Below are 255,744 nucleotides of genomic sequence, written 5' to 3'. Positions count from 1 at the left end.
TCATAAGCCCTGCTATGAAGACTGCATGAAAGAGTCAAGTGCAAGTGGCTTTCCTTGGTACTCTTTTTATCTGCCACCATTCCAGTGGGAAACGTGCTCTTCCTGCTAGTTTTGCTCCAGGTTCATGATGTTTGAAGACAGCACTTCTTTCCTCTGCTACCCTCCGTCTAACATTGGTGTGCTGCCCTCAGGCTTATCCTAAGTGAGCATGGCTTATTCCCTTCCCTTTTCCAATCTCATTTAAAACTCTCTCATTGAGCCCTGCCAACTCCTAATCAAAGATCCTTTACTCCATTTGAAACAGTGGTACTCCATCTGCTGCCACGAGGCCTGGTGTCCTCTAAATGACCTGTTGTCCAACCCACCCCGTTCTGCTGGTAACATCAGGCTTGGAGCCCAGTAGGATTTTCCTGTGTCTACCCTCATCATTCTCTGCAATTGGCAGGATAGCAGAAAACACTGCATGTGTCTCAGATCCCTCAACAAGTCATCCAGAGGCCCTGAGATCTCTCTTGCTTGTCCTCAGACATCATTAGGTACTGATACAGGGCACATACAAAGATGTAGGTTCCAACAGCTAAAAATTAACACAGATGACCTTCTTGCTGAGCAGCTCCTGAGGGAAAGAAATATTCATGACTTGTGTGTGCAGGGCCCCCAAGGCACAGAAAGCTGTTGGAAAGCCTTCTAGAGCACCTTTGGTAAAATTGCTCAGGAAGCACCTATTAAACCCCAAGTGTTCATAACCTCAAGCATACAGGCAATGACAGCTCTCCTCTGGGATGATCCCAAGGCTCATAACCAGTATCCAGCTGAGAAGCTCGATGAACATGGCCAATGCCATTCTCTGGAATCAAGCACAGATCAGAGAAATCACTTCACACTCAGAGAAAGGAAACGAGAGAAAAAGCTGATTGTCCATGCTTCCATGGATAACAGGCTGTGAAAGGCCGCACCAGCATCAACCCTGCATGTTTCTCTGGGCCAGGGACCAGCAGTTCATCCAAAGGGAGCAGAGCTGCTGGGCTAGAGCTGAATCTTGTTTTTCCGGGTGGGTGCCTCCTGAGCTTGCCCCTCTGGGATGTCCCAGTGCCACAGTGACTCTAGTGCTGAGTTTCTGGCCCTGCACTACCACTCTCCACCTCTCTGATCATGAGGACCCTCTCTCCACACAACCCCTGAAGCAGCTGCAGCCACTCCACACCTCTCCGGGCTGTGTCTGCCCCACTGCCCACGCCATGCTGTTTTCCTGGCTCACCCAGTCCTCACCCTGGCCCCACTACTGTCAGCCCAGGGTGGGGGATGGCCCCTGCCCGCCTACCTGCTCCCTGCCCTTGCACTAGAGTAAACTGGGCATCCTGGGCTTGCAGGGCCATCAGAAAGAGGAGGAGGCAGTGGGTGAGGACCACGACCTCCAGTGCTCGCAACATTAAGGCAAGAACTCGATGCTTTTGATGAAAAAAAAAAATATTCATTTAAAAAATCATCATCTTCTGGTGTAAAGTATCCCTGTTAGTAAAGGGACACCAGGATGGTGTGGACTGGAGTGAGTCCAGGGAAACCCTGAAGTTCTCCCGTGAAGAAGCCCTCTCAGCCAGAGAGCAGCTGGGACAAGCAGGCAGAGGTGCGAGGTCTGTGCCCATGTTCCTGTACAGCTGGGCGAGCTCTGCCGCAAAGATCTCTGGTGGCAGCTGTTGTTGAACTTTGTGTTTGCTTGGTCTCTCTTACCCCTACCTGCTCCTTATCTGACTCTGCTTTGCCTTTATCTCTAGACTGAGCTTTGCTTTCCCAGAAACAGTCTTTATGGGCTTGTCCTTGTGCTGCTCGGTCTTCCTGGGTCCTTCTGTACAAAGAGATTTCAGAGGAGTCTACTCATGGATATGAATTAAGAGCCCAGTTAAAGGACTGTACCACAGAGGTTTCAGCACAGTGCTCCCAGGAGCTGCCTTGGCACTCCAGCACTGTGCAAACAACTCCATTACCAATGGTAGCAATAAATAACTGGAGAAAAAACTCTTCTTCTCAGCTGTGACATGACTATGCAGCCAATGAGTATTCCAAGCAGGGCACAGGCGAGACTGCTGCAGTTTGTAGGATATAGTTCTTGCCCGGCTCCCAGTGACCAGCAGTCTCAGCCTTTCCTCCAGCAGCGGTCCCTTGCTGGAGCAGAGAATTACACACTTTTCTGTGCTTGGCACTATGGGTAATCTCAGATTCAGGGTTCTTCAGATGCACAAGGGATTTTGTTTTCAGAGACTAGTGCCTCTGGCTCTGTGTCTTAGGACCAGGGGACAAGAAGGATCCTTTAAGGTTCTCCTGGAGAAGAGCCTCTGTGCCAGTGAGCAGCTGCACCAGCGCTGCCCAGTCTGTTCCTTCAGGCTGCAGGCCAGGGCTGTATGCTGGGGACCTGCAGTTCATGGAGTCTCATTCATGGAGAGCACTGGAGGGATACAGCACAAATGCTCTTCTTTTTCCAAGTCAAGTGCCAAGCACTCACAACCCTGTAGGTGAAGAGGTATTCAGCCTAAGGCCTGTAGCCTGTCCTAGAGCCCATGCAGTCTTTTGGCGCACTGGACTTCAGTGAGGCACAGGAGCCCTCTGCCTGAGAGGAGTGATATGTCCCTACTGTGCCACATTTGCAAGGCCGCTTGTCCAAATCTAGGAGATGCTGGTCCAAGAGGTGATCATGAACTGGGAAGTTGCAAAATCCCTTTCAGTAGAAGAGACCATCAGAGTGTGGATTTCTGGAGCCCTTGCAGTACTTCAGAAGTGTATGAACCCATCAGTGGAGGTGGTTTAAAATGAGCACGTCATAGATCTCAACTAACTGCAATACTTACAGTGATAATTATACTGCAAGGTGTGACGTGTACCTCAACAACATCTCAGTTCATCCACACTCAATGTGCCCTTCTCCTTGCTTCTTCCCTCTATGGGAGTTGTGTGTCAAGGTCATTTTCCCCCATCCTAGAAAACGGTTTCTGCCATATCACTTACAGTCACTTCAACTAGTCATGAAACACGGAATCATAGAATTGTCAAATTTCTAAAAGATCTCTAAGTTCAAAAAGTCCAGCCCTGAGCCTAGCACTACCACCTTTTTCACCACAAAACCACATCCTCAAGTGCCATATCTACAGACTTTTTGAATGCTTCCAGGGACAGTGATGCCACCATTTCCCTAGGCAGCCTGTTCCAATGCTTGATAACCCTCATTGTGAAGAAATTTTTTTTAATAACCAGTCTAAAACTCACCTGATGCAAGAGACCATTTTCTTTTGTCTTGTCACTTGTTACCTGGAAGAAGAGGCCAATTCCCACTTCCCTACAATATCTTTCCAGGTAGCTGTAGAGATCAATAAGGTCTGCCCTCAGCCTGCTTTCCTCCAGGTTAACAACCCCAGCTCCCTCAGCTGCTCCTTATCAAACTTTTGCTCCAGACCCTTCACCAGCTCCTTTGCCCTTCTCTGAACACACTCCAGCATCTCCATGTCTGTCTTGTAGTGAGGGGCCCAAGATTGAACACAGGATTCAAAGTGTGGCCCCACTAGTTCATGCTGATGACACAGTGATATTTTGTTTGTTGCTCAACAGTGCTCATCCTAAGTCAAAAGGACTTTTCAGTCTCCCGTGCTCTGCCAGAGAGCAGGTGCACAAGAGGCTGGGGGGAGCATGGCCAAGAGACCTGATCTGAGCTGGCCAAAAGAATATTCCGTACCGAAGACCAACATGCCCAGTATAGAAACTTGAGGAGTTACCTGGAAGAAGGCTGATTGGGGTTCGGGGACAGGGTTTGGCATTAGTTAGCAAGTGGTTAAGAGTTGTATTGTGTGTCAGTTGTTTCTCTTGGATTCCATTTCTCTTGGATTCCGTTTCTCTCCTTCTCTTTATAATTACAATTATTACTATTAGCATACTTAGTATCATTCAGGTTGGTTTTTTTTTTTTCCCAAATATTAAGATGTTTTAATCTCAATCCACGAGATTTATTTTTTACTTTGTGTTCTCTCCACCAGAGAGGTTGCAGTGGGGAGGAGTAAGTGATCCTCTGTGTGGCACTTAGTTGCCAACTGGGCTTAAAACACAACAGTTCTTTTTGTCACCCAATGTGGAGCACAAAAGGTCAAGATTACAGCAGTTCTGAGCCGACTGTGATAACCCAAATTTGTTTTAAGCATTTTGTTTACTAATTTAGTAGTTGCTTGTCATCATGTTGCTACATTTACTCTCAGAGTTCCTATGTGTGTGCTTGGATGTACTTTATAAAATGCAGTTCTTGCAGTATGTGTTGCTGTGGTGATGTTTATCCTCGAGGGAGTCTGGGCTAAGACTACCACTGTATTGTTCTTTCCAGTAGTGTCTGATGATACGATAAATCGCCAGTCATGAACCTAATCTGGTATGCGTACTCTGCATTGGCATCTCGTCTGTACTTCAGGCGCGATCTAGTGGGAACTATCAGTAATAACACCTCTTACTGTTGCTCCATGGGGAGTTCCTGCACTCAGAGGGGGTGTGTACTCCTTGAGTACTGCATTCAGTTTTGGGCCCCTCATTTCAAAAAGGACATTGAGGTGCTGGAGCATGTCCGAAGATGGGCAACAGAACTCGTCTTACGAGGAACAGTCTTGAGAAGAGGAGGCTCAGGGAGGACCCCACAGCTCTCTACAACTACGCAGAGGGAAGTTGTAGTGAGGTTGGGCCATCTCTTCTGCCATGCCTGCACTGAGAGAGGGCCAGAGGAAGTGGCTTTAAACTGAGACGAGAGATTCAGATTAGATATTAGAAAAGATATTTTCACTGTTAGGGTGGTCAGGTATTGGAATAGGTTGCCTAGCGAGGTGGTGGAGTCACCTCCCTGGAGGTGTTTAAGAGGTATCTGGATCTGGTGCTGGGTGATAAGAGTTCAGTGGTTTAGGCATTACAGTGGTGTTACTGGGTGGACAGTTAGACTGGATGGTCTTGTAGGTCTTTTCCAATCTTGATGATTCTGTGATATTCTATGATTAATACTAAAGGACTTGTGAAATTTTCCATCGGGTAGGAAAGTTGGATTTGGCTTTTGTTACTCCCACTCTTATCCAAGGAATCTGTTCTTTCTGGATGTTTGTTTTATATTCTTTCATTGGAGGGTGATTCAGTCTGTATCATAACTCTGTTGTCTTTGCACCTTCTCCTTCAGCATTAAAATATAAAAATTATCCTACCTAGACTTCACTTTCCATTATCAGTGACAGCACAATTTAGCTAGCTAATACCTTTGGAAAATTTCAGGCTCATTTTAACATTCATATAAAATGGGTTATCTCTATGAAATAGTTTTTCTGGTGCTTTTTAAATCACAAATAACTGAAAAATATTGAGACTACATTGCACTGGTATAAATAAATTTCTTCAAAGCCTGTTAAAGATTACTGTAATTAATGGTGGTGAAGGGTTGTACTTACTACTTGTCAGTGTTTTTGGAAAATATATTTACAACGCAGAAGTGAATTATTTGATATCTTTATATATTTTTTGTCTTTCACACATAGAAACAGAGGGGGCTTTTGCTCACAGATTTGCCATTGGACCCAACTTCTAATGAATGGAAATTTTGCAAATGTAAGACAGCTTCATTTACAATGTCTGTTCAATAATTTAATTTTTCATGTCAAAATTATTTCAGTTCTGTAAATATTATGAAGTGTGTATGAAGGCATAATATTATGAAGGCATACCTGGGAGGCATACACTAATGTTACCATTCAGTGTACACAGCACACGCCCAGAAACAACTCAGAATTATAACTCAGAAAAAAAAAAAGGCAGAGGAAACCTGGAGGGAAATATTTGAATATAATGAAAAATACTAGTGAAATTCCTTGAACAAATATATGCTGTTTTTAAAGACTGGATAAACAATAAAATGATTAGGAAAAAAAAAAACAAAAGCCCCCAAAAAACCCCCCACAAACAACCAAACCTGGCAGAAGTACATGTAAAAGAGAAAGAGAAAGTATTACAAGATTGAATATTTTATACTAAATATATTTAGAATATAAATGAAAGGTAGATGAGATTTTAAATTATTTGTATATGGATTATAAGAACACATCCATAGAAGACCTCCACATTTCTGAGTTTAAACCAGCCTGAGAGATTAGAATGAGATTCTTGCAGTCTTTTGGCATGTTAGCTGTTTTCTGCTGTTATAGGCAGGAAAACAAACTAGATATGTGGATCAGTTCCTAAATACCAAGTTCAAAATGAAAAAAATCTTCCTTCATTTGAGATAATGGGAAATTGTCTAGAAGTTTAGTGTAGACTGATCTGAGGCAGACAGTTTTGTCTAAATCAACCCTTCCAAGTTCTATGTATTTAAGGTAAGACCAGTATAAAAATAGTTAATTTAGAGTTAGATCAGGGATTTCTTCAGTGTTCTATAAACACTGATTTAACCACAGTATAGACATACTCAGGTACCTGAAACCAGATTAATAACCAGATTGATAAAGTATAAGTAGTTTCAAGGGCAGTTTCCCTTAAACCATTTCTAATAAAACAGTTGAAGCAGCAAATCCTCCAATCAAAGAGACGAGAACAAACTTGGATGGTTTATGCTTTGAGTTAATGCCATTGAAACAAAGATTAATACTGTGATTATTGCTGTTAATTTTTTCTTGCCCTTTCTTCTTATTACTCACATTTGTGTCTTTCAGGTTGGAATCTGGAATTGCCCCATCTTTCTGCTCCTTTTAAAGATGAAAGAATCTTTTTTTTAATGAAATGCATTGAAACAGTGTTAAAATAATTTAAATTGGTGTTGTATGGGGTTTTTTTGTTTGTTTCACCTTACAGGAACCCTTTATTTATATTGGTGTTGAGTCCGGTCAGGTCATTCTCTAGAAAAGGAAACAAGGAGAAAGCATTTGTTATGCAGTATCTGCCTTCAGACTCCCTCTTCTCAGTGAACATTGCAAGTACTAATTTGAGGATCAATCAGCATGCCTTTTGCTCTTCTCTGACTCATTCTCTTCAGAATGCTTTGAAAAACAAATTGTAAATTGATGAAGAAGCCTGTGCAGCCTTGGACTGCGATTAGATGCACTTAATGGAACAGAAAAAGTACCCTGCTGTCATGTTACAAGGCTAGGTACTTAGTTTTTGTTTTACACTTGTTTGATGCAAAGGATTTTAGTTGCAGGTCAGATGTTATAATTCAGAGGAGATGACACGTTATCTATTTTTTCATTTCAAAAGCATTGCAGTTTGCTCTTTGTATATTACGAATACAGCAGGGTTTGGATTGCTTTTCAGTAACTGGTGTGCTTTTGCTCCTTCATGTAGTCCTTTTAAAACATTCCAGGTTGGCTAATTTATTTGCAGTAGTAGTAGGCTTCCTGACCCTACACCAAGGAACACTACAGTGTTTTTGTTCCACACAGGCGAGAAAAATGGCAGAGCAGTCAGTACTGGACAGAAGCAACAACCTGTTCACCCAGCCTGATGAGCAGAACATCAGGTGTGACTTGAGGCTAAGATTTTTGGATAACCTCTTTTGGAAAATAAAATTTAATGCTCTTTTTCTTGCTGTCTTCTCCTAATCTCTCACCTACTATGGCTTCAGGGCTTCACCTCTTCAAAAGACCTCAGTTCTGCAAGATGCTGAGCAATCCACTGTTCTTGCCTAATCTGACAGAAAGCTTGAGGCTCAGTGCCATGTCTTTGATAGGACTCTGTGTAGGCTAAAACTTTAGTTGTGTTTGCAAATGACAAGTTAGCTTGCAGTTCTTTCACTACTGTGGAAAGGAACCCAAGCCTTCATTCATGCCTGGTATTGTGATGCTATCCAGCTTGCTGCTTAATTAGGCTGTAGAATTTTTGTTTTATTTATTGTTTTCAAATATGTACAGTGAGCTGCACTGATTTTCAGATTTTCTTCAGCCACAAAAAGCGTTTGCCTAAACCAGCCGCAATAACACACAGCTCCCTGGAGAGAGATGAGATCCAGCTTATACTTCAGCTCAGAGAAATCTTTTCGTTCCTGTTACCTCAATGCAGTTTTGCAGACCTTCACAGAAAATACTCTATTCTGATATGGCATGTTTATTTCATAAAATAGGAAGTCACAGTGGTTTTATACACATTTGTCTGTACTTGGTCTTATGGAAGAGCCTGCCAGAGGTTTCATTTGGTTACATTTTCTTTTTTATAAGGATTATTTGCCAAGAAACATACAATGTGAAGGGCTAGTGGATAAGATTACTAAAATAATCTTGCTCTCCAGCTACTCATATTTTCAAGATAATAAACAGATGTCATAGTTATTAAATTCTTGAGGAGAGCCCTTGGAGCTGCCCTGTTGTTGCTTTTCATATCCTTTTATGCAGTGCTATTACTCTTCAGCAAAGACACATTAATGACATCTACAGTAGTGACTTCACAAAATGTTTCTTTGAATTTCCTTAACTGTCTTAACTTTAAAACTTCTCTAAGCTTCAAACTTAAAGGAAGAGTTTGTCTAGACAGGTGCTTCTGGATTATCTGCATGATTCAACAAGAATATTAATATTAATATGATATTTAAACATCTGTTTAAAATACATGAATAATTATTCTCCTTAGGCATAATTTCATATAATAATGTCAACCTTGGAGTTATGAATTTCTGGGTGCTTGGAGAACACTTCTTCTCCCTTGTTAGTGCATGCTGTGTAACTGCAGCACAGGGAGTAACACAGAGAGGTTTGTTGCAGGAGGTGAGTACAACTGACTCCCTCCCCTCAGACGGCTGTAGGTCACTGTTACATGCTCAGACAGAGGTGCTCATTTGCTATAGATGTGGTATGATTGCTTTTGGTGCAAGATGACCCTGGTAGCTCCAATTTCCAAATTCAACCAGGAGCCCACCTGGGAGCAGCCGGGCCTGATGATTTCTTCTCCAGCAGAAGGGAGATGAGCTCTGCTGTGGAGCTGTCACTCTCTGCTGTGCAAGGCAGCAAACTCATCCCAAATGGTGAGTATTATTTTGATGAGGCTTTGTTTATACCCTCATGAGCAGATGCTAAGGAACACCAGGCTGGGCCCTGAGTCTCCTGAAGCTTTTACATTCTGGTTTTTTTTCTGTGTGTGTCTCCATTAAAGGTATTAATAGCATTTTCATGCTCATACATATTTTACCTATGTAAATTGGGAATGAAAGCAACCCTGTTATGGTCAGTAATGTCTCTGTATCCTATCTGAGGACCCCACGCCTTGCTCTGAGACTGTGTACATGCTATGCTTTTCACATTAAAGCATGCTGAGAGGTTTTTCCAAACCACAGCAGATATTTCTGAACTTTAACAGGTAGTATTTCTCATATGCCTCTTGAGTAAAGACAGACTCCTAGTTTCTTAACAGTACTTCTTATAGGCCTTTGAGATAAATAAAAATTACCAATATAATTCTAGAATTGGCTACATTTTTATTTCCTAGCAGTTTGTGACTTAGGACAACTCAACACAGATCTCTAGGAAATTATGTTCTCTGCAGAAGTTGGGAGTCCATTTTTTTAGTAATTTCTAGCTTTGTAAGACAAAATCTAGGGCTGATTCAGGATAAAACACTGTCTTTAAGGTTTTATGTATCAAGGAGGAGGAGGAGGAGGAGAAGTATTTCTGTTGTTTATTCAATCCATTGGCAGCTGTCTAGAGGTGTCTAGGAGCCTTTATGACCCATCTCCAAGATCAAATATAGCTATAATATATAATAGATTCAGCACAATTTTAAAATTTTTTTGAGTGTTTTTTCTGGTGTTGCTGTGCTGTTCTTGCCTCACTAGGTGGCAAACTTCACAAACTGTAGCTGGCTGGATTTTTTTTGCAGACCTTTAACCTCAAATAAAATAGCATGTGCTGGGAAAGCTTTGCTTGGACCTCATCCAAATAATATTTACTTCCTTTCATGTGCAAAAAAGGAGTTATTAGTGCTATAATTCAATCATTTTCTTTTCTGGGCTGATCTGTGAAAAGCCCATAGCTGCTGCAATGGAGTATTTACTTTCTATGTGTAGTGGTCTTTGAGATTATTGAGTAAGCAACTGGAAAAATGCCCCCTTTTTTCATATTTAAAAAAGAAACACCTCACATCAACTGTATTCATGAAACTCAAGCCTGGTTTATTGATACATAGATCAATAATTAGTCAAAATAAGAAAGAAGCATTGCCATTTCTTTCTGAATAATAAATATCTTCCGGTGTTACCATTTGTTCAGTATCATTATAAAGTGCAAGGAAAGCATATGACGTTCTTCATACTACAAAAACAAGGGTCATCTTCAAGAAACTTAAGAGGTCCCTCCAGCGTATAACTAAAATGACTTCAGAAACTGTGCAATCTGATTGAAGTAGTGATGGCAGAATAAGTAGCTGGGTGGAACAGAGAGCAGGATCTGCCTTGCAACCTCATGGATGAGTGACGTTTTTACTAAGCATCAGTGGGCTTTTCAGAGGAACTTATGTCTCAGGAGCATTTTGAAGAAAACAAAATGGATGTCTGATGCACAAGGGCACTAAGAAAAGGGTTTAGAGCATAAGCAGCTGTGGCAGGTCGGCCTGACTTTTATCAGAAACTCCAGAAGTACTTGTTATCACAAGTATAAGACATTGTGCATTTAATGTGTGTATTTTTTGTTGTTTGTTCTGTGATGTTTCTCACAGTAGGAAATGAGAGTGAAGAAAGATGGAGAAAGAATCAAGAAGCAACAGAGAGATTTTAATACAGGATTTGATAACAACCAGAGAGGTTCAGTCTCTGGGATGACAGTTTGGTTGAAACTGTTGGTGTAGCTGTTAGGCTTACTTTAAAGACACTGAATTTAGACAAAGAACAAAGCCTCTCTATGCCACAGCAAGTAAGTCCTCTGTGGGAATTTTTTGGGGTCTGTGATGAAGAGATTGCTGCCTCATTAGCAAGAATGAAGTGTGTTCAGGGGGAAGACTGAAACCAGTCAGATGGGTGAAGCCCTGTGGTCTGAACTGAAATTCGCACTTCTGAGTAGTCATGATGACAAACTGTGCATCCAGTGGCAGGTCACTTAATTATTCTGTGCCTGTGTTTATTTGCACTGTCAACTGTGAGATCCTGAAACAATAACAAGGGTTGTTTTAAAATCTTTTTGAACTGGAGGACCTAAACCTTCAGGGTTCATTTAAAATGAGGAAAGCATATTGGCTTTCTGTGGGAGAACTTTGTTAATCCTCTTCTTTTCAGACCTCACCTCCCCCCCTCCCTCATGTATTTCTTCACCCTTTAACCTGCATCCTCAGTAGATCTCTTAATATGATCTCCTGGTGTGATCATTTTCACATTATAATACCCTGTTTTCTATCTCCTCATTGCTACTCTCTCTATATACTCTTCATATTCCCCATACAGTCTGTTGATCCTGTCTGAATTTGTGTTCATCTTAATCATGTTGTCTCCCAAGGTTTAAGGTGAGATTTCCTCTCCACAGTCTGGCCCTGTTGTTGCCTTCTCTTTTTCCCCACGTACTCTCTGCATGCACCCAACTCATTTTTTCATCTGTGCCAGTGGTTTGTGATGTGGCAGCCATATTTCCTGGGAGAAAACTGGCCCCAAACAAAGCAAAGCAAAACAGTAGGAGTATGTAGCCTTCCTGGGCAGGCATAGGGATCCTTATACAAGCCCCACTGGGGCTAAAATGGGAGACTAAGACATTGTATGTGAGAGTACAAGTGCACTGGGAGGAAAACGTTCCTCTCCTAGTTGATAAGAGGGGCTCAAAGCACAGAAATGGGGAAAGGTTTTGAAATGGTGAGCTTCAAGGTCTGCTGTCCTTATAAGAAGAATGAGAAAGTTTGAACTTTATTAACTCACCACCTGGGGAAAAAAATGGAGAGCAAAGATGGTACCTGGATATTGTGTTTGACAAGCACCCGGGACACCAAGATGTTGGCGTCAGAAGGGAGATGGTGTCTTTTCAGGGCAATCCCTTGCAGCCAGCTCTGGAAGAAGAAAGAAGGAGGGCCATCTGGCTCCGACTTGGCTCATGCAGTCAGTTTGTGAGGCAAGATGAAGCGGATACTTAAAGGCATGAAGAGAAGGGACATCAAAGCCAAAGAACTGCAAAAATGTTGGGAATTTATTTCAGAGAAAGGTGGAAGAAGATTGAGGTGCATGTGTGGAGCTGAATGGAGAGAAAGAAGCTGGTAAGGAGGCACATGCATTGAGGCCCCTACACTGGGCTGTGCACGTGCTGACTGTGGGCAGTGTTTGGAGTGCGGGGAGGGCACAGTGCCAAGGCTCAGCCCCCCCTCCTCAGGGCATGGTACCATATCTGGGGGAGGCATCAGCGCACCCAGACTGCACGAGTGGTGGAGTCCCACATCACCTGCCATGAGGGAATATCGGGCCATAAGGGTTGAGGTCTGCCTTCTCTCATGCTGACCGTGATCTGCTCTGCTGGCCAACACAACCAGTGCTTCAGAAGGTGCTGACTCAGCTGGGCCTCCCTTCCCCTGTGGCACAGGCTTTGGGCTGCCTTTTAGAGCCGACATCAACAGTGGTGGTTCCTCCGCCCTCACAGCCTGTGCCGGTTGATGGAACAAATTGAAGCAATCTGCAGTGCCCTCACAGGCCAGGATCTTCCTTTGGATCCTATCCTGATGAAGCCAGTATGTTTACCAAAGGCAAGAAAGTTTAAGAAAGACAGATGAGTGTTTACTGATGTCCCGTGCAATCTGAGAGGCTCCCTGCTGGAGAAAGGGAATGCTTAGCCTGGGCACCACAGGAGGCTGTAGACAGAAATTGCAAGTAGCAGCACAGTGAAGACTTTTTCTGCCTTTTTGGGGTCATGCAACTTGCAGTGTGTAGTGTCACGCACAGTTGAAAAATACCCTAATCAACACCAGTCTGTGTGATCCTTCTGGCTTTTGGCAGACTCACATTTTTTCAGAACAAGTAGTTGGGCTAAAGTACATGTGTTTGACATATGTGGCTCAGCTCGTGTGCAGAAAATGCAAAGACCACCAAAACCAACTCTGCTCTGCGCCTTTTCTGAAGCCGCTCACTGAATTTTCATTTGTGATTTTCATTGCCTGTAACTCTTTACTGTCCTGCTGTGACCAGCTTTACGGCTGGTGTTCTTGAAAATGCTGGAAATAAAACCTGTTAAAGGCAATGGCTGTCCTTTTCAGTGGAATTATGAAGAACCGATTTATTTAGAAATTCATGTTTTGGCACAGAAAGTGTTTGTAAACCTTTTAACACTTCTTCCCTCACTTTGCTATCCACTTAGCCTCATGCTTGCATCTTCATGCTGTTTTATCAGTATAGCTTTGTATAATAAAAAGGACCTATAGTAAATACAATATGAAATCAGGCTTTGTCTTTTCTTTTAGCTTGTATGCATTGATAAGGCCCCTTCTCAGTCATCTCTTCTCAAAGCTGAACAGACCCAACTCTCTTAGCCTTTCCCTGTAGGAGAGATTCTTCAGTCCCCTAATCATCTTGGTCACTCTCCACTGGACCCTCTCCACGAGCTCCATGTGTCTCTTGCCCTGAGGATCCCAGAGCTGGACAAAGCACTCCAGATGTGTCCCCAGAGCAGGATCACCTCCCTTGACCTGCTGACAATGCCTTTCCTAATGCACCCCAGGATACCATTGACTTTCTTGGCCACCAGGGCACACTGCTGGTTCATGGATAGCTTGTTGTCCACCAGGATCCCCAGGTCCTTCTCCACAGAGCTGCTTCCCAGCAGGTCAGCCCCCACCTGTGCTGGTGCCTGGGGTTATTCTCCCCAGGTGCAGGACCCTGCACTTGCCTTTGTTGAATTTCAGATAGTTCTTCTCTGCCCATCTCTCCAACCTGTCGAAGTCCTTCTGAGGTCTGCACAGCACTCTGGGGTATCTGCCACTCCTCCAGCTTTGTGTTACCAGTGAACTTGCTCAGGAGGCATCTGTCCCATTAATTCAAGTCACTGATGAACAAGTTAAATAATACTGGGCCCAGTATTGAAACTTCTGGTACAGCACTAGTGACAGGCCTCCAACTGGCAACTCTGTGCCATTGATTATGACTCTCTGGGATATGCTGTTCAACCAGTTGTCAATCCACCTCACTGTCCACTCATCCAGGCCACACTTCCTGACTTTGCATATGAGGATATTGTGAGAGACAGTGTCAAAGGCTTTGCTGAAGTCAGGGTAGACAATATCCCTCATCCATCCAGGTAATGGTTTCACCATAGAAGGCAATCAGGTTGGTCAAGCATCATTTCTCTTTGGTGAATCCATGCTAGCTGCTTCTGATCACTTTCTTGTCATCCATGTGGATAGAAGTGTCCTCAAGAATGAGTTACTCCATCACTTTTCTGGGAATTGAGGTGGAATTGACTGGGTCCTTCTTCTTACTCTTTTTGAAGGCTGGGGTTGCATTTGCTTTCTTCCAGTCCTCAGGAACCTCTCCTGATTGACACAGCATTTTAAAGATGATTGTTAACCGTCTGCCAGCTCTCTCAGCACATGTGGATTCATCCCATTGGGGCCCATGGGCTTGTGGATGTCAGCTTTGCCTAGGCGTTCTCTAACCCTATTCTCCTTCACCAAGGGAAAGTCTTCCTTCTACTGTTCCTTTAACCTGGTCTCCTGCATCAGAGATTCCTGAGGGCTGGTCTGGTCGGTGAAGACAGATGAAAAGAAGGCATTCAATAACTCTGTCTTCTCTGAGTCATGTTACCAGCCCCCCCTGGGTTCCTGAAATTATTTGTGATCATACAACCAGAAATTCCTCCACACAAATCATCTGTCCTTGGGGTAACAGTGAACGGCTGTTTTTACCCCTTCTGATCACATCTCTGATTCTCAGTGTCAGGTGGAAGGAACACACTCACTCTGCTTTACTGAGAAACCTCATCTAAAGTGTTGAATTGCACTGCAGAAAAACTGCCCTCTGTTCACATCTAATTGCTCCCTTTGACAGCTTACTTTGGAGCTGTTCTCTGCTCTCTTTGGTCTGCTGGCATCTGTTTCTGACCCTAAACCCAAACTAGGATGTACAAATCATAACTCTGCCTTGTTCCCCATGAAGCTGGTAGCTATGTAAAAGGGTTGGCGGCTCAAAGGCAGGAAGAGCAGCCATTGGTTCTCTCTTTTCCAATGCCATGCTCCTTGGCATACTTGTGGTTTGTTGGCCAGTGAAGTAAGTTAATATGCCATTGTATTGTGGGCACTACTTCCTCTGTCAGATTAGGATTTGCTTCAAGAAATGTTAACATCTACCGTCTTCAGTCTTGCTAGACTAGGGAGGGTTTCTGACTTCATCACCTTTTGTTCTTTGCATTCTTTTTTTTTTAACTGCACAGCATATCAAAGGTACTGACTGATCCTCAAACATCATTCAGGACTACTTCATCACCATCATAATCATGCTAGCTTTGTCTTTGTCTGTGCTGGCATCTGCAAATATTGCCTTCTTATCTGCTCTCTTATTCCTAACCATGTTGCTGTACTTTTATCTCTCATCTTCACCAGTTTTTTCTTTTCACTGCATCAAATTTAACCATGTCCTTCACTATTAAGGCTTTCCAGCAGTGCTTTTAGCTTTATCTCAATGCTGTCAGCTCTGGAGCAGAGCATACAGGCTTGCTTGAGTAGCTCCTTTTTATGTTTTTCACTCAATTGTGTCTGCATTAATAATGCCAATGTTATGCAAAAACCTTTCACTTTAACCTCCCTTTAGGGATAGTCAGGGGACAGAGCAGCTTTCAGGTTGGTGCCCCAGTGAGTGTGTTCATTTCACATGCTTTAACCCTCAGTTTCACATCATTGTGGTTTTGTATCGTTATCCTCAATGTGCACCACTCACTCTCAGACGTAGATTCTCACACCTCTTTCATCTACGAAATCTCTCTAACACCTTCTTGTCTCCACATCTTTCAAGGAAATATGTAAGGATCTGCAAAACTGAACCCAAATGCAGCTGTATTGAAACACACTTTCATTCACCTCTTTCACAGGACTGACTCTGCTACCATTTCTAAGTGCTAAAAACTTGGAAACTTTCTCAGTGGTCCCACTGAGTTATCACACTGAGGTGTGATAACACAGCATTCAAAGTTTTGGAGGCTACCTTTACCTTTTTACTTCCTGAATAAATATTTTGGGTTAAAAGGGAAGACAACAGGGACAAGAATGTGCCATCATGAAAGGACATATGCAATGAACTACAATTTTATTTTTTTAAAAATGAGCTCCTTAAGATTTGCTGTTTCTCACTAACTTGTGGAAGCTATTTGCAAGGCAATTCACTGTCATCTGTAAGCTGAAAGTGCACGTTGTCAATTGTAATTAATATTTTCCATTTAGTTTGGAATGAAAACACCCAACTAGTGACCAAGGTAACCACTGAGCTTTACGAGAAACTGTGCTCATAGCAAGATCCTAGTTTGCAGGCTTGCTTCCTTCTTTGAAGATGGCAAAGCACTGCACTGAAAAAATTAGACTTCCCATTTCACCAACTGGACAAACTGAGGTACAAGAAAGAAGATAAGCTGGACTGAGCAGCCAGCCTGATGTGATTCCTTTCTAATAACACCTACGCTACACAGTAGAGTACAGGGCAGTCACAGGGAAAAGAATGAGGGTTCAGGAGCCCAGATTGGGCACAGCCAACTCATCAAAGCTAAGCTGTCCTCAAGGAACAGCACAGCTTTCCAGCTTCAGTCAGAGCTCAACCACTGCTGTAATCTCTCACAGCTGCAATGAGGGGAATGGAGTACCCACCATAAACTAGAGAGCCAACCTGTATATTTAGCTAGAGTCCTTAGCAAAGCTTTTCTGCCACCTGTGGTGAGTCTTGTTTCAGCACAATGTAAGCACAACTTCACTTAACAATATGACAAAATCTGCCCTTTATAAGTTAAATCTTGCAGAAAAAGTTTCAGAATCTTATTCTGTGTGTTATTCTGTATGTTCCACAGCTTTCATGGACCAAAAGCTGCTTTACAAGGACATGTTCTTTAACAGTTAATTCTGGACATGTTTTTTAAATGAAGCATCTAACAGAAGATCACACAGTGAGCAGAGCAATACAATTTAAAGGGCAAACTCTTAGTGATCGAGGCTACCTAAAAGCCAGCAAGAACTCAGAAATAAAAGCGGTATGGAAAAGGGTCTTGATAGACCCTTAATTTTCAGGGATCTCAGCTCAGGCCTAATTCCCCATCTGCTTGCAGATGTAAAGTTAGAAACTATATGAGATCATCTTGCTGTTGTGCTGTGATCTTTTTGCACCAGCAAGCCAAGTTTGGCACCAAGTATGCCTCAGCGTTGAGCACAGGCCTTGGCAGCCGCAGAATCAGAAACCCAGTGCGCAATGGTCAGTTGCAATGACCTGCTCTGGTGTGGCCCCATCTGTTGTATCATCTTGACTGTGATGCAAATACTGAGTCTTTTCATGTATGTCTCAATGGTATCTCAGGTATGTGAATCTCCTCTTCCACTATATGAGTTATTGTCTGAGAGAAGCAATTGAAGTTAATACTCCCATATGCCTGTGGTTGCCTTTCACCATCTGTGCTGTTCATTTGTATAAGTAAAAGTAATATTCTTAATTTAGATGACTTTCAGAAGCTCTCATATGTTTTATTTATTTGATATATTATGTTTGGTGTTGGTTGGTTGGTTTTTTTGTTTTTAATGGATAATCCTCATCCTTCGTCTTATCTATTAGCTGTGCAAATTCAGAGTAGCAATCAACTGATTGCCAGTTTTCCTTGTGAAAATTAAGTATGCCTCCTGTCCTTTGCTGTGGCATTGCTGCGATTTCACAATCCTGTTTCGTCTCTCACTTGGATATCTAATCTTGCTACATTGTTGGAATTTAAAGCATGAAAGCACAATTGCAAGCAACTTATTGCTAGTCTGGTTGTAATTTCTCTTGTGATTTGTATTTGTTATTCATGGTTCAATTGGCTTCTCTTCATCCGTTAGTAATAGAGATGCATTGTTCAGGTAATGAAACTATTCACAAGGCTCCTGGCTGATCATTTATAAGCTAGAAGGCTGGCAAGCAACATTTTCAGCTGCCAGTGAGATTTTGTTATCAAATTTTCTCCTCCAAAGACCAGAAAAAGTCACTTCGCAGCAAATGTGTAACGGAATCAAGAATCATACATAGATTTAGGAGGAATGTCACAAAATAGCTTTATATTCCCATGAATACCAGCAATTTCTCCATTTGGAAGGAAGAGGTCTTCTAGCAACTGCTTTTAATTTCTCTGGAATGGCTTTGTTCAACACACATTCTGGAAAAATGTCAGTTTTCCACTGCTGAGTTGCATTCTTTGGTGTTCACCTTTGTGTGACTTCTCTGCATCAGTTCCTATGTCCTTTCCTAGGATTATTTAGGCCATTTGAAACAATTATTTTACAATTATTGACTATTCAAAATATTTGCAGTTATTTGTGGAAATACCTCAGAAATAGAGGTAATGTCCCATTTTTAACAAGAGCTATATTAAGGATAAAGTATATTATGGGTCACTATTAAAAGGCAGACTTGCACAGATGCTTTTTTGGAACAAAATGCAAAACTTGTGTTAGTGCATTATGGTACTCATTTGATTGACCTTGTTGCACTTTCAATTTGGGGAAAGTATTGCAAGAAACAACTTCAGTTTCACAAATTAACACTTAATATATTAAGTTTTGTTGGAGCTTTTAACCTGTGCATCTTGGTGAAATAAAAAGTTTCAGTATTATTCATCTTTCTGACTTTGACTAGCATATTTTAGTTTAAATTTGCCATGAAGAAGAAACATGCTCTCAATTGCCACAGTTAAAATGTAGTATAATGACTTTGTAAGGTTTGACTGCTTCTGGTTTTCTGACCTCCTGCCACTGTGCTGCCTTAATGCTTCCTAGGTTCTGGTATGAAAGACAAAATTTACAGCCTACAAGCCCTGTATTTAGCCAGGGTTTGTCCTGTTCACCCATCAGTCTTTGGTTTCTTCTTGTCAGAATTCCATTTTTTATTAAGCAGTCAAACTCAGTCATCCAGGAACACTGGCGACGTAATTTTGCAGCTCTTACTCCCTCAGCTGCCGCTGTCTGGAGGTCTTGCTGATTAGCTAATAAAGTACTTTCTGGTCTGCAGGGTGGAGGAGGAGGAAGCCTTGGTGGTATTGTTCTTTCATTACAGCATGAACATGTTATTCTCTCACACATTTTCCCAATTCCAGTGTTAGGTGGGAATCACTGCCCTCTCTGTGGGAGTTCTTGCTTTGTTCCCTGAATGCCCCTAGCAAGTATTGCAACTGCAGTGTAATCTTGTTTGAATTTGTTCATCAGTTGATGAAAACCATGCTGTATAGTGCAGCTTAGCCTTCCAACATTATGGATCAAATTGGGTTTTGTATTTGAGTGAAGGAGAGAGAGAGATCAGCTAGCAATATTTACTGAATGGAAAGCCCAAAAGAGGAGCCTGTTGTCTTTAGCTGAAAACTTTGTCAGGTTTTTGCCACTGAGTGGTACTGAAGTTTTGCTAGGATGGTAAGCTCCATCCACTACATCTTAAGCCATCTTTGGCTACAAGTTACTTGGGCCAAGTGCACTGTTTTAGCAATGCTTCTTGCTTTCAGAAATGCTGACTGTCTGTTTCTTTGAGGAAAAAACATCAAGGAGGGCTATTTTCAGTATGTTCAAACATTGGTTATGGAGCTGTATTGCAGTGGTGTGTTTTCTTAGGGCTGAGTTTGAACTAAAACTCTCTTACTGGCTGTGCTACTTCTCTCCAACATCAGATAGGAGGTGGAGACCAATTGCTACCTGGGTGTGTTTACAGGCTTTCCATGAACAACTGACAACTGCAAATTCCGTCTTATATCTAGCAGCTCCCGAAGGCAATGTAGCCATATACTTTTTCTAAAAAGACAACCATTTATGCTTGGGGGTCCTTTTTTTCCCAGATTTGATGGGTTGGGGAGGTATGGAAACCCACTAAAGGATAGGGTTTCTTTTTTTTTTCTTTCTCTCAGTTGCATGACTCTTGAAAGAATTTCTCCCCAGATGGGAGCATATGGCCCACTACAATAACATTTTGTTTCCATTAGCTGTAATTTGCAGTTTCCAGATCTAGTAAGAATTTTTGGAGTTGTTTTAGCTCTTGCCAGGTAAGATATTGCCTTTGCCTCCCTTTGCCCTTCACAAAATGAAGCTGCTTGAGGTTTAATGTTCCCTTCTCTGAGATGTTTTTTAAAGAACTTTTTTAACTGTGAAAGCCATATGTTCCTTGTCACACAGAAGACCATTAGCCAACCCAAACCTTTTGCCAAGTGCCCTGGAACCCGTGAGGTACTGTGTCTCTGGACATACTTTCCTTTTCCATCTTTTCGGTATCTCCCTGCCTTTTTCAGGGATCTAGCTGCAATTTACAGCTGGTTTAACTAAGAGAATGTAACACAGCTTAAATTTCATCTTCAGCTTCTCTAGGAATAAATCACATCCTAGGCTCCCTTATCAGCACAATGCCATGAGTGCCATCACTGACACAGAACAAATTGTTTTACTGCTGCACCCGACAAGGCAGAGATGTGAACATGATATGCCCTTGTACAGTCCATACTTGAAATATCTCCTGTATGTATGTACATTCATCTCAAAGAGGATGAAAACACAACACTTTAAGACAATTTACAACTACTAGGTTTGGTTCCCTCTGTGATGTAGTTAATTTTTTTTTTTAATTATAAATTTGTGTAAAAGAGTGATCAAACGCATGAGTTCACAGGATTTATTTTAATGGTCTTCAGAATCATTAAATGTAAAATGTAGTAGGGTGCTTACTCAGGGTTTTTTGTTATTAATAAGAAGCCTGTGTCAATTTTTTTTTAACAGTGATGAATTTTAGTATTAGAATGGATGGTATTTGTTATTTTCCATTTTGGAAGAAAATAATTTTGGGTCAGAATGCAGTGGACTCTAAAACTGTCTGGCAACATTTCAACTATTTTGTTTCAAGGAGAGTTGGATTCCTCTACAAGTATAAACTTTGTCAAAAAATATATGTAGTACTACATAAAACTCTTGAACACAGGATTCACTTTTATTTTAACATTGAGACCCCACCTGAGCAAAGCAGCTTAGCAGTTTTAATGGAAGAATATGGCCTGTGTACTTGCCCCTATTTGATGATCTCTTCAGGGCAGGAACTCATCGGCTACTTAAAAACACAGCTCTGGTATTGGTGTACCCTTTTTTTACAAATTTTGAAGTGTCTTCAATACATTTCCCAGTTATGACTAAGAAGTTTCTGTTGCATATCTTTTCTTTCTTTTTAAAGCTTTAGTGGACTAAAAATGTGATTCATGGAGGCAAGAAGTAAATCTTTCCATGTGTATAGATTTCTCTGTTGGCACGGAGAGCAGCTGTCCCCTCTGGAACTGATATGGAACTCCCAAGGAGGGAAGAACAGACATTACTTTCCTGTTCAACTGCCTTTCTGAGGCTGTGCCCTATAAGTCAAAGACTTCTGGAGACCTCAGGAACTTTGTGGTTTTCCGGGAACTTTGCATTTCCTCAAGACCAGACTCAGATCCAAACTCCTTGACTTGGACCTGTCCTTTCCAGTAGCCTCTGCTATTTCTATGGAAGCAAAGTCCTAAGACTTAAAAAATAATTCTTATGTCTACATGGTAAAAATGCTAATGTTTCAGAAAATAAGCAGCCATGATTTAATAGAAAACCCACTAGCCATTTTACCAGACTCCTGTTTAACTGCAGGAGAGCTTTAAGAAGAGAGGCAGTTGTCCATGTAGGCTGATGGAGTGTAAGGATCCTCTTGCTGAGATTGTCAGAGCACCGGTATGATCACACCATATATTGAATGGCATTTGTATTGGCAGCTTCCAGCAAGTTTAAGGTTTTGTCCCTATGTTGCCTGTGGATTACTTTTAATAGATAATTATTTACACAGATCTGTGTTCTACATTAATATACGCGTGTCCCTACTTGTATTCTGTAAGTCTGCCAAATATTTAATTGTAATTATTTTTTTTCACTGTTGGCTTGTCCTTTCTTTCAGTATTTCGTTAATATAGGATTAAAGTTCAAACTAATGCTGTCTGCTTAGCGTCTAGATGAGAGCACAGAATGTGGTTTCTTTTAACAGCTGTTGGGCCTTACTTTAACTTCCTTTTTTTCCTATGCACAAAGCTCAGAATAAATATTGTTAAGTCTTACAGAATGGGGATTTTTTTTTCCTCAGCACTTAAATGTTTGTCCAGGGCAAAACTTTTATTAATAAGGTGCAATGCACTGAAAATGATTAGTGGAGCCTTTACTTGTTACGTTTCTGGCTATCTCGGGGGCTTTAGTATCTATCAGAAGAAACACAGAATTTGAACTTCATTTTACTTTCTTAAGCCTCAGTATGCTGAGGTCCCAACACTGTTTCTTTGTCACTCTTACCAAATGCGTGCCTTTGCTTCTACCTCTGGAGAAAATGGTGAATAAGCAGCGTGGTAAAAAGATGGAGCAAAGTCATACATGTCCAGTCACACTGAGAAAACTGCTAATTTTCACTAAAACAAATAAAGTATATTAAGACATGGTCTAAGGGAGATGTGCCTGATGTTTCATGGTTATCTGTCTTTCATGGAATCATCTGGGACACTAAAATTATACTTAACTGGCTGCCTTTGGTAAGAGGAGATCTCAGTGCAATTTGATTGAGTCTAGCTTTCTCTCGCTGTGCTAATTACAGAATAGTTTTATTAGCTCAGACTAGATAATGTGACTTTTCATGGTTTGATCTTTGGGCAAGGTAAGTCATGTAACACATTTAGACTTCTGGAACAGGTTCCCCAGGGAAGTGGTCGCAGCCTGACAGAGTTCAGGAAGTGTTTGGGCGATACTCTTGAGCGCATGGTGAGACTCCTGGGGATGGTCCTGTGCAGGGCTACAGGTTGGACTCGATGATCCTTATGGGTCCCTTCCATTCTGTGGTTCTATGGTCTCACAAGAGGTGGATAGTGCAACCAGTACAATGTGTGGAGACCACAGTCCCCCTAGAAACATCTACCACATAAACTGGGTATGATTTGAAAAAATGAGAGGAATCTTTTTGTTCAACAGGAACTTAAAGTTCCACTCACAGGAAACCGAATCAAAATGCAAGGATTAATAGCATTGCTGTAAGTGAAATGCATGTGCTTTTCTGCCTACATTTAGGTTTGTCTCCCTGCTTATTTTGCTCAAACTTCCAGGGCTACTATGGAAATAATGAATTGAGTATAGGGACTCCTTCAACTCTGGAAAAAACTCAACCTACCAGTGATTTTGAAAAAAGAAACAGATATACTATGTGCAGGTACTTTGTTCAATGTTTTTTTTAAGGTCAGAATATGGCTAGGATGATTAGTCCATGTAAAACTTAAACAGGATATCCTAATAACAAGTGCTTTGTTTTTTTTCAAGAGCACATACTACATATCTGTGTTGAATTAACAGATCGACCCTTTCTATTCTGCACAGGAAGACGTCATCCAGTGCTCAGAAATACAAAGGAGGACTATAACTATGCCTACTTTTTCATGCTGTGTTATCAACGTCATGTTATCAGCCTATATTCTTCTTGCCCCAAGACAAACATCTTCCAGTTAAATGAGGTTTTGTCTGTTTGTGAGCAACCATGCACTCAAATGAGTTTATACAGTGAAATCTGACTAGTAAATATTTGTTTTACACAGGAAACAAAATATTTAATACTATAATTATTATAGTATTTTGTGGTGGACTGAAATATAACTCATAAAAGAACCTCCAAATCTGCTTTTAAATCTATTTTTTCAGCTTTCCTGGCTTTTAAAAAGAGCTGTTCTTTTTTTCTCAACCTACCTCTCTGATTTTAAGAAGAGTCTCTTTGATTATTTTCTTTCCTAAGAAGTATCAGGAATAGTTGCTCTGCTCTGTGCGGGTTCAGGTGAAGGATTCTTGGCCCAGAAGGCAAATCACATATGTATTATCAGCATGTATTCTTTGACTGACAAGAAGACATTTTGAAGTGTTAGACAAACCATTATTACAAATCAGGATAAAAAACTGTTAACAAAAGCTTAAAAAAAAAAATAAAAAACTTAGAGGTTCCCCAGTCACTTTTTACTATATCTTTTGCCTGGGTTTTCTATTTCTTGACTCTAGTGAGAAAAAATTTTTCCAGTTTCCTATATACCTTAATGCAATTTGAAGCAGTCAAGATCTGATGTTCTGACCAAAATGGAAAAGAGTTTCTGCTGCAATAGACCTATCTCATCCCCAGTTTCTCTCTCTCTCTTGTACGCTTCCATCTTTGTAGAATTCTTTAAAGGAAATCCAAAAATTTGAACTTCATTTTTTTTTTTCACATCCCCCTAAAGGATATTGTAGTGAAAGGATGAGAACAAAGGGACAGGGAAAATAAGGTTGTAAGCTAACAGACAAACTATTACTCAGCCTTTACTATAAAAATTATTCTGGACTGGCCCCTGACCCCTGAGCTCCCTCTGCTCATGGCAAAAATTGTGGGAAACACTTTTTTCATGGAGAAGGGGCAAATTCCTTCCAAAGTAAGCAAGTGCTTCAGCACTGTAACCAGCAAGAGGTTATAAAGCAGCATTAGCAAAGAAATGTGTTTAATTGCAGTGAGTAGTGTTAAGTTTAATTTCCTAAACAAACAGTTCCTTTTGCTGTTAAACTGTAAATGATGCAATAGGTGCTAACTACGTTGACTTTTGCCATTATTAGCAGTTTGGTTTTTTGTATGGGACATTCCTGTCCTGTTCCTCCCATCCCCTGTCTTTCAGAAATATGCTTTTCAGTATCCTAATATCTTGTTTTAGCAAGGCTGAGAATGGCACGCTGATTAGTCATATGGATGTAACACAGACCTCCTAATCTTAAAAAATATTTGCTACAGGGAGTGAAGAGAGATTGTTCTCATTATAGAATCAAATTATATTGTACGAAGCCAGTATGAATAGTTACCTGGCAATTACTTTGTTTATAGAGGATGATATACTTGCTCCATATCCTATCATCACCAGCATTTGGCAGTGCTCTCAGCGAGAACTGGTTTGGTTAATAGAGCAAGATGCAAACTTGGGGCCCCTTGAACTGCGTATGTTCAAGAAGTCATGCTCTTGGTTTCAGAGAGGAATGCTGAAATAGTGGTGGTCCCTTTAAGTACATTTAAAGGCATTTCTTACATGCAATTTACTTCTGTTTACATGAGATGTTATCTTGAGGATGCTAAGAATTTAAACATCATTCTTCATTTGTGCTTACCGGTAAAAGCTGATTGTAACCATCTGTCGTAAAACAGACTCAGAAAGGGATGACCTTTCTGGTTTCAAGTTCTTGCCTGCCCAGGCTCAGTCTAGCAAAATAAGAGAACAGTGGAAACACTGTTGTGTTGCTGGATTCTGCCTGGTTGCTAAACAGGATAGAGGGGATGCCTCAACAGACTGTGAAAATTAAAGTATTTCATATGGGTTTGTGACGCTGCCAGGATTTCTGCTTTGCTTGCTAGTAATATTTCTGTTGAATTGTTAATAAATGATGAGGCTTGGATCCCTCGATAAACTGAACAGAGAGAACAAGATTTATTTCAGTGAGACTCCATTAGAATGCAGAGTTCCACTCAGACAGTGATAATTCATATCAGGACTACAGGTTGGACACTTGGCCTGCAGGATAGATAGGTCTTCGAAGAGTGTTTAAAATCAAGATAACTAGAGTTTTCTAGCTTTGAAGCACATTGACAGTAAATGTTTTTAAATGTAGAGACTGCTAAAAATACTGACTCTGATCTTGTTGTCAGGTCTCTGTTGATGTGACATTGTCACCTGAAATCATTAACACCAGCAGAGTGCAGATGCCAGATGATCAGCACCTCTACAAGTCAGAACACTGTAGGATGACATCCTAATGCAGGGCTGCAAATTGTCATATACATGGGAATTTCATGGCCTGGTCTGGTACTGACAAGGCTGAGAGGGATTCAGTGTAAGACACTCCTGTGAAGTGGAATGTACTAAAAATTATCAGGAGAGGGGTTCAGAATTGAGAGGAATTGAGGTTCCAGAGAATAACATCTCCGACTTGAATGAAGAATGGGAATGACAAAACATAGGCTGAATATGGTAATACAGAAGAGACAGGACATCAGTTTGGTTTAAGATTTTTTTTTAATTATAACCGTATTAAGGCTTTCCCCCTTTCCTTTTGGCTTGAGACACAATAACTTTCTGTTACTGGTACAACCCGTTTGGGCTACTCAAAATAAATACTTTTGAAATAAAAGTCTAAAATGTGTTTTGGCTGAGAAAGTTGGCTTGCATATAGATTTTTAAAAAACACGGTGGTTAAGTTAAAGGGTCTTTTATTTATTTGTATCATTGTCTCCTCTCTATCTTCAACCAAAATCTATGAATCCTAACAGGTAAAGCCTGGTTCTAAAGGGTAAAAATCACTAATATAATTGTCACAGCTCTTACTGATTTTAGTGGAGATGGTCTTCCATCTCAAACCTGGAAAGAACTATTGCTTTGTAGCTTTTCTGTACCCCTGTTTATAACATTCCTGTTAAGGTCAGCTTTGGAAAAAAAGACACAGTATTAGAGACAAAAAAAATATAATGTTTTTGCTCAGACTATTACTTTTGTCAGGTATTTTGTTAAAAAAGGGAAAGACAGGAAAAAAAGGAAAGGTAGGTTGGAGAAGTAAGGGGCATTTGTTGGCTAACACTAGCTTACATTGGATATGAAGTTGACATCTGGTTTACATTAAACACTGGGGTCTGGTAAGAATTTGCCCTTAATCTTTAGATGATGCTTATAGATGTAGTTAGCTATAATTCCCTGAAGGCTAGAAAAGCTTGATTAAGCAATTCCCTGTTTCTGCAATCCCCTTTTGGAGAGGAAATCAACTATGTTAGGAACATGCAGTAGAGAGAGATCAAGAGCATAAAGGAAACCCTCCAAAATTTGCAAATGTACAGTAATTACCAGTTTATTATTGCATCCCTCATGTGTACTAATGACCCTCCTCTCCATCTAGTGGTTTAGGGTTTTGGTTCTAAATACCACACTGTTTTAAACTATTTTTTTTTCAGACCAGATGCACACGCAAGCTAACAGCATGTGTAAGTCATTGCCTTCTTCAGCCACAAGCAAAACATCGTATGATTGCTTGTATGTCTGAGCTAAGTGTTTGAAGGATGAGGTTTTGCTGACATTACTTTTCTGTAAAAGCGCTATGGCAGGGTTCCTGAAAAGAACAGGCTTGGTGAAAGGAAAGAAACATGCACTTTTTAGCTGTTTCCTCGTACTCCACCCCCACCTCGTTCAGACCTTGTTCATAGGAGAGTAGTTTCATATCATACTGGGGAAACAGATCAGTCCAAGCTGTGCCTGAGGAAGAAGTGCTTCTTTGCAGTCATTCACAGGGGCCAGGTCTGCTAAGACTGGGATTTCTGCTAGGCAGCCTGCTCCTCAGCCTTGAGCTCCCCAAGGTCCCACCCGGCTCCCACCATGTCCATATACACTGCTAGGCTTCACCTCTTTCTGTGACCAAGTGGATGATCCAAGCTGATGTCTGGAGTTTCCCACTTTGCTGTTGTGTGCCACACGGTCCAGAGCCAACACAGCACACATGGGAAGATTAGATCTGTCTGATGCTCATGTCTGTGAGTAAAGTACTGTCCTAGCAGCCATGATCTGGCTTTTCCCAGGATATATGGAGTGCACAAAGTGTCTTCCAACAGTGGCACCCAACGGTGCTACTTCCTTCTGAAGTTCGTGTTAGGGGGACGTACACTACGGGCGCACCCATTTGGTCTAAAGAGTCATTAAGAGAAGAATGCTTGAGCAGGGTTTGAATGGCTTTTCCTGTAAACTTGATAGCCATTTAAGTGGCTTCAACTGGGGAATCTCACTTATGAACACACTTATGAACCTGTCCCCAACACACTAGCCAGGCTCAAATTTCTCCAGCTGCATGCATGAAAATATAGATAAGAAGTTGGTTTTTTGTTTTTGTTTGGGTTTTTTTTTAAAGAAAGAAGGAGAGGGCAAACTTCTCTTGGGTTATGCTTTCAATCTCATTTACATCAATTACTCTTTTAGAAACGATTCTTTCTATCTTTTCTTAGTATTAAAGAGCAATTAGCAGAATACTATAGCCTCAAAGTAGTGAAATTCAGTATTTTATAACGATCACGAGCCAAGATCTTATTGATCACCACAAGTAAGAGGTCTTTGATAGTGCCTGTGTAATTCCCTTCTGTGTAATTACAGATCTGACCTGAGTATGTGATTTAAAAGGGTCAAGCTACAGTTTTTGGCTATGCTCTTAGTAGAGTTTTTGTTGATGCCTGCATTGGCTTGTTTTAATAAAGCTACTGCGAGACTGAATAGTTCAGTAAATTCCACTAGTGAGGCTTTTGGCTTGTCCTGGTTCAAACCTTGAACATTAGTGAAGAGGAGTTTGGTACACTTTGTCATGGTGATCCTATGATGCACATTTAAATATCTCCTCTTCCCAGACAGTTTTAAGTGCAGACTACATCTTTTTGATATTAAAAGCTCTTTTTAACCAAAGTGTATTTAACAAAATTTCTTTTTCAGTTTTTGAAGTCTCCTTAAATATCCAGTGATGTTGCTGCAGGTGGTGATGGGCTAAATTGCTAGGAAGTTGTGGTGGTTTGGGCTAGGCCTTCCTTGGTGACCAATTTGTAACCAAGGAAGGGCCCAGATTTACCCAGTATTCCCTACGATTTTTACATAAGCCAGACTATAAGAAGAAAGGAGGGAAGGCCTTCCCACTCTTTCCTTCTGGCAGCTTGGAGGTGCAGGTTCCCTGCTGTTGAGTCTGTCATGCTGGGGAGCGAGGCCTGGTAAGGCCCTGTCGACCTTGGGAGGCGGAGGTTGCCGGCGATCGTTCCAGAGCGACTCTCGATTGTCCCAAGGAGAGTGGTGGGATATTTCTTTGCTAACTCTTTAGTTACTAGATCTTGGGCTACTGATTGGGAGATATATATATATATATATATATATAATTTTGGTTTTGTTCCCTTTCCCTTCCCCCTTCCCTTTCCCCTGTGAAATTGTATATATATTTCAATTGTATACAACTGTAACATAAGTGTAAATATATTTACATATATAACTTTATCTGTCTGTCTCTCGTTTCGGGTTTTCTTGGTTGTTTTTCTCCCTCTTCTCCCTGAGGTTTTTGGGGGGGGGGGGGAACTCTTGTGGTAAGGTTTGGAGACTTGGCAGGGAGCCAGCTTCAAACCATATCAGAAGTACAGCCTGTCAATTCTGATGTCTGCAGAGGACAGGATTATGTCTCCTCAAAAGCTATAAAAAATTCAGTTTTGCAGAACTTCCATCTCACTGGGCACTGTCTTTGGTCTAGATGGTTCCTGAAAATGAACCAACAATCATCCATTGGAAAACTCTGTCTATACTCATAATACTACCATTTCTTTTGTTCTGGTTTTTTTTAATAATATAAATCAAAGCCCTGATTTTGTAGATTAAAGTGGAGTTAACTGCTTTGAATAAAAGCTTAATTTTTGTCAGTTTTCAGTTTCAAATCCTCAGCTGTTTTGGCTGGTGGCTGAAAATAGTCTGGTTATCTCAGTTCTTGTGGTGATGTTGCTGAGAAGCTCTGAGACCATCTCCTCTACCAACCCTGCTTCAGGGCCAGTGCCCTCTGGATGTAGGTAGTCACAACCTGCTGGGAGGTGAAGAAAAACAGATGCCACTGCAACTCTCCTGAGTGTTACTGTAGCGCCTTAGCTCACTACTTCTGCTTAGAGTACATCTTCCAGGACAAAGCTCCATGTTGGCATGGCTGCACATCAGTGGGTGTCAAGTGAACCCATTCCGTGCCAGCCAGGGAGTGTTTGCTCAGCATAGTGGTGCCCCACCAGAAAAGCTTCCTTTGGGCTTATGGACACAGATGACTCCAACTGACTGAGCATTCTTGACCTTAAGGTAGCTTATTTTTTTTGAAGTCATTCATTTTGACACTGAATTCAGTCTGGAAAGTGCTATTTTTCAAAGCTATGAGTGACTGAGATGGGTAAATCAAATTTAGGTGCATACATCCCTTATTTCCATAGTTGCAGCCTGGCACACTGTACTGCTATTAAGGTTGAGTAGGTCTCTAATCACTCTGCTCAGGCTCTGGGGTAAATGATTTACCTTCTGTCTGTCTATCTGTTTCATTAAATTGAATGGATATTTCAGTCTAACACCAACACTTGAGATGTGCCTCAACCCATCCTATGAAATGAGGTGGAATGAGACTGAGCAACTTGATCTTGTAACAGACACCACTGGCCGTGGCAGGGGGTTAGGCTAGATAATCTGTAAGGTCCTTTCCAAACCAGAACATTCTGTCATTCTACCATTCCATGAGGTTTGTTGGTTGTCTTGAAATATTGCAGCTGGCTCAATTTCTGTGATTGAGTGCTCTCACAGTTTGGAGCTAACCTTGACCTTTGGTGTGGGAAGGTGTCTCGGTTTAAGAGAAATGCTGGGGGGGCAGAGACTCCAACAAATGGGTCACCTTCCCTTTCACCAATACAGAGAGACAAATGCAAGGAGACATGAGTGAAAAAATAACGATTTACTGACAAGAAATATAGCAGCAACAACAACAGTACACACAGAATGGTTCAAATCAACAGCAGGCAGAGATCACCTCTAGTCTCTTCTCCCCTGGTGCACAGACCAAGGTGGTGGCTGACACGTGCTCCTCCCACTTCCCCCCAGGAGAACAAAGAAAAAGTACTGTGACAGAAAAGTTTCTGCAGTTTAACACCCTCCCCAGCTAAACAAAAACTTAATTGCATTACTTGCATAATTTCTTATAAAATTCTTGCTGAGTCTTATCTGTTTGTACATCTGTGTCAGGCTGGGGAAGGGCTTCTTCAGCCTCAACAGATCATGCCTTAACACTAGCATGGTATTCAGTAAGAATGCCAAAACAAAGGTGTGTCTTGGGCTGTGTGAGAGGAAGCTGTAGGCCATAGTTGGTGCCTGAGTGTCAGGCTCTCGTTTCCAAAGTAGTCTTTGTTCTGCACTCCTCTTTTCTTTTTGATTTTATCTCTCAAAACTCTCACGATGCCCATTCTGTCCTACCTTCCTGTGTATTTCCCATCCTTAGGTCTATATCTGCCCAGACAGCAGAGGATACTTCTTGGGCCACAGCTGGACTTTGGTGTTAAAGCAGAAAGATGACAGGAATACTCACATGTACAGTGAGTACACAATCTCCAGCATTTTCTGGAGAAGTCTGAGCTTCACTTTTCCTTTTGCTAATTTCATTCATTGCAATCAAGAATCAGATCTGGTGCTGTCACAATTAAAATAACACACCTTCGTAGATTTTCCTAAGACCTCCTGAGCAGAAGCATACAAGTGGGGTTTCTTTTCTTCCTCTGTCTCAGAAGGCTCCTTCAATTTTCTTTAATTAACCTCTCATCTTAATAATACCTTAGCTGAATGCCAAGGTACAAAAATTCCTCAGAAAGTAATCTTTTTAGAGGATTATAGCAGATTAAAGCACTGTTCTGTGCTTAAACACTTCTGCATACCTTTTGAACTGTTAGGGGTTGCAGCAGTTTTAGAATACGTTGTCACACTTATTAAAGCACTGCTGTAGGTGAAAAGGCAGACTTCAGAGGCAATGGAAATTCTTCATGGTGATTAGCGTTCCTGGTTTTCAGTCTGGATGCTGTGTGTAGCACATGCAAGGATAAGCACAGGATGATTTCAGTAGTCTAAAGCAGCAGTCTAAGCAGTTTTTTCTACTGCTTGAAGTGAGGAGTGGTATTTGCTATGTGTTAGTCCTACCTGATTATGCAGATAAGAAGCATTCTGCCTTTGCAGAGCTTTGACTCTTCTGTAGAATACAAAATAAAATCTATGACAGTGTTTGGAAAACACTTTTTGCAGGTATTTCATGGTCAGTGGCAGTGCGAAGTAAACAAAGAAAGTCAGTGAAACTTTAGAAGCATTGACTGCGATGAAAATCCAGTTGTACCAGCTGTAGTCTCAACCTATGTGTGGTCTAAAGCCAAAATAAAGGCCCTGCACCACAAAAGGCTCGATTTTCAAAGACTTTGGATAAAAATCTCCAGAGTTTCATTAAATTCCCTTTGATTGATCTTAGTTAAAACAACTAAGGAAGCTTTCCTGAGTGCAAATTATTTTAATGACTATACGGTAATATTCCTAAAAGCCTTTCAGTTTGTAGTAAATCAGAGAGTAGTTCAATTATGAGAACAATTCCCCATCTGCATCAGTGGGGACATGTGGTCTGGGGATTTTGGTGGAATGAGTGGGTGTGGAACAACAGACTTTAAAGAAAGAGAGGGAAAACGTGGGCATTTTGAAGATGCATTTTGAAACCTAACCATGAGCACTGTTACAGGAAGTGGGCAGACTGCCAGCATGCAACAATCCTTCAGGAGTTTTGGGGTCTTTTTTAGCCTTTTTTTAGCCAACTTTTTTAACATGTGGTGTTCACCCTTTCTCTCCTGTGCCTCTTATGTGTAAAAAATTGCTTTTTTCTATCCTTTGTTACGTACATTAAAGAACAGACCAGCTCTTCATGAGCTGGAAGATAAATATATCCTCTGTTGTGGAGGCATTGCCATTCCTTCAGTGTCTTCATTAAGCACATGTCTCCAGCTGTGCCAAATTGATCACTTTAGCAGTGTTCAACCTGTCTGTGATCTCTGTGATCAGGAAGGTATGGAAAAGGTTCATTCTGGGCCTCGTGTGTGAATCTTGTGTGACAGAACAGATTGCTGCCGCCTCCAAAGCTAGAAATGCTGCTGGTCACCTTAGCTGCTGCCAACCATTTCATACATACCATGTCACCTGAAGATTTGAAAAAACTAACCTTTATCTTTTTACTGCAGATGATGAAGATATGGTAACAGCCTGGAAGGCAAATGGGAAGAATCAACACCTTTATAGGTGCTGGAAGTGCAAGTACAAATATTCTTAATTATGATTTCTAGAATTAAAATGCTGTGATGAAGCTTAAACACACAAGCATGCCTTTTAGTGCTGCAGAAGGTGTCCTGCAAGAACAGTGGTAGCTGAGTTTCTCTTCCTACCAAATTGTTATGTGTCTCTACTATCCTGATCCAGTGAGGGACAATCCACCTCTGATGGTCACATAGTCACACATCTCCTGTGGTCATGCACGCCACAGTGAGGCTGCCCTGGGGGGCATGGGGGAAGACTTTGCTGCTGCATCCAGCTGTGCCTAGTCCCTCTCACATCTCCAAAAAGCATACCATGGCCATGAAGAGATGTTTTTATGATTTGAAGCATGTATGCTAATCCTTATGGATGTATAATTTGAAGAAAATTTAGTAGTGCTGATGTGCTCTAAGTGTATTCAGACAAAGGACTGCAAGGGCTGCCAAGATGCTGAAATCTTTAAGAATGTCCATTTGTTGTTATTCTGCAACAACTGAGGGTGTAGCCCAAGACATGAAGAATTTTGGGAAATATAAAAGTGTTTAAAATTAGAGATAATAGCATTAAGCATGGATTTTTCAATGAAGCTACTCGTTTTACTAGAAATGCCACTCACGTGTCTCAAACATTCAGACACCGTTCTGACTTTTAGACTGACACAAAACAAATGTTTTTGTGCTGCCTTGTTGTATTTTCCAGAAAGCCATTTGTGTCTAGTGTCCCTTCTGCAGTCAAAAAGTTGAATAATTTGTCTTTTTGATTGAGAACTTTGCCATTATACATTCTCTGCATGTATTATCCAGTGAAGCAGCTGGCAGTGACATAGTGCATTTGATCATCTGACAGCTGTGTTTCATGTAAGACATTAATGCATTAGAATAATTTATTTAAAAGTTGTGTGATATTGATAAGGACTGCAATGCTAACACTTTTTGCATTGCAATACATGGCTTTACTCCCTGGAGCTGTATCCAAAACTGAAATGGTTTGCTTTTAGACTCATTACTTGACATTACATGAAGCTAAATTAAAGAGTATCATCTATCAGGCCTCCTATAATAATTTTAGATGTTAAGAACACTGTTACAGACAGTGTGAGAGGAGAAGGCTTTGCCAGTATAAGTCAGATTTTGTAGGAATTCTGTCTGTGTCCAAAGAATGATTCATCTAGATTTCCAGGTTTATTAAAACCCTAGCTTTATTTGCTGTAACTTAGACAAAAATAGCATCTTGGCTCTCTTCTTTAGCTCTCTTTCTCCTTTTCTTTTTTTTTTTGTTTGGTTGTTTGGTTGTTTGGTTTGGTTTAGTTTTTTTGGTTTTGTTTTGTTTTTTTCCAAAAGACTACACTGTTTTAATCAAAAGACTGTATTATTTTAGAAAACAATCTAGTAAACATCAACAGACCATTATACATTATATGTGAAATAAATAGCACTAATGTTCTCTATGATATGTTCCAGTTGAGAACCTCGATGCTTTACAAATATACACCCTGGCTCCTTAAGACCAACCATGACTTCAAATAGGGCATCAATGGATCAGGTCATTTAACATGACTGAGGTGAGTGGAATCTTCATCTTATAAGAAAACTGAGACACCAAATGCTGTCCAGGAACCTAGATTACATCTTTCCAATTGAAGCCAGTTGTGAGATGCTGGATTGTTATATTAGTTATTGGCTTGGGCCAACTCAAGTGTGTGTGTATGGGGGGGGAGGGACAGGTTGAATTTCATGAAGGTAAGGTGATGCCCTATCCCACACTCCAGCCCCTTGGAGATCCCTTGGGCAGCCCTGGGGCAGCTGTCAGTCACTGGACACTGGCAGCACTGGCCACACCACATCCTGGAGCCCCTGACCCAGCCCCGGACTGGCTGGAACACCATGAGTCCCGCCTGGGGGAGGGGTGGCCACAGGGGTCCAAAGCAATTAAAGCAGACACGTATGCTCTCCATGTTTGTTCAGAACCTGCCCCTGGACACATGGGAGCTGGACTTTCATAGGACCCTGGTGGTAGCTATAATTTTCTCCTGCTCTCTCTTTATTTCTTCTTCTTCTTCTTCTAATATCCTTTCTCAGTATTCTGGGTACCTTGATAATGGATGGGCTGGATTTTGCTGAATTGTATGTGTTAGCATGTGCTAAGTCAGTGCTTTGTAGAGTGATTTATTTTGGTTGCATGTGATCTCTTTGAATTTTTACAATTTTTAGCTTTTTGTAGATTTTAATGTGGCTGTATAATGTGTCACATTTTAGAATAGTAGTTAACAGTTGCCAAACCCTATTCCCCTATTTCATAATGAATCTTCTAAATTCTTTAGGCTTGTTTAGGCTCCTTTCAAGTCAGGAGTATAGTAAGCACATTCTACTTAAGAACATTTGCACCCCAAGCCTGAACACCAAGGTACCATTGTAGTCAAAGCAACCTTCAAGCCCAGAACCTTGGAGAAGCTCCAAAGACAGTACGTGCTGTGAAGAAGAGGAAGATGAGGGAGAAAAGGGGTTGTGGGACCTCTGTTTCAGTTTCCTATGGAGGCATGCCAGGGGAGCAGGTCTGGGAGTGGGTGGTTCTCAGATCAGACCATAAATTTTGGAACACCCAGACACAGGGGAGCACACCTTATGTGAAGAAGACCTTCATTAAAGAGCTGCTCTCCATCTTATCTATACCAAATTAGCCTGGTGAGTTTTTTTGCTCTTATCTTCAGGTAACATATGTTACCCTTTAAACTTTTGCAAAGACTTCTTGTTTTTTAAAGTTTACCAGTAAAAGTACCCACTGAGAAAACGTGTGCAGCATCTTCTCCTTTGTGCTCTCTCTTAAAGTGTTAAAAGAACTGGATCCGGAGGGTGGATATTGCTGGAGCCTCGTATGTTTTTAAAGTAAAACACCTTCACTGAGCCCGTAGCTCCGGTGCCAGGGTCTGCAACAGTATCCAGAATTTTTAACTTTAGGTGTTATGCTCAATCTGGTGAGCATTTTGACATCTCTGTCATGTCCATTACCTGTTAGAAATAAGTTGAGGGGCAGCAGTGTTTGCGAAGAGAGGTAATGCTGCTACCTAGCCTAAACTAAACCTCTAAATGCAATCTGAATATATAATCTGAAATAATAGTAATTTTTCTGCTAATGTGAGGCTTTGCAGCCTTCCTTGGATTTAGTAAGTGGCTATTGTCAGTGGATTGGATCTGGGTGATGTCCCTCATTCCCTGAAGTTTAACGACTTGCCTTTCTATCACTTTTAGTGGAGGTGTGTGCCAGTTAAAACTCCCATTAGGTTACAGCTTTTTTCTGCAATGTCACGGTTCATAAATTAAGGGATCAATATTTTTGTCACCAGAGCTGAAAATTTCTCCCTAAAGGTCAGGCCTCTGAGAGATTCTTTAGATCTTGATGAATTTCTATGACAATGGTCCTTCAAAAAGAATGTTTTCTGATACTTTCTGATACTTTGCGATACTCAAGAGAGAAAGTCAACAATGTAATGCCTTATAATTTTGGACTCGTTGGCATAGAAACCTCTTCGACATTTGGAGAGTTACTTGACATTCCCGTTGTTGATTACAAGAAGAGTTAAACTCATATCACACCAAACTCGTTAGCAATGATAGAATGCAATTTCCAGTCTTTTTCTTTCCCAAGGACAAGAATGGTTGTGTGGAATACAACCAGAATCACTGCTCTTCCCTCATGCAGTTGTACTACTGAATCTCAAGGGCTGCTTTGTTTCATGTCCATGCTTGTAAGGATATAGTTGTCACCTGAGTACAGATCTTCTGACCACCAGGCCACAAACCATTGGGTTCTTTACTGAAGTCACCAAAACCACAAAGGACTATGTGCCAAAGTATGAGGTTATGTAGTATGTGTTACAAGGAGTCTGAAGACTGTAACGTTTCTGTGTAGGCCTCTCTCTACTCAGTTTGCTATTGCAGCAACTTTTCCAGAGCATCACCACTGAAGGTTTGACCAAGAAGAGAAGCTCTCTGTGGTATCTTAGTCTTAGATGAAGCTTTTCAGTGTCTCAGAAGCTGAAGAGGAAATGGATGTGCTCCCAGTACCAAGAACTAGCTCCTTTCTTGTGTTTTATACATTAATTGCATTGTACTATGAAAACTGAGCATGTTTCTTGTTGGTTATACAAGCAAGAGATCCTCAGTCTCCTAGGAAAGAACTCAAAGGAATATCTTGTATAGTGCTTCCTTGGTAATGCTCCAGAAAAAGCTTTTGGAGAAAGAAGGAGAATAACCAGAGTACTGTTTGCTCATGAATTTCATTATTAACTTTGTGCTAGTAAACCCTTGTGATTATTGTGAATGAAAATGACAGGCTGGAGCAGCAGCACTGCCCTCTTAGTTGTGATGGTGATGCACAGCCCTGCAAAGAAACGCAGCCACAAGCACTGGTAGTCCCAGATTATTCTTGTTTCTTCTATAGGAACCACGCTGAGTTTCTTTGATGGCATGATTATTGTGTTTTTATTATCTTGATCATGGGACCCACTAGGCAAGTCACCAAGCAAGCTGACAGCCACTTGCAGGATCAGCTCTCTGTCAGCCTGTCTACCCTTTCTTTTGTGTTCGCTGTCAGACCTTGTATTTAGGAAGAACATAGTGCACTCAAGGGCCTTCCCATAGTGAATCCTTATGGACAGAGTGTATATATAGGCTGGAGAGGGAGAAGAAGGTACATTTAACATCCTTTTAAACATGATATTTCACTCTGTTCTTCTCAGCCTGCATTAGGGACTGAAGAGTGAAGTGCTGCAACTAGGTGCTGTTGCTCACATAATAAAATTTATGTCATGTAGTGAATACCTGGAAAATAATTATATATATTTTCCCCCACAGTTCAACAGATCTTCCTGTGAACAGCCTCCAGATTTAGGATGAACGTGAGTCTTCTGTTACTTTGAGAACATCATGTTCTCAAACACTCTGTGCAGATGGCAGACAATGCAGGTTTAGGCCATCACTTAGCAAGGTCAGTCAAAATCAAAGGGAAAGGATAGGGCTATGTATGAGGTGCCTGTGGGTATGGGGGTATGTACATGTGTTCTTGCTTGCTATGTGCCTCAAGTACATTTTTTTTAATTTTCCAAATAAGAGCCTGTAAAGAAAGAGGCTGATTTCGACTATATCTTGTTAAAGAAAGCTTATAGAAAACTTTTAACTTACTATTTTCATGTCAACAGTCTGGACTGCATGATTTTACTAGTAATTAATAAAAAATATATACCATGCTTAATTTTCATCCATGGGAAGCTGAACTACTCTCTTTCCTGTGTGGGCAAACTTTGAAATGAAAAGAATGAGTATGTCTACAAAAGATATGTCTTCAGTGCTCTTCAGTGCTCTGGCATTTCTCAAGAAAAGATGTGGTAATTTTGGTCTATCCTTTAGATAACGTGACCTTGATAGATTGCACAAATTAATTGTAGTTAAAGAGTACAATAAGAAATGAGATGCTAAGTTTATTGCTGGAGAAATAAAACTAGTTTACCATTATGTTATTGACTAATGGGTCACAGACTTGACACTTAAAACAAGCTGCCACTTTTTTAATCAGTCTGTAAGGACAGTTATGCTGTAAGGACAGTTATGCTGATGATCCTAACTAGATGACTGTACAATACAAACAGGCCATTCATCACAGTGAATTAGAAGCTATTTTCCAGCAAGCAAAAATACAAACACACAGGTTAGCATACATCTCTCAGAGGAGATAAATACTTATTCCAAGTTTTCTGAAACTTGATAAAATGTACAGGATGAAATCCAGGCCAGTATGCCACTCTGATATTGGTGATGTACCTCAAGGAAATATTTTTTTGACTAGTATTTTCTCATAAGCAAATATAGGCCAGATTGTATCATATTACACATGGTATAGCTTTGAGTTATTTTTCATTTTTAACAGCTGTCTGTTTTCTTCATCTGTCTTTAAGTCATGCCACAGGAACATCTGCTGGTTCTTTTCTTTCTTACTATTGACTTCAGTTTTGCATTTTTATAGTGTGGTTTTATTTCCTTGTGAGGGTCAGCTTTCTTGTTCAAAGAGGAGCAAGGGAAGACAACATGCTAAGTGTTACAGCTATGCTGGATTTGGCCCCTGTTTGCACAGGTAACCTGGGAGTCAATAGCTCTTCCCTGTGCTGTCCCTCTTACCCTTGTCACAATGACCTGCAGCTGGGCTGAAAATCTTTTTGTCCCCTATGCTTAAAAGCTCTTTTGGTCCCTGTGGTGAGATGGACATGGAATAGCCTCTCCCTATATTGTGACTTTGCAATACAACCTCTGTGTTTTGAAAATTTGGACTGTCAGGTTTATCCCTCAGGATGCACCAATGACCCACTGTGTGGTAGCAAATTTTACTTAGAATCCCACCAGCCAGTCAAATGTGCAAATCTGATGTGAATCTCATGAGAGGCAGCTGGAGAGATATCTTGAATTCTGTGAGGTATTCTATGATTGGTACGATTTTTTTCTATACCCTTCCTCTTTCTTGCTGTTCTGAATGGGGAAAAAAAGATTAAAATTTGAATACTCTTGGGGTGGTGTGTGTGTATCTGTGTGTCTGTGTGTGTGTGTTTTGAAGGAAATAAACACAGAAGTGGGGAGAAATAAGTGAGCAGAGCATAATAACAGCAGCTCAGTTTTTAGTCCCAACAGACTTAACTAGCAGAAGGGGAAAGGAAGATCTGGGGCTGGCTGCCAGAGAAGCATTGCTGAGTGTAAACACTACAAGGCATCTCTGAATGCTGTTATCGTAGGGAGCCTGAAAGTATTTATGATTTGAGACTCTGCAGTCAGTCTTACAAGCAAGGAGTGTTTATCCCGGATTTTCAGTACAGAGAAAGCTACAGCCAAGCTGACCAGAAAGACTGGAATTTCATCTATCTCTCCCCTCCCCCTCTCTGCTTTCTCTCTGTCGCCCACTCACTGGATTTCTTTCTCTGCCAGCCTTTTAAACCAGAGATTCCCAGGTCAGTGACTTACATTTTTCCTGTTATTCTAGTGTGCTCTCATGTTCAGCCTCCTGCAGAAACACTGCTACCTGTAAGTATCAGACTCAAGTTTGTTGTACACCAAATACTGTTGTGTTTGTGGTTGTAATAGTGCTTGCAGAGTTCAGTTTGCTGCTGAATGTTGCAGCCAAGCAGTCAGACAGTAATTTTTGTACTCGAGATGGATGAAAACTCCGTTCTACCTTTGAGGAAAGAAGGCACTAGTTCTTGCCAGTTGTTTAGTAAAAGTTAACTTGAAAGTCAAGGATTCCAAGCAACTTACTTTATCCTAATGTTCAAGTTGATATAGATTTCTCAACTATGTTGGCTTTTTTCCATCAAATCTAATAAAACTTTGTGGCTTTATCTTTTATAAAAGCTTGGCAGCACTAAGCAAGATTTCTTTGCTTGGAATTGTCTTACTAATAAGACACACTAGAAGAAATACAATAAAAAAGTATTGAAAAATACAATGAAAACTTTTCATATTATTTAGTCTTTATATAGGATATATTTCATTTAACTGAGATAACTTGTTTTTTAAATGCATGTTTTAAATTGTATGCTTACTTTGCAGTAGAGATCTGTCTGCATTTTCACAATTTCATGTACATTCAGACAACTGACTTGGTTCATCTGAATGAGGCAGATGTTCACTAGTTGTATGGATGAACACTTACGTGTGTTCCTTAAGATATATGTGCTTGCATGGTTTTTACATTTCCTGCTGGTTTCTATGTATTTATCTAGAACCAAACTCTAAAACAAACTCTCTGTTCTAGAGGTTAGTTACTGTCACTCTGTGTTGTGCTGAGACATTCCAACAAATTCTGTGGATAATTATCCACAGTTTCTTCAGTTATTGAAAGGGGATTTTTCCACTTATATTTTTGCTAGTTAGAGAATTCTGCTAGTTGTCATCTCAGCTAACTCGGCACTGCACTTTACCTTAGACAAAATGCATCTCTATTGACGTGTCCAGGGTGTCACTGGGAGACACTGGCACTGTAAACTACCAGTTGTTTTTGCAGTAGAACACTACACACACCTGTAGAAGTTGCCCCAGCTCTTTTTTCTTACACAGGTGTTATTGCTGTGTGTCTGCCAGCATTTTCTTCTCGATTCTTCCTTTGTGGTTTGTGGAGTTTTTTTGCATGGAACGTGGACTGCATGCAGATCATTTTAACCTAGATAATGAGGCAGTTTGGATCTGGGAACATTTAGATTTTGAACATATGTTCCAGAATAGATTTTAATCTTAAATTAAAATACCTCCTGTCTGTTCATTCTTATGTTCATTTTTTTTCTGCAGTCCTTGAAGTAGTCTTGATAATATTAGTGTATGATAAGTGTTCTTGATCATATATGTCTATGATAACACTACAGTCCAAGAGGACTTGATCTATTCATGGGGAAAAGAAACTATCATTATCTCCATCAGACTGTGAATTTACAGATGGCAACAAAATAGCACATGCTACTAAACTAACGATGCATTAAAAATGCAATCCACTTGCCTGTACCTGTTTGAGCATAAAGAGGGAGTGAGTGCATCATTTGTCATCAATACTTTAACTTTGCTTCTCTCACTTTTTGAGATTATGTGGCATTCATAATCTCAGATTATGGACACAGATTGGTTTATCTCATAGTAATGGCTGTGTGGGCTACAGTTACTGTAGCTAGGGTGTCCATATAACATTTCATGCTTTAACAACTCACAGAACATGTCTTGGGTTGATTCAGATGCCTTTTGTGCAGTTGGGAAAAAAACCCTGAACCTGGGAGTCAGTTGCTCCTGAATTTTCCCAAACTACATTTGGGAAGGTGCTAAACATTCCCTGATAAAGTGCATAATTTCTTTCTCTAGTTGCTACCATTATGAAGTCCTGTAAAAGTATTGAAAGATCTCTAGTAGCTGGTTGTGAAGTTAAACTATAGCTGGATTGCATTTGATGTTTTGAAAAATGTTATCTAAAACCATTATGTGACTGTATGAGCTGATTTAATACCCACAATCCTTTCATTGCCCTGGGCTGAATTTTAATTGCTGTAATAATATTCGTCTTGTTTCCTAGAAATCCTGGAAGGCTGTCACTTGTTTTCTTTAAACCCATTCTAAAAAAAAAAATCCTATTTTCTTTCTGTTTCTTGTAAACTTTTTCTGATATTCATTAAAACAAATCAGTGCAACTCCCAGCCCACAACAATTGTTCTCCATTATCCCCTCCAACTTTGAAAAAGAAGAGGGCAATTTTTGATCCAGCTGTTCAGTGGAATATCCCAGGTAACCAGAGATTTTGTCACACACAGACAAACCCTCAAAGTCTCATCCAAATCCCAGTGTAGACTTTGGGTGTCATAGAGACTTGGCTCAAGTTCACTAGTGATTACAGATTCTTTATTCAGCTGAGAGTTAGTGGTGCCGTTTCTGAGTTTATTTTCTTTTTTTTTTTTTTTTTTTTGGGTGCTGGTAGATAGCCATCTAAGTAATTTGGATTAGTTTTTTACTTACATCAAATTAGCTCTCCTCAAAATCAGACTTACCAGTTGTATTTGGTGAGAATGCTAATGTTTGTAATTAACCATTGCATCATTTCTCACATATGCACCAGAAACCCTGAGGGAAAATCAGTTCTTCTGGCATTTGAAGGAAATTTTTAACAAACCACATCTAAAGTCCACGGAAACCATCCCCTACATTGTCCCAAGTTTGGTATGTCACTGCATTAACTCTACAGTCATATTCACTGCCTCTTCACAGGCCCCTTCTGCCTCAGCCTTCCCACCCTGGGCTCATCTGCAGAGCAGGGGAGGAGTTTGCCAGCAGAGTAGCTCCTTAGAGTTCCCCTTGCCTAGTGTCCCTTGTACAATGCCTTGGACACATCTACAGAACGTATTTTCCAGGCTTCCAAATCTCAGTGTCGGCTTGGCTAACCTACCCATAATTATGGGAAAGGTGGTCTCTTTACTTGTTAACACAGTTTTTTATACCAGTAGGGTTTTATATTGGATGCTATGGGAATTATGGGAGAGTTGGCAGGGTATAATGCAGTGTTTTCCAAAACTACACCAGGTAATTAATGTAGGTCCTGGCAATCAGTTGGCTCTGTCATTTCTGCTTAGAGTTACCACACGATTTAGGGTGAAAAACTGTAACTGCTCCCACCTCTTGCTCCAATAACAGCCAACTTTTATGGCAAGTACAGCTTCAAAGTTACATCAGGCAACTCAGGCCTTGGTTAGTTGCTTTTTTAAATATCTCTAAGAGGACTCCATAAAACCTATTCCACTGTCCATAATCACATTGTCTTTTTTTTTTTTCTTTTCTAATATCTGATGTGAATTTCCTGTGTTGCTGTTTTTGTGGATTGCACCTTGTCCCTTCACTGTGCACCTCCAGGCTCTCTGCACTTTCTTGTTAGAAGTCTAAAACAAGCAATAAGCCCTCTCTTCTTCAGGCTGAACAAATCCAACTGTCTCAGCCTCTCCTCATAAATCATGTGCTCCATCTGAGGAATAACAACTAATATATGATATATCACTGAACTGACATGACTGGTTTACTTCTGGGACCAAAGCTGGTAGTTTTGTACTCACACAGTGCACTTGGAGTTATTTTAGTTGTTTTGCCATATAGACAGAAAGTGGATAAGGAAACAGCTTAGTTTCACAATACTGATTCTCCTAGTGTGTTGCTCATGAACACCATTATTTCTTTAAGCCACTCAGTACATCTGAAATATTGTGGTGCATTTAGATTTTGTAGTGCCTTAGTTGTACGTCCATTCTGGGTACGCAGATGACATGCCAAGGAATAGCAGGGATGAATCAGGCTCAGCTGTGACATTAGGGGCAGAGAAGTAAAAACAAATGTAAGGAAGTTCAAAGTAGCCACAAAATATGGCAATGGCATCACCAGCAGTTGTATAGCTGCTGGGAAGCAGCTCACTGTTACTGTTGATCAGAGTAAGTACTATGTAGCACACACATGACTTTGCTGAAGCAATGACTTTCTTCATACCGTGTGAAGATGCTAATATGATGGCATTCACACCAAAACCTTCTCATTTTTATTGCCATTTTGTGCTGAAAAGGTCTCTTGCCGTTTCATTTTTCTAACATTAGATAAGTGATTGATGAAGAGAGGTTATGCTTCCTAAGATCTTCACTTGGCCACCTAAGGAGACAGCGCTCAGCAGACAAGTAGGGGCCAGTGGCTGGAACATATGGGGCAAAACCATGTACAATGGAGCTGTGCCTGCAAGTAAAAGTAGTCAAAGCAAGACAGTGACAACATAACCAAATTTGTTTCATAGAATGCCTCACACAACAAATATGAACTTGGTCAAAATGCTCCTGGCTCCCCTTTGAGACTTTTTGCTCTTTGTTTGATGCAGGGTAGGAAAAGGCAACAAAGAAACTACTGCCTGTGCCTGAGGTTTTTAGTTGTACTCTGTCCTGGGTTTTATGGGGCAGGCACCAGTAACAGAGCAACCTGGGCTGTAGCAGAGTTGAGGTGCAGAAGTGTCTGTGTGAATGACTCTGCCAGTGCTTGTTGGAGAGAGGCAGCTGCCTTCCCTTGTTTTAAGCATGTATGTAGTGTGTAAAGAGAACAATATCCTTCCTGACCAGTGCTGTTTGTGAAATGATGATTAGGCTGTCTCTGAACTATAACGTGGTTTTACAGGAGCTATTCAGGTGGGAGTGGAGAAAGTCAAAACTCTCCAGGCTTTTATTTTACCTTTTCTCCTGAGGTGCCCTCTGCCCTCTGAATTAAGGCTTTTTGCACCATAAATCAATGCCCCAGCCTGCCATTATGCAGCACAGAGTTACTGGCACTGTCATGAGCAGTAAACCACCAGGTCTATGGCTCAGAATCATTCACTGCCTCTTAGCACTTTGCCAGGTCCTAGCCAGAATCTAAAATTCCTAATTATTTTCATCTTATCTGAGCCCCTCTAGGGCTTAAGAAAATGCGTCTTCTCTGAAAGTAGCTCAGACTTATGCATTGATTCTTCATCAGGTAGGGGCTGGTGTCAAAAGATTTAAAATCCTTTGCAGTCCTTGTGGCAGGATCTTCCTCAGAACAACTTTGTGACACATATGTCAGAGTGGTTATTTCACTTTCCTCAGCCCTATCTTCACTTTGTTCAGTGTAGGAAGTAAAAAAAGGACACAGCAATACAGAAGGTATTAATTCAGAACCTCTCTCCCTGCTTTGCAGCTGGTACTTTAAGGAAATGCATTATATTTGATAAATGCTAGAAATCCATGCACTACGTGATAAATGCCAGTCAGATATTCAGGTTAAAAGGGTGCACTTGCTGCAAAGCATACTTTCACAGTTGGAGTCTCAAGTGTAATATGTTTTTCTCCCCCTTTTTCCTAGCTGTTCTTTATAGAATTGCAGACTGTGTTTCAAAACCGTGAATTTTAGAAAGTGGAGTGCTGTCTCAGGAAGTGCTATGGATACCCAACCTCAAAGAAAGAAACAAAATTTAGAAAGTGTTTTGGGTATATTTCCATAACTAGATTTTAGTGAAACCTGTCTGTGTAAATAAACTTCTTTAAAATTATTTGAGATTTCGATTTGTTAATGAAACACTTTAAAACATTTTCTACCAAGAATTTCCTTTTCCTCTGGTTGTTAGAATTCTACATTTTCCCTCAGATTTTCTTCAGACTGATATGGCTGCAATATTTTAAAACAAAACGGGAACATAAATTGCTAGAAAACCAGAGTTAAGATTGGTGTCCCAAACTTAAATATATATATAATTTATTTGTATGTTAGTCAGTCTTGAATGTGTGGTGAAGTGATCTGTCTTGTCTTACTTTAGGAAATGAAAAATTTTAAATGATTTCTGAGCTGCTGGTTGGTTTCCAGTGAAATTTAAAGCTGGGTGGATGTGTCCATTCAATTATAGGCTGTTCAGAAGGTCATTCTGCTGGAAACAGTGGAGTCAAACCTGTGAACAACAACGAAAAAAATAAAGACATACAAGGATCTGGGTTTTAATTCACTTTCAGGAAAGATCACTGTTGGAGGTAAAGTTGTGGCAAATAAGAAGTCAGCACATTAACATAACAAAAATTCCCTGCACAAAACCAAAAATAACATCATTATAACACCAAACGAAAATGGACAATTCACACAAAATTTACCCCTTGACCCTTCACTACAATTACAACAAAAATTCCCCATGATCATTTCATTCTCCAGCAATGTTCAGGACTTGTTTTGGCCATTACCTCTCTCAGTTACTATCCTTATCTCAAAATCCTCACGATCCTAGTCATGGCACCAAGACTGTGGTGGGTTAATCTCGTCTGGATGCCAGGTACCAAGCTGCTCTATCACTCCCCAGCCAGACAGAGGAGAGAGAATAAGATGGAAAACAACTCATAGGTTGAGATAAGGCAGTTTACTAAAGCAAAAGTTCGCACACACACAAGTGAAGAGGAAAATAACAGGGTTTATTTTCTGCTTCTCATCAGCAAGAGATATCCAGCCACTTCCCGGGAAGCAGGGCTTCAGAACATGGAGCGGTTTCTCAGCAGGCAGACATCATGAACAACAAATGCCCTTCCATTCTTTCTTTTTTCCTTAGCTTTTATATCTGAGCTGACATCATATGACTAACCTTTGGTTAGTTGGGGTCAGCTGGCCTGGTTGTGTCCCCTCCCAGGATCTTTCCCTCCCCTAGGGGGGGATGTTACAGAGCTGATGCTGTGCCAGTGCTGCTCAGCAGTCACCAAAACACTGATGTGTTATCAACACCTTTCTAGCCACCAAAGCAAAGCACAGCACTGTGAGGGCAGCTGTGGGGAAATGAACTCCATCTCAACCAGGCCTAATATGGGTAAAATTAAGCTGCTGCTTTAAATGAACTGCAACTGTAAGAAATGGTGGAAGGTTTTTGTGTGTGTCTTTGTAGGGTTTTTTTAATCCCAATAGTTACTCGATTCCTTATAGCAATTTTCTTTCTTTTATTTTTTTCAGGATTAACAAACCTTAAAAGGACTCTGAGAACACATTCATCATTTTGTCAGGCTTGACCAATGAATTTTATAAAATTCCAAGGATATTTTGAAAGGGTCCTGCCCAAATTTCAGTCAAGGAGTGACTCTTAATAGAAAACATGTCATATGTTTTTACCTGCAACTAATATTTTGGTGCTTCATTATATGGCAAAAGTCTGCTTGTGGAGAAAGAAGACTCCTTTTGTTAAGAAATTTTTTTCACTGGTGGAAAAGGCTGGCATCCCCTTATAATATGAAGTCCTTTGAGAAAAGCTGGTTATTTCTGCTGCTGCCTGTCATGCTAAGAGTGGTGTGTTCCTCCTTTATCAGTGTGAACCGTGGGGTGAAAGTGATGAAGGGACAGTCTGTCTTCCTGTTAGAAGATGACCTCAAGTTTTCCATCCCCAGAGAGAAGGATGTCTGCAAAGTTGAAGTTGTGATTAATGAGCCAATAACGCAGAGAGTTGGAAAACTGACTCCACAGGTATTTGGGCTCCATTGTGCTGCTTTGAGTGTTCATGTGGTAGAAACTAGAAAGAGCTACCTTACTGGTTTTTTTTTCTTTTGGGTAGTGACTAAAAGGTATGAAACTGGATGATCTGTGAGATTTAGCCTTTTGCTTAAGCAGACAGCTGGCAGAGAACTGCAACACGGAAATCCAAAAACTGAGCTCAGTAATATGAGTGAACGGAAGTGAGTTTGGTCAGAGTCTCCTTTCACAAGCAAAGAATGAGTATTTCAAAACTTTTGGTTAGGAGATATTCTTGAGCCTCTGAGCTGCTTGCTTTTCAATCATGAGGGTAATGAGTGCCCCTTGGGTAATGCATACCCCACCAGAGCATTTTGCATTTTAGTCACGAAGCCACTACTTAGGGAGCAATTAAGAAAAAAATAATCACATACAATAAGCACATTGTGTACACCATTGTTTGCTCTGCTCTGCAACATCCAAATTGCTAGCAGATGGCAAATACATTAAACTCCCCCGTTTTCTGTTCAAATGTCAAGCCTGTAGGAATAATGAGATGTATTTCACGTATCACCGTTCTGCTACTCATCTGCTTTACAAATTGCCTCACCTGAGTCATAGCAGGAAGGATTATAAAGTAATTGACGTGAAGAGGTAATGGGATAGATAGAAGATGAATGGTTTTAATAAACCATAGGAAAACAGGTTTTGTCTTTTTGAAAAATTTTGTTTATTGTACAGCATACACTTTTGTGTATTTATATATGTATATAGTTTTAAACATCCTTTCCAAGTTTTTGGCAGTTTCTGCGAAGGTAGGTGCAGGAGTACCAGTTTCAATAGATTTTTCACAATTTTTTTCTTGGTCATCACTGTTGCTTTTGTAGACCACTGACAAGTATTTCAGCTGAATCAGCACTGCTAAGGAGCATAGGCAGGGAAAACAGGAGGTGATGCAATGAGCAAGACAATGTTTGATCTTCTCTAGAGATTGGCCCCAAGAAATGTAGTGCATCTGCTGAAACTTCCCCAGGGCTTGTTCTCTGCCAGAACAGGGACTTTGACCATGGTACCCCACCTCTACTTCCCCAGTATAGGTTGGCTCTTGATTCATATAAACATAGACTCATTAAGGTTGGAAAAGACTTTGAATATCATTGAGTCCAATCATTAACCCAGCACTTCCATGTTCACTACTAAACCATGTCCACTACTAAACCTTGTCCACTACTAAACCATGTCCCTAAGCATCATATCTACACAAGTTTGGAACACTTCCAGGGATGGTGATTCCATCACTTCCCTGGGCAGCCTGTTCCAATACCTGACCACCCCTTCAGTGAAGAAATTTTTCCTAATATCCAATCTAAAAAAGAGGAAGAAAAAGAGGAGAAAAAGAAAGACACATGTCAAACCTCTGGCAAACCTCTTCTGTAAGCAATGTGACTGAGGAAGTGACTTTGCTTTCAGTTTCCACCTCAGCTTCTATGTGCAGTAGGACTCAGGTATTTTGAAACAACCTCTTTGTCCTGTGTAACCCAACATGTTTCAAGCACATAGTTAGAGGTACTTCTCAAGAAGTCCCAGGAGATGTGTATTCCCCATACCTTGTTTTCCAAAATACCTGTGGTCCTTGAGTTCCCCACTCTCAGCTCCACCTCTGTTGAGTACCTGTCCTTTCATGGCTCTGATGTGTGCCCAGGCAGTCGAGCGTGGCTTTTGGAGGCTGCAGGTATAACTCATCTAGAGGGAAGGGCTCTGCTGGGCAGGTGGCCCTATGGTACCAGGCTGCAGAGAGCTGTGGTTGCTTCTGCTGCCTGAGCTTTCACTGGTCCCAAACAAAGGTACTGGAGTCTGGATTTCCTGGTGCCACTCATGCTCTTTCTACAGGAGATTCTGCAGCTAGAAAATGTCTCTGTTATGATCTGGTTTACTGTCAGTACAGTGAGTAATGTTCTAGGAATGTATGACAATTTAATTATCAATTGTAATTGAAAGGCAGTTGAAGTGGAAAAAACCAAAACTAAACAGTAATTAGGAAAAGATTTAGATCTCCTTCGTCTTACCCAGCAAATTTATAGCCAATTAGAGTTGCCTGTTCATATAAAAGGAAAACATATCAGGAAACATAAAACAGATGTTTCTTTTTGCAAAGCAGATTGTGTCTTAATACACATATAAACTGACTGTCAGTCAGTGGTAGCAGATCTTTATGGAAAGGTCCTTCATTTTCCATCCCCTTGTCATAAATTAAGATGTGGAACTAGTGATGTCTTAAAAATAGAGAAATTAATTCTTTGATATGATGGGACCTGATGTAGTCTCTCTCCATGATATTTGAAAAGTTATAGCAGTCAGGGCAAGTCCCAGTTTCCAGACTGGAAGAACGGAAACATTTTACATCTTTAAAAAGTGTAGATCCTCCTTGCGGTCTACTGACCTGTCAGCCATCAGCCTCCCCTCTGTGCCTGCGAAGATCATGGAACACATCCTCCTGGAAGAGCTATGGTAAGAGACATGGAGGACAGGGAGGTGATTTGGGACAGCCAGCATGGCTTCACCAAGGGCAAGTCCTGCCTGACCAACCCAGTGACCTTCTGTGATGGAGTGACTGCAGCAGTGGACAAGGGAAGGGCTACAGATGTCATTTATCTGGACTTCTGTAAAGCCTTTGACGCAGTCCTCCACAACATCCTTCTGTCACCAAAACCCTACTGACTTTGAGGGCTCATCGGTCTCATCTTCAGGATACAACATTAAGCTTCTAAAGCTGTAATATGAGTGGGTTTTGTGTATAATACACTTTCTTTTTTTCCCTGAAGGTAACACACCACATAACTACTTCTTAATTTTATTTTCCATTTTTGTAGAATGTCACTTAAGACTATTTAATTAATTGCTTAACTGTCATGTTCCTTTATGTTAGTTTGTAGCAAGAAAGAAAAGACATTAAGGAAGAAAAATACATATTTGTTGTTTTTGTTTGGAAAACAGCAAAGCACATCTTTCTGTGGCATTTGAAAATAATATACAACAGAACAGTCACAACATAGTCAGAATGTTCATCATATGAGAGTAATTTTGTTTTTCACAAACTGTTTTTGTTCTTCCTTTCTAAGCAGTCTTAACAAATGAAACCAATCATACTTTCAGTAACACTGTGTATTACGGATTATTTCAAGAGGTTAATACATGTGTATGTGTCTGAAAATCAAACCCATTACTTAAAAAAAAAAAAAGGCTTTGTATAGTACATGCCTTGATGAAAATTAAAAGCAGGCAATACATTTAAAAATTGCTAGGGATATAGAACAATTATCACATAGCTTGAGCATCTGAGAATAATTTCAGTAGAAGTGGACCCTTCCAGTAATAATAAAAGCTGATAAATTCCAATCAGTTTTCCACTATGACAACTAATTTAGGAATTAGAGTATGACTTTATTTTTACACTGAAAATAAGAGCATTCAAAGATTTTCTCCATGAGCTCCACTTCCAATCAGCATTTTAGAATCTCACTAAAATCCCCCAGCCATTCCACCATCCTCCAAAGTGTTTGGGGAAATTAAGGTAATTCAAGCAAGGCACTTCATTTTCATGATTCTTTTGTCATATTTTAAGAAATAACTGTCAGTAAGAAATGACCTCATTAAAAAAAAAAAAAGTAGCATGTCATTCAGCCATATATGTATATTAATACTTATTTGTTATGGCCTCATTAGGTCTATTAGTGAATATTAGTGAATATTAGTGAACAGATTTTGCTTTACTCCATGGAAGTCCATGTAACTATTTGTGAATATTGCCCATAAAAATGCAACCAAAGCTACATTTAGATTCACAGTGAGACAAGAAATGCCGTGATTAGCTTTTAGCTTCCTGCTGACAAGAATATGCCTTGTCTCTCTGTAGATATGAAACATGAGTATCCTCCATCCTCCACGGACTGTGTAGGGTTTCTCTGTTATCAAAGAGATAACACAGACATAGTCTTATCAATACTAGGAGCTTTCATCTGATGTTTCTATAAAGAAACACCACAGGATGGGAATTGTAATTTGCCAGACTTGAAATTTGCAGTATGTGAGGACATGAACATTGTATGCCCCAGAATCCAAATCCGTTTTGTAAAGAATAGGTGTGTCGGAACTCTGCAAAGCAATCTTTTTTTTTTGTGTCAGGCACTTTTCCAAATTGCCTTGCTTTCACAAGTCGACCAACCATTAAATAAATCAATCTTCCTGAAACAAGTGTCTGGCTTAGATGGTTAAACTGTGGCCAGACAGCCTCACAGATTTTGCCTGTATCAGAAATGTCACAAGAATTAGTCTATTTTGATTTATCTGTTGGAGACAATGCAGAAATCTGCTTGCTTTTGTGCTGTGGGATTGCAGTGACTTTGGGATGGGGTTGGTATGGCACAGAGATGACATCTGATCTAGTAAAGAGCTACTGGTACAAAGTCAGTATCACAAAAACATGGAACAGATCTCAGTTGGCAAAATTTCTAACAGAGAAGTTTCTCTGGGTCATGCTTTTGTAGTCCAGTGGTAGTGACCATAAATTAAGATTTACTATATAATCAAGCTACCTCTATAAGCAACTTTAGAAGCTAATAAATCTCACATTACAATGCAGGATCTGCTGATTTTTCAGCACCACTGCAGTTGTATGTACCACTGGATACCACCTGCATCCTTAACTCCACAGGCTGCAGTGGTCAAGAAGTATGAGCTCAAACTATTTGTTGCACAGGGGAGGGACTTGACAGCCTGAAACAATCACCTGTGGCCATTCCCCTTCTAATTGTGGAGTGCTAGCAGCCCCACTTAAAGTGGTTGCTCTGACTCTCACTGGAAGATTACAGAACAGGTGAATACCTATTCATAGAAATGAAATATATATTAAAATTCCCTTAGTCTGATGCATTACTGACATTCAGAGAGAAGTGGAACAGATGCTGTGAAGTTAATATCCTTGACAGTGTTGTACTAGTCTATTCTTTCTCCTTCATAGGTTTTTGACTGTCACTTCCTTCCTAATGAAGTCAAATACACCCACAATGGCTGTCCAATTTTAGATGAAGACATGGTCATGCTTAGGCTGTACAGGTAAGCAGCGGTGGGATATCACACTTCACTGTTACCAGGAGCCCAGATGACCTCAGGAAGAGCAAACAGTCCATTTTTTCACAGCAGAAGCATGTTCTGCTGTACATGTTGTAACTACTTCGCTTCCGTAGCTGCATCATTAGTCAACAAGTGACCATCTGTTTACAGAAACATTTCTCACCATGTATTGCAGATACACTTGTGTAATGTGCATTATGTATTGCTTGCTTATGACAGAAACTCAGTGATTTTTCATTATGCTATTGAGAGTGACAACAGTGCTTTCAGATTTCTGTATATTCTCTGCTGTTCTGCTGATAGGGACAGACACTTGTATATACACAGAGAGTAACCTCTTCCTTCCCATAGTCACCCTGCTTACAAGAATGGGGAGTCATGTAGCAGGGTCTGGACCATGGCAGTCTGGGATTTGAGGGCAAAAGAGAGAAAGGGGTTCAAGTAATTCAGTTTAGAAGATAAGGACAGTGCCCAGTTCACAAAACAAAAGAAGATGGGATGGAGCATAACTAATTTTCTTCTGTCACTTGCAGGTTTACAGAAGTGGAAACATTTGTAGAAACATTCACCCTTCACGTGCAGTTACTTGAGCCAGACTGTAACATCATAAAAATGCGCTCCCATGCCCTGGAGGTCCCCGAGTACTATGGTCTGTCCAGGGTGATTGACAAGAACATTCTCACTTTTGATTATGACAGGAAGATAAATCTGGATTGCACCATTTCCATAATCTCTTCAGAAACCCACCTGCCTGCACATGGCCAGCTCACCACCGGGAAAGTGCAGCAAGAGCAGATTCATGGAGATCAGCCACAGAGCTTATTCCCTGGCACTAGTACGATGTGCTTCAGTTGTTTGCATTAGCATGTTCAAAGAGACCCAGCAGATTAAGTCTGCAGTAGTGGGTTGTTTCAGACATGCTGGGTAAGAGTGGGTCATGTGAAGTTTAATGAACAGCTTGAGCTATCATGGACATGAAAGGGATGTGAAATTTTTGTGGGATGCAATGCAGATCACAGATCTGGGTCAATAATTCCCTGATTGGAGTCTTTTTCTGGCTCCTAGACACATGGACCAATGTGACCACCTTGCGAGACCCAAGACTCAATAGAAACAGTATAAGGAGTTGTTTGAGGCATCAACTAACCAAGAGACCAAAGGATGATGAGGCTGGAAGATGTCAGTTGAAAACAAAATCCTGTAGGAAAAGTTAAGTCAGGAAAGGAGCCCTAATTCTCATCCCACTGACTTTCTATCAGAGTTAGTTTAGTTGTATAGACAGGTTCCCCTTGTCATTTTTCGCTCCAGTAACTGTTTCATTATTGCTTCTGTTGGCTTACAGAGCACAGCCTGGGCCAGCAGTGCAGAAACGGGAGCTGCATGCTGGGACTAGGAGCCATTCACAACAAAAAAATAAGCTGTGAAGAATTTCTGAGGATGGGGATTCGGTATCGACACCTTGACCCTCCCTCACCTGACACTGATTATATTCCTGTGAGGCTGGATCTCACAGACAGCAGAAGCAAAACTCTGCACAAGGTAGATTTTTATGCAAGATTACAATGTCTGATTGTCTTCCCATTTAAAAAAAAAAAAAAAAAAATTCATTGGTCCTTCTCACATTTGAAGAGAGATAGGGAGCCTTAAACTTTGTTCAGCTCCTAGAATGCTGCCAGCTGAGAAAATGAAAGGCATTATGTCCATGCCTCTATGCTTTGGCCATTATGTCTACAGAGAAACATCTCTGGTTGATTACTGTCAGACATAAGTAGTTTATCCTGAAAGATAAATTAATTCTGGCATAATTCCACATTTTTTATACAGCATGATCTTCAATGACTTTGAAATATACAGTAATTAACAAGCTAAGAGTTGTGTGAACATATTCAGTTAATAATAATTAATGGCTTGTGTATGCTTCTGTCAGATAAAGTTATTCATTAAACTCCCATCAAATTAAGTAAGTTGTTTCAGCCCCAAATTAAGGACACAAGTAAGACTAGTGAACCTGGAAGTCATATTTATGACATCTCAATACTTACTTTAGGTATTTTGCAATTAAAAGGTTTCAATTCTTTTTTTTCAAAATAATTATTGCATTAATGTGTACACCAATTCACTCCGTGAAGCTAGCAGAAAATGAATTTACTTTGTTTGCTAGACTTTGCCTTTTCAGTTGTCTCATTTTTTCCTGTTATAGACTGAGTATGCGTGGCTCCCTGTTCACATTAAAGGTGCTGTTCCCAACCAAATACCCAAAGCTGCCCCAATGGCAAAGTTCATCCTCGAAGTAGACCAATTTATTTTAACCCCCATTTCAACCACAACCATTGATGCTGAAGACAATGAAACTCCAAAGTCCCTGCTTGTATTCAACATTACCAAGCCACCTCCTCAGGGCTTCATCACTCACCTGTCTGACCACACAAAACCTGTTGGCTCCTTCACCTGGAGAGATCTCAGTGACATGCTCATTGCTTATCAGCCTCCAAATAACAGCCACACAGAGAGGAGGAATTATGAGGTAACAGTGGAATGTATGAACATTTGCTGTTTTAATCTCTGAAAGATTCAGTGAGCTGTAAATAAATGCATTTGTATGTAATGGATATTTTTCAGAAAAAAAAAGTTTCTGTAACTATATACAGTGCAGGAGCAGAGGTAAAATCTTTTACCATTTTCCCCTATGACTCATCACTTTAACTATCTAAAAAAATTAGATATTTATTACTGACTACTTAAGAATTTCTTTGCACTGAAATATTTTTAGCCACTCTGACTGAGAATATCTAAACAGGATGTTTATTTTATTTTATTTTACTTTTTTATAACGGGAATAGTGAAATAACAGTACTTGTAGATCCACTCAAGAGCCTTTGGAAAAATCAGTGGTGCCTTTTCCACACAGCTTTTATCCCTACATGACAGTACTCATCCCTGTGACTTCTGTAGAGGTGACATATTTAAAGTCATGAAAGATGGACCAGCTAAAGGTCAGGAGTGCCATTTGGTCTTACAGCCTACCTGCTGTGGCAATGGTGGCATACAGATAACAAAAAGGGACTCCCAGCAGTTCCTGGGAGTCCCAGTTCCTTCTGGGAGCGATAAAAGCATGTCATTAACACAGAGAACATGATGCAAATGATGAGATCAAGCTGCTGTCTGCAGCTTGTGGAGTAAGTTATAAAATAACTGTCTGGTAAGATAGTTAAGGAATTACCTGATCTAAACAAAATGGTTGGTACTAAAGTAATGAAACTGAAGAAAGAAAAGTCAGAGTAAGGTAAGCTGAGGACTTTTTTCACCTTGGCTGTCATAGGAACCTCCTATCTTTCTGTTTCCTTGGTGTGAGGATCAGACATCCTTCTGAACCATCTGCTCCTTAAGTGCCTTGTCTCTGTCCTGTTTTGAGCATAGTTTGAGTGCAGGTTCAAATATTTGACAGTCCCAGAGTTTGACAACTTAGGACTGTTTTTTTTTTTGTAATTATATTTTTTCTATGCCACTCCATATATTTTCTTTCATATTTGCTTTTGGTGCTATATGTCTTACAAGAGCAGGAAATGCCCCCACCCACTTTCATTATTGCTAATAAAAAAAAAAGTGTTATATTAATTGCTGAGTTAATTGTACCGCAAACAACAATGAAAATGCTTATCTTTCCCATTCATTTCCACACGCTGCAAACTAAATTCCTCGGAATTCACTGTGAAGAGCACAGAAGAGAGATAGTCTTCTAGTGCAGAATTTCAATGGCTTTTTTTAGAAGTTAAATCAAGTTTTGTTTATCAACATATTATCAGAAGCCTGTAAGATCTCTCAGAATAGAATGCACTATATGTGTTTTGAGGCACATTTGGTTTTCAGGGCCTTTATTTTTCAATAAACACTTCATCTGTTTTCACAACAGGTGGAGTTTGAGATTCATGACTTCTACTTTGAAAGGAGTTTACCAGTCACTGTCCATCTTTCTATCAGAACAACAGATACAAATGCCCCTCGGGTTTCATGGAATACAGGTGAGATCTCTCTTGTTCAGTTTATTTTGCTACAGAATTTATAACATTTTTTCACAGACATTTGACAAATCTCTAAAATTCAGATTTACACCTGGAGTTTAAGGATCATTAAACTGAAGGGGCATAAATCTGTTTTTTCCCTTTATCCATTTTGGAGGGAACATGTTATAACAACTTGAAAAAGATCTAAGATTTTAACTGGAATATAGAATAAAGAAAAATGGGAAAATCAGGATTTCTTTATACAGCATTTTCTTTAAGAACGAACTGTACATAAAAATGCTTAAATAGTAAGGACAAATGTACGATGAAATAGAAATAGTAGAGTAGCATGTGGAAAAGACCAAGGCTTGTTGGTGTTTAAAGTGGAAGTGTGCAAAAATGAACAACTGGGAAAAGAGGGCATAATATACCACCAGCCATTTAAAGCCTGGAAACCTTACAGGGTTAAGCCTAATTCAAACAGATTTATGATGCCTGCACTGTGAAGGGGAGAGGGTGTCCTGTTAGAGAGTGAAATGTACATTGATATTTAATCATCAAAAGACAAAAGTGTATCATCAAATGAGTCTTGAAGTTAATGTTGGAGAAAGTGCAGATTCCTCACCATAGAAAGGGAAGGAGCTGAGAGGAAGGCACCTCATGTCTTCCAGAGAAACCCACCTGAAATGACTGTCAGAATAGAACGCAGGAATGTTGTTCTCCGTCATGAAGATCAATATATATTTTTAAATGCAGACTCACGAAAGAAGCTGAGTGCCCAGTTTCAGACATTGTGAGATTTCAAGTGCAACACTCCTGTCTGTGCAAATGTCCAGAAATGTGACTTGCTAGTTTATCAGATAATTGGAACCAGATGTTGAGGAAACTTTCCTGTCTGATCGTTCAGATGGCCTCCTCTGTGGACCACATTTGCACCACCCAAGACTTTCACTGCTGTGACCAAAGCCCCTTCACAGCAGGCAGCTCCAGTGAGCCGATGGGTGCCCCTCTTGACTCCCTACACACACCACATTCACATTATCAGACTAGTTACTGGCTCGAACCCGGGTTTTCCATAGCAGAGTCCCAGATATCTGGTTCCTTTATGTCATTCAACTTGGTGCAACAACACAAAACCAGCTCAAGCTGAGTGTCTGTACGGAGGGTCCCTGAACAAAGGAATCTCTGGGCTTTTATACCCTCACAGTCTGTGTACTTGTCCCAGTGGTGATATTTCTTCTCAGGGGAATCCTTCAGTGCTTCTATGTGACCAGCCACTCCCTGTGCCCTTTGTTAGACAAAAGGTCTGTACCCATTCATGGCTCCTTTGCCTGGGGCTCCACCCATTTCCCCCCATTCAGGGCACAATGTGCAGTTTGCACACCAAGCCACCCACATTATGTGTATTGTGCAGCACCAGAATAGACTATTCATCTGAAAAAGGTGCCTTAAAGACAGTTAACTAAGGCAAGTATGTCAGAAGCTGTTATCAGGCTTTTAGCTAGCCTTAAAATCATAGCATCATGGAATCATCAAGGCTGGAAAAGACCTCCAAGATTATCAAGTCCAGCCTTCATCCAAAAATCACCAAGCCCACTAAATCATATAGCCATGTGCCATGTCTAGTTGTTTTTTGAACACTTCCGGGGATAGTGATTCCACCACTTCCCTGGAGAACCTGTTCTGATGTTTAACCACTCTTTCAATGAAGAAATTTTTCCTGATTTCCAACCCGAACACGGAATGCCTGTCGCAGGTAGGTGTGTACATGGAATTAAACATTCTGGTTTTTTTCCCTGTTTGTAAATGCCTGTAGAAGGGCTAGATGCTGACAACCTTGAATGTCACAGGTGCTTTGGTGATGTAATGCTCTGCTCTTTGCAGGCCTCAACCTCCTAGAGGGCCAGTCACGACCCATCACATGGCAACACTTCCAAATTGTAGACAATGACGACATCCAAAATGTTCACTTGGTCACTGTCGATGGCTTACAGCATGGGCGGCTCTCAGTGAGAGGTATGTCATTTCAACTCCAAAGACTGGGAACTTATCCTCTATGATAATGCAATAGCTCTACTCCCTCTGCTGACCGCCTTCCCCTGCTACAACCATGCTGGGCATGGGGATTAAAAAAGGAACATTAAAACATTTGGCATTTAAACCTTCACTTTCCTAATATATATTTACATTCCAAAGCTGAAATTTTAAAGAAATCAGCTATGCTTTCATTGAGAAGCATGATGGGTGAAATGCAGTCACTGCATTTTCATTTCTAAGATTTTTGCTTGCAAAATGCTAAAGAATGCCAGGTGATTTTGATTTATTGGAGAATACAGACAACATTTGGGTATGGTTGTTACTTACTGGCAGCTTTAAGGTTTATTTCCAAAAATGACAATTAAATTAGACTTCTAATTCATTAGCCTTCTGCCTTATCAATACTGCTAGTTTTGCTCTGCAGCCCATGAGATGGCACAGTGCTTGGGAGAATGGTTATGTAACAAAAGGCACTCTGCTCTTCACAAGGTGGGAACATCCTGCCACTGTCAGTGCTGGGTTTTTTTGATAGTTAGACACATTCATGTAAAATGCATAATCTAGAGACATAAGTCAAGTATTTAAAGAAAAGGGGAAGTTGATATTTGGAATTTAGTGGAAATAGAAACTACTCAGAAGTACATTTTATCTCAGGAAACTAATGCCAAGGAGTTAATTGTCTGAAAGATCATCCTCCTGTAAAACTACAGACACAAACTGTGTGGTGTCAGCAGTGCTGAGCAGGCTCAGCCCCAGAGGTGGTGTCACAGAGGGACTGTGCAGCCAGCCAGGGGCTGAAGGGTGGCTGCAGGCAGTAGAGCAGTAGACCAGCTGTGCCTGCAGGGCCAATCTCCTGGTGGCAGTCCCATACTTGCATGCTCAGTCGTTTCTCAGACTCCCGTGCATCAGTCAGGGCTGGATATCTCTTCTCCTTGTTCTCTTTTATATGTCTGCATAGGTACGTGCAGAGGAAACCATCAACACAATTTTTGGCAATTGTCTTCTTTTTTTATTTGTCTGGCAAGCACCAAATGATGTTCAAATCTTAAAGGAAAGCTTGGGTTTTTCTCTTGGAAGTCCTGGTGAGATCATACCTTTCAGCACCAGATTGCAGTTCTTGAAACCTTTAACTTGCCTGAATACTTGTCTGTATGCATAAAACATCTAGAGAAGCAGAGGTATAAAATTGTTTTATTATAGACAGTAAAAAGCCTCAATATACCAAAAAATCTACAAATTTTTTACTTGCAATGAAATGCTGAATTTAATTATAAAGCATATTCTGTTTGATGCTTAAAATACGCATAAAATGTTCTGATAAGAAAGTAGAGGTTGAAATTAGAGTGGGAACAGTCACAGTTAAAAATCCTTGATGTCTCCATCCAAGTTATCTTTAGTGCATTTGGAGGACTTTTTCTGCATTTTTATTAACTAGTCCAATTTCTACAAACTTGCTTCTGACAGGTGAAGTTACATTTGATTTTTCTAGTTGGAAATGCAGTGGTTTTTCTCTCCCCTAATAATATTCATATTGGTAGAAGGATTCTCTTCTGGGCTGAACCACACATTTTTGATGCATTTTCTTCCACTGTTTTGACAGGAGGGAAAGGATTCCTGTTCACAGTCTCTGACATTCAGGCTGGAGTTGTCCACTACCATCATGATGACAGCGATTCTACTAAGGACTTTGTGGTATTTAGAATTTTTGATGGCCCCCACAGTATTCGCCACAAACTTCCAATCAATATCCTCCCTAAAGATGACAGCCCTCCATTTCTGATCAGCAATATGGTTATTGAAGTTCATGAGGGACAGAGCATCCTGATTCAGGGCTCCATGCTTCATGCTTCTGACATGGATTCCAGTGATGATTACATACTATTCAATATTACCAAGCCATCACAGGCTGGAGAAATCATGAAGAAACCAGGACCAAACATGATAGGTAATGAAACACATCCATAACAGCATGCTTTTCTTTGTCCCCTCCTTTTTTATTTACATTAAAAGTTACAATCAGACAGATGACGATAATAATGCTAAACGAGGAGAAAGCTCTCCCTCCATGCAACTGAACTCAGAAATTCCTGTGCTAGACTGCAGAAGCTGCTACTCCTGCAAATTCTCTTCTGACTTCTGAACAAGGCTTTAGGCCTGTTGGCTGTGTTGCTTCATTTGTTGAGTCATCTCTAAGTGACATAGAAAAGAAGCTGATGATCTTCAAAGAATGTGGAAGATAATGAGAGAACATTTCAAGGGACTCGCCCTAGTTATGTTTAAAAAGAGGACATTATGCTTCACCAGTCACTTGCACAGCTAATGGATAATTTTAATGTACTACTAAAATCATGCACTGTTCAATAGAAGATATATTCTTCAATTCTACAGGGTATTCTGTCAACAGTTTTCTTCAGAGGGATCTATTTAATGGAATAATTTATTATCATCATTTGGGAGGAGAAGTATTCGAAGATTCCCTTGAGTTTGTGCTGTGTGACAGCCATGATCCTCCCAATCTCTCAGAGCCACAGGTATGAAACTGAAGCATCTTTGGCAGTCTGCTGCATTTTTCCTTCAAATGATGATCTGATGATCTTACATGTTCTGACAGGCTTTCAAATTGAACTGGTATAGATATTTTCAATTTGCCATCACCACGGTCATCACCGCAAACACTGTTCTCCAGAGCTATTTCTTGTTCTTGCTTTCCTTGGGGTAATTCTTTGCCTGGCGACAGAGAGACAAGTCCATTGCAAAGACTTTTTCCTACACTGCAGAGTGAAATGTTGAAAGCAAATTGTATTTGGAGACAGTAGAAACAAATTAAACACACCTCTTGAAGTCAAATGAGAATAACTATTTATTTCACCCAAGAGTCAAACATACTGAATTCAACTTTGCATTTAATTTAGAGGGAAACCACTAAGATTCATAAGCTTTGCATTAAACTCTTGTATACTTCATTACTCATGTGTTCGTGATATGGTATGATGGCCGCATCCTATATCTCATATTCCAGTGATCCACTTACTTCTGTGTACATGTTTGTAAACAGCTACTTGGACATTCTCTTATTGAGAGGAATGGCTAGTGATTTTACTGTCTTCCCAATTTCAGGTGTTGATGGTGCATGTTATTCCTGTGGATGATCAGCTACCCAGAGAAGCCCCAGATGTGACCCGTCACCTGGTTGTTAAGGAGACTGAGATTGCTTACCTAACTAAGAAACATCTCCACTTCATAGATGTGGAAGAGCAAGACAGGGAGCTCACATACACCATAACCACTTCCCCATTTTTCTCTTGCACCCATAGGTAGGTGCAACCTGATATAACTTTCAGGTGGGCCAGGGCAATGACCCATGTAAGAGGAGCAGCCTCAGTGGCAGTAACATGCTAGTGCCTCAGGTTCCTAATTTTTTGCTGAAAGGGCAGGCGACAATAGCTGGTTGCAACTCTCTTGTTGATGATTAAGGGTAAGCTAGAGCTTAAAACAACAGAGTAATACATAGTGTAATAAAAAAACCCAATGCATAGTTTAGCAAGAAATAAGAAGCAGGAAAGCATCTGAAATATTTTCTTTGTTGGATATTCCTTTTACACTGTTGTGGGATCCTGTACAGCCTCAAGCACAAGTCACAGCACCACTTCTAACTGTTAGAATGAGGCTGACCTGTGCCTGCCCCAGACTAAGATGAGATGCTACAGCTTTTTCAAGAATGTGTGTTATTACCATGGCATTGTGAAGGACTCCTGGTCCTGGACTAGGAAGCTGTGGAGCAGAATGCAGGTAGAACAGGTTCTGGGGGCAATTAGGGGTATGGGATGAATAGGTGTAGTAGCAGTTTATGTCACTGATGCTGCAATTTCATTGCAGCATTGGCAACAATTTGCTAAATGAAAAGTTTTAAATCCAGACATTGCATGGTTTAAGCTGAAGATCAACGCTTTCAATTTTGACCTCAAGCAACAGAGGATCAGTACATAGCTGGAGGAGAAGGACATTTAGGCTCTTCCCCTAGTCAGTCAAATAGCCATATAGTAATCCAGTTTGCTGGACACTCCTGTTGGAAAGCCACGTTACTGGAATCTAGTTCATTTCAGAGTTTATAAGATGTAAGAAAACCAAAAATTATTTATTTTTCTACTTAAAGATAAATGAAGGTGTGCAAGCAACAAGAATATGATGGACTAGACTTTCAGGTGGTGTAAATGGTATCTGGGATGTGTAGAGACACACTTGTAGCAATCCCAGAGCTTGCTCATAAAGTATGAGATGATTTTTCATAACCATCCTGAAAAATACTTCCTGTGCTCAGTTTTCTGTGATAATGTTTAAATGAATAACAAGGATAGAAGAAAGAAAAATGGTTTTCCTTTCAATGCAGGAGTGGGAAAGTAATTTGAAATTCAAGATTGAGCTAAGTGACTGTTTTTTTCTGTTCTTTGGTATTGCTGGCCAGTATGTGACATACATATTTTTGTGTAGCTACTCAGATGCTGGGAAGCTGGTAATGGTGGACACTCTCCCCAGATTGGTCAAGGATCCTGCTGCTCTTGCACTGCAGTCATTTACTCAGGTTTGTTATGTTATCTGGTATCATAAGCAGTTCTAAACAACGTAAAAAAGTTACAAGTGTTCAGCTTTTTTTTGACAGGAAAACAAGAGGTGGAAAATAAGCACTATTGCTTAAGAAGCTCAAAACTTTGTTATTTCAATACCAGCTTTCAAAACAAATTTCTATCATGCTTCAGTCTTTCAATATGTAAACACAACTCTCCTAAAACCAATAGGGTTGCAGTTGCTTAAGGCTGAATTTGGCTTCGTCTGATTTAAGAGGAGGGAAAAAACCCACAAAATTTGGAAATGAGACCTTGAACAATTTCCTGCTGCTTCTCAGTGTCTCCACCAATAGATGTGGCACAGTATAGCCGGCTGGAAGAGGTGCTTTTCAGGATTTTGTTGTTCAGTTTTCATGCTTTTGTAGTTTGACAAACAAGTATTACTAAAGTGCCCTGTTTTATATCCTGCTGTGTGGCTACAGTTGCATAATGGTGATCACTGCAGTACCATATCGAGAGCTCTGACCTTACAAACCCTTAACTGTGTGCCTAATATGGGTGTCTGGATGCAAGATTTTGATAACTATTGTAGCCTCTTTCACTAGCCTGCCCTCACTGAGGGACACAGGACATGCAGTTGCTATTCACACTGGTGAGGGCAAATTCAGCTGCTGGGGGAGATGTTAGCTTTTATGAATTGTTTATTTTAAAGTCACAGTTAGAAAAGGTCCCGGGACCAGTGCTTTTAAAGGGCTTCATCAAGAGGGTAAGGTTATCACCTCTGCTATCACTTATAAACCGTGTCTATATCTTTCGCTATAGGTCAAGTATTTGAACATGTAGTCACCTAATTTGTAGCTAAAGATGCATTTAATCAAGGTATTGCTGGTAGCAAAATAGTGCAAAATTTCAGGACTTAATTTTGACAGTTGGAGTAACATCCAATCAGGGGATTAGAAAGGTTCTTAATGTCATGAATTATGGATATTCCCATTATCTACCCTTACATGCACTCCTCTTCTCTTTGCAGCATGCTGTGAACTATATGAAAGTTGCCTACATGCCACCACTGCAGGACATCGGTCCTGAACCTCAGCAAGTCCAGTTTATTTTTTCCATCAGCAATCAGCATGGAGGTACTTTGTATGGGATCTGCTTCAATATTACAATTCTTCCCGTGGACGATCAAGCTCCAGAGGTAGGGTGGTGGTGAAAGGGACTGGGTGAAGGACTTGGGAATTGCTTCATGTTGAAACAGAAATGTAGAGAGATATCCTAATTTGACTGAGATAAAAAATAAATCTTCCATGGGATCAGGTTTTCAGTGTCTTGCACATGGCTTGCATTGGGATGGAAGTGGGAGGTGAAGTCTGATGAGTGTGCAGTGTGATATTTTGTGCTAAATAAACTGTGGACTACCTTTGGCATCTGTGTATCTGGTCAAAAACACAAATGTCACATCCTGCTTAGCAAAACTGCTTATTGCCTATGGAGGCCAGGAGCCTCCATGAACGGGATGAGAATTGGGATACTCGTATCATGGCCCACTAAGGGTAACCTCCTATGTTTTTCTAACACAGTAGAAAAGAGTATTTGGCATTTTGGTTTTTAAAGTGGCACACATCCTTATATCAGAGCAAATGTGAATTGCCCTGTTCAATGTATGTTTGGAGGTGCAGTAGAAAGGAGAGCTCAGCATTTCTCCTCCCTGCAGGTTTTGACAAGCCATTTGAGAGTGGAAGAGGGTGGCCTGGCCCCTGTTACAGAGGGACACATTCTCATCTCTGATGCGGACACAAAACAGGAGCATCTCCTCCTGCTCCTGCAGAGGCAGCCTCAGCATGGGGTGGTGGAGCTGGATGGCATTCCCATGAATGAAGGCAACAACAGGCTTTCCTGTGAGGACCTGCGTACCCTCGCAGTCAGGTTAGAAGAGTGGTGGCTGTCTTTTGTGTGGCTGAGTCTCAGTCGGATGAGCAAAAGCCTGCACTGAAGTGGTGCAAGGTGCAGAGTCTACAGCTAGCAATGTTCACCACAGCACAGCTCTGGCAGAGCTGCTCCAGGCCACGATTCCCTGAGACTGCAATGTCACCATGCAAACGAGCTGTTTTGTGGCCAGGAAATGGGAGTTAGCACCCATGCCTGATGTAGAGAGGTTTCTCTATAAAGCACTGGCCTATGCAGATAAGGAGGCAAATTCTATATTCAGCCATGCAGTTCCTGTGAAGAAGGCAATAGTTGCAAGCTTTTTTCTTTTAAGAAAGTTGTATGTTTATTAAACTTGCTTAGTTTACAAAAAAAACTTGGGTTAACACTGATTAACCTGTAGTTTAAAATTTTGCTTTTCTATTTGTGGTAAGAGCAAGACATGATTTTCTGCGTGCATGCAGAGTTAGAGTTCTCTGACTCTATTTCCATTTGTTAGTCAAAGTGGGCACTTACCACAGTGAGAACATAAATGTTTGGTAAACACCTCACAAGCAGCCAGGACATAGATGACAAAGACATAGATGACAAAGCCACAGGGAAACCTTTTTCCCAACTGATGTATGGTTTACCTTGGGGCTTTTCCTATTGTAAGAGACCTCAAAAGCCCTCTGGAAATACTCTGATCCAGAATCAGCAGTATTAGGGACACAGGTAGCAGTTTTTTATACTGTTAGGGATACGCATTGTAGGGTATGATCAGAAAGCATAGCTTCTCTTTTTTTCTGTGAGAAATCTGTGTAGCTCTTTAATTTTTTTTCACAGATATCGTCATGATGGTTCTGAGACTCTCACTGATGATGTTCTCTTTGCAGCCACAGATGGCATCCACTTTGTTGAGTTCATCCTGCAGGTCAAGGTCAGTGCATTGCATGTTTCTGAAAGCAATTGCCTGTGTAGAGGCAAAGGGTTTAAATCTTGACTTCTGAAAGTCTTTGCTTTCCCTTGGAAACTGAAAGATAATGGATGTGTTAAGCTTCTATTTCAACTCTAGCTTTCAGATTCATGTGGCAAATTTGAGAGGAACTTTGACTTGCACTAGCTAAAAGGCATCTGTTCTTACTCTAGCTTGGGTTATTCTATCTGCAATTACTCACTTTATACTTAAACTATAATTATCTAGTTTGGTTTACTTTTGTCTTTTTATTTTTAATTCAGCTGGTTTCTTTGTGTTTATAGAGAAAGCTCAGTGTACTCTGATACTGATACCATACTGTTTGGGTGGCAAAGCAGTATGTTGAAACAACTGGCTTCACTGAAGTGAAAAATAAAAAATTCTTAAATTGTTCTTCTGATTAGGTGCTGCCTGTGAATGATGAGCTACCTGTTATGCGAACAGGCCTTGTTCCTGTGCTCCACTGCCTGGAGGGTGAAGAAGTGGTCATCTCCTCAGAGTACATTTCTGCTACAGACGCAGACAGTGATGACATGAAACTGATGTTTATGCTGCCTCGCCAGCCCTACCACGGGGTAGTGAGGAAAGCTGGTATTGCTGTGGATCATTTCTCCCAAGCTGATGTCATCGCTGGTTTAGTCACGTACAAGCACACTAGTGAGTTAAGGACAGAACTACAGTGGAAGGTGGTCAGAGAGGCTTTAGCAAAAAAATCTTAACCCAAATCCGTTCCTTTGCACAAGTTCAGCCGGAACTGCTGAAGAACCACATGTTGTGGCTAGGAAAAAAATAAACTGACTTCAGAAGAGAGCTGATGATAGACAACTACCAAGTGTTTTAATATGTTCTCAAAATTCACATTTCAACTGAAAATTATATTAGAACAAGTACACGAAAGCACCATAATCCTGGAGCATCTCTTTCACTGTTGCTAACAAAATGTCTTGGGCTTTTTTAAAAAAAAATATTATTAAGTTAGGTATAAACTAGAGTGTTTTGATGTGTTTCATGACAGTAAAAAACCCTTTTGGTACTTCTTACTTGCCTCTCCAATCTAGAAGGATATCTACTTTTGGACAATTCATAGTCTTTCTGCATCATAAGATAAATGAAGTTCTGATCTTCATGAGAAACACAATGCTAAAAAGGTGTTATATTGCAGTTTTATTGTTAATACTTTTATTGTTAATACACAGAAATCAAGCTAACTTCCTTTCTATTAATTTTGTATTTTCATTAGCATTTTCTACATCTCTGATTAACAGCTTTATTTTTTTTCCAAAGGTGCTCATTTTCTGTTGAATTATTCTGTAATTTTGTGTTAGCATGAAAGATAGATGTGATATTTTCAAGCTTGGCACTCTCTAAAATGAACAGCTGGTATTTGAGAAGGAAGTCTTGATTATGGCCATCCACAACAAATTTTTCTCCTGTGTCCTAAAGATACCAGGAACTGTATTTCAATGACAGTATTTTGCAGGGGCAATGAAGTTTTACCTTCAAGGGTGTATGTAGTGCTTGTGTTTTTCATTCCCAAATTTCTACACATTAAATGTACTGCCAGTAGATATCACAAGAGAGTGTGGGAGTCACTGCCTTTCCTTTGTAGGCAGCTTGTTAGTAATATTTTGCAGCAATGCAAGACACAGGCTGCCAGAAGTGCTGAGAGCCGGAAAACTCTGAGTCACAGATGCTTCTTGCAAGGGGGGGCAGTTCCCAGTTGTGTATCAGCCCACATTTTGAATGTCATTACACACAGACATAATACACAGTTCAGTAACAAAGCACAGCCCTTGTTGTAGTCCATTTTGCAGGGATTAGAGGCACATAGGAATACATGCACTACTTGGTATACAAAAAAGTTTTCTTCCGGAAGAGTATGGGTATTAGCATTTGTCATAGAGAGAGCATGTATAAAAGAAAGATTTTCCTACATTCTTCAAGAAGGAATGCAGAAAAGGCTCTTTTTCTGCGCAATATACGTTTTCCATGTGCCTTAGAGCACAAAGAACATAATCATGAGAACTATTAGCCATTTTACAGCAATGAAATATCATAACATGGCAATAATAAATTTATAACTATTTGTAATAATAATAATACTTATTCTCTTTTCTACACTGTCTTACTTCAGAATAGAAGTGAGCTGGTTAAAATTAATTACAAACAACAAACCAAATCCCTAAACAAACAGCACCCCCACCAGGCAGAATCAAGAATTCCTGTAATTTTGCTCTTGCTTTCTTTTTTCTTCTGACTTTGAATACTGAAGACTGTCCTTTCAGGATAAAGATTATTCTTCACGAACTTTCAGTAAAACATTTCTTCTAAACCTCAATATTTTTTTTCAGGTGGGGAGGTTGGCCTGACTCCTTCCATTGAGATCTTAACCTTCATTGTCTCTGATGGTGAAGCTGGCCTAGATGTGAAAGACTGCTGTTATGATGGACCTCTTCCTCCTCCAGTTTCACGTCATGATCCATTTCCTGTGTATGACCTTAACATCACTGTACTTCCAGTGGACAACCAGCCTCCATCTATTGCAACTGGTGAAAGCTTCCTCTCACTATGGCATTATAAAGTAGGCTATGCAGTACTGTAATGGTTAAAGACTCAGGGTAGTTTTTTGTTCTTTGCTTTTCAGCATTAGAGAGAGTCAGTTGAGATCAACATATAAAAGTTTTGGATCAGAATTTTTTCCATCTTTTTTTTTTTCCTTTTGCTAGTGCAGTGCAACCACCCAGTCCAACTGCCAGTGTGAGTATGAGTAACTGCTCATTGCTCTTCAGCTGTATTAAGTCATGTAGTTACAGATGGGAGTGCTCGGATCTGCTCCCCTCCATCTCTACATGCCCACTGCTGCATATATAAGCTATGCCTAGGTAAAAGTGAGCAATATTTTGTCCATGAAATGAGTTCAGGGTCCAGCAACTGTCAGGCTTTTACAGTGCAAAAGCATAAACATAAATATCTATCTACCTTTGCATGTAAAGTATATAACAGAAATTTGGGCCTTATATGAAGGGAGAGAATCGTTATTACCTATATTACCAATATTTAATTCTTTTAGTGAATAAAGACAAGGATGGCTGTATATTAATAGACGTGAAGCTACATTTTCACTAGGTCTCTTCAGAATAGAAAAAAACCCAGTTAAAATGGAAATAGAGTTGATAATGTACATTTAGTCCAACAACAGCCCATTGTGTGAAATCTCCATTGATTTCCTGGGCTTTTTATGAGGTCTCTAGTATACATATTAAAGGTATGTTTGCCAAATGTTTGTGTTTTTCAATGTCATTTGCTTGTAAGCATATATTGTAAGGTATATATTCAAGAGCATATATTTGTAAGGTATATATTACGTATCTCAGAGAATATTTAAGCATATCTATGAGTAGTTTTGTAACTTGCGGGCTCTCACCCAAGTAGTGTTCTGGAAATGAAGCATTGTCCCAGCAGGGAAATTAAGCAGTGATGCATGAAAAATTGTTCATTATGAGCAATTCTTAACAGGTCTCATAAAATTAATGCTCTGACAAACAGAGATAACTGCTGATTTTGAGCAGTATATAAACCATACCTAATAACTTACCAGTAAAATAATTTCATGATCCCCTTCTTCTCTACTTCTGTGATAGCAAGAGCAGAGTTGCCAGTGAAAGCAGAGAAAAAGATTCTAAACCAAAACCCTCCAGTAACTAAGCATTTGTTGTATTTCCCCCCTTAGTTATTATTTCCACTCTTGTTAACAAAAACAACAGTGAAATGAGGTAAATAAGCAATAATGAGTATCATATTGTTTGTGTGCAGGTGCAAGTTTTGCAGTGGAGGAGGGCTCCTCCGCAGCCCTTACAACCAACCACTTGTTTGCCACTGACCCTGACACCACTGCAGATGACTTAGAGTTTGTGTTGGTTTCTCCTCCCCAGTTTGGTTACATTGAAAATATACTGCCTTCTCCTGGCTTTGAGAAGAGCAACACTGGAATAAGTATAGGTAAGTCTTAACAATTTGTGGTAATCAAGCAGATGGAGGATTGTGCTGTGGGCTCTGGTGGTGCAGCTGCAGGTGTGGGCATTAATATGAGCTTATTTAGAGAAGCAGGTGCTGGCAAATGAAGAGCAGTGGGACTGTGTGGGTGGAGTTCAAAGGGAGACTGCAGCCCTGCAAATGTGAAAAATTGGCTCTTGAAATAAACAAGCCAAGCCTTGTTTTATGCATTCCAGCTGCAGTCTATTAGAAGTGGCAATACAGGACATTAATCTGCTCTTCCTACCTCTCACTTCACTCCCCCATGAAAATCTCCCACATGTCCCCTCACCAATACATTTGTCATCTAAGTGTAGTAAACCAGGTCTCACATGGGTTTCCAAGGCAAAGTTACAAAGGCGATGGAGACAGTGGTTGACTTGGGTCTCTTCCCTTGTCCGCTTTCAAACATCGTTTCACCATCAGGAGAATGGATTGTGTCATGCTTTGTAATGCTACCAGCTTTTACCAGTTTCTTGAGCTGGAAACCTGTAATCACTGAGCCTTTTATCCCCATTTTTCTCATCTGTTGGTCAAAAAACAGTGTAATGAGAATCATACAGTCATAGAATCATTTAGTTTGGAAAAGACCATCAGGTCCAACCATTAACCTAGCACTGCCAAAGAATCATGGACCTTAGACCTTTTCCTACTTGTTATTTTGAATTGTTTTTATGTGGGCTCAGTTTTTCAGATGAAACTGAGAAGTATGAATATGTACAGTCCCACCAGAAGCAGAATGATGTATTTTTGTTTTGGGGAGGGGCATGTGTCCTGCAGTGTAACTAACTCTTAGAGCCAAAAAACGAGTGAGAACTTATCCAAGCTATTTATTCTTTGAAAAAGGACAGTTTCAAAGTTTTTTAATGATATATATGACTAGAGGGTAGGAAAAGATTGTGCTAACTCTTTTTCTTTTTAAAATCTCTAGCTTCCTTTCAGCTGAAGCACCTGAAAGCCATGAATATAAACTATGTACAAGCCAGGCATATGCAAATGGAGCCAACAGAGGACAAGTTTGTACTTTATGTCACTGATGGGTTGCATCGCTCAGCAGAGACTCCATTTTTTGTGCTGATCACTCCAACCAATGATGAAGTCCCTGAATTCATAGCCAGGAACATTAGTGTAAGGAAATAAGCAAAATGCCTGTCATAGAGTTATTGAAAACAGAAAAGACTCTTTAATATCAATAAGATCATTGTTCTGACTCCTGTTCCTCTGCAACTTTCCCCTTCTTTGTGTAGTCAGCCTAGTTCAGGAAACAGCCCAGTTAAATCCTATGTAAGCCTGTTAGACAGAGCTTCAGTGGGATAGAAGCAGTTCATAGCTCTTTCTGAAAATCTGCAGTTAGGTAAAAGAAAAGGTTCAAATCTTTAAACAAATACGTAATCTAGAAAACAGAAATATCTTTATGCTTCAAGAGCTTTTACAGTTTTTCCACAGCGTATTTTTTTGTTCCTAGTATAGCTTTTCTCCTCTCTGAAGACTGTTTTTCATATAAATAACTCTGTGAGCACCATGCTAGGGTAGTGTTAGCTAATCTTACTGTAAAGTAAAAAGTGCATGTATATGTACAAATTTACATGCATATGTATTTTTAGATGTATTTATGTATTTAAAGGCTTTCTCCTTTGTGCATTTCTGAGCACTTGATTTGACACTGACTTATCTAACATCTTTTCATTTAATTGGGGCAGATATGAACTCCTTATCTCAAATTCTCTTTTCATCATTGTAGCCATTTACTTCTCTATGTCTCTTAAACTGGTTGAAATCAGTAGCCAGGTCAAAAAGCTACTGGGAAAGGGGTGGAGGAAACAAAGAGATACACTTGCCCCTACTTAGGAAACCATGATGAAATTCTATTATTTCCTTTTATGTAAAAGGATTGGATATTTTTTCTTTCACGTTCAGGTTCAAGAAGGGCAGATGAAAGAGCTGGATCTCTCGGTTATCAATGCGGTTGACTTGGATGTACCTCAAGACCATTTGGTATTTAGGGTTGTGCAGAGGCCCTGGTACGGATTCCTTATTAATGGAATCCATGGCAATGATATTCTACACTATAAACAGTTAATTAACCACAATCACCACAGCCATGGGTTGCTTGTTCATGACTTTTCCATGGAGCTACTGAAGAATGGTAGGTGCAGCATTCTTCTGATATTGGTCTTTCATTCCTTTAATGAGGCAAGTGGCACACTAAGAAACTTTCATCACTTATTTATGCACTTGCCTTATATATTTTCAAGACAGTGTTTGGTAATGGAAGTTGACATATTTAATGCTGTTGTTGTCTATTGTTTCTAGGATCTATCAATAAAATCATCCTGAGAGACCTATGTGTCAGAAAGAATAGTAACATATCATCAAGCAGATTTCTAAATGTTTGACAGCACCTAAAACAGAGACAGCAAACAGAGACACATTAACTGATCATGGGGTTAAGTATTTCTCTAAGTGATCACAGAATCGTAGAATCATTGAACAGTTTGGGTTGGAAGGGACCTTTAAGGAGCACCTGGTCCACATACCCTGCCATCTTCCACTAGACCAAGTTGCCCAAAGCCCTGTTCAACATGACCTTGAACACTTCCAGGGACATGGCCTCTACAACTAAACTAGACAAACTGTTCCAGTGTCTCACCACCCTTATTTTGAATCCTTTTTTTCTTATGTCCAACCTAATCCTACCTCCTTTCAGTTTAAAACTCATGCACCTTGTGTCACTACAGGCATTGGTAAAAAAATCTCTCTTTATCTTTCCTATAAGCCTCCTTTAGATATTGAAAGGCTGTGATATACCTCCATATGTCTAACAATAAAGGTGTGAACTGGGGCTCTATAGCTTAGCATGATCAGTCAATCTGCTTTGAAGCCGCAAATCCCTTTCTAGTACATGTAATCAAAAAGTCTACTTAACACTGCCAAGAATATAATAGATTCTTCACTAAATAGATTGTTGCTATTTAGTGAAATGTGGAATCTATTAATCTAAAGAAAGACATGAACTCACTACTGCCACTCAAATTTCAGTTCAGCCCTCAAAAAAATGAGGAAAGATTTTTTTGTCTCTCTGCCTGTCTAATATGAACATTGAGGAATATCAAGTGTCCACCCCAAATTCCTCAGCCTTCCCAAGTCCTGATTTTGACTCTCTTCCTTGGCTGTTCTCTCCCTTTTGCTGTCCACAATGGTGAACAAGCCACCTCCAGCTCAGAACTTCTGACTGTACATGGTCATAGACACAAGGCCAGCTGTCCTTCCCAATGCTTCCTTAAAGCTTCCTTAGGATTATTTAGAGCACAGAAAAGTATTGACTCACTCTCTCTATAGTCAAAGTTATTTGGAATGTGGAGAGGAGAAGAATGTGCCTTTTTCAGATTGACTGAGACCTCTTTTGGAAAGAGTCACTTCTTACTTAGGTCAGACTGGTGACTTTGACTCAAGAGTATGTTGTTAGATTAATTAACAGCAGTGGCTTACCAAACTTCAGGTAGCTGAAAGCAAGTTTACATTGACCAGGGCATAGGGGAGGGAGATAAAATAAGAGTGATGGAAGCAGAGTGAAATGATGTGATATATTTTGCAGGAGTCAGATTTAGTTTTTCTTTCTGTTTCTCTCTCTCTCTCTCTCTCTCTCTCTGTGTCTCTCCCTCACTTTCTCTCTTCTTTTTCTCCCCCTTCCCAACCCATACAGGAATGAAGCTGATGTACATGCATGACAACTCTGAAAACCTCACTGACAGCTTTAAAATCCAGCTATCAGATGGAAAACATAAAGTCCTCAGAACCATTTCAGTAAAGGTCATTCCGGTTAATGATGAGAAACCACTGCTGAGCAAGTAAGTCACATGTTCCTGTCTCTGACAGAGGAATGTGTTCAGATAAAATGATGGAAAAGTGATCAAAACAGCAAATCATAGAATCCTTAAGGTCAGAATAGACCTTTAAGATCACCAAGTCCAACTGTTAACTAGTACCCTACCATGTTCACCATTAAACCATGTCCTTGGTGACTGATTGAGAGAAGAAGCCATAACTAGTCACAGACTGATGCCAATCTAGGTCCTTATCAGCCTGTTTAAAAAAAAAAAAAAGAAAGAATAACATGCTTTAATGTTGATCAATATTAAATGGAGTTAAAAAAAAAAAAAAAAGGAGTGTGTGTGGGGGAACATGCTTGTTGCATCTTTCACAAGTTGCTTCAAAACGTTTGCCAGACACCTCTGATCTTCATGCACCTCTGCTGAACTTTGACCACCGTGGTACTGTATTCCCTTTCCCTGAGACAAACACCTGTCTAAAACACCTCTCTGAAAGCAACTCTGGATTTTGGCATGAGAGAATCCACAAAGCTGATGCATGGGAAAGGCTTTCAGATGAATGATTCTCTTCTTCTATATATTCTAAAGCTCAACCATAATTCAACTTGTGGAAAGATACACACTAACTTCCCTTATGCTTCAAAACTAAGGGTCATAAATGAATTAGACATGATCAGAAATTGCCTGGCAGATCATTTGTAGATAGGCATCTGGCTTCAAGAGAGCCAAACCTCCTGGACATTTTAAAAAGGAGCTCATCTCTTGGGATCCCCATTTTTTTAACTGATAACTTGTCACAGAGCATCAGGGCCTCCATCCTTGTGACTGTTTTCCAGCCCCAGACAGGCAGATGGGAAGCTTAGAGCCCAAAGGTGTCAGGGGTATAGGTCTGAACCTCTGATGTTTGCATTTCAGAAACAACTTGCAACCTGTTAAGCAGGCTGCCACTAAAGTGGAAATTTTTGATCTCTCAGAATATTTGGCCTATTTTCAGATCAGACTTTTATTTCCCATTGAAAAGAATTTTTTATGTTTTGTTTACCACGTAGAGCTTCCTGCAATAACAAATGTTAGTTTTTTAGTTGAAAGATTATCAGTGACCACATAATGCTAACAAGAGAACATCCACTTTTTTGTTAGAATAAAGCGTACAGTTTATGTATTCATATATCGTGTACTGATAATTACTGATAATTGTCTATTTGTTCCTCACGTGCTATAGACTGATGTCATTTTCCACCCTTTCTCTCTGAAAGAAGATGATGAAGTGCAAGAAGTCGAGTGTTTTTAGCTTTGCCCAGCTAGATTCAGAAACTGTTGCTGCCTTGTCTGGCAATGTTAGGTCTCACCATTTGCCATTTCTATGGTGAACAGTAGCACAGAGTGAGCCATCTACTCACAAAATAGCTATTTCTTTATGAAGTTACTGCCTCTTGCCTGTTACTCTTCCACTAAGATGAGGTATGCTGCCAGTAGTTAAGCAGTAAGTGCTTTAAGGAAACATTCAGTTTGGCGCTGAAGTGGTTTAGCTGCCACATTCAGTCACCACATCTTTACTGTAGGGTGCAAACTTCCTTAAGCTACTGCAGTGTTTTCTAGGTGACCATTTGACAATACCTGCAAACTTTTTCTCACTTTTTGATCTGGGAGCCCTTTCCACCTCAGGGATTTTCAGTTCTCATCTCCATTAGTTACAGACTGAAGAACTTGGGATGGGATGTTTTTGGCTGGCAAACAGTGCCTCTTATTCACAGTGATTGCCGATGCGCTCAATTTGTCACCTCTTGGCTTGCATCCTAAAGCAGGGTGTGCCCTTGGGGAATGTAAAGCTTTCACACATTCCCTTGAGAACTTCTTATGGAGATAAGATGTGGGTGCTAGAAGGAGCACACAGAAGAAGCCAGTTAGACCTTTATTGTGTCTCTTATAAGTAAAGGTGAACAGTGAAATACTAGTTATTTGAAAGACAGTCTTTTCCCTAGTGAACATTAGAGCCAATATTGCTGTGGTCTGTAGTAGCAGTACTGTATAAAGCAGCCTATTTGTTTACATTGTCCTCTTCTTACAAATTGTATGACAGTAAACAGAAGGGGAATAAGACAGACATAGTAAATCCCAGTTTGTTGTAAGTTTCTGCTTTGTTGTTTTTCACCATTGTAAGGAGAAGCTTGCCTACACTGCTTTTTTTTTCTCTTTTGAGCTGAAATAGGCACACCCCCCTTCTATTCTTTCTGCAGTTGTCATTTCTGTCAGCATCTGGGTAATCTATATTCCTGGCAGAGAAATCACATGTTGAAAAGGTTCCTTTTATTGCATCAATACAAGACTTTTATTTTTTGCAGGAAGAATGATATAGAGGTGAATATAGGTGAAACTCGAATAATTTCTAGTGCTGTTCTGTCAGCGGAAGATAAAGATACCCCCAGGGACAGAATTTACTACTTATTTGAAAGACTTCCAGAAAATGGTCAGCTTCAGCTCAAGGTTAGTCTTTGTACTTCAACAAAAAGCAGGCATGCAAAGAACTCTTTCTTTTTAGGCTAGAATGAAGTTCATATTCCTTTTCTCCCAAATGTCTGTCATATTTTGATGTAGACAGCTGTGGCCAGTTTGATTGCTGAAGGAGTATTTAAATCAAAGAATGATGCTGTCCCAGAGGCTTTGACACTAAAAGCCCAGATCTTCAACAGGAGGAGAGTGAAAAGCATGGCAGATCATCTGAGGTGACAGTGGAGAGAGATGCTGGGATAATCAGCCCACTAAAGGGAAAATCAAGCATCAAAGCTGGGAGAGGGCAGAGGAAAAAGTCCTTGATAAAAACCAAATAAAAATAAACCTTTACTTCAGTGTTCAGAAAGCACAGAGGGAGTTGTATGTGGAAGAGTGAGTAATAACTCAGGAGTTAGAAGAAGAGTATGAGAGGAAGGAAGGGGAAAAGAAGATGGAAAGGGTATAGCAAGAGGAAAGGCAAAAAATAAGATTAGAAATGGAAGGAGAGATGATAATCTATTGACCGAAGACAAGCCAGAGGAACCAAGATAGAAAAAAATGTCTCTTTTAAATTGCATGCATATATAAAAGAAAAAAAAATCCACTTCTAAAACCTCTGACCTTGGAAAGTATTTTGATGCTGGATTCCTACATGGATCTGTGGATCACACAAGACTTGTGAATTAAAGGGGTCCCATATACTGAGGCGAAAGGCAGCTACTAACTGGAATCTGTCAGTTTGAACATGTAGGGTACATGCATATATCTAAGCTCTCTGTCCTTGATAACCTTTGCTCCAAAGATAGTAATGCTGTTCCTGCAGACTAAATGTCGACTATGTGGATCAATCCAACCTAGGGTATGACACTTTTTCCAGAAAAACAGGAAATTTTATAGGGGTGTGTGGGGGGAAACAGTTTTCCCCCTGCAGTTATAAAATGGTAAAACCCCAGGGGGTGGTGGCCCTTGAAGTTTTAAGGTTTTACCCAATGAGCGCTTCTGCAAAATATAAACATATCACAAGCGGGATGGAAGAGAAGGTTAGTTGTAGTTTTGTGGTAGAAGAGGTAGCCATGCTGTGAAAGCCACGAGGAAGGGGCTCGGAGCCCCTTGGGGCCTCTGGACCCCCCCAGCCCCCGGCAGGGGGGCTGCAGGAACTTGGAACAGTGTTAAACTGGGCTAGGTTCTGTAGCTGAGAGCTGGGGGATGTTTCTTTGCCATGAGCAGCAGCAAGAGATACTGAAAGCAACGGCAGACCAGCACTGACCGGAGAAACCATGGCAGAGAGCCAGCAGAAGATAAGAAGCAGCAAACAACATGCAGCCAAGGAAGACACAGAGCTGTCTGAGAGAAAGAGAGCCAGCAGCAGAGAGAGCAGACCTAAGCTCTACAGACAGAGTTTTTGGGGTAAGAACTGAACCAAAGGACCCCAATCTCCTTGGAGACCCCTCAGTTCCTAGAAGGGAGGGGTGAAGTGCAACATGCACAGCAGAAAAGACCTGAAAAGCTCAGGTGTCCTGGAAAGCTGGACTGGGACGATTAAAGGAATGCAGAGGGGGTGACCTTGGTCCCCCCTCGCCGCTGCTGCCAAGCTAAGCTAGCAGCCTGAGACAGAGCACAGGAGCTCTGGTAGAACTCTTGAGGCAAAGGCCTTCAATTGAAAGCTGCCCGAGATGTTCTGACTCAGGGGTGAATCCCCTGAGGAAGGGACCTTCATGGGGGTCTTAAACCCCATGATATGACGTGGTGAAGCGAGTTTTGTCCCTGCTACGCAGCCCACGGAAGATAAGACCCTCACTTGAAGACGACGGGCCGAGGGGCTTGGATACCCCCTCGTGTGTATTGAAAAGAGATCCAGCTACAACAATCCAGTTACAGCTGCTGTATAGAAGAAGAGAACCTGCTGCCTTAAAGACACTGCTGCTCTGAAAGTGGAAAGGGATCTTTCCTTCTTCCCTTCTGGACTTTTATTTGGAGGGGAGAAGAGATTTGATCTATTGTAAATACTTATGTCATGGTAGAGATAATTAAGATTGCATATAATGTATTGTAGTATTTATTTTGTGCAGTCATTGTAATATATTCCCTTTCCCCCATTCTGAGTCTCGTGTAGCATCTGGAAACCATCTCACACTGGGTTGAGATGTGGGAGGGGAACTTGGGCTAGGGAATTGGATTTTTGAGGCTCTCAAACCATGACAATAGGATAGTTCATTTTTTTTGCAGCTGAAGACCTCTGGGGTTCTAAATTTCTGCGCTTCCCTGAAGTTCCCCATAGGTTCATTTCTGACATCCTTTCAGGGATGATTTTGGGTTGAACCAAGAGCAGCTTTGTGAAATTAAGAAATAGAAAACATAAGCTGAGTCAGGGACCATTTCATTTTCATCTTGTTGGTGTATTAATGAGAAGTGTACAGGAATTTATTTGCTATAGCAGAAGTGCCTAAACTCCGTATTACTCTGTTTTATTAATGATCACTGTATTTTCTCCAACCTTATAGCTGCTTGGAAACAACTCCAGCTATTTGCTGCCCTTCAAAACATACTATGAGGAAAGAGTCTATAGCTTAGAAGTGAAGCCAAGTAGCTGCCACCAACAGTCTACATAACTACAAAGAAACACAATTACCTGGGGAGGATGCCTGGGAAACTATCTATTTAATGAAGGATGTTTATTCTTTCCAGGTAGGAAAAGGCTGGGTGACTCTCCGAACTGGAATGACATGCACTCAGGAAGACCTGGATATGAACCTTGTGAGATATGTCCATACAGGAGCTGTAGGGTCCAAGAACCAAGACAGCTTCACGTTTTACCTCTGGGATGGGTACAACAGATCCCCAGTTGTGGACTTCTACATAAATGTCAAGGACATGGAAAAGGGTAAAGATATACCAGAGTTTTACAGTGCCTGTTTCTGAAACAAAGATATTTGAGTACATGTTCTGATCCTCTCCTGAGCACTATATAGGCCCCTGGCAAGTCTCTCTGCAGATCCTGTAAGTCTGACTGCTTGGATTTCACTGTTGGCCAGAGCCTTGATGTTCCTGCTGGTGAAGAAGTGGTCCTGGGATTTGAAAAGGCACTGCTGATGGCAACGTGTTGCACCTTGCCTCCCAGGACTCCCAGCTACTTTTGAAATTGAGCTGAAAATACCCTTTAGAAAATAGCTTTATATCTGAGTAAATCAAAGCAAAGAAAAATGGCAAGAATGTAAAAGGGTAGGCAAAAGACTGTTCGCAAACAGCTCTGTCTCCCAGACAGATAGACAGAGCTCTGTCTTCTTCTCTCTCTTTAGTCTACAGTCTTATGGTCTCTCTTCTTTTATCGCATCCCTATTAGAAACCTAAAGGTTAACCTGACACTGCTAAGATTGGAATAGTCAAAAGAAGTTGTGCTCTCTTCATCCTTGGCAGTTTTCAATGGGATAAAGCCCCAAGCAATGTGGTTATGGCTGGTCTCACAGCTGACCCTGTTTTGAGCAGAAGGTTGGACTAAAGACATCTTTAAGTCACTTTCAGGCTGAATTTCTCTATAATCCTACAGTCCTGTGATTTTTCTACTGGTGATGGCTTGCCTGTGGCTAAATAATGCACAAGAGATCAACAAGTTAATTATGACAATTTTAGTGTTGCTTTGTCTATCATGCAGGAGACATTGCAGTTTTTATGAAACTCCTCAGAGTGCCAAAAGGAGATCGCGGCTACATCACAACCAATGTCCTCCTTGCACTGGACGGGACTGACAAGCCAGAGGAGCTCCTTTATGTGATAACCTCTCCACCCCAATATGGACAAATAGAATATGTCAGCTACCCTGGCATCCCCATTACAAACTTCAGTCAAATGGATGTAGCACGACAGATTGTCTGCTACGTTCACAGCACAAAGGCAGCTGTTCTTGAAGACACATTCAGGTAAGGTATATGACCCCATCCCCCGAACTCTTCCCCTTGAATTTTTCGGGGTATTTAAAAATTTTGCACAAAACAAACAAAAAAAAAACCCCAACCAAATTATTAAAAGGAGCTGGAATATCTATGTGAATTGTCAATATTTATATAGCAAATATATCGCTTATACAATACGTTATAGTTGTGACTGCTTTGGTAGAATATACATTTTGTCATTAATGCTGAAAATATAGCCAGAGTCATATTTACTCAATTATACTAGCTTCAACATTATTATAGCATTCAGGCTACACAGCTGTTAAGATTTAAGTGGGAGAGAAAGACTAAGAATGTACTTTGTGGAATTTTCCTTTGGTTTCTTGCCACAGCTGGATGCTGTAAAACTGATCCATTCAGGTATTAAACAACAGCTTCCTTGTCTATTCTTATTTATCATATTCATTAAGTTCTGGGCTTTTTGAATTCATAAGTAGTTCTTGAACATAATGAAAACCAGTCCTCCGAATCTATTTTGACACCACAATAGCTCAGAAATTCATGTAGACACTTGAATTCTTGGGGTAAACCCATTAGGTTTACCTATAGGCCCAGTTGAGCAACCTAATGATATTCAAGTTTATTTTCATCTGGTTTTGAAACCTTTCTCTGAGAACAGTTTATTCTAGATGAATTCCTAAAGTATTTCCTTATTTTGTTCTTAAATTAACCTCCCTTGCCTATAAAGTGGAATGATGTAATGAGTTATCATCACATAAAGAGTAGATGTATTGCTGCTCAAAGTCTTGCAGACAGCTTTGTAAAAGAGATCAATTTCAGGGTAAAGAAAAGCTCAGAAATAAGGATAATATTCCTAAAGGAAGAATGCTTCTTGCTAGCATTGGTAATTTCCTCTGAAAACAGCTTTTGACAGAAAATAGACTTATTGTAAAATTCAAAATTAAGAGTTTATTGTTTTTCATTTGTAACTAAGCAAAATGAAAGACTTAGCTCCTAAGAGCTGCAATTCAGAAAAGACCCTTTTTTTACACACTCTTATTAATGGATTCCTGATCTGAATGGCATTTTCTGTGATACATGATGAAGATTCAAAAACATGTTGCATCATCCAGTTAGAGAGCTTTTTTGCAGGGAAGTCAAGCAAGAGGGGCCTGGAGACATCAAATAAACCTCCCTATGACACTGGGACAGCTCAGGTGACATTATCTATACTTAAAGCAAAAGTAAATTTGAATCTTTTCTCAAATCAAACATTTAAAACTATCCCTTCCACTAAATTCAATGTGGTAGAAATTCTAGTTAGGAGATTTGTCTGATCCACTTGTACTCACAGCAGGAAAATGTGAACAATTTTTCCCAGGTTTTATGTTTCTTGGTTGTGAAACACTTTGACCAAAACTAGAATCAGCTTAGGCAAATTAGGTAGCAGTCATGCCAACCCTAGTTTGGGCAGCGTAGTAGTGGCTTGTGTGTCTTGTGTCAGTATGACTTCCATATCACACTAAAGGAAGCAGATAAAAAAACTCTAGGAATGTGGATAAACCCAATGTTTAGGCCAATCACTAAGAACCAAACTAGAAAGTCAGCCTTATAGAAGTAAGGTTATGATGTTTTAGTAAATATTGATATTTGATAACTATTGATATTTGATAACTATTTTAATCACAATAATTATGTTTCTTGATGTTATCATTTGGAAAGACATTTGGTTTTGTGTAGACATAGAAATATTCTGGCAGAATATTGTTATTATTATTATTATTTCAACACGAAATGGTTACATTAATTATATGGGTAATTATGGCAGGAGGAGGAATTAAGTGACCAGATTTTTACTTCCCACTAAAGTGCTTACTTCAGACATAAATTTACCTGTATTGTTTGGTGCTGCTGGCCTGGAAGAAAGATTTGGCAGTGCTTGGTTGGACAGACGACTTCAAGTGATTAGCAATCTGACATCAGATGCTGGCAGCAGGATACTAAAAGAACATGCTAATGTTCTCCGTTTTGACATGCTGGCTCGATTTTGTAATGAGTTGGCACTATTTATGATTCCATTTTTATCTTTTAAATGCCATGACAGATGGTAGGTCCTCTAGCCAACTCCATTGCCATTGAACTGCAGAAAGCATGAAATGTTGGTAGGGGTGAAATCAAACCATGCAACATGTCCTCCAAACTGGGCCTGGGAGTTGTCCCCTAAATTTCATCAGAATGAGGAGAATACTGGCTGCTCTCTATTTCTGAGGAAATAATGAAGCAGACATAAACCAGAAATAAACAACCAATATCTTCCAAAGTGCAGAAAAAGGTCATCTTGGGCACCAGCAGTTTCATCACCTGTGAAACTGAATGGTGAATGAAATTTGCATTGTAAATTTCAGTCTGATGTATATAACTAGGAGGTTTGTTCCTATTTGGTATTCTGTAGAAGACTGGATGAATCTTCAGTTATGTGAACTTATCTAAATCTTTAACTTAAATATTTTTGAGACATCATCCAAATGACTTTACAGCCATCAAAGAACGAGAGGAACTGACTTCCACTTCAATCTTTCAGAATTTTTGAGAGAAGGTTTAAGGTATTGACTAAAGGTGTTTTACCCTTTTATTTCCCCTTAGCATAGTATTTATCATCATTATTCTAGTTTTGTATTTGATTTCAGATAGCTTACTAATAGCAAAACCCCTTTCCTATTGGCACAATAGCATTAGGTCAGTGTAGACAGATGTCTCTAGGTTCCCAGTTGGGAATACCATCCTCAGTAAACATATTTCTAACTGCTATATAGTCCCTGGTCTGCCTGTACTCATTCCCATCTGTTTCATGGCACACTGCCAGTTGACAAGTTGATCAAGGTCTAATCATCCAGCGTTGGTGAAGGCAGTGAGGAGTTTTAGATGGACAGTCTGTGTAACACAGTAAGCTTCATCATGACCTACTGAAAGCCACTCACATTTGAGGCATGAAACAGGTGTTGACCCTGTAATTTTTTTAAATACGTCTTCGAGGTCTGCAGTCAAGAGAACAAGAGGAAACAGATAATCTACCTAAATGTTAGCCAGTCTCCATTTCAGTTATGTATGGTAGAAGAGGGCTAGGTGAAAAGAAGCCAGCCAGGCTGGCCCTCATACAGTCTGAAACAACTGTCTCACTCTACCACAAGCAAATTTCTTTGCAAAGCAGTCTCCGTTTTGGATCAGGCAGAACACAAACCTGTGTGAAAACCACTTTCCAAAATGGTTTTGCATGTACTGTGCAGCATAATCACTGAAATTTATGTAGAAAGACAGGTAACTCATGCATACTGTTTGTTGATGGAACATGTAGGATCGTGAGATATTTGCAAAGCCATTTTTAGTTTCATATACACTCAAAAGTTTTTGTTATAAGCACGACAATGTTCCGTGTAATTCCTTTCAGAAAAAATACTTAATTAATGGTCTTGACAATGAAATCTAGGATGAATTTTGAAGGCTGGAAGATTGGTTTTCTCCTTTTTTTTATCCACCACTAAATTTGATAATAAATTTCTGCAGACCACGCTGTCAGTTGTATGGCAAAAGCCCATACCCAGCTGCTAGGCTTCTGTCGTGATTTAATCCTAGCCGGTAACAAAGCCCCATGCAGCTGCTTGCTCACTCCCCACCTGATAGGATGGAGGAGAGAATTGGAAGAATGAAAGTGAGAAAACTCCTGGGTTGAGATAAAGACTGTTTAATAAGTAAAGTGAAAGCTGCACACACAAGCAAAACAAACCAAGGAATTCATTCACTTCCCATGAGCAGGTAGGTGTTCAGCCATCCCCAGGAAAGCAAGAGTTCCATCATGCATAACAATGACTTGGGAAAACAAATTCCACCACTCCAAATGTCTCCCCATTCCTTCTTCTTCCCTCAGCTCTATACACTAAGCAAGACACCATATGGTCTGGGGATATCTTTTGGGTCAGTTGAGGTCAGCTGTCCTGGCTGTGTCCCTTCCCAACTTCTAGTGTACCCCCAGCCTACTCACTGGTAGGGCAGTGTGAGGGGCAGAAAAGACCTTGCGGCTGTGTAAACACTGCTCATCAGTATCAAAACCAAAACATCCTTATGTTATCAACGCTATTTCCAGCAAAAATCAAACCCACAGCCCTATACTAGTGACTATGAAGAAAATTAACCAGCACAGCTTCCAACAGATTGTCTCTCCAGCCTTTGACACCTTTATCTTTTCTTTTCTTTTTGAAAGGAAATCTAATGTAGAGCATAATCAAATCTTCAGTATATCTAAAGAAACATTACTTCTTGACAGAAACAAGAAACTCTGTTGATATTAATAGAAATTCCCAGTACAGAACCAGAATTTTGCAGATATGACCATTTGATAAATATATGGTATAGGTATTTTTAAAACTACCCTAGCAACTTGTACAGTTCTGACCAATACCTTAGTATTTTAGTGAAATCTTACTTGAGTTTTGTAAAGAAATATAAATAGTTCCTCTGAATATACAGAAATTTACAGATGCGGTTAGTGCCTAAACAAACCCGTAAAGTGGGATGAGGATGAATCTTTCTCCAGCTTGGTTTTTCAAATAATTTTTGGCTATTAGGTGGAAAAGATTTGTAACAGTGACCAGAAAAAAACCCAAAACCCTAAACAAACAAAAAATAGACCCTTGTCCAGGCAGATCTTACACTTTACATACCTCTTTCTATATGTTGTAGACAAAGCCAACACTTTCACTGGCAGGTGCTACTGCCAGGTAACCAAGTGAAGATACATTTAAGGATGTGTACAATGTGTATTTATGCCAGAGGCTACAATAAGTCCCCCAGCCAGCCCATCATTTTAGTTCTGCTCCATCTGTATCTGAGCTAGAAGATTAGATCAGTTCTGTTATGACTGTTTATCCTCAAAGACATTCCTCTGGCAAGTACTGAGGTGCATTAAAACTCTTGTCAAATACCCGGCCATCTACTTTTACTTTTTAAAGTTTTACATCCACTCCATCCACTGTCTGGGTTTGAGCTCAGTCCAGCTCTACTACTTTTGCAGTATCAACACAGGCAAGTCCTGTAGTGAAGGTCTGCATTATCATTTCATTTCAGTACATGGTGAATCAAGAACAGATGCTGAAGACTATCTTACCTCTCTTTGCCAGATTCACCATCAGCAATGGACTGAGGACTAAGAATGGGACATTCATAATCTCCTTGGAGGCACTTGACCAAGCTTTGCCCACACTATCTAGGAACATGGGGTTAAAAACAATGGAAGGTGCTATGGCACTTCTCTCTCCTGATGTCCTGCAGCTTTCAGACCCAGACACTGCCAAAGAAAACCTTACCTTCCTCTTGGCTCAGCTCCCCCAATATGGTCACCTCTATTACCGTGGGGCTGTGCTACTGCAGTACAATTTCACACAGCAAGATGTGGACAACAGGGATGTTGCATACAAGCACCGAGGTGGGGATTCCCAGATGGACAGATTTACATTTGTTGCCACAGATAGGACTAATCAAGGCTTCATCGTGAATGGGAGAGTGCAGACCGAGCCAGTGGCATTCACCATTCAGGCAAGTGTGACCACAGGCCTACTTTAAAGGGATAAATAGCATGAAAAGCTCAAAAATGTAGTAATTTTTATGAGAACTGATACTTGCTGCAACCTATGATTTAACTGAGGTATTTTTCAGCTACAATGTTTGCTTCCTGTGTTCCATGAATAATTAACCTGGAGAATGAAATACTTGACACAATGTGTAAATATAAACAAGTAGATCCTTATACATGTAATACTTAAACACTAAAATATTTTACATAGAAATCTCAACTATATAGTCGAGACCAGCTGTGGGAAATATTGAACTTCCTCCTACTCTCCTTTCCCACTTGATGCCTGACTCTGTGACTTACACATGAGAGATGCGAGGGTAACTGTTGATCTTCATGTCACAGGACTCTTGAATTACAGCCACTTTGCTTCCACAACCAGAGAGCCTGTCTTCTGTTTTTTTGTAAGATGCCTGCTCTGATTCTTCCTTTCTTTACTAGAATCTTTCTGTTTAGTTCCCATTGTTTCCTCACTGTCAGTTCTTTACACTTTGTCATGCACTCAGATGTATTTGCTATGATTCCTTGTATGTAGCTGGCATGTTTCAGTACACGAAGTAGGCCTAGTTGCATTATATGTCAAAATTCTGGATGTTTCAAAACACTGATACTAATGAGTAGGCTGCCAGCATTTCCTGATGACAAAGTTTCAAGTTACGTGACTAAGGAGGAGTGCAATTTCAGCAGGGGGTGAGATATGGGAACAGCAACAATCAGTGTGGAATGCTAGCATACTCATCAGAAGTTGTGAAAGGTGGAACAGATTTGAGGAGACATTAGCCATGTCTATTACTGTGATTATCATAATCCTTAGGTTTCCATGCATGTTACTGTAAAACAGTAAAAGGTGACAAACCTTTGCTGAAGTTACCTTTTGCTATGTAGAAAATCACATGAAAAATGAGAAGGACTATGGGGAGTGTGGGACATCAGGGCAGAGGCACAGGGAATTTGTGTTACCCTCCCCAGTGTGTTCTGTAACCTGCTGCTAACGGCAAGTGATGGGCAATCCGGGCCTGGAAACTTCTCATGTGAAATAGAACTTAACTGGAAATCAGATATCTGCAGGAGACTGTGAGCCAAAGTGGCTATTGCCACCCTGAGCAGGCTACTGTGCTTTTAGCAAAAGTAGGACAGAGAATGTCCTGATGCTGTAAAATGAATGTTTAACTTTGATTTAGGTGGATCATTTGGACAAAATGGCACCAAAAATTATTCATCTCCATTGCTTTTCTGATGTGGAACTGCTGAATAATGGCAATTATGGGATCTATATTACTGCCAGGTCCCTGAAGGCATCTGACCCCAATACAGAAGATGACAAAATAATTTTTAAGATTTTGCAAGGTCCTCATTATGGCTACCTGGAAAATACAACAACAGGTGATTTCTTCTATATGCTCTGTATTTTGGGACTAGCAGACCAGACCCCAAAACCTCTCCTGTTAATGTTTGCTTGACAGAAGGAATCAAAATTTCTTAGCAAACTTTGGGCAAACTTTGAATGCAGTAAAAAAACTTTTATTATGAAACCTGTGTCTCATGTTCATTATGAGATGATTGTTAGTGTCTTCTGTTGGGAAACTATTTTTTGTTTGTATCAAGAAAAAAAAATTAATATCAAACTTGGCCTTTTGATAAAGATGCCACACAAAAAAAACCTGAGCTTATGGACTGGGATGTTGCTGTTTAGGTATAAAACCACTTTTCTGTAAGTTCAGATTTTCAACAAAAAGGTTGAAAAGAGTTTATATAAGCCGATATTAAGAGACTTTTGATTCATCTGCATATTACTCGTCTTTCCCAGGTGGACTCATTCGGGAAGGGTTTAGCCAAAAGGATTTAAACAACAAAATCATACTTTATGTCATCAACCTGTCACAGGAACTGAATTCAGACAACTTGGAGTTTCAAGTCATGGATGCCAGAGGAAACTCAGCAGGGCCCCAAAGGTAGCTGCGACCCTAGGTGATATGTGCTCACTACACCCCAGGGCACATGAACTGGTGCTGGGCTTGGAGCCACACAGACATGAACATAGACAGCTACTCCTCAAACTGCCATTGCCTTTGTGGGAGTAGAGGAGGTTTTCTTCCCTCAAGGAGGTGAAATACAAGGGGCTATCTGCAGGTTAGAGTGGGTCATAGTTCTCAAGGGCCTTTGGGGCCTCTTAGGAAAGCAAAATGGAGTTTACTCTAAGTGGCAGTTGGGCATTTGGAGATCTGAGATGCTGGGTGCTGAGGGATGGGATTACTGCGTCATGAACATGGCTCTGCAGCTGCAGGTCACTCTTGCCCTGTGCTGGTGGCAGCGCATTTTTCACAAGCTTGAGATTACAATGGAAGGGATGCTCTCAAGTGATAAAGCTATGAGACATACTTCTGCAAAAGAGCACTGAAAGGAGGTGAAGAGTACACAGCATCTTCTTTGTCATCCACTGCTTATATTAGGCATATTATCCAAATTTCCTTGTGACATATGGTAAACCTCACATAAAAAAATTAGAATATCATCTGAACTGTGCTTGATGATAAAAGCTTTAAGTGGGAGTAGCCCTTCAGCATAGGCAATGTTTCTGTTAATTTCTGAAAATAGAACTAAATGTTAAATCAACTTGTTTAATAAGTAATAAAAATTGCAAAAAAAATAACCAATGCTATTTTCCTGGGCTAAATTGGCCACTTGCCAAACAGATTCATAGAGAAAGAAAAAGAGCAGAGAGCTGGCTCCAGGGGCAGAGCACTTCCCTGCAGGCTTGAGAGAGGGCAGGGATCAAGCAGAGCTCAAGCAGAGCTGGAGGGAGCTCTTCGGCAGTTATGGGCTGTGCCAAAAGATGTCCCCATACACAAACACATCTGAACATGGACAGCCTGAGCACTGCCCAGCTGCTCTGTGCTGGCTCACAGATGAACCAATATTAAAACCACCATTATATGATGCCACTTCTCGTGGTAAAGTGTGACTTCTTGTTTATGAATACCAATGTGCAGCACAACTTTCAGAAGAGAGCAAACAAAAGCTCTTTTTAATGGAAAATAGGAGTTTCAGTGAAGTTATCCATTAGCAGATCAAAGGGGAATTTGGCTTTAAGTGAAAAAATAATATTTTAATACTAGATTTAAAAGCTCATGAGATACCTTTTTATTTAAACTATTTATCATCTAAAGATCACTGGTTCAAAATACAAATTTCATTTATTGTTGATATCCCAGCTATTATCTGAATGCTGCTGGGCTACATCTGGCACATCCACCCTTTTTAGCAAAAATAAAGCAAACCAGCCTCTAAATGGGTTGCCCACAAGATTAGCATCAGAGGATAAAGGAGGACAGGAGGAAACTTCCACTGGTGTTAGAGCTAGTCAACCATGAAAGGTCTGGAAGGTTTTAGAAAAGTTCAAATTATTTTGTAAGTAGCTCAGCTCAGTTTTCTTCTTTGCGGTCTCTTTCATTCCTCTCTGACTCTCAATAATTTTTATCAGAGCTTTTACAAAGGTGAGGTTTTTATTGACTACCCTCTGCAGCATGCAATCTTCTGAGGTTCAGTCACACCCTCACTATAAACAATTCAAAAATTCAGTGTATGGAACACTTGAACTCAGCCAGGGTGAAAAGTTGAAGAGCAAAGTACACAGAGTAGTAAAGTAAGGGGAGTGGGGAGGGTGCTGGCACAGAGGCAGTGAAGTCTTAGAGCGTGCTCTATATGCTACAGGAGGAGAGGTAGAGGATAGATGAAGGAAGGTGGGCAGAAAGGAGGATATTGCAGCAAAAAAATGGGAAGTGAGAGTATAATACAACCAGAAGGCTAAAGGGAAGCAGGACAAAAAGTGATAGCTTGTCTTGGTCTGTTTGGTGTTACGGATAAACTGCTCTTCTCAAATTTCCGGCAGAACCCCTTTGGTTGTGAAACAAGGTTCCGGCCTGGTTTAGGGTGGATGAGGGTTGGTCTGAAAGATTTACTACAGCCTCTTCCTAATCAGCTAAATTACACATGTTGATCTGGAGACAAAGACTCAGTATGTGTATTGGCTAAATCAACAGTCGGAGAGAAATGGCTCTTCACACAATCAAGACCTGGGGGTGGCTGGTGGGTGGCTTTGCTTCACACCTGCATTCCTTCCTCTCCCACAGATTGGAGCTAAGGTGGTCTCGGATTGAAATGCAACAGACTGAATATGAAGTGTGTGAGAGCGTAGGAGTGGTGTCTCTGAAAATCACCAGGGCAGGACACTCAGCAGAGTCTGCCTTTATAACTGCGAAGGTAAAGTCAAAACCCAATGTCCTGAATGTAAACTTAGCAATAAGTAAGCCTGCTAATTTCTTCCTCAGACTTAAAAGGTAGGCCATGTGATTCAATCCAGACTTACTGGGACATTGTCCTTGCTACCATAGATGGCTGAAATATTTCTGACAAGACTTCCTGAGTTTTAAGTAGAAGTGCTGATTAACCAAACCTTGAATGCTTTGGAGCAGTATTTCAGTTTTGATGGAAAAATAAAGCTGGTAGTTTCCTCTGGCACTGTGCTCAGAAGCTTGGTTTCTAGGATTTGCCACTAAAAATCCAGGTTTTGAGCAATGTGGGGCCTTGGGGCATTTGTTTTCCCTACTCAGGCTGGAGAAGCCCAGGAGCTATAGAGGTTTCAACTACACAGCCATGGTAGCGTTTCCCATTTCTCCCCCTACTACCCTTAACCTAGGAAAAAGCGTAAAACCCCCCTATATCTTCAGTGACAGCCTCTCTCTACTGTCAAAAAAATTAGACTGAAATCTGCACATTATAATTTTGTAAAACAGGTTTTGTGCAACTTGCCTTCACAAATTTTATCTTTCCTCATAAAAATGGAATTTCCAGGATTTTACCATCTCCCCTTGCTAGAGAAATACTACTTCTTCCCCTCACAGTTTCTCAGGATTGTAGCCCTGATTGGAAACACAATTCTGATTTTTTCTTCTACTGAAGTTAGTGGGTATTTTGCTGTTGACTCCACTGGGGGCTATCCTGTCCTTTCCTTCATGGACTCCAGTGATTCTACTCTGATTGTCACTAGACTAAACAGACCAGTGAAATTGATCCCAGTATGAAGAACTCAAGTGTGGAAACTGTTGTCCTCTGGTGATCCCCTATGAAAATTCAGGGAGTTGCTGGAGTCCCTATATTTACATATATTGGTGTTCTTGTCTATCCCGAAGAGTCTTTGGGGCTGACAGACAGCTGTGCGTGCAAACATTTCTTCCAAGACATCACAAAGGGCTAAATAAGAAAATGCGGCCAGGTTGTTGCTGCTTTTCTGAGATGATAGGATGTGCCTGTCCAGGGGCCAGGTAATGGCAGGGTCCCCAGGCACAGAGAACAGCAGTGTCACCTCGTGCTGTCAAGTAGCAATGTGAGAGGGAATGAGGCAAAATTATAAGATCAGCAAATTTTTTTGATGATGTGTATTTTAAGCCATGAGCAAAGACAGAATGCCAGTTGTACATCACAAGATATATTCTTTAGGTCTTTATCTTTTTTTTCCAGCCTAAGCACATGTATGGGTTGGCCTGTCTATTTGAGACTCCTTGAAGGGGTGCACAGTAGCTTCAGCACACAGCAGAATGCTGTGGTTTGGTGAAACAGGTCACAGCTTGGCATTTACTGCTTGATTTCTTCTCAGGTCAATGAAATATCTGCTATGCTGGGAAAGGACTTTACAGTGACTCCCTCTAAGCTTGTTCAGTTTGATCCAGGTATGAACCAGTGCACAGAATAATTCTAAAATTAATTCACAGAAAATGTAAACTCTTGCTTTGGAGAGTGAAATCTGTTACGTATCTTTAACTAGAGGAGCTAAATAGTATTAAAGACACTTGGACTCATTTTCTGGAAGGGTTTCCTTTGTGAATTAGTATCCTTAATACTTAGGGTGAGATGGTATAGGGTCCCTTTACATCAGTTAAAATATAAAAAGTGCTGAAATGACGACTCCTAATCTCCCTACAGCTAGGCTGGGGAGGACTCATCCTGAATTGAGCTGTAAGATGCTTTAAAAACTTCAGTCATAATTAGTAAAGCCCAGGACACAAATTTGAACAAAACTGAGTACAACTGAAGTTATTCAAGGGTTACAAGATCTTTTCTCATTCACATAATGGAAGCTAGAAGTTACTCAGGAAAGGCAAGGAACCAGGCAAAAATCTTGTGAACAAGTATAAAATCTGCCTAAAAGGTTGTACTTCAATCTAAGACAGTCTTTGATCCATTTGCAGGTCTTTTGAATAACTGTTCCATCTCTAAAATTAGGCTTTTTAGATAAAAACCCTACGATTTTCTGTTGAAAATTGCAATGGAAGTCCTAAACCTATGTACTCCAGTGCCATTTTGCACATCTACAGCAGCTTTTTGTTACATTTTGTGCACTTGAACAGAACCATCATTGCCCAGGAACAAATTCAAACTTAATGTTATTTGGAAGAACAGCAGGAGTCCAGTCAGTTGGTAGGAGCACAACAGCATACACAAGCTACTCCATTCTAGCTGCAGACATGTTAATTAATATATTTCTTTGACATCCTGATTGATTGAAATAGCACTTAAAGAGTAATTAAAATGTTTATTTCTATTAGGAATGTCAACCAAGACGTGGAATATAGCAATTACCTGTGACAGATTAGAGGAAGATGATGAAGTCTTTGAAGTAGTTCTGAACTCCCCTGTGAATGCTGTTCTTGGCACACGGACAAGAGCTGTAGTGAAAATTTTGGACTCAAAAGGAGGTATTCTCTTTTGATCCTCATCATTAAGATGGTGGGACAATCTTGTCTGAGTGGCTACCTATTTTCAACCACAAGTTGTTCCTAACACTCACCTTTAGTTCAAACCGCTTAATTTCTTAGAGAAAACAGGCTCAGCAGTTGCAAACCCTTTATTCTTTCACACAATCATATGCATCCTCTGAGGAAACACAGCATGGAGAAAGCAATGAGCACAAAATAAGAAAGGTGCCAGGAAAGAAAACACTTTTCATAACAACATGAGTTCAGTTCTCATGTATTAAAGTGGGAAAAATGTTTTTATGTCCATTAGAATGTGTTTTTTCCCAGTTATTGTTTAGCAGTTATACATCTCTACAAAAGATTTATTTTCCTTTCAAAAAAGAAATCTAACAAATGAACCAACTCTTAGCAATATATGTTCCATGCTTAACGAACACAGTCCACAACTTCACAGCACACAGCAGTGATCATTACAGAGTATAGGGTTTTAAGACTGCATTATTATTCTGGTTTTCAGTGGTCAGATGTTGTGTGCCTAAAACATACCAAAAAAGAAGCAACTGTAGAAACAGAAAAATAGAAAAGCTGTAGAAAAATAGAAATAACTAGCAAAGCATCTGAATCCTCTGAAAGCCGAAGAATGTTTTTTCTTCTGGTGTTTAGTGAAACTATTTTAAATACCTATGTTGCAATGAATTAGGCTTCATGTTATAAAAAATCCTTTCAAAATTTCACATTTGTTTTCTCCTTAACATTCCTAATGTAAATCATAATGTAAATTGACACACTGAATTTGTGGAAACAATAGTGTCCTATATTTCTGAGGAGGAAATTGTCTGGGCATGATGGAAGTATCACCAATGGTAGTTAAAGATACCTGTCTCTCTGTTACCAAAAAAACAGCACTGCAAACCCCAACATATGCAGAAAAATAGGTATTTTCAGCAGATGCTTGGTAAAAATTCTGACCTGTGGGTAGACAGATGCATCACATGTGAAAACATACACATACAGGTAGCATTGCAATCATAGTCATAGCTAACCCCAGAAATGAGGATGACTAAACAAACAGCAAATCAACTACTTCAAGTGAAAGAATCATCCAACTTTTAATGACAAGCTGTTTATGTGCCCATATCAATGTGACCAGTTATCTGCTCATGCGGTTAGAACTGACCATCTGCCATTTTTATGCTTTCAGGTCAGTGCAGCTATTCCCATTCTTCTAGCCAGAGCAAGCATGGCTTCTGGGGGAGAGGAACACTCTTTCCAGTTTCCAAAGGCTCCTCATCACCTTCCAGGCCTGGCAGTTTTTCCCTGGAAGGGATCCCACTGCCTCCTTCCAAAGGGATGAGAGAGCATGGAGGGGACCTGCGGCGGGAGCACAGCTTGGTGAATCTGTCAAGGACCAGGCTGAGAGTGACTGGAAATGGCAGAATAGTAAGACATTTCTGTAGTTCAGTGATTGACTGATTTGTGAATTTATTGTGATGTGATATCTTCATTAAACTGTCATATTTTTGTAGTGATCCTACCTGACCATACAATAACTATAAACTACCAGAGTTTGCTCTGAATCAGACCAGAAAGCTATTTAAAAATACTGCAAATAAAAAAAACCAAACAAAACCAACCAAACAACCAAACAACCCCCCCCCAAAAAAAAAAAAAATCCATGTGTGCAAGAGAAGAAGAAAAACATAATTTGGGGCAGGAAACAGGCATCAAACAACTTCAGCAATTATGAAGCCACTCATTTTGTATAAATTATGGGGCAGTTAGAAGAAAGAAGTCAGTGGAGCCAGGTAAATGTATAGAACTTGTGCATCTGGTACTGAAGCTCTAAAGCTGAAAATACTGTTAGCTTAAACAGGAAACAGTTATTTAAATCTTGCCCACTGATTTTCCTGCTTAAGTTATATTGGTTTAGCTAGGTGGTTTAATAACTTTCTGCTACTGTAACTTAAAAGTTAATGGAATCTGTTCATAAAGACGCTTGTAGTTTGTGCTTTTTAATGGCTGTTTTCAGAGGTTATCCATTTCTATTCTGAAAGAGAAAGAACTAAAACCTGCACATGCTCTTCATGATTTATAACCTAGATCTTGTAGTAAATTTTGCATAAAGTCTATTTGTTTCTATAATGCATGAATATGCTCATCTCATTCTGCTGTTCTTCTTTTTTCAGGTTCAGCCTTCATCTGTATTTAAAAATGGAACAGATGTGGTTTTCAAAGTAAGAGCATTATGAGTATTGGTCAGCCATTTCTGTGATTTCTTTCTGATTCTGTTCTTTCCAGGCTTTATCACTTTTAATAATTTGTTATGACCAGTATGTTATTTTCCTATGTATCTTTCTTTTCCTTTGGTGTAATTTTCCCTTGATTTACAACAATTTGTATCATAATTAATTTTTATTATTACTTAGTTAGTTTATTTAAGAGTTGCTTGTATGTACTAACCCTCTCTTTTCCCTCTCTTTTTCTTCTTACATGTGTGATACTGTAAAATGAAGTATCATGGGATGGTATCACTCAAAATAGAGGATGACACCTCATCAGCTAAAACCAACAAGAAGGCAAAACCACAGGTAAATGTCATCTCCTCTAGGAAGATAGAAATCCCACAGGCTGATAAGGCAGAACTTGCATCTGAACCAAGTTCAAGACATAAGGTATGAAACATTTTGTTTCATAGGCATTTTCACCATCTGTTTTCAGTCATACTGTTTTCCAAATTGATTTAGCACCTCTGAGATCTGTAGCCTAACCCTTCCCACTCCAAAGCTGAGCTTAACCAATACACAGATAACAACTCAGCCTTTGAAAAGTTTTCATCGCATAAAATTTTAATATAAGGCTTAATTAATCTATTTCACGTTGCTTGTTTGTTTTGTGTAATTATTTTCCTTCTAATGTTACAATGACATTTTCTCTTTCCAGGACTTTTACTCTTTTCCGAAGGCCTGTACACCAGATTTAAAGGGTCTCTTGCATTATGAAGAAAGCACTCAAAAGTTATTTCAGTGTGATGGGATAACATGGAAATTCTGGAATTCCCAAAGCAAGGTAAAAATGTAGCCATGAGTATGCACCTAAGCCAAAGTATGAAGTCTGCAATGAGTGATACTCTCAAAGAAATTACTTTCTTGTAACTTGTACAGGGAATAAAAGTATAGTCCAGAGTAGGTTTGCTTTAAGCAGAAATAAAAGTTTCCCAGAAATATGATGAGGACTTGACTGCTGGGGTTGCCTTTCCTCTCTGTCATCCACAGGTGCTCCTGGACAAACCATGTGAGCACTGGTGCCTTGGTGTTTGTGAGTATGTGGGCATAAGACAGTCCGGGAATGAACTCAGTGAGAGAATGAGTAGAAGTTAGTGAAATTAGCTTACTTAGGTATTCTGTAAACATACATTCCCTCCATCACGTAAGATGTTATGCTGAATTTTGTTGCACTGCATTCCCTATGCAGATTGCAGGACACAGTCAGTGGTGTCCAAATTAATACAATCTCTTTAGAGGATTTTTGAACTGAAGCATGTTGTCACCATTAAAACTACTAATTATAAATTGTAGCCTCCTCTGGCAAGCACTTATTTATTCAAATCTTTTAAGCAATGCTGTAGCTTTATTCATACACATTGAAGTTCATGCTCAGTTTAATTCTGGGCATTAGTGTATAGACTATCTGTGCACAGACATCTGCTCACAGATCACTGTGAGCATAAGTCTGTTTTACCTTTTCTTCTCTTATTTTAGGAGGTAAGCATGAAGAAATGTCCTTCTGGATGGAGTTATCATGAGGGCAGCTGCTACTTGCTGGTAGTGAATCACAAGGTCACCTGGAACACTGCTGCTCGGGCTTGCAGAGAACAGTAAGTGACCACCATGCAAATGTGTTTGCTGTGCATTGCTGTTGCCCTGAGCTGAATGGTGCTCTTGAGGCCAAATTTAATCAGATATGCTCCAATTTGGCTGTTCTGCACAGTTCCCCAAAAAACAGAACAATTTTTGGGATTCAGATCCAGTGGAGGATAGAAATACTGTTAGTCTCATAAAGTTTCAGGTGGTGATGCTACTGTATTCACAGCACAAATTTCCAATGTTGTCCACTTGCATTAAGGATATTTCCTAATGGGAGAGTTAGTCTGAGAGAAGAGAAATACAGCAATGACTCAGACTTTCATCCTCTCTGACCCACTACTTCCTTGGCTCTACCTTCACTTGACATAGCAACAGTAAGAGGTTGCCAGCTCCTGTGTGCCTCATTCTATTTTTCTGAAGATGCAGCTCTGCAGATTCTGTAACTACTTGAAAACTTTAACTTTCAATTTAACAGTATGTTTCTGACTTGTAAGGATAAATAAAGGCATAACCACAACAGCAGCAACAACAACAACAGTAATAGTTGTCTCAAAGTAAGAGTCAAATAAAACCCCTGACAGTCTTGCTCTTTGGGCATCTGTTTTGTGATTTTGGTTTTAAGAGCATTAAGCTAGCACTGGAAGAAATGCTAGCCATGGTAAAATGAAGCTTGCCCTAGGATCATGCATTCTCTCTACCTTGTACTGAATTATGAGCATCAGGTCAAAGACCAATCTGAATAATAGCAAGGGCTTGAAAAGACCTCTCCATTACTCCTCAAAAGGAAAATTAGAACAGGGAAGACTCGGAAATGAAAGAAACAGAATATATTCCGTAAGCAGTGGAAGGACATGCAGGAAACATGAATCACGGCCAAGCACACATAACAAACCTTGATTCATTCCACTCAGTTATGCCAGATCATGTTGTCTTGGTAACATACAAAATAAAAGTGTTGGTTCTAATACCTCCCAGCTATTGGAAGATATTCTTTGCTAAAATGTAAATGTTACCTGCTCTTGTGAGCTCACCCCAAATTTCACATGACTACTTGGTTTACTTAAAATTTCAGCTCCTGAAATTGTTTTCTATTGTCTGCATTTATTATGGTATTTATGCAAAAAAAGCTGTAAATAGTGATATTTTATATTTTTTTTTCTGAAGGCTTCAATGTTCAATTGATACCTTGGGAATATATGTCACTCTACTGAGAGGTGTTTCCCATCTCCAAAAAGAGTGTGCTTCTGGGGACCCATATTTTTTGTAGGTGGTAACTTCTTGATTAAGGCTATAGTGTACAATGTAGATATTAAACTGAAGAGCAGTAAATAAATGTAAGCAACAGTAAGCAAATGACTGTGTTAAACACCTGCACAAAATGTCAAGGCATATCACTGAGTACACAAGGAAATGAATCCTAGGGGAGCGATGATTCAATTAATGTCATACTAGCATAGACTTAGAAAGCTTTACCTTGGTAAATGGAGTCCTCCTGTCCTCCATCTGGAACTGATTTACAAAAGCACAATCTCAAGAACACACTTAAAATGAGACAAGAAGATAACTTAGTAAATATTGTTCTGTGCTTTTCCCCATCTCCTCCTGGCAATCACCATTGCCACTGATTGTGGTATTTCTGTTATTAATACTTACTCTATTGACATTTAAATAGCTGATGTTTCAAACAAGGAAGTAAAACCAACATGGAGGTCAATCTCAATTTTTAATAGATCAAGCAAGCATTAAATGAAAATATTAGAATTGACTTTCAGTAAATCGGCCAACTTCACTGAAAAAGAATAATTTTTTATTACTACAAAAATGACACTACTTTAAACTTCTATTCATTTGTCTTGCTAGACTTTTTCTATTACACAGAACAGGGGAAAAGCACAAGCACTGTTAAAGCTGATTCACTAACAGTCTCCAAGTAACCAACCTCCTAGCCTCCTTGAGGAAACACTGCTATCCTGAGATGATGGACTGGGTAACAAGCTGTACAAAAAAGAAGTGGGCAGGCTGCAGAGGGTCCAGAGAAGGGCCACAAAGATGATCAAAAGAGTGGAAAGCCTGCCATGTGAGGAAAGAAGGTTTAGGGGAGCCCTTATCACCATGTTCCAGCATTTAAAGAGAGTCTACAAGGAAGAGGGAGACTCCCTTTCTACAAGGAGTCACGTAGAAAAGATAAGCGGCAGTGGGAACAAGTTACTCCCAGTGAGATTCCAATTAGACACAAGAGAAGACTTTTTTTCACAATGAGACCATCCATTAGAATAGTTTCCCCAGAGAAGTGGTGGACTGCCTGACATCAGATACTTTTAAGGTTCATCTGGACAGGGTGCTGGCCCATCTTGGCTGGACTGTGCTTTTGCCAGAGGGGTTGGACCAGATGATCCTTGAGTTTCCTTCCAACCTGATATTCTGTGATTATATTCCATGAAAGCAATGCTATCAATTTATTGTGTAAGAGTTGTTGTCTGGACATAACTATATATGCAGGGGCTTATGCAGATCTATTTGGGCTTTCATTGACACACATCACATCCATTTGTTGCAGGTAATATACCAACCTTTTCTTCAGTTTCCATGTGCAGGTTAGAAGCAGAACACATAAATACATGCCATGATGCAAGTTGCTCTAGCTTTGTTTGTATGCCTGAAGAGGCTCTTGGCACTATGAAGAGAAGCATCTGGGGGATATTACGGCTGAGTGATCCCACAGCAGCCTGATTTAGAAGCAATTTTGGTGATTTATGTCACAGTTCTTGTTTATCCCATAGGAACACATCCTCCCTAAGGGTCAGTACAGCAGGGTTCACTCATGTGAGATGGTTTCACTGCTGCCACTGAGGGGATGGAACAGGACTGAATAGACAGAACCCACAGTCGTGTCTTTTGCTTTGTTAGTCATATTATACCTTTATCTTCTTGAACATTTAAATAGAGCTCAAATATGGTCAGATTTCAGATCCTTTACTGCTAGCTATGTAAGTCTGGGGCAGTTATTTTGTTTGGTGTTAGTGTATTAGCTGCATATGGCTTCAATCCTTGGGAATCATAGGCAGAACCACATCTAACATAATAGGTTAGATCCTTCAGGATGGCTCAGTGTTGCCTACTGCAAAGCAGGATGGAGCCTGCTGCCCTCCTCTCCTAAAACTGTGCTGGTTCTGTAAGTGACAGGTTTAACTTACTGTATTACGAGTGACTCCAGCATGGGAATTCAGGTACCTGGAGTCTATTGTATCTTGTCTGACTTTCAACTGCCATTCTGGAAGTGCAGGGCTCCTGCAAGCTCTGCATCGTGTCTGCCACTCTCATCTGAATGTTCTGAATACTACAAAGTGTTGTAAGCAACACCAGACACCTATTTCAAGGCATCAGGATAGGCGACCAAACAAAAGACTGGGATGAGCGCAGCCTCTCAGTCACCCCCCACATCAGTATAGGATGTGGATTTACTACAACAGTTAAAATTAAATATTCTCTTTTCCTATGGAGATCTTCATACCTAGTCAAATGTGCTTCTTCTGAGGTTAAATTTAACAAAATGGTACAAGACTCTTTAAAACTTATTGGATAATTTAATGGAAAATCAGTAAAGTCTTTGTGCTAAGTGTTTTTCACTTCTACTTCAAGGTCAATAGCTACCCAAATATTTCCTTAATTTAGGCAACTGCTCTAAGATAAAGGATGCTCTTGATTTGATGGCAAAAATTTTAAAGCCCATAGGAACAAATTCAAGTGGGCTTTTTAACACAGAAATATAGCATGGCTCCTTATCTTGAGTAATTTACATTAGGAAGTGTTAGATTTACACAACTCCATAAATAATGTTATCTTGTCATTTCCGGTGTCTGACGCTCTGCCTAGAGGTTCAGTAATTAATATTATCGGAAGTGGTATGTTCCTTCAGGACTGATCTCATTTCCCTACAATACATATAACCCCCTAACTACGTGTAACAATTAGAACAGTTGTTCTGTCTTCAATAATGCATGTTTCTCAGGCTGTATTTAGAAAGCACTCCTATAGAGAAAAGATTAGATAACGTTATAACTATTTCAGTGCTTTCCTTTCACAGTGCTGAAGTCTCTCTCTGGCATGTGGATTGAAGTAAAAGTCTGAAATGTATTTCTCAGACCACCCCTGTATGTCATAAATGATACAGCAGTTACTGACACAGAATGGTACTTTTTGTTTTCACATTTTCTAAGACAATTGAAATAACAGGAGTAAGTATGCTTACCTGAAGTAACTTTCTTAGTTCCTGGATTTTGAGTGTCCTTAAACAGAAGCTAGATAAAATGCTTTATTTTTGCTCTTGGTCAGCTAGTGGTGATACCACAGAAACTGCTGCCCAAACCTCTCCTTAGCCCCAAATTTGGTCAGTGCAACCACAGTCACTGTAAGGGGAAATGGTATCCTCCTGCTGAAGCAGTTAGCCTGGGAGAACACCCTGAATTAACTGAGCCTGCTTTCCTGGACTTTTTGTCTGCAGAAGAAGATGGGGTACAATACTTTCCAAGAGCTTATGTCAGCTCACTGGAGATTCAGTGCCTGGTAGATGGGCCCAGAAGAGTGGAAGCATGTCACCCTTGGGACACAGAGGCACAAATGCCATGCACAAAATTTCACTGTGATGAGAGACACAGCTGAAGTCCTGCTGAGAGCTTCACTAGGTGCAGTTTTGGGAACCTGTACAATAAGTGGGTGCACAATCTTGAACCTACCAGGCAGTTGCTAACCCCTTTGGAAAGACATGAGCAGTGTTTCTGAGCCATCCCGCCACACCTCTGTGTGAGCAAAGTGTACACAGAATTACAGAGTATGCTGAATTGAAAGGGATCCACAAGCATCATTGAGTCCAATCCTTAGCCCTGCACAGACCATCCCCAAGACTCATACCATGTGCCTCAGTGTTGTCCAAACGCTTTTTGAACTCTCTTAGACTTAGTGCTATGACCACTGCCCTGGGGAGTCTGTTCCAGTGCCCAACCACCCTCTAGGGGAAGAACCTTTTCCTAATACCCAACCTAAACCTCCCCGGACACAACTTCAGGCCATTCCCTTGGGTTCTGGTCACCACAGAGAAGAGATCAGTGCCTGCCCCTCCTCTTCCCCTCACAAGGAAGCTGTAACTGCAATGAGGTCTCCCCTTCGATCTCCTCTTCTCCAGGCTGAAAAGACCAACTGACCTCAGCTGCTGCTCATATGGCTTCCCCTCAAGGCCTTTCACTGTCTTCATTGTCCTCCTTTGGACTCTCTCTAAGAGCTTAATATCTTATATTGCAGTGCCCCAGACTGGACACAACATTCAAGGTGAGGCCTCTCCAGTGCAGAACAGAGCAGGACAATCTCCTCCCTCGACTGACTGATGATGCTTTGCCTGATGCCCCCCAGTACGCGGTTGGCCCTCCTGGCTGCCAGGGCACTGCTGACTCAGATTCAACTTGCCTTTGACCAGGATCCCCAGGTCCCTTTCTGTGGCACTGCTTTCCAGCATCTCATTCCCCAGTCTGTATGAACATTCCAGGTGCAGAATCTGGCACTTCCCCTTGTTGTACTTCGTTTGGTTGGTGATTGCCCAGCCCTCTGATTTGTCGAGGTCTCTCTGCAGGGCCTCCCTGCCTTCGACGGAGTCAACAGCCCCTCCCAGTTTTGTATCATCTGCAAACTTGGTTTGTTTGAGATATCCTTTATACTTTGTTTTCTGGTGGTCCCTGAACTTAGAGGGTCCCTGACTGGACCTATATTACTTGTCTAGGGCAGCCGTGATTCCACAGGTGACGGCTAACACCCAGCTGTCCTGCAGGCCTTGGCAGATCCACCATGCAAAGTAGAGCAGAGAGCGACTCCACCCCCTGCTGTTTTGGTTGACTTGCAGGGATAATGGAGGAGGCCTTTGCAGCAGGAGCATCCTCCATCAGCATTACAATGAATTTGTTTTGTACTATTCCCCTCTGGGCCCAAATCAAGGAATGGTCCATTTGGGCAGTAGGGACTGTGCAGAATATTTGTGGACTACTACTCTGAACTCCTCCTGATGTAAATTTTTGCTGCTTCCCTGTCCTGTGTGGCATCATATGGAATCTATGGGATCACTACTCTCAGAAGAGGTAGAGGGCAGTTACAGGAATGGAGCTCCAGGCACGCGTCTCTAACTCGGCAGCAGGCTTGATGGTGGGCTTGCACCCCAAGATCTGTTCATGGTCTCCATAGTGGACTCACGTCTGTCCTGTAATTCTTGAGACCTGGTTGTTGTTCCAGCTCTTAAGACAGTCTTTACTTCATTTGGAGCAATGAAGTAAATCTTTTGTCTCTGCCTTCTGGCAAAAGTACTGAAATTAGCAAAACCTCATAAAGCCGTTGGCTTATTCTGCTTCTACAAAAGGGGTTTTTGCTCTCTTAAAACATGTTCTGATGAGCAGTGTTGTTTTCTTTGGCCCTATCAAGCATCACCTGGGATGTTATGAGAGGCTGAAAGGGTTGGAATCACTGTTAGATTGAGTGGCAGTCAGAAATATTGGACAGATATGACAGCATCAAAGGCTCAGCATCAGAGGGATGGCAACAGCAGGCATGACATGTAAATAGCTGACATGATATCAGTGCAGACAGAAAGACAGGTAAATAGGAAAATGAAGCCACTGATGGCTGACAGTGTCTGACAAATTTGAAGAATACCATTTGTCTTAATACTTCAGGATTTAGATTGGCCTCTAAATGGCTTAAGAGCAGCCTGCAGGTGCTTGCATGTTTGGTACCAGTTGGAAGACTTGACAGTGGCAAGGCCACTCAGTGGCTAGGGTTTGCAAATACTCCTTTGTATATGGCATTCTTTAGGTACAAATGCAGAGCAGAACTTATACATTGACTTAATTCAGAAATAGTCTGCTTTATACGCACCACAACTGCTCTCCATTGTGAATAAAATGTGTAATCATTGTAGACAACCCTCTGAAGAATGGGCTGCTCCCTCAGAGCCTTTTCAGATATGAAACTTCTTGTGAAGAGCAACTTGGGAAACCCATGGTATACCTGCATTTACCGAGTGCAGGTTCATAAAAGAATGGAAAAACAGAATACCTCAACTGAAAGGCAAAATTGAAAAGGATGAAAATAATAAAGAAGAAAGAGGGTGGGATACGTGGAGAAGAGAGAAATGCAGGGAATGATGTGACAGCCTGAATGTTGATTTTAGAGGGTGCATGTGTTAGCTGTGACAGGGAAGATTTAGCTTAGATATTAGGGGAAGGTCTTTCCCCCAGAGGGTGGTTGGGTGCTGGAACAGGCTCCCCATGAAAGTGGTCACAGTACCAAGCCTGAAAGAGTTCAAGAAGTATTTGGACAATGCTCTCAGGCACATGGTGTGATTCTTGGAGCTGTCCTATGCAGGGCTAGGAGCTGGACTGCAACGATCCTTGTGGGTCTCTTCCAACTCAGGACATTCTAAGATTACTTCTCAGAACCACACCACCACTTAAATGTGTTACTCAAAGCTTCAGTCTTTTTAAAACCTGATTTTAAAAAGATACAGTCTGCTCTACTACCAAATGAGTGAAGTTGGCTTTTCTTTCAGTGGCTTGGATTTTTGTGAAGGAAGTTATTATTTTATGGAAAATATGGTATCAATAATTGTGCTAATGGTTTAAAACACAGTTTGTGAATATGAGGCACATATTTTCTGTATACTTTTTTTTCAGTTGCTCAGCTGATTTAATTTTTCTGTCAGAAAAATGAGACTAGGACTTTGGTTCCTCTCCACATAATCCACAATTTTAAGACTTTATCTCCATGTAATTATTCTTTCATTTCAGTAAGTCATGGGGTTTTTTTCCTGTGACAAGTTATTTATATGCTTTATACTAGAACCAGTGCCCCTTGTTGATAAGTTGACCTGTCTGTCACTCTGTGGAATGCTAATTACTCTGTCCTCTCTTCTTGAGCCTAGATACCTGGGGAGTCTAGCAAGTGTGGCTAATGAACAACACATGCAGTGGCTGTGGGACTTCGGTGGGAGGATGCCCTTTTGGATAGGCAAGTACATCCACTGCCTGTCCTCTCTGAGCATTAAATTCCTGTGCACTTTGAAAAGCAGGAACTGCCACAGCAATTCCAGTCCAGTTTTCAAACATTGCATTGTACTCAACTTTCTGCTGCTTTTATTACTTCAGAGCAAAGCATAAGCCAAAAGTATATTTTACCTCACTAATTTTATAAGTCTTTATCAAAAAGAAGAGTTTATCATGTTGCCCATTGCTGGATAGTTTTTGTTTTGAAACCTTTCCCATTTTAACACAAGCTGATGAAAATAGCTCCTACACTTTTGTTTATCTCACCGTTCTTTTGACTGTTATTTTATTTATCTTTAATTTAGCTTTTTTTATTTGTTAGTTTTAACTTTAAACAATTATGTATGTTCCTGCTAAATTAATGATGCCATCTTGTGTCAGAATTCTTATGAATTAATTAGATGATCAGCTAAAGAACATTTCATCATATAATTTTAGATTTAGCTAGTTCTTATTATGCACATTATATTTAGTGAGAAATGGAAAGAATTCAGATGGGTCTTCTTGTTTCCGCTATACTGTCCTCAATTTGGATTTTATTTTTCAATTCTGATCTGCAATTGTCAGCTCTAAGTAATTTTCTGAGATTAATTTACTAGCTATACTAAATTAACTTTAAAAAATGCAGTTAGTTTGGAATCTTGTTTAGTGGTCTCATGATTTGTTAACCTGAGAGAAATAAATTCTGCTGACAAGAATAAAGACTACAAGACTTATGTCAATTTTTCTGATCTTGGTCACTCTTAAGAAGACAAGTCTTATCTAAAAATATGCCACCCACCTTACTCTCTTATTAAGTTACAGGCTAAGTGAAAAGATATGTTTTATGTTGTGCTAATTAACACAACCAAATTTTACAACTGTTAATCTAAATGGTGTAAACAAGGTCTAAAAACATCTGCAGGATTTTACATTCAGAAGAAATCTGAAGGCATCTGACGCTGCCCAGACTAGAATATAATATTCTCCTTGCTATCTCAAGTATCACAACAGAAACCTGTGAAGGCATAGACATGTGTTAGATGGAAAGAGGAAAAACATTTTAGATAGGTGCTAATTTGGAAAAGTATATTTTTCTTATTCAGATGGCCCTAATTGTGATTCAAGTGGCCTAATTAAATACTATATTGTGTTTTATTTGTGTTCCATCAGATGGGTTTTTCTCAGCGCTAAATTGTATGCATTTTTCAACAAAGATATAGAACAACATACTTCTCTTGGCATCAGGCTCCAGAGACAATAAACATCACTGATTTGGTCTTACTGATTTCACACAGGCTTGAATGACCAAGTCAATCCTGGACATTGGGAGTGGAACGGAGGAGAACCTGTAACCTACATAAACTGGAGAAGAGGCTCCAACCGCTTTCCAGTGAGAGGAAGAAATTGTGTATTTGTGCAGAAGCGAGGAAAATGGCAAGCAACTGACTGCAAGAATGTCAGACCAAACAGCTATGTGTGTTCAAGAAAGTTGTAAGGAATGGAGGATGCCTGTGAAAGCATAAATGGACATTCATGCTGTTTCAGTGTGTTATCTGCAGACATGGGAGTGCAGTTAGAAAACTGTGCTGATTATCAGCAAGGTTTATGTTATATGCTGCCAGAGGTGCAGATGCACTGCCTCTAACCAAGGTATAGAGGTCCATTGCAAAGTTTAAGTCTAGATTAAGTTTTGAATTCTCCCCAAAGACATTGATGCATCACTTACTCGTATGTATTTTTACACCAAATAGCTAGGCCTCAAAGCTTTCATTGCATTTCTATGTAAAAGTACTTTAAAAAAAAAAAAAGTAGCAAATCAGTTGATTTGCTTTGCTCTTAAGGAGGGGTTGTGAATTGGCTGTTGCTTTAATTTGTTTGCAATAAAAACTGCAGTCTCAAAAGGAGGAAGACTGCTGGGGGTGAAAATGGGGGCAGACTTTTGGCTAGAACCAGGTCCTCTTGGGTGATAAGGGGAGTGACATCATGTAAGTACACAGGGCTTCTTTGGTTGATGCCTTAGTGCAATGTCTTACAAAAGTACCAATGGCTGGATTTAGTGACAGAGTACAACAGGAGCAAAGTTTTGGTTTTTTTTCCCTACCTCCCAAGGCCAGCTTTGGATCCCTATGGATCTGTTCATACAGAGTTGCATATTGTTTCATATTCCTAACCAAAATTTTTCACTGTTTTTTTGAATTGCAGGATACTGGTGTAATTTTTAGTGTAATTAAATAATGGGACATCTCTACATCTAATGTTATATCAAAAGAATGATTTATTAAAAAAATATTGAAGCTTAATCCTAGAATATTATCTTGGGATATTCAGTGACACATGAACATCAATAGGATTTATATGTGTGTATAAACCAATGTAATCATGAGACATATTTTGTACTAAAGCAGCTATGGCTTTTGAAAAGTATTAATCTAAGTCCTTATTAGGGATTTGAGGTTTATAAATAATACTTAAAAATCCAGATTTATTTCTGAGAAAGAGTTTAAAATCAGCCGTTAATAGGAAAAAAACCAGCTGGCCATAAGTTATTATTTTAGATACACGCAGTTGCAGTATAACCATTTTGTAACATTGTAATAAATTTATATTTGACCTGTCAAAAGCTTGCTTTAGGACCTTCTTACTGCCGGCCTTAACATTAAAAAAAAAAAAGAAACCAGGCATAAGTTTCCCAAAAAATATAAAATTAAAGCTCCCCTCAAACCCTCTCTTTGCCCAGTGGGTGACAGTTGGTCTGGTACTGAGTGGGGTAAATTTGCCCTGTACCTATGACTCTCATCCCCCCCATCTGTCTGCCAGCTGCCACCAGTTGATCCTCCCCTTAATCATCTATTCAGCCAGCCTCTGGATCAATTTTGCCCCAAAGGTGCAAAACTTCCTTCTAAGGTTCCTCACAGCAATTTCTCAGTCCTGCAAGGGACGGATGCAACAGAATCACCTCTCCTCTCTGGGCTGAAGGGACACTTTCAGGGGTTATATATCCCTCTTCCTTGCCTCTGGTGTGCACTGGTTATTCATCCTTCCTCCTTGCCTGTGACAAGTTAAATCAATATGCATGTGAGTAGCTGGACAGTCTTTGTATATAGGAAAGAACATTTCTGAAAGGGCTGTTGCCTATAAACATAAGTGCATTACAAAATCAGAAAAAAAAGAACTGTGGACAGAGCTTCCTCACCCTTATTGTTGCTATCAACAGACACAGACAAAAATATTTCCAGGATTTCTCTCTATTTTTTCCTTTTTTTCCCCCCTTTTTTTAAATGATAATATTTATGACAAGCTTCTAGACACTTTTTCTAGACATTAACTCTTGTTTAAGGAGTTTTCTAAATCAACATATATAGGCTAATTGTCTCCAAACCAGGTACTCCTGAGTACCCATCCAGACCTGATTTTATTTCTGATAGTTTTCATTACAGAAAAAAATTAGCATCTAAAAAAGTACTCTTGAGATCTCTCAGTGGTGTGTTATGGAATTCCAGGGAAAGCTGACTAAGAGAGACACAAGCATAAACTTTTATTTCTTTATGACCCTCTTTTAATAAAAGCTGTAGAGTTTATTGGTGCTATCTTTATAAAGCCTATTGAGATTCCTCAAATACCTCTCTGAATTATTTAATAAATTAATTATATCAATGGAGAGGGAATTTGAAAAAGGTGCTTATTACTTGATCAGTAACTAACAAATGACTCATGCCATCTGAGACAACAGTGACCTCAGGTTTGTTTTTGTGAGAAGAGGGGAAATTTTCCCTTTTCTGTATTTCATTTGAACTGCCTTAAAGTGATTGCAAAGTATGAAGATTCACTACACAACAGAATGTTAGGTGTGCAAACTGTATGTGCTACTGTTCTAATTATACCTAATACAATACACTAATGAAACAAAAATTCTTATATTGCAGTGCAAGTTTATTTCTGCTCTGAAAGGCTGCTGTATTGTTTTTCAACATAATCAATTGTTCCAAATGTTTATTAATAAATTTTATTTTTTCTGTCCAAGAAGTATTTTTTCAGAGATTTTTACAACTTTTATTTTTATTATTAGAATACTGGAGTTCAATGAATACAGCATACTCGGATCAGGGAAAGCAAAAATAAGGGTTTTTTTCCTGTTGACATAGGAAATTATTGCATCTAAGAAGTTTAGTAAAGGATGGGCCTAAAACCCTGAGGAGCTTTGGGGATTTTTCCAGTCTTCAATACTTTTGAATTAGACTGAGTAAACTCAGGTAAAAACCAGTATTAAGAGGATCAGCATCAGCAGGGGAATTTCAAAAGGCTGAAAGTAAGAATAAGGAGCATGTAAATTCTGGTGTTCGCCTATGGATGTCACACTTTCTGGATAAACAAAGGATTTATTTCACCAGAACTATCCATATATCTTTTAAGAGCAATAGAACCAAGATGCAACTGCTCAGTGAAAAGAACCCAGTAGTTAGCCTAGATTTCTATAGAGTGACGGGCAATGTGAGTTCTTTGTGTGCTTGTCACTTTTAACCACCTTCACTCCCTGTCAAATATCTTTTAAATATGTTGACCAATTTCAAACAAATTTGATAGAAAATTAGTTGACTCAAAGACAACGGTTATGAAAAAATGGCTAGGCAACCGGTCACAGGAACATTTTTTCCAAACCAAAATATTCTAAAATATTTGTGTTGCTATTAACTTTACAGTATCAAGTTTTTAGTCTGAAAAATATCAGAAAAGGTTTTTTTTCCTACACATGGAAACTCACTGAATGTTTTCAAGTCTTTATTAACTCAAATTATAAAAATAATTTGGAGATAATTATGTGTAAGATTCAGTGAATACTGTGATTCTACATTATTTACATCACAAGACTGGTGCTACTGCAATTCTTGTATTCAGAATGCTATATATATTGTTATGTTTAACTCTGTTATATATTCTAATAAAAAAAACAAAATATACTTTGGTGAATATGTACTTCATTTCATCATCTCAAAACCTTTTTCTCAAGTGATAAAGCTATAGTGTTTAGCATAGTAGAAATGCATTTAGAGTTAAGCATAATATAACTGCTGTTTACTCTATGCAGTTTCTGAATTCTGTTTCTTCTTCTGCTTGGGCCTGTTCTTGAATTAATATTATAATCACATTTGTACCATGAGTTAAATTCTCTTTGTACCATGAGTTAACTTCTCTTATGAGGAGAAACCGAGGGAGCTAGGCCTGTTTAGTCTAGAGAAGAGAAGACTTAGGGGGGATTTCATCAATACACACAAAGATCTGAAAGCTAGGTGTCAAGAGGATGGTGCCAGATTCTTTTGAATGGTGCCCAGCAACAGACAAGAAGTAGTCGCCATAAACTAGAACATAAGTTCCACCTCAATGTGAGGAATTATTTCTTTACTTTGAAGGTGGCAGAGCACTGGAACAGGCTGCTCAGGGAGGTCATGGTTTCCCTCTCTGGAGTATTCAAAACTCACCTGGACGTGTTCCTGTGTAACCTGCTCTAGGTGACCCTGCCTTGGCCGCTGGGTGATCTCCAGAGGTCCCTTCCAACCCTAATGATTCTGTGATTCTGTGAATGGGAATCTGGTATCTGAAGTACTGGTTATAAGCACAGTGAGTAAAAGAATATAATTTTATTCATACAGATTAAATTTTTTAAATACGTATAAATGTATTTTTACTTTAATTAAATCTTATCTGCATCTTCTTCCTTGGAATGTCACGAACATTTTGTATTGTCAAACTCTTCAGTGAATCATCTCTCTCTCTCTCAAATTGCTCACGACAATCTAAAAAGATGTGTCTTTGCCCAGACTCTTTCTCCCCTGTCCCACAGTTAGCAACCTGAAGCAATGAAGCACATACCCAAGAGAGCTCCTCAGGCTGGTTCTGAAGAACTCATGAAGAATCTAGGAATATAGTTAGGTCATGTAGAAAGAAAATTAGAGAGACAAAGGCACAACTTGAACTGAATCTAGTGACTTCTGATAGGGATAACAAGAAGTGCTTCTACAAATACATCAATAGCAAAAGGAGGGGCAAGAAAAACCTCCACTCTTTGATGGACATGGGGGGAACATAGTCACCAAAGATGAGGAAAAGGCTGATGTACTTCACACCTTCTTTGCCTCAGTTTTCAACAGTAAGACAGGTTGTCCTCAGGACAACTGGCCTCTGGAGCTAGTAGACAGAGACAGGAAGCCGAGTAGCCCCGTGTAATCCAGGAGGAAACAGTTAGCAAGCTACTGAGCCACTTGGATCCTCACAGGTCTATGGGACTAGATGGGATCCACCCAAGGGTGATGGGGGAGCTGGCAGAAGAGCTCGCCAAGCTGCTCTCCATCATCTACCAACAGCCCTGGCTCACTGGGGAGGTCCCAGATGATTGGAAGTTGGCAAATGTCACGCGGATCCACAAAAAGGGCTGGAAGGAGGACTTGGGAAACTACAGGCCTGACAGTCTGACCTCTGGGCCTGGCAAGTTTATGGAGGAGATCACCCTAAGCAGTCACAGAACACCTACAGGATGGACAAAGGATCAGACTCAGCCAGCACGGGTTTAGGATGGGTAGGTCCTGTCTGACCAACCTGATCTCCTTTTATGATCAGGTGACTCACCTGGTGGATGACGGGAAGGCTGTGGATGTGGTCTATCTGGACTTCAGCAAAGCCTTTGACATCATCTCCCATGGCATACTCCTGGAAAAGCTGGCAGCCCACAGTTTGGACAGGGGCACTCTGTGCTGGGTTAAGAACTGGCTGGAGGGCCGGGCCCAGAGAGTGGTGGTGAACGAGGCTGCATCCGGTTGGCAGCCGGTCACTAGTGGTGTCCCCCAGGGATCAGTGCTGGGCCCAGTCTTGTTTAATATCTTTATTGACGATCTGGATGAGGGGATTGAGTCCACCATCAGCACATTTGCAGATGACACCAACCTGGGGTGGAGTGTTGATCTGCTAGAAGGCAGGAGGGCTCTTCAGAGGGACCTGGACAGACTGGACAGTTGGGCTGGTTCCAACAGGATGAGGTTCAACAAGGCCAAGTGCCGGGTCCTGCACTTTGGCCACAACAACCCCATGCAGTGCTACAGGCTGGGCACAGAGTGGCTGGAGAGCAGCCAGGCAGAAAGAGACCTGGGAGTCTGGACTGACAGGAAGCTGAACATGAGCCAGCAGTGTGCCCAGGGGGCCAAGAAGGCCAATGGCATCTTGGCCTGTATCAGGAACAGTGTGGCCAACAGGTCCAGGGAAGTGATTCTTCCCCTGTACTCAGCATTGGTGAGGCCACACCTGGAGTACTGTGTCTGGTTCTGGGCCCCTCAGTTCAGGAAGGATATTGAGGTGCTGGAGCAGGTCCAGAGAAGAGCAACAAGGCTGGTGAAGGGACTGGAGCACAAGTCCTATGAGGAGAGGCTGAGGGAGCTGGGGTTGTTCAGTCTGGAGAAGAGGAGGCTCAGGGGAGACCTCATCACTCTCTACAACTTCCTGAAAGGAGGTTGTAGTCAGGTGGGGGTTGGTCTCTTCTCCCAGGTAACCAGCAGTAGGACAAGAGGACATGGTCTTAAGCTGTGCCAGGGAGGTTTAGGTTGGATATTAGGAAAAAAATTTTTACAGAGAGAGTAATCAGACATTGGATTGGGCTGCCCAGTGAAGCGATGGATTCACTGTCCCTGGAGATTTTTAAGATGAGACTGGATGTGGCACTTTGTGCCATGGTCTAGTAACCACGGTGTTGTTGGATCAAGGGTTGGACTTGATGATCTTGGAGGTCTTTTCCAACCCAGTCGATTCCATGACTCTATGATTCTATGATTCTGAAATTGGATACACTCTCAAGCACTATATATGTGCCAGTACCATTCAGGAGATGCTTCAGAAGGTGGACACCTGTTCAAAACTTACGCGTCTGACAATTATAATAGAGAGAGAACCTTCCATTGCATCATCTGTGTGTACCTACAGAAAAAGAGCATGGGCCAATACACATGAAAGGACACTCATCCTAGCCCTGCTCAAGACATGAATGAACATTTTCAAGTGTGAGCACCTTCATTTTGCCTGCAGTAGGAAACAATACTGTTCTCAGTTCTGTTGCCACAGCATACAGAAAAGAGCACAGAAATGCAAACAGGAAGATTTAAATGAGTGAAGAAAGAAGTGCAACAGAGGACTTGAAACAGAATAGCAAAGGGGGAATTCATGATGTAGAATATTTAAGGTTGAAGGTACAAAACTAAACAGACCTATTGTCTGTCATTTCATACCTTGTAAAAAGCCTTTCAGTTTTGTAATTACAAATTTCCCACGAGGCCTGTATGTGATCTGTTTCCCTGAAACTCTGTAAAACAAAGACCACAGATGGCCTTCTTTGATAAGTACAATAATTGGAGAATAGACTGCATAGTGCTAATTCTTTAGTTCTGAGGTCTTCATATGGAAACTGTAAAAGATATATCTGGATACCAGTTTGTCTACATAGAATGTGTTTTGTCAAATGATAAGATATTGAATTGGACTGTAAGCTATAAAATCCATTTTAAGGATTTAATCATCAACCATGGTATGATGAGACTATTTAGCTCAACAGAAGGCAAGTAATTCAAGCACTACTCAAGAATTATTTTTAGGCATCAACTGGCAGCATAGCTAATTACTCAGTTTATGTCCATAATGACTGAATAAACTTTGGCTCTGAAACAAATGAATAATACCACTTTGCATTTGCATAGCACTTGTCATCTATAGACCTGACAGTTTTAAAAGGATGGGCAAACATTCACAGTGACTATTTCTAGTGAAAACAGTGTCCTGCATAAATTGCTACTATGAAGGCAAATTAAAGCCTGCTTGAAAGACACTGCTGCATTTAGCCACAAGATTTAACAACGAAAATACAGTGAAAACATATGCTATGCTTATATGAAAGGGTAATTAGGCAGGAAAACAAGTTTTTAGAAAAGAGATGGCATTGTTTTTTGTAGAAATCTGAGATTAGCTGTATTTGGAACATAATGATTATGTGCCCAGTCCAATTCCTGTAGTCAATTACTGGTCTATGTAGTTGATGTCACCACAAAGAGACTTGCAAATGCTTACTATTTTTAATTTCAGAATTACTCTCTGAGATCACTGTCTGAGCTGGGATGCCTTCCCATAAAGCAGGCAGGTTCCTGCCAGAGTTGAGAAGCTAAGAAGATATCTACTACCTGTGCACAGTAACACAGGCAGCTGACTCTGAAACACATTTAGGCAGTATTTAAATATAGAACAAAGTGTGCCCAGATGTGCCAGGTCCCATTTCTTATCAACTTTGTCTCCTGGAAATCAGCCATGGTATACTATTGTAGGCATGAAGGAACATTGCTAGACTTGTCTGGCATAACCAGAGCTGGCAAGCTGCTTTTGGCTCTCAGCAGATCTTAGGTAAAATCATCCAAGAAAACCCATGAACTAGAACTGGCTTGACCTAGAAGTGAAGAGGGCTCCTTTATCAGCCTTTGGGTTGCGGACCAGCTTGTGAAGTTACTTGCTGACACTGATTTGCTTCAGTCTTCTTCCCTACACTTCTGTAAATAATATTTTGTGCTTTTACATCTGAAGCCCTCGAAGGCAGGCCTTTCTTCTTGTTGCATGTTATATGACAGAAGAGTACATAATATTAGGAAATGGATTCTTATCTTGGACAGTTTTTTTTCAGTGCCATTGTACTGCAAATATAACATCAATATCTATACATATATGTCAATACTAAGATTTTTATATATTCCTTGTTATCATCTGCACTGCATCAATAACCCAGTCCAGTATAGTTTACATAGTCTGGGTAGTCAAATTATTCCAGTTACTTAATTTTTATCTACATTGACAGAGACATCCTTAGATGTCTCTGCAAATATATACGTTGCTTCAAATATATGTTGCCTCAGTTTGAAAGGCACTGGCAAATGTCTCAGATACTCTGTGTCAATATAACACAACATAATACATAGGTCTGAGTATCAGCCCAGTCTTGTGTCTCTTCAGCAACTAAAATAAAGAGGAAAAAAAAAAGAAAAACTCAAAATTTAATGTTCCTATCTTTTCTGAATAATTTTGAATGACTGTTACCAACATGCATCAGAAAAAGAGTATTTTATTTACAAGGGACAACTGCTTTAGTTCAAATTGTCGGCCAATACAGATATGATGTGAGAATTCTACTTACTTATCTACCATCAAATTAATCCTCTCGACTCATTGTTGCTCCACCCTAATGCGGCACACACTTGTGTAAATATGATGCAAGGGCTTCTTGTGTGCACGCCTCAGAGCTGATCTTATTGCAGATGCCAGTAATTTCCATTATTTCACTTCTGATAATTGTGGGAGAATCTGCCCTCCCAGGGCAAACTTGAGACTTAAGGAAGGCACCAAACCAGTGGCAGTTTAAATTGCTTTTGGCAGAAAGTACAGAGTAATAAAGCTTGTGTTTGATGGATGTGCTTCCCTTAATGAAATCATCCCACTGAGGTGAAAGCACAAATACATTCTAATGCTGGTGTGTGAAACCCATTCTTGCTGGAGCTACATGCACTTCTCTCTCAGGATGGATCACGAGATGAGAACAAATTTTAACTCAGATGAATTTTGCAGTATGGAAAAGCTCTAGACCTCCAGTAACTTTGTGCTAAAGTTTTAAGTCAGAGTCTCACAAAGGCATTAGTAGGCAATCACTTTACTTCAGTTATCAGGCAATAAACTAATTTACTGGAAATTAAAAGTCAAATAACTTCATACATCTAGTACACACTACCTACATATTCAAGAATAATACAAACTTAAGAGTCTATTGCTAGACTCCGGTAGAAACAGGCATGTGTTTAGATTAGAGTACGTAAATGGCAAATTATCTGATGCAGAATTCCTTTTTAGTATTTTCATATTAGGATCAATGTTTGCAATGTTTACTGAAAATAAGTTTTCCTTCTCCCAAAACTTTTCTCTATATGATGTTCTAGCAGATTTTTTTTTTTTTGCATGGTACATAGCATGGTAATTTTGCAAAAGATGCCTCCATTTTAAGATCTAGTAGTCTTTAGGTATTTCTACTAAGGCATTGATGGCTAGAATCATAAAATATGTCTGTTCTAACATGCTTTGTTTAAATGTTCATTTTGTTTACCGGCTTCATAGGACGCCTGTAGTGCCTTTGGTGCATGTACAGGATATGGTACTGTCAGTTAATCTTTGAGAATCTAGGAAGCAGAGTTTCTTCACCCTGAAGAAACTTGTGCTAGTGACATGTCTGCATTCCAGCAGCTGCAAACCTACTGTGAGGAAGGTGAAGAAAGGGCTAGTGCTCCCTGCCAGATTCTTCTGAGTGTCTGAGCACCAGTTTGGTCAGTTGGCAGTGGGCATATCCCAAACCTGAAAGACCAAAGTCAGACTTAATTTTTGAAAATGTGGTCTGATTTGGTGTCTCAAAATCCACCTTCCTTTTTTAGAAAACTTTAATCACTTACCTTTTCCTACTGTAATGAAATAACACTCCCTATTTTGACAGTCTCTGACTCTATGGAATGAAAGGCAAAATAAACAATGCAGACATTGAACATTCTAATACACAACCTCAAATGTTTCCTTAATTCCTAGGCCTAAACTAGACATCTTATCCAAACATTTCCTCCTGCTGACTCCTTCTGTCCCCCACAACATCCCGGGTTACTAGATTTTAGATAGGAACTTCTAATACACATAATCCACATTGAGAGCAGAGTTTCATTAGCACAAACTCCCCTATCATAATTGTAATCTACAGTAAATGAATGCAATTAGACACACCAGGGTCTCCCCTGAGCCCTCCCCTCCTCTGCACACAGACAGCAGCCATAAGCTGACACCAGGCTCTTGTATAAAGCTAGCACACTACATTCACTGCAATAGCAGCAGGTCAACAGGGTTGCACTTTCCAGGATCATGTCAGTGCTTCTCCTTCAGCTGTTAGTGCTCTCATGTCTTGGATCCACAGAGCCACAGGGAAATTCACAGCAAAGGAAAAGCAGAAAGCCATTTCAGCACTTTTTGTATCTGGACAAAAATCTTAAAAGTCAGAGTTTTCGTGAGCTGGTAGGTGAGAACCCAGTAGCTGTTGAGGACAAGCTGGAAGTACCAAGCTTTTTTGTAGCAATTCCACAGACAGCATCTGAAAGTGAGAAGAAAGAGGAGAAAAAAATGTCAAGATTCATCCTTCCCAATGCAGAACTTTATGCAGGTCAAGGCCTGAGAACCTGGGCAGCACCCAGAGAGATCTCTCCTGTGGAAAACTTCTCTCCACCCCATTATTCCAGCAAGAGGGAGTCTGAGTCTCCCTACAGAAAAGATGCCAAGAAATTTTGGGACCACTTCATCTTAAAGAAAAATTCAGCATCTGAAGAGGTTGTCCTGCCAATCAAGACCAATGAAATGCATCAAGAAAACTGCAGAACCCTGCCTTTCGCCCAGGTAAGAACACGTGTCTGAGATCAACAAACATGCTTTTTGTAATCAGCAAATAACCCAATACATGGGTTATTTCAGTGGCTAAGTCACATGGCTTCATGATGAGCAGCTGAAAAACACTGATGAAAAAACTTTAGTCTGATAAGGCAAACTGCTAAATTGCAGCACTGGAAAGCCACACACTAGATTTTCAGAGAGCTATTTATTCTTTTTATGAAAAGATGTTCTGACATAGCCTAAGCAAGTAGGGCATTGGGGAGTAATTATCCATTCAATTAATATACACCTCAACAATTTGTATATCAGAATTATCATACATATATATATATAATTTATATGTATGTATGTGTATATACACAGTCACACGCGCATATTTACAGAGTCCCAGGATAATTGTTAAAAGGATTAGCTGGTTGTTTTCTTAAAGTTAAGCAAGGATTCTTTTCTGCTGTATTAATTAGAAGACTGATGCTTAAACCTGATTCTGTGCTAAGAATGCTGGAGAACTGGTAAATTTTCCCATGCAAGGATGAAGCCCTTCTGTCACACAGTAATGTCAAGACAAGTAAATAGTATAGATAGAAGTGTCACATTCCTTGTAAGTCAACATCTATTCTCAGTGTTTCTGTAGTCACAGCCTGTCAAGGACTATGTTTTTTCATATCCAGAACTAAATTTATTTCACACAGACATATTTAAATATAGATGTGGCCTAGAAACCTGTACCATTTGTTCTGAGAAGAAAAAAATGCGGTGTTGTTTTCTTGAGGGTTGTTTTGTTGTTGGTGGTTTTTTTTGTTCATATATTCTAGCAAAGTCTGTAGGCCATTTCTTACCAGAAACCTGAAATTGCTTTCTGTTTCAGGGTGTTACTCATAACAGCTGTGAGAAGGTGACAGTACAGAATAATCTGTGTTTTGGAAAATGTAGTTCCTTTCATGTTCCTGGTCCAGAAGATCATCTTTATACCTTTTGTTCTCACTGCTTGCCCAGTAAGTTCTCCATGAAGCGCCTGAATCTCAACTGCACTGGTTCTGTCCCAGTGGTCAAAGAAATCATGATTGTAGAAGAGTGTAAATGTGAGACTCGGAAGATTAAAGATGCTGCGACTGGATCTCAACTATCAAACTTACATGCAAATGTACATGAGCACAATTAATCAGTGCAAAGTACCTCTTAACACAATCATAAGAATTCACCAGTGAAAAAACCCAAACAAGTAAAGCTGTCATCACTCTAGTACATAAAAATATTAAAAATACAGATTATCTACATGAACTTCTTCTCTGTTCCAACAATAACTTTACCTAAAATGTAACAGATGTTTCCTTGCAGCTGTTAAAGAAGTGGAGATGAGATTACTAGGCTTATGTGTAAAGGTCTTACTTTAACAAGGAAAAACCTTAAATATTTTTCCACCCTTCCTATCACTGTTTCTGGGATGCTAGTAAACAATGGCTGAAGAATAACATTGTTTAACTGTGCAAAAACTAAATGTACTGACTGGTTTACATTTCCTTTGCTTGCAGAGACTGCCAGTATATTTTGCAAGGAAGTAGTCTCCTCCCTGCAAAAACAGGTTTACTTTTACATGAAGTTAATGGCTGGAAAGCATGAAATATAAAAGGACACAAAGCACATAGAAAACTGTGACTAGTTAATGTCATTCTGATTGCTCTCACCTGGAGTTCAGTTCCCACTGAAAACTAATAGTTCTCAAAATTTACACCAATTGATAGTAGTTGCAAAGGATGTTTTGCCATAGAAACCATTTGTTCTCTTCCTATATGCCTGCATTTGCTCTGTACATTTTTTTTTTTAACTGAAAGTGTTACACTGTAGAATATAAAAAATGCTATAATCTCAAAGAAAACATCATAGATGGATTTTTGTTGTTATTATTATTTAAATTCACATTTAAATTTAAATGTTATTATCATTATTTAAATTTGTGGAAAGACAACGTGTATTTTCCAATCTAATAAGTTTTAACATTGTCAGTGAATACAAGATATAGTTCAAGTTCTCAACACCTAAACTAAAGCAGAAAAGGCACTTGTGTGACAGAAGATCTGCACAAGGACTTTATCATCATGGCAATACCTGAATAGCTTTACAGGAGCAACTGAGAGAACTCTGCTAGGAAGGGTCTGAGTCTACTGCTAAGCAACATAGCACCAGCAGCTGCTAGCTGAACTGCTGGCTTTCCTGCTCACTCCAGCTGCTTCTCCCTGGATTTCTCTTGCAGATCTGGCACACCAGGCAGAGATCAGCTTCCAGCAACTAGAGTTCAGTTATTTCTAAGCCAGTTCTTTCAGTCCTCTGAGAATCTGTTAAACTGCTATTGCCAAACTCTCCGAACTGGGCCACTGTTGTTAAAGTGTCACAACTCTTTTTTTTTGGGTATTGGAAAATACTATTGATTTAGCTGGTCAATTCAAGGGTTGGGTGAATGATTCCTTGTATTTGAACTGCCATGGGATCAGAAGTGCCTTAATATTCTGTCAAAAAATATGTGCAGCATTGCTTTGGAGTGCGAGTCCTATGTTTAATATTTATTAAAAATTGCATCTGAATGATATTCTGATACTGGATCTGAAGCTGTTTGCTTCTGCAGGTCACTTGCAGGGAATGAACTGTATGTAGTCACCTTTCATTACACATAAACCTGTTTTTAAATAATAAAAATTGCATACTAAAACTGAAGAAAGTCTTCTCCCTATCCTTTTACACAAAGAACTGATGTGCAACCTATATATAGCTGTTTATATGTTATGTCATGATATAGGATGTCATTCCAAGTAACTAGCTGTCAAGATCTGCAGTTTTGGTCACCACACCACAAGAAAGATATTAAGCTACTAGACAGCATCCAAAGGAGGGCAGTGAAGATGGTGAAGGGCCTTGAGGGGAAGCTGGATGAGGTCACTTGTTCTGTTCAGCCTAGAGGAGAGGAGACTGAAGGCAGACCTCACTGCAGTCACAACTTCCTTGTGAGGGGAAGAGGAAGGGAAGGCACTGATCTCTGTGACCAGTGACAGAACCCAACAGAATGGCCTGAAGTGGTGTCATGGAAGGTTTAGGTTGGATATTAGGAAAAGGTTCTTCCCCCAGAGAGTGGTTGGGCACTGGAACAGGCTCCCCAGACAAGTGGTCACAACACCAAACCTGACAGAGTTCAAGAAGCATTTGGACAATACTCTGAGGCGCATGGTGTGAGTCTTGGGGATGGTCCTGTGCAGGCCTAATGGTTGGACTCAATGAGCTTTGTGGATTCCTTTCAATTCATCATACTCTGTGATTCTATGATCCCTGTATTTTGTGTGATTATTAGTGTTCAGTTTTAATCAAGACAAAGTAAGAAAAGCATATAAAGCGTTAAAGTTCTTAACTTTTTTTTCTTTTTTACCAACCCTTTTTTAATCTGAAAAAGCTAAATATTCTGAGATGTTTTCCTCAGAATGTTTGACCCATGTTTTAAAGCTGTGTGAATATATAAGAATATTTGAAGAATGTTTGTCTGCATTTTATTTTCCTAAAATGCAAGTATGTTTTTGATTTGAATGTTTTTTTGCAAGGCTTGATACTTGTAGAGAAATGCCTAAAAGTAGGACCTACATTCACTCCCAATAAGATCACAGGACAATTATAAAGAAAAATCTTCCAGTCTTGTAGTTTTGACACAATTGACTGATAAACTGAGAGCTTTGTACGTGAGGATGGCAGAACTGAAACTATACTGTGGACTGTAAAGTATTCACCCTTATTTTTTAAGCTCCTTCTATGCTGAAGCCTTACTGAAGCCAAAGCAAGCTATTCATGCAAGGTGTTTGCAGGACCAGATTCTTAGTGTGAATTTGCACAGCTTAAAAGTAGGTGAAAAGAGGTAATGACAGCTGTAGTAATTGCTAATTAGATTAGTGCTGTAGGTTTTTTAGATGCATGTTTAATTAACCCAGCAATGACTGGTTGCATGTAATTAGCACAGTGTTCTGCAAAATCAATCAATGTGTTAATTAGATCAGATTTCTCAGCCTTCAAAAATTCCATATTAGGAATATGTTGTACCCAGGAGGTAACAGGATTTTGCTCTCTCAGCACAGCAATGGCCTCTTTGAGTAGGATACTGTGGATCAGAAAGGTGCAGGGTGTGATCCATATCCCTTCCAATAGTAACACCATTATAGCAACAAACCTGCATTACTTTAGTTGTGTCTGCTTGGAGGTTGCATGCTTTCTGTAATGAAAGCTTTTCCACTTTTCCAATGTAACTATGCTTACAATGCAACTGCCATTTTTGTGATCTATTTCAGAGCACTACTTGTGCAAACCTATCTTACAGAACAAGACTAAGCTATAGTTGTAGAGCTCTCTGAAAATTCAAATCAATTCCAAGTAAACTTTCTACACTTCTGACCTTTTATTTGACCTATTGTCTCTTTTCCAAAGGGGCATGCTTTATCTAGAAAATAACTGAAAAAAAGAGCTGTTTTTTTCCTACTGCCTAAGCAAAATAAATCTTCAGTACAGGCTATTCTCTTAAATGTGGATTTAATGCGAGCAGCTTTAATGCCTACAAATACATCAAACAGCAGAGTTACTTCAAACTCTTATTGAATTCTGTGCAACCATATGTTCCAGGGAAAAAGTCTCTGAAACTGCCCTTGGTACTTCATGCTGTGGTTGGTACTTTGTTCACTGCCTCTGAAATATTCACAGCTACGGTCATGGCTCTCAGCTGACTAGCTTTTATTGACAGGTAGTGAAATCTCTTGCAGTGCTTTGTTCTAAATGTCCCAGCTCCTTGCTGCAATAGCAAAACAACAAGATTCGCTACTTAGATGGAAGCTCTCTGCCAGCCTACACAGCTGCATAATCACATCACGTCTGGGATGCACCAGGGAGTGCGTGCTGTGCAGGATGGTGCATGTGAAGAGGTGTGGAGTTGGGGTTAGGTCGGATCCTCCATTAGACAGTTTGCCAGTAGAAACAGGAAACACTGATAGTGAACTCTAAATATTATTTGATGTTGTGCAAACCTAACTCCTTGAATACCTGGCATGTAGCCACCAACTTCAGCTCCCCTGAAATCATTCCCTGATAGCCGTGCACATTTCCTCAGCTCAGGTGAGAAAGAACACAGATTAAAAGAGTCTGTAGTTGGCCCTGTTGAAAGAATATTGATAAAATGTTAATTGTCCACACTGAGAACAAAATCATCCATTTACAGCACCTTGGCCTCCATGGCACCACCAAAATGCACTTTAAGTTGAAAAGCAAAAAAAATGTAGGAGCTAAAATTATTATCAAAAACCCAAATAACAATAATGAAGTCAGGGCCGTTCTGAAGCATTTTCATTTTCCTGGTTTAATGTAATGGTATTACCAGTCATTTAGTCTGATGTTCTGCTGGTGGCTGCAGCCATCAGTCAGGGGGTTCAAACAGAGCAGACACGTATCTAAGTTTCCTTCTGAACAAGGGATATCTGCTGAAGCTTGTTCAAAGTCGCACTACAATAGATATGGAAGCATTCAAGCAGTTTGTTGCGCTGCCCTTCAGATAGCAACTCCTGGAGATGGTGAGGCATTAGAAGAGCTAATATTAGAACATCTTCATCTGAACAGAGCTCCTCAAACCACTGTTAACTGCCTAAGTTAGCCTACTGCCTGGTCTATCTTGTCGCATATAATCTATCTGGGCTGCAGGATCAGTAGATCTCCCCATGTCTACTACTGAGGCAGACAAACTGGAAAACATACCTTGCCTTTGATTTTTCTGGACAGTAAGCTAGAGACAAAATGGAGCCTGAGACACATTTTCGTTTAACATCTACCGCCTCATTCTCAATATGTCACGCTGCAACTGACAAAACTTCTGGGCCAGGACAGGTTTTGTTTCATCATGCTTTGTCATTGACACAGAATTCTGCCTTCATGACATGAAGGATTTTGCTCCCATTCAAGAGTTAACAAGTGTCTCCTATGTATTTTATCAAGGTTTGCAAGGAAGTGACCAACACCATGGTGCTGCAGAAAAGAAGTGGTAGCAACAAACTGCACAATTTAGAAGGACCCAGGCAGCTGAGTACTGCTGAGAAGACTGATCTCTCAGCTCAGGAGATATTTGCGTACAGACAATGCACATGCAACAAGGGGCCCAACTGGGCTCAAAACGAATCCTGACAAACAGTATCAAGAAGCAAGGGGCTTGTAAGCTGTAAGAATCATGGGAGTCACAGTGCACACCTCTCTCTTGCATGTGCTCTCTATAACAGAGCATCAGCTGTTACTGCACATGGCTTGATTTTAGCATGCTGATTTAATATTTACAGAGTGCCAATAAAAATTGTATGATGACAGCTGGTGGCTCCTGTGGTAATTTATAAACAGCAGCAACAACACAACACAGACATCAGAAACTCCAAGAGGAATTCTATACTATTGTGCAATACTCAGCACTAAAGAATGTGAATAATTTTTCAGACTTTTAATAATCTTGGGTAATACATCCATATTGGATTTTATATAAAGTTCATATTATGCAAACTTAGTATTTCCCCACTCAGATAGGAATTCACCACAAAGACTCATTATCTATCTGTCTGGATTTGATATTCTGGCAAAAGTATCAGGTAATATTTATAGTCCGATATTTTTCCATTGGGAAGTCCAGCACACAACTGCTTGCTTTTCTTCCTGCATTGTGCTTCCTCAAAAGAAGCATTAATAAATGGAGACTGGTGTGCTGATGACTGAGCCAGAATAGACCACTGTCCTTGTTCCAGAACCTGTGTTTCCTCTGCACAACCATGACTAGAAAAGAGAAAAATACAATCAGTCTGACAGGACTACAGGTCTAATGACTGGCCATTATCAGCAAACCACTACAAAAATGCAAACATCTGGTATTCAAACAAAAGTTGACATTACTGACTGTTTCTTTTTATTCTACATGAAACCTTCACTGATTGTACTAATCGTCTTTGCTTATATTTCCATTTTATTTCCCAAGTCCATTGTCTCCTTTAAACTGCTTGATTTTGTTTTGTTTTTTGCCATCAACATTTATTCTTCAAATAAGAGAAAAGTTTTCATAGCTTATTATGCTTTTTACATATAGACATAAACAAATACATGAAATTTGTCAGGGAACAGAGCCAGAGGCTGTTTTTCCTTACAACAACTTTTCCAGTCATTGGTTTTGCCTTGTTTTTTAATAGTCCAATTAATACGTCTATTATTATCAGTGTTACCTCCTCCTAGGGACATATATATATATAGATTGTTCTGGAGAAAGTGCTCTCCTTTGGTTTAGATGGAACACACTTCCTTCTCCTTCCAGACAATGTCCAGTTTCTGCTACAAATATCTATTTTCAGGTCAGAGCAATCTTAGGTTGAAGTGTTAACAATTGCACTGTATAACAAAAGACTGTTGACACTGAAACCAGGACGAGGTCCAAAAGTCTTGGCAAAAGCTTGAAAACTACCTAAACGTCTACCTGACTTTTTGAGTTCTGCCTTTTCAGAATAATCATATTGTGGTTAAGTTTTAGAAAGAATATGATCAGTAAAAAAGGAAGAATTTTCTGCATTGGTGGTGTTCACCATATTACTCTGCATCATTTCATCTACCATTGTGAAGGAAGAATGCTCTAGGGCAAGAGCCCATCAATTTACAGTGGGAACTATGCCACTCAGGCAGATGGGGATACCTTTAGGTAGCCAAAAGATCCTATATGTGCATCAGCAATGGGTGCTCAAGGCATGATTCCCAGCTGGGAACGCTGAAAATTCTGTCCATCACAAGCTGTCTGTTGCTCTTAGCCACAGCTAATCCCTCATGGGTCTGAATTATCGTTTTAAAACAAAGATTGCCTTCTGTGGCCATGTAAGGATCTTGTGTGAGCAAGGGGCATGGCGCAGCAGGGGACTTAAATGTCATAAAAATGTTACAACTGGTTTGTGCTGATGGAGAAGAAAGGCTAATTCATAGGCGTGAAGTGTCCTATTCCAATCAGGGCACACTGAATGTGTTTTACAAATGGTCGTTACACTTTTCATGCACTCAGAAACTACATGATTTGACCACTCATTACATAACACACTAATGCTACTATGTTGAAAAACAACTATAAATCTATGGTGCCACTGTCCATCTGATTCTTTCTTGATTTAGGTGTCCCTGGAGTTGGTCTTGCTACAGTTACCTATGATGTCATAGATAATAGGAGGGATTTTTTCAGAGGACCCTGTTATCTTAATAGTCCACTTTTCTTTTTCATGGATGGCTTTAAAATTCTGAGAAACAAAAGGTCCTTTTCTTCAAGGTGGGGGCTGTTCTCCTTGCGGTGAGCTGGGGCTCTCCAGATACAGTCTTAACCATGATTATGCAGTACACAAGGTAGAATAAGTATCTCTTAAGAAAGCTAGTATAAATTGATACTATTAAGTTCATACAGCTTCATACTACGAAGCCTCGCTAGTGCAGCTCTCAGGGAATGGGATTCTCCTGGCAGCAGCCTGGAGCCCAAGATACAGGCCTTGTCTGCAGTGCTAGTGTTTTGTCAGGGACTGCAAAGGGACACTGCAGAGGTAGAGGAGAGAGAAGGGCTCATTCTGACTAAAGTCCGTGCTCGGGAAGGGGCCTGTAACAGCGAGCTCCAACCTTGGGGAAAGGCGGCTGGTCGGCCCCAGGCGGACCGGGCACAGGGGTTTTCCAGCGGGCAGGGAACACCGTCCCGCCCGCGCACGGGGCGAGGTACAGCACCCCGCCCTAGGTGCCTCTCGCAGTGCGCGGCGAGAGGCAGCGGGACACCGCTGCTCCGGAGCCGTGAGGGGCGGCCGCAGGTTCCACCGCCCCGTCCGTGCCGGGCCCGGGTCCCGCCCCGCCGGGTGTGTCCGGGCGCGCACGCGCGGCTGGAGCGGCGGAAGCCTACGGTTGGTTCCGCCTCGTGCCCCGCGGCGGGGCCGGCGGGGGGCGGCGGGGGGCGGCAGGCGTCGGCCCCGGCCCGGCCGGGAGGGGCGGCCCCGGGCCGGGGGGGCGGGAGGGTGAGGTCCGAGGGGGATGGAGAGCGGCGACTGCCCCTCGGGGCGCGGCCGCCTGGTGCTGGGTTGCTTCCTGGAGCTTCCTTGGAGCGTCCCGTGTCGCCATCCTTTGGACCTCAGCTCCAGGAGTGCTGCTGGGTGTGCAGAGAGCTGGGGAGAGAAACCAATGGCAGGCTTGAGTCTCTCCCCGGGTATGAAATAGGGAAGTGCTGCTACCGCTTTCAGGCAGCTCCGGAGTGCTGGCTGTACTGCGAGTGGCGAGGAGGGCATTTGCTGCCGCCGAGGTGCCATGGGCGAGGCGCGTGGAGCGGCTGGCGTGTGCTCCAGCAGCACGGCACAAGGAAGGGCAGCGGCCGCCGCCTGCCTTGGTTTCACACTTTCATTTCCCAGCTCCAGTAGTTAGTCGGGTCTTAGTTCCCGTCACACTGGTGATCCAAACAGTGATGTGCTCAAGTAACACGCATTACCTGTCTACAAGTGGCTGTTTGGTCAGCGGTAGGAAAACGTGGTTTTCATGGGACTTGTGATCATGAGAATACAGTGGGTATACATGAATAGCAAGCCACGTGGGTGTCCAAGCCCGTGTAACATCTTTTGTGAATGCAGTGGATATTTACAGGTACACTTTGGTAGATCCTATCAATGAAAAATAACTGGGTGGGAATATCTTGCCTACCTTAACCAACCTGTCAACAGCCACCTAACTGTGTAGTGCCGAGATCTGTAGTGACAACCATCCATTGCATAAACGTGGGCAAGGCCAGGTGCGTGGGGTTTTGTCAGGGCAAAAATATTCTCTGGCTTGTGTTAGCTGGTTATGCAGATACCAGTTTTTTTAAATGCAAGAGCTACAAAAGACATAATAGTAATTCCATTCTGACACTTGATAATAACATGACTTCTTTAAAATCTAGTTGAAAGTAATTTTGTTGATTAGTTCAAGTCTACTTTGGTTTTTTTCCCCCTGTTGAAGTGTATTTTTAGTTCTATATCAGTAATTTTTGGCAGTAATTCTTAAGATTTCGGGAAAGTTGTCAAAACTGCGGCTGGATCCACAAATTAGGGGAGGCTCTTGATTGATATGGCCTTGCCTTGGCTAACACAAGTATTATGACAGGTGTGTCTCTTGTGTTTCTATTATCTGTTCCTTTTTCTGTCTGACTTGCTTAGGGTACAGCCTTTTTAGAAAGTGGTGGTTTTTTCCACTGTAGAAGTGTGTTTTATAGGGCATAGTGTTGTTCAGTTTACATGGGGTCTTAAAACTGTGTTTCATGGTGAGCATACAATAAATTACTGATTATGTCATTCTGGACTTATTTAAGAATTTGTGAAAAAAGTTCTGCAAGTCAGATTTCAGAAGTCTTACTTTTCTTACTGAGAAAGCTAAAGTGAGACATGGTTTCTAGTTACGGATCAGTGCAACACGCATGAATGTGCAAGGAGCTGGCTGTCGTGCTTCTTAGTGTGAGAAATTGAGTACTGCTCCTGTTAGGTTTATTTATGAAACGCAGTTTTCTAAGTGTGTTTTGCATCTTGATGCAAAATTGTATACCTTTTTTTTTTTTAAGTTTGCATTTAAATGAATCTGTTAAAGCTATTTATATATCATGATAACAATTCTGGTTAGAGCAAAGCGTTCTTGTTTGTTGGAATTGAGTTTCTGCCTGCATTCTGTGGTCTCATTATTCAGTGGATGTCACATGAGCAGTCGTATGGCAGGTGATTGTAGTGAACAAAAACCGGAGTTTATGTTACAGTTAATTGAATTGGGTGGAAAGAAAAGGGTTAGGAAAAGATGTTGTTCAGGCATCCTGTAATAAAAGTATTTTTTTGGAAAGGCAAAAACAATTCTTGATCATGCAGGAAAGATTCAGTCATGGTTTGGTAAATCTGAAACTTTCCAGAGGTATAACTTCTGTTTGCCTTCTAATGCTTTGTGTTTGAGATGTTTGTTTGAGATATTTAGAAAAAATGGCTATAAATTAGGGTATGAGGCAAGAAAACCACAAAACCTTTAACATTAGTGTTGTGTATTTTCTCATAAATTATTTAACTGGAAAAACTTTAGGTATTGCTTGTATGAATACTGACTGTATATGGATATAATTCACTTAATTGCTTCTTTCAGTTGATTTGTTCTAAACCTGCTCATAGACTTTTTCCGCTACATATTGTAGTTTTTCTGATCAGAAATTATGCATCCTGAAGATCAAAAGTAGTTGAGATCAGTCATCTTTACTCTTGACACTATATTTGAAAAAATAAATATAATTAATTTGAAATACGTTTAAAAAAGAAAAGGATATAAATTCACTTTGTTTGTGAGTTAAATTTTAATCTAGTACTTCCTACCTAGCCATCAGATTGTGCTCAGTAGGTTTTCTTCATTCCCCCCACCTTATATATTTATACATGGTACATAAACTGAGAGAGAAGAGAAGAGCTTCACTTCGCTGGACTAAGTCAATATATTAACATTGTTTATTCAATGTTACTGACAAAAGTATAATGACAAACATAAAACTTAACATTAAAATAGGCACACGGGAAGTAAATGTATGTTACTGTATGTAACTGAAATACATTGGCAGTAGTGCAGTTTTATACAGACCTTTGTCTGAACACACATATCCTTTTAAATCTATATTAAAATTGTGAAATGGCCTAGAACCTAGATTTGAGGCACACTAGTTAGAAACAGCATGTCAGTTCAGAGGAAGCTCTACTCAGTCAGGTGAAGTGTGCAAAACATAGTAAAAGGTAGCCTATTATATGCTGCTTATCAAGCAAGTGTTGATGGTTGGTTGAGTATCACACTGTTTTCTTTGTCTTTCAGAAAAGATAAAGAAGGTGATGATGAAAAATTGCTTTTTCTTGAGAGCCTTTATTTGCATAATTTCAACTTAATTATGGAACTTCACATCAAAAGTATGGGTTTGAGGGTGGGTGGTGTTTGTTGAGGTTTTTTTAATTATAAAAGAATAATGTCATGCAGGCAAAAGTTAGTCACCGAGTGATAAAAAGTTGGGGTATATTTCTATTACAGGCACTCTTACTGGTTTCTCCAGAATTTCTCTCACTGCTATTGCTCACACATTATACTTAGTAGGTCACTTGGAAGAAAGTATTTCTGTATATTATATCTCTCTGTTTTGTTTGTTGAGCTGTTATTTCCCATTCTGAGGAAGCACTGTGAAGTCATGGAATCTCTGCTGCTCTCGTAAGATGGAAAACAGATGGATTCCTCAGTGGTCAACAGTGTTTCTAGTGTTTCTGTCAATCTGCATGATTTTCCCTTTGTAAATCCACAGTGACTACTCCCAATCACCTTCTTGTCCTTCATGTATTTGAAAGTAGTTTCTAGGATCGTTTCCTTCACTTCCCAGGGAACAGAGTGAGACTAACAGGCCTATAGTTGCCTGGATCCTCCTTCTTGTCCTTGAAAACAGGGTTGACACTTGTTCTTCAGTTCTATGGAACCTCACCTGTCAGCTTAAAACTTTCAAACATAATTGAGAGTGACCTCACAATGATAGGGCCAGCTCTCTCAGCACTCAGATAGCATCTCATCAGGTCCCATGGAAGCGTTCAGTCCATTTTCCTAAGGATTTCTTTATCTGATCCTCCCTTACCCAAGAATAAGTCTTTCCCACTGGTCTGAGGCACCTGGGATTCTAGAAAGCAGGTCTTACCCATTAAGAGCAAGGTGCGAAGAAGGCACTTTGATCTTTTTGTATTAGTTTACCACTTTCAGCAGGCCTGTGTTTCCCCTAGCCTACCTGATGCTGCTCATGTACATCACTTTCTCTGTGACCTTCCTGTCCCTCACCAGATTCAACTTCAGGTGGACTTTGGCTTTCCTAACCCCATCCTAGTGCACCCAAGTGGTGGTGCTATATCAGGTGTGTACACACTCTTGATGTAGCTCCACTTCACCTCTGTTTGGTTGATTGTAAGATCTCTGTTGTACACAATATCCTCCATCCTTTGCTTGCAAACCCTGACTACCACTTCCTTACTCCTTCAGAGGTCACCACCTTTCTCTCTCATCATTCCTAGTTTAAACCTTCCTTTAGCAGATTGACCAGCTTCTTGGCAAAGATGCTTTTACCCCACATAATTTCAGGTGGATCCTGCACCTCTTCCCCCTCAGTTGTTGGTCCTCATAGAAGATCCTATGGATATAAAAGCTGACTAGCTTTTGCACACTCTGCACAACCACTCATTCATCTGCAGGATCTGTGTGCTCGTCCTCAGGTTCTCCCCCTTCACCAGCAGGATGAATGAGACACCACTTGGCTACCAGGCATTGGCCAACACTGTGTGAGCCTTTTACTCTATTCTTAGTACACTTCTGGTCTGCCGTGGCTATATCCATGGTGCCCCTATGAAGAGCAGCTGGGGGTAACAGCCTGAGGGCAAGACTACTACCAGCCTCTGTAATAGCCTCTCTGTGGTATCCAGGACCCAGGCCCCTGGCAAGCAGCAGACCTTGCCAGGTGACAGGTTGGGCTGGCAGAGGTGTCTTTGTCCCTGAAGCAGGAGTTTCCCACCACTTTTCCTTACCCCATTCTTCCCATACTGCCACAGGACTCAGACACAGAGGCTCAGAGGCTTCCTTGGACAGAGCTTCCTGTCTATGCTGCTAGGGCTCAGAACCTGCTCTGTGGATCAGGTGGAGCAGGAACCCTCCTGCTGATGCTCGAGCTCACAGGCTCTCAGACTTCACTGCACTCTGCATTTCCATGTTCAACCTGACAAGCTGAGGCTCTGTCTGCTTCTCCTTGGTGCAGTGGGGGTTCCTGTAGCTGCAGGAACTTGGAGGGGATGTGGTCCATCTCCTTTTCAGCATCCTTGATGTTGTACAGTCTGCTCACCTTCTCCCACAGCTTATCTGCTTATGGAGACAGATCCTCCATCAGTACATGCTTAGAAGAATATAAAATGGTTTTTTGTTCTAAACCTGTTGGTTACCAAAGCCATCTTACAACAGAGGCACTTTAAGAACTGGCAGATTCAGGAATATAGCACTCCATCATTTTATGTCTAGAGACTGTACATATGTGGGTAGTGTATTAATACCTCGTATGTAAGAGCCTGTGGTGTGTGCATGCTACATATTAACAGAGAACAGTAAATATAGGCCTAAATAGGTTTTATGATTGTCATGAACTTAGAAACAATTTTAATACTACAATAACTGTATTTAGTATACAACATGGTTTTAAAAGCAAGTTTTAGGAAATTTGGTGGATTTTTAGGATAAATATATATACCTGAATGGGAACACTGTTGCACTAGAGGATATAAACAAAGGGCTATAATATATAGTACAAAGGAGAAGTGTGGGAAAATGACGGCTTGTTTGGGTCTGATTTTGATCAGAGATCTAGAAAAAGAAGAAAAGACATTAATGAAACTTATGAATAATATTAAACAGGGAAATTGTGAATAGAATTGAGGGCAGTCAAACATAAAACAAGTAAGCAAAACCCCTGGAAACAGAGATACCTGACTGATAAAATTTCAGTGCAACAAGTAGAAGCTGAAAGGAATGGAAAGAAATCCATCTGAAATGGACAAGTTCCTGAAGCCCAGAAATCAGGGTAACTAATGGCTAGGAGAGTAGATTGGGATTTATGTGTCTGTTGCAATATTAAGATAGGACTATGAAGGTAGCCTGACAAAAAGTAACACTAGTAATCCTTCCTTTGAAGGCTGTCTGTGAAAGACATTAGGGTAGTGATTCCTTTCTCTGCGGGTTTGCTGTAAATGTCATGAGAAAGATTTTTTTTTTTTTAAGCAAGGAAAAAACAAATTCCTAGAGAAGTTTTTGACTATTTTACCATAAAAGTTTTTAAAAAACAAGCCTGAAATTTAGGGGTGAGGCTATAATAAGTAGGTGGGATGAATCTTTGTATGACATAAACCATTGCCTGTATTTCTTGTTTGCTTTGCAACCATTTAATTTTGATGGAAGACTTTTCTTTAATATTTATATCCTATGCTTCTGCTGCCTGGCTGACAGTTGCTTGCTTTACCTATTACTTAGTAGTTTTCCTAGGTAGTTGTTTTACTTTCATCTGATAATAAATGTTACTTTTTAATGAGATATAATTAGTTAATGAAATCATAAAATGTTTTGCTACCGGGTACTTGAAACATGTTTGTGAAATGTCTGTAAGTTTTTATTTAATTCCTTAAATCAATACCTGACATGTTTTATTCTTCCTTATTTGAATGTATATGGAATCCTGTAGGTTGCATTATACTACTTAATTTACTCCTTAAAAAAAAAAAATAAACTTTTTCTTTATTTCTTTAGGAGTATCTTTTCTTCCTGGGTCGTGACACCTGTTTGTGCTCAATGGGGCAACGAATTCACTTTGTGGTTGACCCTCAGGGTTGGTGCTGCATGGGCCTAATTATCCTCGTCTGGCTGTACAATACAGTCTTCATTCCAAAGGTCATCCTTTTTCCTCACTATGAAGAGGGAAATATTTCAGTTCTGGCAGTTTTGTGTAAGTAATTTTAACTTCGCTGTTTTTTTCTACTAGTAAAAATAGTATCTCTGGGCACTATTTAACACATATGAGAAATGTCAGAAAATAAAAAATAAAGTGAAAGATAAAGACAGTAAGATAAAGGATAAGAGTACTGGGATGGCTGGAAGGGATTCTTTTTTGTGTTCTGAGAAGCTGAGACATTTCATTTCAGAGTGTTATAGTAGAACATCTTTGTGTGGTGAAAAGCATTAATAATGTACAGCTTTCACATCCTGTACCTAGAACTTGTTGACAGGATTTCAGGTCCACGTCTCTTAGTGCTTGTAAGAATTTGGGGTGGTAGTGCTGATGATGACTGGTAAAAACTGAGTTTCATTAGTGTTAGTCATACATCCCTGGATGAGTCAGCTCATATGAGTTATGCTATTAGGTTTTTCTGGGGAAAAGGCTTGTATTATGTCTGGAACTAACTTTAAAGTGAAGATGCACTATTGGGAATATCCTTCCACGTGGAGGCTTTGCGGTGTAGAGTGATTGGTGCTTATTTGATAGACAGTGGAGGAACTTTTTAAAAATGGTAGTATGGTCATAGTGGCATCCTGCTGGTGCCATCAGATCTGTTCACTGCTACCTTTCCGTCTCTCTTTTTAAGACTGGGGAGTACTTAATGTTGTAGACTGTGTAGTACCAAAAATATGTCTGGAATTGAATGAGAAAGCTGAGTAATTTCCAACTCAGTGCTGGAGCATCTATATTTTTGATGTAGTGTTTAGGAGATACTTTGTACACCTGAAAAAGACTAACAAATGGTTATTTATTTTTTTTAGGTTATTACTTCTGCTCATTGTTTTGTATAGGTTCATTACTTAGAGCTTCAGTAGCAGATCCCGGAAAGCTACCTGAAAATCCAAAGATACCAATTACAGGTACATTAAGTTATTTCTATATAATTGAATAAAAGTTATTTTAATCTCCTCAAAATAATTAGGAATCAATTTGACTTTGTGACATTTGATGGAAACCATGAGCTGTCTCTGCTGATTAGTTAGTATGTCACTATTTTAAACTTGTAAATTTCTAACACTTTCCCTTATGTAGACTCAAAGCTTTTTTTTCCAAACTTGTATTCCACAAGAAGTTCAGTTATGTAGGACTTTCTGCTAGGAAATTTTTCCATGGGAAGAATTCTTTTTGCGTTCTTTCAAATATATTGTGTATTTTGTGCAAAAATGTTTCTTTCTAATATAAGGTATCCCTTTGAATAGCTCTCCAACCTTTGCATGCTCCATTCATTCCATACAGCAGTGCTACTTTATAGATACTTCTTAAGATGGAACATTGAGGCTAGACTGTGACTTTGATATTTTGATTTGGTGGGTGTTATACCAGGGATTTTGTACTTTTGAAAGTAGCACTTTGGTTCTCTGGTATTCTCTGTTGACAGGAGGATACATTTTTGCACAGTATGAATTGTATTAAAAAATGAGTTGGGGTGTTTCTGAACTCTGCTGGTAGCTACCCTATTAGTGAGTGACACCTTTGTGACACTGTATTTATGGGAACAGATTGTAAATCAGTTTCCATCTGTCATTATTACTAGTTTAATGATCTCAGATATTGGGCTTCTTTACTTCCAGTATTCAAATGTTATTTTGCAGCAAGAAAGACCAGATTAGTGCTGCTTGCAGGTGGCACAGAAGTGCTACATTTAACTTTATTTTGTTTACATAGGAACAGTGTTTTATAGTATAGAATTTCAGAATGCCCCACTGTAAAAATAAGCTTTTTTTCTTTTTTTTTCTTTTATCCCTGGGTTTAAGGAATTTCTGTACAGAAATAACCAGTCAAAGTATTTAAATTTCTCAGTCATCCACCTATTTTCCTTAAAGACAGAAAATATGTGTTTTTGTGACTGGAATTATTACAGCGTTGATGTGACTTGTTTCCCATGTGAAGATGAAATTTCTGAACATACAATTTGAATTTTAATTTTCAAAGAATTCCTCTAATTTGGATGGCGCGATTTGAGATAAATATAAGCTGAGCAATAGTAGCTCCTAATACTTTCAGCTACTCAGTATCTCCAGAGATTAGCTTTTAAAGAATCTCACATTGGGTCTTTAATAATAGTGTATATTTGTAAATACAAGCCTATCCTCTACCTGGTTTTTGATTGCCTTATGTGTAAAACTGCATGTGGTGAGAGGCACGTATTAAAATGCTTTGGGATTGAAGATGCTCCTGAAGCATTAGTTGTGTACTGTATTTTAGCTAGCAGGCAGTAGCAGTATTTCCTCAGGAGGTTTTGAAGGGCGATTGTATCATGGTTCTGTCTAGCAGATAGGTTTTTTTCACAGTAGAAGTGTAAGAAAATAATTGTGTTCCAGTCCTCCTTGTGTGAGTCACAGCTTTTGTGCTGCAATAATTGCTCCGCAGAAATATACAGGAAAAGAGAGGACTTTGGAGAGGGAGACTGACACAGAGTAGCAGTAGTATCTTCCAGTTTAATTAAGGTCACAGTGGGAAAAAGTTTTTTGTGTGGTGCTTATCCTTCTCAGATAATAGTAAGAATTTTTTTAAAATGAGAATCACAAGCATACTGATTTATTATGAACACACAGTACTGAGTCTAAACCTCTCTAATATGTCTTACATTTTCACCTAGAACGAGAATATTGGGAGTTATGTAACAAATGCAACATGATGAGACCAAAGCGTTCACACCATTGCAGTCGTTGTGGACATTGTGTGAGGAGGATGGATCACCACTGTCCATGGTAAAACCAGGACATTTGTTCTAATAATCTACTATTGTTTTAGTGATTAATTTTGAAGGTTGCAGTCTTGACTACTGCTCATTTGTCATATTTCTTTCCTTTGCATCACTTAATTGTTTAGGCATTTAGAGCAGGGAAATAAGAGCTCTGAGCTTTATTATGTCTACCAGTAAAATTGAGAGTAAGTGAAAAGAAACATTTCTGGAAGTAATTTTGAGGTACAATTTCCAATAAGGCAGCAATGACAAACTGCAGAGGACAGTATTGACATCAGAATCCCCCTGTGTTGATTTAACCATGTTTCAAACTATCTTTTTTGTCAATCAGAAAATAGTACCAGTATAGTGTTTCTGTCATTCTGGCTTAGCTTGGTAATGATATCCATGGTAATTCTTGTATAAAATTGCATCCATGTAACTTCTGTGATGCAGACTATATCTAAGTGTCAAAGGTTTTTAATCTTATACTTAATATAGCTAGAATTCTTGTAGTTCCTTTACTTCTTCATGTTGGAGTATGCAGAAGGAGTTTTTGAATAGGGATGCCTGTTTTGTCTTCTGTTCCTTTGGCTCATTCCTAGGTCATATCTATTTCTCAGCAGGGTAACCTGTGTTCGCATTTATTTCAAACCACTTGTTTGCATTTCCAGATTTGGGACTCTACGTAGTTCACAACCAGTGAAATATGCTGAGTAGCAGAAGATAATAGGTATTACTGTGAAATTTTGCAGACTTTAAAAAACCAGTTCTATGACTTCAGTATTCCTTAAAATTGCAGGAGTATCTCTGCTATATGAAAGTAAAGATAAATGTGTCTTCAGTTCTAAGCAGTGATCTCAGTAGTGCAACTTACACTTTAAGTGGCAGTGCAGTGGATCCAGCAGTTCATAACATTTACTCCAAAAGTAATCATAAAGTCTCTTATTGACAGTATCATAACTTCAGTGTGAAAGTATTTCTTCTTTATATGTACACACTTTCTTTCTCTGCAGGATTAATAACTGTGTTGGTGAAGACAATCATTGGCTGTTTTTACAGCTGTGTTTCTACACTCAGATCCTTAGTTCCTATACGCTGATACTTGATTTCTGCCATTACTACTACTTTTTGCCTCTGAAAAAAGAAAACTGGGTAAGAATCTGCTTTCTCTACAAAGAGAATAAATAGCTAGTGTTGCAGTGCATTTGTTTTGGTATCTGGTTACTACACATTTCTGCTGGCTCAATTGTTGACAGTGAAGAGAGTTCAACTAGGTGTATGTTATCAAGTAAGCAGACTGATTTATGGTAAGTAATAAAACATTTTTCTGAAATGTATATGATTTCTGTGTGTTAAAAACACAATGTTAGTTTTCTCAGAAATCTAGGAAAGGAGGACAAAACAAGTTAGGTTTCTTTAGAAGTGATAAGGAGTACTGAGAGGAAACAAGGTATTCAAATTTTTTTTTACTTTCTCCAAAGTAAATTTATGCGGAGTATATATCTATCCTAATACCCTATTTAAAAATGCTGATATTGCCAGAAAAAAGTGAGAAAAACGTACGACCATTCTGCAAGGAGAAAAATATACATTGGTTTTGGAGCAATATTTTGTGTTGCTTTGAAAAAGTTATGTTGGTTAAGGGAGAATTAAGTTTGATTTGTTTTACTTGAACCATATATAAACAGATATCATATTTTCATATCTTGTCATCAGTAAAAGGCAGTTGAACACACAAACAGAGAAAATGGACTTAAGATTGGAATAGGGTAAAAAATAATGGAATTCCTTCCATTTTGAAACTCAAGTTGTAAAGTCTCTGTCTCTGGTGCTCATTTATATTTATTACCTGTAATTTTCAGAATATTTAAAAGGTTTGCTTGAAAGTTGCTCAGTGCTTGAAAGTGCCAGAACAGCAAAGCTAGTACTCTTTCCTTTGAAGAAAATGTTATAAGATCTTCCTTATAAAGAAGCATAAAAACTTCTACCTACAATCTGAAATGGACTTTTTATTTGTATGGAACTGTAACAAATATAAGTACACTGTAAGACCCCAGGATCAGAACTACGAGCTCACCAAGGGAGTTTTACTTTAAAAATAATCAAGGCTCCATCCATACCTCTGAATTATTAGAAGAGCCGTCAGTTCTTTCAACACCTTAAGAGAGAGCACAGAAGAGAAAAGCTGCACACATTTTCTCAGAGGATACTTTTACTGGTAGACTTAAGAAAAAATAAGAGTACTCGGCAAAAGTTTAAAGGGTAGCATACAACCAAAGCAAGCGTTCCATGAAACGTTGACTTAGCACGTGCTAACACATACAGCACAGTGAAAGCCAACCCATCCAGTATCCAGCTATCCCAAATATTAAGAAAGGAAATTAGAAGAGGAGGAAAAGAAAGAGAGATAAAAGGAGAGATATAGCCCATTCCTAGATCCAACGTGGGTCCGGCTACAGGATGCTAGAAATGATGGGTTTGAACATGTGGAGAGCACGTCTTTGGTTTTATCTGCTCTGACCCCCTGTGGTCGCCCCTCCTAGGTGGGATTTCTGGCCCACTGGGGCTCTGGGGCGGAGTAAGAGGCATTGCTCCCACTGTGTCATCTAGTCTGAGGCTGATATAGGGGCTCCAGGGTGTGGTATAGGCCATGCTCCCAGGCTGCCTTTGACTGACCGCTGCTCTGGGGTTCCCTGGTGAGTCTTGAGGGGCTGGCGTGTGGGACAGGGCATGACCTCACCTCCATGAGATTCGACTTGTCCCTCCTCCCCCACCCCGACATGAATTATTCTGACCCAATATAATAATCCAATGTCTCACATGCACTAAAGAAAAAGACCTAGAAAACAAGTTTAAAACATGTTCAAAATTAGATAACATTCCAGATGTTGTAAGTGAAGAGACTAAGATAATCTCAGATATTGGTAGTGTGCTCAAAATTTTGTTGAGATTTTTTTCCAAGTACTGAGATGCAGCAGATATTTTAACTCCATGTGGATGTGGCACCCCAGCATACTGTCTGCTGGTGATGTCAGACTCATCTTTCAAGGCTGCTGGAGACTGGCCTTTCCTTGTGGGTAAGGGAAGTCCCATTTTCCATTTTGTTGCACAACTAATGTCGCAGTTCGTGGGGTTTCTGGGGGGTCACTGCCGGCCGCTCTGTAAAGGTTTTCAGGGCTGGAATTGCCCCCCCTGCCGCTTGTCCCTCCTTGCAGGGACAGGCAGTGGAGGTACTTAAGCCAGGAGACAAGAGAGCACGAAGGGAATCCAGCAGCGAAGAAGAGTGTTTATTCAAATTTCCCGCAGCTTATAAAGGCTGCTGGGCCAAAGAAGGGATTGGCCATTTGGCTGGCCAATGCAAGGAGACAGTATAATAAGTATGGCAACACAGAAACCAATGGTAGACAAGTGAATTAATAGCTTCCAAACCTGACAAACTAAAATTTATTATATGATTTTGTATCCTAAATGATATAAAATAAGAATATTAAACTTCAGGAAAAATTCTGCTCCTGAAAAAGAATGGAGTGTAGCCTTCCAAGCTACTTATTTGCCCCTGTATCAGTCTGAAGTGGATGTGATGTTCCCATGAAAGAGTGTGTGAAGATGATGTTTCAAAGGAGAACTGAAAATGTAGGAAGACTGTACTTCTTGGATAATCCAAAACTGAGAAAAGTGCTATAATCAATTTCATAGATACCAACATTTTTTTATATGGAATGTTCCAAAGTTGAGAGGTTTTGTAAATATTTCTTAAAAAAAGTTCTAAAGGAAGTTAATTATTTTTTTTTTCATCTATATCAGCATTTCCATTTGAATTATTTAAGTGATGCTAGAAATATGGAACGGAGAAAAACTCGCTGTCTGCTTGGCACATCTTTCCATAGACGCTGAGACAGACTTCTAATAGTGTAATATCATGATAGAGTATTTCCTTTTTATTGTGAGAGTTCCCTGAATGCTCTAACTTACTTTTGCAATTACACTGTGTTTAGATAATGAACCCAAGGTCTGTCTGTTAGCTGTGCTTTTTGAAAGTAGTATGAAAGGTAACCTTTTGCTTGGAAGTGGTCTGTGCAAGAGAGGGAAAGGGAAATCAAGTTTACTTCAGACATTTTACAACCCCTAAGGAGGTAAAAATAAGTAGTTCTTAATGATGACAGTTCAAAAAATGAGTATGTATAAAACTTTTTCTCACTGATACTTGTTCTCTTTTTTGGAGAGAAGCCTACTTTTAATATGTACCCTTTGACAGGTGACAGTTTAGGAGGTAGAGTACACATACAGCAATTATTTTAGTCCATTTTAATATGCTTGCCTGAAGAGTGGATCAGGTTCCTGTGTTTGGCTGCCTAAGTTTACAGAGTCATGAAAGAAATTGAGTATTCACTCTGTTCTGTTTATTTTTGCTTAGTTTTAACTGTGGCGTTTTTGACTTTATCAATTTGCATATGACACTTCAAATTACACTCTTCCTTTTAAAAACTTGATCTGTTATAGTATACACTATTCTGTGCCCCAGAGAGATAAATATATTTACGCAATATAGAAGAACAGTAGACAAACGAGGTCTGATCTGTTCAGACCTTTGCGAAGTACAGTGTTACACTGAATAGTATTTAGCTTTCTCAATTTTTCAACTGCAGGATTGGGGGGGTATACACTGAAGTACAGAAAACTAAGAATAATTTGTTGTTGTGCCTAGTCAATATATCTGCCTGGAAGATGACATCAGAGCCCTAAGGAGCTGATTTTTTAAAGTATTGCTGAGGATGTGGTGCCATATAACTTCATGCTACAGAGTAATTTGTCAGAACTGTGTCATTTGGACATCAATGCCAGTGATAAAATTGGCATACTATTAGTTAAGTTTTTAGGCAAGCATCCTGCAAGATTCTTTTCATCTGTACGTATCAATTAAAGCTGAAGTAGCACAGCATTCCAGAGGCTGTTTCACAGAAGTGCTGTTCTTTGTTGAAATTTTGGTTGTAACGAAGAGCTTACATTTTCTGAATTGACAGGGGCTAGTGTTTAGCACAGATTCAAATAACTGAATAATTTTTTTCCTAAACAGCCATCTGGAATAAGCTTATTCTTGCTCATTAAAAATACTTGAGAGTTTTTTGGCAGTGTGCCCTCATCTTATTTTTTATTCTTTGGATATAAAATAGTACATAACGCAGAAGCTGGAGAATTAAAATTGCTTTTAATGCTGTTGTGAAATAGTAATTTTATTACAGTACCGATTAATGCATTATGAAAATGTGATCACCATGTTAGTACTTCCTCTGAATTAAATCTTGTGTTTTATTTTTAAAGGGTCAAGAAAGAAAAACATTTTTAATTTAAGTGTACTGAGGAAAGGGTGATAGGATTAAAGGTAATGGAGGAAGCCGTTTCTATAGAGATTCAATCTTATAGCTTCACCTCTTACTGCAGAAAATTGCTTCATAGTATTCTTTGCTCTTGTAATTGATACACTGCCAGAAAGATGGATTGTGGTTTTTGCCTCTGTTTGTCCAGCAGGAGGAGTGCAATTACTGCTAGAAATGAAGGAGATGGTAATTAAATTGTCTATGTGGGATCATTGCAGAAGGAAAATATATAATTCAAATAAAATAGCATATTAGTTCCTCTGCAGGCCTTGGTAGTTTTCAGAGGCTGACACTGGAACGTTTTTAATTTTGCATCTTCATTATAAAATATCGAAGTCAGGAAGCCTGACCTTATCTTTTAGGAAGTACTCAATGAATAGCCAGATGAAAATAAATACTAGTCTTCTCATAACTAAATAGTTGCTTTCTCAGTGACTGTGCTGGCACAGATTCTAGACACAGCTGGTCAAATAGAAACAAAATTAATGCTTTGGCAGTATATTTTACCTGGTTTATAGAAGGCTTTTAGTCTTTTAAGTGAAAGAAATTCTGCTGATGCATTCTATTTGCTAGAAATGTTGCTAGAATGATTGCCATAGTAAAATCCCCTGACATACAAAAAGCTAAACCCATTTGCTCTTTTATTTTTTCCCCATTTCTTCAGTTATCCACTGTATATTCTGAAAATATTGTCACCTAGTTCTGAAAAGATTGTCACCTAATCTTTAACGTGTTCTGAGCATTACTGGTAGAGGGCAGAGGAAAGAACATGGAGGATGTATTCTGGCATATATATATATATGAATATATATCTGGCTGCTATATATTCATATCAACCTACTGTGTCTGGGACTCAGAAATAATAAGTTTTAGGAATTAGTCATTAGACTTTGTGAAAAGATTTCTTGCAGTAATATTTATTTCAATATTATGCATTAACTAATGTTAATTAAAATGTGGAAATATGTATCATCCAAAGTCCATATACATTGTCAAGAGAATCTAACAGAAACTTTTTTGTCTTAGAATCATTAAAGAACGTACAGGATTTGAGAGTTTTTTTAAAAAAGAAAACAACATTTTCTTTCTCATTGTTCTGCACAACCAACCCAACCATGCTCTCCTACATATGAATGTAAGGACAGTATAAGAATATTGAATTAAGTCTAGAAAGTAAATACATGATCTGTAGAGAAAAGATAGGAAAGACTGAGAGGATAACATTTTGTTAAAACTTAATATATTAGTACTATAATTTTTGTGTAAAGATTGTATGACCTTCTCTAAAAATCTGTTCTAGTCTGAAACTATTTCAGAATTACTGAAATAATTCAGTGATATTGAACTCTATGTAGACAATAATTTTTGGAATCAGAGCACTATTCCCATTTTTACTTTAAACCAAATCTGTCATGAATCAGACTGGAAAATTACTCATGTAGTAGACCTGAAATAGTCCAGAGTAAAAAGGGCTTTACATAAACACTGGTCATTATTAATAATAAAAAAGGGCTAATTAGAATGCAGCTCATGTTCTGTGAATTAATTTTCTTTTCTTTTTAATTGACATGAATGAATTTTCCCCCTTGGACCTCTCCTTCCTCTTTCTTCCTACAAAACCTGCAGTCTGTATTTTTTAGTTTGCTTTCTGGAATCTGACAACCTGGCTTTGTTCTATATTCTGTGCTCTTTTTATGATAGCTAAATTGATAGACTGACTTCATCACCAGACTGGGACAGACATCCTGGGCATTTGTAGCTGAGAATAGACAAGCATGAAGTATTACATGAAGTATTGTTCCTCAAGAGGTATCTTAATATATTTTGTTGATATATTAATTTTTATGTGATACATTTTTCATTAAAGAAGAGAGATTGAATAAATGAATCTTCCATTGTAACTGAAAAATTATGAAGGTGTTTTTTCACTTTGTCCCTTTTGGAATAGATACAATAGTCTTGTGTTTCCTGCTGAAAGCTCTGTCCTCAGTACAGTGTGCTGTTTCTAAAGGAATACTATAAATGCTTGAAAATAACAATGCGATACTACAAATGGCAGGGACCTGTTACACGCTTTTGTACTTTTTTGTTGTTGCTGTAATTGTTAGCAGGATAAAGAAGAAAGCTGAATTTGGAAGCAGTGATCATATAGTTGAGTATGATATTGAGCTGGACCCATCATTGTTTTTGACCTCTCTCCTGTATGATAACATAAGGCAGTAATAGCTGTTGTTCTAGTCAGTGGTAGCGATTGTCATAGTTGGTTGATGCTCACAAATGAAGACTTGGCATGTGTTCTGCTATGGGGTTGAGGAAGGCTTGTGTTAGTCTGTCACAGAGACTTGGTGTCTGTAGAGTGTTTTGGCATTGCCTGTTAAGATAAAGATGCTAGACCTCATGGTTTGTAGTCCATTCCGCAGCATAATCCTTTAGACCTACATGTATTTTGTGACAAGTTTCTATCATACACATTTCGATCCATTTTTATGGGTAGCTAAGAATCCTTGCAGTTTGACTGGATGAATAGAAGTAGCAGCTAAACGGAACTTAAAAACCTGGAGGACAGGCAGCAGCCTAGGAGGAGTGGATGTTTGAGTGGCATAGCAAATGCTAAGTAGAAAGGCAGTGGCAGCAACCCATGGGAACTGAAGTTTTGACAGAACAGCTAGGCTGTGGAGTTGGCATAAAGGAGAGGAGAAAGGGGCTACCTGAAGGGCAGCTCTCATGTTAGAACTGTGCATTTAATATCTGTGCCAAGGCCACATATGTCAGCCTGGCCCAACTTAGAAAAAAGCTACTGTGGGACAAAACCCTGTTTTGCCACGAGAGCTGATAGTTCATGCATTGGTGATGTCAGCTAATCTGTGCATATGCTTTGTGGCTCAGTCTGAGTAGTTCTTCCTGTTAGCGCAGATAGCCTGCACCCCAGACTTCAAAATCACACTCAATACTCACACTGTACTGAGACTGATGAATCCTAAATGGTGTTTGAACAAGAGGATCTGTTCAAAATACACTGAAAAAGGGATTAGTAAATTATTGTCTAGTCTTGCAGATTGATCAGTTATAGTTTGATTGGCTTTCTTAGATGGAAAAAATGTTTTTGTCAGTTCTAAGAAGGAACTGAGTGAGGGCCAGACATTGACTTTCAGGTCATCATTGCCTCAGGGACTTTGATTTGCTAGGGTTGTATAATGTTTGGAAAAAACATTGGTCATGGCACCTCTTCTCACTAAGAATTCAGCAGCCTCCAGTCTTTTGCAGTAGATGCTTTCATCAAGGAGAAAAGAGGGAAGAAAGGGAGAAGGGAAAGAAGGGAATTAGGGGTCTTTCATCTAAGGCACATGGACGACAGGGAATGATTTGGGACAGCCAGCATGGCTTCACTAAAGGCAAGCCCTGCCTGACCCTAGTGGCCTTCTGTGATGGAGTGACTACATCAGTGGACAAGAGAAGGGCTACAGATGTCATTTATTTGAGCTTCTGTAAAGCCTTTGCCACAGTCCCCCACAATATCCTTTGCTCTGAATTGGAGAGAGATGGATTTCATGAGTGGACTGTTAGACGGGTAAGAAAGTGGTTGGACAGTCGCATCCAGAGGGTAATGGTTCAGTGATTCAGAGTCCTGATGGGCATCTTTGACAAGTGGTGTCCCTCAGAGGGCTGTGGTGGAGCAGTGTTAGTATCATCACTGATGACATAGATGAAAGGGTTGAGTGCACTCTTGGCCGATTTGCAGATGACACCAAGCTGAGTGGTGCTGTTAACACACCTGAAGGATGGGGTGCCATCCAGAGGGACGTGGGCAAGCTTGAGAAGTGGGCCTGTAGGAATCTCACAAGGTTTAATAAGACCAAGTGCAAGGTGCTGCACCTGGGTTGGGGTGCCAGGCTGGGGGTTGAATAGGCTGAGAGCATCTTTATTGAGAAGGTCTTGCGGGTGCTGTTGGATGAGAGGCTGTACATGAGCTGGTAATGTGCACTTGTAGCCCAGAAAGTCAGTTGTGTGCTGGGCTGCATCAAAAGAAAAGGGCAGGTCAGTGAGGTGAAGTGGTAGAGTTGCTCTTCATGTGAGAGAGCAACTGGAATGTATTGAGCTCTACCCAGGGAGAGACAAATGAGTTGAGACCTTATGGATAAGAATTAAGGGACAGGCTAATATTGGTGACACTCTTGTTGGTGTTTACTACAGGCCACCTGATCAGGAGGAGGAAGTTGATGAGACTTTCTATGGGCAGCTGGAGATAGCTTCATGGTCACAAGCCTTTGGTCTCCTGGGGGAATTCAGCCACCCCGGTATTTGTTGGAGAGACAACACGGCTCAGCACACACAGTCCAGGAGGTTCCCACAGATCATTGAAGATAACTTTTTGATGAAAGTGGTGGAAGAGCCAATGAGAAGAGGTGTGTTGCTGAACGTTGCACTAACTGGTTGAAGATGTGAAGGTTGGGGGCAGCCTTGCTTTCAGCCTTCCACCTGAGATGGTGGAACTCAGGATCCTGTGTGAAGAAAGCAAAGCAGTAAGCAGGACTAGAACCCTGAACTTCCAGAGAGCTATCTTCAACCTCTTCAAAGACCTGCTTAGAGGAATCCCACAGGATAGAGCTCTCGAAAAAAAGGGGTTAAAAAAAGCTGGTCAATATTCAGCATCACTTCCTCCAAACTCAAGACGAATGTATACGTATGAGCAAGAAATAAAGCAAGCTGGCAGGAGACCTGCATGGATGAGCAGAGAGCTTCTAGCAAATCTCGAAACAGAAGAAAGAAATTTATGGGATGTGGAAAAAGAGACCATATGGGAAGACTATATGGAATATCGGCAGGGTATGCAGGGATGTGACAAGGAAAGCAAAGGCCCCTTGGAATTGAGTCTGTCAGGGGATATCAAGGACAAAAAGAAGGCCTTGTGCAAGTATGTCAACAGCAAAAGGAAGATTAAGGAAAGTGTGGGGCTGCTGCTGAATCAGATGGGTGTCCTGGTGATGGAAGACACAGAGAAGGCGGAATTACTGAATGCCTTCTTTGCTTCAGTCTTTACTGCTGAGGCCATCCCTTAGGAATCCCAGACCTTGGCTGTAAGGGAGAAAGGCTAGAGAAAGGAATACTCCCCTTTGGTCATAAAAGATTGGGTTAGAGATCAACTAGGGAGACATAAATCCATGGGCCCTGATGGGATGCACCCATGGGTGCTGAGGGAGCTGGCAGATGTTGTTGTTCAGTCACTCTGCATCATCTTTGAAAAGTCATGGAGAAAGGAGAGGTGCATGATGACAGAACAACAGCTGGTGTTACTCCCATCTTCAAAAAGGCAAGAAGAAGGATTTGGGAAACTAGCAGCCAGTCAGGCTAACCTCGGTCCCTGGAAAGGTGATGGAACAGATCATTCCGGAGGTCATCACCAAGTATGTAAAAGAAAAGAAGATTATCAGGAGTAGTCAGCAGGGATACACCAAGGAGAAATCATGCTTGATTTCTGTGATGGCATGGCAGGATGGATGATGAGGCAAGAGCAGTGGATATTGTCTACCTTGACTTATCTGCCTTTTGACACTGTCTCCCATGGCATCCTCTCTCTTATGAGAAGAGACTGCGGGAGCTGGGCCTGTGTAGAGAAGACTGAAAGGGGTAAACATCTCAAAGACAGGTGTCAAGAGGATGGTTGTGGAGTTTCCCTCTCCGGAATGTTCAAAACCTGTCTCTAGATGTGTTCCTGTGCAACTCCAGAGGTCGCTTCCAATCATAGCAATTCTGTGATTCTGTGAGCTGGGTTTGTTCAGCCTGGAAAAGAGAAGGCTTTGGGGTGATCTACGTGGAGACTTCCATTACCTGAATGGAATCTAAAAGAAAGATGGAGAGGGACTATTTACAAGAGGTGGAGTGGCACAACAAGAGGGAATGGGTTCAGACTGAAAGAGTGTAGGTTGAGATTGGGTATTAGGAAGAAATTCTTTACTCAGAGGATAAGGACACACTGGAGCAGCTTGCCAAGGGAATTTGTGGATGCCCATCCCTGGCACTGCTTAAAGCAGTTTTGATGGAGCTCTGAGCAACCTGCTCTAGTGAAAGGTGTTATGCTCACACCAGGGGTGTTGGGATTAGCTGATCTTTTAAGATCCCTTTCAACCCAGGCCAATCTGTGAATCTATGATTTTGTTATCCTCAGTATGAAAGGTCTTTCCTTTTCTGTGCTTCTAGGTTTATCATTTGTTAGAAGGGTCAGATGAGAATGTAACCTCTCTTTACACTAGAGAGGTTTTCTGTTGTCGTGTGTTGGGTGAGGTACCTTTTTCATGCTGAAGGTGATGCTCAAGAGAAGGAACTCTTCTAAATCAGAGTTGCAGGGGGTGCTAATGTGGGAGTGTGATACCAGATCCAGAATGTAACTTTGCTGTTGGCACTCTTCTCTTACATTTCAATGTTTTCTGTGAAGTTGAGTTTGAATATTTCAAAACATATCTGATATGATAAAACAGCTATGAAGGTATGAACGACTAGTAGAAGCTGTGTATTACCTTGCTTTTCTTTAAAGCTTTTATGGGCTAAGGGAAAGGGAAATCAGATTAGTATGACTGCTTTTATTTTAAGTTGATTTAACTTTTAATTAGCTCATTAACTGAGTAAGAAGGGCTAAAAATTTGAAAGCAAAGAATATATTTTCTACAACAGCAAGAAAGGACAATATTAACAAGGGAGGGGGAGAGGGGATGCACCGTTGCAGTAGTTCAGAAGAGACTATTGGGGATTGCTTTTTGTTTTAGCTGGTTAACTAGTGATTTCTATGTGTTCATCAAATTTTTACTTTCTTCACAGCTTTAGTAGGCAGTATAACTGTTTTCCCTGGGTTTATATTTTGAACCTTCATGGAAATAATTTAAATGAAAAATCAGATTTTTTTTTTGCTAAACATAATTTGCCTTAACAATTTTCCATTTTAAAAAACCCAGTGTCTAAGAATTGCTCCTCCTCAATTCCTACTGGTTGAACATAAATAAGGAAAGTTCAAAAGCAGTGTTGTGGGTTGTTTTGTTGTTGGTTTTTTTTTCCATTCAGTTTACTTTTATGTTCTGCTTGTAATTTAAAGTTTGCTTGAAAGGTTTTAATAGTTTCCTGCTGTGATCACGCTTTTCTAAGTGGAAAAACAGATATGTGTACTCAAAAGACAGCCTTGAAAATGTAATTGTAATTTACAAATAAGAGAATGGGTGTGTGAACCCGTTAGCCAAGGGTAAGATGAGCTCATGGTACACCTAATGTAACTGCCATGCGCAAATGTTTTCCTGTGATAAAAATAAGATGTTTTATCCTTTCCAATGCAGTTGATCAAGTATATCCCTATTTTCCTGTACCCTGAAGCATCTTTATTGTGCACTCTTATCCAGAGTTACAGTAATGCACTCAAGGCCAACATTTAAAAGGTGAAGATAAATTTATGTTGGATAATAGGCAGCATTGCAGTGAGAACAATCCAGTACAGATACTTGGATTTTGTGGGTACCATCTTCAAGAGTAAAGCTCAGAATGCTGTTTTTTTAATTACAAAAGAGGTGATGTAAAAATGAAATGTACTGTGGCTGGTAGCTGAGGCATAAGAGTCTTAATAAATCAAAGTGTTTAACAGAATGGTTTTCCTGGGTTATGAAGCTTGTGTGTAGTGATCTGGCACAGTTTGAAATGGAAGATTCAGGAATAGCCCACTTGAGCTTGATCTATTCGCAAAAGCTTAAATATTTGAAGAAGTTTTTTTTAACAATCTGGCAAAATAAAACTCAACTGCTTACATGTATAAACAAAAAATTATTGTTTTCTACTTTTAATACATAATTATATCAATGATTTGCAGTGTAGCTCAAAATCCAGTATTTACCTTCAGTGAGAACACACTTTTCTTGTCTAGTATTTCCACTTGGTTCAAAGGCTTTAATTAATTTGTAACTGCTAAAGTCTCTCTTTTTTGTGTCTTGTTCTAGGATGTTTTTGTATTTAGACATGAACTTGCTCTCCTAAGAATATCTGCCTTCATGGGTCTAATAATATTAGGTGGAATAAGTCGACTCTTTTACACTCAGCTAATGGGTATTTTCACTGTAAGTATCTAATTTTAGAAGTATATATTAATTTTATTTTCAGTACAATTAATAAAAACAGAAAAACAGATTGCATCTAAGGGAAGAATAGAAAAACATTTGCACTGTGAGGTACCTGCTTGGTATGTGTTCTGTCAAGACTCTTGACACCAAGAAGTCTTAAGAAGCTTTCTAACAAACAAGTGTGTAATAAGCCTGGCTATCAAGTAAATTTCCTGTTTTGTATTAGTGAAGTAAACCCATACATTGTCATGGAATTTTACAGTGTACAAGGTATGTATTTGCGGGTTTTGATTTTTGGTTTTATTGTAAACTCTCATGTGTCTGGTCTGAATTATGTGACAGTAAGGCCCACTAATAAGTCATACATTCTGAGAATACAGAATTCTTGTTAAGTATTTAAATAAATATGCTTATGCTCATATCTCTTTAGTTGTTTAACGGGGGAATATAACCATGTGCGATTTACAGTCCAAATGCATACTCTATATTTAAAGGTACCAAAAAAAAAAAATCTTTTGCATGGAAAAATTTTCCACATAGATGAATTTGGTAATGTAATAAATATGTACAAGAAATTAGCTTTTTTTGGTGTAACGTCCTGTTCTGTACATTAGAAGTTAATAACTTCCAGCAAATGTTTTAAAGTTACCTTGTGAAACCATATAAATGTTTAAAATACAGCAGTGTTGAACAGAAAGAGGACATTAGTTGGATCCGTACCTGTTTGAAAGGGTGTATGGTCTTGCTTGCTGAACTATTTTTTTTGAAGACAATAAAGTACAAGATGACAGGATCTTTCTGACTCCAACTGATGGAGATCTGCCTGAGATTTCATTTTGAAATTGAGAAGGTTTGCACAGTATTAACCTTTTTAGGTACAAAATGGAAAACCTTCCAACTGTATTGTGTAATTTATTTGTATAGAATAAAGGGCAAAAATTACTGTTTAGTTTTTCTTCTGTTAGATAAGACATTAATATTGCTTTTTTTCTTTTATTGTATTACCTTTGCATAAGTTTACTGCCTTTTGCTCTTTTTGTGACTGTAGCTATGCTGTGTATTATTTTTGCCATTCTCCAACTGCTCTACCAGATCGCTTTCTGCACTTTCTCTCAATGCCCAGGTCGACAGATTTACATTTCTGCCCCTTTACTGTGTGCCTAATTTCTGTTCCAAGGTCTTGTTGACAGGTTCTATCCTCCTTGTTTAAATGCAGGCATACCACCTTTGTGTCTGCATCCTCTAGAGTTGGGATGTTTTTCTGAATTACTACTATGCTTTGTTGGGTATTTAGCTGAAGTGGTACAGACCTCTGAATTCTGCTCACTGTCACTCCCAGTAATGGGAGAGATGGAAACTCAGGAAGCCTAATTGTTCTGATACTGAAATACGGATGTCTTTTTGATTTCTGTTAAATGGATATGTATGAGGAGAAACAAAAAGCCCATGTGATCACTACTACACTAAACCACAAACATGATACAGAAAAAAACAAGGAACAAACCCTAAGTCTGTCATTCTGTTCTATGGGCTGCCAGAAGCTAGACTTAGTTTTCGCAGTGACCATTGGCATCCATTCAGTTACTATTACTATACATGAAATAAAAACATCTTAGACTGAAACTGTTTCTATCACATATATCTGAAACCTGGAACGTTTCTATTCTGACACAGGATACCAACTGTGCTGCCTCTGTGATGGGCATGAATACCAATAAGAACCCAGTGAAGTTGTTACTTCACTGTCGTGAGCCTTAACACCATCAGGCTATTGCCACCACTGCATGCTTATAAACTGCTCTAAAGCCCTTTCTTTCTATGTCAGTGGTCTGAGATACTGTGAGGTACATCCTATTCACCTACAGAGCTGGCAACTACGCTGGAACAGGTGTGGGCTAACAGCATTTTCAAGTCCAGCCCCCTTTTTTTTTTGTGCTCAATAATAATTATGAGGACTGCTGAGCTACAGTATACCTGGATACTCTCTTTTGTTGTCTTTCCCAATGTGAAGCAAACATACTGCAATAATTGTGGATATGGATGGTTTATGAGAGACAGATGCTGGAAAGTACAGAACTGCATTAAGGCCTCTCACTGCACCCTACCTGCCCCCGGTAGCAAGAAGGGCTGTTGTGCTTGCCTCGTATGGACAAGTTTTTAGGTTTGTTCGGATTGCTGGGGAAGTAGAAATCCAGTACTGGGATCTCCAAATACTAATTCATTCACACCATGTGGATGCTGTTGCCTTGATTCATTGAAGAATGTAGTTTGTGTAGTCCATCCCCCACTCAAAGTGTTTCCATACCAGCAACACAGTTGTCTTTTCCCCTTTGCATTCCTTTCCTCATGATTCTAGAATTGGCAGGAATAAACAATACAGTTACTTTGAGGAAATCTACTTGGCAAGAACTAGTCAGACTTCAAACAAACAAAGCAAGTCTGTTTGTTGAGGTTGTGCTTAGTCTGCAAGTAGTGTCAGAAAATCTTTCTGTACAAATGGCTTTTGATTGCCAGCATTGTAGTATGGGGACTTGCTTCCTCCATAAGCACTAACAGCTTTGGCTAGCCAGTGGAAAAGGCAGAGGAGAGGGCAGCAGGTGAGTGTGCAGTTTCTTTGCAGGCTCCCGAAAGACATGCCTGTGATGCATAAAATAGGGAAACAAAGAATCTGAGTATACCCACCCACAGTGCTGAGCTCACTGTGTGGAAGACATTCAAGTCCTGTAGAAGCAGTGAACCATGGTCACTAAGAAGCAGTGATGTTTCTACTGTGTACTGTACTGGAGTTACTGTTCAGCATCTAACCTTCCTGTATAAATTAAATTTTATCTGAAATGAGGTCTATTTAAAATATAAATTAATTATGAAATTAAACTTAACTTAGTATAAGGTACAGATCAAAATTTAACAGAACACAGTCATTGAAGTGTAATAATGCAGTTGAGGTTAATTTGAAAGAGACTCAAAATGCTTGAAGGCATGTATATGCACAGTTAAAGTATTAATGTTTGTTAAAGTATTCATTTCTCCATTGCTGCTCTTGAGAGCATTAATTTCAGTGGTTGCTGAAGCTGCCCAAAGGCATGTGCAAGAGAGCTGGACAAGAGCATGGGCCTTTTGAAAAATGCTAAGCAACTTTTACTTGTGCTTGTACAGGAGAACAGGTAATACACATTTTCCTAGTTCATGCTCTATGCCTGTGTTTGCAGTTCTGCATAAACCAAGATTAATTCCACAGCTCCTGGATGAAAGGTATTTTTTTATAGTAGCAACAATCAACATTGCGGCTCTGTGATCTAAAGTTTGGTGAATACAAATGGTTGCTAAATAAGTCCAGCAAGTTCAGGTTTGTTAGGTTTTAATATTACTATTTACCTGTATTTCAAATGCTACCAAAATTGTATTTTTGGAAAAAAACCCCTAAGATTTGTCAAACTTTAACCCATTTGTAACGAAAATTCCTGATTCTCCGTAAGATAAACTTGCATGACCATCGTTACATAATTTTCCAGAAATCAAGCCAATAGTTTTTGTTTCATCTTGGTAATATAAAGCTAAGGCTGACTTTTTCCACGAGTATAGGACATGCATATTAAAAAAAAAAAAAATCCTTGATCTTTGTATTTACAGAAGTTTATCCTTTTGTCACTTCAAGAAGATACACACAGTTTAATGTGTAGAATAAATTTGCGTTATGTGACTTTTGTATACAAGATTTTTAGAAACAGAGTTACTCCTTACTAGAGTTGGGCTGAGTGCTAGATTGACAAGCTGTAAGAACTAGCAGAAGGTTTTCATAGTTCCTTTAATAGGCATTTTCACCTCTTGGATACATTTTTTCTGAAGTCAAGAAATGTCCAGCTGAATGCATAATGGAAAGGATATAACTGATATGCTGCAGCACATTTTTCTAGAACAGGACAGTAGCTAAAACAGAAAAGCAAAGCAGCATATTACCAAGTGCAGGTGAAGTTATTCAGCCGTGTGTGCTGGCACTTTGCAAAATTCAGGTTGTTGTGCAGTTCCTAATCATCTGTGCCTATCACTGCATAGCTGTTATTGGTTACAACATTAGATTAATTTCTTTAAGAAAAATACACATGTATTCTGCTGTTATCCTGTTTCCTGTGTGTTCAGCAGATATTTGGGTGCTTGGAAAAAATGCACTCTGGTAAAACTGAAAACTTTGTAGCTTGTGTACTAAAACTGGCTCTTACAGAGAGAATGTTCTTAAAGCTGTGCTGTTTGAGAAGCTGATGAATAGGCCAAGTAACCTACCAGACAGTAATTTCTCAGCATACTTTTACCACCTCTCTTAGTGTGGTATCACTGTTAGGGTATCATTAGCTTAAGGCTATTCATAACTCATTTGGAGGTCCAGGAAGCCAAAGAGCAAAGGAGGTGACTTCCTACAATGAGAGAAGAACAGCTGGTTGGCAAAAACTGTCCTTAGAGGAACTTTTGACATGAATTGTTCCGATGAAGAGGGGAGCAGCTGAGGTGGCCTCTGTATACGGGATTAGTGCTTTCTCCCTAGAAACTAGCATATGTGAAACACACTTCTAGCAGAAGCGGCACATGGTTCTTTTCATCCTCCTTCTCCAGTTGCTTTCCCCAAGCTCTGTTTGCCTCTGATTTTGTCATCATCCTGAATTTTAACACTTCTTCCAGTATCTATCTGACATTACTCTTGGGGAAGTTTTATTTGGATACTTTGGAAATAGAAGTATCTTAAGTTCTCTCTAATTCATAAGCCTCTGAAATAGGGAGAATTTAAAATCCTAATTTAGGAAGTCTGGGATCCTAAGATGATATTCTTCTTAAAATCTCTGCATAACAATTAGTCTTCTTACTTAAAAGTTTCAAGTTTATAGAGAACTGGATAGAAGAATCTGTTTTACCTAAGAAGAAAATGCTATCTGATGTAATTTACAAAATGATCATGCATATATGTTAAAGGCCTGCTTGCCTTCTGTGCTTGTTAGTTGCTTTACCAGTCCTCTATTTCCTGTCATTACTTGTAGTGCAATTTTGAATTTTATATTCCTTAACTGGAAATGAGCCTGTATTTTTACATTCTCAGGCAGCATGATGTTTTGTAAAGATTTTGTTTGAAATTACGTAGAAGCAGACTTAGCATAAAACTTAAGTAAAACAAACAAAACCCCAAAAACATATCAGAAAGAATTTTGGCAGTTGCACCCTAGAAAAACTAGATGGTCTCTTACTGAGAATAACAGCTGTAAAAATTATTGTTACCCTTTACTTCAGACCTCTTCTAGCTGCTTGTACTCCACAAGCAATTATTCATCTTTTGCCTCAATCACTACAGAGTAACAAGATAGCTCTAGTATAGACACTTTAAAACTCCATGAAGGTAGAGAGGTGCTTTTTTGTTGGTGGTTGGTCATAAGTAGTAAAAGTACAATTTGTAGGTAAATTGTAATTTTGTCTATTTCAGAAAGCTTTAAAATTTTCCACAAAAAAATCCAAACATTCTGTCTTGTGCAACTACTGCCTACACCAGTTAATGACATTGTATTGCAATGTCAAGTGCAAAGCTTATCTAGAAAACAGTATTAAGCTACAAGAAAGTATTGAGAAGGATGTATCCGTGTTACTAATTTTTAATTCCCATTTTTTATGAAGGTATATGAAATAATAAAATTTATCGGGAAGCTAAATCAAATAGTACCCAGAAACTTGCTTTCTCAAGACATATTTTCTTGACATGTGTTTTTTAATAATTCCCCTCTCATTTTTACATGAAACTGATGTCTGTTTTCCTTAAAAAAAGCATGACTAACCTATTTATTCATACAAAAAGACATAGAAAATTCATCTAGGAAAAAAGTTTCTTTTATCAACCTCAGATTGTTTCTGATGTTTGATTGTTGGAGGTAAAGAACTCTTTTAAAAAGAGCTTTTTTTCAGGATTTTTAAAAAAGGTGGAACTATCAGGATGCTCGTGTATAGATTAGCAGACTAGCCCCTAGCATTTGCATGTCTTTCACTCATATTCCATTGTTGCTTTAAGAAAGTACTTCTGTATGTCTTTCACATCACTTCAACAGTTAAATGATGATAAAACCCGGTTTTTCTATTTATACTGTAAGATTCTGATATTGTTTATGTTTGATCTACAGTGTATCACTATAAAAATATAATAATATGCATGCTGTTTTTTAAACAGTCGCCTCTCTGATTATTTCGATAATTGTCCATATCTAGTTTTTTAAAGCTGGTACCTTTTGCATATGTGAGGTTTTCTTCCTCTCAAGATCTGTGGTGTTCTTTATTTTGTTGGCTGCCACCTGTCTGAAGCAATCAGCCACTTCTTTCTCTTTCTCTGTACAAAAGGAAAATCCGGTCTTCCCATGGATGGTGGAAGGTAACAGGATAATCAGTTCAACAGTGATCCTCTGATGTCATTGTGGGAGCCCTGTAAAAGCGGATTATCTGTGACCCAGATAAAATAATTAGAAATTACTTGGACACTTACAAATAACTGATCTACTAATCTCATTTCCAAAGTTAAAAAAGGCCTGTCTCTCAACGTAACACTACCAGATGTTTCAGTTAAACAGCATCCTTTGCAGAGACTAATCTGAACCCTAATTTTAGAGGATTACCTTTGATTGTTTTTATTTCAAACACTAAACAGTGTTTTCATTTTTCCATATGTTCTGACAAACTATTTCTGTGGAAGAAAAGAGATTTTCTTAATTTTTACACTGCAGTCCACTAAATATGATTTAATGTGGTTTATGCTAGTATTGCAAAGAAAAACTTTTCATTGAAATTATTTAGTAATGAACTTGTTTCTTTGGGGCAGAACTATTTGATGATGGGCTTTTAAAAATTCAATAGATACCATGTGGTCTTTTTGCAAGGTAGTGGATGTGTTATCATAAACTAAGTGGACAGTGACTTTATTAATTAAATTAATGCTACCGGGGTTTCCTGTTAATTAACTGTTTGAATGGCGTACAGTGATATGCCAATATCCTGTTGCATCGGTACTGTGTGGATGTGGAAAAGAGAAATTTCTCTTTATTTGCTTTGGGGAGGATGGAAGGGAAAATGCTGTTCAGCAGCCTGTCTGGTGCACAATATGATGCCTACCACATAATTTTTTCCTCTTAGAAGGATTTAAAAATGTTGGGTTTTTATTGTCGCAGTGTTTCTCCTTTTCACCTTAAAGTAGCAAATATATTTTACTACATATTTTTTCAACCTTTTTCCAAAGATCGGATTGCAAAATAGTGGAAATATAGCTGCAGTTATTCTATTAATAAAATCAAAGGCTTTTTAATTCTTTGCATGTTTTGTAGCATTGATCCATTGCTGATTTAATATGCGGAGTGCACAAGTGATCTAGTTGTGCTGAAATGCTTTTTGTCTTTAAAAATAAGTATTTCATGATTAAAATATTTGTAATCATATCTTTAATCAGATAATCTATTAAATACTATTTTGATTAGTGACTACTGAGGGCTTTTCCTGTTTTTTCAAACATGGCAGAAGTGTAATCAAGGAACTATTAATCCTCATAATTAAGTTTAGCATATTAAAAATTAGGATTGGTTGAGGAAATAAGGATTTCCCGGCAAGTGTATTCTTTACCTGTCTATAATAAAGTGTAAGATATAAATCAATTGTAGAGGGAGAGCAAAGGGTATATAAACTATAAACCCAAATGGTAACTGGAAATTAGAGACGCAGCAGAAAATAAGTTCATGTTAACATTGTCTGTCTTCTTCTTACCCTTCCCCTTTTCCGGTCTCTACCTTTAATTCACCTATAGGTAGATCCCCTATTAGAAGACTGCATAAGGTACTATAAATTAAATAGTCAGGAATTAGTAACATCTTGGTCTTTGAATACAATTTTGTTAACTGTATAAATTCTTTTATATCTTTACCTTATTTTTCACAAATAGACTAGCAATTTGTTTAACATTTTTATGAATGTATCCAGACAGTCTTAAACACATATTTACCATAAAAAAAAACTATTAGTTTATTTTATAAAAACTCTTTTATGAGCTGTTTAAAATGTTAAAATAAATTCAAGACACTCTAAGTGGCAAAAGATCTCATCTGTTTCATTTAGGTCACTACATAGTCTTAGTCTTTTATTGAAGTTAATTATTTACAATATTATAAAGAAAAAATGTAAGTTAGAAAATTTTATCAAAGAGATTTTATACTGTTCAAGGAGTATAAAATATCATAGAATATCCAAAGTATCCCCTGTTCATCACTCAAGGAGGAATTTCTTTTACAGCTCAATTATTTTTCTAATAGTAAAGGAAGTACCTTTAACCAGTTGAAAATAAGTAACTATAAAAATTATGTTTGAGTGTTCTGGGGGCTGAATACATTTTGTTTAAATGTTGCCTGTCAGATTTAGACATCAGACCATTAAAATTACTTCCGTGTGAAGATCAACAACTAGCCTTCTTAAGTGTTTTTTCCCCTGCTATTTTTGTAAGTACGTTTTGTACTTACATTTCTAAGTATCAAGAAAAATAATGTTTTGTCACATATCTTCTTGTCATGTTGTACCAAACATGCCGTGGATCTGAACTAGGCTGAAGTTAAGAGATCTGTTTGTATTGCCTCCTTCGTAGATATGTCCCTTATTTGTTAGCAGGGTTTTTTTTTTCACTGAATCATTTTCTGATACATACGTTGGAAATCTATTTATCTGAATTAATCAGTGCATAGAAGAGAGCAGGACCATTACCTAGATATTGCATAGTGTAACTTCATTTTTCATTTAGCACAGATTTAAAGTTAAAACAGAACTAGTGATTTTCAGGCTGAATATAATTGTAATTGATAAAATTAATCATATTACATTATATGATGAGAAGTCTAGATTAAGAAAGCAATGCTAAGAAGTGACCAAATGCAAGCCGAAAATGTATTAAATTCCAAAAAAGAAAATTTCGGAAAGATGAAATATTCTTTTTACGTTCAGTATTTTATATTCTTCAACTGCTCACTTGTCATTTGCATACATACAATGAAAGGATGTTAGGTAGAAGGAATGAAAAAATGTACTGTTCATATAGAGGGTAAGTCTTGAACTTTCAGATAAAAGCAGTGGCTGCAAGTCCAGGAAGGCTTGAAGGTTTTGTTTTTTCTTTATTCTTCATCATACTTTTCTGCTGATTCATCTCTATACTGACGCTTTGAAAATACTAAAAGCATAGTATAATGCTTATATTCTTCTACTGCAAGTATTTAGTAGAGCTGTATTGATTTCATGTCACTTTAAGCAAACATAGAAGAAAAATTGAACCGGGGATTGTGGCTGCATGCTTTGGAATTAGTCCTATAAGTTATGAATTACAACTTCCCCTTTGGAAAACATGAATCAGTAAGAGAAAAATATTCTTTGTGTGTGCTTTTTTTCATGATAAATTAGTTCATGATGAAACCCATCCTGTAGCACAGTTTGTTACACAGTGCATGTGAGCTTTTAAAGTTTTTTTCAGGCAGTTAGTTATGCTGATTTCTCTTAGGAGATGACATGGGTGCATTCATTTGCAAGCGAATCTGAAGTTGGTCTGCAGAACTCAGTGTTCTTACATATGTCTCTCCATTCCTCTCCTCCCTTTTATAGAAGTCTTGGCCATGGCAGTAGCTTACTTAACTTAGAGTAAAACAGCTGCTCTTACTTGTAGTGTGTCCTCAAAGTGAAAAAAAACCCCATTCTTCCTCCCCTCAGAAGGAACACTTTGCACTTTTCCTGATGTTCTAAACTGATATGTTGTTAATGATTCCTATGTTTATTTCCTCTAATTTTTTTTGCCTTTCCCACTAAGGTATAATATTTTTTCTCTAGATGCTTTAAGATGCTTATCAGAGAGTATGTATTTCTAAAGAACCAAGTGCAGAAACAATAGTTGATTCCAATCTGGATGATGACTTTGGGGCTCCTGATGATCCATAATGTGAAATTAATTAGTTGTGTGTTTGTCAATTTCATCTTAATTTTATCTAAAAATTTAAAGGGATTTTTAGAGTTAGAGATTACTAGGACTCAATAGATATGCCATGTTTGCTCATATTAAGTTATTTTCAACTTCTGGATGAGTGCCAATTCTCCAAAAGGTTTTAACATTAGCATTAGCTGTGAGTCTGGGGAAAAAAAGTCTTAGCAGAGTTCTATTTGTATTAATAGTAATCCAAGCTGATAGTAGATGCAGACAGCTAAAGCCTCTTAGGCTGGACACAGTAATTCTGATGTTGTAGCAAAACCTTGGTATACATCGAGTGCATAATTAAGAGAGATGATATTCTAGTTGAAGGCCATTTGTGAGATGTGTTAATGAGCAGAACACCTTGTCATTCAGAAGAATAGTGGTTATTCTGATCTCTGTTGCCAAAAGAAGAAAAATGCATGTCTGAGAAGAAAACCTTAAATAACAGGTCAAAACTCAACTGTGGTACTCTCCTTTTCCTTCATCTCCTATCTCCAGAGGGGCTACTGACTTTCCTGGGGTGCTGTGAAGTTTCACTTTCATGTGAAAAGGTAATTTGGTTCACTCTCAAATGAAAGTACATTTCAAATGAGCCTGCTTGGCAGCAGTGTTGGGGGAGGGAAGCTATGAGGGGCATTTTGTTCCTTAAGTTTAGTCACCAGCATATATGGAGTGGCTAACCTTCAGAGCAATGTTTCTTCCCATTCCCTCCAGCCCTAGTCTGCAGCTTTTAAAATGTGGCTGTAACGTTTTTTTAATTCTGAAAAAGTATCTCAGAAGCAAAGGACTCACTGCCCAGTAAAGCAAAAGTAAACTGAAGTATGTGTTGGCATTTTAAGGAAGAGGGGGAAGGAAGGAGGCAGGGAATGAGGGAAGGGAAGGAAGGGAGGGAGGGAGGCAGAAAGGAAGGAAAAGAAGTAAAGAAAGGAAGATGGGGAGGGAGGAAGGGAAGGGAAATCCTTAATATCTTTTAAAGGTGTGAAAGCTTGACAGTCTTTTCTTACAGTTATTTTCTGCAGTTACCTAATGAGAATCTTTCAGGTCTTAATAACATGCCATGACAACAATTAAAACAAAATACACCCTTCAGTTCCCAACCAGGAAATTCCTCCAAAAATCTCAAACACAGTATTTTAGGGAAGAGTATAAGTGTATTAATGAATAAGTAATATGCAGAAATGTACCCAAAAGCCATATTTAAGGTATTTGGTCATGTTACTTCTGCACACAAAACTGGTTTAGGACTCCTTTTGTGAAATGATAGCATAAATCTTTCATAGCTACAAATCAATTTAGAGTCTGGACTAGGATGCTTCTGTTATAAAAAAAAAAAAAAATCATTGTTACTTTCAAACATCCCAATATTATTTTGTACTATTGGGTACATCTTTGAGTTGACGAGAGAATAATTCCTGGAGCTGAGATATTTTTGCAGTTACAGAAGGAGCTATAGAATCTCACGAAAATGCTGTTGCTACCTCGCTGAAGTGCCGTGGAAGTAATCTCTGTGTTTACTTAGTCCTTTTTATTCGGAAAGCTGTGTGTGAATTTCTGTGGTCAGCAGAGGTGGTGTTTGTTCTGACAAGAGCTGGACAAAAAGCCAGCCCAAGGAAGTATAATATCCCTGTGCTGTGCAGCCAGGTCCTGCCCTAACAAGGAGAACGGTTTGTGTCTTGTGCTGCTTTCCTGCTGCTTGTGGCAGGTGAGGGGAGATATGCTAGACAGGCCCATAAGGTGAGAGGAGCAGCAGTTTATCTGTGGAAATCAAAACAACAGACAGTGTTTACTGTCTGCTGGCTCCAGTCTTTCCTCCCTCACTGTTAAGTGGGAGTTAAAACCCACCTAACTATGGGGTCAGAATGATTTATGTAGTTTGCTGTGGGCATAGCTTCTCTGCAAACAGAGAAGATCTTCCGCATCCTGGTGGGTTGGAGTGAGAAGTGGGGACTTCTCTCCTTTGCCATAATGTGTCTGGAATTCAGCTAGGTAGGCTGTGGGCAAAATTAAGATTTTTGTTATTTGGTGTGTTGTAAGGGTTCATGTTCCGAAACTCATCTAAGCTGGGAAGTGAATTTAGAAGGACAGAATCTGGTGGAGCAGGGAAGCAGCTTCCTGTACGTTATTTCCCACTCACACTCATCCTTCCCCCTTAGAACTTTAAAGAGGGGCAGAATCCCAGCAGAGCCTGCACTGAATTGCATGCGCTGATGGCAGGAACAATCAAGGAACACAGTATGGTTTCTATTGCTAGGTCGTGTTTCCAGGTGACAGTGAAGTTGCAGCCTAATTAAACCACAGTCCTTGTGTCTCTATATGACTGGGACAATTCAGACTAGCTCTTGGTGTTATTCAAATGCTTGTATAATCTGACAGGTGCATTATGTCCATGCCTGAATCAAAGAATAGTAAAGGAAAATTTCAAACTACCAATGAACAGGAGTTGAAACCACAAGAAGTATTTCAATTATTGTATTTTGGACTTTGTGAGTGATTTAAAGAACATAAAGGACTATGAATATGTATCAAAACCCTAAATAATGCTCATTTCCCAAATAATTTTTTTTGGTGAAATATGTAGTGAAAAGTAAGGAAAAAAATGTGGTAGTGTTAAAAGTTTTATTTGAGGATGATCTAAGCTAAAATTGATTTATTAATTATAAAACTTGATGACTTATTAAATCATGTCAAGTAAAGAAAAGTATGAATTTAAGTTGCTCTTAGCCGTAGGGTTGCCTTCACTCCGCACGTTATTTAGCCTCTGCTACATTTTACGAGAACAATTTGTATATTTGTTATTTAACTGTAGCAACTATGAAAACTCACGTTATATTTCCCGTGGTACTGTTTGCATTATAATACTCATGAAGATAATGATTTTAAAACCTCCTACTAGTTCCTGCTTTTCAAAATACTACATGTGTTTTAATAGTTGTATTTTACTAAATTTTCCTTTGGTTATCTGAGTGGACTACTTCAAGTCTGGAATGGGTGCTTGTGAAAAGTATGGCAAGACTGTACCTTATACACATTCCTTCTAAATGTCCCATGAATTAATTGTAGTATCTGAATTCATTTTAGCTGTACTAGTGCTATAAGTTTTTGTTGACATTCTTTGGTATTGTAATCAAACTACACAGTATAGTTTCATGTCATGTGTGTAAAAATCATGTAACAGACTGAGTAAAATTTGTGTGGGTAATCTCAGATTCACTTAAAATTAATATGCCATTTAAGTAATATGCAACCTACTAAACTAATGTCAAAGCAGTGTACACTAATAATTGATCCCCTACTTTATTTAGTTGCTTTCATAATGACATTTTAACAGTTAGAAATGTAAATAAATACTTTTTCATTGTGTTTTCTTTTCTTCAACAGGACACTACAGGTATAGAAAAAATGTCAAACTGTTGTGAAGACATGTAAGTTCTGTAAAATTTTTACACTGATGAAATGCTGAAGGAGTTGCTGTTTTTTTAAACAGGGTGAGAGAGTAAAGGAACTGAAGGCACTTTGTTAAGGTGATTTTGCATGGTACTGTGCCTTGTACTTCCTATCTTTAGCAGCAGCTCACTAATCTTTTAGTATTGGTTGTACACAAAGTAACCTCCCTACCCAAACCCAGTGGAACTATATTTTCTTTCAAAAGTACAGATCAAAATATACTTTCTGCTGTGTTTTGACATAACAATTCATTGATTCTGAGGGCTCCTCTGCTTCAAAAGTTGCTTTTGTTTCATTGATGACCCAGATAGTTTCTGTTCTCCAAAGTTAAGTCTCAGCTGTGTGCTGTAATGAAAGTTGTATTTGTGACGCTGAGACACAATTCATCAGAGTCCAGAAATGGATGCCCAGGCAACCTACATTGTTCTAGCTGACTGAAGTGCACCGTGGGCATGCTGTCTTTCACTAATAATGCTGTCTTCTGTAGATCGAGGCCCCGAAAGCCATGGCAGCAGACCTTCTCAGAAGTTTTTGGCACTCACTGGAAGATCCTGTGGTTTATTCCTTTCAGGCAGAGGCAACCACTGCGAGTTCCCTACCACTTTGCCAATCATGTCTAAACAGATGGATAGTGGGCACAGATGGGTCCTCCATGCTGGAAGTGCGTTACAGGTTTTATGATAATAGGACTATGACAGTCTTCAAGTCAATTAAAATCCAGTTGTAGGCATCACAATGTGCCCCAGGCATTATTTTAGTTGTGGTGTTGATTCTGTTCTGAGATTAATGCAAAGTGATTGTTTAACTTTATGCATATTTAATTTCAGATTAGCTTTCCAAAGAGATTTCTTTTGGTTTTGAGATTAATACCAAAAGCAAATTACTTAAATGCACGCTTCCTCTATTTGTTTGATACTGGCTCTTTTTTTTTTTTTTCTTTTTTTTTTTTTTTGTAGGAAGCACTGAAGTTTACGTTTATGGTTAAATTTCTCTCCAAGTATCTTATTCTGCCCTGAATTTTTTTTAGTGTTTTTAACATCAGGTCTGTCTAGATAATGTCTTTTTTTTTCTACATCCTTTGAACTGATACTTCCAGTTATTTATGATATGCAATATTAATCCTGCAGCACCACACTATAAAAGGCAACATTTAAAACTGAGGCAGACTACTTCCTAAACCTTTCTCAGAGAGGTTTTTTATAAATACACATAAATGTGTATGTTTATATAGAGAAGTCTTACATCTTACAGTTATCTTTCAGCCTAGATATGATCTTAGTGAAAATTATTCATGTCTCTATGTCAGCAAGCGGGATTAAATATTCCAGGGTAAACTGTCCAAATGGGAAGCGTGTTTTCCCTATATCCTGAGGATTTCCTTGCAATAATTCAACAAAGAAATTGCATAGTGCAAATACTGGAATGCTTACTTTTTAAAAATGCAGATGTAGTTAGTTAGCATAATGTACCATAAAAAAAGAGTATATTGTCAATAAAGTTACAAATTTTGTATTTTCTTTAGTCATGATTAGCTGGAAGTCTGAGTGTTTGTATATTGGAAATACAAATATTTAAAATATTTATACATAAATATAGATTTGTTACTAATGTGTTCAGTGAAATATATTAACTCATTTAATAGGGTATTGTGTTGATGTAGATAACTTGTTGTTCCTATAAGTATGGAAGTAGTTAACCAAAGAAAGCATCTTTCATATCTGGTAAAATGACAACAATTTCCAAAGTACTGGTTCGACCTTTCTGTATCTAGAAAAATTATGTACTTATTTTAGCCCTCTGTATCTGTACAAATATCAGCATGAGATGATTGTGGAAAGTACTGTGAATTTCTTCTAGAAATTCAGTGGTTTTAATTATGCTGCTTATGATGTTTTTTGCGTAGTCTAACAGGACTAGGTTCCACCTTAAATGGCAGCCATGCAACTGGACACAATAAAAGATACAAAATCAGGATTTAATATATGTAGGTTGTGTAGGAAGTAATACTTTATTTGTGAACAGTTCATCCAAAAATGAAGGGCAAGACTTGTCACGAGTGATGTTTGTAACAGATTTTAAAAGATTCGTTTGTAATGCAGTTTCTATCAATGTTAGAGGTCCCTTTATTGAATTAACAGATTTTGATGATCCACTGACAGTTCCAAAGGGTGCATCTTAAAAATCACTTGAATTTTAAACTTTTGTAAACTTCTAACATTTGATCCAACTTTACTTTTCCTCTCTTTTTAAAAATAGGTGGATTGTTTTATTGTTATAAATTTCAAGCCTAATATTCAACCATTTTTTCATGCCAGTTTTAGTGAGCCTAGACTTTCCTTAAGGTGGTATTGGCCGCAATATTTAAACAAAAAACTGGGACAGTGCTGGAAATTAAAAAGAATGTGGATAGTCATAACAAAGTCATGGCTGTATTCTCTTCCCCCCCCCCCCCCCCTTTTTTTTTCTCTTTTTTAAAGGAATGCCACTATTATAGTCTCTAGCATATACAGGGGAATAATAGCAGTTTCATTTTCCGTGCCAATATTTAAATATTCCATGAGTGAAACACAGAAGCTTTTTAGAAGATTTTTTCGTGCTAATCAGTTATCGTAGTTAGGAGATTTTACTGTTCTGAACCTTATTCTGAAAGAGGATCACGAATTTAACTAGTTTGTTTTTTTTTTTTTACATTTACCGTGAGGGGGCATATAATTGTTTCCTGGTGTTACTGTATTACCGAAACAGTGCCTGGAGCACCAAACCTGTGGCGCAGAGCGCGCCCGACGGCGGGAGCCTCGGTGGCAAACAGAGCGCTTCGTCTGTGTGCCCGGTGCGCAGCCGAGCCGCGGGGCAGTGCAGTTCCGCGGGCTCCGTGGGGATGGAGGATCCGGGAGCAGCCCGTGTCCCAGCGGCCGGGCACGAGCACGCGCCCCCTGTCGCCAGTTGCCCGTCGCGACAGCGGCGATGCGCGGCCCGCGAGGGGCGAGGGGCCGCTCCCCGGGAGCCGAGCAGAGCCCTGGCCATGAAAACCTTGCCCGATTCCCCAAACGAAATTCTCGAACGAAAGTGTTGTTTTCGCAGATTCGCGACGTCTCAAATGTTTCTGTATTGGAAGTTTTCTTTTTTTTTTTTTTTGTAAATCTGCTTTTTCTTAGCCTCCCATCCATCACAACATTAGGAATCAATATGTAATATGATTAAGGCTGCTAGGTCATTTCTGCCCCTTTTCTAGGTATTTAGAGAACAGAAGGGAGAATTTGGAGAATCTTCCATGTTTTAGGAGGTACTGAACTGTATTCTTTGAATGAGAGGCCTCTAAGAGGGTAAAATGAATAATTTTTTTTTTTTTTTTTTTTTTACGTTTAACTGAATGACCATATCATCTTATTAGTTTATCAGAGTAATGTTTCTGAAACTGATTCTCAGAAAGAGTTGTTCCATGAGAAAAAGATCAGGTGGGCTTTTATGATCTGATTTGAAATTCTTGAATCCATTGAACCTTTCCTTTGAAATCCCTCTTCTTTCCCTCCAGGTCTCCTTTATGATTTTTTGTTTTAGTAGAAACTGCATTCTTAGTACTGATTAGTGTTTGTCTTTGTTAGGCATTTAAAAAAACGTATGGACAATGTTACTGAATTTCATCCTAATATAATATCAGAACGACACATGCTTCATTGAGCACAGTGGATATTAGCTTCTGAGTTGGCAATGTTTGATTTCCTGAGAGGCACAAAGAGAAGTTAAAGAACAAATTAAAAAGCCCCTGGAAACATTTGAGAGCAGCTAGTTTATTTGCTGTGTGGGGTAGCTCGTGGTAGGACCAAAAAATGCTACCTACCTATCTTCTCGTAATATCAGGGATTTCAGATTTCATTTGAAAAATCTATAATAAAAGATAATGCATTAAATAATGTTTATGAACCTGTGCTCAGATGTACTGCTTTGAAGTAGAGGTTCCATCTCACAGCTGCTAGCGTAGTTCAGATACACAGTCGTTTTCTGTCCTGAGGAGAAGGAACTAAGCACCAATTTTTAGGATGGAGTTTAAACTAGGCAGCTTACTCCTTCTTATGCATCTAGAGGGGGCAGACATGACCAGAAGATTCATAAAAGCACAGAGAAAATTGAGATGGGCCAAAAGTGTTGTTTTGATTTGATATCAAAGTTTACCAGTTGAAGTCATTGCAAAGAGCAGAGTTTCTGTCATACATTTGAGGATGCTAAGTGCCCTTTCTGAATAAGAGCTGCATAAAACAATGCAGATCTTAACTAGTGCCACCTAGTACTTCTCATTCTCTCTTGTACTTCTGAAGTACAAGCACAAAAATTATTTTTTTCAGCATTGTGTATAAAAAATCACTTTCATTCATAGTCTTGTAACTGACTGAAAGTTAACTGTCAGAAGACAAGGGTACTGTTCTGGTTTTTGCACTTCAGGAAACAGCTAGTTTTAGTTTAACTGAAAAAATCTCATATATAGCATTAAAGTCTCTAGAGCAAGGTTTGAATCTAATTAAGTGATCCGACTGAGCATTTTACCTGCCCACCACTGCTGATAAAAATAATCCTAAACAGGTTTGTATATACATAGTGCAAGCCCAGTGTACGCATTTCTCAGGGCCTGTCCCTTCTCAGTCAGACCATTTCCCTCTGAAAGGATTTTTCTTTATTGCCCCCAGTATAAATCACTGTTAGTCATACTTGATAGCCATTGTGTAGCTGTCTGTTAGCTCTTACCTAGGCTGAATGAGTAGTGAGCACATGGTGTGCTTCTTGAAGTCCTGGTAGACCTCAGCTTACTGCCTTTCAGCTGCATCAGGTTAGTCATCAGGTAAGAGGGTAGATACTTACTTGAGGTTATTCCTTGAGGGCCCATAGATCTTGTGCTTAGATTTTCTGCTGTGCTAACTAGTGTGAATCCTTGAAGGGCCTTTGAAATTAGAGGTCCCAGACCTCCAGAAACTTTGCACTTTGTTTTAACCAGATGACTTAAGGCTCAAGTTTGGCTTAATTTTCCTGCTCAGTAGTTGATGCTTGCCATTAATGACATGATGTATTTTTGTGTTTCACAGGGAAGGAATTAGGTTTAAAAATAACTTCTGTCAGTGGCTCAGAGGCTGAACCTGTTGGTAGTGTCTCACAACAAATCAGGTGATAGTCACTTCTCATTCAGTTCCAGACCCTTTGTCCAAAGTATTTGCTATTTGACACTCAGTGTTTCCATAACACATATATGTGGTAGGAAGGTTCAAGATAGTGCAAATTAGAATGTTTTCAAGAAGCATTTCTTTGTCCTGGGAAGGAATTCTACTTTTGAGTAATTTACACTTACGACTTCTGTAAGACATCAGAACTTTCTTGGTTGTATTTGAGTCTCATTTACCCAGACAAAATCACTCTTGTTGTTATTCATTTTCTACCTAAAAGTTACTACCTAAAATGGCTTCTTTTCATTTCTCTTCTCGCTTCCAATTTTGATGGCTCTTTTCCTCTCTTTTCACTGAGCATACAGCAGCACAGCATAGTTCTACCTGCAGTTATGTTTGTATCATCTTGGCCAGAATTGACAATGACATAGTATAGCCTAGGAAGGTGTTGAGATATGGAGTATTGGTTTGATTTAATAAAAAAAAAATAACATTGATATTCCAAATCCCTGGTTCTATTTGGGTTTGAGTTGAGAGCAAATCATCAGTTGTTAAGAGATCTGATAATTTTTATGGATTGTTTACACTAAAATATGGAGAGGGAAGTTGTCACACCTTTTAATTGGTTTTGAAAAAGTACTGCCTTTTTTTTTTTTCCTGTAATAAAGCACAGCTTGAGCTTTTGGTAACCTTCAGCATTATTTTGTGTAAAATTCAAGTTGTTATTACCTTTTTATTGCCTGAGTCAGTATCTCCTAATCTAAGCCAATACATGCAGCGTTGCAGTGCTGCCACAGGTACATTTAGCAGCAGGAGGTGCATGGCTCTTGTGCCAAAAAACAGCTTTTTAAAGCTGGTCCAGTTGTGAGTCTTGAATTCTCATATACTTGGAATTTTAAGAATAAATCGAATCTCCTATGCCTCAGTCTTTATTAATTTACATAACTGCTTTAAAATATGTTTTGAGCTGTTCTTCGGATATTCCTGTTAGTTTATTTTGATTCATTATTGTATGAACACATGGTTTATAAAACACCGAGTGGATGTCATGTGTCATGGCTTAACCCCAGCCAGCAGCTAAGCACCATTTAGCTGCCCACTCACTTCCCCCCAAACAGGATGAGGGAGAGAATTGCAAAAGTGAGAAAACTCATGGATCGAGGTAAGGACAATCAGAAGGTTTGATGGATAAAGCAAAAACTGTGTATACAAGCAAAGCAAAACAAGGAATTAATTCACCACTTTCCATGGCAGGCAGGTGTTCAGCCATCCCCAGAAAGCAGGGCTCCAGCACGCATGACAGTGACTTGGGAAGGCAAACGCCTTCCTCCTTGCCCCTGCTCTGTATGCTGAGCATGACACCATGTGGTATGGAATATCTCTGGGATCAGTTGGGGTCAGCTGTCTCAGCCATGTCCCCTCCCAACTCCTTGTGTCCCCACAGCCTCCTCAATGGTGGGGTTGTGTAAGGAGCAGAAGAGGCCTTGATGCTAAGTGCTGCTTAGCAGTAAGGAACACATCCCTTTGTTATCAACACTGTTTTCAGCACAAATCCAAAACACAGCCCCCTATTAGCTACTCTGAAGACCACTAACCCTACCCTGGCCAAAACCAGCACATAATGACAAACCACATTGTCATTCACATTTAGAAGAATTCAGGATAATTCAGGATTCACATTATCATGTTTGGTTGATGAGAAGCTCAAAATGACCTGATAAACGTGCACTTGCAGCCCAGGAAACCAGCTTCATCCTGGGCTACATCAAAAGAAGTGTGGCCAGCAGGCTGAGGGAGGTGATTTTACCCTGCTAATAATTTGAATCTAATTCTAAATTAGGCAAAGTATTAGGACCTCAAAACTGTCTGTGTGATGGTGAATAATGCTAGGAATTGCTTTTGGGAAGAGTAGGTACCCCTAAATACAGTGTCCATACTTAGGTGACATGCTGCATGACTGGATGCTTGAGAAAGTGTTCTTCAAAAGATTTTTGTACCACTTTCTCAGCCACTGAGCTTTTAAAATTCAAGAGAAATAATTGTATCTGTGGACTGCATTAGACGTGGACTTAGTTTTGCTGAAATTGTGCAGTGGCATCTCATGTCTTGTCCAGACTATGGTGTGGAGCGATTAAAACCAGTTGTTGCAGCAAGGGCCATCTAAGTATCACCTGTATAACTGTAAGAATAGCTTATATTTACAGTAGAACATGTGCTTTTCCAGTTAGAAAATAGGAAACTTAAAATTTATGTGCATTTCTGGGTAAGTATTTCTTTTCACATTCCCAAGACTGATATCTGTAGATCACAGTGTAGCCTATAGATAGAAAATTATCACTCTATCTACTTAACAAATAGCAAAATAATACTGATTTTTGTAAATTAGCATTCTGAATTTTGTAGCTCTGACATGGGCATGTGATTGAGTTTTACTAATTTGTTGTTAGTTTGATCTTGACTGTTTTCAAATAATGCTGAATAATGTTCATACTGGAGTTGTTGAAAATTACAAGGTCTAACAGTGCTTATATCTGAATGGGTAATGTATGAGGTGAATGGTTGAATAATATCAAAACAGGGAAGCTTACTCTGGTATACTTTTCATTAAATCTGAAAGTGTAACAGTATATCCAGCTGATAAGCAGTGTATTGGTTTTTATTCATCTTTGTTTACAATTTCATTAATGTAATATTTCTGTGGGTTTTTTAAAATTTATTTAAGTTATAGATTATTTTTTCATTCCTACTGAGAATTCTTTCATCTCGTATTTTTTGGAAATCTTATTTTTAAATAAAAAAAAATAAAAGTTTCTTTTTCTCCTCTGGATTTCATTTATATTGGTTTAAAGTTGTGTAAATAGTTGGCTAATATTTTTCCAGCCTGTTTTTACATTTTCCTAATTCTATTATAAATTACTCTCCTTGCTGAATATTTGTTTTTGTTACAAGAGATATAGGCTATAATCCCAAATGATTGTTTTGAAAAACTGAACTGGGAAAAATTACTGAATAGTTAATGAAGTACTTATTATCTGAGCTCTGTTGTTTGCTTTTAAGAAAAGAGCTGAATGTTGGTGGAAGCATTGGAAACTTTCTCCACTGAGATTAGTATACCAAATAGTGTTGGTGTAACAACACTAGTTATAGTATTGGTTACTATTACAGTCTACTTAATCACAGTTGTCTGTAACTCCAACCACAGTAGGAACCTCTGATGTAGGTATAAACTAAAAGTTTTATAAATTGCCATTTTTCAAATTACAAAAGCAGAATTGTTTGGGTCTTTTAGTCTTTACCTTTTTTTGTAAATTTTTTTATACAATGTATTAGATAGTTCAGCTTTGGAACAGCTTTTGAGAGAGCTAAGTGAATCTGAACCAGCAGGTCTCCTGTTTGTGTACATGTGAATTTATGTCAGATTTTGATGCAGAGAAGTTTCAAACATTTTGTGTATTTCAAATGGGATACTGGCTTTAAACATGCAAAAAGAAGTGCAATAGTGGCCCCAGAAAAAAGTATTAGAGGGAAATAAAAGCTGCTCAGTATGGTGTGAGCAGTAATCTCAGCTTTAGAAGAACTAAGGGGAAGATCCTAGACACCTGGGAAGATTCACTGCAAGACTAGTGAACCAAAGAAAAAACAGTGATTGTGCCTGCAAGGAAATGATTTAAATACCTGAACTCTGTCACTTCATGAGTAGGGTCACAAAAACTAAATTATGATGGTTTGTGGCCCCAGACATTGTGTCTTCTGTTCCAACCCAAGAACCAGATTCTTCAAATAACAATAATAAAAATCACTTCCATACTGATCCTTCCACAATAGCATGAAACGGGCCTTTAAAATTCTTTGTTCTGTGTGTATTCCAGAAAAGGCTGTTTTTACCTTCTGCAATAACTTCAGTTTCTCATGTCTGAAATTTCAATGGGCCTCTTTTCCCCATATAATAATTTCAAATCAGGTTATCTCTGCTATGACATTTATTTAGTTTAGTATTTAGATACTTAGTAATTAGACACAACTGACTTGTGAGAGTGCATGCCATCTTTCTGATATGTGGAAACAGAGATGTATTCCCACTTGCCCATGAAAGTAATTTTAATATGTACACTTCAGTATTTTGAGTGCCTAAAGCTCCTGGAAGTGTTTCTTGATGTGTTTTATCATTATATAAACTGAATGAAACAGTACTTTGAGTCTACAAATACATTTTAAGAGGCAGCTAGATAGTACAGATGAACAAATGCATGCAGACACTCCTGTAGGCAGACCAATTACCCGTATGAGCTGCAATTATACTAGTGTGGAAGGGCAGTTAGAGGGAAAATTGGACCCTGTAGACATCCAGCTGAGTAAACAGGCTTGAGGAAGGATGGCAGACAGTCTGAGTAAAATACAGCTAAGCTAAACTGATAAAAAAAACCCCAGGTCAGAATTTGTATCAGTTACAGCACACTCTTTTTATGTCCTCTAGTTTCACAATATTTTTCTCATTAGACTTCCCATTTCAAAAACATTCTCTTCGCCAAAGGATTAGTTTAAGAACTAATAGCACATGCAGCTTTGTATGCAGTAAGCCATAAAACTGCATTTCAGTGGCACAGAGATGAACATAAAATTAATTGGATGTGAATAGAATTCAGAACTGCTGAGGAATAACAACGCTATCAAGCCTGAGTAGCCATTTATTCCCAAATACGATGTGATCTTGCTGGTTAGGATATACTTCACAACCTCACTTTTATATGATGGAGCTAGGACTTTTCTGTAGCTGTGGCCAAAATCCCTCAAAATCTGCAGTCTGTTGGCTGCCATGTGGGTGATGAGCTCTTCTTTTTTTGTAAATATAAAGTGTAAGAAGGGTAAGTGCAGACAATGCAGTAATTTGAGCCCTATAAAGGTGGAATTTGATATTTTTTTTTGATAGCTAATGGATGCTAACTCACTGGGTTAGACTGCAGGTCTGGGACTCAGAAGATCTGAGTTCTCTGTGTGACCTCTGGTTCTTTTGGCAAAGACACCTGGGTTTCTGAAGTGGAGGTTGTGTAAATCTGCAGGGCCAAAGGTGTATTATCCAGGTCACAGAAACCTGGATAATCCAATTCAGAAGAAGCAGCCGTATCCCACAGGTCAGATATGGAATTTGGGTTTCCTAACATCCAGCAGTGCATAGGTGATTGGAATTTGAAGTACGTGTTTTTCAGCTCATCCTGATAAACCTTTTGGATACACCAATGACCAAGGAGAAAGATCATATAAGAAGCTGCATTTAGTTTTCTACCTTTGAATTTGGATGAAAGGATAACAGATGAGTATGCCATAGGTGATCACGTTGAGGTAAATTTATTTTGTTTTCAAATGTTGAAGTTTTATGCATATGCCTTTATTATAGAAACTACTTGTAGAGAAATTGAAAATACTTTTCTGCATCCAATTTGGCTCTTTTCTACACAGTTGCACATTCAGAGCATATTTCTAGAAAACCCCATACATGCAGCATGTGTATGGATGGGGGAAAATTCTGGTTATTTGTTACTAACATCCGAGACAGGAAATTTTAATTGTAAGTTTTTTCACTCAACAGTAGTACAACATCTTCAGCATCATCAGCTGTTCAGCTTTATGTCAAGTGTTCTTAATCTTGGCACTGAAAAATCAGGATATGGTTTCCTTGTTCTTCTGCTTTAATACTCACAGAACAAATCAGCCAAGAGATTATTTTTTTCTTAGACTAGTAAAATAATCTCATATCCTTATAACTCAGTATTCTGAGAGAGGCAAATGCCTTTTCCACTGGTCCAAGTGTATTGGTTTGGGGGTTTTTTTGGTGTTGGATTTGGTTTTGGTTTGGGGCTTTTTTTTCTGTTTTGTTTGGGTGTTTTTTGGGTTTTGTTGTTTGCTTTGTTTTGGTTATGGTGTGGTTTTTTGGGGGTTTGTTTTTGTTTTTGTTTTTGTTTTTTTTCCTGCATCTTGAAGAGTCAGGAACTTTGTTTGAGGAATAAAGCATAGATTTTTAACCCAGTGTAGTTTTCAGGTAGATGAAGCTACAGCACTGCAGCCACAGCACACCAGGCAGAGGTGGGGCTACTGTGTGTCTCTGTGGCCCTTCTTTCTTGCTTGCTTTTTGTATGAACAGAGAGATCTAGCACCATCCTCCATGCCTCAGAGGCATCTCCTTGTGAATGGGAGAGAAGGGCCTTGTAAAGTCAGGGAAATAAAAATTTTTGTTACCAAAACAGAGGAAGCAGTTAGAAATTATTTTACCTGTAAGAAGCTTGGGTGCTGGCCTGCTTCCCCAGGTGAGATACCTGAACATGAGTTTCTCTTTTCTCTGACAGACTCTGTAAGCTTCTTTCAAGTCGAAAGCCTCAAGTGTTGTCACTTGAAACAAATGCATGATGTCAGGTGGAACTCAAGCACTCCACTTTTTGTCATCTTCCAGTTAAACAGTGGCTTGACCCATACCAAAAGACAAGCAAGAACTGATAACTGAAGGATTGTACAATCCCTGCTAAAAGACTTGTTTTGTGGAAAGATTCACATAAAGTCTAAACTATAAAATCCTAACACGTTTTTGCTGATGTTCTACTGAGCACCTAAATGCCAAATTCCTACAGGATCAACTTAACAACCTGTATAGCTTCTCAGAAAAAGATAAAGGGGAAGGATTGTGAACGTGTGAGCATCTTACGCCTTTTCAATGAGAACTGGAAACTAATCAGGTGTCTCAGCAGCATTGTGTCTGAGTACCTGCTGCATAAACACAGCTTTACTTGCAGTTCTCTGGGGTAAATGTATGACTGGACCTCAGCAAGTGAATAGGAGGAGATGCACACACTGAACTGAGTAAGTAATTTTTCAGGACCTGATTTATGACTGTTCAGTGAAATCAGTATAATTGCAAACATCACATTTTATCCTGATCAGCTCAAGTTTTGAAGTATATACAATTGAACTATTTCATTACAAAATGGCAGCTTAAATTGGGCTTTTTTACAAGAAAGTGTTTGGGTTTGAAGAACTTTTCAACAGAGTGTTTTTCATATTTTTGAATCAATGCCATTTATCTTCATTTTCTCACTCAAAGTGACTTTCTGTTCAGTGTTTTTTGAAATCTCAGTTTAGGGACACAAGCTCTTCTGTTGGCATAGTGGTACTAAAATGACATTTTGCCAGCCCACAGACCTCAAGTTGCCAAAAGCAATTATTTTCAAAAGGTCTGAAACCATGCTTGTGTTGTTTCAGTAAGCCTTTATCTTCACCATCACTGATACTCCCTGTCTGTTTATTAGTTTGTTCCTGGTGGTGTTGTGTGGGGCATAAAAGTCAATTCTTAGTGCAGCAGTGTAGGTTTGTGATGTTAACAGAAGGCCACAATGAAAGACATTGAAACTGTTTATATATGAAAGCTATCTATCAGTAAAAGCAATGATGTTTTTGTCACTATATACTAGCATTTTTGGTGAAAAAAAATCTCTTATTTGGTCTCATTATCCTTTCTTCTGTCATCAGTTCAGCTGTTTTTATTCTGTTAAGCACAATTCCTTGGAGCTTCCCCATGGAATTGCTGAGTTATGAACGGGTGCATCTGGCTGAGACAGTGCACACTTCCCAAGTCTTCCTGTAAATTCCACACAGAACTCATTTTTCAAAAACTAGACATTTCAAGTCTGTCAAAGCTGCAGATACTAAAAAGAAGAAGATGGAGCACTGAAGGAATTGTTGAACTTCATCCGCAGTCACATCCAACTGATCAGATTTCTTACCTGCATGCCTTTGTCAGGCAAGCAAAAATTACTCCTTTTCTGAATGTATTAGCCAGCCAAATTGATATCCCTAGACTTCAAAGAGTCTTCTCATTAAAATGTGGATGCTGTTTTCTGAAAAATGAACTCAAATGCAATTGAACAGCCAGAGATTAATGCTACATCTAAGATGTGTCACTCTCTAGATATCCTATTTTAACTGCTTAGAAAAAAAATTGTGAAAAATTTATTTCGCAGTTGAAATTAATGTGTATGTACAGATGAGTATGAATACTTTGGCAGTTTTGGAGAAGTCTGAACAATATTACTATGCTTACAAGCAGATCTTGAATTAATCTGAAAAGCAGATAATACAGAATAGTATTTAGTTGAAACAGTTATCTCAACTGCATCTCTTTTGTTTGATAAAGTCAACAATGGCAAATTTTCTGATAGCAATTTGTGGCTGATTCTGATAAAGGAATTAGGAAAAAAGTTATGTCAATGGATGGAAGAGCAATTTGTTTTCTCATAAAAGACAGGCAGTAAACAACAATGTATTTCTTAAAAGGGGGTGGAGAGAAAAATATTATGTCTGCATCTAGGAGAGTACTGATGAGGTTCCTTATTAGTGTTAGGTCTAGAAAAGGTTTTGGCAAACGTACCTTAAATGCACTTTTGGTTATAATTCCTAAAGTTTATGAATATGAAGATCTGTATTGTATTACAGTGGTAGTTGTGTACAAAACCAGTGTTATATAACATGAGCTGTATTTATTTATCATGTAAAATGGATGGCAAATAAGCACTGTGAAATTAGCTTGTGAGGAGGACAGCAACTGTGGGTCTACTTGTTTAGTGAGCTCTTTGCTGGATATGCTGTCTCTATCCAAATATCTTGTGCAGTTATTTCACAAAAGCCAATGGGCATTTGAAGGTAAGAATCTATACCATGAACTAAATATGTTTTGATTATTATCAGCCAGAGGAGCTGGCTAGGTGGTTGGAATTGATTAACTCAATATGCCTATTACATCCTTAGAATTTTATGTTGCTTGGATGAATCGATCTACATTATTATATGAATTTCTTTTGGGAACAAGCTTTAAAAAATTGACACTCCTGAGTCTCTGAACCATTTTCAGACAGATAATAATAATTTTCCCAGATATGAACTGAGCTAAGTTTTACGCTTCTTTCCATTTACACAGGGCTTGCTGTTCTCTGTTATAGTTTGCTGTTTTGTGCTCACTGGGGTATGGAAAGATGATGAACTGAAGGAACTTGGGCTAGCTTCTTCTAGTGCTGCACCACTGAACTCCCTTTGTGCTTCTAATTCACCATGTTTGCTCTTTCCTGTAGGTGTGAGGTATCTCATGTGACAGCAGAGGATTTGTCAGTTTGTTGGACTTCATGGTCTGCCCACAATGCTAAACTTTATCTGTTAAAACTGGACAAAACAAAGATGCAGAAACACATGAATATAAAAAAAAAAAAAACAAACAAACAACAAAGCAGGCCAAAACTCCTATCAAGTCAAAATAGTACCAGGCATTCAGCATATATGGATGGTATGGGACGATGTCTGGGGTAAAATTAGAGGAAAATCAGAAGTTATATTCATATCCTAACAGAAATTATAATGGTACAGAAATTATAGGATAAAATGCAGCTGCTGCTCTGTGGATGAAATGCACTTGGCAGCTCCACAGTGACTCCCCTTACAACAGTAAACACCTGCTAAGGGGGATGGAACAGGGGGTGGAGCACAGTGGAAACACTGTGGCCAGGCTCTAGAAATCCTTGCAGGGTGGGAGACTCAATGGTATTTTGCAGATGATAAACTGCATAGCACCTGTCACCCAAGGGAGATGGGAGACGTTGTCCTGCTGCTGAGCCAACAACTGTGGTGAAATCTGTCTGCTCAGATCAACTTCATTAAAGCTTAATTATGATATTAGTGCACACCTCCATCCCAAAGTTACCCACCTCCAAGGTATGATCACCCCACACTGGGCACGTGCTCTGTATTTTCTTGACTTTATGTTTAAAAATGAAGCAAGAGAATTTTACAGCAATCAGTAACAAAGGTATTTATGACTCAAGTCACTCAAGCTCCATCTAAATATAAAGCAACAGCATAAAAGTAAGTTGAGAATGTGGGGAAAGTTAGGGAGGAGTCCATTGTAACAGCTGGGATCAGTCGATAGGCTGAACCTGTCTTCTCCCCCATAGGGACACCTATTGGGTAAGAACCATACTCTATGCACATTCAATACCTTTACTGGGGATTAAAGCTTGTCTGTGTATGCTTTGAATATGTTTTTGCAGTCAGATACTATCACTGGCAACCCTCGAACTTTAACCTGTCACAATTTTATATTAATAAAGAGTGTTATTCTGTAAACTGTTATGTGAGTCCTTCATGGGTTCTGGCAGTCACTGGCAATGGGTAACTAACAAAGTGGAAGACCCACTGAGAAGTCATAAAGTAGGAAGACCTGCTGAGGGGTCTCTCTAATGCTGCTGCATTTCCCTGAGTAAGTCAGTCAAATTGCCCTCTGATTGGGCAGGACTGTTCATTGAGGGGTTCCCATAACATGACACTGACCAACTGGTTGGGCACAAGGCTTTCCGGAGGCACTGACAGACAAATCAAACACTAAGAGTCAAGGAAATCTTCCGCTTCTCGTGTGACAGATGGGTACCTAAATCACATGCTTGTACTTACAGGGTTACTGATAACTACTCAGTCCAGCTAGTGCTTTTGTTGGGAGAAGTCAACCCTCCCCTTTGGCATGAGACAGGTATCTGCTGGAGGTCCAATGATGTGGCACCAAAACTCCGTGCAAAATATGTCTGCATTGACCCATGTCCATCTGTCTTGCCTGCTGTGGGCTACAACCTGAGCAATAACCTGAAGTTCTCTCTCTTAGGACACTACCAACCTTCCAGAACTGAGCAGGAGGGAATGTTAAATAGAAGATCATGATAGGTGCAGTCCTTCTAACAATTGGACAGACCCTCCAGCAGAAGAAGACCTGCTAAGAAATCACAGGTCTTATGTCAACATCTTAAATCTACAGAGATTACTTCTTTACCCCCCATGCAGGACTCATAGTGGTGATCCATTGGAGGACCAAAGAGAAATCAACGTTATGCTAAGGAAGGCATATGATCAGTTCCTGATGAGAACAACCTCTGTGACTCACAGTACTGAACATACTGCTGAACAATGTTTAAAAGCCTCCCCTGCTTCCTGCCTTCCTACAGCTCAGAACTCATCCAGCTAGTCCATCAGCATTTCTCACAGAATGATGCTGGGCCTGACTCATCCTGGTACTGCGTGAAGTCAGAAGTCTTGCCTAGTGTCTGGAGGGGATTATGATTACTATCAACACAAAATAAGGAGGATCCCTTTTGCTGGAAGAATGCTGTCAAAAAAAATTGATCAGTCTTGGGGAGTTAACAGGAAATAAAATTTTCTTCTAATCCTGGCCTATTATCCACCTTTCCTCACTTCTCTTGTGTAATATAACCGGGTCAAATAAATTTTTCCACAATGCCAAACACTGCATACAGCTTCTCCCTGCCTCTGTAGTTTTCTCCTTACAAGGAAAATGGGCTTTCAGACTGTGAACTGCAGGAGGATTTGAAAGATGATGAAAATGCTCATCATGGAGAAATCATTAACCATTACCCAAGCAGCTACGTGGAGTGAAGATAACCACAAATCTTATTCAGAGATAAGACATTAGCTACACTGATACACTTGGCTTCTTCTCAGCAACACAGACACATGATGCCCCCAAAACCAAGGAGACTCCATTATCTGTGCCTCATGTCTTATAACAAAGCCCTTTTATGTCATTCCAGCAAAAACATTGAAATGAAATACATAAACTAAATACAAATATTTTTTGAAGAAACAAGCTGGAACAGTGTCTTCCCTTTTCTTTGCCTTATGTTTCCTCAGGAATTTTGTTTCATCAAGTAAAACCAGTGAGGCCATATTTTCTGCTCCAGCTGTGCTGCTCCTGCTGTGCCTTGTTTCGGCCAGCACTCAAAACAAGGCGCTTGCCACGCCCAGTCCTTCTGCCCTCAAAGAATTTACTGTCAGGGCCTGGAGCTGGTGTTCAATCACATGGGAAAATCCCTGTCCCTTAGCCAGTCATCCATCACTTTCTTTCCATCCTGAGTATGGTCTGCCAAGACACTCTTTAGCTAAGGAGCAATAATTGCTAGTCCTGAATCAACTCCCACGTCTCCTTACCCAAGAGTAGGTAGTCCTCACGCCTAACCAGCTGATAGAAGGAAAGCAGACTACTCAACATATGTAGTGACTTCAGATTCAGGGTCAGACTTGCTTGCTTTGGGCAGAATGGCCTTAGAAACCCTGAGCAGGAGAAAGAAAATATAACGAAAGCCTCCTGAGTTGAAATAAGGACAGGGGGAGATCACTCACAGTTACTGTCATGGGCAAAACAGACCCAACTTGGGGAAATTAGTTGAATTTATTAACAATCAGAGCAGGAGAGTGAGAAGCAAAACAAATCTCAAAGCCACCTTCCCCCCACTCCTCCCTTCTTCTCAGGCTTAATTTTATTGCTGATTTTCTACCTCCTCCCCACCAGCAGTGCAGGGAGATGGGGAAGGGGAGTTATGGTCAGTTCCTCACAGGTTGCTCCCGCCGCTGCTTCCTCTTCAGGGAGAGAAGTCCTTCCCCTGTTTCAGGGTGGGGTCTCTCCCACAGGCGTCAGTCCTCCATGAACTTGCCCACCATGAGTCCTACCCACCTCAGGGATCCACAGGAATCCTTCAGGAACAGTGTGCTCCAGTGTGGGTCCCCCATAGGGTAACAAGTCATGACAGCAAATCTTCTCTAGCATGAGTTCCTCTCTCCACAAGCCAGAGATCCTGCACAAAGCAGGCTTCCTGTGGGATCACAGTCATCTTTTGAGCATCCCCTGCTCCTGCATGGGGCTCTTCCATGGGCTGAAGATGGGTATCTGCTCGACCATGAACCTCCACGGGCTGCAGGGGGACAGCCTGCTTATCCATGTTCTTCACCACAGGCTGCAGGGGAATCTCAGCTCTAGTGCCTGGAGCACTTCCTCCCTCCTTCTTACTGACCTTGGTGTCTGCAGGGCTGTTCCTCTCACTTCTCTCTTCTCTGACTGCAATTACTTCTGTGCAAATTTTTTTTTTCTTCTTAAATATGTTATCACAGAAGTGTTGCTACAATTGCTGATTGCCTCAGCCTTGGCCAGTGGTGGGTCCATCTTGGAGTTGATTGGCATTAGCTCTGTTGGACACAGGGGATGCTTCTAGTAGCTTGTCAGAGAAGCCACCCAGCTACCAGAGCCTTGCCACTGATGCCTTAAAGTCCATCTAGTTTTTTGATTTTCCTAATTTTTATAAGCTTTATAAGTACTTATATGGTAGAAGTAGATTTAGAAGCAGCAGCCTTTATTCCCTTACCCTTAGCATAGTAACTACCCACATTCCTCAACCCAATTACCCCACTCCATGCTCCCCATATCAATTCTACCCCTGAATTCTATTAGAAAATGTTTAGTCTCTTGTCAAAGTAGGACTGTTTTGTTTAGAGAACACTTGTACTTTGGCCTAAACTGCAGAGTACAGTCAAAGTTGGGGTGACCGTGTACTCTTTGTGCTCTGAAGATGATGACTGATGAAGAGAGGGGCCCGAAAAACCTCCAGCCTCAATTCCCAGGGGACGTGATTGAGGGTGGATCAGGGCAAAAACCACAGGGTGGAAACATCTGGGATTGGACAGACAATATTATAAATTGTAACATCTGTACGGGGGGTTGTGTGGGTCTTGTAATCTTATGCCTAGGCGCAAAATTAAAACGCTTTCCTTATCTCACCTCCAAAATTAATTTGCCTCAGACTTTTTTCTCCCTGAATTTTCTTTTAGGCATCACCACACAAACCACCAAACATGCAAGATCATACAGAACTGCAAAATCAGTAGTAAAGATCTTAACTCTGTCAACACTGGGAGCAAAATGTTCTCAGTTCTGGCTGGTTACAAGCAAAGGGAACACCTGAGTTAAAAGGGAAGACAAGGCACCGAAGGTCTTGGAGATAGACTTCCCTTATGTCAAACCAACATTTAAAACTAAGCATAGACAGATATATCAGCAACAATTAAAGTTGTGAAAATGAATGCAAAATGGAGCTAAAATACAGTAGAGATGTGTCAGGGCAAGAAGAAAATATGTCAACCTACATTTTTTTAAAGATATTTGGTTTCCAAGTTTTATTAAATAGAAGAAATATATCTAGGCTTCGGTATAGCATTTAATATGTCCAGTAATAAACTGAATTAGCCTGGAGAAGTCAAGAACTGATCAGAAATTGAGAGCTGTACAAGAAATGGGACAGAGCTAGCTGAGAGAACAGCAGCAGTTGTGTTAACTGATATATGTGTGGCATACATGGTTTCTCAACAGCGTAAGTGGCACACTTGCTCCAGAGGCAGGTACTGGCTTTGAGGGGCCAGCAGTATCCCCATTACCCCTGCCCACCTTGACATGGCTGTGAGGGCACATTGTGACACTAGAATCTTCGGGGACAGTTGTGCAAAAAAGACAGCTATGCAGTGAAATGGCAAGGAGTTGCTGCTGGGGGATGGCTTTGGCTGCCAAACATTTATTGCTTACTGTGCCCTAGGAAAGGGGAGCAATCAGGTTTGTGGGTTTGTTTTTTTGTTTTTGCCCAGATTTGCAGTGAAGTCTGGGGTAAGGGCACTGATTTCCCTATAGTCCTCTGCATTGTCCACTCCACTGCACCGCTGAGGTGTTTTGGTCCTGGCAGATAAAGCTGTTTTGGCAGCCACCGAACTGGAGATGGGCTGTAAGCAAAGTGCTTGTTCCACGGCCAGTTACAAAAGTGCAGTGTATTTGATAAAGCCTATCAGTAGGCCTCCGTCTTCAAAGACAAGGTGAAAAGAATCCATCCTTTCTTCTAAGGAGATTGTGAACAGGCAGCATAATGACATCCATTTATTACCAGGGTCTCTTAACACTGATTCTCAGGGGATGCAATTAAAATTTCTATGATTCTCACATGGCTCATAGGGATGAAATGCAATCCACAAATGACATTGATAGAGTATTATACTGTACTGAACATTAAGGGCTACCATCCTCATGAAACAGGGCATTAAGTGAATAAAGAACACTTGTGTCAGACACACAATTCTTATATATCACAATTTATTTTTTTTAAATGGCAGGTGTAACTCCACCTCCACCTTTGAATAATGATTTTCCTTTGGGGAAGATTTTTTTAGACTTGAACAAAGTTACTACTGGATTTCATAAGCTTTTTAAAAAAATAAATTTAAAATAATGTTAGAACTGTAGCATTTTGATTTATTGTGTATTGGATTCTTTATTGCATATGAATTATTTCAATGGAAGTAATGCAAATGAATAATTTTCTCACGCTAGTTTAGAATGTACCATTGAACACTTCAGTTTTGGGCATCTGCATCACTGGCTGCCTGGCTGTCTCCTGCCTAGTTTGCAAGTATCGTAGCCCAGAAGCACATACGCCAGCTGCATCAGTTCTTTGGACATACTGAAATTATACCATTATTCATTTTTTCAAATTAAACCACCATATTTGCCTCTCAATTTGACTGTTGTGGACTTTTAAAAACAGCAGTTTTCACTTAACTGTTTTGTTGTGTCTGCTTTGCTAGTGGATTATGACCAATAAGTTAGCATTATTTTTGTTCCTGAATGTCATCAGCCTGGTAACTGAGTCTCTAGCCAGCTTGACTACCCCCAGGTGGCACCTGTCAGCCTCTGCTTTCTACCTGTCCTGAGGATGTGCTGTGCTAGGCCTGGAAGACTAGCAGGGACTTACGATGGAAGAAAAAGGAAGGGTGTTGAAAGAACACTACCAGTTGGTCTCTGTGTCAGCCTTCTTTTTTACTTTCAGTGAAGCTGCTCTGGCTGTTGCTGGGTCCTCTTTACCAAGACTCTCTGGTTTAACTATGGAGCTCTCCACATTCCTGGAAGTATCCTACCTTCTTGAGCACCCTAGAGCTCCAGAGGAAAGGAAGTATGTCTACCCACAAGAAAGAAAATGCTGAGGTGGAAGTGCCTGGTTGTAAGATGCCCAGTGAAGGGAGGACAGTTTTCTTTCACCACTCTGGCAGTCAACAAAGGTGTTTCTTGGGCAAATGCTGTCATGGTTTGATTATTTTTAATCTTTAAAAGCCCTACTTGTATCTTTATCAATGCCAAATGAAGAAAAATAGAAAGGCTAAGGAAAATGAATAGCAATTATTCAGCACCACCACTACAGACACATTTTGAAAGAATCATTCAATTTATATTTTCCAGAGGACATAACTCAGTTTTAAGGCTTCTGTAGGTGTGTACTGGTCCTTTAATAGAAATGAAAAGTCCTAGTGCCATAAAGGATGTCTCTGTGTGAGTTTATTTGAATGGGTTTTGCAGGTGCCAATGACGATGGTTGGAAAACATTTAGCAGAAAACATCAGGAGAAACAGGAAAAGTACATGCTGAGGAGCAGCATGGGGAAGTCTCCCAAGAACTGCTAGACTCAGGAGACCAGTAGTCTTTTTGGGTTCCCACGAGGGCTGAGGCAGGGCTGTATGGGCATCTGGTGAGATAAGGGAGCATCAGAGGGGCTTTCCAAACACATACTTAAAAACTGTAAAATTCATCACTGTAAGCAGCTGGCACTGGTCTCCCAGCTTCAGCCCAGCACAAACGAGTGTGTGCAAGTGTGGATGTGTGTGATTGACAACTACAGGAGACAGTAGGTGAATGTGATCTGTGGTGAGCTGTCTGCTATTAGTATTGATGATTTGGCTCCAATAATGGCCAGGTAAAAAAAAAGTTTTCTAGAAAATATGGACTGTGATTTGTGTCTGTTCACAGGCCTATTGACAATCATGGAAAGGGAATTACCAACTCTGGAAGAGTCTTTACATACCACGGATAGCCTCGGGACACTAGGCTGTCTCCATCCACTAGTGAAAAAATTGCTGCTCTAGACTTACAATAACAGAAGGAGTTTTTCAGAATCACTGATGTTTTTTCCTTCCAAAGACAATCAAAAGCTTTTCTAATAGTGGATAAAACCAACAAGATTTCAAGATCATCCCATGATCTGAACATGTTCTTGTTCTCTGTAATCACTTAAATATACAATACTTGTTTGGGTCTCTCTGTGCCAGCACTGCTTATCCTTCAGAGCAATGTACTGTGCGTTCTTTGTTTGAGCCTCTCTATTAATAGGTGTTGGGACTTCATGGAAATAAATTAAAGCATTGCTGAAGGCTCTTGTGACTTCCTTTTTGGAAATGAAATGGGAATGTCCCCTTGAGTAGAGCCAAAAGCTAAGCCAGCCTGAGGAAAACAAACCTTGCAAAAATCTAAACCCATGGGGAAAAAGTCAGATTGTCAATTATTTTCTTAACGTGTTAGGAAGACAGTAGCTAGAAGTGGTTGAACTTGCTTACATTTTATTTATTTCAAATATGAATCAGATTTTTGTTTTGCCTAGTTTTATATTTTCATGTCTTCATTGGTTTCTTTGAAAATGCATAAAAATATGCTTAGCCATTAAAAAACTGGGTCAAATTCACTTCAAAAATTCAAGATACTCCAGTTAAAAAAGCCCCACATTTCTATCAGTATGGAAGTTTAAATAATCTTGGAATTCATTGCTACTATGTCACAAGCAATACCCTATGCTTTTTTCATAAATCTTTTTCTGAAAGGAAAAAATGTCATTGGAAAAATTTTGGACAATTACATATTTCTGTCCGTGTTGGGTATGACTGAATCTTTGAGCAACATAAGAAATGAGATCTCTTTCAACATAGTAGCCTTTTAAAAAATCCCATCTGCAAACCAGACGTGGCTGGGAGAAGGACAAACCTCCCAGTAGTCAAGAGAAGGCATGAGAGCAGCATGTGTATGGGAAGCACACACTGACCAACGCTGCAGACATTGTTTTTCCAGGTGCCACAAATCCCCATTCTGCCCTCAGCTAATGCCAGAAGGCAAAGGCAGCAACAGAAGGGAGGCTCATCATTAACTCTGTCTTTCCTGGATACACAAAAGTGAATATCCATGTGATGCTTGTACCTACAAGGAAACACATAGTCTTGCTGAAACTTCAGGAGTGTGTTCCTTTGGAATGGAGGAGGAGCTCCACTGGTCACTGAGGACTTGGTAGAAGAGGATGCTGCAAGATTGGATCTGCTGTGGTCTAGACATCTGAGAGCAGCTTGAGATCTCTCAGCTAGCTACAGTGTGATAAAACTTTTATCCTCTTTTAAGCACAGTGACCTGGCTCATGATTACCTATAGTGTGGGCTTGCACTCCCAGCCATCACAGTGCTGCTGGGGATTTGTGAATGGCCCTAGTAAGGCAGATTAGTGGCTGAAGCAGTTGGTTTCTTCACCTGTGATCAGGATCCAGTGGTGGGAGCCTACAGAAAATCCACCTGTTCATACTAGTCCCATTTTTCCTTGTGCGGGCAAGTAGGTTTGTTAGCTGAGCTTAGGGGTTATGTGTGAAAGTGAGTTGTACCATCCTTTTTCTCCAGGGTTTGACTCACACCCACAGTTGACTACTATGAAAGATGAGCCTGTTAGTGAAGGCCATGTGAAAGATTCCGCCTCAGGACATCTGCCTGTACGCTGGCTGCCAAAAGCTGGATAGAATTCTGCTGCTAAGTGCTCTCCATACCTAATAATGTTTAGCACAAAGCCAGGCTGTTTGACCAGCGTGTAGGAGACAGAGCCCGAGTTAATGCCTCCTGTGCACTCCAAATGTGCTGAGCCATCCCACAGCGTCTGACCATAGGCAGGTTTTCAATATTCAAAAATTTTCTCAGGTCCCTAGTGATCATTGTGACCTAGCTGAAATGAAAAAGAAAATATCCTCATCTATAGTACAGAGCTCTTCTAGAGAAAGAGTTTCATAAATTTAGGGGACTGGGATGCCCAAACTCCCCATTAATTCCTTGTCTGACTTTTTTTGATGCTGGCCTCATTTGCATATTTAAAACAACTGAGAAACTGAGGTAGCGAGCCGACCTCAATGGCACACATGGAGAAGAGAAAACAGTTTTAAGCTTTTGATGTACCTGAAGTTGCTACAGAGCTTTTCTGTTGTTGGAGTTCTAGACTTGCTCAGAGAGCCGTTTCATTTGGTGCTGTCAGTGTTTCAGACCTAAAAAAATGGACCATGAATGCCAGCTCTGACTAGTTAGCTGAAGGGCTCTCAGCTGCAAGAATTATTAACTCAGGAGTTGACTCTTATGGAGAGGGAAAACAAAAAAGAAAAAATTGTTGTTGATGATGTTATTTTAATGTGATAATTTTAAAGATAAAAATTCTGGAATTTGGAGGGTGGTATGTTTTGTTTTGTTTTTTGCTAAAGAGGCACTTATAGCTAAAGCTCATATAGAATCTGCAATGCAGCAGCAAAACTGATGTTGATCGCTTGAGCCACGACTAGCAGACCATGTTCTTCCTATATATCCCCTTTAATGTGAGGCAGGGTTTATTGATTCCCTCTATGTGCTTATATATGTACTTTTCCTTTTCTACACCTTAAAACAAAGACAGACTTATTTGTTCTTCTAAGCCTGCCCTTCCTTTAGGAAATCGCAAATTTTCCATTAGGGAAAAAGCCTTGCATGGAAAACCTTGCAGGAAAAATGCCTCCTTGCCATGCTGGTGGTAGGTAGAAGAAGCAGATGACCCCAACCTGTGGGGTAGGAGGGAGCCGTGATTGAAATAGTTCCCTGACCACTCACCTCCCGCTTAGATCATCCAGAGCAGAGGAGATCAGGAGCATACACAGAAAGGGAGGGGGGAAAAATCGGTGGTGCTGAAATCCTAACTGCAGTCCCCTCCCCACTCCTCCCGAGGGCTTACCAGCCTTCCTATTTGTTGTTAAAGTCTGATTGCAAAGAGTTAAACTGTTTCCATATGTCCAGTTCCAGAGTTTGTAGCCTTTGGCAGCCCCTGCTGCATCCAGCTGCAGCTGCTACCTGTGTGTTCCCTGAAGTGCCCATCCGTGCACACGTGTGCGCGGGTGCAAGTGCCAAGGTCCGCGTGCACATGCGTGTGCTCCTGACATCTGGACCAGGCTCCCACCGTGCCCTTCTTCAGGGAGACATTAATTCAGAATAGTTTCTTCCCATCCTTTCTTACACCCAGAGCTGACCATGGACCATGTCAAACAGTATACGATCGAGAAGAATGCAAATAAACTTAAGTCTGTGTAGCCCAGCAATGCAGCTAGCCGCCCACTTGCGAGATACTAAACTGGTGTACACATGATACACAAAGAACGCTGGCTGGTTTCACCAATCCCTTCAGACAAAAGGGGAAAAAAAAAAGGCAAAAAAGACCTGATCCTTTTCTTTATATCAGTGAGGTTGGAGTTCTTGCTAATAAAGGAGCTTTTCCCATGATGCAGTGTGATAAGGATTGGCCTACATGTAGCCCAGCAAGCCACTGCTGATGTTTTCTTGATTAGGTGTCTTATCTTCCATTGAGCTGCATCTGATGAAGGTTGCTGACAGCGTAATGGCAGGGAAAGCATCGGACAGCTCCATAAAATGGCAGCTTTGCTATGACATGTCAGCCAGGACCTGGTGGATGGTAAGTTGGTGTGATAACTTTTTTTTCCTCTCTCTGGAACCCTTTTTTTCCCTTTCTGAACTCCTCCTTCACTGTTGCAATGCACGTGCTGCGAAGTTCAAAGCGTGCAGTTTCCAGCTCCAGCTCAGTGACTCTTTAGAGCTCCTAAACATCACAGTGAGCTAAGATGAGATTTCTCTGCTGCTGTAGGGGCACAGGCCTTCCTTTTAAAACAGAAGTAAATACAGCACAAGATTTTTCTTTCTCTATTTTTTCTTCTTCTCTGCCCTCTATCCTCTTTTTTTTTTTCTTTTTTTCCCCCCTGTCAAATGCAAATTTTTCATTGTTTGCCAAGCTAGTTGGTGTGAGAATGTGGAGGTGCAAGCAGTCACGGAAAAAAAGAAAGCAGCCTTGTCATCATGCTCTTGGCTAATTGTTCTTGAGTTGGTCTTAAAAATAGAGCAATCTGCCTTTTTATTCTGTTTCCTCTGAATAATTATTTAGAAAGTGTATTGTATCATGTTGTGAACAGCCTCCTAATCACTATGCGATTGTCCCCCACGCTTCCCTTTAATTTGGAGTCCTCCTCCCTTCCAATGAATGCAGTAAGTGGAGCAACTACTGATTAATATGCCGCTTGTCATAATTAAATTTAGTTAATGAGGATATGCATATTCAGTCCATTTTTTCTTTGTTTGGACGAGCATGGCTTTTTTGTTCATATTTATACAGCTGCAAATGAAAGCGGGGAGGTGGAAAAAAACCCCACCTTACAGAGCTCAGGGAAGGGTGGACCCTGAGAGAAAACTTTTTTAATGTTGCCAGGCAAAGGAGCCCAAAACTTTACTTAATCAAAACAGTGGGGCCAGGAGCAAGTACTTTGGAAATGAAAAGATTTTCTCCTCAGCAGAGCTGCATGAAATTTTTTCCATATACTGATTTTGTTGCGTGTGGACAATAGTCTGTTGTATGCGACAGCCATGCCATGAAAAGGACATTCGGCTGGCTTGCATTCCATTATGAATATTAATTTCTTTCTTGGGCTGCTTTGTCTGGTCGCGTATTTTTACCCTTTTCATTTCCTCATTGATTGCCTTTGCTTGTTTGTCTGGATAATTATTTTGCTTACTTCATGGGCTGCGTTTTTACAATTAGTACAGTGATGAGACAATAGGCACTTTATTCTTGGGCAGTGGGTCTGGGGAGCACCAGTGGATAGCATGCCCCAGTGCCTGGACAGAAGGCAGGTTTCTGATTATAACTGCCTTCCTACACTGCTTTGCAAGGACTTCGTTATCTTTCCAAAGGTGGATGTTGATACCTGCCTTCAGTGAGGGTATCATACCTGAAGGGAGTATTTAATTTAAATTATGTTTATTACTTGTGATTGTTTCTGTACTTTTTCAATAGAGAGGAGTAGAGTTTCTCTGTCTTTGCTACTTGTTGAACTGCTGTAGTATGAACGGTCATGTAACTTTAAGAACAGTAGAATGTAGATTATAAAATGCTGCTTTGTGAACCTACTATTTTTCTGGGAGTTATACTGCTTAGTATCATGTTTAAATTCATATTTAGATCCTTAATCAGACTTTCTTCCTGTAAGTTTGTGCATTATTGAGAAGAGCTGTTAAAGTGGCTGACAAATGTTTAGACACAGGCAGTATGAAATGTTTGCATAGTGTATTTCCTTAATATCGCATGTACAAAGGCTTGCTTTTATTAGGGAGCATGTCTTAAGTTTAATAAAATGTTCTCTAAGGACAGCTTTCAGTAAGATGGCATTGCTTCCAAAGGGAAAAGAAAATCAATACTTTCACTCCCTGCAGTATTTTATCCTGAATGGTAATCTGTAAAATACAGGTAATATAAATATTCACTGTTGTGAGTGTATACTTCATGTAAACTTTAGAAACGGAGTTTAAAAATGCTTGACTGTTAAGTATGGGTAAAAATCAAATTGTATTTTAGCCGTGCATCTTATTTTGCATCATATTTCTAACTTATAAATTTACACTTGTAGAATCAAAGGCAAACCCATGTACAACGTGAATTGTTTTCTCTCAAAGAAGAAAGACCTCATGCTTCAATGCCATAGCATACAAAATATTGCCACAGAGTTTATTGCAGAATTACTTAGAGTAAATTTCTATCTAGAATATGCAGTGCAAGTAAAACAGTAGGACTTCTGAGTGAAAAAACAAGGAAGACAGGCTTCTTCAGCTTTCTGCTTCTGCCTTTCTTGAATGATTGTAAACACTGAATTGTAAATGCCTTGTGGGGAACAGGAAATACTGTATAAGATGGTTATTCATAGTTATAAAAAAGTTATTTAACAATTGCTATTATGACAGACATCATTATAAAACTGGAATTTTTTCATTATATATATACTGCCTCTTTTATAGCTATTTTGCAGCGTGCAAATATTAGTATCAATTTTTGTTTGGATAGTCCTAAAATAATGGCTTCTTTGTTTTTTGTTAAAGTGATTACATTGAAACTATTTTCATCAAAAAAGACATCACTCTGTCTTTCTCTTTAAATTAAGTGGAACGTTTAGTTTTTAGACTGTTTATTGCTTCCTATCTTACTGTTTATTTCCTTCATATTGTTTTATTTGTTTACAATAATAACAAATTTATTCATCAGAGAAAACCCAAACAAACAGAAATTACACACTCTCCATCTGTGTTCTCCTGAATAGACATATTTACTAGAACACAAGAAGGCAAAAGTTTTACTGAGAATGCTATAAACAACTAAGTGCAAACAAAAGCAAACTTTTAATATATTTAATATATTAAATAAATGTGACCATCTTAGTTGTGTATCGTATTATTTTTGTGTTTAACTTTGTGATGAGGGAAAGAACATGAAGTGAAGAGACAGAACCTACATATCAAGTACTGTTCAATACAGCTGGGAAATTATCTTTTTTATCTTTTTCTGTAAAATCTCCATTTACAAAGTGAAGAGGAATGTTGATGAGGAAGATTAACAGAATTATACCCATAGAAACACTAGATATTTTTTCACCATCCCTTCGTTAATGACAAATGGCTAGTTTGGGATTACAGTCCTAATGATGTTTTGTGATTGACTTTACATATTTTATAATTTATCGCTTTACAGATCTAAAAATTAAAATCTAAGTAGGTATTTACAAAACTCTGTGGCATTTCTAACAGGCTACTGGGTTCTTCTTGTGGGAAAATTTTCCAGATATTTACGTCTGAGAAATCTATTGAAAGCTATTTTGTTAAATCTGTGCCAAAGTCTGAATCTATTTCTCTGGTTTTCAGATAATTTTCATGCAATTCTATACAATGAAAATACATATTCTAAAAAAAAAAATTTCTTCTTCCTAATCTCAAAATCCTATTTTTCTACAGAAATTTACATGCATGTGCAGCAAAGATAAAGAACGAAAAACTGTTTGAAAAAAGTATTGAAATCACAGGTTTTATTCCAATCCGTTGTAAATACTGCATATTTCCTTATGCTTAATGGCTTGATCTGATGATCAAAAACGTCATGGAAAAATCTTGCAACAAAAAGTCTGTCAATACAAAGTTTATCACATAGTATTAAGGCTGTATTAATAGGGCATATAATCCCAAATGGAGGTTAAAATAATAGCAATTTACATGTTATATTTCAGCATTAAAAAGAATTATTCCAATCCTAAATTTATTAGTAAAGCCAGCTTTTAATGTACTTTTTGGTTTAACACAAATGTTAATCACATTCCAGGGGAGTTGCAGTATGTCAATATTTTGCAGCAGCACATCTGTGCAGTTTTCTAATTTGGATTAAAATGATATTCATAGTACAACAACTCCATCGGTTGTTCAGATGTACAGCTTGTTAATGAATCCTTTGTTCTCAATAATGACTTTTAATTAAATGATTTAGAAACAAATGTCAGTATAACTGTGGACATATTGAACTTGCTGTGCCTATTCATGGACCTAGAATACAAAATCTTAATTCTATAAATTTCAGAGGGAGGAGTGAGTAAAGGAATATAAGGTTATATCCATAAGTTGTTGTTCAGGTTTCCTTGCATGAAAGTGCACTGTACATAACTTACTGCAAGATCCTTCACTGACTTTGTAATGGTTCTCCTGAATGATGATCCAAAAGATATCTTTTTTAAGACATGCTGTTACTCTTATGAGACAATATAAATACATAGTTTTTAGTTTTTGTCCAGAACCATTACATTTCTGTCCATAGTAAATATGCAACTCAGGTACTATGTATACTTGGACAACTCAGAATTATATTGCTTGAAATCAGAAGGATCTGTGTGGAGAACTGTAAAAACTGAATCATGTCAGTTTCTAATGTTTAATGGTTTTTATTATGGAAGAGGGGAATAATAAGAGGGGAGTAATCTTCCTTGATCGTGGAAAGATGTAGTAGCAGTGCACATACTAACATTATCCACATACTAACAGTATGCACTAGTGTAGAATGAAGCTGGTGTTGATTACTTTTAATACTCTTTCATTGCTGATTTTTAAAAAATATCCTTTTAACCAAGAAAAATATACTTGTGCTTATTGAAAAGCACATATTTTTGTAACTCCTCTCTGTCTTTTCCCTTTCAGTCACTCACATGTTATCTATGTATTTCCAGTTATATTTGCTACTGTGGCGTGTTTAGCAGTTGCAGCACCTTCTCAGCAAAGAAACTTTTTCTGCTTGTGCTTCATACTTTTATCCTGCAAGAACTCTACCCTGGGAGTCTGATAGTGCCTCCTTTTGTCTGCTCATTCTGGCAATGTTTTCAAGATGTAATTAACATTAGTGTTTTGTGTACCTGTTCAATTATAGTTTTTCTTTGTAACTTACCTGAACACATGCTATGACTGAGGAAATGCATGTGTCAAGCAGGCTATGGCACCTTGCTGTAGATGAATCTTCTGTAGGACCTACAGAAATCTTATACAACTCATAATAAAGTTTCTTTTTCTGTTTTGAAGTTATCGCTGGATTCTTTCATTTTCCTTTTTTTTCCTTTGTTGTTTCCCAGATACCTATTTTCTTTGCTCTATTTTTTTTAGTTATTATGTGAAAAAAGGTTGGTTTCTACTTGAAATTTATGGTTTCTAATGTTACTTAATGATTGTTGAGTCAAAATCATGAAGAAATAAAGCTGAGTTCTACACTCTGATACTGATATTTTGAAAATTCTATCAAAACAGGAAGCACATTTACTGTTTAAGATATATTTTCAGGATCCTAGTGTAAGACAATAGATTCACAATCTTGAATGAAGCAACTGCAGTAAAGAAATGGAAGACCTAAATTAAAGACAGATAGGTGAAAGTTTCTGCAATTTCTTTTTGCAATTTAAATTAGAAATTGCAGAAATTACTTGTGAAAAAAAAAAGGTGAGAAAGTCACTCCTTTAGTAATTGCTAATAAGAGATGTCTGGCTGTTAGCTACAATTGCCACAATGAGTCTCAGGTTATAGAGTCAAAGTAAAGACGGTTTGAAGAAGAAAGAGTTGCACTGAGAACAAATAAAAGCAGTTCTTTCAAACCGGTAAACCCAGTAGCGTTAGAAAGTAGCTTTTGTCCTCTTTATGAACTGCTACTAGCAACTATGCCACTGTGCTGTTATACACTGATACAATTAACTGTCTCAAAAATTTTTCTACAGCTATTCAGAATTCTCAACAAAACCACACAACAAATATATTAACAGATGTGGTACCTTGCAATGTTGTCTAAATGTTTTCTGAATGTTCAGTGTCATCTAAAAGTCCTTGCCATAGTATGCAGGTGCATCGATAGATCTGTGTTGTTAAGGAGAGGTTCAGTGTCAAGTGTCTCGTCTCAGATATTCACTGTGGAATATCAGTTTCTCCAAGATATTAAATACTTGGAGATTTTCTATGAAGCATCATTTTAAATTATGACTCATTTCTTAGGGAATGTCAAAGAATATCACCTGCCAATGGAAGGGAATAGAATTCTTTTGTAAGTCAAGGGAAATCTGTGCATAGGGAGGTTAGACTAGGTATAAATTTTCCCAATGCTCTTGAAAATGGGACAGAAGGCTTTTGATTTTTTCCATATAATGAGGACTTTTGATTTTTTTCATGTAATAAATTTGAGCCAATAAGGTTATGTGGTCTTTTATTTAGGGTAAACAACCTGTAATATAAAGCAGTTACCAAAACCTATTGGTCTTGAGAGTTGTGGATGCAACACAGCAGCTAAGCTCCTCTTAAAAGCAAATAGAGGGTCAAAATGAATCCTCTGATACTGGGTCTTTAAACTAAACCAGTTAAATATTTAAAATGTTTCATTTTTTATTGTGGCATTGCCAAGTTATCCCATTTAACAAATCATATTTCATTTGCTCCTGAAGACTCATGTTTGTTTGCTCTATCTACCTTTTTCATGCCTTGAGAAACTCTACTTCTATAACACCTTTAAAATCACCAGTTGGTTAAGCACTAAAGGATATTAAGCAAGAGTGTTTTGCCAGAAATAAATGACTATGTTCATTCTATATATGAAGATATGTGGTTGTTGGCCACAACAACCCCCTGCAGCACTATAGGCTGGGCACAGAGTGGCTGGAGAGCAGCCAGGCGGAAAGGGACCTGGGGGTGCTGATCGACAGGAGGCTGAACATGAGCCAGCAGTGTGCCCAGGTGGCCAAGAAGGCCAATGGCATCCTGGCCTGCATCAAGAACAGTGTGGCCAGCAGGAGCAGGGAAGTGATCCTTCCCCTGTACTCTGCATTGGTGAGGCCACACCTTGAGTATTGTGTTCAGTTCTGGGCCCCTCAGTTCAGGAAGGATATTGAGGTGCTGGAGCGGGTCCAAAGAAGAGCAACGAGGCTGGTGAAGGGACTGGAGCACAAGTCCTATGAGGAGAGGCTGAGGGAGCTGGGGTTGTTCAGTCTGGAGAAGAGAAGGCTTAGAGGTGACCTCATCACTCTCTTCAACTACCTGAAGGGAGGTTATAGCCAGGTGGGGGTTGGTCTCTTCTCCCAGGCAACCAACAATAGGACAAGGGGACATGGGCTCAAGCTCTGCCAGGGGAGGTTTAGGTTAGATGTTAGGAAGAAATTCTTTACAGAGAGGGTTATCAGGCATTGGAACGGCCTACCCAGAGAGGTGGTGGATTCACCATCCCTGGAGGTTTTTAAAAAGAGATTGGACGTGGCCCTTAGTGCCATGATATAGTAATTGGAGTTGGATCAGGGGTTGGACTTGATGATCTTGGAGGTCTTTTCCAACCCAATCTATTCTATGATTCTATGATTCTATGATTCTATGATTCTATGTCACTGTCCTACCTCACAGTAAAAGTTCATATAGTTTCAGAAACCACTGATATTTGTCATGCCATCCTGGAAGTCTGATGAGGTTTTTGTCTGTCAGAACATCCTTGCAGACATGCTGATGTTTCTGAAGCAGAGCTTCCTGCTCCAACATCCCAGCCAAAGAACTGTTCCTTGTAAATCAAGGATTTTTCAGTGGAATCCTTGAGGATATACTGGGGGTACTGTCGTGGTGTTTGTTTATCTGCTGCCCACAATACTGCTATGGTTTGTTCTTACATCAGCCATTGCTTTCACAGAACAGTCATATCCCTGGCTTTAACAGCAGTGTAGGGCCCTGCCATGCTAAGAAAGGAGAACACAGTCCACATAAGTTTGTATAAAAATATTGTCAGGTTACTTGGCCTGCCAATCAAATTTATTTTTGAGTGCACTTTCACAGGTCCAACATTAGGAGAAGGTATTAAAGGAATCTGACACAAAGGCTGATGTTTATCCACCCAGCAACCTTGGTAGAGGGAACAGCAGTGGCACTGGCTTCCACTTTACACCTGGGCTTAAATCTCAGCTCTAACAAGGATACAACAAAATCCTAAAGCCCAGGAATTTTCTAGCCTTGATATTGATAATTAGCATGTTTGAGTGACAAGATAGGAATCTTGGAGCAGAATCTGAACTCAGTTAGCCATTTGCTTAATTTGAATTATTACTGAAGTCTTCAGTAGCCATTTTAGTTCATTCCCACCAACATGCTTTTCTCTTTAATCCTATAAGTGATGTGTCTGGCTCCAACTTCATGCTGTGACTTGTCATAAAAATCTATTTTTTTTCAATGAAACTAGTTATGAACCTACAAATTGTTCCAGAGGGGGAAAACATTATGAATTTCATCTAAGCTAAGACTGCCTCAGGTGTGGAGCATGAGAGAATGGAGAAGTCCCTTTATTCTTGCTCAGGTAAAATGACATGAGAGTTAACACTGCTGCCCAAATAATTGGTGTAAAATCTTACCTTAGTACAAGGTGAATGTGTTAATAGCACTGACAGATAAGTTCTGAACTACTTAAAACTCTTACTCAAATTTAATGTAGTACAGTGATCTTCAGACTGCTTCATCCAGATGTGCTTTTGCATAGTGCAACTAGAATTATCTCACATTATCTCACTGAAAAGAGATAGAGCAGAAGATAATTAATTGTTAGTGTTCTTTTACAAATCAATAAGCAAACTGATGTATCATTAACTGACAGAATGTGTGCACTGAGTAGCATACTAACTATTTAGGTTTTCAGTCCATCTAATTGCCTTATCCATGCCTCTTACCACAGCAGAAATTGTAGACGGCTTTAAACTATGAAACAGGTTTTTAATTCTTGGAGTGTTTGTAAATCTCTATATCACGAATGATACTAATGTGTAATTATAAGTTTCCTGGTATCTGATGTGAACGTTTTCCCTTCCTTGAGTAATTTGTGTGACTATTTTCTGTATATATTGCCAACAGCAAAATAATGTCCACACAGGAGTATAAAATGTGACAAGCATGGAAGGGAAAACACTTGAATTAGCTCTTAGACAGCTTCTCAAGTAGAAGGCCTGATTTCATCTCGCTCCTATTTAAACAGCTGTGTCTAAAAAGGCCCAGTGTAGACAGAACTGCAGCTCCTCCGTTTCGGACAAGGTATCCTAACAAATATTTTTTCCAAAGTGTTTTGGAAGTCATTCAGATTTTTCTGTAAGTTCTCAAATGAGTTTTATAACATGATTTGTTGTAAACTTCATATGCAGGTATTTTTAGATTTGTTTCTTTTTGACAGCATATAAAATAAGATTTAGAATGATCTTTTTCTGCAGTAGTTTGGAATAAGAAACTTGAAAGAGTACAGAAGAAAATCTGGAATGTGCATTATAAATAGAAAAGATAATTGTCAGTTTGTTTTACTTTTTTACCTTATATGTTATTCCTAAAGTTAATTACAAGTATTTAAACTGACCATTTGAAGGAAGTGAAAGGCAGGTTGTGGTCTGGAGGATGTTCAGGTAAGTTTCCATAATGAATTCCACAACAGTGACAGTGCCCTTCAGTACACAATTGTATACATCTGAGCTCTGTATAGGCCAAGAGGGAATTGTAAGATTAGCACAGGGTTTGACACAAAGAAAGAAATTGTCCAGAATTATTTTGCTTCTGCTTGGTGTTGTCATTCAAGACACGGATGGTGATTTACCCGCTCTTTACTGTCCTGCATTCTACAGATTGATCCACAATTAACTCGTTACTTGTATCTTATAATCAGGACGTCTTGATACACAATGATGAATGTATCAGAGCCTTTCTTTTCCTATCAGCGTCCTACATTTTTGCCAGCAATAATGAGCTGTCACAGTGTGAGTTCTGGAGACGAGATTAGTGCATGGAAGAATGAGTAAACCTGTACACTAGGAGCATAATTAAATCAAGCAGGACATAATAACGAGCATGTTACAGCAGTTTGACACGAAACAGGAACAAACTCAAACAGGCTGTTAAATTGCATATGTACACAGGACTGTGATTTGTTGTCACACTTTAAAGATTAGCAGTCTTGGTGGTACCATGTTCAATACCACCCAACTTTGCCCGGATTAGTTTCACTGTGTGCACTGTTAACGCAAACTGTAAGGCATGAGCCCGAGGTTCTGTTTTCCACAATGATGCTGTTTGGTGGCATACTGTTTATATATCAGAGCAGTGGGAATTGCAACAGCATGGTTTGGGAAACAGTCTTGAAGTGTGACAGCAATCAGGTATGACTCTATCATACTTAATCTGCTTCAGTAGGAAGAGGGGAGAAGCTGGGTGACTGATGGCTCTCTAAAAAAAAAAAAAAGCCACTCAGGTTTCTCCTGCATTCCAGGCAGGAGTGGAAGAGAAAAATTCGAGGTTAGCAGTGAGCCCCAGAGTGCTGATTGCTTTGTAATGGAAAAAATTCAATTACACAAAATATTAGACTCGTCTTTCTGCCTTAGCTCTCAATCTATTTAGTCAGGAAAAAAAATGAAACTTCTCAACAGATGCCTGGCTGCCTGGGTACAGAGAGGAAAATCATAATTTGTCTGTAATCCCTAATGCAAACAGTTGTTCATTAAGAAACAAAACTAATGTAATCTTGATGATTTGCTTGGATTTCTACTCTATCATGGTGTTTTGTACAGCTGGCAGGCTAATGTAATTTTACTTAGAAACCCAAAGCAATCTGGTACTCAGACAACACCATGTAGATTTAGGGAAATTTGGGGCTCAGATTAGCATAATACTAACTAATCATGAATATCATTTGCATTAATTAGAGTATTGGGGAAAGATGTTTTCTAAATGGAAGAAAATTGAAAGAAAGATTAAGGGCAAGGACTTACAAACCTAGTTTTGCTTTATGCAAGAATATAACAGATGATTTCTGCTATAATACCTAATATTTTAATGTGTAAGTATTAATTAGAGTATCAGCGAAAGATTGTTTCTAATTGGAAGAAAACTGAAAGAGAGATTAAGGGCAGAGTCTATGAATCTGCTTTTGCTTGATGCCAGTATGCAGCAGATGATTTCTCCTATAATGCCAGAGAGCTTAATCTGTAAAAGATAGGGTGACTAATACACTACACAGTAGAGACACTAGAAGGATTTTTTTTTTTCCAAATTAGGCTCATTTCAAGCTAAAAGAGAACTAGATGTTGTATGCTTATGTCCATGATATTGCTAACAAACAGAAACTCTTTGGGTAGGAAAAAAATATGTTTGAAAGCATATGCTGTCATTTAAAATGTGGTTGAACCTCAGTGTTATAGCATTTGTTATAGCTGTTTTCTTAATAATTACAGTATGTCTAGGCTATCTCATTGCTTTCTTTAAAATAAAAAAGAAGGTTGAATTTCTATGCTTTAGACTATGTTAGAAAAGGAGTCTAAGGTCCTTTTTATTTTAAAGCTGTGATCTGGATATACAACACTTCCCTTCATCACTCTGATCACTCAAGGCTTTGTGAGCAGATTTTATGGCTATTTCAAATACCAAATTAGGAAAACTTTTACCAGGTATGCCTAAGCTTGCAATTTTTTTCAAAAATTCCCTGTATGCTAGTTATTATTATTTATTACTGCAATACAGTACTGTAGTATTGCTATGGTATACAGTTTCTTCAGTAGGACCAAAGACTTCTTGGGTAGATGGGGTAATTTCAAAATAATGCCTGGTTAGTCACTGAAATTAAAGTACTATAGATTTTGTGGTGTGTAGTAGTAGCAGATCTAATTTGGAAGAGTGTAGGGATATTACATAATGAGGCAGTGTTTTGTGTATACCTTACATGCACTACCTGTTCTTATAGGACTGATAATTATGACACCTATTCTTTTGGAGACCTAATTAAAAATTTAAATCAATCTTGCCCCTGTCAGATGTCTGAACTTCTGTTTCATTTGAATCCTTTTATGTCATCAGGCATTGAAAATCTTTTATCCATACACTCTCATACTTCACCCTCCCTAGGGAAAATGTGTTTGCATATGCACTGTGTGTGCAAAGAGGGAAGGATGAAAAACAGGCAAAAGGCATTGCATTGTGGAAGTAGGACAAAAATCATTCTGGTCTTTCTCAAAGCAGCCTGTGAGGCTTTTCAGTGTTTTTATAGTAGAGGCTGAAAAGACTCTGTGCATCAGTCAATGATTTGAACTTCTGCATGGAACTTCTGTGAGATAAAAATGCAAGGTCAACAACAACAGCCCAACAGCTTGGGAGACCTATTTATCTTCCCAGGTGTCAGATTATGAGACAGTGTTGAAGAAGAACCAGCTTCAGAGGAATAGAACGAAAAGCAGTGAAATGAGTTTAGTCAAGTTTCATGTTGCTGTGAAGGGGTTCAGGCTACATCCTGAAAACATTTTCATTTTCTCAGGGCTGCTGCTTCTCAAGCTTGAATAGCATGCACTGCTGTAGGCTAGTTTTGCCTTCCAGTAAGTGCCTTGTGAGAAGTTCAACACATCAGCCTACTTAATCATTTGTGTTTGTTTGTAAGTACTGCGGAGTGCTCAGATGTGTAGTGGTTGAATTACCTTTTCATCTCCTTTTCACACAAAGCCTATCTTGATATCGCTAACATTTAACTTTAAATTCTACCATATTAGAAAAATTGGATGATGTCTTGTAAAATTCAATACATAAACATTTCCAAAAGCATAGCTGAGTAAAGAAAGGACAGATATGTTTAATAATGTCATATTATTAGTAGGGCTTCTATTTGAAAATCTCCCTGTTCCTGCAGACAGCCAAAATATACTGGTTTTCAAAGAACTATAGTGATGAGGACAAATATTCAAGGAAATACCATACCTTTTTCAACAGGAAAAATGATAAGAGACTGTCATTTACAGGAAGGCATAATTGAGTGCATCTCCTAAGCTTTTTGACTGAAAAGAGAAAATATAATTCTGTCATCAGAGAAAACAGAATAGCAATCCACAGTTCTAAGTACACACTTAGACTATTGGCCTAAGTAGTTATTATAGGAAAATCCACAACATACATGGCAACATAATGTAAAAGGATTTAAAGGTAATCAAACTGTCTCTGAAAAAGAAGCAGGTTAATTTATCATGTGATGACCTCTACCTCTTAAACTAATGTTTCTTAGACTAACTTACATGGAGCCAGTGTGCAGTGTGTGGTACAGATGCACTCCATGGCTGAAGCACAAGAATATACCCTCTAGCCAAGAAATCTGGGCCCTACTGCTGAATCTATATTCATTAGCAGTTTTACTTTGTGCTGAATGCTCCTGCCAGGCAGGAAAATTGTCATAAAGTGTCTCTCCTTAACTGCTAATAAATGCACACAGAATAGCAATTATGAAAGCTTCCCCATTTAACATATATATATAAAGCAGCTAAGGAAGAAGAGACACAGGAGCTCAAGTACTCCAAAATGAACAAGAAAAATTTATTGTCAGTGTTCTGTGGATGAATCTGCACAGTCAGAAGTGCCAGATGCCTTATGCCAACCCTTACACCAAAGAGAAAGGCCATTAGTTCTGGAAAAGGGAAAGCTCCAGAAGCACTCCAAGGTGGCAGTCTTACCAAACCTATATCCTTCTCTTTGATTTTGTCTGAGATGAGTAGATAGGAGATAACGCAAAATATAGTGGCTAAAAATCATGAAATGCTTACTTCACAAAAAGTATATAGAGTTTGCAAGTATGTTTACACAGGTTGTGGGTTGTAATTTGGCTTTCCTCTCTGAATTTCCACAGATTCAAGTATTTTCTACTTCACATCAGTGAAAAAATTTTCTATTTTTGTGTATTTATTCCTTAGGACTGGGAAGTGGAACCAGGGTGGTGGTGGTTGGGAAGCAAAGTGACAGAGAAGATAGCTCACAAATAGGCAGACTTGTATTTTATGATCATATCCAGGAAAACATATGACAAGATTAAATTCCCTGACATACCTGAAATAAATAGATAAACAGTCAGTGAATCCAGTTGTTGTTTTTTTTTTTCCTGCTTATGTACAAAGTGAAATCAGAGACTCACTCCAAGATATTTACCAACTGGAACAAAAAATTAAATGTAGGGGATACACATTTCATCTGAAGGGGAATAAAGGCTGTAAATTGAATTTCCTACACTGGTGACATACTCTAGACAGCAGCGGTTGCTTTTCTTCCCCACCCCTTGCCTCCTTTTTCTTATTTAATGAAAAAGTATATTTGGCCTCTGTTTCTGGTTAAGGTTTTATTTAAGATGTTAATTTTCTATTAAAAGTTTTGATTGGGATTATTTGGGATTTTTGAGAAAAAAATGCTGTTTCAGCAAGAATTCCCACCCAGCTCAAATCCATGCTTGAATGAGAAGTATGTGAAGCGTTTCACCACTGATTGAATTTTTAGATGAAAAGTACTTACGAGTATTAAGTTGCACAGTATTCTTACCTTTAAAAATGTCTCAGCTGGTCATAGATCTGAAAACATGTTTGAAGGCATAGCCCATTTTTTAAGAAGTTGAATCCTTCCTATTCTAGCGTCTAAGAATAGTAAATACACAACAGTAAGAGACCGGTCAGACAACCATAAGTAACTTGTAAAAAGCATTTTAGGAAGTTACAGCTCCCCATACAGATGCTGAATCATCACTTTCGGCACAGTAATAGTTTTGATGTGTGTGCTTTTTGGCAGTACAGTACATTTTCTTGCTTTACTTGAAGCTACTGTTGAAGTGAAACACTAATACATAGTGTTTTGAAATAGGACTTAATTCACTGCACTTAACATTTTGGTATATTCAGTCTTCTTTGGAATGCTAATGGGCTTGGCTGTCTCCAAATGTAAATTTAATATAACAACTGCTTGAAACAGACATAATAAATCTTGTTTGAAACAACTGAGGTGAAGCAACATTTTGACAAAGGGATAGTATTTATGACTTTAGGATAATCCATGTCCATAAATCAATGTGCCAGGTGAATCCCATGGTGATAATCCAATAACAGCAATCACCACAGCTCCTACAACTTCACCTGATGATTTTTCTTGGAGACAGGCCAGACGCAGAGCTGCACAAAAACATTGCCCTGACTCATTAACAGCAGAACACAGGAAGGGATTTACCTGGTGGAGAGTGCTTGCTATGGTATAGATGTCTGCATGTGAGCAAGTGGCCATAGGCTCTGTGTATAGTTAAAAGCTACTCAAAACAGTGGAGTTTACAGAGGTATTTCTGTCTTTAGCAGACATCTGAAGCAGGCTAGATAAACAGGTACATTGTCTCACCTGCAGTTTAACTGGGTAAGGGATTATCCTTTTGCTTTGTTGAGCTACCGTTGTTTTAAGTGTCATTTCATATAATTTTTGTTGGTTATGTATAAAGAAATTCCATGGTAACTTCAGTGAAATTTCCTCAGAAATTTTTGAGTCTCTTTAGATTAATGTCACTTTCTTTTGACTATTAACATATTCTTGAGAAATTGACTTACTGATCTGTTTGCTGAGTAATTTATATGGGCACTGCACTGATGAATGTTTCTATAGGAAGTAAATGATTTTGTCTTCTGGAATATTTTGGTAAGGGAACAGGGAAGTTTTTGTCTGCGTTACTTTTATTAAAGTATTGTGAATGCTCTACTTATTTCTATATGTATATCTACATATATTTCTACGTACCTATAAATCTGAATGATGCTTTTCAGTCACATTGTATGTCTGACTGCAGCTGCTTCACTGCCTAACTATGCTGTACACGGTCCCATGTTGTACAGAGTTCAGGTATATGTGAGAAAGAGTATTTTAAAACTGTATTGGTGCATTACACAACAGACTTCAAGAATTTAGTTTTTCAAGAAACTTGAGACCTGAATGTAATACAAGACTTTTAATAGCCTACAAGCCAGTTTGCTCTCATCAGCCAGGGCCTGAAAGAAAACCTGTAGAAAAGACTGTTTTTCAGGAGTACTTCAGGAACTTACTTCTCTAATTAATCTGAAACTTGAACTAACCACCGGATGAGTAGCAGCATATGTTTCAAAGGCAAAATCGGTTTGCTCTCTGTTTCCACCAAGTTACTAATCATAATGACCAAGTTTATCCCTGCTTTAAAAACTTGGTAATGAAGCCTATGTGCTTACTTGTGCTTAGAATAGGATTAGAAGCTCTCCTTCTTTTGACTACTTATAAAAGATCCTGGTGAGGATGAACACATGCAGTCACACACTCTGTTCCAGATAGGTGGTAGTTTTCTAAAAGATCCTTCCAGGTTGGGAACTTTCTGTGTGTCTCTTTAAGTTGTTTTTGAGTGAAAACTGCTGCCCTGGTGTTCTGTGCACCCAGTCCCTATCAGCCCTGTTGGTATTATCTCTGGTTATTCTTAGCACCCACTCACAGCTAGAGCTGTTCATAATCATCTCATGACTGGCACTAAGAAGGATTTCTCTTTTTCTTTTTTTTTCTTTTCTTTTTTTACCCCCTAACTCTTTAAGTCTCTAACTATGTTAGGAGGAAAGCAAGAGCTGCTCTGGTCACAAAAGCATTGGCTGCTGCTCTCCCTCTGTCCCCGTGGCACGAATTATACAGCAACAGGAGAGTATGTCAGTTTAGAAAAGAGATTAAGAGGACTAGAATTATTAGGTTGGCAGGCAGGTAAGTGAGAGGACATATAACAGAAATATAAATGTTGCAAGACTTATGTCACTGGCATTCAGACTAGATGATTGTGTTAGGTCCTTTCCAGCCAAACAGTTCTACTCCATTCTATTATACATAACCAACGTGGCACTCAGTGAAATGGGATGCATTTATGATACACACAAATAGTATTTGACATGATATGTGGTTAACTGATAAAACTCACTGTTAAAGGATATTATTTGACAAATATTCACCACTTACTGACCTTGGTTGGTTTAGTAATTAAATGAGCAGTAGGACCAAGAATGACCAGAGCCTTCAGTTCAGACAAGTTTCTTTATATCATTATCACACAGTTTAGTTATGTGATAATTCTCTGAAACTAGGTTTGTAAGCAGAAAGATGTTGATCTTGCACATGGATATTAAGTTTATACTTTTATTTCTCTGATCTGCTCTTACAATTCTTATCTTCTAAATTTTGCTTTGTAGTTAACAAGTGACCATGTCCAATTCTTTTTGCTGCTCCTTTTGCTAGCTAGATTTACACTAACAGTTCCTTCATCTTTCAAGCAATTAATGAAAGAAAGAGACCTTTCTCTGAAGACTAAATGCATAAAGAAAAACAAACAAACAAACAATTAAAAATTTTAAAAGTAGAATTGTCTTTAGTGTCTTATATTAAGGGCTATAAAAATTGAGGATTTTGTGTCTAATCAAACCTAAGCTACATACTAAGTCAAAGCTGGTGAAATGATGATGTTTTAGTGACATAATTCAGCAGTAAATCTGATTAAACCAAATACTGGAGACAGTGTCTTAAAGACAATGAAGCCAGTCTTTATGAAGCCTGCTCCTACTATGACATGAAACATTCTGCACCAATCTGTATGTCCAAAATGCAGAGCTTCCAGATGTGTTCTGAAGAAAAGTGGTCCTGGAGTTCTGAAGAAGCAGAATAAAACCCAGAAGCATAAAGTGTTCAGTTCTTTTTTGCTTCAAACCTCTGCAACAGCAACATTTTAGGTTGTTCATGCCTTGTTTTCTTCAAGTATGAAATTTGGATTTACTGTTTTCATGGAGGGACAGGTGTATGGTGTGACTGGATACAGCAGAGCTTTGAAGAGCTGAAGAAGTAAACCATAGAAACTATGAAAGCCAGGGTCCAGAGTATGTTGTATTCATAAGATGTGAACAAATCCACAATTTTCTTCTAATGTATGCTTTTATCTGTATATAAATGAAGTTACTTTTAGGCCTTGCTTCAGTTCTCGAACACGCTGATGAGACCATTCCCTTAGCAAGGAGAGAAGACCAGGTTAGAAACATTGTCAGTAGGACCATACAGTTTCTTCCCATATCATGAAAAGCAGAGACTAGAACTCTGTTTCTGTGCTCTATGTGTAGCCTGTATGACTTCAGAAGGAATGGAAGCTATTTCTTCCCAGCAAAGTTTGATACAGGCAGCATGTTTTGGTCTTAGTACCGCAAGAGGTGTATGTGAGGTGCTATTTCAGATTGCTGTCCTGGGGTGGTCACTGGAGTTAGGCTGGGATGTGGTACCCCATTGGCTGCTTAAATGCAGTATATGGAGCATCAGTTGTGATGCAGGACTGGTCACATTTGCAGTCAGAGTACCTCTGCATTTCATTTGTGTTATCCATATTTGTCTAGAGTCCTCCTGTCTGAGAAATTGCTCCCTCTTTGATAAATGTTCATGAAGAAATTTACTACAATTGAGTTTACACTGTGAAATTCCACAGTCTCAGCTCCTTATGCATGGAAAGAGAAGGGCATTTTGCCTCAAATCATGTTTATTTCTTCTCCTGCTTCATATGTGCACTGTGCAACTTCTTGTCTAATATTTTAGACAGACAATTGATAAGGGTCATATTATTCTAATACCTAATTGCCTGTGAAAAAGGGAAGTATAATTAGTCTCCTCTTAAAGGAGAGGTTTGATATTCACATAGAAATTCCAGTTCCATAACTTCTGCCCTGTCCTCAAGAGTTAAAATTATAAAAGAATTCCTTTATTAAATACAAGAAAGAGATTTCAGAGAATTCAACTTCTACTGGCATCACTACCCCTCTATAGAAAAGGCTTCTATTCATATAGGTAGTAAAATGAAAGTTGAAAGCAACAAAGACGGTATTGACTCAGCTGTATCAAATATCCTCAGTTAGATCTCTGATGGCTTGTTCCAAGGCCCTTCTGATTTTATCACAGATGTTACCTTTTTTTTTTTACTAATGTATCTTTATCTGCGTACTAGACAGGATGTAATTATCTTGTCCTTTTTCTCTGCATAACAGAACAAACATATTGCTATTGTGTACCTACATATGAATGAACTGCATATTGTTTTCTTAAATACTTGGAATGACTCCACATGTGTCTTTTTGCTTAGAGAACAGCAAAGGGACAACCTAAGGCATTCACAGACAAACAGAAATCTTGCCTTTTTTCAGATGTTCCTTTTATTAAAATTGTAGAGAGCATAGCAGAGTTTTTGGAATGCAACTGACTATGAAAAAAAAGGCTCTTCCAGACTATTGGCAGTGACTCCTTTAATTAAGGAAAAATGTATATTTGAACAGCTGAGATGACATGGATCTTTTTTGTCTACAGAAGATACATGAGATATAAGTTAGGCTACAGTAACAGGAGCTTGAACATGGCAGTTTGTCAAAACTTTCTCAACTCTGATTTCCCAGAGCTCCTGCAGAATCAGAAAGCATAATCACACCAGTTCAATCCTTTACAGTAGAACTGCCAAACAACATCTGATGTAGCAACTTTAGCTAATGCAGCTGCAGAGTCTACTCTAAACAAGGAACAGCCATCAGTGGCAGCTTATAATTACTTCCTAGTCACTTGTTTTGAACATCTTTGTGTATCTGGGTACTGAGGTGTTTGGTCTCAGCTTCACCATGCCTCTCAAGCCATCATGACCTAGAGCATCAACAGTGGGAAAAGGCATGTGAAAGTCACTCACCTCTGCTGCACGTCTAGAAAACTCTCAGGACTACAGAGAGAGGAAGTAATTCCTCCAAGACAAGGACAAAGAAAAACTTGCTGCAATGCCTATGGTGACACAAGAAGAACATATACAGCCTGAGGATGAACGAGGATCCATAACAGGAGAAAGTCAAGTTCAATAACTCAGGCAGTTTCTCTCAAGCATGCATTCCTAGTAATTTTCATTCATTTAATCACGTTTTTAACCCAAATGAATGAATGTTTAAGCAACATTGCCAAGAGTTTCAGGGGCATTTGTTCTTTACTCATCTTGTTTGTTACTCTGTTGATTAGATTACATTCTGTAATCTACCTGGGTCCAAGGAGGAGATAAATATGCGCTGTTTAACAGTAAGCTTGTTTGTTAGCTGTAAGTGAAATACAGTGAAATCCTCACCTAGCAGTAAGAACTAAGTGATGTTATATAGCTACTACTTCTAAAGTGAAGCTGAGACTATACATAACAAGGACAAAACTTCATGTTTGGAAGTATAAAGCTGAAATTCATAACGACCATTTAGAACCTTTTTGCAGTCACAATAAAAGTGCAAGGTGACTGGTACATTGTGTGTGTTAAACAGTGAGGAATCAGTGGCATTTCCTCGGTGGGCTTCTTTGGACTGATTCTAGAGAGGGTCAAGACATTAAGAAATGCTAATTGACCAAAAGCCTTTAGAAAAGCTGAAAAAAAGTTTGGTCAGGAAGTTAGAGGAAACATATGTGCAGGGTGAACTAAATAAGCTTGGCAGGGAAGGAAGAAAGGACAAATACGTCTCTTGGTTATTTTGCTGTGAAAATTAATAAGTCGAGTTTATAAGCATATTTTTGGGTTTTTGCTCATAGCTTTTTTTACCCCAGCGTGGTAGCTGAATTGCTAAATTATTTTTCCACTGAGAGGGAATCAGAAGTAAAAGTTTCCTCTTTCCATCTCTAAGAACAAATGCATGGTATTTTGGCTGACACAGAGAACGAGATAGTAAACTAAACTCCTGACAACTTAATCAGACACAGAAAGAACATTGTTTGCCTGCTGTAAAACAAAAACCAGTAAATAACTCTATAGATTCTGTCTGGACATGTCCTCTCATTGTAGCCCTCTGCAATTTGCTTTTCTTTTCCATTATCCTGTTTCTCAGAGGAATGCTCTGCTGCAACAGTTGTATCCAGCCTTCCTGTGCTAGTTATAGAATGGTCCCTATTTCCAACAACAATTGTCAGGCATTTATAATATAGCTGCAAAAACTCTGTTGTGGTTGAAATGTAGGAAAGTAGGTAACTGAGGAAAACAAAAATGTTTCCATTTTAAATAGAAAAGCCTCCCTTTTCGGTTTAGTCAGTTTTTCCTAGATGTCAAAAATATGCCCTTACCTAAAAGTAAAAGGATTTTATTTTTTATGTCTCATACAACTTTTCCTCAAGGCATCAGCTTAGCCCATTTTAGTAGCCCTGTTTATATAATGTCTTCTGTAAAATGCCAAGGTGGCTGCAAAACATGGGCTGCTTCTGGTAATTGAATTTAAGTCCTAATTGGTAAATTATCTGTATTTATATGAGTAGTCATACTTCCATGTCTTACCTGAAAGGCCAGAGGATTGGCAGCAGTAGAATACTATGGGATTTATCCAAGTAACAAGCAGACTCACCATGACTTTTTTATTAGTAGGATACATCCTTCATAGTGTATTTGAACAAAATTGTCTTTTAAAAATCCAGACAAGCAGGTTTTTACAAGGACTGAACTGGAAGTATTGTTTCAGTATTGCCATGGTTATCTTAGTTGTCTGCTTCTTAAAGACTTACTCCTATAAACTGATCTAATTTAGGAGTGCAAAGAAATATTGCTGTTCAAAAGAAGACTCTTTGTGTTTTGTCAAAAAACCCCAACCCCCTAACTAAGACTTGTCTTTAGAGAGATTTTATATACACCTCTCTGGAAAGACTAATATTTATATGTGTATATATGTATATTTATATAGGTATATGTATATAAAAATACATATATACATATACATGTATATGTAAACACGTCTGTATAGGTATGTGTTTATGTCTATACATGGATGTATACATATGTGTATGTGTATATAGGTGTGTCTACACGTGAGATAAAGAAAGAGCCTCGGTTTCTAAAATCATATATTTGTAACTAAATGTAGAATGCCTGTGCTGACCCTTGAAGTTCTTTTCATAAAGATGTACAGCCCAGTGTGAATGTCAAAATAGAGCTTGCCTTTGTGCATTATGCTTTGTTTGGAGAAACATTTCCACGTCTATTGCTTTTTATACTCAGCTGCTCAGAATCTTTATATGTCATAAAATGGAGACTTCTCATGCTTGCCACAGAACCTGTGAAAGTTTTGTTTACTAAATGAGGTATTTGGGAGGACGATAATTAAATAGTCCTACATGTTTGCTGCCTAGTTTAATTACTGTGCATTTGCTTAAATGAGTCCAGGTGATTTGTTTCTTGGCATCCAAATCTCATTAAGAAAAGAATAACTAATTGGAACCTCCTGGTTTTTTTCATTCAGTTTTTGTTTTCAGAGCTTGTGTAAAGGCATAAGGGGAAGAGAAGTAACCTAGGGTTGAGAGAGATCCAAGTACACCACCTGTGTTTTCCAGTAATAAATCACAGAACAGCATTCTCATTGTGGGGGATGGTGGGTACCTCCAGGCAGGCTCAGCCATGAGCTCAGATTGGGCCATTCAGGGCTTCTCTCAGTTAGGGTGTGAAACTCCCCTTATTCCTGCTGCCTTTCCCCCTCCTGCCATGCACTGTTTAAAGAGCCCAGCTGCATCTTGTCCCTACCCTCCTGCAGGTGCCAGGAATACTACTGGGTGTTCTCAAAAATATTCCCTGTCCCAGCTAAACCAGGACAAGGGTTCCATTGCCCACTGCCTTGGTGGCCTCCCTGCACCATCAAGCAGTTTGTGGGGGTCCTTCCTGTACTGCACAGCCAAAACTAGAAACAGACCGTTATTGAAACCATGACCTTGTCTTCATTCCATCTAACTCCTCCCATATGCTTAAATCAAATTGTTTAACGTGCAAAAGTGTGCTCTGTTGTTCCCTTTTCTCTATTACCCGTATTTTTTGTGTATATGTTAGTATTTCTTCAACTCTTGTCTGTCTGTAAGTACCAAAGAATTCATGCAGAGCAATCAGTTAGGCAGAAGCCTTGCAGGACTTACTGCACAAATTTTAGTTCTGTAGTTTCACAAATCTGGAAACTTTAGGCAGATTCAGAGGTCTGTGAAGATGAATAAATGTTTTTTCTCTTTTGATTCTGCCTGCCATTTCCTATATAGTTTCTCATCTTTTTGTTTAAATCATCTTGAGATTGTTTGAACATTTTCTTCCAAGTCCTCATTCTCTCTTTGTGCTGGGAGCAATTTTCCTGTACTGCAAGTCTCAGGCTTCAAGAAAGGTCTTGAATATGATCAAAGTGTGTTCTTGAGGGCAAAGGATGAATTGAAAAAAGAAAGAAAGGTCATGAATGAGCCAGTAACCAAAGGCTAACAGAGGGTTTTTCATAATTTCTGTATACATGTGTGCACAAATATCGTATGTTTATTTTTTTTTGGGGGGGATGGTAAAAAAGTAGTACAAGAGAATGATAGGCAGTTTAGATTCTAGTATAACCAAGACCTGTTTGATCATACAATTATAGTTACAACTGAATGATGTTTACCACTAGAGGAATAGGAAACACAAAGTAATGCATTAGCATTCTTCAAGTAGAAGTAACAGGACACATTGCATTTTAGGAAGGGCTTCAATTGTGATAAGAAGAGAAAACAGGCTTTACATTGATCTTTCGATAGAAAGGAAAAAAACCCCAAAACTGACACAGTCTTTCCTACCCTGGGAAAAAAAGTCATCTTGTTGACATAGCTCCCTCATATTGTACTTCCCATGTCTAGCAGTTCAGTTAATGGGAACTGTCAGGATGCTTCTCTAGTCATCTCTGTGGGAGCTGAGAAGGGTCAAAGGAAAACAAACCAACAGTCACTCCATGAAGTGGCCTTAAAGGCCATGTTTTCATTGTCTTCACTTGCACAACATGATGCACAACTGTAGCATCAGTGAAAATTAATGGGAACAGGTAAACTGGTAGACGTAAGCTGTAGGAAAGGTTAGGAGGTGTCATCTAGTTATAATGTTTCCAGAACACTATGATAGGTAAAATGGAATATTTAAAAGAGGCATTGACAAGATTTGGTACACCTCTAAGTAAAGATTTACAAGGACCAACAATACATTTTGCGTTTGCTGAGCATAAAGTTTGGTAGAAGAAACCATGATTTTTAAAATAAACTGTATGTGAACATCAATAAAATTCTCTGGATCACATCATTTTTGAACGAGAAGGAGATAAAATTTGGTGGATATTAAAGTCTTTTCCCTGAATGTTGATCATTGTTGGAGAGACTTTAAAGATAATCTCTCTTAATGAGGCAGGCTATGAAGAGCATTTCTTAAGGTGAAAGCCTTTGAGAAAAAAACCACTGAGAATAGAAGGATACTTCAATTGAGGAAAGGACTTCTCCAGCAAAATGTCAACATAAATGCAATTTCTTTAATTTATTTAAGTAATATCCACAATATTGTTCTGTGGATACAGTCCATAGGAACCTCAGAGACACACTTGACCTAGCATGAAGGGAGTTATCTATCCTGGAAAGAAAATAAAAATGGAAATTGTGCTTTTTTATGTCCAGTAGAGGAGATAGAGAAGTGAAATGAGATTCCTCAAAGAGTGAATGTTGGACTGAAGTTTTTATTCTTACCACAGAACAAAGGAATGGCCTAATCCTGTACAAGATTGACTGTGAAGCATTCAGCATCAACAAAAAAAATAATACTGGAGAGGGAAAGTTCCTAAATAGTCAAATGACAGGGTTAAAATGGTGCCCACGACAGTTATAGAAAGTTATAGTTATAAGGGCATCACATGGATGGTGCAGATGTTGCCAAATCTTTACTAGCTGAACAAGGAAAAGCAGATGGAATAAAACAAGTAAATAATTAAAAACTAATGTCAAAAACACATCTGATTTTGCTTCTCCTGTACTTTAGTATTCTGTTACAACCATGGGTCTGCCAGCACTTGTATAAGTGTGTGTCCTCACAGCAACTGCAGCACTTTATTTTTAATATTCATAAGATATTTGCCCCAGATAAATACTCCAAGAGAATACATGATAAATATTTCTGTTTGTGTCAAATTTTAGCAATTTTTCATGACCTCTGCTCATTAAAATACATATCACATACACACACGCATGCATGTATTTGGGAGATGGCACTTTGTTTTCCCAGTGGTTAAATACCGGCTTTGTTTAAACAAATCTGCACTGACAGATTGTTTTCAAGTTTCTAGTATGATTTTCTGGTCTTAATGGCACAATATTTAGTGTCTGGAAATAGGAAACAACACTGACCACATAACAACACAATAACCTGTTGGTAAGTGCTAGCAACACTTCACTGGATTTCCAAACACTTCTCTTCATTTGGGCTTACAGACAATAGACATGTCACATCTGTTTTAAAATTCTTTTTTCCTCATGTATAGGAAGTTTAGATTTCGTGGGATGAGGAAATGAGGCAACCCTTCTGTCTTTTTGGTACTTGTTTTCTACAAGCAGTGTCAAGTGTTACTAATAGAGAAGTGTTTGTATTATGTAGCATATACACATCAGCTGAGCACAGTTTACCTGTGCATGGTGCTGTATTTGAGTAGCAGTTTCTGCATTCCAAAGACTGTAAGCAATGTAGGCAAAGGGTTGTGGTCTACAGAAACACTGCAGGAACTGTATGCTGCATGTTTATCTGGCTTTTTCATTCATCTATGAGAAAGCTAAAGGCTTAGCTCTCTGTGCCTCCATTAGCTCTCTGCTACCATGCCTATGCAATAAATGACCAACTTTGTAGTAGAAACAACAACAAAACCCCCAGTTTTTATGAGGTGTCATGAGGGCCTATCCTATGGAGTACTCAGGATTATGGAAAAGGACTGTGATACTTGCAAGTATTTCTGGTTTTTTTTATGAGTTAACTTACATGCATATCTCTATATAATCATATTTCAGCTAGATAATGATGTAGGTTTGTGCAAATGATTGTAATTTTCCATTTTTTCAGATGGTTTCACTTGTATTTCAACTTAATTCCACTTCCAGTTCTTTGGTTCTATCTTACTCTTCTATTAAACAATTTCAACTTGAAAGACTTTTCACTTTAGTTAGTATTTGGAAGAAAAACTTTGCATTTGTCTTCATGAGAAAAACAGTATGTTCTTTTCCTGAAGTCAGCTAATCTACATTAAATCCTAGAAAAAATAGGACACACTTCTTGTTTGTTTGTTTGCTTTCAGTCCAAACTAGCAGGCCAGATTAAAGCCATGAAGATCTGTCAGCCAGCTGATTAAGGATGAGAATATGTAGTGCCTTTTCTTGCTTATATCTGACTTCCAGTTAGAAAATTCAAAATAAGAACGTACCTTTTTAAAGAAAAAAATCAGGTGTTTGTACTCATGCTTGAAATCAAAAAGAATTTCCTTGCTATATAATGCAATATAGCACAGCAATTCCTCAGCTTTCCCTGAACTGGGAAGATAAGTTTCTTCATCAGTGTGGCATTGTGCCTGGATAACATGGTTATTTTGCTTCTGAAACAATAAATACTATTCCCACATCATCTGGGAGTTGCTATCACACATTTATCATCTACAATTGTACTCCAAAAAAAGAGTTCATCTTTACGGCTTCTCTGTGTCAAAATTCCTTAGTTTGATTTGCAGGGATACCATGTAAAAAAATCTTAACTTTTACAAAGCTCTGTCTGAAGCTCCAGCTGGGAACAGGGTTTAAGCACCTCCAAGTGTAGTTGTATTTGATTCTAAATCAGCACAAAAACTCTGCGTAAAATTGTCCCCTGTCATTGGTGATGTAGATGTTTCCTTGTATTTCTCCTTTTTCATGGCTTAGAACAATGTTCTGTGCTTAGAACAAATGAAATCTGTGCTTTAGAGGCATATCATGTAGATATTAAATCAGCAAAATGAAAGTTTCCTCCATATAAACAAGGAAGAAAAACGCTGGGGCTCATCACTGTTAATATTTTATTAAAAAAAAAATCCTTTTCCTTCCTTGTATATTTTTTGTGTATTTTTTTCTCTGTGAGTTACCATCATCTAGTTACATCCTATCACAATATAAACAGATGGATTTGGTTTGCTGCAGTAAAATCTTCCATACATGTTATTAGCATTACTGATGGCAAGTGCAGAGATATTTTCCTGAAAGTTTTCATTTTAACATAAGCAATAGGTCTAACCTGAGTATAAATCTGGACGCAATTATAAGACAAAAGAGTCCTCGAGTCCCTCACGTGGTGGCTCATGAGAATTGCAGCAAAACATGAAACGTTGCTTTGCAATTCAAAGGAGTAAAGGATTTTGCAAGGAACAAAATCTTTTGAATGCAAGGACTGTCCACAAAACCAGACAGCTTGTTCATATCATAGCTGTTGGCTATGGAAATTATTTTCTATTTATTTTAAATACTGCCATAATTGGACTTTTACTGTTTAAAGCTATTCATTTCCTCCTTCAGAGGCTTTATTCTGACCTCAGAAGGCAGGTCTGGCTTTTATTTATTAGTGATAGCACATTATGATCTAAGTTTTTAAATGGAGGTACCTAGGTTTATCTTCACAATTAAGGTGTGTTTCAGAATAAATTGAAAAGGAGACACATGCTCCTCTTCCTTTAAAAGTAACACCTAACGTCTGTGCATTTTTATATGAAGTTCACATTTATGACAAGTTAATTTTATCAGACTTTGCAGTGTTTCTGTCAATGAATCACCAGCAAAAAAATTTGTGTTTTACACTGAACTGCACACAGAAAAGTTGTCTTGTTGTGTTTTTTACTGTTACCTGGTATCTCTCAAGTACAAAGAGATTAAAGCACAAAGTATATTCCTACATAAAAGTTAGTAGGTGTATCTTGGTAGGAAACTGGTCAAAGGGGTAGTGCATTTTTGTTTGGCCGTGTTCTCACTTTATTGGTGTTGGTTTAGTACCACGATGAGCCATTACCTTCTTTAGAACTGAAAGTTGCCCTGCATGTGAGCTCCCAAGCAACTGCAGCTCTGTGTAAGTGAACAAAAGACTTCCTGGTGACACTGAAACCATGACTTTCTGTCACATGCCTTTCTACACCAGAGGAGGTTTCAGATTAAGTTCTGGATATTTAAGGACTTGTGCAATTACCGTCTCATAGATTTTTTCACCACAGCTGCTATTCATCCCCTCAAGTCTGTTCTTTTCTTCCTCCTTATTTTAGCATTAGTCTCTCTCATGGCCTCTCAAATAATTAGTACAAAAAAATTAGACTGTGAAGAAATATTAGTTGCTCTTCAAAAAGAATCAGAAACACAGATTTCTCCTGTATCCTTACAAATGCCTTTCCTTCAGATGTTCTGAAGCCTCCATACATGAATCCGGTAACAGAGTACAGTTGCATCAGGATTGATACAACTGTGTTGTTCATATCGCTTTCATTCAACTAAAATTTTTGTTTCTGGTCCTTGGAAGAAAAACTTCCAAAAGTGAGTGATGTAGTTTTTGCAACTTGGGAAGAAATCCTCCACAATGTCAGCTGTCTCTGTGGTTCATTTTAAAATTTTGGGCATGCTAGTCACAGAGCTCCTCAGTGTTATAATCTAATTGTAAAAGACAGAGGTCAAAACAAAAAAAATGAGCTCTTGGGCTGAAGATGCTCAAAAATTTCCCAAGTTCTTTGTGGAGAAAAGATTCAGGAAAACAAGCTCCCGTCTCACTTTTTGCTGCATCACTTGCCTCTCTCCTGGCTAAAGAGTTGGCACATGCCAAAGGCCACATTTCTCTCTGGGGTGTTTGTCTGTGTGCTACTTGCGTTGAATACAAACTGAGAACAGGACCTGGCTTTGTGCTCCAGCTCGTACAGCATCTAATTGCAGCCAGGTCCCTGCTGTGACCTCGGTGAGACTTAGCTGACATCTCATGATCCACCTAAAATATAAGCTTTGGAAATGATAAAAAGTAAGCTGAAGCAAACCAACACAATTAAGTCTAAACAAAAGCAGGACTGTGTCTGCACAGGGAGAAAAGCAATGAGAGTTTTTTGGGTGGGTTTTACTAATCTGTCCTGTACTACAGTGCAGATTGTTCTTGAAGTCATTTTCATAATGGCTTCTTATAGACAGTGACATGAACCTTTCTGCTTTCTAAGACTTTTTAATACTAAAGTCTGCTCTGCAGGGCTTTTTGGGAGTTTATGTTATTTTTAAAACAGTTTTTCTGCTTCTGAGGTAGTTAATAACACAGATCCAACATAAAAAATAGAGCTGTCTTGCTCTTAGCAAACCAGAATACTCAAATGTAATATTTAGCAAAAATAAAGAAGATTTTAAACAAATTTTTTCAATATCAATAAGCTTTTACAGGAAGTTCCATATAGTCAGAAAGACAGGAGGTCATTTAGATTTGCAAAGTTAAAAATCTTCTAAAAAAACCAGTCTAATGCATGATCATGGTTCTTTTGTACAGTCTGCTGGGAGAAAGGAAAATCTCATTCAACCTTTTATGGGATTGGAGCGGCTGATGTTTCTGTTAGAACTGCACTGCATCTTTTTACTTCTTTAATCATATTTGCCAGGTGCTTATTGTAGTGGTACCAAGGAGGGAGTTCTGCCTTTTGGACCATATTTGCCTTTGAAGGAGGAAAGCATTTGGACTGTAATGACAGCCCATGTTGCAGTTTTACTGAGCCAGGAGTAGGAATGCATTTGTAAATGCAGTAAGTAGCAATTCAGCAATTCTGTTGCTGAAGCCCTTAGTAATACATGGCTTAAGATAATGCAACCTTCTTGTCCATGTCTTCCTTAGAAATGTAGGCAGAAACTGTTGATACTATAATAAAAAAACCTTTGTGTTTTATCTCAGTCACACAGTGATACTTAAAGACAACACCTTGGCAGCAATAACCTTATGTGGTCATAAACATTTAAATACTGATGGGTCCTACTTAAAATGACTGTCACAGAAAAATGTAGTTTGACTTTCACTTCATATTGCTTTTGCTATTTGTTTGATTGTTTGTTTTGTTTGGTCTTTCTGTTCCAAAACCAAAAAGTGGGGAAGGATGTCCATTTCGTTTTTTTCCTACTGATGCTACAGGAGATTAGCATATTTTTCTTAGCACCATGTTGAGACTAGAGAGAGTGGAACAGGTTAGGAACAAAAGGAAGCCTCTGCTTTTAACTTTATATTTGATGGAGGGTGTTACTTATTGCCATAAATTTTGTCAAAAACACCTTCTTAAAGAAATATTTTGTCAGATAGTGAGACTTGAATAATTCAAGTCAAGGAAATATCTAGAGACTTGTTAGAGGACTTGACATTACTGCTGAAAACTTGGAATTTTAATCACTGGGTTAAAGTTGTTTCACTGTATATTTTGTTTGTTTCTTTCGGTTTCAGAAGGGGATATTACAGATGAGCATAGTACCAGAAAGTATGGATGGGGGAGATTTAATCAATGCACACGGGAATGTACTATACCACCAGACTGCAATTATTAGACCATTTCCACTTTCTTAAGAAGATCTTACTCTCAATTATTTGCTTGCAAATAAATGAGTAAACTAATAATAATGCTGGGGTCTTAGTCTTGCTTCCGTAATAGAGGGCTCAGAAGAGATCCTTTGTAATTCAGTCTCAATACCATATGTCTCTGTTGACATTAAAGTGCTTAGTTCCAAATGAGTTGGCTTCATTCAAGCATCTTAATTCAAGAGTGGATGATTAGATCTTAAGCTAAAAACCTATTAGGATGTAAGCACTTATGTTGCTGAAAGGTATTAAAGGAACAGCATAGTGTGGTTGCAGATAAATCCGCTATATCTACTACTGATTGGTTAAACCTTGTTCGATCTTCAAACAACATTAAAAACTAGACAAAATGTTCAAAGCCGAATGTTGCATAACTAAACCTTGAAGATTTGTTATGTGAAAATAAAATTCTATGTCTTTTTGAGAGATGGAGAAGCTCAGATATGGGAATCTGGCACTCTGTGTACAGAACTAGCATAAGATGTTCTAAAGAGCACACAGATGCTTTATCTTTTAAACTTGAAAATTGTAGCTTCTGCTTTAGTCAATAAAGCATGGCAAATAATAAGAAATTCTGAAGAATTTTATTCAGTCATTCTCTGGCATGGTAACTAGCACTTTTGATAATCCTGCAAGCTATGTATTTTTATTTTTTGTTCATCTCCAGAGCAGTGAGAAAAAAAATCAAATCAACAATCCGTGTGTTGAGTGAAAAGAATAATTATCTCATTCCTTACTGAATAAAACTAAAATATTGAAAATAAGAATTGCTATGTTGGAGAAATGATTTGTGGCACAAATAAATTCTGTATGTGACACAGCCCATTGTAAATTTATTTTCCAATTGATGTGTTTTTTCTGCAGCCCTTTAATAGAAATATGAGAAGAAAATTAATACACGAGTCTTGGAATCTTACTTAAATGCTATTTTATAACATATTTAATAAAAATATCAAAACCTGAATTTCAGCGACAGTTCCATGATTTGTTAGATATAACTTGGTGAGTTTTTTGAATGCTCCACTTTGGTCATATTTCCAAAAAGGGCTGCAGGATAAGATTTTAAGAAGTAACTCTTCCATAGTGGTCTGAATAACTGTGTGCAAGCTCACACTTTGTTAGTGGTCACATTCCTTACAGTAATGCACTACATGTTTAAAAACCTGATGAATACGTGTTGTAGCCATCTAAAATGAAATTAAACTCCTTCATGATGACCTTTGCAGACATATAGGAATCTTTTAGATAGTATAACTTGGAGTGGAATATATATAAAAATTTAGGTGTGAAAAATCTGATTAAAAATGCTATGACTTCGTGTTTCTCTTGATGGTGCTCACTTACTGATGGTTCTTTAGCAGTTTCCATGATGCTGACTTACCCTCATTCCTTGCTGCAAAAATGGCAGCCAGAATGGCATCTTCTTCACTGGAGAAGATGGTGAACTCACTGCTATTATACACACTGCTGTAATGGAGAAGGGGAAATAGGAAATGTTTTTGCAGGCTATAATAAGAAGAAAGAATTTTGTATATGTGAAAAAATGCATCCACTTAAAAAACACTTTTAGAAATCAACTCTGTCAGAGAGGTACAGTCTTCCTGGGGAATGAACAGTGGCTTTCTTCTTTTCTTTGAAGTTCTCACTTCTTAAGCAGAAATCACTAAGGGACCTCTGCTGCAGTTTAAAACCACACATTTCATATTTAAGTAAGGCAAAAAGTCACAGAATCATAAAATCATAGATTAGTTTAGGCTGGAAAAGACCTCCAAGACCACTGACTCTAACCCTTAACCTGACACTGCCAAAGCTACCACTAAACTCCCTAAGTACCACATCTACATTTCTTTTAAATACCTCCAGGGATGGTGACTCCACCACTTCCCTGGTCAGCCTGTTCCAATGTTTGGCAACCCTTCCGGGGATGCATTTTCCAATAATACCCAATCTAAGTCTCCCCTGGTGCAACCTGAGGCCATTTCCTCTTGTCCTGTCACTTGTTTACTGGGAGAAGAGACCAACTGCCACCTTGTTACAACTTCCTGTCAGGTATTGTAGAGAGTGATAAGATCACCCCTCAGCCTCTTTTTCTAGAGGCTAAACAACCCTAGCTTCCTCAGACACTCTTTACAGGATTTGTGCTCCAAACCCTTCAACAACTTTGTTGCCTTTCTCTGGACACATTCTAGAACCTCAATGTCTTTTCTGTAGTGAGGATCAAAGAAGTCTGTGCTGCTATAGGGCTTTAGAACCTGTTCCCTAGTTTTTAAACCCAATTGTATTACAGTGCTGATCTGCTGCAGATAAGGGTAACCAGAAACTGCTTTGTCCTTGGCAATGCCATGGTATGCTGACCATAGCACCACTGTTATCTTGTGGTTCTGGAGATACTCTGAATGTGTGTGCCACTGAATCACTGGGCAATGAAATCCTGCTTGGGATCCAGCCTGGAAAGTCAAACACAGTTTTTTTCAAGTTAGTCACAACGTGCAATGCAGAGTTGCAGCCTCAGCTTGTTTGTGTTGGCCATAGGAGGAGACAACTACTGACCCACCACTAAAGTCAGGCATCTATGCTCTGGGGCTAGTTTGAACACTCTGAGTACATTCAAAGCACACAGACACCTTGCAGCCTACAGCCATGATGTTCATCCATTCATTAGGATTAAACAGCTACATATCATGGACACATGATGTGAGATTCAGACAAATTGATCGTAGTCAGACCAAGAAACACTTCACCCATCTATCCTAGAAATTCACATCAGTACTGAGTAGGTTTTCAACACAAAACAAAAAAACAAATAAAACCAAACAAAACAAAACAAAAAAAAAAGAAGAAAGAAAAAAAAAGGAAAAAAAAGCATCTCTGTCTATCCAACTATTGGCACCCTTTTGTTCATATGTTTGCTAGGGCCTGGTACAGGACCTCGGCTAACATCATGGTCCTCAGCTGTGTCACAACAAATCCCTGCATAAATCCTACACCCATCTGTCCTGTTTGGATGCATATACACAAGTAAATGAACCCTTAACAAAATCTGCTGCAATGATGAAGTGAGGTAAATTGATACAGTAATATGAACATGCTTCAATACCGACTGCCTTGTTTTGAATAATCCTCTGAATACCTACTGGTTTACAGGATGAAATAAGTACGTGAAATAATTAGGCTAATGGGGAAAGAGAGAGTAATGGGGAGAGGGAGGACTAGAGAGTGAGTAGTAATGCATGCATTCACATTCCTTGAGACCTGGAAAAGCCAGAGAAATCAGGACAACTATTCCCTACTCCTTGACAGCAACAGGAGCTGATTTGCATCAAAAAAAATGATTCTTAGGAATTAGCTAGTTTCATTTGGAAAATGCATATGTTCTGTAGGTTCAAGATGATTGCCCCTAACACAATGTTCAGGAATAATAAAGAATTTGCAATATAAAGGATAGGTGTTATTTAACCAAACAGGAGGATCTAAAAACTGGGACATCCCCTCCCTCTTCTAGCAGAAAAAAGCATCTCACTACATTCCAGTTTCTCGACTAGGAATTCTGCTTGACTTAGGCTTTCATTTCTAACAACTTATTTACTTATCTGAATTCACCCTTGATGACACTTTTGTCTCTCTTCAGTCAGCCTTCAGTTTTTATGCTTTCTCTCTTTTGTTGTAACATTATCACTTTCACTCTCAAAGAGGCTAGGAGCAGAACCCGCAGCTACTGTGTACTATTCTGATGATGTGACTGGAGCTCCCAGCTGCATCTCACCTTGCAGGAAACACCTAGTCTCACACAGTCAGTGTTACTTTTGGTCCAGGATAGCCAGACTGTGTGGCACTACAAGCTAAAATCCAACAGAGACTGTAAATTTAAACTGGAAATACCCCCATACAGGTTGCAGGATAAATTACTTCAGTGCTTTTGGTGTGGCCCACTGTATCCTACCCCCTAAAAGAAGTCACAAGCAGACTTCCTCATGACTCATGGTGAAAGAAATATAAAGCAGTTCTGCTTATAATAACAAACAGATACCCTCAAGTCTTGGGGGAGCCATCTGCTGATTGTCAGCAATCATGGTGCCCTGAAAGTCTGGCAAGCTGAGATTTACAACTGCCTGTATCTGAATATGCATAATCCTGCAGCTCTGCCCCTTCCTCTTGTGAAAACATGGGGCAATTTGCTCTGTCAGAAAGGTGTATGGAAGATAGTGCTCACTCTCATTTGTTGAGGAGGCTGGAGATTAGAGCTATAATGATCAACACATCTCAGAGCTTGTGAAGCTTGTCCCTGGAATAGCTCCTGGGATTTAAGAGTTGAAGGCACTACCTTCCAGACTGACAGGAGGGTATGGACTATGTCAGTTCTGCTCTCACAGAAGTAAATCAAGGCTAATGTTTTATCTCCTTAATGCTTTTTTGAGTACTTCTAAAAAGAACTCACAATAAACATAGACTGATCAAATACCCGCTTTGTTAATGAATGTGTAGTTGAAAACTGCTATCAAGATGTGTTCAGTCTAACAACCATTATAGACCATACAACTTATCAGACTGTGTCTTCTGACTACTCTTTTTTACTTGTGACCAGACAGTCAATCCTGAACAAGAGAAATGTTCTGTACAAAACTGACAAGTTAACTGAAAAAGTAATTGTTTTGAAAGATTATCTTTTCAGTTACGTGGGTGACAATTTCACAGCTATCTTCTGAGTCCAAGGTAAAAAGGCTGAGCTCAAGGGCACAGAATCACATGACTGTCAAAATATTGCACAAAGCATGCTCATGTGCACTAACCCTCTTCTGGGGAAAAATAAGAAGCAGTAATTACATTTTACTAATAAAAAATTATAAAAAATAATAATAAATAGAAACAATAGCAAGATGCATAGAAATTGGATGAAAAGTGTAACACAAGTAATGAAATTAAAATTTGTTACCCAGTGGTTACTGCTTGTTTCACCATCTCAAAGATTTATGTACTGATCTTAAAGGCTTATGGATGCGATTGATGTATTTTGTTCTCATGTGTATGCAGATCCGAAATAAAAAACTGCAAATCAAGTGACTGCAACTCTGCAAAAAATGCATTAGATGACATTGTAAGCTTCCTACAATAAGATGGAACTAGAAAGGGGGGCAGGTAGGGCGTTGTTTCTCTGACACTCAGATTTTAAAAAAATCACATTACATTTTTTGAGGGGAATCTAGCAAACTATTTCACTTCTGCAAAAAAATAAGGCACCCCTATGACTGCAGTGGGAGGTGACACTCTACAGTGGATTAATACAAGCTCCAGAATTTGTACAGAGCCTGTCTCATCACAGCTGCAAATATTTTACTGATGATTCATAAGACTTACCACATTTAAAATCTCCTTCATCTCATGAGTATTGTGCTATAAAGCACCTCAAGGAGTTCTCCAGTATTTTTAATTTAATCCCCTTACTTTGCCATGGGCAAAAAGTATATCTATAATATTCACTTGACTTCTGTCTTTAGGGGAAATCTGTATGTTCTGAGGAGCTCAAACAAAACTGAAGTTTTGGTTGTTACTTCAGGACAGGTAACCAGTAATAACAAGATCTGAAATTAGAAAACCTAAGGTTATTTAAAGTTTTCATTATAGAAATGCAGTGAATATTCTGAGAGCTCTACTTCCAGAGGTCTACAATAACAAGAAACTTCAGAGAAGATACTACTGAATAATTTTTGTTCTGGGTTTGTCTACCTGCGTGATGTTGAGCAATGCCACCTTCCTCTCCTGTGGAAGGGTACGCTGACCCAGGAGTGAGAAGCTATTCTGGTCACACCAAGCCATAGGCCAAGGATGTAGGGTGAGGTACAGCAGTCCAAACCACCATCAGAGCACCCTTTTGCTTCAAGTGCCCCCAGGAACCATCAGGAAGAGATACTTTCTCCCTCCCTTCTGCAGCTCCAGTGGCAGGTAGGACCCACTCCATATGCATGCAGGAGGTACCTGTGTTTTGCCCTGAGACAGAGACAGTGAAATTCAGCACTCAGGCAGAGCAGAGTTCGTTTAGTAGGTTTGCCTTTTAAAGTCCCAGCCTGATGTTTCTTTTGCACAGTCTGCTTATGAATTATCCCACTGGGCAGACCTTCATCCGGAGTAAATCCACATCTCAACATGCTGAAGATATGCAGAAGATATTTTAATGGTCTTACGTAATACAGTCTAGTAAGGTTTTTTTAATGCCTTTCTCCTTCTTCAAAGACTCAGTGACACACTGTACCACTGCAGTGGTGGTGCTGCTGTGATCTTCAAGGCTATCAAGCAGACAATGCTTTTTTTTTTTTTTTTAAATAATGAATATAACTGTGGAGAAGCGAGCATGAGGAAAACAAGTTTTGTTTTCTGACCAGGACTTGAGTGCCCTGGAGCTTGCCCATTATTATTTTCCCCCATTAAAATCTTTCTTTATGTTGTGCAGCTTGATTTCTGCTGGAGCTTTCATTTCAATTTTTTGCTGTTCTGCCTGTTTGAATGTTGTTTGCAGTCTTTTTGTCTCTGAATATCTGTCAAAGGGCAGGTGCTACTTAGTATCTCAGATTCAGTGTTACACTAATTGATGGTGTTAATTGATGGAAGAAAAGTGCTCACTCCCCTCAGAGTTCTTCTGTAGTATTTGACCATGTCTTTCCACAGTAGGTAATGCAAATTCTAGAAAAGTTGTGGTTTGTGTTCTGTGCTTATGGTAGAGGTAGGGGAGGTGATGTCCACCAGTACAAGCGCTGACACTAGAATCAATCACACCTGGTTCAAGTCATCAAATATAGTTTTCAATTAAGCAGATTTTTTTCATTTGCCTCAATCTGCCTCTATACTGTCAGACTTTTCTACTGTCATGACTTTGCCTTCCCCGCTATTGACAAAATAGGGAAAAAAAAAATCAAAAAAGACTTTTAGGGGACAGGGGAAGGTATATTATAACTATCCTGAGCCTGTTTTCAGGCAGTCCTGATAAGCACATGTTATTAAGAGAAAGGAAGAGTAAGTCTGGAAGCAATTTTGAGACGACAGTAAGATGTACTTAATCGTAAGAATGCTTAGAGCAAGCTGCTTGCTAACACTCAGTGTAAACTGCAGGTGGCACCATTTATACAAAATTTTAAAGAAGACCGGGGAAAAAAGTTGCCTCTTTCAATTTGAGTTTTCTGATACCTTGCTGTGATCGTATAGTGGTTAGTACTCAGCATTGTGGTCACAGCAATCTCGGTTCAAATCCGAGCCACAGCAGGGGAAAATGTATCTTTTGAAGAGATATAATTACAGATTCCATATAAAAAATAATATATTAGTGCTGTCTAAGACTAAGGTGAGAAAGCTCTGTAACTTCTACAAGACTGCTTTGCTAAAAGAGTATATACTATAAATATTAATTCATAAATCCTGTTGCCAAGTGAGATTTTTTTTTAATTTAAATATTTGTGGGTATATATCCGTATCTGGTAAAAACTATACTAATAATTCTTAATAACTCCATCATTATTATGGAGTTTATCAGATAATTTGGAGGCCACTGGATAGAATTTCTGGTATTTAGCTCTTTATTTGATAAGGAGTCAATTTAAGAGCAAGTACTGTTTTTCTCTCACTGCTGCACCTGATGGGACTTCAGTCCCCTTTATAATCAATTACATCTCCACCAGGCCCAGACAGATTCATACAACAGGCCAGCTGCTGCAGAGTGTGAATACAGGTGCCTTTCTCTCTCTATGGGAGTAGGAAAATTCCTTACTGTCCTACTTAGTAAGGAAGTGAAACAAATCTTTCTTTTCACCATTGTCAGGAAAAGTCAAAGCCCTGTATGCCTGGGAACTTGGTAGGGCACATCACCTCTGGAGGCTGTAGGCTTTGGTATCTCAGTTTTGACACAGTAGACCACTGGCCTGTGGCATCTTATGAACTGCCTCAAATTCACAAAAGCTCTTTCCATTGTGTTTTTCAAAATATCTTTGAGCATTCCTCTGGTTGGCCTCAGATTTCCTGTCTAAATATGATTCAGCCCTTTAGGAGTATGTCAGAGCAATTATCTCTTGAATTCCTGGTCTAATCGATAAGACAGATGTGGCTGATTTTTCAAAAGACAACAATTTAGAAATATGTACTAGTATGAAAGAGACTAGAATGATCTTTCATACTCTATCCCTGCTATAGTCTTCCAGAAATGTCATTTGCTGTGTTAGATTTTATGAACTCCAGAGACACCAACTTAACTCATCACAGGTGCACATACTCTAAAGAATCCTAGTGAATGAAGTCCTAGAAAAGAAATTCAAAAATTGCAAGGCCAAAAATTTTCCTCTACTCATGCATCATCCAAAGGCTCCTGAAGAACTCAAGGCTCACCTCTACTTGACCTCAACCTCCCTGGAACTGACTTCTTTATATCCAGTGTTCATCTTAGCTGAATATTACCTTATTTTTAGTCATAGTAATATTGATGATTTTGAAGAGTTTTGATAGGACACTAGACAAATTCAAAATGTTCCTTTTTTAAAATTTATTTGTATTTTATGATTTGAATTTTTTTTACCAGAAAACAGTGATTATTCTGTTTGATTTAGGATACTAATATTTGAATTGATATCACTATAAACTGAGACTGAGAATGGTGTAGGCAGATAATCAGATCTTCCTTACTGCTTCCCCCTGCAGTTATTTATTCTCCTCACAAGAGAATGAAAATTAAAAACCAGCTTCATTTTGGAATATAAACATGCAAGTGCAGGTAGCTCCCAGCATTATATTTCCTGAGAAAATATTTATGAATTTTTTCCTTCTCATTAGGGAAAAAGAAAACAAAAGCTTTAGTACAAAAGAGTTTCCAAGGATAACAGGATTGCAGATCAGGAAACACGGAGTGGTAATCCTGGAACTTGAATCTTGATTTGCACAAGATTACCTGTATGTTCCTTAAATACGTGGGTCTTCATGTCTGGCAGACATGTCAAGATAACACTTTTCCAGTTGGAAACCATGGTCTGATAATAATATATTCAAAATATTAACAAGTTTACATAAATCTATTTCTGAAGTTCTAAATTTTTATTGTCTAAGACCAATTTGGAGGCCAGAGAGAAGAGTTCACTTCAGCAGTCTTCTCTGCTTTTATGCAGCAAGCTGATCTGGTGGGAAATGAATAGTTGTTAAAAACAAGGCAGGAAAAGAGAGTACATGCTATTCTTTGCAGCTCTTCCATGTCTTTTTGTGCTTGCTATTGTTCTCATGCATAGCTCATTCTACTTAGAATGTAAAACTTTTAAGACACAGAGGTGTCTGTCTCCATATCCCTAGCATGACTAATTCACTTCTTGGCACAGAAACCAATAGGATGTACTCATCAACAGCACTTGGGGAGAGATCATGTTATTGTATTTTAACATTAACTGCTTATTAGGGGTAAAACTGCAAGACTTTTTTAAGTTATAGAGAAAGACACCTAGTTTTTAAGAACGTAAAGTGTAACAGAAAGTCTTGAAAACCTTTTGAAATGTTAATAGAACCTGATGTAGATTTCTGTTCTACCCTCTTCATTTTTCAGGAGTGCAGCAGAGTTGATTTTATCCTGTCTGGTGTCTATATCAGGTGTTGAGCAGGATAGAAACCAGTGGCTGTTTCGAATCTGAAGTCATTGAATCAAATTAATTCTATTTTTTCATTCTCTTCCCAGGACTGCAGCTCATATTAAGACTTTTATAGGTCCCCTCTTAAATCCTCTCAAAAGGTTGTGGTCAAGTAGATTCTTTGAAAGGAAATATGTGGTAAAAAGAACTCCTGAAAGCTTAAATACCTGGTCGTGTTTCAACAAAGAATGTCAGGAATTCACTTCACAGGTGGGATGATTTTACCTCTGGAAATTCAGCTCTGAGTTTACAGGCTATTACTGCAGAATTGGTAGTAATTGTAGAAAATTTGGCAGATGGAGAGATTCCTGAGACTGATGAACTGCATAAACAATGTCTGATGCTGCAGTTCTGTTCTCATAATCTGTCTTTGGTGTTACTTGAAAGAAAGCATGTCCTGCTAAATAAGTCCTAAATAAGACTGTTGCTTCTTATTTACAATGCCCCAGCAGTCACTCACAGCCTTAGTGAGAGCTGCAGCAGAACACATGTGAAGACTGTCATCAATTTTTGAAATGTTTGACTTGTACCACTTTGGGTTAAGCTTTGACCTGGGTTTGAATCCAACAACTCTTTGCACTGCAATTCAAACTACTGGTTTTACTGCTTCATCCAGAGTTCAGCACAAACCCCAAACCACCAATTGTCCAAAACCATCTGAATAACATTTTATGTTGCACGTTATTTGGTATTTATTTCTCTCTGTTTTTTCATCTTTGAGCCAAATTCCCAATTTTTCATTCTAAAACTTCATAGGTGTGTCATCTTGATTTAAAATGTCAAACCAAAATCAACTAAAATAAGCTCTTTGATTTAGATTCAAACACATTTGATAAATATGTCTCTCACAAAGGTTGGTGAAATTAATTCATTTGCTTAATGTTTTAGAACTTTTTTCATCTTCTCTTTTATAAAGAAATGTTGTGCATGTTTTCTCTGCACCAAATACAACTCAGGAGATGATGGTTTGTGATACTCCTTCCAAAGGAAATTACTTTTTGTCACAAAACAGCCTCCATCCAAAGGAATCTCAAAACATAGTGCTTTAAAAATCTCTGAGAAAAGAGTACAGTTTTGATATTCCGTGCTAATATGGCAAAAATCTTCTCTTATAATGCAGTCTGTAATGTTAATGTAACCAGAATATCTGTGCTGCTAAACCAGCACTCATGAGAGAGCTGTACATGAAACCAACAACACAGCCATCCCAATTTTTCTGGTAATTCCTTTCTTGTGGATTCCTGAATTCTCAGTTTAGATTTCATGCTTCCAGACTCCTGGAATAATGATTTTAATTTTTTTTCCTGTTGTTTTCTGATATGAGCAGCAAACTTCTTACTTTGCACTGCATAACTGTATCACTAATTTTTTGGGGTTAGCAGGTCTATCTAAACTCTTCAGGAAAATCTGACATATTTGGATGGGCTTATTCTGGGTCCTGCACTGTTACTGTTATTCAGTATATATATATATATATATATAACTGTGAAGGCATCTGTATTAAAACTACATGAGGTAAATTGGTATTTTACTGTTACACTTCAAAAAGAAAAGTCTGAATCATTTAGCTAAAGCATCAGTAAGAAAATCAGTGTATCATAGAAAATTCTCTTTGGAAACATGTTTTGCATGTATTGTGTGTGTGTGTAAGAACTGATCTTGACTGAAAAATGACTGTGAAAGAACTTTAGAAGGCCTAAAGAAACATGAAGTCTTCCAGAGAGACAAAAGTGTAATTTCTAGAAAGAGATTTATGGTTGATTCACCACCTACAGAACTGCTTTGTTTCAACATATTGCCCTTCCTATTTTTGTTTGCTGATAGATGGGTTTAATGGAATTAAATATTCCCTGCTGATCTTCACAGTTATATGAGCCCTGATTTAAAAGCAATCCCTTTTCATCTTAATAGTTTCGAGATAGTCTTACTTCCTTACTTTCCCTGGACAGACACCGGAAGGAAGTTTGCCAAGAGCTGTGAAGCTTGTGTTTGGTTGCCTGAATAGTCTTTGACCTCAGACGGACATACACTGTCTTCAGCAAGGAAAACTTTTGAGAACTTGGCCTCAACTGTTAGAAACATAAGTCCGTGTATCATAAATTAATATTTATTGCCTCCTCCTTTTTCAACTTGTCTCTTCTTTTTAGTTGTAGTCAAGACTGTGTGCTTAAGTATGAAGAAATTATTTGGTCAAAATGAATAGTTTTTACTTCAGTCATCAGGATTTGTAGCTATCTGAAGATAAAATTAGAATTGGTCACATAATCTAAGTTCATGAATACATTTTTGAGCACCTTCTATTAATAACAAAATAGAACTGTGTTGCTGTATGGTTCAATCAGTTTATAAAGTGTCTATCTTTAGGCACTTGGAAGTATGTCTTGAAAATTTCTTCCCTTGTGCCTTTCAGCTAACTTCCCTACCTCACCATCCCCGTACTCAAAAACTACTGGTCCCTACGGCTCCCTGTCCCAACAGACAGAAACACCCACCGGGCAGTATAGCCAGGAGGACTGAATGGTGCTTAGATAAACAGAGAGACATATTAGACCATTTCCCCCTGTCCCGTGGTAGAATTCTCTCTGTCACATCATCCTCTCCCACTCAAAAGGGTATTGCATTTCCAGCAGTCTTGCTTCTCTTAATCAAATTTTAGACCTAGACACGATGTCTTCCATTTGCTGCTGTTGCTAAGTGCATAATTCTTGGAATAAAGATGGTAGGAAGCCTCACAATAAAGAAATTAATAGCATGCAATTTAATGCCTCCTTTGCTGCTTTTTTGGGAAAAATTCTTCTGGAATTGTCCTTTGTGGTGAGTCATCTCTGAGGACAGATCATAGAAAGAAATCAATGTTTGCTGGGAGAGGGAAAGGATGTATGTTAAAATACTAATAGTGAAGTCAGTGTAAATGTTGTCCCAGACAGTTTTAGCACAGCAACATCTATGTGATTTTCTTGAAATCACAAAAAAGGAGATAAAAACCTGTTGATGCAAAGAGTATCAACCACCTTATCATGTAGCAATGCGCTAGTGACCTTTTTTTTTTTTTTTTTGAGCAGCTACTGCTTTCTCTTGTCTGTTTTTTCTGTGCTTTGGAACACTGAGGTCTGTTCAGCAGTTACTTCTGAGTGAGGGCTGTGTGGGTATCTCCAGCACCAAGCCTCCAAATGTGAGGACTAAAACAACTTCCTTTCCCTCGTGCCGTGACTCGGATTTGAACCAAGGTTGCTGCAGCCACAATGCAGAGTACTAACCACTATACAATCATGGTGAGCTACAGTGGGTATGTCCAAGGTACTGTGTTTTCTGTCCCCTCAAGCAGAGCCGTGCAGGCATTGCCACCTAGTGTGGGCCGGCTATAATGTCCCACGTGTGGGCATCCTCCCCGGAGTGACCACTACTCTTGAGGCACCCTCGGGCATCCCTCGGCCAAAAACAGCGCTGCTGACAGAGTACATGCTGAAGACAGGCACAAATGCTGCAGTGGCAGAAAAGTATTCCTTCTCCTTTTGACAATTGCAGTCTGGTGAGGAAATCTTTTGTTGCCTTCTGTTTGGCCAACATCTATCTTCAAATATACAATAATTTTGGTCTCTGAGTCTTCTTTCTGTTTTCAAAAATTGATGGGGGGAAATCTAGTGAAAGGATTTTCAAAGTTACATGACTAATTTAAAAGCTGTTAAAAGGGAATCATAAAAACACACGTTCCACTCCTGCTCTAAGCCAGATTTCAACCAAGGTTGCCATAGCACATAGTATCAGGCACTGGAATGTCACAGCAAGCTGGCACATTGTGACAGGTTTTGAAGAGACACGGCAGACAAATATCAATTCCAGTAAAATAACAAATGTTGACAGCAGTGAGTCATTAAAGAAGGATTTCTGTTGAGGCTTGAGAGTTAATGTTTCAAAACACAAGTGTTCTTAGTAGAGTTATTCTAATAATTGTCTTATTAAAGATCTTATATCCACTATTTAGTCTCACTTTTTAATTCTGTGTCTGACAGCAATAACAAGCAAACATTGACAACAGCAAGTATCTTTACAATTTTGTTAATTAAAAAAGTGGAAGGAATTGGGGGGTACACCAGATGGTCGTGCTGCCATCCTGAGGGACCTCATCAAGCTGAAGAAATGGATTGACAGGAATTCCATGAAGCTCAACAAGTGAAAGTGTCAAACCCTGCACTCAGGGACGAGCAGCCCCATGTACCAGCACATGCTGGGGGCTTGCCAACAGGAAAGCAGCTTGGCAGAGAATGGCCTGGGAGTCTTGATGGACACTAAGATAATCATGAGCCAGCAATGTGCCCTTGAGGCAAGGAAGGACAAGAGCCTCCTTGGCTGTATCAGGCAGAAGAGTACAGAAGGTCAAGGGAGGTGATCCCTCCTCTGTCCTTAGCACTGGTGAGACACATGTGGGTGGTGTGCCCAGTGCTGGGCTCCCCAGTACAAGAGAGACATGGACATACTGGAGTGTGCACACTGAAGAACCACAAAGATAATGAAGGACTTGCAGCTTGGAGAGTGGAGCTGGGACTTTTTACGCTCAAGAAGAGCAGGCTTAGGGGGGATTTTATCACTATGCATAAGTACCTTACGGGAGAGTAAAGAAGTTGAAGCCAACTTCCTTTCTGTATGCAGTGACAGGACAAAACGTGATGGGCACCAGGTGAAATAAAGGAAACTCCTTTTAAATATAAGAAAAACTTATTTCCTGTGAGTGTAGTTGAACACCAGATCAGGTTGCCCAGAGAGGTTGTGGAGTCTCCAATTTTGAGATATCCAAATCTGACTGGATATGGTCCTGGGCAACCAGTTGTGGCTAACACTGCTCAAGCCACCGTGGTACTAGAGATTTCCAGAGAGCCGAGTCAGCCTCAGTGATTCTGTTTCTCAGGAAAGGAAAAAAAAACAATAAGAGCAACCCAAACCTCTTAAGCAAAAATAAAATGCCAGTGCTTGTAAACATTTTTTTCTTAACATTTCTATAATGTACACTTGTGCTTAACAGCACAGGCAGTTGAGCAAAGGGAATCCATGAGTGCCAAGAAATGGGATACTTGAAAAAGGATTGACAACTAAATACTTGAAAGCATGACAACCTTGCCTGTCAAAATCCACAAAATCTGTGTGAGCCAGAGAAGTAAGCAATAGCTAGAGGTTGAGTCTTTTATTTGGTACAAAAACACTTAGGAAATTAAGTGTCTTCTCCTACATTTTCAGAATTGACAAAGGCTTTGTAACATGGATCTTGTCCAGTACATATCCTATATTTTTTCTGGGTGTTAGAGGTGCCAAGTCATAGGTATGTATGTTTAAATGTATAGATTAGCAAGATTGCCTGGAATTTTCTAGCTTCTCTTTTTGCCAAGGTGAATAAATATAGATTACATTGTTTCAGCCAAATTCCATGTGATTCTGAAAAAAGGGTGTTGGCTACCTACTAGCTGCAAATAAATAAAAATATTTCAGTTTACCACTGTATTCAGACTACACGTCTTTTTTTTTTTTTTTTTAAATAACTTCACCCAATGTGGCTGGTTGTATGTGCTGGAATAATAATAAGAACATCCACAATCATGCTGCAAATTAATTCAATTTATAGGATTTTATCTTGTCCCAGTGTTTGCAGTTCCGAATTTGATCCAAATGTCTAAATTATTTTAACATTGCACAAGGCCACATTTCTGCACCCAAATGTGTATGCACAGCTTTATTTGCAATGCCTTGTAAGACTTTGTGTTAAATGAAAGACTTTTACGTCCGTAATGCTTGTGTGTGGTCTCATGGTGATAAAATGCCTATCCACTTCATAATTAAGGTTTACTTGCAGCCCAGTAATCTGTCTCTGTTGCTTCTATCTTTCATACATCTCTTTCATTGAAAACAAACCCTATTGTCAGAAAACCCATAGCAAAGCAATACTAATTGGAAGATACTGTATGTCATTCAAGAAAAAGAGTAATTTTAGAACATTTTAAACATTTTAAGCATGTTTGCTACATTAGTAAGTAAGAATCAAAGCTTCTGCCTTTTTTTGCATTTGATCTTTTGCATTTGTAACTGTTAAGCATGACTAGTTGCTGTTGGCATCAAGGGAAAAACCTGTCACATAACACTGTATCAGCATGTCTGAATACAAAACATCAGCCTCTGGAGATTCTTTGGTTTCATAGTATGTTAGTTTCTTTAATTGACTGTGGTTGCTGAAATTTAGGTAAGACCTTGATTCATTTGAAAATTCAGAATCTTGTCCTAATGGTACTGAATGCCAGCAGGTGTCCTTGAAATAATCCTGGCACACCATGTTTCCAGTGTTTCCATTTAAAAATAATCCTAGAAGTAATGTTTGGCCCTAACCTGGTAGCACATGCAGAAGAAACTTAGCTGTGCTCATAGATAGTAAGGCTGCCTTATATTAGAGCAGATAATGTCAATGTCAAGGAAAAGAGGGTTCTAGAATAAGACAAAACCCAGAGGCAAGTAGATTTGAACAGAAGTGACATCATCTTTTTTTGTGTTCAATGTGTGGCTATTTGGAGGTAGCAAGACCACTCAAGTGTATAAGCAGCCTAACTCACAGTGATAGAACAGACCTCTGCCCCAAGACATCTAAGAAGTCATCTGTACTACAGTTTTCCATATTTTAGGACATGTTAGCACTACATGTTCACATTCTGCTATCCCTACCAATAGAATCACTTTGTCCTGACACCCATATTCCCCTTATGTTACTGCCTTTCTTTCCTTGTGTATAACAATTCAAATTTTTATTGGATTGAACTTCTGTTCCCATGTAATTATATCAAAATAAAGGAACATATGAATACGTGCTATACGTTATTGTAATCTTGAATAACTTCCCACAAAATGGACCCAGAGGAAGAGGCTTCTTCCTGGGCTATGCCAAGGACACAGAAGAGCTAACTCAGCTGCTAAGCCCTTTGCACTTTTCTGAGAAAAACAAGTGAACCTCCTCAAGGGGTGTCTATTCCAAAGTAAACTCTGACAAACTAAGTTTCATTGCAACCATCCTGATGACACGGTATCACTAAATTAGTCTGAAAAGTTCTTTCTTGTGGTTAGACTGAAAACTTACAATGCAGTACTACCTTTGCAACTAGGCAAAACAAAGAAATTGAGACCCTTATTTTATTTACTGTTTTGTTGTCTGGGTTGTTATGAGTGGACAGATTATATGAGAATTCAATTCAGACTGTAGAATGCTTAGGGTATGTAAACAATGTACTATTAGACAGTAAACATATTTGGTTTAGAAATGTGTTAGCATTTTTTTCCAGTATAATTTTTTTTAAAGTTGTGATGGAGAAACTCTTCCATCAGAGAACCTCTCCTATGAGGAAAGGCTAAGAGGATTGGGACTGTTCAGCTAGGAAGAGAAGGCTTCAGGGTGACCAAATTGTGGCCTTCTGGTACCTGAAGGAGCCTTCAAGAAAGGTAGAGAGGGACTTTTTACAAAAGTGTGCAGTGGCAGAACAAGGGGGAATGGCTTCAAACTGAAAGACACTGGGTTTAGATTAGATATTAGGAAAAATCATTTGCTGTGAGACATTGGAACAGGTTCTCCAGAGAAGCTGTGGATGTGCCATTCTGGAAATGTTCAAGGCCAGGTCGGACAGTGCTTGAAGCTATCTGGCCCAGTGGAAGGTGTCCCTGCCCATGGTAGGGGGGTTTGGAATATTTAAGGTCCTGATGACATTTAAGGTCCCTTCTAACCCAGGCCATTCTGTGATTCTATGATAACTACGGCAATAGTGGGGAAAATTTTACAGGAGCCACATTTAACTTGATTTACAGCTTGTTCTGTGGAAAGGGTAACCATGAGGCAAAACCACAAAGGAAATATTCACATATCTCTTATGTGGAGGACTTTCAAAAATATTCAGACCAGCTGCACTAATGCAACAATCATCAGATCATCCTGATTACACAACCAAATCAAATCTGATCATGGATGGTATTTAAGCATCTTTCAAAATAGGAAAAGGATTTCAAAAACAATTTTTTAAGTAAGGGATTTTTTATAAAATGAAAAATTATTTCAAAATGCATTAGATTCTCAGAAGCTCAGCTTTCATAAAACAAGGTACACATGACATCTAGAACATTCCTAAGAAAGTTTACGGTTTTCTCCTTGGAAATAACAGGGTTCTCTCACTTTTTCCAATACGAAGATTTCCATAACAGAATTATGTAACAAGGCATGAAATGACCTTTCAATTGCAATTCTGCAGCCAAGCATCGTGTTATCTTCACCTCGGTGTAGACATCATTGTCTTCTTTAGCATCTACCAGCAGCCATGAATCTCCTATCTTTCCATTATGTGCATCTCAAATCCTGTGCTTCTTGATTTCAAAACTCATTGTTGGTTTCCTGAAATCTTCATCATAATGCCTAATTTCTCTGATACATGAATAGTCATCAGGAGCATAGTATAATCCTTGTAGCAATATATTGCTATTCTTAGCAAACATCAGAAGTGCATGGATCAGAAGCAATGTGTCTCTGTCAGGGAGTCTTGCCTTGGTGTTCTGATGAATATTTATGATGTAGCCTCATGACAGCCATGTTTGCCCAATATTGTCAGTTCATAGCACCTGTGGCTGGAGCAACTTTGCAAATATTGCTGCTGCAGCTGAGCATTTGTTTTCAGTTGTCAGCCTGTGCTCATTGCTGTTGCAGGAAAAAAAAATCTACCAATTTCTAAGGGAACTCACACAGATTCCTTTTGTCTTTCAGCTGCTTTCTGTAGATCATGATTTTCAGTGTAAAATCATGTCACAACACAATTAATAAGAGACTTATACAAGATGGTCCATAAACAGTTCATAAACAGTTATGTGAACTCTTGTGCAAATTGATCAAATCTTTGTACAATTTTACTTGAAATGTGCTTCAGCTTCTGTACAGATACAGGTTTCTTCTCTGAGCCCTTTTAGGGATATTGCCACTGCTGATACCAATGTTTCTTTTCAGAGAAAGGTGATGTTGGTATCACCAGAGCTGTTGCTACTCAGAACCTACCATGTTCAAAGCCCTGCACATCATCTGTACATGACTACTCTTTATGTTGTTTGGCTATCAAAAATTCTTTCCTCATCTTCTGTTTTTGATGTTTCCTTCAAACTTCAAAAATTTTTAGACAACCTCAAAAACATAGTGGATTGTATATCATAAATATATCAAAAGTTCATTCTGAATAATGTTTATAACATAAATTTCAGCATTAGCCTAGTAAAATACTATTAATCAATGATATTACAGCAGTGTACCAGGGTGCCTGTGAGAACTCAGATTAATTTCCCTGTCGATATCATCCCATTGGCAACTGTTAGATGTTGACTACAAACATGCTAGTGCTTGCTCTGCTTCTGTAAGTCTTTTTGCATTGCAATAAAAAGATACTGTAATTTTGGTTTTCTTTCTTTTAAATGTACTATTTTATATCTCCAAGGATAGCTTTTGCTAATTCAGTTGTGACTCTTATATTGGCTGCACTGAGAGCTACCTAAATGACTAGCTCAACAACCTACACCGTAAACCCTACATAAACTAATTTCTATTCTTGTAACAAACCAGTAGATTTCAAAAATTATTATAAGTTTAGTTGGTGTTAAAATAATGGTGTTAAGATGATTATAGTCAGATTTTGTTGTGCTAGTTACCTCTTGAATATGCTATTTGGAGTAAGGAAAGTGCTACTCATGGGGATAACAAAATGAGAACTGCTGTTAGTAGAGGCCCTTTAAGCCTTTAAAGGTGGCAGAACTTTCTAGTGCTTTCAATACTAAAGGTTAGAAAGACATTATACTCTATGATATGGTCTTTTATTGTATCTACTGAATGCAAACAAATGCATAAACAAAAAAAAATCCTACCCAAACCCCACACATATATTGTTAAAAAAAAAATATCCCTAATTATCTTATTTAATATGCTACATGCAGCTAAAAGTGGTTAAGATATCATATTCTTAATGTTTTGTTAGGCTGAAAAATTAAAGAGTACAAAAATTATCTGGTTTAGATTTGCCTGGTAATTAAGATATACCTCGCAGGAGTTCATAAGGAACAGGCACAATAATGTCCAACTTCTGGCTTCCTTGAGAAAGCTAATTCGTGACCCCTTGCTCTTCACTCAAATGGTCTGAAAGAGATTTTCTAACATTTTTAGAGAATACCAACTTTTAGAAAAGCTCAAACAATCGGTCACTTGATATCCGTAAAATAATAAAGTGTTAAATGATTACCAGGTTAAAAATCAGTCCAGGAACTCGATAATATTATAAATTGAGCCTCAGAACTGAATTAAAGGCATTGTTTAACATCATCTGATCTCAGAGACTGACTCACACTATTAAAATCTGTTCAGTGGCTATGAAATGATCTTATGAACAGAGAATTGTTATTTCATAGTGATTTAACCAGTTATGTCTACATTTTGAATATTTGAAGGATTCAGATTATTCACTGATATGATATGATCTGATTTGTTTCATTGAGAATCTGCCCTTAATACATAGGGGGAAAAAAAAGTAGTTATATAAGGGGCCAAAAGAAAAGTGATACAAGGTTTTCTCTGTAAGCAGGAACGCTGTTTACCAAATCATTCTCACCATCTTCTGATCTTTCCCTTTTGATGTACATCAGAGTCATATTAAACGTGATGAGGGGAGAGATATTATAAGATTTGGGACTGTAAAGTGATTGCAATTCCACACACTGTTTGTTTTGTAATTGAACTAGGTTTACTGCTGCCAGCTCTCCTCTGCTAATCATTCACTGCTACGTTCACCTGAGGTTATAAACAGTTCTCATCTACTGGCCTAACCAGTCGCGTGTTCACCCTCTAAGAAGGCTCTCAGAATGACACATGTTCCCTAAACGTCTCACATAGTAGGCAAGACTAATTATAAGTGAGATATGAACACTTCTGATTTTGAAGGATGGTGACAGGAAACAATACTAGCCTAGCTAAGTTGTGCTAGAGTGTTATGGTTGATATTATTGATAGATTGGTATATTACCTGTCTGTAATATAAAATAGATTAGGAAAATTTGCCATAGGTTTGCATCAGCTGACCACAGTAGGCATATCATTCAATCTACATATAATTAGGTTTTTCACCTTGACATGGTTTAGGAATGGTACTCCCTAATTCAGTGCCCTGCACTTAGACTCTCCCAAACCACACACCACTTGCTCACTCCCCTCTTCAGTGCCAATCACTCCTGAAGCAGCTCAAACCCCTTCATAAGCTGCCAGGATCTTGTTTTCATTTGGGGTGTAAGAGGCCTCAGATCTTTTGTGTCACTGACTCCAGAACCCCAGGATTCATCACTGAGTCTCCCCAGACAGTTTTTGCCAAAGACTCCAGAAAGGGCTATTCTCCCCAGCTGCAGTGTAGAGCACATTTTTCACATACTGTCCTGTCAAGGGCTACTGCGTGAACAATCTCCTATTTAATTTGTTTAAACCTGATTGTTGTTCAGGACCCCTCTTAAAATCATTCTGCTTCCATGTCACATGACAGAGACATCTAACAATCTGACTGCAATCTGGAATATGCACTCTCCAAAAGCCCACAGTGCCTAGGAAAGCCTGGTTTTCCTTTTTGATAGTTGGTGGGGTCATAACTGTTATTTTGTTGGCCACATCCATTGGAATCTGACCATGTCTATCTTGCCATTTTATTTCTAAAACCAGAATTTCCTGGGCAGGTCCCTTGACCTTACCTTGTTTAATGGCAAAATGAGTCCTCAGGAGGATCTGGATTATCTTCTCCCCTTTTTCAAAAGCTTCCTCTGTTGTGTTGCCCCATATGATGATGTGATCAATGTATTTCAAGTGTTCTGGACCCTTACCCTTTTCCAGTGCAGTCTGGATCAGTCCACGGCAAACAGTGGGGCTGTCAGTTCCAGGTGTAGTGGATGCCCCTCCAGGTGAAAGCAAACTGTGGCCTGGACTCTGTTGTTAAAGGAATGTAGAAAAATGCATTAGCAATGTCAGTGTGGCACCACTTTGCTGCCTTGGACTCCAGTTCATCCTGAAGTTCCAGCATGTCCAGCACAGCAGCACTCAGTGCTGGTGTGACTTTGTTCAGGCCACAATAGCCTATTGTCAGTCTCCACTCTCCATTGGGATCACTTACTGACCATTTAGGACTAAAGGGTGAGCGAGTCTCGCTGACCACTCTCTGGCTCTCCAGTTCACGAATCATCCCATGGATGGGAGTCATGGACTCCAGCTGGTGTGGTGTCGTCGATGGTGCACCGGTGTGGTAGCGATCGGTACCTCTTGTTCTTTGACCCTCAGCAGTCCCACAGCAGAAGGGTCCTCTGAGAGACCAGGCAAGGTATTCCACTGTCTAATTTCCTCTCTCTCCACAGCAGCTATCCCAAAAGCCCAATGATGCCCTTTTGGATCCTTGAAATACCCTCTCCTGAGGTAATCTATGCCAAGGATGCACAGGTCCTATCTACCAGTTGCAATGGGGTGGTTTTGCCACTCATTCCCCACCAGGCTATTTCAGCTTCCAGTACAGTCAGCTGTTGGGATCCCCCTGTTACTCCAAAAATAGAGATGGATTCTGGCCCTACATATCTTGATGGCATCAGAGTACAGTGAGAACCAGCGTCAACTAAAGTCTTATACTCTTGTGGGTCTGATGTGCAAGACCACACAGATCCACACAGTCCAATAGATCCGATTATCGCTTTCCTCTACCTGGCTGGAGGCAAGGCCCCTCTGGTTCTGGTCATAGTAGTCATTGCTCACTTCTTGTAAATATAAATTGGAGGTCTCTTCAGGAAGATATGAAGTAACATCGGCCTTCTATTCTGTCTGAGGACCTGCCCACTGGAAACTGGAGTGGTATTTACCCTTGAAGAATTTCCTGTGGTGGTTGGTGTTCCTCTCAAATCATTTACCTGTGCTGCTAGGGCAGAGGTGGGTTCTCCATCCCACTTTCTCATGTACTTTCCATGGTCACACAGGTAAAACCACAGGTTACCTCATGACATGTATCCTCTCTTTCAGGTAGGGAGGTACTTGCTCCCAATAGCAGAGACTCTGGTCCGTACTGGTGGGGCATGGGACATTTCCTCTCCAGCTCGCTCGAGTCTTTCAAGTCTGAAGTCTTGGACAGTCTTTCCACAGCCAATGCACAGGTCATTAGGGAGGAAAAAAGATGATCTTCATATTGATGGAGTTAGGTAGTCACCTGAAGCACTGCTTGTTCTCTTTCCTTCATTGACATCAATGCCAATGAGTTGGTGTATGAGGATGGCATGCTCTGTACAAACTTCCAACACGTGGATTGTGTACACTGGACCTCACCTGGATCTACAGAGGACTGTTCATCAATCCCTGTAGATTACCTCCAGCACAGCTGATTCTCTCAGGTATAGGATATCTTTCTCCACAGCATTCCACCTTTTTGGGCACACTACTAGATCATCCTTGAGAGAATACCTTTTCCTCACACTTGACAGGAGTCCCCTCCAGAGGCTGAGAGTTTCTGTCCTCTTCCCAGTCCCCTTGTCAATGCCCACTTCCTGTGACAGGGGCCTCAGTTGCTTGGTTTCACTACCATCTAGTTTCATATCATGGTCCATGATATCTCAGAATCAGAGCAGCCAGGTCACCAGGGGCTCTCCTAACTGGTGGCTGAAATCTTTTCACATACCTCACAGCTCACCCAGGGATAGGGATTGAATGAATATCTCTGGCCCTGCCTCTTCATCCCTCACAATGTGAACTGATTTTCTCTTGGATTTCTTCTTCTGTATAAGGGTGACTGCTACCGGCACGAGTTGTTCCTCTGGTTCAGCTGCAGTTTGAGTGGTCACTCCTCTTCCTCCCCTGAAGGTGCTGTCTAGTGATGAGCAGTGTCCAGTGAATAGCAGCCATGGCCCAGCACACTGAAATAAGTTGCTCCTCTCTGGAATGGCTACAGCATTCTCCTTGCAAATATTCCGTCACTGTGTCAGGGGCCTGTAGTTGTTCAGGGGTAAAATTCCAAATTACTGGAGCAGAGAATGTGCCCCAAAATTGGCCTGTTTTCTCCCACATTCCATGCCATTAATGACTATCCACTCTAGGCAGATTTCTGAATGACTTTCCTAGAAATCTCTTTCCTGACTGTAAACATAGTGTGGACCACACTAAGGAGACCCGGCAGATGTGGCAGCAAAACCATGCTTTCCTTAGCATCCAAAAGGAATTCAAAATTCACAAAAGCACTTGTAACAGGCCTGAAGGAAGAAAATGGAGTGAAAAGCTGCATCACCCACAACATGTGTGTAATTTTAACAGCAGCATGTATAACAATCTCCTAAATGTGGCTCAAACTCAAATACCTAACAACAGCCTAGGTAACAATAATTGGTTGGAAGTATTTTAAGCCTTTCTATGTATTAACCGATACAGCTTCAGAGTTTTGCTGATATGCTATTGCCCTATAAAAATAATAAGCAAAAAGTGGTAACTGTCAGACCTGTGATGACATAAATTTTTATGAGGACTGAAATTACAGAATTCATCCTGATTTTAGACTTCAATTTGACTGAAAGCACAGCACAATGAAATATTATTACAGTCAAACACAGACCATGGGGTTGGTTTGTTTGTGGTAACAATTCATTTGGATACATGTCCGGAATAAAAGCAAGTGCCAGAAACATTCAAACACAAAAAATATCTTTTATTACAGTGAGAATAATAATGATAATAAACTTAGCAAAAAGAATGAAAAACTAAAAAAGGATACAAAATAACTACCTTATCAGGTGGCATTAAAACAAATACTACGAACAGTATTTAATACAGTATTAACTAGTGAAAAGAGGGTTAAAGGGATACCAAAAAAGGGATCTTAACACAATATTATGGATAACTATTAACACAATATTGGTTAGTAAAAAGGGAAATTAAAAGGAAATGCTATGAACAACTTTTTTACGTAACAATGTTCAATAATAAAAGAGGAATTAAAGGAACACTAAAAGGATATTAAAAAGTTTGCTTTCTCGGTTGCTTCATATCAATAAACTCTGCTTACCCACACAGACGGGCCAGGGCTGTCAGGATCTGCAGCAGCTGGTTGGTACCCGTACTTAGCGGGTGTCCCTGCGGAGCAACACGGTCTCGATGGAAGGATGAGTATCGCTCAACTCAGCAGTCCTGACACCCCATTTTTATCAGCTCTGCATTATACTACATAGGGCCAGTACGCAGTATAAAGTGATGCCTGAATAGCAGCCAAACACCGCCTGTTCATTACCTAATGGCAACAGTCTGCACGCAAGGGGTGAGCGACCCCTGCCCACATAATCTTCCTCCCATCATCATCTTTCTCACCCCTATGTATGACCTCTACCATTGTGTTTCAAGGGTAGATGTATCTATCTTGCAATGTGTAGCAAAACCAAGGAAGAACTCAGCTCTGATAATAGGAGATATCAAGCTGACTTGCTAAAAAGCACAATGGACCTTACAATTAGCTTGTGCCATGAAGTTACATTGTACAATACTCTAGCTGGTTTCACATCCTAATATGATTTCTTTCTCACGCCTCTATGTTCTATTGATCATCTAATTCAAAAGTACCCCCCTTACAGTGGTTTGCTTGGGTTTTGTCTGTTAAGACTCAGTAATTTGCTTCATATAATTTTGACTTTCTGTGTCTGGTTAGGCAATATTTTCTCTCCCCAAAATTTAAACACCTTGCTATTTCACCTGAGCATTTTCTGCTGGCTAAACCAAGCTCCCCCTGCTGGATCTGCAGAAAAGAATATGCATCTGCCTAGGTCGTGTGGACAAGGGCTGGACACTGATTGGAGTTTTGCCATTCGTTTTAGGAAAGTGGATTTGCTTTTTGATCTAGCTTGTTAAAAGCACCACTTAAAGGAAAATAAGTATTACCTACAAGGAAGTGTTGAACCACTGATGAAGATACTGGGTCCAAAAGGTCAAAGAGGCCTTTCTCAAGACCAGTGTTTTTCACTAGTCATTAGAAAGTCATTCCTTTCTGTGAAAAAAACCCTAAAATTTTGAATAGTAAAGAAATCTTGCTTATGTGTCTCTCAGCCCCTACAAGCTTCATTTGCTTCTTATTACACTTCATATCTCTCTTTCCCACAACGGCAGAAAAAATGCTCAGCCCTCTCTTTCAAAATCCTGAGAGCTGTTCAGAAATCTTTAAGACACCAAGAGAGCAAATTGTTGAAGGGGCTGTTCAAAAGGGAAGAAAAAACAGACAACTAAATTTTAGGATGCTCTCATCTTAATGAAAGATGAAATTGTTTATTTAATGGCTTTATACTGAAATAGAGTAGGTTTAGATTTAATACTAGGAAGAAAATCTTTACTGTAGCAGTGGTGAGACACTGGAGCAGTTTATCTAGAGAAGTTGTGGAAGCCCCATGCCTGGAAGTGTTCAAGGCCAGATTGGATGGGGATTGGAGCAATCTGCTATAGGGGAAGGTGTCCCTGCATATGGCAGAGGGGGTGGGATTAGATCATCTTTAAAGTCCCTTCTAGCCCAGACCATTCTATGATTCTATGATCATAGCACAATAATTTTATGTTATAATATTTATTAATTATAATTACATGGTTATAATAATAATTTGTTTATAATTATAATTATTATATAGTCCTCAGTCCCCAACAGTTGCTTAAGGGAAAACACTAAATGCCACAAAAATCAGAATAATTACATACAATGACACTTCAATTCATACAATCTGCAACAAAGCCCTCATTTTTCGAAGTTTGGTACCAAACAAAATCAGCTATCACAAAATGTGTCCATCCTAAATACTGCTTGCCCTTTGGATCATTGCTGTCCCTGGACTCATCATAATCATCATCACGGCTAGGTTTCGTGAACGAATATTTGGGAAGGGCTCTACCCCCGTTTGTTCCAAGCGCATTGGTGGCTAAAAAGGCCAATACAAGACAGGCATGTCCGGTTGCAAAAGGCACAGCAGAAAGACTCCTTAGATGGTACATTCTGCAAGACACGATTCTTTCTGCATTGTCTTTTCTCCCCAAGGGTGATCCTGCGTGCTTTCTCAAAAGCATCAGCAGCGTTATAGATGGTGTGTCTCCAGACCTCCCAATTGGAGGCCAGAGTAGACCAGTGATGATGATCAATATGGCCAAGGTTGAGATGTTGTTTCAGGGAGTCCTTATATCATCTCTGGACTCAGCATATGCTGACTGCTGAGGAGCTTCTAAGATATGTGACATGTTTCTGTTCCAATTTGAAAAATTTTGTAGATGTTTGTAACATACTGTCTTTACCAGTAAGGAACTGTGGCCAATTAAGCCTAAAGCTTTCTTGGACCGATCAGCTTTCCTCCAAAACAAACAGAAAGCATATTCCATATTAAATGGTACTATTTTGCACATCTAATATTGGTCCCTCTTAGAATTGGTTTTCATAAATCCCATTGCATCTCAGTTCTCTTCCATGTCTCTTGTAGCAGTCTAATGAAAGATTTTTACATAACCTGACCTTTTTGGGTTTTATTCATGTGATTTAAATTTTGACCTGTAATATCCATATGTTGAAGAAGAACAAAGTAAAAGTGAAGAAGGAACAAAACTATCTTTCCACATAACTGCGGGAACTCTTTGCCTGGTTACATGGTTGTAGGAGGATAATGTGTTTAAAAATAGCATGTTTCTATCTGCATGTTTCCTTCTGCTGCTAACTACTGTAGAAAAAGGTTATTCTTAAATAAAATAGGACTAGTAGTCTATGCCACAACTTGCTATGGAAAAAGCTGCTCACAGAATGGTTGGGGTTGGAAGGGATCTCTGGGAGTCATCTAGTCCAACTTCCTGCTCTAACAGAGACACCTAGAACTCGATGTCCAGGACAGTGTCCAGTTAGCTTTCAACTATTTCCACAAATGGAGACTCCACCACCACCCTGGGCAACCTGTGCCCATGCTTGCTCACTTTCACAGTGGAAAGGTGTTTTCTGACATTCAGATGGAACCTCATGTGTTTCAGTTTGTGCCAATTGCCTCTTGTCCTTTGACTCGGCACCAATGGAAAGAGCCTGACTGCATCTTCTTTACATGCTCCTTTCAGGTATTTATATATATTGGTAAGATTCCCATGGAGCCATAGACAAGACTGGATTGGCCACTGCTTCATTCTTCATGTATCTCTGGTCTGATTAAGGGAAAATTATACCTAGGAGTGTTTGCTCACGCAGAGAAAAAAACATACCTTATCTATGAACAGGATATGCCTTTTAATGCGTCAGAAGAACAACACTATGGATATGCTGATGCCAGATATTTCCACTGTGGTTTTTTTGGGAAATGTTTTTACTGACAGTATTAGGTGGGGGAAGTCCTAGTAAAAACATTGCTGTATCTTCTAATGGACTTTTTTTTGTCATGTCCACCAGGCAACCTATAATGAAATTTAGGTAAATAAGAGCTACTTTTTTAAACTCTGAAGCAATTCTTACCAGCACTATTGAAAAGGTACTAGAGCTAATGCAGGACAACTCTCTGCATTAGAAGAGTTTGGGATTAGGACAGCCACAGTAAACGATGGCAAAGTGATAATCTGTTGACAATAGTCACTTGTTCCCATGTGTAGTAAGATGCTTCCTTTATTAGGTCTAACATTAGCATGATATGACCAGACTTTCTCTCAACAGACTGACAACTACAGACTGACAATTCTAACCCAAAAAGCAGTCTCAAACAAAGGAAAAACTTTTTAGGAAGGCCAAGAAAATAACAAATCTCAGCATATGCTTGGATTCAGTTTCTTAAAGAGTCTGAAGCTAGAAAATTTTGGGTTTTATTCAGAATTAAAAGCTCTATAATTATAAAAATTGCAAGAAAAAGATTGCTTTAAACATTTCCTAGTGCTCTGCACAGTGTCACAAGTATCCAACAACAGATTTCATAATGCTAATCATTACCTTCTGAGCCTGTCAATCCAGAAAATTTTCCACCTACTATATAGTTCATCTGTACTGTCTACATCTCACCAATCTGGCTGTAAGTATAATACAGGAGATTGCTCTGAAGGCCTCACTGAGCTGAGGAAAACACTGTCCACTGTTCTTCTCTTGTCTACATGGGAAGTTACAGAAGGTAATCCAGTTGGTCAGTGTGATTTGTCCTTGCTAAGAACATTGTCCATGCTCCCAATCACTTTTTCTCCTTCAGTCATCTGGACATGGCTTCCAGTAGGATTTGCTTCATAATCTTACCATGGACATAAAGTGAGGCTGACCAGCCTGACATTCCCTAGATCCACATCTTTGGCCCTTTTGAACAAGGCTGTACATTGTTTACCTTTTTCAAGTCATCAGAAACCTCTCTGAAACACCATGACAGTTTGAAGATCATACAGTGTGTGTCACAGGGACATTAGCCAGCTCCCAGAACATCCTGAGGTGTGTTCTCCCTGGTCCCATGGACTTGTGCGTGTCCAACCTGCCTAAGTGTTCTTTAACTCAGCCCTCCTCTACCCTGGGTAATCCTTCATTCCCCAAGGCCTTGATAGTAGGCTTAGGAGACCTGAAGACAAACACAACCAGTAAAACGAGGCAAAGACATCACTGGGCAAAGACATCTTAGTCTTTTCCATAGAATCATTTATTGCTGCTTTTCACGTCCCTTGATAATATCAACTTCTGCTGAGCATGGACATTCCTAACTCCATCCTTTTTGTATCTCAAAAAGTTCTTGGTGCTTTGGCCATGTTTTGCATAAATTCCTAACAAAGAGACCTGTATTCTACTTCTTATACTGCTTTTGGCTAACACAAAAAGGTGAAAAGCTATTCAGCACACAATTCCAGGGTCCAGGGCTATTTGCTCTATATCTCTGAATCTATCCTACATTGCACCCTACAGTAACTGCACTTGTCTGCTGAATCAGAACTTGCATCATAAAAGTTCACATTCCTGTACCTTGAATAAACATACTTTGATAGAATTCAAAGAAACTTTGAAACAATAAACATGAGTAATGTTCCATCCATTTTATCTTTTGTGTTACACAGCTGAGCAAGAGCCATTTTTTACCAGTGCTCCATCAGCAGCAACATCAAGTCAGTCTCTGAAGCCTTACTAAAAAGTCATTTACAATTCACAGTTTCAGGTGCAGGTGGCACTGTGTGACACTAACCATGGGTTTTGCTCTTTCTGTATTTACATTCCTTCTGTTCTAGGTAGTATGGACAGCCTCTGACCTTTTCACAACCTGTGCTTGTGACAGGTACCTGAGGTTGTTTCTTTTAGAACGTAATAAAAGAACACATGAGCAGAGGATTTTTCAAAGTTACGGGAAGTTCTTTTTGAAACATATTAGGCCTTGTTAGGGGATATATTTTACTGTTCCATAAAAATCTGATGTAGAAAAGTCAGTGGGTTCCTTTTAATGAGCAAATATGGGACATAGGAAAATAAATTTAGTATGCCAGTTAAGACACACATAGCAGGAATTCATTGGTTGAAATCCATATTCTGCTCCAGTGTCATATATGGAAAAAAGCACATTGCCTTCACTTTTGGTGCTTCAGAGATAGTGTACTCTTTGAGATTTTTAACCGCTTTTTAAATCCATTTCTGCTGCACATAAAGTAAAAAACCAGTAGTTTTTCTATTGTCAATTCAGAACAGAAACAGCCTATAATAGATAGTTCTTTATGTCCTTAGCCAGATATTCTTGCCTGATCTTGATGTAAAGCTATACTTTATGCATTTTCTAGTAAAGGGTGCGTGCATGTGTTTGTGTTTTTAACTTTTAATACACAAAAAGTAAAATATTCCACAATGTGCTATGCATGGCACTATCACTTTTCTGTGTGCTCAGTCAAAAAAACATAGATGAGGAACGTTTAGAACAAGCTTTTCAATTGAGTCTATTTTCTCTCAACATACTGAATACTATAAATTTTGAATCTGGAAACTATTACAACATTTTAAGAAGCTGAAAAGTAATCATAATAAGAGCTTGCAAACAATGAACTCTATTCTCCCTCTGACACACAGAAGGATTTACGGACATATTATTGCCCGTACATTCAAAGAAAAATCCCTTGTGCATCAGCACAATAGGACACAAATAACCACTAAGTTCTTCCACAATTACAGGGCTAGTTTCACCCATTTATGTTTTATTTTATTATTATTATTATTCTAACAGTAGATGGCAACATTTAGTTGAGACTTGGAAAATCTTAGTGAGCTTTACAGAGTCATTTCAGTTCCATTTTTATTCATGAGACTTAGAAATACAGAAAAATAACTATAATTGGAAACCATAAATTAACTAAATGGTTTAATTATCTATACAAATTAATATTGCAATTACCTTATTTTCTTCCAAACTCCATCCTGTCCTGGATAGTTTCTGACTGAAAGCCAGCTGTGCTCTGACTATCTGGTGATTCAGAAAAATGTCAATGTCCTAAGGGTTAAGCTTTCCTTGTACAAAATCAGAGAAAAACAGCAGGTTAAAGGGTTAGCAATAAAGCTTTTCCTTAACTGCACAGCTTAGATTCAGATCAAAACTGCCAGTATCCTGGTATATTTGGGTCAAGGTTTTCAGTGTACGTATTTAAAGTTCTTCAATTTTTACCATATTTGCTTAGCACTGAAGTTAATGAGAATTCTACTGTTGATTTGATGGAAGCATGAATATTCTCTGTAACATTAACGGACAGAACTTCTCTCAGTTATTAGCATTACAGTAAAACTGAAATCTCTTGAAACTTCAGAACCTGTAATGGATGCCTTCATGGCTTGGGTGCGGGCTCAGGCATTCAGTAAAGCAGTATACCTCCACTCACCCAAGATGGGCAAGTATTCAGATCCTGGGCTGTATTCTAGTCTTCATACACACACTGAAGGTACTTTTGTAATGTCTGGCCTTGGCAGGACAGGTCAAAGGTTTAGGAAAGGAAATGTGAGCTGCTTGGAGTTCTCTGGACATACTATAAGGTTATGTGCGTATTTAATTAGACTAGGCAGCACTGCCTGAACTAAACACTTCCTCATAGGTCTGTTCAAGCAAAATATTTTCTTCAAGTTTTAGTTGTTTTAAATATTAAATACAGACTTTGTGTAACATACATCTCTGTGTGTGTGATTCCTTTTCTGGATCTGCCTTGAAATCTTGGGCTTCAGCTTCACAACAACAGCAAGAAAGACTGCAAAGTCACAGAACATTCACCAAATTCTTCTGTTTAAACTACAGTGAAAGTAAAAAGCAGATCAGCAGGTATCTTAATGTGCATGGCTTTGTGAACCTCTCTTACCAAGACAGTATTCCTCATGGATTGTGCATCAATCACTATGAAAGACTAGGACATTATTTCTGGCTTTCAGAAGCAAAGCCTGGGCCTTGCGCTGTTTGTGCAGACAAGTACAGAAAGAATGTCATTTGAGAGGGAGAGCGGGAGCTGAGTGAAGAGAGGGGGCCCTTGTACAGGGAAGAGAGAGGAAAAGAGAAAGGAAGAAGGCCCAGACACTGGAAAGCAAGATGACTTTTAAGCTGCCAAGGTTTTAACAAAAGCAGTCATGAAGTTATCCAAGAGGAAGCGAGTTTTTTATCATAAATAAACAGATTATTTCATGGGCATGCTCTGGATTTCACCACACTTCCATGCATATGCTACTAAATGGTGTTTGGTCTCTGACTTTTTCTTGTAGAAGGATCTCTTCTGCAGAACTTCACTGAAGGCTGCACATTCCACAGGGCCTTTTTGTGGATGTGGAAGAGTTCAGCAGATGTCCCATACATCTATAGCCACTGCACTTTTTTTCTGGTAATGCAATGAAAAACGGATGGATAGATAGATAGATAGATAGATAGATAGATAGATAGATAGATAGATAGATAGATAGATAGATAGAGTATTAAGAAATGGAGCATTCTGTAGTTGTAAAACCTAGTAACTGCAGGTCAGCCTCTGTATTCTTCAGATTCACTGAGATTAAGTTATCTGTAAAGAAGAGTTTTATCAGAAGAAGGCAGAAGCATCTAGAGATAGAGGTAAATAGACTAGGATTAAATAACTGAGGCTGCACTCTGTGCTTCCGTTGTGACTGCACAATTCCTATGAATGTACGTCCCTGCAAGAATTCAGTGCAGCTGCTTGAGAAACCTCTGACTGGCATGAGTGAGAATAGGAAAGTGCTAAAATTTTGGCTGGTTGCTAGTACTGGTTTTGAATCAAGTGCAGGAGAACCTCCTAGCACAAAAGACAAAGAAATTTAAAAGCTGAAAAGCAAGACAAATCAGGAGATTCACGATCACTCATCTTAAGAAACTGTGCATTACACTTACAAGATGTTATGCCAAAGTAGATTTCTATTTGCAAAATAAAGAAGTCTGTAGGCGACTGAATGAACCTGGAAGGAATTAGTCAGAAAAGACAGGCATACATTATCAGTAATCTCTCCTAAAATGACAATGCATTTAGGCAGCAATTGCCTACTAGCAGTGTGTGCCATTTGATGAAGCTAACCCAAGAGGTTAAATAGAGGGGTTGGAGCATAACTTTTTATACACTGCAGCTTGAAAGTAACATGGGTAAAAGAGGGCCTCTGATTTGATGCTGCTTTTTCTGGAATGTATAGTGCAACTGGATCTAAATTTTGGGAGAGTGCCCAGTTTCAGATGTCTAAAGCCTCTGTTGAAAGCAGTGGAGACTATACACTGCCAAAGTTTTATGTATGCAACTGCAGATTGATTGCCTAATGGCAGTGGTGGGCTTTGATCATGAATGTCTGGAGAGAGAAGTCTCAAGTAGGTGCCCTTTTCCTCATTTTTCCCTTTACCCTTCTAACTCCTAACTCCACTCTTTTTCTTTGTTTCCCCTCTGCATTTACTACAAGCCTTTCACAGATATCTGAGATATAAAAGTTCCTCTCCCCACACCTTTCTTTTTTTTTAACAGCTTGCTAGTTGAGCACTGTGCAAGAGGAGTTAACTGGAGAAGGTGGAGGGGTATGCAATTGCTCTAACACGTTGTCTATTTTGGTTTTTATGGGTGAGAGAAACAGATGAAGATAATTTCCTCTCTTTCTCTGTTTCTTATTAGTAAATTGTGAAGAATTTTTAGGTACAGAACATTCAAGCAAGATCATCATCTGTATGCAAGGCAAAATAATTTCCTTATAGTTTGGTCAATGTGTGAGTCAGAGTCACATAAAAGATGTAATAAGCTGCTTCTGCTTGCAATTAGAGGTTTTGTTCTGATGGTAAATTAAAATTTAAGTCCAGTAGAATTAGGTGTGAAATCTTGCAGATTCCCAGCTAACTGTATATTGTGATTCCATTTGGAAGCTAATAGGACTCAGAAAATTGCTCTTATTGGCCTCTACTTTTCATTTTACCTACAATTCTAGAATTGTGCGAAAAGACAGCAAACTGCCACAAATATATTTTCAGTCTATATTCACTGCTCACTTCCTTCTTTTAATGCAAATAAGCAAGACATCAATTTTTATACCTTTTTATTAAAAAAAAGAGTAGCACTCTTAATGCTTATACACCTAACAGATGGAATGAAATTACAAAGAAATGCCTGACAGTATAGGTTCTGTTTTTTAGTGAAAAATTTGCATAGTCAAAGAATTCAAACCTTTTTTGTTTTAAATTGTGCTTGCCCTAAAATCAGCCTGTTCATTTTTCTTTATAACTGCAGTTATGGGAATCATCTCAGAAGCTTCCAAGTCTGCCACAAAGACAGATGTTTGAACGATCCCCTCCTGCTCAGTATCAGCTGTTCAGCAGAGGTTGCCTAGAAAATAAAGGACCGGTTACCTCTAATTCTGGCTGCCTTTTCAGGAATAATATGAGGAATTTTTTAATAACAAAGGTACCTTCTTTGTTCTGGGGCTCAACTAAAAAGCCTCTGGCAAACACAGATTCAGCTCACCAATAGAACTTGCTGTGGTGAGTTGAACTTTACTTGCAGGCCAATTATACAGCCAGTATAATTTTTTTGAAGGTATAGTGGGGCTCATCACACTGAGTCCCACATGAATTCTGCATCTCTCTCTTTCAGGCATGAATGATTCATTAATTTGGTGAATAAAAGCAGCAGCAAATCAGGCTACTTGAGAAAGAATGTAGGTAGCCTCATGGTGTGCTCTGCTGTGGGTGCAGAGTGAGGTAGTAAATCTGATTTAGCATTCAAATATAAACTGTCTTGAAGGTCTAGTTGTGGATGTTCCTGCCCATTGCACAGAGGTGGATGAGAGGACCTTTAAGAGGTCCCTTCCAACTCAAACAAATCTATGATTCTATGAAGCCTACACTGTCACATTGCTTTACTCATAAGTTAATGTCTTTAGGTGTGGATGTGAAGAGGATCTAAAGAAATGAAATCAAGAATGCCCAAACCAGGCAATAATATAGTGTCAGTACATTCTTCAGAGTTGCTATGTGATTTTCTCTAAAAGGGCTTCACAAGGAGCAGTCTAACCGTAAAAGAAATCTCTGTTCCTGTTTTCCTTTCCTTTGGTCCCTTGCTTACCATCATAGCAGAGGTTCTTCAGAGTCTAAAAGCCTTCTGAGAGTTGAATCACAAAGCAAAACAACAAAAACGAAACCTGACTTTCATATTAGGGTCTTGACCAGGGAAGGGAGCAGAAGAAAATTCCCTAGAAATAAACTCCCATGAAAAAAATCATAAAACCCCATAAAAGATTAAGTATAAAAAATAGTGGCGATCCAAAAACATGGTAACAAAACATGGCAAATCATTTTTGGAGGGAACCCATTTCCTTTTCATAAATTAGGATGACCTCTGCATACTTCACCAAAGTTCTGATTTTACCACTCCTGAGCTCATAAAAGAGGGTATATTTCATCCCAGCGGTAATGTTAATACACTGTGAGTTAAGCCCAGAAATATGCACTGAACATCCCCCATTACCAGACAGGGTGGAGCCTTCTGCATAGGAATAAGACTTGAGTAACCCTTTTGAAGCCTTTTCCTCTCGTGGCCCTCCCTGTTGCTACACTCTGGTCTGAGGAACACGTATGTGCGGAGACATGACAGCCTGCAAAGTAAGATACCCAGGTATCCCCAGAAACGCCAACGCAGTGGAAAGAATTAAAAAAAAGTTTATTTAGAAGGCCAGAACACGAGAAACCTAACAGTGCAGTTTGCACACTGGACCTCAGGGAGGAAAAGGCCAGTTCCCACTCTCTCAGGGCCACTTTATCCTCTCTGTTTCTCCCTCGCCTTCCCAAGGCCTCTGTGTATGTCTGTTAGGGCTATCTCTCTCCTCACATATCAGAGAGAGAGGCTGAGAACTTCTCTTGTTATGTAGCGGGAGGACAAAGCACTGAAACTGCCTTTGAGAAAGAGTTACCATTTAGGCAGAAAGCCTTCCTAGTGAAAACTGAGTTCCTAGGTTTCTGTCACAAATACTTCCGAAATTGTACCTATCCCAACACAGCCTATGTAGTGACAGGGCTTGCTGGAGCCTCTGTGAGAGATCTCCATTCACATTTAATATTGGTTCTTAATATTCAGCAGTCATCGGTGGATTAGAAACACCACTATTCACATGTGGGTCATGAAGGGAATGAAATTAACATAAAAAAGTATGGCACAGTGTGACCATAAGTATTACTAGGATGACTACTGAAACATGGGGTGGCCTCCATCTCCGATAAATTACACCAAAATCTAATTTGGTGTAATTTATCAGCAGGCATCCTAAGAGCCACCTTTGCCCCCACCTGTCATTTATAAATAGGCTATACATGCTTCTGTCACAAGAGGTGCAGGAAATTCCCAGAGAGCTACTCTGTCTGGAAATGTTATAGGTGGACATATTCAAATAACAAGGAAAAAAATTATCTCCCTCTCTTCTCCTCATTGCAGCTAAAGCTGTGATAGAACATTACCATGGCTTTCCTCAATCTTCAAGACAGAGTAAATCTAGGTGCTTCATCCTTCCTTGTTAATTCCCATTTCCTCTTCTTCTTGAAGTTGCCTCTTTACTTTGCTTATATACACATCAATCAAAGAATTTGTTTGGATTTCTGTCTAAATTTCTGCTATTCTGTAATAAAAGGAGAACAGTTTCTTTTCAGGGATATGGTAGGAGCTGATGCTCTCCATTTTAGAGGGTTGCACAGCGCTCCCAAGCTCATCTGCCTAAAGCAAAATGGAGATCAGGTGTGGCATAATGACCCCCCTGAAGATAATGCCATCCTGGTGTTAGCCTCTCTGCTTCATGAAATGGGACAACGTGGGCAACCTGGCTGACTTTAAAGACCTGATTGCATGATTGAGTTAGGTAGCAACAGCGCTGACTTATAGGCAGCCAATTGATGTTAGATTTGAGCTGATTAAGAAGTCAGGGAGGGAGTGGGGGGGTGTAGGTCCTCAGCAAACAATGATACCTCTCTGTGATGAAATGGCATTCTGGAGCACATGGCGCAAAGCTCAGACTGCAGGAAACTGACAGCTCTGTGGAAAAGCTCTGCATAAACATCTCTGCAGGCATCAAGCTCTCTGGAAAAGCTGCCAAGATGATTCCACAGAACGTTATTTTCCAGTTTGCTTAATGAAGAAGCAGCATGCAGTGGTAACAGTAAACAGCTTTAAGCACTTGCCACACCTCCGTTAATTAAAAACTAAGCTGAATTCTGGAGCCTTAATACAGACTTGCGTCCATAAGCATTATTGCAGAGTACTTAGGAGACCAGAGCAGAACAAGACTTTGATTATTTCAAGCAGAGCCTGTAAACTTCGGGTTTTTTCCATTGCTTCCCTTCCGTAAAGTAAGGCTTATGGTCGGAGGTCCGGCGAGCCAGCGTTTGAGGGACGGCACAGAGCCACAGCTGGGGGAGCTGCCGTGGCCTGGGGAGACACGGGGGTCCTGTGGGTCGCAGGCCCAGGCGGCAGGGAAGGTGTTGGGCGGGCAGGGCAGAGCCGGGGCCGGGGCCGGCCTTTCCCGCCGGAGCGCGCCGG

The 255,744-nt window shown here is 39.3% G+C and overlaps 3 protein-coding genes and 1 long non-coding RNA gene across 15 annotated transcripts; all 4 read left to right on the top strand.

The window, feature by feature from the left end:
* The first annotated feature begins 798 nt into the window (after positions 1-798).
* Positions 799-6,832, top strand: LOC113943256. The gene is made up of 3 exons (XR_003526264.1): positions 799-1,051; positions 5,535-5,604; positions 6,702-6,832. It is a non-coding gene; the product is annotated as an uncharacterized LOC113943256 (long non-coding RNA).
* A 33,167-nt stretch (positions 6,833-39,999) lies between these two features.
* Positions 40,000-107,351, top strand: FREM1 (FRAS1 related extracellular matrix 1). Of its 3 annotated transcripts, none has more exons than XR_003526328.1 (38): positions 40,000-40,093; positions 47,048-47,551; positions 52,554-52,648; positions 53,200-53,501; positions 54,009-54,205; positions 54,867-55,190; positions 56,577-56,685; positions 58,552-58,683; positions 60,305-60,649; positions 61,093-61,235; positions 61,822-62,018; positions 63,193-63,283; positions 64,297-64,464; positions 64,981-65,192; positions 66,018-66,111; positions 66,552-66,804; positions 68,499-68,696; positions 69,961-70,146; positions 71,111-71,307; positions 72,097-72,325; positions 73,883-74,027; positions 76,352-76,493; positions 79,185-79,380; positions 80,149-80,413; positions 82,924-82,989; positions 85,558-85,972; positions 87,191-87,392; positions 87,817-87,961; positions 90,140-90,269; positions 91,663-91,735; positions 92,612-92,761; positions 93,963-94,201; positions 94,948-94,995; positions 95,275-95,433; positions 95,702-95,827; positions 96,520-96,635; positions 104,574-104,664; positions 105,977-106,081. XR_003526328.1 is itself a non-coding variant. In XM_027635287.1 (38 exons), exons 2-38 carry the CDS (start codon positions 47,321-47,323, stop codon positions 106,174-106,176), a joined length of 6,606 nt encoding a protein of 2,201 aa, XP_027491088.1. In that variant the 5' UTR covers positions 40,000-40,093; positions 47,048-47,320; the 3' UTR covers positions 106,177-107,351. The 3 variants fall into 3 exon arrangements, 2 of the variants coding, with proteins under 2 accessions (XP_027491088.1, XP_027491089.1); XM_027635287.1 differs by having other exon boundaries at positions 104,579-104,664; positions 105,977-107,351; XM_027635288.1 differs by lacking the exon at positions 82,924-82,989 and having other exon boundaries at positions 104,579-104,664; positions 105,977-107,351.
* Positions 107,352-116,588: 9,237 nt separating this feature from the next.
* On the top strand, positions 116,589-118,470 carry CER1 (cerberus 1, DAN family BMP antagonist). The gene is made up of 2 exons (XM_027635292.1): positions 116,589-117,158; positions 118,021-118,470. Exons 1-2 carry the CDS (start codon positions 116,634-116,636, stop codon positions 118,312-118,314), a joined length of 819 nt encoding a protein of 272 aa, XP_027491093.1. The 5' UTR covers positions 116,589-116,633; the 3' UTR covers positions 118,315-118,470.
* A 6,880-nt stretch (positions 118,471-125,350) lies between these two features.
* ZDHHC21 (zinc finger DHHC-type containing 21) lies at positions 125,351-177,618 on the top strand. 10 transcript variants are annotated; one of them, XM_027635276.1, is made up of 9 exons: positions 126,217-126,393; positions 129,039-129,052; positions 132,528-132,723; positions 133,536-133,634; positions 135,374-135,485; positions 136,477-136,615; positions 148,806-148,922; positions 162,301-162,344; positions 176,621-177,618. In XM_027635276.1, exons 1-9 carry the CDS (start codon positions 126,222-126,224, stop codon positions 176,850-176,852), a joined length of 1,125 nt encoding a protein of 374 aa, XP_027491077.1. In that variant the 5' UTR covers positions 126,217-126,221; the 3' UTR covers positions 176,853-177,618. The 10 variants fall into 10 exon arrangements, with proteins under 10 accessions (XP_027491087.1, XP_027491086.1, XP_027491077.1 ...); XM_027635281.1 differs by lacking the exon at positions 176,621-177,618 and adding an exon at positions 172,718-172,816; XM_027635277.1 differs by lacking the exon at positions 176,621-177,618 and adding an exon at positions 162,854-163,320.
* The last annotated feature ends 78,126 nt before the right edge of the window (positions 177,619-255,744 follow it).

This window comes from Corapipo altera, unplaced genomic scaffold, assembly GCF_003945725.1.
Source record: "Corapipo altera isolate COAL_440 unplaced genomic scaffold, ASM394572v1 61411, whole genome shotgun sequence".
Taxonomy (NCBI): domain Eukaryota; kingdom Metazoa; phylum Chordata; class Aves; order Passeriformes; family Pipridae; genus Corapipo; species Corapipo altera.
Note: the sequence above shows the minus strand (reverse complement) of the source record. Positions and strands in the feature narration are given on the sequence as shown.

Excerpts from the sequence above, each read along its gene's own strand:
- FREM1 (XM_027635287.1), top strand. The coding sequence starts at position 47,321 with ATGAAGTCCTTTGAGAAAAGCTGGTTATTTCTGCTGCTGCCTGTCATG. Across the intron at positions 74,028-76,351 it reads GAGAAACCACTGCTGAGCAA|GAAGAATGATATAGAGGTGA; the intron begins GTAAGTCACATG and ends TATTTTTTGCAG. Across the intron at positions 87,962-90,139 it reads AACTCAGCAGGGCCCCAAAG|ATTGGAGCTAAGGTGGTCTC; the intron begins GTAGCTGCGACC and ends CCTCTCCCACAG.
- CER1 (XM_027635292.1), top strand. The coding sequence starts at position 116,634 with ATGTCAGTGCTTCTCCTTCAGCTGTTAGTGCTCTCATGTCTTGGATCC. Across the intron at positions 117,159-118,020 it reads GAACCCTGCCTTTCGCCCAG|GGTGTTACTCATAACAGCTG; the intron begins GTAAGAACACGT and ends TTTCTGTTTCAG.
- ZDHHC21 (XM_027635276.1), top strand. The coding sequence starts at position 126,222 with ATGGAGAGCGGCGACTGCCCCTCGGGGCGCGGCCGCCTGGTGCTGGGT. Across the intron at positions 133,635-135,373 it reads TCCAAAGATACCAATTACAG|AACGAGAATATTGGGAGTTA; the intron begins GTACATTAAGTT and ends ATTTTCACCTAG. Across the intron at positions 162,345-176,620 it reads TCAAACTGTTGTGAAGACAT|GTGTGAGGTATCTCATGTGA; the intron begins GTAAGTTCTGTA and ends TCTTTCCTGTAG.